Source organism: Lemur catta, chromosome 14 (genome assembly GCF_020740605.2).
Source record: "Lemur catta isolate mLemCat1 chromosome 14, mLemCat1.pri, whole genome shotgun sequence".
Classification (NCBI taxonomy): domain Eukaryota; kingdom Metazoa; phylum Chordata; class Mammalia; order Primates; family Lemuridae; genus Lemur; species Lemur catta.
In genome coordinates, this window is record NC_059141.1 from 24,943,717 (window position 1) to 25,168,999 (window position 225,283).

Here is a 225,283-nt window from a genome sequence, read left to right on the forward strand (position 1 = left end):
AAAAATTAGCCAGGTGTGGTGATGCGTGCCTGTAGTCCCAGCTACTCGGGAAGCTGAGGCAGGAGAATCGCTTGAGCCCAGGAGTTTGAGGTTGCTGTGAGCTAGGCTGATGCCACGGCACTCACCCGGGCAACAGAGTGAGACTCTGTCTCAAAAAAAAAAAAAAAAAAATTGACAGAGATATTTGACAAGGACTGTAGTTTATAAATGAAATTAAAAATTATGAAAATAAGTATATCTTATTACATACTTAATAAATTACAAGCTGTCATTGCAACTATGAAGAATTTGGATGAACAAAATATTTAATTGAATATTGAGAATTTTTTCCTGATAAAATAATTTAATTTTCAAAAAAAATTAATTTTCATGTCACAATAAATATTAAATGACTTAAAAATGGACCTCTCTTAATGTTTTTGTCTTCAGATTATTTTTTGAGTAATCTATAATAGTAATTCTCAAGTCTTAGGGAACTTCTGGATAAAAATTCTTGTATCTAAAGGTCATAGTCTATTAATTAGTGTGATTATTTAGATGTAGATCTAATAATCCAATAATTGCCAATGTTTAAATATAGAGTGATATTTTCCTGAGAATCTCTTTAGTTTAGTCAGTTTCTTAGCCTATTCCTTTGTATGGTTTCCCCCTCCCCGCAAAGGATACTGACTCTGATGATACAGATAGAAGAAACTTCAGTTTTTCCTTTTTCAATATTTCCTACTAGATCTTTTGGTATCTAGGCCTATAAGGAGGCCTAAAATTCTCATCACAAATTTCTATTTTATGAACACTACTGAGTTATGATATGTAGTATATGGTAAATAGAAGTACTATTTGAAACAAAAAATGACTTTTTACTGGGCACAGTGGCTCATTCCTGCAGTCCTAGCACTCTGGGAGGCTGAGGTGGGAGGATCATTTGAGGTCAAGAGTTTGAGACCAGCCTGAGTAAGATACCTTGTCTGTATTAAAAATAGAAAAAATTAGCTGGGCATGGTAGCATGCGCCTGTAGTCCCAGCTACTCAGGAGGCTGAGGCAGGAGGATCCCTTGAGCCCAGAAGTTTAAGGTTGCTGTGAGCTAGGCTGATGCCACAGCACTCTAGCCTGGGCGACAGAGTGAGACTCTGTCTCAAAAAAGAGAAAAGAAAGTGAGTTTTTAGACAACCATTTGGTTTTTTTTTTCATTTCAGAATATTACAGGGATACAAACGTTTTGGTTACATAAATTTCTTTTGTACCATTTGAATCAAAGTTATAAGTGTGCCCACCCCCCAGATAGTGTGCATTGTACCCCTTAAGTGTGAATTTATCCATCCCCTCCTCCCTCTCCCTCCCGCTTGATTTCCAATGAATGTTATTTCCACATGTGCACATAGACAACCATTCTTGAAAAGAAAAGGAGTAATTAACTTTCTTTCTTGAAATTAATTCCATTTTTCCTTTTCATGAATTTAAAAAACTTAAAAGGCAAACATAATTGGTGTTTGTTAAATAACTGGTTTAAACCAAAATGGTATACAATTTTCTAAAGGTAGGCTTGTTAGGTTTAATTTATGAATTTAGTCTAATTAATGTTTTGAATATGAAAAATATATTAACGATGTTGAAAGTAAAGTATCTAAAACTATATGTCAGAACAACATAAATAAAATTATAGCCTAAGGTATAATTTTACATGACTTTGAAAAAATACCACTTTCTTACTAAGTGGCATATAGATAATTATAAAATCATTACACACATGTGCTGTTTCCATGATCACTTTAATAGGGCTATAAATACACTTAGTTTTCAACTGAAATGAGACAATTTGTGTCCTCATTCTTGATGCTTCTTAAAAAATGCTTTCTTACATGTAAGAAGGTTGAAATGACAGCTTCCCTATATCCCGCTTCAAAAACTGATAGTGGACTCCATCAAATGATGATGGTTCTACTTTAAAGGACTAGAATACCATAATAAAATTGCTAATAAGGGACTTTGGTCACTCTGGATCATCTCTTACAGAATCCCTAGTGACCTCTTGTGGAACCCTAGTGTTCCACAGAACCCCATTTGAGAGACTCTGCTTTAGGTTTAATGAATACAAGGATAGTGTGAACCCCTGTACGTAATTATCCACCTAAAAAACTTTTCAAAACTGTATACCACATAAAATCATTTTATCCATACCTTGAGAAATGCTTCCTGAAAAGACAAAATCTGGATATGTTTAAGAGAGGAATAAGGGCATGCCAAATGAGGAGAATAAATAGAGCAAAGGTCAATGGGGCGGGGAATTCTGTAATAAATAAAACTGACTGACACCTACAAAGAATTCATTGAGAGAAACAGAAACGACTAAAGTTGGGGGAAAGATTATGGGTGAGTTGTAGAGGCCTTGAACTAAGGAAGAAAAGGGTATTGAAAATCCACTAAGATTTTGAGGATTGAGTGAAACTGGATGGGAGTGATTGGGGGAAGATGAATTGGCAAGATGGGAAGAATCTAGAAGACAGGCAAGTACAGACATTGTAATAACTCATGTAAGTGGAAATGAGAGCCAGAAAAATAACAGTGGCAACAGAAATGAAGGATTGGGATAGGGGAGACCCATAGTGCTAGAGCTGATGGTACATGGGATCAACCTGACAATGAACATATTTATAGTAATGGTTATAGTATTTCCATTGTCAGAAATATTAGAAATGTGGACTTGAGTGAAATTTTTTGGAAGTCCTGCTAGGCTGAGCTATTTTCCAAGACTCATTAGTGAGTCATCTTTCCTGGCCTGCACCCTGACACTATTCCTATCATGTTTTGCAGGAAGATAGACCCAGCAGTGCCAGATCTTCTGACTTTTCAAGAAAAGTTAGAAATCCAGCTACTTTGTGAAATCTTCCCATTTTTAAACATCAACAATTCAATATTTTGGTAACAAATAAAACATACCATGGACTAGACTTGGTTGCCAATTTGCAACGTCTGTCTGGAGTTCTGTGTGCTGCTTTCTAAAATCACCTTGAAATGTACCCCAGACCAAAAGGTAATAGTCCGTTTTAGAAGCCTGACTGTGTAATTCCTTATTGGGGGAAGCTCATAGAAAGGCTTTTTGTAGTAGCTAATATTATCCTTTGGTTAGACTGTTGATTTGAAAGTTACAAGCCTTTCTCTGCTTCTTCCCAGCCAGGTCTCTAGACAAACTTTATAACTTTGCTGATTGTTCTGGACTCCACCTGATATTTGCTCTAAATGCACTGCGTCGTAATCCCAATAACTCCTGGAACAGTTCTAGTGCCCTGAGTCTGTTGAAGTACAGCGCCAGCAAAAAGTACAACATTTCTTGGGAACTGGGTAATGGTAAGTAAGGATGTTATTTCCTCTGAATTGACAAGATTAAGGGGAAAAAATAAGTTGGCTTGTAATATAGTCTCAGTTAGACCATCCCTAGTATACTGGCCCAGAAAACATTTGGGATGTTTGGCCACTGAGTTGATCATCCAAATGGTAAAAGACCGAATAGTGAAGGGCAATAGAATACACACTATTTGCATCTATACTTATCTCTAGTTACCTCATTCCAAATATGAGGGAAATGCCATAAAAAGTGGGGAAAATATAGTGATTTATGACTAACATTGATATTACAACTTATTTGCACAGCCTGAGCTGCATTTTACAATGTGTCTTCTGTGGAACATTGGTCCTACAAGATGATCCTTATAAAATAATAATTCAAAAGAGCTTTGCTGTAAGGTATATGAACCTCTTGAAGGTTCACAGTGCATATTAGCATATAAAAGGCTCTGAGAAGTCTTGCTGCAAAGAAATGTTTAAAAATCTTGACTTTTTTTTAATCCAGCACTTTTAATCCAGCACTTTAACCATGGCTGGTTTCAGGGGTGTGCAACCTGTGTAGTCACATAGGGCCCCATGCTTAGAAGAGACCCATGCTTAGTTTAATGCTCGCTCTGCTGTCACTGTCTTGAAATTCTTAATAATTTTTACCAAGGGGACCCATACTTTCATTTTGCATGGGGCCCTGAAAAGTATGTAGCCAGTCCTATTTAATCACTGAAGAGAGAGTGTGTGTATTTGTGTGTGTTTGTGTGTGTTTGTAGCATAGGTTATCATTCCTTCCATGGAACAATATTCCATGGAACATGTTTTGGAGAAATAGTTCCTAAATCATGTTATTTTCCCAATATATATTTATGTATGATATATATGTTATTCTATAAATTTTATGACTCTGTAATATTGATTCAATCAAAATGTGTTATAGTTAAAATTATAAATAGAATAAATCTGAAAATTTTCTGATTCTCTAATTAAAAGACTTTTTGGTCAGCCTTAGAACAAAACAATTGAGTCTAACAAAACAAGAATTCTCTTAAAATTACTGATACAAGTTGATTCCAACATTTTTGTCCATGGCCTTGCATGTCTGTAGCTAACTGGTATTTGTTTGGAGCACTATGTTTATGAGTGTGTTTGTGCACATGCACACACATGCTCACATATATATTTATTACATTCTGGAATTTGAAGACTTCATAAGAAAAGGGCAAGGGAGGCGGGTCTTATAAGAATAAAATGTCCTGTTTTCCTATCAGTAGTCATTAACTGGAATGTACCTCCAGTTTCTTTGCTCTTACTCTGCTTTTCTCTCTTCCTTATCTGCAGTGGGGGAAATTTGGGAAGAGTTAGGGACCAAATGGAGACCTTTGAGTTGAACTGAAAATACTTTGACTGCAGGAGGTAGAACTGGGATAACCTGAGGTTTTTTCATATTCCATACCAGTTTGGTATCATACATTCCACAATAAAAGCAGGGATGATGTGATCAACTCTGGAACCAGGCAAAATTATTGCATATTGGCAAAGTCCTTTAGTGATCCTTTCCCCTCCTATCTTCTATTTCATGCTTTTTGATATTCTTTGATATTTTATCTATTCATGACCACCCAACCTAACCTTCCTTTGCTTCAATATCAGACTCCAAACAGAGCAAGGTATCTTCAAATAGGGAATATACCTGCCATAAGGGCCCATTAGGTATAATGTTTAAAATGGGTATTAGACACTGAGGAGTTGTAAGCTTCTGCTGAATTGGAGAATAAATGCTGTGCCAAAAGGCTTTTTTTGTTTTCCATGTGAAAATATTGTGCTGCCTAAATAAAATTGGTTTGTAAAAAACCTCAAGCAGTTATAGATAAATCCAAAGCAAGTAAAACTTATCTACAAGTGATTTATGGGAATAATTAGAAATGCAGAGTTTTCGGCATCTCTGAGTGTGGAAGCTTGTTAAACTAAATAAATTTTCACTTGGCATAATTGGAGTGATTTGGTGGTAGGGGTAGGTGAGGGGAGAGAGTATATACATCTTTCTATATACACTCATCTATTTCAGACAGCTGAGAGCTTGCCTCTCCCATCTACCTCCTCTCTCAAACTATGTTAAATAGTTCAGAGATGGAGCTAATTACATTAAAAGAGTGTTAGTCACCTTAGCCACATCACACTTCATACCCATCATCATCCTTTTAAGTGCCTCTTCAGGGCTTAACAAAAACAAAGAATCATTTTTGGGGAGGAGAAAAGGCACTGTCATTGATGAGACAATAGGAATAGATAGGAAAATAACCAAATTCATGAATTTGAAAACTAAAGTGGAAAGTATCCAGTAATGTTTTTGTGAGCATTTCTATAGTTGATTTTTTAATCTAGTCAGGAAGTCTAGGGTTAGTTAGGGTTTTTCTCTTCCCTTTTCTTTTTAAAAATACATTTCTGTTTTTATATAACTTTAATAAATAATTTATCTAACTCAACTTGCATTTGGGGGTTTAAAGAAGATTTATTTTGCTATTTCTTTAATTCATTTTGCAACTACTGATAGTTTTCTCATGCTAGAATCACATTTCTTAAAATACCCAATGTAAAGTATTCTTCTCACAACTATTCCATGATGTGTATTCAGCCCTTTACCCCTCAAAAATTATCTATGGTCATCCTCCTGGCCTAGTCTTGTTTCTCTAATCTTATATCCATTTTCTTCTTTGTAACCTATGTTTTTGGACAGAGGTAATAGTTTAATCATTATATCCATATTTAGGGAGGGGCAATAGAACTGGTCGGGCCTTTTATCACTCATCCTTCCATATACCCATATCCTGTTAACAAGTATTTTATCTCTAGAGCAAATGTAGTGTTGGAAAAACCAAAGTAGGCATTTCATTGGTTGTTCCTGCTAGAATGGCTAAACTTCAAGTGACTCACCTACTTTTTTTGTCCCTTTCTCCTTTGAAATCAGTGGATTGTGTGGGCACAGACCACAAAAGCAAGATATACCAAATATCAAGAGGCAAAGATTGAGAAAGTTTAGAATGCCAAAGTCTATGAAAGAATGACTTTCTTGATACAAGATTTTAAATAATTATATCCTGTAGATATCAAATGTTTCCGTAAATGTTCATAAATTGTAAATTCTGTAACTAATATAATAATTGTAATTTTTTGCATTTCTACCACTGGTAAATCTAAAGTAAAAAAGAACTGGGGGCATATTGAAGCTGGGACTCAAATTCTGGAAGTGTATAGAAATCCTAGTCCAAGGCCGGGCGCGGTGGCTCACGCCTGTAATCCTAGCTCTGGGAGGCCGAGGCGGGTGGATCGCTCGAGGTCAGGAGTTCGAGACCAGCCTGAGCAAGAGTGAGACCCCGTCTCTACTAAAAATAGAAAGAAATTATCTGGCCAACTAAAAAATATATATACAAAAAAATTAGCCGGGCATGGTGGCTCATGCCTGTAGTCCCAGCTACTAGGGAGGCTGAGGCAGTAGGATCGCTTAAGCCCAGGAGTCTGAGGTTGCTGTGAGCTAGGCTGACGCCACGGCACTCACTCTAGCCCGGGCAACAAAGTGACACTCTGTCTCACCAAAAAAAAAAGAAATCCTAGTCCAACTCTGCTCCAGGGAAAAACAGCGTCCTTTAGAGGGCTATACTTAACAACAAAAATTCCCTTAAGATAATGCAATACCTCTAATTGAATAACCACTGTACTACATTATGAATTATAAATGTGCTTCCCAAATAGATCTGCCCTTTTTTATAAGCAAGTAAAAGCTACTGTAATTAATTATTGAATCAGTGTCATATATTCATGCCTACACCTAACCTATATACATTCACCCATTATTCTCTTTTGAGAATTAGTTATATGACTCAGTTCCCTGGAGCCTGTCTACTGCGTGATTTGATAAAATCAAATTTCTGACCTTAGAAAGTGTAGCCCTTTAGAGGTGATGATTCTGATGATTCAGACAGCCCAGCTGTATTCATTCATTTGCTCAATATTTATTAAGTTTTTAGTCTGTGTTTGTGTGGATAAATGTATGATTTATTTATATACATCATGTACAATGTATAAATGTACATTTATACATTTTGATTGTGTATATTTGTGTGTGTATATATATATATAACAGTTACAGCCTTGTGAAAGCCAAACGTAGGATTGAACCACATTGCTAATTATTTATGAAGCTCAGAGCTTTAGAGAACTATATTTTCAGAGGATAGAGTTTTGATGGTTAGGGAAGAAAAAAAGGGCAAAAAAGGAGGAGAAGGGAAAAATGAGAAACCATATGGTTTCTTTGCCTGTTTACTTTTCTCATTTCTCTCTCCCTGTCTGCTTCTCACCTTCTTCACTTTCATCGTCTCAATTCCTATCCATATACATACTCTCACAGTATTTAGTCACTCTTGCATTTAATATGTATGTGTTGAGCACCTGCAAAATATTATGCCAAGTGGAAGGTGGGAGTTGGAGGATATCCTTGAATTCCTTCTCTGCCCACTACTATATGACTTGGTAGACCATAGTGTGACTAAGAGTGAATATACAGAACAAAGAATTCTTAGTCTCCAAGAGTTTGTTATCAAAAGGTAAAGGCAGGATAAACTTAAAACTATGGAAATATTAAACTCTCATAATACTAGAACTGGAGGGATCCCTTATAGTTTGAAAGGAATAAAGAATGAATCAGGAAAGTTGTTAAGTTAACAAGTAAAATAGAATAAAATTATAAATTAATATACAATCATGTTGACAAATTAATAGCTTACATTTTTAAGCACTTAAGTTAATTATTCTTTGATTATTAAGAGAAGGTATTGATGTTTGAAATACATTGGTTCTTTGAGTGCAGTATCATAGTGGAGAACCACATTCTCTCACTAAAATTCTGGTTAGTATCACAGTTAGATAATTAAGGAAAGCATTTGTGGGACAGTTGCTATTTGTGTCGAGGTTGGATGAATATTGGTATGACCAAGGTCTTCATTTATTTTGTTCTCACTGATATGAGCCACAGTTGCAGTGCAGTGGACACTTTAAGGGACAAAAATAATTGCCATCACCATCTAATCTCAAATACTCCCCTCTGCTCAGAACAGGATACTCAGAAAGTACCCTGTTTGCTCGGAAAGAGCACATCTAACTGAAATGATCAAGTAGAACTTTTGCCTGCTATTTCTAAATATCCTAAAGCCTTCTAATAACCTGGAAAATCTAGTGTCCTGATTTACCTTGTTGACATACCATTGAGTTCTCTAGCCATATGAAATTGGCAAGAGACAGAAAATCCGATTTGGTCATTTTTTGATACCAGCACTGACAGTTCACAGGATGTAAGGCCAACTTCTTATCTCATTTAAAAGACCCTGAGCCATGATTCTGACTATATGACATCCTGCAAAATGCAAAACCATATATAGAGAGTAAATAGATCACTTGTTGCCAGGAGTTCTACGGGGAGGGAGGGAAGAATGAATAGGTGGAACACATGGAACTTTTAGGGTGGTGAACTTATGCTATATGATATTGTAATGATGGATACATGACATTATTCACCTTTCAAAACCCATACAATTGTACAACACAAAGAGTAAACCCTAATGTAAAATATGGACTTTAGGCCAGGCGCAGTGGCTCACACCTGTAATCTTAGCACTCTGGGAGGCCGAGGCGGGTGGATCACTCGAGGTCAGGAGTTCGAGACCAGCCTGAGCGAGACCCTGTCTCTACTAAAAATAGAAAGAAATGATTTGGACAGCTAAAAATCTATATAGAAAAAATTAGCCGGGCATGGTGGCGCATGCCTGTTGTCCCAGCTACTCGGGAGGCTGAGGTAGTAGGATCGCTTAAGCCCAGGAGTGTGAGGTTGCTGTGAGCTAGGCTGACACTACGGCACTCACTCTAGCTCGGGCAACAAAGTGAGACTTTGTCTCAAAAAAAAAAAAAATATATATATATATGGACTTTAGTTAATAATAATGTATTATTATATTAGTTACTAGTGTTTCAGTTGTAACAAATGCACCACACCAAGGCAAATTGTGTGTGAGTGAAGTGGGGAGACAAGTTGTATGGGAACTCTCTGTACTGTCTACTCAATTTTCTATAAATGTAAAATTGCTCTAAAAAATAAAAATAAATGGAGTCTATTAATTAAGGAAAAAAAAGACTGAGCCGTGATGACCTAGTTCTTAGAAGTATGAGTATCATGTGTTATGTTGTTTCACCCATATTAAGGACAACACAAGAAGCAATTAAAAGAGCATTGTTGGTAAAAGGGTCTGTATAGACCTGTCTCCAAAGAAGATACGCAAATACAAATGACCAATAAGCATATGGAAAGATGCTCAACACAATGTCATCAGCCATCATGGAAAAGCAAGTAAAAACAAAACCAAAAAAACTACAATTAAATACCACTTCACACTTACTTAGGATGGCCAAATTTTAAAAAATGAAAAAGAAAATAACAAATGTTGGTGAGGATGTGGAGAAATTAGAGTGCTCACACACTGCTGGTGGAAATGTCAAATGGTATAATCACTTTGGAAAACAGTCTGGCACTTTCCCAAAAAGTTAAACATAAAGTTATCATTACCAAGTAACCCAGAAATTCAACTCCTAGGCATATGTCCAAGAGAAATTAAAACAATTGTCCACACAAAAACTTGCTCATGAATGTTAATAAAGTGGAAACAACCTAAATGTCCATCCATTGATGAATGGATAAATAAAATTTGGCATATCCATACACTGCAATATTATTTGGCTACAAAGTAGAATGAAGTACTGATACATTCTACACCATTGGTGAACCTTGAAAAGATTATGCTAACTGAAAGAAGCCAGACACAAAAGACCACACATTGTATGATTCCCCTTATATTAAACCCCCAGAATAGACAAATCTATAGCTACAGAAAGTGACTGCTTAGGGCTGGGGAGCCTTATGAGGGATGAGGAGTGACTGCTCACGGGCATGGGGTTTCTTTCTGGGATGATTAAAATGTTCTAAAATTTGTTATGGTGATGGTTGCGCAACTGGGTGAATATATTAAAAACCATTGAACTATATACATTAAATTGGTGGATTGTTTGGTATGTGAATGATATCTCAGTAAAGCTGTTACCAAAAAAAAGACTATTATATATTTATCTTTTTATTTTAAAAGGCATAACAATGCTTATTTGCTGCCACTAGCTGCTGGTTGATGACAAAAGTCTTAGGGTTACTTCCTTAAGAGGTTTATTTATATTTGGAATTATCAACAATATTGTCATCCTACATTTGCATAGTATTTAGTTTACATAGCATTTCCAAGTGGACTCTTTTGTTTGGACCTTAAAATGCTAAATAAAGTGCCTGATAAAGTAAGTACTGTATAGATGAGAAAACATACTCGGAGAGGTGAAGTGAATTGCTAAAGGCAGTAGTAAGTGCTAAATCTATATCAGGAACTTGGGAATTCTAACAGAAAGCAAGGTACTTTTTTTTACTACACTACGGTTTGTTTTTAAATGGTAGTTTAAAACAATAGAAACTTATTCTCTCAAGTTTCAGGAGGCCAGAATTCTGAAGTCAGAGCATCAGCAGGGTTGGTTTCTTCTGAAGGCTCTGGGGGAGAATCTATCCCGTGCCTCTCTCTTAGCTTCTGGTGGGTGCCAGCAATCCTTAACATAGCAGCATCTCTCCAACCTTTGTCTCTGTTGTCACATAGCATTCTTCCCTGTGTATCTGTATAGCTGAACTTCTACCTCTTTTCTCTTATAAAGACAGCAGTCATTGGATTTAGGTCCCACCTAATTCCAGTATGACCTTATCTTAACTAAACTAATTACATCTTCAAAGATCCCACTTCAAAATGAGATCACATTCTGAGATTCTGGTAGACATAAATTTGGAAGCGGGGATAACTATTCAATCCAGTACACTGTTCATTATGAAGTATCACCTGAAAATCATTATGGTCTCTGTTGTGCATTAGGTGATCTTTTGTGAAGATTACTTTGAAAACGAAAGGGATAGCAAGATAGCACTGGTAGCTTTTTGTTTGAGTGGTTTCTCAAGTTAAGATAATTCACAACCTCTTTTTTGGTTATTTTATTCATACTGTTAAGAAAAAGGCAGATCTTTTTCTGTGGCCAGGAATGGGTTGGCAGAGACTCACCCTCTCAACTCTGACTTACATGTCTGCTTTTAATCTAGAGCCAAATAACTATCGGACCATGCATGGCCGGGCAGTAAATGGCAGCCAGTTGGGAAAGGATTACATCCAGCTGAAGAGCCTCTTGCAGCCCATCCGGATTTACTCCAGAGCCAACTTGTATGGCCCTAATATTGGGCGGCCCCGGAAGAACGTCATTGCCCTCCTAGATGGGTAGGTCACATTATTTAGCTGTTCTTATGATGTTGTTAATTAAATATAATGAATTAATGTATTTGTATTTTTCTTGATTATTTTTGGTCTTGCAAAGAAAGGAAGGACTTTTTCCATAGTGCCTTTCCCCACTCTAAATCAGAGATTCCCCTTGAAACAGTGGAAGAACTTATCTCTCCAGGCCTTCCATGGTCAGCAGAGAGTGATAAGATATCACAATCTCTAGGATGGGTTGGAAGGGATGCATTGTTGAAAAAACACATTAATATTAGTACTTCATAGCATCATTTTGTAGTTTTAAAAAAGCAGAAGAATTACTCACTCTATTCCAGTGACCTCTTGCAGAGAGTGAAGCTTTATAAAATCTTGGCCAGCAGATTTGGATTAGAAACCAATGAAAAGGAACAAACTGTGGATACATGCAACAGTCTGGATGAATCTCCAGAAAATTATACTGAATGAGAAAAACCAATACAGTTACATACTGTATAATTCCATCTAGATAACATTTGTGAAATGACAAAATTATAGAAATGGAGAACAGATTACTGGTTGCCTGAGGTTAAAGAGGTGGTGGAGGAGGGCAATGAATATGGTTAGAAAGGGCTACAGGAGGGATCCTGGAGGGGATGACACTTTTCATTATCTTGATTGTGGTGACAGATACATGAACCTACACAGGTCATAAAATCATACAGAACTAAACACACATATACAGATATGAGCATAAGTAAAACTGGGGAAATCTGAATAATATTGGTGGATTATATCAAAGTCAATATTCTGGCTGTGATATTATGGTTTTCCAAAATGTTACCATTGGGGAAATCTGGGCAAAATGTATGGGGATTTTTCTTTGTTTTTCTAACTGCATGTGAATCTGCAATTATCTTAATAAAAATTTTAATTAAAAAAAAAGAAAAAGGGCTGGGAGTGGTGGCTCATGTCTATAATCCTAGCACTCTGGGAAACTGAGGTGGAAGGATTGCTCAGGAGTTTGAGACCAGCCTGAGCAACAGTGAGACCCTGTCTCTACTAAAAATAGAAAAATTAGCTGGGCATGGTGGTACGTGTCTGTAGTCCCAGCTACTTGGAAGGCTGAGGCAGGAGGATCACTTAAGCCCAGGAGTTTGAGGTTGCTGTGAGCTAGGATGATGCCATTGCACTCTACCCAAGGCAACAGAGACCCTGTCTCAAAAATATATGTATATAGGAGTCATGTTACATAGGGGCTTATAGGCATAAAAATGGGTTGGAATTTCTTCTAAGTACATTTGGGAAGATATTGAATGTTTTTAAGCTGGAGGAAAATGATGAATTATATAAAAAGTATGTTATGTCTACTCTGTGGAAAATGGATTGGAAAGGAAGCAGGGAAGTCAGTGATAAGGCTGCTGCAGTGTGCAGAGAAAGAATGAAGGGGACCTGGACTAGGGTGGTGGCAGTGGAATGAATATATTGCTAGAGGCAGGATTCACAGGACATGATGATACACTGGATAAGTGTATGATAATGTGACATAGGGTTGTGTAAGTAATTGGGTAGATGGTATTGTTATAACAAAGATGGGAAGACTGGGGAATAACTAGTTCTGGGAAGAATATCATGACTTTGGTTTTCATGTTATGTTTATTATGATTGAATCTAAATAGAAATGTCAAGTATGTCATTGAATACAAATGAAGTGATCAAGACCTCTACTAGAGATATTAATTTGGGGAGTCATTAGATGAAAATGGAATTTAAAGCCATAGGAATAGAGGAGATCATTTAAAGAGAGTGTAAAAAAGGGAGACAGAGGCTTAGGAGAGAGCCCTGAGGAACTTGCACATTTAGAGATACAAGAAAAGAGAAATGGCCTCAGAAGTGAGAGGAAAGGAGAAAATGCTGTGCACACAAACCAGGAAAAGAGAGTTTTGAATTAGGAGGGAGTGCTGCTCAAAGGTCAGGAGGTCAAGTAACAGGAAAGTGCCTTTGGATTTGACAATATGTAAGTTGCTGGTAACCTTGAGAAACAGTTCAGGAGAATGGTGGGAACAGAAGTTGGATTGGTATAGTTAAGTGAATGAATGGGGTGTGAGAAATTGGAAATAATACAGACAATTCTTAGGAGAATTTTGTATTGTGAAGGCAGACAGAAAAACAAAGGGAGTTGTGTGGTCAAGGAAGGTGATGGCATTTTTCCCTTTCAATTTGGTAGATAGTAGAATAAGTTTGTACATTGTTGAGATATATCCATGAGAGGAGAAGAGCTAGATAGTACAAGAGAAGGAGGATATAGCCAACATGAGAAGTCCTTTAAGGTTAGAAGAAATGGAATCCAGAGGGATTAACCTTCATTATATGGAGGGATAATTCCTCCAGCATAAGAAACAAGTATTTTTCTATGTAAGAGATAAAAAAGTCATACTTAGGAGAAGTCTCTACCCTGTTCATTAAGTATAGTCAGGGCATCCGGTTTGTACACATGGTGTAAAAGTGAACACATAGATACTAGTTTGTTATGAATAAGTCAAGATTCTTGGATACAATAATAAGCAACAGATGAAAGAAATGAGCATGTCACTGGGGTATTATGGTGGCAAATGGTGGGCTCCACTTCCTCCACATCCAAAAATAAAAAGAGGACTCAGGAGACTAGAGAAAATCGCTTAAGGTTAGGAAAGATACTGATGAACATTTTTTTTTTCTTTTATGTGCCAGAAAGAAAAAAATGGAGATTTATAATATTTTTCTTAATGTATATGTACTAAATATACAGTGAAATATAACTAGAAACACATAAACATCCCCAGCAACTTGAACTAACAATAACAAAAATGTCAGCACTCTAAATTACCAGCTCTGTAGTCCTTTCTAATCCTCTTGGTTATACAGATATAATTTTACATAGTTGTGATCATTGTATATGCATCATTTTGAGTTCTGCATTTTTTACTCATTGCTTCATATGACCCTTTCCTTATTTCTACATAGTTCTCATATTCATCATTCTTAATAGCAATAAAATATTCCATTGCATTAATGTACCAAAGTCTGCCTAAGCTTTCCCTCGCTGTTGGGCATTTGGGCTGTTTCCAGTTTTTGCCTGTAATATACAGCACAGCTATAAACATCTTTATACAAATAGGTTTTTTATTTCTTTTGAATTACATCCTTGGGCCATATTCCAAAAAGTTGGGTTTCTACGTCAAAGTATACGATAATTTTTATGGCTCTTATATTTGTTGCCAAATTTCTTTTCAGAACAATTTCTCACCAGGTTGTAGGACAGCAATGTGTTAGTGTGTCTTTTCCCTCAATATCCTACAGCAATGAGTATTGTCATTTTTTATTAATTTACTCCAGTTTAATTAATGCAAGATAATGCTGCATGGTTGTTTAAACTTAAATTTTGTTAACTATAAAAAAGCTGAGCATTTTCAAAATCTGTATGTTGTCTTATATCTTCTTATCCCAAGTTTTGTTAGTAATAAAGTAACCATTTTGCCTGAGGCCCAGACCAGAGGCCATTTTAAATTCAGTCCTCTTCTATGTCCACATACTCAATTAGTTATTAAGTAATGTAATTTCTGACTTCTTAGTATCACTCATATCCCATTTTCTTTTCATTTTATTTTAAAGTTTATCATTTTTCCTCCTAATTGATTTCTCTGTATCCAGTCTCAGACTTTAATAATTTTTCTGTATAGATTTCTGAGTAGTTGTTTTTAGACTTATTAAATTTATTTCATGTCATTGTGGTCACTTTTACAGCTATTTAGACTTATTTTCAATCATGATACTCTTCACAGAATTCATTAACAAACTAGTATTTTACATCCAAGGTTTTTAGTAGCACGGTAAAATAGAAAAGAAGCCCATGGGCTGTTGCTTGTATGTAGAAACTAAGTCTGATTATTTAGGCAGATGTCTAGAACATTATTGCTTTATTAGTCCTATTTTAAAAAATATTAAATGATTCCTAGGAAACCCACCCTGTCAGGTGTTCTTCATTCTGCAACTGTTCTGGGTTCACTCACAATATGCCTGACTTGTGGGTGTCCAATAAACCACCCACCTATGTGCTCTGCTGCCTCTGGCAGTTCTGAGGGCTGGCCAAGGCCACAATGCCCCTCTGTGTATATAAACATTTTCTACAGCTTGCTGTTTTCCTCCCTGATCTTGCAGCTGATGTGGGCTGCATTCACGCATGGATCTCTATGTTACACTTACAATAGACCTAAACAGGGTTCACTGAATGGGGACTAATGCTCCTATAAAACGGAGTAATTTTCTTTAAAAAATGCACCATCTGGTTACTCTTGCTTGAAATACAAACCCTGTCAGATGCACTCCTGGCCTTTAAGTTCTGTACCTGCCTAAATTTGCGGCTAATTAAATAGCTATGCCCCCTTGTACAACCTGCCTTCTAGCTACATCAAAGTACAGTATATGTAAATTTTGGAAGATGACATACTCTTTTTTACCTTTGCACCTTTTTATTTTGTGTCATTTGTTTGGAATACCACCCTCTCCTCTTGTTTTTCTTTTTTCCCTAGATCTTCTCTGGTATCTTCAGTCTGGATTTCTTATGGCCTCCTCTGCCCTTGCATAGCATTTTGTTTATTTTACTGCTGTATCACTTATCAAATTAATGATAACATTTGTTTATATATTTGCCTTCCCTGATAGACTATACACTAGAATCAGGACCCCATCTGATTGATTCATTCTGTGTCTTCAGAACCTAGGAATACATAAGTGTCTTACAAATGCATATTGAATGAGTAGTATCTGTCTTATTAAATAACTGGCTCTAGGGTCATCTGACATGAAAACACTTTACATAATTGTGATTGTCAAGTATTGTAAATCTTTGTATAATTATTCGATAAATTATGGTGATTTTTATAAATCATAATGATTATCTTTAGTTTTATAGAACCAAACCAACTTTGGAGCTTTAAAAAATTTTTATTGATATGTAATAATTGTACATATTTATGGAATACATGTGATATTTTGATGCATGCATACAATACGTAATAATCAAATTGGGATAATTAGGATATTCATCATCTCAAACATTTATCATTTCTTTATGTTGGGAACATTCCAAATTTTCTCTTCCAGCTATTTTGAAATATACAATAAATTATTGTTAACTATTGTCACCCTACTGTTCTATCAAACACTAGAACTTATTACTTCTAACTGTATTTTAGTACCCATTAACCAACTTCTCTTCATCACCCCTCCCCCCAAACCCTCCCCAACCTCTGGTAATAACACTGTACTCTCTACCTCCATGAGATCCATGATTTTAACTCCCATATATGAATGACAACATGTGTTATTTGCCTTTCTATGCCTGGCTTATTTCACTTGACATAATATCTCTAGTTCCATCCATGTTTCTGAAAATGACAGAATTTAATTCCTTTTTATGGCTGAATAGTAGTCCACGTGTATATATACCACATTTTCTTTATCCATTCATCTATTCATGGACAGTTAAGTTGCTTGCATATCTTGGCTATTGTGAATAGTGCTGCAATAAATATGGGAGTGCAGATATCTTTTTGATATACTGATTTCCTTTCTGTTGGATATATATCTAGCAGTGGGATTGCTGGATAAGCTTTTTTCTTAGGTAGTTACAGGACTAAACATGGCTCTCTCCCAAATATGAAATCTGTTAGGACATAGATAGAATCTTCATGTTTGTATTGTCAAGGACTAGCATATTGTCTGGAAAATGGAAGTACTTGTTTCATTGTTTTCATGCCCTCATTTGGCAACTGGCTATTCCCAATCATTGATTTTTATCTAAAGGCATGAACATCTGGGCATGGTGGCTGATGCTTGTAATGCCAGCATTTTGGGAGGCTGAGGCAGGAGGATTACTTGAGGCCACGAGTTCAAGACCAGCCTGGGCATCATAGCAAGACTCCATCTCTACAAAAAAGTAGAAAAATTAGCCAGGCATAGTGGCATGCACCTGTAGTCCCAGCTACTTGGGCGGCTGAGGCAGGAGGATCATGTGAGCCCAGGAATTTGAGGTTGTAGTGAGCCATGATGACACCACTGCCCTATATCCTAGGCAGCAGAGTGAGACCTTGTCTTAAAAAAAGGGGGGGGAAAGGGGAAATTGAGCCTAAAGATGTGACTGAATTGCTGCAATCTTATGATAAAACTTGACCAATGAAAAGTTGCTTCTTATCATGAGCAAAGAAAGTAGTTTCTTGAGATAGAAACTACTTCTGGTGAAGATGCTGTGAACATTGTTGAAATGACAACAAACAATTTAGAATATTGCATAAACTTATTTGGTAAAGCAGTGGCAGAGGTTGAGAGGATTGACTCTAATTTTGAAAGAAGTTCTACTGTGGGCAAAATGCTATCAAACAGCATCGCACGCTACAGAGAAATCTTTCATGAAAAGAAGAGTCAGTTGATGCATACTTCACTGTTATTTTAATAAACTGCCACAGTCACTCCAGCCTTCAGCAACCATCATCCTGATTAGTTAGCAGCCATCAATATTGATGCAAGACCCTCCACCAGCAAAGTGATTATGACTTGCTAAAGGCTCAGATGATTGTTAGCAGTTTTTTAGCAAGGAAGTATTTTCAAGTTAAGGTATGTACATTGTTCTTTTAGACATAAGGCTATTGCACAATTAATAGGCTACAGTATAATATAAACATAACTTTTATATATACTGATAAACAAAAAAAATTGTGGAACTTGCTTTATTGCAATATTTGCTTTATTGTAATGGTCTGGAACTGAACCCACAATATCTCTAAGGTATGCCTGTATATAGCCAACTATCACAAGACAGAAGAAAGAAACTATTAGCATGAAAGAGAAAAACCAAGATAAATAAATTAAATAATTTACTCAAGAAGAGCTATCATTCAAGATCAGTTCTTTAAAAATAAAAATCTATAATTAATATCCTTATAGATATATAGAAAAATTTTATACTTGTATTTATAAAAGTATATTTATAAATTATATTTGTAAAAATATAATTCTATAAAAAAGAACAAAAAGATATTTTGAAACTAAACATATACTTGTTGAAATTAAGTCTAATAAAGTTTAGGCAATGATTTCTTACATACAACACTAAAGATGTAAGTGATAAAATAAAACAACACCATCAAGAATGTGAACAGATCACACACAGAATAGGACAAAATATTTGCAAGTCATATATCTGTAAAGGACTTGTATCCAGAATATATATAAAGAACTCTTACAACTCAGTAATAAAGAGACAAATAACCTAATTAAAATATGCAAAAAAGGGATTTGAACATTTTTCCTAAGAAGATATACAAATGGCCAATAAGCACATAAATAGATGCTTACCGTTGTTAGTCATTGGGGAAATGTAAATCAAAACCTCCATGAGATACCACTTCACACCCACTAGGATGGGTATAATCAAAAACACATACAAGTATTAGAAACAGTGCAGAGAAATTAGAGCGTTGATACAATGCTGGTAGGAATATAATATAGTTCAGTGCTTTGGAAAACAGTCTGGCAATTACTTAAAAGGTTAAACATAATTAACATATGACTAAGCAATTTCTCTCTAAGAGAAATGAAAACTCTTGTACACATAAAAACTTATACATAAATATTCATAGCAATATTATTCATAATAGCCAGAAAATGGAAAGTCTACAAGTCCATCAAGTGATGAATGGATAAATAAAATGTGGTATGTCCATATAATGGAATATTTTCATACAATTAAAATAAATGAAGTACTAATACCTGTTACAGCATAGATGAACCTTGAAAACATTATCATCACTGAAAGAAGCCACTCACAAAAGCCACACATTGTGATTCCTTTTATATGAAATGTCCAGAATAAGCAAATCAATAGAGACTAAAAGTAGATTAGTCCTTGCTTAGGGCTACTGGAGACTGGGGAAATGAGGAGTGACTGCAAATGGGTACAGGGTTTATTTTTGAAGTGGTGAAATATTCTAGAATTAGATTATTAACATAATGGTTGCAGAACTCCTTAAATATAATAAAAACTATTGAATTGTAAACTTACATGGATGAGTTGTATGGTATATAAATTATACTGCCAAAAAGCTCTTAAGAGTCTAATAAAATAATTGGAAGACAAAATTAAGAATATCTCCCTTATGAAGAGCTTTAGACAGAGATGGAAATTGTGAGATAAAATTTTACTGATATAGAGGATAAATTCAGGATACCCAACAGCTGTCTTGTAGAAGATCCAGATCCAGAAACAAGGAAGAAAAATATGATTACAGAAAGAATGAAAACTTTACCAATCTTAACAATATAAAAGTAAAGGGACAGTTGACAGAAAATAGAAGGTAGAAATGGAAAGAAGAAATAACACATATGAGGGGTGATATCCTTATATAATATATGAAGATTCAGAAAATATTGTCTAAACCATTGGGATAATAAATGGAGAAGTAGAGAGGAGGAGCCGCAGTAAATGAAGCACATGGAATTTGCTTGACTCTTGGTTAGAATGACTTATAGCAGCACTTTCTTAAATGTGCTCTGGAGAATATCACTTCTGCAGGATATTAACATTATGTGGAAGGAAAAAACATTAAAGGTTCCATGATCAAGTAAGTTTGAGAACTACTGGGATCTACACACTTACTGAAACACTTCGCAGCACCTTTAATACATTAGTTTACATTCTGAATCTCCAAGAAAGGGATTTAGCATTCAGAAATCTCTGAATTTATTTGACCACAAAGTCTTATTTTCAGAGACCTTCTTGAGGGACTAGTGTTCCACTAACACATTTGGAGCACATTGACTTAGAATATGAGCTCTGGTTCAGGTGAGAGATGGCAGTAGAGCAAGCACTAAAAAAAGAATTACAAGTTGGAGAACCCAGAGAACCTGCACTGCTTCAAGAGCCTCATTTCTGGTCTACATGCTTTCATTCTTGTCCTCCTCTAATCTATTCACCACTCAGTTGCCAGAAAAATCTTTACAGACATAATTCATATGATGCCAGTCACTTGCTAAAGACTCTTTAATGACTTTTCATGGCCCTTAGAATAAAATCAAATCTCTTTACCATGGCCCACAGGGCTCTCTGATGAATGATCTGGCCTCTGTCCAGCTCTTCATTTTTATCTTCTACCACATTTCCTTTTTCTAACTACACTCAGGCCTCACTGGCCTGGTGCATGCTAAACTTCTACCTTGAGTGTTCTCTTCTTTTGTCACATGGCTGTTTTCTTCTCATCCATTAGAGCACTTCCTTGAGTAACCTAGCTAAGTAATTATCCACATACCATGATAATTCTCTTTACAGTATTCATTAAAATTTCAAACTGTATATTTATTTTTTGTTTACTTGTTGGTTATATATTATAAATTCCATAAGGGGGGAAAGTGTGTCTGTTGTATTTCCTATTGTATAATATAGACAGTATGGGCATAAACCCTGGTACCTAGTAGGTGCTCAAATTTGTTGAATGAATAAAGGAAGGAATGGAAGTTATCCCAACATTCTATAGACTTGCTAGTGGAATATTCTAACCTATACCTCTGTTAGAAACAGAAAGCTAGACGTGGTGGCCATGGTGGCCCAGAGAGCTATGGAAAGCATTCAAATTTGAGCAAAGGAGAAAGAAGCAGAACAAAACTAGAAAGTAAGCAATGGTCTTTGCCATCACAGCAGACTGTATGATGTATGCTGTATGTTCAATACAAGCCAGAAATAGAAAAATTGCCTTTTTATATCTAGAATTTCTATCTTTGGTTATGTCTAATTACCAATACTTCTACTAAGTGCCTAATGCTGATTTGTGGACTTCACATTTTACTAAAAGCATGAGTAGCTATGAAGGCTATATGGATGGGTAAGGATTGAAATGTCACTGTATTCCTATGCACAGGCTTTCATTATGACATCCGCAGACCCAAGGCACTTGGACTTCATGAGTCCCTTCCTCCTTAAAATCATATTAAAACTTATATTTTACAACTCCATTGGTATGAGGACAAATATATTAAAAAAACATTCTTTTCAACTTAAAACTTTATTTTTTTCTTCTGATTTAACCTTGGTCCATAAAAGTATTGTAGGTCCAAGGCATTGTGCCTGCTGCGCCTAATGGAGAAGTCAGTCCTGCCTATATACATGTCAAGAAGAGAATGCAAATAGAGACAAAGGTAATTTTGGATATTTATTTGCTATCACATCGACTGTGAGCATCATTCACCTCATAGGGGTATAATAATAAATTATTCATGAGGTCTCTTTCAGCTCTAACCTTCTTGGATTCTAACACACTTAGTTTAGCACAAAATAAAAGATTTCCCAATTTATTTCCTAATATATAACAATAGCCTTCTATTTTCTCTTATAGTGAATCAATATAGCAGGATGGTAAAGAGCATGCACTTTGGAACCAGATGAGACCTGGATTATCTACTAGCTGAGTCATCTTGAGGAATTGTTTAACCTCTTTAAAGTATTAGTCCTCTTATCGGTAAAATGGGACTAATAAGGTTACCTATTTCTTGGGTTTGTTGTGAAGATAAATGAGATAATGAATTTAAAGTGCTTAGTACAGTTCCTGGCATATGTTGACACCTAAATACATGTTAGCCACAACTGTCAAGAAGAACAGATATATTTCAAAGATGAAAAGGCAGTTTTTAGTCTAATAGCTTTTTTGCACATGACTCAATGTAGCTTTCTAAGCAGTTCAGAGAATTGCATGAGGAAAGGAACTAGCAAGATTTAGCTACAATAACATGTCAGTATAATGAGGGTAACCACAGCTCTACTTCCCTCCTGTGAACTTGCTTATGTCACATTCTTGTTCGGAGTGGGAAGATGCACAGCTGGGGACAATTTGGTACACAGAGTAATTATCACAATGTTATTCCTAATAATTGGTCTGTTTTATTTCAACTGTGAAAGAGTTATATGACTTGACCAAACTGCAGGAGGAGAAAAGAGAACAAGATATTACTCTTAGTTTATGAGAAGAGAATTCCATCTCTCTGCCTCTAGGGAGAGGCCAAAGCTGCTCAGGGCCCATTAACAGGGAAGCACTGGCTACTGCGAAGTTCTGCTCCCTAGCTGAGAATCATATTAACAACCAGTTACTTCTAAACTGGCTTTCTTTTACTTTTACTTTTTTCTTGGAAAAGACGTCTTTCCTGATTGGAGAAGCAGACTAATTCTTTACCCAAACTCAAGCTTATGAGTTCTTGTCATTGTGATGAAGGATATTCCTCTATGCCTCTAATGTCAGAAAAATCAGTCTAGGATAGGAGTTAGAAAGCACATTGGAGATGGAGGCTGGAGTCGTGGAACACAGATTTAGATTTGACACTTTATAAGTCAAATGGTCTTGGGAAATATTCTTCCTCACTTTCTTCTTTTCCATTTTTTTCCTCCCTTCCCTCTTCTTTCCCTTACAACCCTGCTTTTTCCTTCAAGAATGCTCTACTCTTACAGGTGCTGCTAAGATCACAATTTGTCAAAAGTTTGGTTTATTGTCCTCCTGTATTAGAAGTACCTGGAGGGATTGTTAAAAATGCAGCATGATTCTTAAGCTCCAGCTCAGACCTCCTGAGCCAGATATGGAAGGATGGGACCTACATATTGGCATTTTGAGTAAAGACCTCAAGGAATTATTTACACACTGAAGTATGAGAATCATTACCCTGTAATATAGGCAGAGCAAGTTTTGTTATCTTTATTTTACAGATCAAGGAATGGAGGTGCACAAATATTAAATGATTTACCAAGCTCAAAAGCCAGAACCAGGAAGAGGAAACTCACATTTATTGAGCACCAACAGTGTGCCAGGCACTACCTGTGTTCTTACATGTATGTTTTCTTGTTAATCTTCACAGCATATTTGGGAAGTAAGTGCTATTCTCTCCATATGACATGGTTCAGGGAGGTTAAACAACTTATCCAAGGTCGCATGGCTAATGAGCTATGTATCCAGATCTCAAATCAGATATCTGACTCTAGGCCCATCCTCTCTCTACTCTGGTGCTGTTTTCCTGAATCCTCATCTTTCAACTAAGCTAAATGGTCTAACACAAAAAACAAAATATAATCCTTCTCCACCTCAGTTCCACAGTGCTCACTCTCATAGAGTCAGCTTCATACCGGGACTTGAGCTTTTGGAAAGTTTACTTTTCTGTGTGAAATTCATAATGACATCCTGATGCATTTTTCCTCCTTTACACCAGGCTCCACAGCCAGGTCAAATCATATTCAGGTTAGTTATAGCCTTCTTTGCTCGAATCCAAGTCTTTACAACTTCCTCAGCAGCATTTTGGACGGTCAAGACATGTCTATCATGGTCTTCCCCTAGCCAGCACGTTCCAGCTCCAGCCAGAGCCTTCCAGACCTCTTTCAACATCTTCTCTCAGCATCCCCCACTCCCCTCCCTTTCTCTTTGTTCCAATCAAGCAAATCTATTTGATCTTCTTAAATGTGTTTTCTCTCACATCTGCCTCTGGCTTCTTGCAGACATCGTCCTATATCCTCCTTTCTCCCAAATTAGCAGCAAATAGGCTTCATCTTGGGGGCCAATTCCAGGTAATAGTGCCTGGCACCCTATCTCCAGAAGGATTCTTAGGCCAATCCTGAGATAAGTGAGGGAATATTGACATCTACTACCAATGTCTACCATAGGCTCAGGAAAAGGGAACAGCATCACACACAGCACAAATTTGCTGTCTCTGCATGATTATAACAAGGGCTTTAGAGCCAGAATTTAGTTCGAATCCCAGCTCTGCAACTCATTACCTGAGTGATCTTGAGCACAGTTTCTTTATAAAATGAAACTGATAATACCAACCTTACAGGATTGTAAAATGTGTAAACTGCTTATCGAGTGCCTGTCAATCGGCAAATGGTGGTTATTTTTTCCTTTCTCCATTTATGACTCTCCTTAAATTTAATCTCCTGGAAGTAACTTTTAAGAATAAGAGAGACTAGACAAAAAGTCTCACACATCTCAAATCCTATATATTAAAGGCTTTATAATCTATAGGGAAACTAAGGGAAATGTAAGCTCAAAGGGAAGCCTAAATAGAGATCTGCACTAGCCATTAAAGTCAACAAACATATAGTTATGCTATTTATCAGTCTACTGCCAATGTGTTATTATACATAAATAGAGGTGAGGAGAGGAGAGAGGGAAGGACTGAAGGGGAGGAAGGCAGGGAGAGAGAGAAAGAGAGAGATGTCAATATTTTAGTAGTTCTACGTAGCACCCAGTGTAGCTCAACATATAATTAGCCATGAAATTAGCTTATATGCCTTTGGTCCAGAGCCATATAAGTGGCTTTGGACCAAATGAAAGATGCCCCTAAATTTGTTGTTTATATCTAGAGTTCAGCCTGGTTTACTGTAACTCAAGATGAATAATTTTCTCACAAGTTTTTCCTAGGCTTTTGTGTGGATTGGCTGTTACATCTTATTTGTGTTAGTTACATAACTAAAGATTCTTTTTGTGGTATGTACTCATTTAGACATCCAGTTCCCTGTGAAGGATGTATCCTCTTTCCTGGGAGCAAAATTCAGAATCCAGTTTTTAGGGTTGTACTCTGTGGTCCAGAAGTAGAAATCAATCCCCAAAGACCATGAATAAAGATGGGCCTTATTATAAGAGAGAGCTATGATATGCCCTGGGAGAGAAGGCTCAATAATATTTCAGATACGTCATATGTGCAGGTGGAAAACAGAGGAAAGAAATTCTCCCAGATTTGGGGTCCCCTGGGGGAGGAAAGGAACTCTCACAATGAAAGGAGATATTTTGTTCTTTTCTATAGCAGCATATTGGCTCTAATGGGAAGGACTCCTAAAACTAAAATATCTGCCTGGCACTGGCCAATTTTCTTTGATATTAGGTCCCTGTCCCTTTCCTTCTCTTATCCTTCTTTGCATGATTGGAGGTCAGCATGAGGGCAAATACCCCTTGCCCTATGAGATCATAATCCAGATTTCTGTCATCGTAATTCAGGTATGGAAACATCCAACCTTGGAAAACCAAGACCTTCCCCTCTTGTCAATATTCACATACTGGGTCATCTTTAACTTATATATTTGTAGACCTACATATAGGGATTAGAATGGAGTGGATAGTTGAAAATCCTTGGATAATACCAGACCCTAAATGGAATTTTATTTTCCCAGTGGTATTTCACTCCTGACAGCACTATTCTATGTACAAGTTATTCCACCTCTAATATTACTGTTGCTGAGCATTTTCCAGCTGTGTTGAAGGTATTCATTTATGTGGTTTGGGCCAGTTTCCGAGAAACAGGCAGAACTAGAGAGCAGAAGAATCCATCAATGTTAGAATTGAACAAAGAAAATCATAATCTTTTTGGACATGCTGTTCAAAAGATTTATTTATTTATTTATTTATTTATTTATTTTTATTTGATATCCAACATGGATATTAAAACAGAGTATAGGAGTGGTATAGATTCCTATGTATAAAATATAGAAAGCCCTAATTTTCAGGGAGGGAGCACAGAGGTGGGGAGAATACCTCAAACTCATTGACTATAATATCTGTTTCTTGAAATTTTATCTAATCATTTTCCTTTATGTGCTATTTCTGTGGTTGGTTTTTCTTTTTCTAGTTTAAAAAAATGTTATTCAAAGACTTCTGAAAAGAGAATATTTGCCCCATTTTAGATGAGTTTTTTTTACTTCTCAAAAAACAAGGATGTGTTAGGTCATCTTCATGGTATTTGGAAGTGCATATTTTGTTTGACATTATTTGCAAATTCGATTTTTCTTCCTCAGACTAAGTGTAGAAATGCTTCCATGCTTCCATATGCTTGAAGTTAGTCTCCTTATTTTGGTAAGAAGGAAGAAAGAAGAATGTAGTTTATAGCAATTTTCACATGAACACATATTCAATATTACTGTTTCTTCAAAGTTAGCTAAAACAACTTTTCTACTGCTTCAACATATGACTGAAGTTAAACAGATAATATGATTTGTTTTAAAATATTAAATTGTGATTGAAATATTTTATTTTATTTTTTTAGGGTTCAGCAGGAGTGTTTTTTTTTAAATTTTTTTTTAATTTCAGCATAATATGAGGGTACAAACATTTAGGTTACATATATTGCCTTTGCCCCACCCAAGTCAGAGCTTCAAGCATGTGAAATATTTAAAAAAATATAATAAAACTATATTTTGCTCTTTTGATTTCTCATACAAAATAAGACATTAGATGAGAATCTGACTTTAATTTTTTTTTGTAAATAGACAATATGACATAGCACCATTAAAAATGCTTCAGTTTTTCATATACAAAATTCTTTTTTATGCAATAAATTCTTATATATAAATTTTTAAAACTTTTATTCTGTTCCACAGCTCTCTTTACTAAATCTTGAGCTAGGAATGTTTTAACCATTGTAGTTTTTATGACATATTTTAATATATGGTGTTATAGATCAAATAAATATCCCTCTAGTATTCTATTATAATATGTCAAAATTTTCTTGACTTCTTCCAGATGAATGTTAGAATGATTTTATAAAGTTTCAAAAATATCTACTGAGATTTTTTAATTTTTTTAATTAATTTATTTTTTAGAGACAGAGGCTCTCTCTGTTGCCCAGGCTGGAGTGCAGTGGCATGATCATAGTTACTGTAACCTTGAACTCCTGGACTCAAGTGATCCTCCCACCTCAACCTGCCCAATAGCTAGGACTACAGGCATGTGCCACCACACTCGACTAATTTGTAGAGACAAGATCTGGCTATGTTGCTTAAGCTGGTCTTAAACTCCTGGCCTCAAGTGATCCTCTTACCTCAGCCTCCCAGAGCACTGGGATTACTGGTGTGAGCCACTGCACTCAGCTGGATTTTTTATTAGAATTCCCTTAAACCCATAAGTTAGTTTAAAAAGAATAGTTGGTGTTCCTCTCCAGAATCATGGTATCTATTTTTCTATATTTGATGTTTAAGTATTTTTCTGTAAATATTTAATATTCTATTTATAAGTACAGTATATTTCAAATTTAATTATATATTTCATAGATTTTCCTTGAGGGATGTGGGGTGAAGGTATAGAGAGAAAACATTAACATTACTTTAAATGTCACTAACTCTATAGTTTTCTCATTCTTTTTGTAATATTCCTTTAGATAATAGAACGTTATTTAATGACTTAATTCTCACATATAGTGGAACAAATTATCCAATGCATATGAGGATCTCCAAATTATAGTTCATGAAGAACCAGTTTCCAATTTCCAATGTGCCAAATTAGATGTGTTCTTAATTTCCTGTCCAGAGCCTTTTAGCCAAGCAGGGAATTAATGATTTCTTTTGGTCTTAATTTTCTTGTGAACGCATAGCTGTTAATGTCAATGACTATTTACTTCAAGTTCTCTGAGTCATATTCAGGAGGATCACAATATATTTGCCAACATCAGCATCAAAAGTCCTCTCCTGGGTTCCTCATCATGGGGAATAGCATTCATTGCTGCAATTAAAACTTTGACTTCCAATGAGATATCACCTAACCCCAGTGAGATTGGCCTCTATCAAAAAATCCCAAAACAACAAATGCTGGCAAGGATGTGGAGAGACAGGAACACTCTTACACTGCTGGTGGGACTGCAAATTGGTTCAACCTCTGAGGAAAAGAATTTGGAGATACCTGAAAGAGCTAAAACTAGAAATACCATTCAATCCAGCAATAGCATTATTAGGCATCTACCCAAAAGAGCAAAAGACATTCTGCAATAAAGACATCTGCACCCAAATGTTTATGGCAGCACACTTCACCATTGCAAGGATGTGGAAACAACCCAAGTGCCCATTAATTCATGAGTGGATTATTAAAATTTGGTATATGTATATAATGGAATATTACTCATTTATAAGAAATGACAGTGATCTGGCACCTCTTATATTTTCCTGGATTGAGCTTGCACCCATTATCCACAGTGAGGTATCACAAGATTGGAGGAATAGCCTCCACATGTACTGGCCATCAAATTGGCACTAACTGATCAACACTATGGTGCTCACATGGTAGTAATATTCTCCAGGGATTAGGGAGTTGTGGGGGGTAAACTCACAACTAATGGACAGGGTGAGCATTGTAGAGGGAAAGGGTGTGCCTCTAATCCTCCCTTGGGTGAGGCAAAGACATAAAATGTAACCTAAACATTTATAACCTCATAATATCCTGAAATAAAAAAAATAAAAAATAAAATAAAATAAGATAAAATAAAACTTTGGCATCCTCTCTTCCTCTTGAGCACACCAATGGTGTTTCTAAAATATGTTTTTTCATTCCCCCATTTCAAAGACTCCCCTCTGTCTGTAGTAATCTCTTGCCAGTTTATCTACACTAGTACCTTTCCTCTTAACCATAGCCAGAGTGATATTCCTAAAACTCAAATCTGATCCTAAAACTCCCTTGCTTATGTTTAAACACAGAATAAATCCAACAAGCACATATGGAAGACAAACTAGCTATATTTTACAGTAGTACATTAGATGTTAGTCATACAAAGGTAAATAGAACCTGGACTTGTACCTCGTTACAGGTAAAGGCCAGACTTGTTAACATCACAGAGCAGCCTGTAGTGATCTCACCAGCCTGACCTCCTGCCCTTCCCTTACGTGTTCCCTGACATCTAGCCCTACTGGACTCCTGAGAATGCAACTCACTTGACTCTTCCTTGCTTTGCTCATCCTGTTCTTTGCCTAGACTGCTCCGCATGGTAAAATCCTATCCTTCTTTCAGTGTCAGATTAAATGTCCTGTACAATGGGAAGATTTTCTCAACCCATATTCCTTCTTCTAACACCATGGAAGGTAGACCTAACTACTCTGTTGACTACAATTTTACAGCAGTTACTTTGTACCAGTAGCACAGCATACAGAAATTTTGGTAGCTAATTGTCTACCTGTCTATCTCTTGGGCTTCATTGTGGTTGTCTCATAGCAGAGGCCCTGTGTCAATCACCTTTTGATACCTGCATCCAGCATATTGCCTTACAAATAAGCACGGAAGTGCTCAAGTCTGTGAGATAAAGCTAACAAAGAAGGTACTTAGGCTTTTTCCTTTTACTGATTAATATAGCAGTGTTTTCTCAATGCAAAAATTCAAGTAATTTCTTGCATCTTCGAGTTGTACTATACTTCTCAGCCTCAGTAAAAACAGCATGGAGGCAGCATAGGATACTAGAAAGAGGGTATGATTTGGAAACAGAGAACCTGGGTTTAGTTCACACTAGCTCTATGAATTTGAACAAGTCACATAACTCAGCTTCCTCCACTATAATATAGGAATATCCACCTAACTGGGTTGTTTTGAGGATTATGGGAAATTATACATACAAGAAACTGAAAAGCAATTTATAATGAGAAAGCTCTGTAAATGTCAGTTATTTTCACAATGGTTATTTTAATTTTTTTAGAAACAGGGTGTTGCTCTTTTGCCCAGGCTGGAGTGCAGTGGCCAGATGATAGCTCACTGTAATCTTGAACTGCTGGACTCAAGAGATCCTCCTGCCTCGTCCCCTTAAGTAACTGGGACTACAGGCACACGCCAGCACACCCAGCTAATTTTTTAATTTTTTATAAAGACAGGGTCTCACTATGTTTTCCAGGCTGGTCTTAAACTATTGGGCGCAAGCTATCCTCCTGCCTTGTCCTCCTAAAGTGCTGAGATTATAGGCATGAGCCACTGTACCTGGCCTTATTATGGTTAGATGCTTGTATTTAATATTATCTAGATTTTCTAATTTTTCAAATATCTTGGGGAGAAGGTATAAAATTTCATCTCCCCCTCTTTATTTTTGGGTGATCCTACTTCTAAGATTATCATCAACAGACTCCATTGTTTAGAGTACATATGTGGCAGGGATAGTATTTTAGATAATAATCTGTTTTCTTTCTCCTTGTATTTTTCCAGTTTCCTTCTCTCTATTCAAGCAGATAGCTGGTTGTGTGCTTATTGGCTTAGGGGTAGCACCATGGCATGATGGAAAAGGAAAATAGTGCATAAGCCTTTCTGGCTTTTGAATTCCAAAAGAGAATTCCTAGAGACAGAGGGCCAGAAATAGCGAGAAGAGTAGAGCTACTCTCCCAAACTCAAAAGAGATTTTTCTGGGCTGGGGAAAGGAGACAAGGTAAAGAGAAAGAGAAATCCGTGGTTTTCAAAAGCAGATGGTACCTGTTTCCCAAGGAGTGCGGTGAGGGTGGGTGGTGTGACCCCATAAACTTGGCTGTTTGGGGTGTCTGGAGTTATTACTTCTCTATCCAGTAGGGAAGCTAGTAATCTATATAATGGGATCAATAATATACACCTCACCAAACAAAGTAATTTTGAGAATTATAAGAAATAGCACATGTGAATGGCTTGTACTCAGTAAGTACTCAGTAAATGTTATATTCCCTCCAACCCATATTAATATTTTGGCCCAGCCTGTCAAACCAATTCCATTCTTGGATCTCCCCCATGCTCCATTTTCCATGTTCTTGCTTGAGGACTGTTGAATGGCACTGGAGGGAGAAAAAAAAAAAAGGTAAAACCATGCAGACAAGAGTCAAGCCAAGGCCACTGCAGCTCCCTTCTCCTCCTCCTCCTTTTCCTTTTTCTCCTTCTCTCTTTGCCTTTCATCTTCCCAGTCCTCTCTTCTCCTTCCCCTTCTTTTCTTCTTCTTTTATAAACTTCACTTTGATGCTAACCAAGAGTTCTGGTATCCAGTCCTATGCTTCTCTCATCCTCTCTGCAAAGAAACTCTCAGTCTTCTTTTGCCATCACAGCACAGCAGAGCCTGTTTGGGCAGCACACAGCAACCAACCTCTTTGCCCATGCATCTGCCTGGCAGCATTACACTGCGATAGAACAGGGATAGAGCCTTCTAGACAAAACACTGTCTTCCTCCCTGGTGGAAGAGTTCTTCACTTATGAAGTACTATTAAATATTGCTTTGCTCTGAAGAAAATTTCCCCTCCAGGGTCTCAGGGATAGAAGGAATATCTTGAAGAACTGAGATGTTCCTTTTGACTTCCTGCACCTGGGTGGCAACTCTCTCCAATAGTAGTAGTAGCCAAGATAGCATATGGCCTCAGCACACGTGCATGAGGAGGAGGTAGGGGGATGATTGAGTTATTCATAGACATGTGATTTATGATACCCTGTGGCATCTGTGAGTCTCTATATGCATCCTCCTAGCCCTTTGGTTTTTCTGGAACCTCCAGGAACACAAGGGGGTGGGGAATTGCTAACAAGGCTTGGATGTGTGCTTAACTGCACAGAACCAGGTCTGGTTTCCTTTTTGAGCTGAGCATGCTTGTCAGATGACATTCAGTTCTATACTTAGTTGCTCCAGAAGTAGATAGATTTCTCTTGTGGTGCTCAGGTTTCTATACTCAGCCAGGTGTGGCAGCCCTTCATTGGGGCATATTTGGTAGCGCTTTGTACTTACATAAATAAATTTGGTTTTCCTATGTTCTTTCCAGGAAAGCCTGTGGTTTTTCAAAGGCATCTATTGTGCTGTCATCCTTGGGAAATGTTTCTGTTTATTTGTTTCCTAGTAGATATCAGAGTCCTTAGATAATAGGAAATGGGACAGGTAAGTTTTGATTATAAGGAAATTGATGTGAGAGCCATCAGGCATGGGCTTGGGAAGACAGACGTAGACAGAATGCCTTATTGGGGTCTTGATTTCCAGATGGTGAGGGACATGTGGGGAGCTGAAAGTATAGTTACCTTCACCTTCTTTACAATTTGACCTCCAGTAGGTATGGATAGGCCATATTTGTGGCTGTCGGTCCTCTCAGAAAACATAGCTGCTTAGGGATTGGTTCAATTTATCTTATTTTAACCTTGGGGGTGTGGTTTACTTGAAGTTGCAATATCTTTTTTTTCTATTCCTTACAGATTCATGAAGGTAGCAGGAAGCACTGTGGATGCAGTTACCTGGCAACAGTAGGTATTCACCATTTTTGCTCTGACTTATTATCAGCTGCTGTGAAATAAAAGATAATTAGTTGTCACCAAATTCATAACTGACATTTAATAAGCTATCCTTCATCCTCCAAGAAAAAATTTAAAATTAACTTCACAGCAGTTCTTATTGCTATCTCATAGTACTATTATTTTGTTGTTTTCAGGAAAGCAAAACAAAACACTGACACAATTTGGAGAGGTTGGCTACTAGGTACACTTTTAAATTAATCTGTCACCAGTGAACTGGTCATGGGGATCTAAGCCTGCCTCCGTTGCCCCATAGGCTTTTCCTTTGGGAATAAATTTTCTTGTTTAAGAGAGGAAATGATTTTAATTGCTCAATATATCAAGTGAAAATAGAAACACTTTGTTATATTAATGGCAGTGGTCTTAATTAGTGCCAAGTGAGTCACTAATATGAAGCAGATTAAAAAAAAAAGAATATCAATAAAATGAAGCAGCTTGAAGAGAGGGCATAAACTCCAACTTTCCAGTAAGAAGCTTACAACAACAAAGACCTGTTACCCCAAGAATAGCTTGAAAAAAGATAATTATCTAATATGTAAATTTAAATATTCTTTAAGTCTTCTTATGGTATTTGTGCCAAAATGTCCAGCATGTAACAATGTCTCTCACTAATTCTATACTGGAACGCTGCTCTGCTTTGCTACAAGAAATCTATCCCACAACATCTTCCGAATCTTCTTTCATCTAGTGTGGTGCCCACCGCTTAGACATTTGTGCTCCCATTCTGGGCCCTCATAGGCCTGGACTATGGCCCCCTTTCTCAGTGTCTCGAACCTTCTAGCCTAGCGCATGTGCTCCTCTTGTCTGTCTTCTGCCTAAAGTGGGTCACATTATCTATTGCAGATTTGTGACAGGTGTGAAGGGGAAAAAAAGGGGATGAACTCTATTAAATATCCCCAAAGAGTTTTTGGTTTGTTGGCAATCAATAACTTCAATCATAATGGGAAATATTTTAGTTCACATTTATACTCTTAGTTTCTCTAAACAACAAGTTCCAGGTATTTTCAAAAGCTTTTATCTTTCTTCAGTTTATTTGTTAGTCATAGATTGAGTAAATCTGAGGATCTTGTCATTTCCTTGCTTAAAACCCCACAGTGTTTTCCTTTTACACGTAGACCAAAAGCCAAACTCTCCACTCTGGCCTTTTGTATTTGGCCTCTGCTACCTCTGATCTCATCTGGTGCCACTCTGCCCGTACTCATTCTGTCCCAGCACACCGGTAGTCTTTCAGTTCTTTGTAGGTTCATGTGCGAATCTGTCTCAGGATCTTTGTATATGTTCTTCCTTCTGCCTGAAATGCTGTTCTCCTTCCTCTTTAGGTACTTGGCTCCTTCTCATCTTTTAAGTCTCACCTTACATGTCATCTCCTCACAGAGGCCTTTCCTGGTGCTCCTATCCAAAACACGTTCCCCATTTCATTGTTTTTATTAGCTCTTTGTTTTTTCATAGCACTTATAATAACTTATAATTATTTTTTCTTTATAATTTTTTTTTCTCTTTCACCAGAATGGCAGTTAATCAATTTAGCAAATGCTTATTTCGACAACTGTTTATTAGGCATTTACTATGGGGAAAAATAACAATGACAACAATGACAGTACAAATAATAACTATGCTTCAAGAACTGTTCTCAAACTTTAGATACTTTACCATATCTGATCCTCACAACCACCAAATGAGGTACGGACTATATTTATCTCTGTTTTCCTACAACTTAGAGGAAGTTGTAGAAAAACCAAAGATTACATAGAAAGTGGCAAATTTTGGACTTGAAGTTGTGTCTGTCTCACTCCACGGGCTGTTGTCTTAACTGTTAATGTCACTTTCCTGAAATCCTGTTAAACGTCCTCACTAAAAAGGCTATTTGGATAATGTAGCATAAAGGCTGAACCTTGAAGCATTTATAGGATTTTTAGGGAGAGATAATGAGGTCAGTGTCAGAAAATTATTGGCTAAGAATGTATGGCTTCAATTATTACAGCTTACAGGGAGGTAGCAGAGAAAGTTTTTCTTTTCTGTTCTAGCACTCTCCCTGGCACAAATGGAATGAAGTGAGTGGTTTTTTGTTTTTTTAATAATGGAAAAATACATTTTTAAATAAATACATTTTGTTTACTGGCTACTGAAAAATATTGGCCATGTCTCAAGATAAATATCAAATGTTTGCAACTACTCCAAAAATACCCCCCAAAGCAGGCAAGGGGTTGTGTTTCCTTTGGCTCCAGGATCAGCACTCATTTCAGACAAGTAGCACCTGGAATCTACGATTTATCCCTTCCAGCCATAGTTTTCAGTCAAGACTTGGAAAAGTCAAGGAAGAATCCTAGGAAACCCTGGCCAGGAGGACTCAGTGAAAATTAAAGCCAAATGCCACGTTTCTTCAACCCTGAGAGATGTTGAGGTGAAGATTTCTTAATAATGTAAAGATACCAAGAGTCATTGTTAGGGAAAAAAGAACTAACATAGAATTTGTCATTTGTCACTATATGGATATATAGATGGCCAAAAGAACCAATTCAATATTGGGATATTGATCTTGGAGCTAGAACAACCAGAATTCTGAGTGTGAAGTCATGAATAAACATCTCTGTGGTTGGACTATTTTGACTTGGAAGGATATTCTTGGATTTGCTATATTTTGAGACCAAGATATATGGCAATCATTGGTCCTGCCCACCAACCCATGTAGAAAACTTAGCAAGAATTAGGGAGATGAAGTTATAATTACAAGTAGAGTAGCTTATATCAGAATAACCCTCTATAGATAGCAATGATAAAATCTGGGCAAAAAATAAGGAGAAAAATCTTCAAGTCATTCAGACAAAAATAACACTTTTACATATTAGCCAACACAAATGATGGCTAATTTGACATCAGAAACAATGGAAGACAGAAGACAACAGAACAACATCTTTAAAGTGTTGAAGAAAAATAAAGTCAAGCCAGAATTCTATATCCAGAAAAATATTCTTCAGAAATGAAAGTAAAACAAAGATGTTTTTGATAAATCAAAGCCAGTAGATCTGTGCTACAAAAAATAGAGGAAGTTCTTCAGACGGAAATGCAATAGCACTGGAAGGAAAGTTGGATCTCAAAATATAATGAAGAGCATTGGAAATGGTACATTTGTGGCTAAATATAAAAGACTAGTTTTTTCTTAATTTATTTAAAAAATAATGACTCTAGTCCAAAAATGTAAATTGTATTATGGTATTTATAACAATATAGATATAAAAATATATGGCAATAATACCACAAAGGATGAGGAAGGGAGGAGGCGGTAAATGGAATTATACTGTTGCAAAGTTCTTTTACTCGACGTAGTGCAGTATTTACTCTAAGAAGACTGTGATAAGTAAGGTGAAAATTATGTTCCTAGAGCAATCACTTAAAAAATAATGACTAAAGGTTTAGCTAAAAAGCCATGTTGGAATTAAAATGTAATGCTAAGATATATTGAATTAACTTTTTTTTAAAAAGCAGGAAAGGAGGAACAGAGGGAAAAAATGGGAAAAATAGAAATCCAATAGCAAAACGGTAGACCTAACAACCACATCAATAATTACATTAAGTGTAAATATTCTAAAGAATGTTATTAATGGCCGGGCGCGGTGGCTCACGCCTGTAATCCTAGCCCTCTGGGAGGCCAAGGCGGGCGGATCGCTCGAGGTCAGGAGTTCGAGACCAGCCTGAGCGAGACCCCGTCTCTACTAAAAATAGAAATTATACAGACAACTAAAAGTATATATAGAAAAAATTAGCCGGACATGGTGGCACATGCCTGTAGTCCCAGTTACTCGGGAGGCTGAGGCAGTAGGATCGCTTAAGCCCAGGAGTTTGAGGTTGCTGTGATCTAGGCTGATGCCACGGCACTCACTCTAGCCCAGGCAACAAAGTGAGACTCTGTCTCAAAAAAGAAAAAAAAAAAAAAGAATGTTATTAAAAGGCAAGAATTATCAGAGTGGATGCTATAGAAGATTCAACTATACTCTGCCTATGCACTTTAAATATAAAGACAAAGATAGAGTGAAAATAAAAGGGTAGGAATTATATACCATGCTAGCAGTTATCACAAAAAGCTGATGACTGAGTAGAACTCCATGGTATACATATGCCACATTTATGAGACTATATTGATATTAGACAAAGTAAACATCAAAAAAGGAGTATTATGAGAGAAAAAGAGACTATTCCTAGTGATAAAAGGGTCAGTTCATCAGGAAGACATAATAATCATAAATGTATGCACCTGAGATAGGCAAAATAATGGTTTCCCCACCAAACATGTCTGCATCCTAATCTTCAGAACCTGAAAATATGTTACATAGCATGGCAAAGGGGATTTAAGGTTGCAGATGGAATTAAGGTTGCTAGTCATCTGACCTTAAAGTAGGGCACTTATCCTGGATTATCCAGATGGAGCCACAGGTGTCAAAGAGAGAGGCAGAAAAGAAGAGGCATAGGAAGATTTAACTACAGAAGAGGAGGTTAGAGTGACATGATGTAAGCAGAATTTGACCTGCCATTACTGAATTTGAAGACGGAGGAAGAGGTCCATTAGCCAAGGATTGCGGGCAGCCTATATAAGCTAGAAAAGGCAAGAAAATGGATTCTTTCTCAACACCTCCAGAAGGAAGATAGGCCTCTCAAGACTTTGATTTTAGACCAGTGAGACCCTCATTGATTTCTAACCTATAGAACTGTAAAATAATACATTTGGATTGTTTTAAGCTACTGTTTGTGATAATTTGTTTAGAGCAGTAATAGAAAACTAATACAGGACCTAATAATAGAGATTCAAAATATGCAAGGGGCCAGACGTAGTGGCTCATGCCCGTAATCTCAGCACTTTGGGAGGCTGAGGTGGGATGATCACTTGAACCCAGGAGCTTGAGGCCAGCCTGGGCAAGATAGCAAGACCCCATCCCTATAAACAGTTAAAAAAAAAATTAGCCAGGTGCTGTGGTGCTCGCCTGTAGTCCCAGCTATTTGGGAGGCTGAACTAGGAGGATCACTTGAGCCTGGGATTTCGGAAGTTCACAGTGATCTGTGATCACAGTGAGCTGTAATCATGCCACTGCACTCCAGTCTGGGCAACAGAGCAAGATTCTGTCTCACCAAACAAAAGAAAAAAGAAACACACAAGGATAAAAACTAACAAAACCAAAGCAGAAAGAAATAGATAAGTTCACTATTATAGTTGGAGCTTTAAAAACACCTTTTTCAGTAATTAATAGAACTAGATTAAAATAAAAACAGTAAGGCTATAGAAGATTTGAATAACACTGTCAAACAGCTTGACCTAATTGACATTTATAGAATACAGTTGAACACATATTGTTTTCAAGTGTACATGGAACATTAAACAAGATAGACCATATGCTCAGCTGTAAAACAAGTCTCAATAAATTTGAAAGGATTGAAATCATGCAGAGTGTATTTTTTGATGACAAAGATTGTTAGTATTAGCAGCAAAAATATATATAAAACTTGTAAATATTTGGAAATTAAATAACATACTTTAAAATAATCTATAGATCAAAGAAGAAATCATAAGGGAATGTAGAAAATATTTTGAAATGATTATGAAAATACATTATATCAAAATTTGTAGAACTTAGCAAAAGCAGAGATTAGAGGGAAAATTACAGTTTAATATGCTTATATTAGAAAAGAACATTTAAAATTAATGATCTCTATTTCTATCTGAAGAAGTTATAAAAGAGCAGATTAAACCCAAACTAAGTAAAATGAGAGAAATAATAAAGATAAATGCAGAAATCAATAAAACAGAAATTACAAAAATGGTAGAGAAAATTTATAAAACCAAAGTGTTTCGTTGAATAGATCAACAAATTTGAAAAACCTTTGAAAAACCTCTACCTAGAGAAAGGAGGCATGGGGGAAGAGGGGCGTGAAGAAAGAGAGAATGAGAAAGAAATCACACAATTTCTACTATCAAGAATGAAGGGATTCTCACTATAGATTCCACAGACATTCCAAAGTACTATAAGGGAATATTATGAACAAATTTATGCCAACAAATTTGACAATAAAATTAAACAAATTCCTTGAAAATACAACTTAGAAAAATAACATAAGATTAAAAATTAATATCCCTATGTATATCTGGTTCATTTTGGAAAATCTGGAAGTTTCTTATATAACTAAATATATACCTATCCTATGACAAAGCAATTCCACTGCTAGATATTTACCCAAAGAAAATTAAAACATGCCACGAAAAACTTTTACAGGAATGCTTATAGGAGTTTTATTGTTAATAGGCAAAAATTAGTAACATCCCAGTTGTTCAACAAAAAAGAATGGATAAACAAATAGTTGTATATTCATACAATGGAATACTACTCAACAAGATTAAGAAAAAAACTGATGGTATATGCCAAAACATGGATGAATCTCAAAACCATTATGCTGAGTGGAAAAAAGCCTTATACCAAAAAAACACATTTTATTATTTCAATTGTATGGAGTTTGGGAACAGATTTTAAAATTCAGTACATTGCCTCTGTGGGTGTGGGGGGTGGGCAAGTGGATTGAGAGGGAAAGGGAATGAGGGAATTTTTCAGAGTTACTGTAATATTCTACATCTTGATGGGGATTTGGGTAACACAGGAGTATGCATTTATCAAATGATGTGCTTAAGATTTATGCATCTCATTGTATATAAAATATACTTAAGAAAAAGAACCATAAGCAGATTTTGAATTCTAGTTAATGGTATGCCTGATGATGTGTTCAGGATGGAGAGTACCAAAGTTTGCAACTTATTTTGAAATGCCTCAAAGCATAAAATGGATCAATGGATGGATAGAGGGGTAAACTGATAGATGTGTGAAAAAATAGTAAAATGTTAAATGTAGAACCTGGGTGATAGATATATGGTGTTCACTGTACAATTCTTTCCCCTTTTCTCTAGGTGTGAAAATATTCCTAATAAATTATTGGGGAAAAGCCTAAACTGTTACAACTAAACAAAAATAATCTTATTTACTATGAAATAATATATTCTTGTGAAAATATGTATGAGAAACATAAGTGGGAAAATGCTTTTGTTAATAGTGTTAATCCTTGGATGTAGGGAATATAGGGAATCTTTTTTCTCATTTTTAGTTTCTGTGGTTTCCAAATTTTTTGTAATAAGCATGTAATGCATTTATGTTTATAATAAAAATATCATCAGTGCCCAGCTCCACCCTTCCCACCCCCAACCTCCCCACTCCACAAGCAGTATTCACAGTTTTAGCCACTTCTTCTGACATTTGTTTCCATGTTTCTAAACAACAATCTGATTCTGCTATTTCTTGATTTTTTTCCAAATTAAACATCTACTAATTTCCTACTATGGAAGATGAGAATTTAGCTCTCATACCTCCCTAGCCCCTCATACATCCAAGCATACTTATTTATCTTTCTTCATCCTCTAATATTTTATATCTTAAGTATTGGTTAGGTCAGAATTCAGTGTTTATATTTTTATTACTATGTAAATATGATTCACAGCAGAGACATGTGGTGTGCTATGATTACATTTTCTTTCTTTCACAACTTTTTGTTTCCCCTGGAGTGAATAACTGTCTCTTTTTTCATTTGTTTAGCTTCCTATAAGTCTTTCCTAATTCATCTCTAAACTGTATCAGGGTAGTAAATCTCTTCTCTCTATACACAGACACCCCAGGTAACCATCAGTTTCATCTTCTCCTTGGAGATCTGCTCCTGGAGCCATCCCTCCTTCTGTTCCCATCTGGACGGTTCATCTCTGTGTTTCCTGAACAGCTGTTGTCCTGGGATTGCCATTCACCATCATCCTGGGGATTCCTTCTGACTCTCTTATTTGCTGGATTCGTGCCCTTTTTTGAGGTTTACTCCCTTGTTTGGTGGAGGATTTCTTCCAGCAACTTCCTGAGAAAAGATAAATGAGAGGTCAACATGTTGAGACCTTGTATTAGAGTTTGATTTATATTTTGGATGCACATAGATTTCCCTTAGATTTTGATGCTTGTGTTCCATTTTATTCTAGCTTTCCTTGCAACTATTGAGAAATTTCCAATATTTTTATTGGCCCTACTTTTTTTCTTTTTTGATACTTTTAAGATCTTCTCCCAGTCCCCAGTGATCCTTCATGTGGTTCTCTTTTTATTCTGTTCACTAGGTATGGGGTAGATCCTCTCAATCTGAAAGTCATGCCCTTCAGTTTAGGGAAATTTTCCCAAATGTTTCTTCTTTGATAGTGTCCTTCTTTCCATCTTTTGTGCTCTCTCTTTCTGGAACTAACTATAATGCAACCTCTAGTGCTCTGCTTTCCTGGAAATAAGCAGTTTCCCAACTATGTAGGGCAGTGGTTCTCCAACTTTTTTGTCTTCAGACCCTTTTCATTCTTGAAAAATATTGAGGACTTCAAATCACTTTTATGTGGATCATGTTTATAGGTACTATACAGATGGTCCCTGACTTAAGACGGTTTGAGTTACAATTTTTTGACTTTACCATGGTACGAAAGCAATATGCATTCAGTAGGAACTGTACTTTGAATTTTGATCTTTTCCTGAGCTAGTGACATGCAGTACGATACTCTCTCATTATGCTGCGCAGAGACAAAGAGCTGCAGCTCCCTGTCAGCCCCGCGATCACGAGGGTAAACAACCAATACCCTACAGTGTACTATGTAGCCAAATAATTTTGCCCAACTGTAGGTTAATGTAAGTGTTCTGAATATGTTTGAGTTAGGCTAGGTTAAACTATGCAGTAGGTTAGGTTTATTAGATTAATTTTCAACTTAGGATATTTTCAACTTACAATGGATTTATCAGGACTTAGCCCCATTGTAAGTCAAGGAACATCTGTATTAGAATTTTAAAAAAATTTTAAATTATTTACTTATTTATTTAAAAACAATAAACGTATTACATAAAGAACATACATTTATAAAAAGGGTATTTTCCAAAACCAGAAAAATTAGTTAGATGAGTGACATTATTTTATATGCTTGCAAATCTCTTTAATATCTGACTTAATTAAAGACATATGGATTCCCATATCTGATGAAAATATGTTGTTTTGGTTTAAGAATATGAAGAAAATTTGGCCGTATATTAATAGTAAGATGTAGCTAGAAAAAGGAGTATTTGAATATCCTTTTTCAGATAATTGTGGTTGTTCTCATAAACTACAACAAAATTCAACAGTGATAGTTTCAATATACTAAAATCCCAGACTTCACCATTATCCATATAACAAAATTGCAATTGTACCCCTTAAATTTATACAAAAATAAAACCCTATAGAATAGCTTCATTCCCTCTCACTCAATTCCTTCTCACTCCTTTTTTGTGTATAAACCACTCAAGTAAGAGTTAAGTTTTACAAGGATTTGGGATAGGTCTTGAATTACAGTGGAGCTGACTACTACATGGAATACCTGGGGCAGGTGTTTGAAACAATAAAACAATAGCAACATGTAAAGATGAAACAAAAAGGTTAGTTATAATGTGGAATATGAAGCCATATGAATGAACTTCTCATACTGCGATGTGTTAAAACTCCATTGGTCTTGTACTTGGAATAGACCTTTCACCCATGCCTGATTTTACAACATCATGAACTGATCATTTGGCAAATATTGTATAACTGAGTTATGAGTTATACAGATCTTCCAAATGTTGACACATTTTATTACAAAATTTTTAAAATCACATTTGCTAATATAACCACTGATTTAGTCAGAAGTCTACGTTTTGAGAAGCTGACAATCTTAATGGTGGTAGATATGAATTTTCTAAAATTTTAATTTTCACCTAACAGCTCCAACTTTATAATCAGCCACAAGTTTTGTCAGATATTTTCCTTGATGTGACAAGCTCACTTTTATCATTTTTGAGAAAATGCCTTCCAAATACCCAACTCTAAATAATTTGTCTGGCAGTTGTTTTTTGAAGTTTTTTTTTTTAAATTTAAAAATATTTTATTGGAAGTATTTTTATTTATTATGGATTCAATTAGATTTGGAAAACAATATACAGCTCATTTCAGAACCATAAAATCCTAGAGTATCTGCATTTTCCTCATTTGCAGTATGAATATTTCCTTGTGGGGGGATGGGAAAAAAAGAAAATACTGTACACTGCTGTCTTTATTAATAAAGCCTCATTAATTTGAAGTTTTTTTTTTTTTTTTGAAGTTTTGTTCCATTTAGAAAGTGACCAATTCAGTTCGCAACTCAATCACACAAGTGCTTGTCAAGACAGCCCTCATACTTTGTTATGGAGCAAAGTATGTATATTTCCCATTTTGTTATACAGAATATTTTTTAAATGTGTACTCAAGGGTTGAAGTTTAATAAAATTAATTTTAATTACTTTGTCAAGGACATTCTTAAGTGAAAGTAACATTTTTGTTTAATTGCAAGTGTGTGACAGTGACCACCAGTACAGTTTGGTGCTTCTGACTTGATTTGTGCTAAGGTACCAGCAGTTTTACACACTGTTGCTTTAGACAATCAATCCAAATGTCAACATAATTTTTCTAGTACAAGCCATGAGAGTCAAATAAATAACACTTTATATTTCATCATCACTTGTATTTATTGCCAAGCATTCACATAAAACATCATTGATGATTAATTGGTGCTGATTACTGGATAGATAAAAGAAAAAAGCTATGTCTATAGATTTATCCATTTTTAAGGCAAAAGTACACTTTTACTAACAAGATATTAACTTTGTCTTATTGTTTGCAACTAAATCTTTAAAAAGTTACTGTATTGTTGGGAAGTGCCATGGCTGTGATTTCTTTCACTGGCTTTTCATCCAATGGGCATTTAGCAATGTCAACTGTACAAAGCTCTATTAATCTCTCAGCTACTTTGTGTACTTTTCCAGTCAGTGCAGTATAATATCTTACCCTCTAAGATGCTTTTCTAAATTCAAAAATTAGTTTTCAAAATAATTTTAAAATGTTATTTCAAAACAAAATAAGCAGGTGTTCTTATTTCCATGTAGGCACAGGGAAAACATTAGGATTTCAAAATAATAACTGATTGGATGATTATGAGGTTACACAGGTTATATAAAAGGTATTAAAAAATAGCTTATAAAGTTACAATAGAAAGTATTGACAACAAACTGAGTTGATTTTTGAAAACATACCCCAAAACTACACCTTAGAAAAGTCTAGAAAACAAGACTATACCAGCATATATTCCATTAATTATCAGAGCAATGACATTGTCACATGTCATATAGACTCTGGAAAATGCTAGGAGGGTGAAACAGGCCAATAATGTCTTAATATCATTATTAAAATAGTTTTGAGCTCAAGGATTCCTGAACATATTTTGGGACCTCTCAAGAGTCCCTGCACCACACCCTGAAAACTGCTAATGTGGGGAGAAGGTGGGAATCTGATGGTCTAATTCCTTCTCAATTCTCCTGTTTGAATCCACCCATCCCCTCATTCTCAAAGCCACCTGGTCTTTCCAACTCCTGAGACATCCTGGGATTCTGCAGAAAGAAGCTGCCTGCTTTTAGACTTCCCTCACCACAGGAGTAGAATTCAGCTTTCTTTAGCCAGCTAAGGCAGTTACCACTCTTCCTTCCATTTTCTAATATCAACATTTTTATTGCTGTTTTCTTCTTGCCCTGTTCTCTATTCTCTTAGACCTTGTAGGTAAATGGATTTTTTTTGCATTCCATTACTGTTGTTTTAGTGGGGTTTAGGGAGGGAGCTTTAGTTAATGCCTGTATTTAAACCACCATACTTAAACTAAAACCCTACTGTCTGTGTTTTTTTTTTTCCCTCTCTAGGGTTATTTTTAATAAGGCAAATAAAAATTTTTAATTTCCAAAAAATATGAATCTATTATTAATATACCAAGTTAGCCAAACCTTGGTGCTCACAACACCTAGGCCCCACCAGATACCAAAAGGATAAAAAAAGACCCTCTGGCTATGTGGCCCAGACATCAGTATTTTTAGGAAATTCATTCGGTGATTCTGAACTACTACTGCCCTGGAGCCTCCTGATTCAGCACAGTAACCCCTGGGTACTTAAACTCCCTGGAGCACACTCAAAGTGTGGTTTCTAGACCTGCAACATCAGCATCACCAGGGAATGTATGAGAAATGCAGATTTTCAGGCCCCATCCAAGACCTGCTGAATCAGAACCTGTGAGAATGGGACTCAACAGTCCATTTTAACAAGCCCTCCAGGTGATTATGATACACTTTAAAGCTTGAGAACCACTGCCACAGAAGATGACTGCCTGGATCTGATTTCTAGAAATACATCCATCACCATATTTTTTGGCATAAAACTTTCTTCAGTAGCTTCTTTTCTGACATGTGGATGCGGGAAAAGATGTAAGAAAATTGTCCTGGGACTTGACCTTTAGAAAATTCCTGTCTCTTGTGGTCAAAGTCATAGCTTCAAGTCATCTAGTTTTCAATAAGTTTTTCTCTTATATAAAAGTCAGCACTTTTCTCTCTCTGGTCTTAGTCTGCACATATATATATATATCATTCTTCACTTCTGCTGTTGCAGAAAAACAAAATATGGTGCATATACTATAGCTATAGGCTTAAGGAGATCAATTTTAAGAGATCAATTTTATAATTTAGATTTTTTAGCTACATTTAAAAGCATAAAAGCAAACATTTAAAAAAAAGTCATTGCAAGAGCAACTATGAATTTGTCCACAATAATTTAAGTGTAAGCAAAATGACTCTGACAATAGGATCTATTGGAAATTCATGAACATTTCCAGGGACATTGGAATGACTTGTTAAGCAAAGATTCTGCTTAAAAGGAAAACCTGAAGAAATCCATCACGTAGATAACCAATTTTAGAGAAAAGAAATTGCTAATAAAACATGGACGCTATTTAGAAAAAAGTTGAAAAAAAGATTTAACAAAGTAAGTGATTCACAGGAGTATTGAAACTTACTTAAAACACTATTTTGGAAGCAAAGGACCTACAGGACTATAAATTATGGTTTGGTAGAAACAACAAGGTCTTTGAAGTCAAACAGGCCTGGACAGAATCCCTCTGACCCATTGTAGGTTTGTGACGTTGGGAAAAAATAAATCCTTAAGAGCTCAGTTTTCCCATCAATAAAGTAGGGTTAATGCCCACCTCACAAAACTATTGTGAAGACTAAATAAGGTAATATGTTATGAAAAGCACTTGGCCTAGTACACAGAGCATATTGAGCCCTCACAAAATGTGAGTTTCCTTCTGTCTTTCTATGATCCCTCACATTCCCTCACAATCTCTCTGTATTTATGAAAGTGTCTTACTCTAGAATAAACAGATATTTAGCACATATTCTATTTCTGAGCATTTTTATAGCACTCTGCAGATGCTTCAAGGCTTTTGCCTATGGCCTTTTCTGCCAAAGGAGGAAACTGGGTGGTTCTGTGGGGTGACCCTATTGTGTTTTATTTATTAATTTATCAAAAGATATTTACTGAACACCTACTATGTGTAGGCGCTGTGTTAGATGTTATAGATAGATAAGGGAGCAAAAAGAAGCAAGATCCCTCCCCCAGGGAAGCTTAGTGCACTTCTAGTTAGCAAGAAGTTTCTCCCATTAGTGACCATTTCTACAAGCCGTGCTTATCTCTTTCTTCTGAAAGGGAAGGTAGAAAGGAAGAGATGCTCCTGGTTAAGGAAGTAAGGACTATAATAGAAAGAAAATTCTCATGGGCCCCAGAGAGTACTATGCCTAGACAAATGTCTGCTATGGAGGATTTAAAAAGGAAAGGACAGGGAGGGAAGGGAACCATTAATGACATATGGAGTTTAGCTGCAAAAAAAGAGAGAGAGAAAGCGACAACTTTCTAAAAGCAGGTTAAAGAACCAAAGAGTTCTTTGTTTTAAGAAAGACTATACACACACATTCCTATATGTGTATGTATATATCTTATTTCAGTTGAGCATTTTAGGCGGGCAAGTTCTGTGCTAAGTTCCTTACAGAAATGACCCAAACCATGCGTTTTACTGTTTAACAGACTTGAGTTCCAGCCATTAGGACCTACTGTCTGTATGACCTTGGCCAAGCTGCTCACCACCTCATTGTGTCTCAATGACTTTGTCAATCAGGTATATTGATATCTGTGACCCAGGCAGTGGGCTCCTTACCATTGGCACAAGTGGTATTTATATAATAGCTCTCTTCTCAGCCTAACTCTGGAAGCAGTGTAGTCTCCGTCAGTGGCTCCCCTTACCCCAGTCACCCCAGAGAAGCTACCTCATGTGTCTGCTGTTGATATAGATGAGAGAGGGTCAGTACTCCCTTCTCATTTCAGAATATATACACATACACAAAACCTCAAAGAAGGCTCAAATTGGCATTATCTCTAGGTTCAACACAGTCAGGGGAGTTAAAATTGAGCTCTGCACTTCTGTCTAACTCCCTTGTGCCTACGCTCTGGATATAAATGTGGAGTCTCATGGTGTACTTCTCAAGGAGGACCCCTCATAGTGACTCCTCAGTCAGTGGAGAGTGTACCACATGAACCCTCTTCTCCACATTCCGCACCAAATATCTCAGTCTTTTTTTTCTCCCTCCAGATTCTTGCCCAATTAGTTCACTGCAGGTCTTCAACTAGCCAAAGGAGAAAGATGCTGCCTCGTGAGCTAATTGATTTCTTCTAGTTCACTGAGTAACATAGTGGCCTTAAGAAATTGCAATGATTCTTTCCAGGAGTGCCTGGGATTGTACTCCCCAAAAGAGAACAATATTTCATGAAGACTTAGATGTTGGGCCAGCAAGTATTCAAAGCCATGGGATTAACAAAGTTGCATCTTTCTGGATTTTACTTGAAGATGAGGAATAACGCTGGAGGGCCATAAGACTGCATGAATGTTTAAAATTCTGAAAGAGAGTTTGAGCAACCTCCAGCTCTGTCCACAAATGCCTCCCCTGCTAAGGAGGGAAAGTTTGAGAAACACCGGTCTAGGGCCTTGCACATATCTGATATCAGCCATTCATTAAAATCTCCCATGAACATTATACACATTATAACAGGGGCATCTGTTAAATGTATGGATATTAAAAGGGCTGCTTTTAGAGGCTTATTAGGCTTGAAATCCTTGTAACACTCCTTCTACCTTTGTACCAGGTCCCAATTGTCCATGTCTCAGTCACACTGGAGCCCAGGTGAAAGGTGCTAGTTGGTCAAATCTAGCTATCCTGCAACTTCATAGGAAATTAAAGGGTCTGGATAACAGCTTAAATTTAGAAATTCTTTCTCCTCACTTTCCTTATTCCTCTGCTAAACAAGTATTGCACTAGTCTGGAGTCAGACAATCTGGTTTTGAATCCTGGCTGCAACACTTATTTATTTATCTTGAACAAGTCACTTAGCTGCACTGAATCTCAGCTTTCACATCTGTAAGGTAGGTGTTCATTCATTCAAAAAATATTAATTGAGCATCTACTGTGTGCCAGGCACTGTTCTGAGTGCTTGGGATAGGTCAGTGAATAAAACAGAGAAAAATCCCTGCCCTTGTAGGGCTTACATTCTAGGGGTATTGGGTGCAGGTGGGTTGAAAGATAATAAACAGTAAGTATGATAAGTAAGTTACATAGTATATTAGAAAGTCAAAAGTTGGAATACAGGGGGTGCTGAAGGGAAGAGGGCAGACTGCAGTGTTAATAGAGTGATCTTTTAGAAGGTGAGATTTGAACAAAGATGTACAAGTAGTAAGAGTTAACTAAGCAGACACCCTGGGAAAGTATGTTCCAGGCAGAAGGAGCAGCTAGATTGAAGGTTCCAAGATGGGAGGGGGTTTTTTTGGTGTCATAATAGTTCCTACTATACAGGGTTGTTGTGAGGACAAATGAGATAATGCACATAAAACATTTAGCATTGCAATTGCAAGTATTTGATAATTTTTGTTTATCATTATTGTGAAAGTCACATTTCTAAATTTTTAATATGTTGTAGAATCTTTAAAAATGATCCACATAGCACGCATTCATGTAATGGTACCTTTTTGAAGTTGCTATTTTCTTCCATATATATTTTTTTACTTTTACACATAATACTTTGAAATGAAAAAATATAATTATTATCTCTGAATAATTCTCTTCCTTGGCAAGAACCATGAAAAAGGTATAAAATATGCTAAGAATTTTTTTAAAAGCTAAACAGAAGATGTGACTACTGTTCCCATGTGCTCAGTTGCTTTTATCAAGCCCTCAGTGGCTCTTATCTGAAAAAGCTGCTACTGTCAAACCACAGCCACCTTCTAGGGAGGACTTTCCAATATTCCCAACCAATCTAACCATCTTCCCTTTCTATTTCCCTTTTCATTTTACAAGAAAAAAATGGGGAAAATTTATGTAATTGGAATTCTATTTTGCTGTCTCAAAATGCAAATCTTCAGAAGAATAGAAATTCTTATATGCACGTTAGTGTTTTATGTAATATATTGTGTGGGGGTGAGGATGGTGAAAATAAAATGTAAGAACTAACATTAACTGAAAGCTTTCCATGTGCCAAATATTGTTGTAGCTTCTTTACATAAAGTTAAATCCTTGCAAGACTCTACTACCTTGGTACTAAAGTGTGGTCCAGACCATCAGCATCAGCATCGCCTGGGAGTTACCAGAAAGGGAGTATCTTGGGCCCCAACCTAGATCTACTGAGTAGAAATCTGCATTTTAATACCCCCATGTCTTTCATATGCACATTAAATTCTGAGAGTACTGCCCTAACAAGACAAATATCATTAAGATCATCTTCCTCAGAGGAGAAAAGTATGCTTCAGAGAGAGCACATAGCTTGTGTAAGTACTCACAGCCAGCAGTGGCTGTCCAGGATTTAACTGAGGTCTGTTCACACAGCAGAGTCCATGCTCTTTCCACTACGCTACTTCCCTCACTAGTTCATTTTAATGGGCATATTTTATGATTTATTTTATAGAAAAAATAAAAGAAATCGGTCAGCTCCCACTTGAATGCACTTTGAAAGCATTTGCACAGACAGGCTGAATGTAAACACCTGGTCCAAAGAAGAGCGATGGGAAGATGATAATTGAGTTTGTGTGTGGCTGTGAGTGGATGAGTCACATGCTCCCCTGCTCTCCTGAGGTAACCTGCCTTTCTGTTGAATTAGGGAACCCAAGTGTAATTGTTGGCAGGATTCTTCCAAAATTCTACTCTGATGAGCAGAAGACAAGAGCAAATGCAGAAAGGCAGACCAGGGCCTGAGGAGATGAACAATCTGGCATACGAGACAAGGAATGTCTTTTTTTATGAGCAAGGAGGTATTTTTATGGTTTGCCTTGAGTGAATAGCCTCTGATGTTGGGAAAACAGACTGGGAACAGCTGGACCACACTTTGGATCAGTTGCCACAACAACTTGATACATTTGTCTCTGGTGTCATTTGATCCCTTTGAGAGCTGTATTACCTCAATATGGATGTTTGACTTTCAGGCTTACTCTGTGCAGTGAGCACGTCTGTTTGATCGTATTCCTCAGATTATATGGAGTGTTGATTATATTCATTTGGGAGTTTGGATTCTAAGATTACAAAATATAGCAACCTCACAGGTGACTGGAACCCAGGATCTTATGAAACCATCATTATATTTACCACCCTCAGAACTCTGATTTCAGGGACAAACCATACTGGATAGCATCTGGGAGATTTATGCAGATATTCAAAGTCATCCCCATTTTCATTTTCTGGCAATATGTTCCACTTTGTCATCTCAGGTGATCTTTGCAAGCAACACTTTTCAAACTTGATTTCAGTACAAGTTATTGTTAGTAGGTGTATTTACCCTTTTATTTTATTTTATTTTGGAAAAAGTAAGCAAGAGACATTCAGCATTTGAAAGTTTGCAAAGTAAAATTGAATGCACTTGTATGATTTCAAGAGCAAATTAAATTTTTTCTCTTAAGAAGCTTAGAAATGACTGATGTCTTGATGACAACTTGAGAGTGATCCCAGCTACCGTCATTAGAGAAAGGGCTGAGTGTTTTGCATGAATCATGCATGAGAGAAGAAAGTGCCCACTTTCTACTTTCTTTGATGAGAAATGGTCAAGCACTTTTTTCCTGTCTCCCAATTTATGGCAGCTGAAACTGGAGGGCCTAATAACATGTTTGTGCCCACCATCACCACCGTCTTCATCTTCCTTGAAACTCACAGCTCCTTTCTGAGGAACAAAATCTCCTGAGAGAGTTCAGGAAAGCAAAAAAAAATTAATGTTCTTAGAAGTTATGGAGGATGGTTTTGAGCATGTGCAGGACATAATTTCATTATTGTCTAGAGTTACATGGCTGTTTCTGGGATCTGGGAGTTTCCTAAACAGAATATATTGTTGTTCGATGGCAGCATAACTGTGGTTTTCTGCTGGTATTTTGGTGCAGAGGTGGATAGTTGTTTGCATTTTTTTCTCTTTTTTTCTCCCTTGCCGCTTTATTTCATGTAAATAAAAGAAAACAAAGTTAAGATTAACATAAAAGAACCATCAACAGCAAACATTTCTGTTAAAGTTCTACACTTAATCTATAAAAGTCAACAAATTCAAAATTTCTGTAATTTTTTTACATTGTATATAATTAGTGTAGTTTTTCCAACTTGTTCAGCTTTAACATAAGATGTTTTAATGTGAATCACATGAAAAATGTGGCCCAACATTATGAGCACTTTAACATTTGCATTTCCTGCTCTGTGTACATAATTTTGTAAATTTGAGGTTAGCCTAACAGGCTTGGAGGGAGGCAAGCTGGGAGTTTGGAGTTTGGTCATCTGGATTTGGAAAATGCCCTTCCTTTTTGGATATTTGGCATGCCCTGAGTGAAGGGATAGTGATTTCACCACAGCATGCATGAAGCTTTACTTCATAAAGAGCCAAGTTTTGCCATAAGGAGAGCACAAAGCCTCTGTTCCAGGCAGGGCAAAATCAGCAGCATCACCACTACCTGCAATGGGTCTTTCAGTGCTTGAGAAAATTAACTGACTCAGCCTAATGAGTAGTAGACTATGGAACTTGATATTTTCAGTAAGATCTGCAGATCATGAGAGATTTCCCAGATCCTTACCCCTTACTACAGGAACCAAAACTCTAGTGCTACTTTTTTGGGTTTAAAGTACTTTTTAAGGTAATCAATACTTTTACAATTCTGATGAAAACTATTGATTGTAGAAAAATGCATATGTGTATGGGAAGAAATAGACACACATATACATAATTTTACATAAGATTTCAAAGTTTTTATGGATACCCTAGAGACTATCCGTGGATCTCATAAGGAATCCAAGGACTCTATGTTGAGAACTAGGTTTGAGTTTTGCTTCTTCCTGCCATGATACCCTCACATCACACTACTAACTCCAAGACCCCCACATACTCTTAAAATGCCTGTGAAGTAGACTGCATGAAGACCCTACAATATTAATATAAACTAATTTCTACTTGTGTAATAAGAGAGACAAGAAAGGGGCTGTAGGTGCCAGGACGAAAAAGAGTCTTTCTTAGTTTTCACTTCATTATTTTGGTCAATGTTTTCTTTTTAAACAAAAATATTTTTATTTGTACAAATTTAAGAGGTACATGTGCAATTTTGTTATATGCACAGATTACATAGTGGTCAAGTTGTGGCTTTTAGGGGTGTCCATCACCTGAATGACATACATTGTACCCAAGTAATTTCTCATCATCCACCCTGCTCCCACCCCTTCACCCTTCCAAGTCTCCACCGTCCATCATTCCTCTCTCTACGTCCATGTTTACACATTGAGTGAGAACATGTGATCTTTGACTTTCTGTGCCTGTTTGTTTCATTTAAGATAATGATCTCCAGTTCTATCCATGTTGCTGCAAAAGACATTATTTCATTCTTTTTTTTCAGCTTAATAGTATTCCATTGTGTATATATACCACCTTTACTTTATCCATTCATCCATTGATAAACACATAGGTTGATTTCATATCTTTGTTATTGTGAATAGTGCTGCAGTAAATATACAAGTACATAACTGCACATGTATATACTTCTTTTTGATATATTTATCTCCTTTCCTTTGGGTACATACCCAGTAGTGAGATTGCTGGATTGAATGGTAGTTCTATTTTTTAGTTCTTTGAGAAATCTCCATACTGTTTTCCATGGGGTTTGTACTAATTTACATTCCCACCAACAGTGTGAGTTCCCTTTTCTCTGCATCCTCACCAACATCTGTTGGTTTTCATCCTTTTAATATTAGCCATTCTGTCCTATCATGAAGGGAGTTCTTTAAAAAAAATAGCCATTTTGACTGGGATAAGATGATATCTCACTGTGGTTTTAATTTGCATTTCTCTGATAATTAGTGATGTTGAGCATTTTTCATATACCTGTTGGCCATTTATATGTCTTGTTTTAAAAATGTCTATTCATATCATATCCTTTGCCTACTTTTTAATGACATTATTTGTTTTTGTTATTGCTGCTGCTGTTGTTGAGTTGTTTGAGTTCCTTGTATGTTCGGATATTTGTCGCTTGTTGGATGAATAGTTTACACATATTTTTTCCCATTCTATAGGTTGTCTGTTCACTCAGTTGATTATTTCTTTTGCTGTGCAGAAGCTTTCAGTTTAATTAAGTCCTGTCTGTTTTTTGTTTTCAGGCCCTCCTAAAAAGAATAAACTTAAACACAGTAATTTTTAACTTTCCAGCAGTCTGGACAAAGTTATGCTAATTTATTCAATTAATGAAAATTTTATTATATATAGCGCATATATTAACCATACTGTTCCTGGAACTATGCTTTTGGTCAAAACAATATTATTATTCTACAGTTGGCCCAATGGGGTTACAGGTAATGATCCTCCACATAGTTGAAAATCTGCATATAACTTTTGACTGTCCAAAAATTTAACTACTAATATCCTACTGTTGATTGGAAGCCTTACTGATATCATAAACAGTCAATTAGCACACATTTTGTATGTTATATGTATTATATACTATATTCTTATAATAAAGTAAGCTAGAGAAAAGAAAGTATTATTAAGAAAATCATAAAGAAGAGAAAATATATTTCCTATTCATTAGGTGGAAGTGAATCATCGTAAAGGTCTTTATCCTCACTGTCTTCCCGCTGAGTTGGCTGAGGAGGAGGGGAAAGAAGAGGGGTTGGTCTTGCCATCTTAGGGGTGGCAAAGGCAGAAGAGGTAGAGGAGTGGGAGGAGAGGCATGACAGGCAGGCACACTTGGTGTAACTTTTATTGAAAAAAATCCACATATAAGTGGACCCCCACAGTTCAAACCATGTTATTCAAGGGTCAACTGTATTTTGCAGATGATGAAAAAGTGGTGAGAAAGGTTAAATAATTTAATCAATGTGTTGTATTTATTATAATATAATGGGTCATCAATTAATGTATTTAGTTAGTAGCAAAGCCTTTACTAGGACCTAGATTTCTAGAAGTTTACGTCTTCCTTCATTTCTTTACTTGATTGGACATATACTTATTAAGCAGCTGCTATGTCAAAACAAGGCTCTGTGCTCCTTCTGTTCTGTCCCATGGTATGGTTTACTGGTTTGACCTGCCACTCCTGTTCTCTCTCCACCTGCCCCTGCACTCACCTTAAGCTAGTTTGTCTCTGAAGTTGTTTCTAATCTGTAAAATTAGGTGCTTATGCTGAGTCATCTCTAGGATCCATTTTATTAATAGTTCTAGGTACAATTCTATTCTTAACGTAATAGAAACAAGATAAATAACTGTCAAGTGTCACTATAATAACGATGCTGGTGCTGCTTTTCTACATTCTACCCAGAGATGAATTAAGCATCCGTAAGTAGACTAGAAACAAGACTGTCCACTGTATAATCAATTTTGTAGTGGCAGAATGAGTCACTTTGTATCAAGTATTACATTTACATTGGATATAAGTGAATAAGGAGATGAAGTAGAAGAAATAAAGGATGAGTAGGAAGAAAATAGGAAAATGAAGACAATAGGGAAAAAATGACTAAGGTTATTTGCTGTTTATACTTTTTTCTCTGGTAGATTTAAAATACTGAAAGATATGACCACAGGAGTTGCTTTTTCTCAGGCAGATTTTCTTTTTCTTAGTATTCACTGGAGGACAGCTAAAGGGAGATGAAAACTGGGAGTGCTAAAAACAAATGTATTCCTTTAAATGTGACCATTCTTCCCAAGGCTGGGACTGCCTTTAGTGACCACATTAAAAGATGTTGGATTTGGAGGAAAATTACCATCTCCCTCAAATTAGGTGGAGATGCACCCAGCTCAGGTGGTCCAGAAAGAAGCTATATGTATCCAGGCTGGGTGCGGTGGCTTACACCTGTAATCCTAGCACTCTGGGAGGCCTAGGCCGGTGGATCCTCTTTGAGCTCAGGAGTTCAAAACCAGCCTGAGAAAGAGTGAGACCCCATCTCTACTAAACATAGAAAGAAAATTAGCTGGACAACTAAAAAATATATAGAAAACATTAGCCGGGCATGGTGCCACGGGCTTGTAGTCCCAGCTACTCCGGAGGCTGAGGCAGAAGGATAGCTTGAGCCCAGGAGTTTGAGGTTGCTGTGAGCTAGGCTGATGCCATGGCATTCTAGTCCAGGCAACAGAGTAAGACTCTGTCTCAAAAAAAAAAAAAAGTTGTATGTATCCATGAAGAGTTTTTTTTTAATTAAGTCAGTACTTTCTGTCTTCAAGTAGTAATTTAGTTAACTAAAATGGTGAAAAATCAAGAAGGCAGGAGATGATTACATTTCATAAAAGTTTCAAAAGCAGTTAATGCCAACCATTCTGATGTTAATTGCCATCAACCAATTTAAAGGCCAACTAGCACTGTCATTAGCACCTCTATGCCAAGTATCTCAAGACTCCAAAAGCTTCACAGTTAAGTGACATGTTCCTAGAACACTCATTGCCAAGGGCCCCATGCGTGTACTTTTAGAGCCTTAAAACATGAACTTCACCACCAGAGTCCCAATGTGGTGGATTCATTGCAGGGCAACTTCATGGCCTCGTGATCTATGCAGTCAGTCACACAGGGCTCTGAGCTTAACAGGGCCCTGTACTTGGTTTAATGCTCTGCTATCACAGTCTTGAAATTCTTAATAATTTTTTAACAATTTAACAAAAGGTCCTGAGTTTTCATTTTGCTTTTGGCTCCACAAATTATGTAGCCAGTCCTAATTCCTGGCAATCACTTTTAGGCTTTTTTTTTTTTTTTTTTTTTTTGCTCTATTTCAAAATTTTCAAGAAAATACTGGGAAGATCATCAAATATCTGTCTAAACCAGTGCAGTAAGGGGTACTAAGGAATAAGAAGTGAACAGAATTATTCAGTATGATTCTGTTCTGCTTCCAAAATGACATATACTGAAATTCCTCTTCCTGACTACTCCCTCACATTAATTTTATGCAAGTCCTTTTTCCTACAGAACTAGCCCTTTGCCTTCTCCCTGATGTAATTAATAGCTATTAATGTATGGGTTACATACTTATTATTATGTACATTGTACTTTATATGCATATCTCATTTAATCTTCCCAACAACCATGGCAGGTTGGCATTATTATATCTTCTTTACAAGTGAGGAAGGCAAGGCTCAGAGGCTTCACTAATTTGCCCAAGATTTAAAGCTAGGTCTGATTTTTTTTTTTAATTTGGTGGGGGGGCACTACAAGCATCTGTTCCCCAGTTACCCAAATATCTTTTTTTTTTTTTGCAAGACCAATATTTAGAGTCCTTTCTGTCTTCTCAATTCTGACCACTTTCATTCCCTTTGTGTCATCTCCGGTCTTCTCCCTCATTCTCATTACTTTTTTCCTAGGATCTTACTCCTTCCAGACCTGGATTCCCTTACTCATTCTCTAGCCCTATTGAACATTCTGGGTTATGATAAAGAAATTCCTTCACATCCTTACACTTGTCAACAAATATTCCCTTTACCTTCTAGCCTTTTGTGATTTTATGACTTTGATATCCTCTAATAAATAAAATTTATGTAAACCAGCCACCACTGCAGGAGAGCAATAACTGTTTTGTGCACATCATAGAGATTATTCTTTAAAGTAAACTAATGAGTTACAGCAATTTTGGTATCCTTATCATTGACCTCTCAGCAAACAGAGCAGATTAGATAATGTAGAATTAATAATGCCTTTCTACATTAATTTTACAAATATTTTTGAACACTCCTGCATGTTAATATTTTTGAAGAAAATATAGTTGTTATTAGCATTCAATTATTTAAGTTCTGTTCTACAGTTCCTGTTGATTTTAATAAAAGTCATTGTATATCTAGCATATTTAGTCACACCTAGACTGTCAATAATTAGCTAACTGGTCTCTCTGCCTCTAGTCTATCTCACTTCTCAATTCCTTCACATCACTGCCACCAGTTATTTTTCTAAAATATATACCTGATTACATTATTCTCCTGCTTCAAAACGTTCATTCAGTAGCTATTTATTGAATACCTGCTATGTATCAGCCATGTGATAGGTACTAGGAGTAGAATGGAGAGCAAGACTGACATAAGGGCCTGTTGCTAAAGCAATTAGAGTCTAGAGATAACGTCCCACTTTTTCCTTAGTAAGATCAATTCTTTAGAACAACATGTAAGGCCTGTCATAATCTAGATGCCACTTATCTTTCCAGCTTTGTATCTCTCCATTCTTCTACTTCCTTCACCTTTGGCATGCTCTTCTCCAGATGAGGCAATGATTCTTTTACTGCAATGTACATTTTCATGCTAATGCTATTTTTCCTTCATTCCAATGCCTTCATTTTCTCATTCATCTTACAAAATCTTACCACTCCTTTAAAGTTGAGCTCCAATGCCAAACTTTCAACTTTCTTAACAAATATACATACCTCACCATAGCAACTATTGAATTGGAATTTCCTTCTTTCCCTTTCCTTTCTTGCTCTTTGGAACTAGGGCTCTTCCTTAGGCACTCAATTTAAAGATCTACAAGAAAAGTAGAAGAAATGGTGGGCACCCAGCTACAAACTGCAATGAAACTGAGATGGGACCAAACATCATTCCAACCAGCATCTTGCGCATGCTTTTTGCCTGGAAGAGGCTCCACCCTCTTGGGTCACAGACCCAAGGCACCACTGTAGGAGTTTAAAGCTGGGTAGCCCAGGGAGGGATGTTGAAACAGAGACCTCCCCTCCTTCAACCACCCAATGCTGTAGACACAGACACCTCTGCTTCCAGGCATGAGCTTTTGGTGCAAATGAGCTGTGGGACAGCCAGTTCTAGGTTTGCAGGGGGAGTACACCCCGAAGAGTACTCTGCTCACTGTGCCTGAGTTCTGCACAGAGGTGTGGCTCATTTCCCTCCCTTCATGGACAGACAGTGGTTTTGCAGCTATCTCTACCCAGGAATCTCACCCCTTTGGTCTGCACACCACTGGATCTGCAGCCAATGCTCCTCAGTACCCACTCAGACTGCAGCAGCCCTGGGGAACCAATGAGTCCTAAGGGAGCTGTAGGTCTCTTGGAGCATGGGCATTCAGGATTGGCCGCTTCCAGCTGAGAAGAGAGTGCAGCACACCAGAGGACTCCTTAGGAAAAAGGGGACCAGGGCACCAACTCCTCACCATTTGGGGCTGTCTCCTCCTCCTCCTCTCCACAGCCCGCTGCTGCCAAGGCAGCTGTGGCTGTTTCCACTTAGGATGGGTGAGGGTTCCACAGGGGATGATTAAGCCAAGTCACTTACAAGCAGCTGTCCCACCTCTGACAGAGTGCCTATCACACCCAGGATTCCATGGAGCCTGGGGCTAACTCCTTTACCACTAGAAGGCTACAGCAAGTATTTTTGTGTGCCCCAAGGATAAAAGCTACCACCTCCCCTGAGAGAGGACAGGGCTAACGGTCCTGTTCCTAAACTGCCTGTCTCTTCTGAAAGTAGCCCATCCTTCCTGGAAGCAAGTCCTTGGCACACCACGCCTCCCCCGCTGGAGCATTTCAGCCACAGCCCACAGCCACTCTGGCACTCAAAGGATTGAGTGGCCTCCACCCTCTCTGCTTTGGCTGGGTCAGGGTGGGAGCTGGGAATCTGGACACTTTTGAGCCCCTGAAGGACAGAGACCCCTGTCACTGACAAAAGAGGGAGGCATGAATGGTGTGTGCATCTGACAGCTTCTTGCCTCTGCTAATCTTGACAAGAGGAGCCTACTGTCTGGTCACAGTCTCACAGTGCATCCACTCTTCTTCTGCCTGAGCATCCTTCCAGAGCAGGAGATCATCCCACCCCTCACAATCACAGCCAGCGCCTGAACTCAGGGAGGCTTGAAGGCAAGTTTGACAGCCTGATCCCCATATGGTCATCCCAGGATTCAAGTATGCCATCCAGGGGCCTGGAAACTGGAGATTACCTAACCTAGTCCACCACTACTGGCATCTGAACACTCTCCCAGGAGTCTGAGGTCCAACTGACCCAAATTGCCAACAGGACCATAATGGGTACCTACCTGCATAAGTGGAAAGGGAGTGTATCTTTCCTTCCCTACACTGAGCATAAGAATTGGTGGCAGAGGAGGACAGGTGAACTGCAAAGCTATCTGTTTTGAACTGAGAGAAGAGATTTCAGATGAGAAGAACCAGCATAAGAACTCCGGCAGTATCAATACCCTCAAAGGCTCACACTAGCTCTTCATCAGTGGACTCCAATCAAAAGGAAATTTTTGAAATGTCAGATATAGAATTCAAAATATGTATTATATATACAAGAAACCGGTAACATTTGTTGCCTCTGAGGAGGGAAGTGAGGTCACCAGGACATAGAGGTGAGAGGGAGAATTTTCACCATATACCTTTTGTTCCTTTTGATTTCTAAGCCTTGTGAATCTATTAGCTATTCAAGAACTAAACTTAAATGAAAAGCAATCCTAGGCGATTTCGATGCAACAGGAATTTTGAAACCACTGGACTATACTTTGTTCTCCTAGACCAGAATCCTCTGAGACTTCATTAGTCCAAGTTTTATCATGCTACCTCCAGTGACTTTCCTTATGCATCCTTTGAAGGAGATAGTTATTTTCCACTCCCTTCACCAGCCTCCTCTACTTCTCAGCCTGCTGCAGGCTTGTGATCCCCAGGGGAGCACTAGTGCAGGTTATTCTGTGCCAGACAGGCTCAAACAACCTTGGAGGAAGGCTGTATCAGGGCGAGGAGGGGCTAAGGAATGGCTAGCAGCCCAGATTCAAGGTGGGTGTCCTGAGATGAGTCCTGGCCTCTGGTGCCAATTCAGCCTACTCCCTCCTTGCATTTCAATTTTGTTCTCTGGAAAATTGGGATTATGGAGGCTGACTCAGGGAGGTTTTGAGGTTCAATGAGAATGTAGATGAAAAGGTGCTTGGCAAAGACAGTGGGTTCCGTATAGATGGAAGAGAGGGATTCATGGTGAGAGAAGATTGCTCAAGGGGCACCAAATAACATGACCATACAGTAGCATTGTTTCAGGGTCTCTGGCTGTATCACCCTCTCTCACAAAGAAATAGAAGGTGCCCATATCTTCTTCAAACTCTGGAACTTGATCCTGAGTGTATAAGGAACATTATGGGGAAGCAGAAGTGCAGAGACACAGCTAATGCCAAGAATTGCCTCCCCTGTTCAAGTGAGCTCCCTTGCCAGCTCTTTGCCAATGTCTTTCTTGTGGTCAATAGAAGTTATGGTGTACCAAAGGGACCTTTTAAAATCTGGCCTTTTAATAATGGCTAATTTTAGAAGTAGAACTTGGAATCACTTTTAGAGGCATTGGAAGGAAGCTCAGTAATGAGTTGTATGACCTTGAACTAACAGTTTCACCTCTCTGGGTCTCAGTTTCCACGTCTGTAAATGAGAAGGCCTTCAGGTTCATGCAGTCCCTTCCAGTTCTAAAGTAATAAAACCACCCAACACAACTGGAGAAAGGGAAAAAGAAATCCCAGGCATTTGTACAACTCTGCACTCGTACTGTCATTAAATTCAGAAAATAAATTTGCAGTGAGAAGATTGTGCTGAGAACCACTCCAGGATCAGCTCCCTCTTACTCATTAACATATGACCACTCTTTTCCCCTCATGTGTACTTCAATTTGATCTGCCCTACCAGCAGCACTTCCTCTCTTCATTCAGATAAACAAACAAATAACCAGCCTGGTAGCCAAGAACGAAATCAGTAGCAGGTGGAACAGCTTAGTTTTAATGATGCTGCAACCAAATTTTAATTGAACAAAGACTCTAACTTTCCCCATTCTTAGACCATTAATGCTTCACAAGTACTCAAGGAAGTTAGCCACACCTACTCTCCCTGGGAGGAGAATGCTAACACTTTTGACATCTATTGTCAGCTCTCCTTTCCACCTCTGCAAGTGGACCCATTGTCCTGTATAATTTCAATTTCACTTTAACCTAGATTGTTTCTTTATCTTTCTCATTTTTTGGTGTGGAAATTTGTTCAAAGGAGACTCTTCACTGTCTCTTTTCCTGAGGTTAGAGGGTGATTTCCATCCATGGGACCCTCTTACTGTTACCGTATGGCCCTATAATTCTACTCCTAGGTATATGCTCCAAAGAATTGAAAACAGGTATTCAAATAAGTACATATACATGAGTGTTTATAGTAGCACTATTCACAATAGGTAAAGGTGGAAGCAGCCCAAATGTCCTACAGATGAATGGATAAAGAAAATATGGTATATTTATACAATGGAATCTTATTCTGCCATAAAAACGAATGAAGTACTGATACATGATACAACATGAATGAAAATCAAAAACATTAGCTAAGTGAAAGAAGGCAGTCAGAGAGGGCCACATATTATATGATTCCTTTTACAGTTGACCCTCAAACAACATGGGTTTGAACTGTGCAGGTCTACTTATACACGGATTTTTTTCAACTAGAGGATCTGGAACCAGTCCCCTGCATGTATCAAGGGACAACTTTAAGTGAAATACCAAGAATACATAAATCTACAGAGACAAGAAAAAAAAAAGATTAGTGGTTCCCAGATACTGTAGGGAGGGGGAAATGGTGAGTGACTGTTTAATGGGTACAGGGTTTCCTTTTAGGGTGATGAAAATGTTTTGGAACTAGATAACGATAGTGGTTGCACACATTTGTGAATGTACTAAGTGCCACTAAATTGTACACTTTAAAATGGTTAATTTAATGTTATGTGATTTTTATGTCAACTAAAAAGAAATTTTAGAGAACATCCTCAGCAGATACAGATCAAGATACATACAAAGAAAACTACATCTATATAAATCATAGTCAAATTGCTGAAAACCAAATTTGGCTGTTTAAAAATGCCATTTCATTATTTTCTAGCTTCAATAGTTTGTGTTGATGAGTCAAATGTAAGTAACATCATGACTTTTTTGAAAGTAATATCTTTTTTCTTTGGTTGATTTTTGGATTTTCACTTGATCCGTACCTTACACCATATAAAAATATTTTTTTAATTTTTTTTATTTCAGCATATTACAGGGGTACAAATGTTTACGTTACGTATATTGCCTTTGTGCCACCCAAGTCATAGCTTCAAGCATGTCCATCCCCCAGACCATGCATACTGCACCCATTAAATGTGAATATACCTATCCCTTCCTTCCCGCTCCCATCTGCCTCACACCCAATGAATGTTATTACTGTATATGCACTTAAGTGTTGATCAGTTAATACCAATTTGATGGTGAGTACATCTGGTACTTGTTTTTCCATTCTTGGGATACTTCACTTAGTAGAATGGGTTCCAGCTCTATCCGGGATAATACAAGAGGTGCTATATCACCATTGTTTTTTGTGGCTGAGTAGAACTCCAGGTTATTATCTAATAAGTGAAAATTTTGTTTGAAGAGTTATTATCTTAGTTAATGCAAATGGAGACAGGATTAAGATCCACTGGGTAAGAGAGAACCCAGGTGACACTATTGCCAAGGTACGGTTCAATTTAGCCTGAGCTTTGGGTGGAGAAAGCTGAACAGGTGAAGCCCTCCAAACACCAATTGTGTAGACCTTGCAGTTTTTCCAAGAACAGTTTCACTGGCTAAAAAATGGAAGCTGAGGTTGGAGCTTGGTTTCCCACTCAAGTGGTAGAACATTTGGGGGTTAAGAGTAGGGGATAGACAGCAAAAGACTGAGAATTGGGGAGCTAAAAACTTCTCTGTTGTGGTTCACTGATGGAGGTAGGATTGGACAGGTGGTGGTATAGAGCTAGCAGAGCATGGGAAGTCGCTTTAGGGACTCAGCTATTGGAAGAAGCAATGTCTGGAAGAGTGTGTGTGGGACTATTGTTGAATGGCGAGGCTTAGTGAGATGCACAGATGTAAAGAACAGAGGTAAGCAGGGTGAGCTGGGTTTTGGGGAAACAAAAAGATCCCCCAAGCAAAATGTTGGTGTTTTCTTCCTCATCTGGCTCTCACCCATGTGTTCTCTATTTTCCTTTTCCTATTCTTTATATACTTCCTTCCACTTTAATTGTCTAAAATATGTTATTAGAATATGCTAAATGAAGTTTTACCTTTTTTGATATTAATTTAGACAGTGAACTATCATTATTTCTCTAAAGGAAAAAAAGAAACTGAATTTGCTTTATATTTTTGACTTTGATAACTTTTTTAAATGGAACTATTTCTTTAAACAGAGGCTACCCCTCTACCTAAAATACTTAAAAATGATAGCGGTCAGCTTGCTTTCTCTTTGTGTTCAAATAAAATCTTTCCTTAATCACAGAGAAGACAATATGTTGATGTTATCTCTGATTCTCATCCCCTTTTTGATTGTATAACCAAAGTGAATTTTTAGAAGATTGGAGAGAAAAAACAATATTTTAGGGTACCATTCCTTAAAATTTCTTAACACCAAGGATAGTAAGGAAACATTCTGTTATGGAGGGACATGTAAAATTTTCCTTGGAATTATGATATCATAATTTCTGTTAGCTGAATAAATCTAACTGAATCATCTTTCAGTTACAAATTAAGCACTAGTTCAAGGAATTTAAATTTTATTTCCTGGTACTGGCAAGTGACAGTTGTCATGAAAAGGATTGTATTGCTGTAAGATTTTCTTTTGGTGCAATATTCTATACAATAAGCATCCTTTAGGAAGGTATAGCTCTATAACATTGAGTTTTCTGGTAATAAAAGTTAGGTGCAAAAACTAAAATACACAGGGTGTTGCTGAGTATAGCTGGAGAAGTGATTTGGTGTGTGTGGGTATGCATGCATACCCATTTATGAACACTGGGTGTCTGGAAATAAGAACATCAAGCAGGATAAAGTTGAAAAGTTGAACCTCTGGCTTTCCGCTTATGTGATGCATGCAAGTTAGGTCCTATAATTTCATGTCCTCATACAGAAACAAAACAATTAGAATGCCTCAGGCTCTCCTCAAGGTGAAAACTGAGGTATCTAGAAGCCTAGTAAATCTAGAATATTAGATGTAAAGTCAAAAGGCTGCCGCCTACTGATATGTAACCTTTATTATTAATAATTGACCTCCCTCCTAACATTCTAGATTCCATATCCTCTTTGCTCATTGCTAATCACTTTGGTCACTGCATTTTTACCCCAGGCTCAGTTTGTCTAGATATAGAAGAATAAGAATGATCTCTCACCTTATCAACTGTTCTTGCATAGTGTTAGAATGAAAGTTAGTATTCAGCCAATCGTTAATAGACACCCATTCAATTTAAACTGGAATTATAAGTGAGTTCTCCAGGTTAATCTTTGTAATTTTCATACCAAAGACTATTTCCTCTCAAAGGAAAACCTCTTTATTATGAACTGTTGGACAAACAGATTGACTGGTGTAATAGTTTTGTTGTAATGACTACCGATATACTAGTTAATATAGCACAAATTGTATTACCAAGTAAATCCCTAAATATCAGTGTTCTAACAGTAAAAGTCTGTTTCTCTCTACTGTGACAGTCCAATGCTTATGTACCTGATAGATAATGTGGCCATTCCAGGACCCAGGTATTTGCCATCTTGTGGCTTCTCCTCAGAGACTTTTTCATTCATCTGGCAATGGGGAGAGACACCGTAAGGAAGACATGGCTTCTTAATTTCTGCTCAGAAGGGATGTACAGCTCCATCTACTTCAGCCCTGTTGTGACTCATTACTTCTACTCACATGGCTGTGGCATGGCCCCCCCTCCTGTGAGAGGGACAGAGAAATGTAGGTTCTGGCTGGGCAGCTGCTTCTGGACAGCAGCTCTGCACTGTGGAAGGGAATCATGGATTTTTGGTCAGTAAACTGTCTTTAACCTATCCAGGGAGGAAGCCCAGGTGTGTGGGTGGCTCACCACATGTGCCCTCCCTTTTGTCAAGAATCACAGCTTGAATTGGTTGCTGTTCAATTCTGTCATGACTGGAACAGGAAGTATTACTTAACTTGGTTTTAACCCAGTATTTCCTAAACTTATTTGATCACAGAGCCCCCTTTTCTTTATATAACAATTACTAAAGCACTTTGAAAAACATTTTTGCAAAGAAAAGAGTAGAGTTATACTACCTTTTTGCCTTTACTTATCTCCTCAGATTTTTGCTTTTGTTATTGTTTTGTTTTTGGTTTTGTTTTCTTGTAATTGTTTTGTTTTCTTGAGAATTTTGAATACAGTTTAGTATTATTTAAGTGGTCAGGATGATTGAAGTAGGCAAGACTGAAGGCGGTTGAAAAATAATTATACTTGATTATAGGACAAAGTAGGCATGGTGCTCTATAGTGTGGACATTTGACAGATCAAAGTAGAGAGGGAAGAGTGTTTGGTATCTGTTATTTAGTACCTACATGATCTCTGGTTTCCTACTTACTAAAACTTTGTGAGCCATAGTTTAGTAGCCTAATCTGCAAAACAGGGAGTATTCATGAGGATTAAATGACACTCATTTAATGGCTAGCAAATATGAAGGAACTTAATACATATAAGACTCCTCCCTTCCTTTTTCTCCTTCCTATGTTCTCCTAGTTAGTAATACACGAACTTAATTATCGTTAAGTTGTGCTATTCTGTCACAGACAATGATAGTTATATGAATAGAGACCAGGGAAAGGATGTGATAACTATATAAGCAACTCCCAATTTGCAAACACTGAATTTTAAAAAATACTGCACATAGATGATTGGGTTCTGGCAAGTTAGACCCCGCCATTCCTGTTACAATTAGATTTACCATGAAGCTATGAATTAAATTGCAGGACCCTCTCTCGCATTGATTCCTATAGGTGCTGGGAGTAGCTGAGAGTTGTAGGGTGTTCTAGGTGGTAAGGGGATGCGGGCAGGTTGCTATCAGGAGGCATTTCTACGTAAGCATTTTTAGTAAATTGCCTAAAGAGTTCTCAGAAAAAAAGGGACTCGTTTCTCTAAGTTTCTGGGAGTTTGTTGTAATTTATATTGTCATACTATGTAAATATTTACTTTTGTACCTAATTTTGTGTTTTGTGCTTTTGATTTCTTCTTCTTAAAGAGGACTCTACAAATTGTATAAGTTTCAGACCCAAAACACATGGATCCACTCCTGCCCACAATTCTGGTGCCATCACCTGCTACTACTCTGAAAATTCCCCGAGGTCCCTCCTCAGAGCCCACTCCAATGGCTGGAGCTGCTTATAACTTTCCCACCTCTTTCCTTTCCCAGCCTCCTGTAGAGTTCACCTCAGCACAGCTGGGATCAAGATACATCTCTTTGAACCTCTACCAAGACACAGTCTCTCCACTGGATATATTGTGGAAAATGGTCTGGACTTGGGGCTCAGGACCCAAAGTGTGCAAGGAGTTAGGAGACAGAGACAGAATATCAAGAAAACGGAGCCCTTAGTAAAGGCTTGAGCCTCAGAGCCACCCTTTTAGCTCATTGTGGGTTAAATCATACAGACACTCATTCTTTCATTAAATGTATTATTTGTCTGTGGGATTGTCCACAACCCTGACCTTTACTTGTATAATTTTTCTACAACATTTTTCCAGAGTACAAATTCTTTCAAATTCCCAAACTATACCTCATTAGTCAGTTGGATGTCTCTTGTATGGATTTACAGAAACTGATTTAAGAAAGCCATAGAAACATCTATATTCTGTATAGATTCTTTGTAACAGTAAAAATTTCAACTAAGCTTTCCTACCTAAAGTAGTTCTGAACACAGGATAGGAAGGTTGACCCATTGCAAAGAAGATGGAGAATAATGTAGCCTCAGAAGAAAAGCCCATGGCAAGTGAGAAGAAGAACGTGCTCAGCAGGAGCCCAGGGTGAGGGCCTTTGGAACAGGGGTGCAATTTATACAGCTTTATAGGGCTCAAGGCAGCCTTCTCCAGTGTTTGGCTTCAAGGTGTCAGAATAGGTTTCATAAATCAATAGCATTGTTCTAATGATTATCCAAGCCTCTCCGCCTTCAGTGGGGAAGGCCCCAGTTTTATGGAATTACCTGCCCAGTCAGCAGACTGGATGTTAGAATTCAGAACCCAGACTGCCCCTCCTCCTTGAAAGCAACAGGCAGCAAAATAGGTCCGGAAATTCCTGAGCATGGGGAAGCCGGCACTAATGCAATTACCTGAAATAAAAGAAGGGGTCAGATAATAAAGGGCAAAGGTTTTTCCTTTTAAAGTAAAGGGCCAGGTAAACAAAACCAGCTGCCCCCGGAGCCAACAAACTCTCCTCATTAAATGTTTTAAGAGCCTAATGGGCATAAGTGGCTAATTGTAGTACAATCCTGAAGACTGAATCTAGGGGCCTGGGGAAGGGCGTCAGTGAGATGGGAATGGGTTTAAAACTTGGCTGGCAAAGACAGAAAGGACGTGAGACAAGCTCCTTGCAGAGGACCCCTAAATGGCCAGAATAGAATTAAAATAAGAGTAAGAAACTTTGACTGGAAGTCTCTAATGTTTCTGTCAGTATCCCTGTGAGATGGGCTTGGATGTCTCAGGGTAGTTTTAAGTTCATGTGCTAGTCGACTAGGATCTGCAATAGGTTTTGTTGTTATTGTTTTTCTAAGCCTCTATGATCACATGGTGGAATAGGTTTTTTAAATGACAAATTGTGGGAAATTTTATGTGTCTTTACAATGAAAAACTCTAGAAGGATATACAGCAAATGCCAATAATGAGTCTCTCCACGGGTTGGGCTTTGCTATACGTGGTTTTTCATTTTCATATTTTAATTTTATTTGTTAATTCTCTAAGTTGTCTACGATGAGCATTTGTTTCTTTTGTAATTAAAAAATGAAGGCCAATATTTTGAATAAAATAAGATGGAAGGTATTATACTGGAAATAAAACTGAACACTACGGGGGACTGGAGTGTTGGTAAATAAATTTGTTAGTGGCTTTACACTGCCATCTTTGCCACCTCCCCAGATGCATGCTTGATGTGACCTGCCGATGTAAAGGCAGGAATGATGGTTGCTGGCATGGAGTGAGGCAGAATATTTCCCTATGCACAAAGGTTTCAACCTCATTGCTTTTGTAATAATTCCCAGAAAGGTTACTTATGCACAGCCTTTCTTGGCTTCAGCTTTTAGTTGAGCAGCTCAGCCACTTGTGGTGTGATTCTAAGTGATGCTGAAATTTCAAGAGTGTTTGGAGGAGATCTGTGATTTACTAAAAGTGTCAGTCTAGGTGATTCTAGAATCATTCTGCCAGGGTTTATGTAGAAGTTGCCAAAACACTTATAATAGATAAATTTCCTTCCTTTCTCCCTTTCCTCTTTCCTGTCCTCAATCCTTCCTTTCCTCTCTGATTTATTTGGTCTTCAGAACAAATTTAGTAACCATTACTAAATTAATTAATTCTTGTGGAAACTGGTGGGTGGCTAAGAATCATCTTTATCTTCCCAGTAAGGAAGACAGAGAACAGCAAAGTTGCCCCATATCGCTGACAATCAGCTGGAATCCAGCCCTACTTCCTTTTACCCAGTCTTTGTTAGAAATCACCATTATTATCATTTTTAGCAATTTATTCTTACCAAATGGTCACCACCGACTACTCCACCTCCTTCAGGTCCAAATCTAAAAGATATATTTAGATTGGGCCTTTCACCATAGACAGCTACTCTCAAAGAATCAAAGCTCTGTAACTAGCAGGAATTTTTCAAATAGCCACAGATTGTTGATGCTGAATGTTTTCTTAGAAGCTTCACATTTACAGACAGTAAATGCAGCAAGCTAAATGCCCAAGGTTATCCAAAAAAACGGCTTAAGTGTTTGTCAAATTCATACCCTATGGTTAAGTAACACTGAATTCTGGGTGACCAAAGTTCATGTTTCCATAGTACAATATAAGTGTGGGTTTAAGGTTGCAAATGAAAGTTGCTAAAACTTCTCAGTACAATATGAGGATTTCTTTGACATCTGAATGTGAGTTAGACTCAGACTGAGGTTATTAAAAAGACGCTGTGATGGTCAGGCTGGGGGAGAAAGGGATCCTTAGCTAGGTGAAAGGTAGAGGCAATGCGCAGGGCCATATCTGAGAAGCATTTTAAAGGATCTCTAACATCTCTTTTAACTTCCCTTATTCTTTTGGAGAGCTGATCCACAGCCATGGCTTCACCCATTACTTGTAAACTGAAGAAGTCCCCCAGGTCAACATTTGTTATTTCAATTTTTCTCTGTATCTCCTTCCTATATCTCTAACTACTTAGTATATATTTCCTCCTTGATAGTCTACCTTTGATGTCTCAGACAGAATCCTTCATCTCTCTTGACAAATTGTTCCCCAGTCTGACTGTTCTACGTGTCCTTGGTACCAATGTTCTCCGAGACATTCTGCCTCATAAGTTCATGGTCATCAGTGACTTCATTCCTCTCTCATATGCTCTATAGAAACTTTATTAGTTCTTCCTTCACAGCCTCTCACTTTCACTTTTTTTGTGCCCTCTCTTATTTAGACCTGGATCACTTCTTGCCTGCACTATTAAGATAACTGTGCCCTCTGGTTTCCCTGCCTGTAGCTCTTCCTGCTCCAGTCCAATTCAGAGCCCATGGGAGTAGCACAAGACCAACTGAAAATAATTGAATCCAGCTTGTTAGGTTAGAACTGGGGCCAAAAATAGACTCTAGAAAGCTTAAGCCAAAGTTTTTACTGGAGTTTTTCTTCTACACATCACATGAAGGAGGAACTGGACTATTTCTGGGTCCAGGAAAATAGAATGCTAGCCATTGAATGGACAGTAACAGGGAGCAGATTTCAGAACCATGACAGGAGAGCCTTTCATCAATTAGAGCTAGAGTGACAATGGAACAGTCCTAGTAGTATGTGACAGTGAATTCTCTGTCCCTGGATATGTTCGAGCAGAACCAGAAAATCACTTCTCAGGGATATTATAGCAAGTGTACATATTTAGGCCAGCTGCATTTAAGGTCTTTTCAAACACCAAATTTTTACAACATAATTACAGCCGTCTCAATTTCTCTCCACGTCCCACCTGCTGGGAATCCAGAGTCTGTTCTCAATGCTCTGTACTTCCATCCTTCCAATCCTGTGGTGGAGAATGTGCTGTCCTCCAGATTCTACCCCACTTACCAGCCCATGGCTGGGCTAAGTTTCTGCTGCTTTGAGCCTTTAGGTAACTTGGACAGAGTAGATTTGATTATTTAATACCATTTATGTGCCAGGTTCTGTGCCCAGCATTTTGCTCTATTTGATTGGTACACCAACCCTGTGAAAATACTATAGGTTTTGATTTTTTTAAGTCCATTTTAAAGAAGGGGAAAATCTAATATCACATGAGTTGTAAGTGGCAGAACTGCGGTTGAACCAAGGTTTTCTAACTCCAGGTTCTGTGTACTTGAGAAAAGGGACAAAAGGAAGGAGGAGAGGAGTGAAGGGACCCTCAATCCTGTGCCTAATTGATGGTTTGCGTGGGTTAGGGAGGGTGTTCACAGGGAATCCTACATATTGAAAAATTACATCTGGCATTTTTATCTCAATAGGTATGAAACTATATGTGTTGCCAGCAAAAATTATAAACACTGATGTTTAATATAGTTACTGTAGAATTAACAAAGAGAAAAAAGGAAACTATAATATATTTGATTAAATAATAATTTTTATATTTATTATTATATATTAAATAGTACATAGTAAATATATTATATTTATAATAAATAATATTTATACATAATAAATATTTATTTCATCTGAGTCTAGTATCTATACTAGGCATGAGGTGAAAAAAATCTTGTCATTGTCTTTTTTTGTTTTATTCCCTAATATAAGCAACATGAAAATTTTCAAAAACTTATATTCTTAGACACAGCAATTCCACCTTTTTAGGATTCTATATTTACACACAATTATGTCAGTTTTCTATTGGTTATGATCCCATTTTGGGGAGCTGAAGATTAGAGAAATTAAAAAGAACTAAAAGTTGTTGAGTGCCTACTGTGTGCCAGGCACTTTAGATTTATTTTCTCATTAATCTTCAATTAATCCTGAGGAGTAGATATATTGTCCTTCTTTTAAGAATAAGAAAACTGAGACCCATAGAGACCAAGTTACTTGTCCAAGATGATGTATTTAGTAAATACTGGATCTGGAATTTGAACTCAGATGTTTCTGGCTAAAATGCCTATTCTTTCCAACATATCAGTGACGTAAGCACTGGATTCTGTAGAAATGTCTTGAGGTGGTAAGGGAAGTCTGAGTGGGTAGAGCTCATCTCTTACCCTCACTTCAACCAGAGCACCTGCTTTACAATTAAACAAAATTTAAAAATTAACCATTCTAATACATCACATGTTAGTATAGGGATTTAACACTAAAAGTCATTTTTACATAGTTCTGTAATATGTAATAATGGGTGGTTGCTTCTTAAAAATGAAATAATGTATCATTAGCCCATCACCAAAGAGAACTTAGTGGATTGGAAAAGGTACCCAGGAATCATAAACACTTGGAAATTGATTCATTTCAGAACTTTGCAAAGATGAGGGTAAGGGGAAGGTCTGAGGTAATGAAAGTCACCTAACCCCGCGCCAGTCTCAGTTTAGTCTTCAGAATAAGGGACTCACAAAGGAGGTCCCCACAAAGCTGGATGGGCCTGTTCTGGTCACACGTTCACAGCATAGTATCAGCACAACTTGATGTTTCACTTAAGCTACCTAACAAAAACCAGACCGAAACATAACCCAATGAGTACCAACTTGTTACTATTTTAAGTGTGGGCTCTTGGACTTTAATTTGTTCGATTTATTTATTTGTTTGTTCTTTCATTCATTCATTTGTTCATTCATTCTCCAGGTAGTAAGCAATTACAGAATATTTTAGTAATAGGTTGACTACAGGGTATTTTGCCCAGGGAAGTGAGCTGGAGACTGGAAACATTTGAGACCTACCCATTGAACTAAATCGGATTTTTGCTTTGGCATTTATTTTCTCATTTAAACGTGTGGAAACCTATCAAAATGTTTGAGTATTCTTTCAAAACTCCTACATACCTTTACTAGTTTAAAGTGGGTTTAGAGATGGGCATGGGATGGCTGTTAAATTACTTTCCCAGGAGGGACAAAGAAGTAAGTTTTTCCTTATTATCCAATTTGTATTATGGAGTTCCTGTCAATTCCCATAGAGCAAGCAATGGGGTTTCACATGACAAAGGTTGAAAAAAAATTATAACCCACAAATAGAGGTGGAAATGGAGAAGATAAAAAGTATATTATTTGTTTGAAAAGTACCCAGGGTCAAAACCTTTCAGGATTTGAAGCCCAAGTGGAACCCTAGGCTGTTTCCTCAGACAATGGATACCTCTGGCTAGAGAAGTGTATTTGTAGTCCCCTGATTGAGATTTTATCTGATTCTTATTTTATTTTTATTCCAGTTGCTACATTGATGGCCAAGTGGTCAAGGTGATGGACTTCCTGAAAACTCGCCTGTTAGACACACTCTCTGACCAGATTAGGAAAATTCAGAAAGTGAGTAAAAGTGTCCTGGGGAAGAGTGAGTTTGGGATTAAGGCAAGGGTCCCAGCTGGACTTAAGGATTGTGGGAACCAGGATGGAAAAATAGTGAAATGGTGCAGCCCCAATGGGCGTGGTGACAAGCTCCCTATCACAATTGATGATTGCCATTTATTGTTTTTCAAACTGAGAAGAGTTTGTGTGTGCCATATCAAGGTTTAAAATCATCTCTATTTTCATAAGAAATATTCGTTAATAGTTTGCTTCTAAATTGTGAGTTTCATAAGGGAAGAATAAGTTTATTCTCTTTTTGCAGGGGTTTATTTTGGGTTATTTTAAAGGGAGAATGATTACATTCATTTAGTGAAATTCTGGTCTAGGGCATTGGCAATTCTGAGCCATATTTACAGTATTCCTAGGTGTCTTAGAATTAGGCAAGTAAGATCTTAGTTTTGTAAAGACGAAGGGGAAGCTAAATTATATTAAGCAATTGCATATAGGTTCTATCAGCTCTAGGTCAAAGGTGTTGAGACTTAGGTTCTTTTCTTTCTCCCCACTTCCTGTTACCCTTCACCACTGCATACTCATCCACTATCACAGAATGTTCACAAACTGAAACAGGTGGCTAAGCTTATGTCCTAATTATCTGGGACCCGAGACACTTAAGGAAAAGGGCAAAAAACAAATCGAGATTCAGACCTTTAAAAACATGTCTGATGGACCTGGAGGGAGAGGCAGTAAGTGCTGTTGAAGGGAGGAACAGTGGGGCCCCTAAGAGAAATGACCTATGTGCAGAAGGCATCTGGCAGGGAAAGGTAAGACTGAGCAGCAGGGCCTGGAGTCCTTTTTGCTTATTGCAGACAGAACGTGCCCAGTGGTCCCTTCAAGCTGAGATTCCTATTCTGGTTATTTCTTGCTATGCAACCAATTACCCCAAGTCTTGGTGGTATAAAACAACCATTTATTATGCAGATGGACTGTAGGGGTCAGGAATTCCCAAAAGGCAGAGCAGGGATGGTTGGTCTCTGTTCCACAATGTCCGAAGACTCCAAAGGCTGGAATACCTCAAAAGGTGGCATCTGGAATCATCAGAAGGCTTGTTCACTCGCATGTCTAGCAGGTGATACCAGCTGTCAGCTGTCACCTTAGTTGGGGCTGATAACTGTAACACCTACCTATGAACTCTCCATGTAGTCTGGGCTTACTCCCAAGCTTCTCAAGTCAGATAGCCAAGAAAGAGAAGCAGGTGGAAGTTGTATCCCCCTTTCTAACCAACCCACTGAAGTCACAGGGCATCACTGCAACCATATTCTATTCACTGAAGCAGTCACCAAGACCCATGATGTTTCCAGGAAAGAAGAAATAAACTCTTTGTCTTGATGGGGGAATGGCAAGATTCTGGAAAAGCATTTTTGGACCAGAAATTTTTTGCAGTCATTTTTGTAAAATATTATCTGCCACAGTTTCATCTTCCCTGTTTCATTTAGTAGGCCTTAGGTCATTTCCCTGTTTTTCTTTTCTCAATTCTTTTACAAAACTCTTGCCAGATATTGTCTTAAAACGGTATATGCTGGAGGGGTTGCTCACAGATTCTCTGAGATTTGATTCACTGGGTCAACTTTTCACTGGCTGCAGCAGCCTGGACCCTGTTGTCAGGGCCTCCAGGAAGAGAGTCTCTCTTACTACAGCCTAGGATGTGCTAAGCACTGGCCTGCTCAGGGGAGATGAGAGCTGAGAGACTAGATCAGAGTGCTCAAATTTTGATTGTTCAAAAGTTACTTTGGCTGTTCCTGAAGTCCTGGTGGGTGGGGAGGGGGGGTATCTAAGGAATTAGGGTCCAAAATGCAAAGGAGGGCAGACTAGCCCAATGTGTTTCTTGCAAGCTCCCAAAACCAGTTCAGAGATGGGCTAAGTAAGGTTTTAATGTCTATATACCTAGAACACTCACCCAAAAGCTAGAAGTGGAATCTTTGTTTCTTCTCTATTAGTAGAAATTAAGAGAAGTCCTAATGACCTACCTACTTAGGCCCACAGTAGTAGAAAAAGGGGAGATTTCCCCCCAAAATGGAGCCATGTGGTAGTGGTTTGATAAATCAGTGGTGAGGCTGTTTGAATAGGAGAGAGGACACAGAATTTGAAATCAGATGGCCTAGGTTGAAGCTGAGGCTTAGCTGTGAGGCTATGGGCCAGTCACTTGATTTTTCTGATTTTGTTTCTTCATCTGTAAAATGAAGATGCTAAGGATACTATCGTCTCTCCCTCTTACGGAGATTAAGAAAGTCACATGAGGCCTTGTTTTTGTTAATTGTTATTGAATGCTAGTTCTTATGGCTGTTTTTTACTGTTTTTACAGTTATTGTGTTTTCTTAATAATAATTTCTGTGACTAGAGGAGCTTCATGCTACCTTTATCCTCAATTTTTTTTGTGTGTTTTCCCTCTTTCCTCTTTCTTTGAACCCTGGGGAATATGATAGGTGATATTTTTGGCACCTGAAAGGCAGTGACTCAATTGTTAAAAGCAGCTGTGGTTTCCAGATTTGGACTGCCACTTAGAGAAGAATTCTCAGTTTTCTGAGCAGTGGGTGAATTATCTGGTTATACGAAAATCTACATGATATGTTTGAAAGCCAAACAGAGACATATTTAGACAACCCTCCCCTTTGGATGATCCACACACTCTTCTCCCTTCCATTAGAATGAGGATAATCATCTGTACATCAGGAGATGAGTCAAAGGAAAGAGTTGAGAATCTAACAATACAGGAAGAGTCAGATGGGAAAGTGAGAGATGTTTAGGACTCAGTGCAGATGGTATCGTGTGGATAGCTGGGCTGACTCCAAAACAATGACGTAAGAACCAAGGAGAACCACTTTGGCTTAAGTCATTTGGACTCTATGATTTGTGTCTTCATCTCCTAGAGGAATCAGAGGAGGAAATAACACATTTTGATATTATTTTAAGCAATTCAATAAGCACAGGAAGGAGTTGGTGAAATCCCAGTCATAAGGGAAGTATTTCCAAAAGTACTGTCCATATGATTGCATTTTGAATACTAAATAAACTGAACAATTGGCTTCCCCAATATTTGAAAAGTTTTTTCCTTCCTCCCTTCCTTCTTTTTAAAATTATTTTTAATTCATATATAATAATTGCACATATTTATGGAATACATGTGATAGTTTGAAACATGTATACAATGTAATGATCAAATCAGGGTAATTTGCATATCTATCACCCCAAACATTTAGCATTTCTTTATGTTAGGAGCATTCAAAATTCTCTCTTCTAGCTATTAAAAACTGTATAATGAATTATTGTTAACTATAGTTTCTCTACAGTACTATAGAACACTGGAACTTATTCCTTTTATCTATCTGTAATTTTGTGTTTGTTAACCAACTTCTTCCTATCTCCTCTTACGCCTACCCTTCCCAGCCTCTAGTAACCACTGTTCTACTCTCTACTTCTATGAGATCAACATTTTTATTTCCACATATGAGTGAGAACATATATGGTATTTATATTTCTATGCCTGGCTTATTTCGTTTAACATAATGTCCTCCAGGCTCATCCTGCCTCAAATGACAGGATTTCATTCTTTTTATGGCTGCATCATATTCCATTGTCTGTATATTACCACATTTTCTTTATCCATTTCTCTGTTGATGGACACTTAGGTTGATTTCATATCTTAGCTGTTGTAAATACTGCTACAATAAACATGGGAGTGAAGATATCTCTTCAACATACCGATTTCCTTTCCTTTGAGTATTTACTTAGAAGTGGAATTGCTGGATCATCTTGTAGTTCTATTTTTAGCTTTTTGAGGAGCCTCTGTACTGTTTTCCATAATGGCTGTCCTAATTTACATTGCCACCAATAGTGTATGTATAAGAGTTTTCTTTTCTCTGTATCCTCCCCAGTATTTATTTTTTGTCTTTTTTATAACAGACATTCTAACTGCCTCTCTTCCTTCTCTCTTCCCTTCCTTCCTTCATTTATCAACTATCTATAATGTTCTTAGTATTTTCCAGGCCCCTTAGAATAAAATGTTGATCAAAACTGATGTGACACTTGTCATGGGAGTCCTCATGGTCTAGTGGGAAAAATAGCTAATGAAGCAAGCAATGATAATAAGACGTGATGGCTCCTATAATAGGATGCTATGGGTGCCCATGGTGGGAACTACCACCTTAGTTTGTAAAGGAAGGGAAAATAGGGAAGTCCTCCCAGAGGAAGTGACATTTAGGCTAACATCTAAAGGATAGACCCTCCTCTAATTTATACAGTTATTCTTAGGGTATAATCGGAAGCTACTGGTGGTAGATGTGTGTGGATGGAGGAAATGGTCTGTATAGTTCGTAATATGACCATGATCATTCTTTTATTAATACCATCATTGTTTATGATTGCTTCTATTTAATAAAGGTCAACTTTTTTGAATTCACAATAAATGCAGTGACACTATGCCACTTCTTCCAATATATCTTAGTTGCAGTATCACGAAAGTAAGTAAGGCAGAAGGATATATAACCCTATTAAAGTAATTAATAGATTTAAAAAGAAAACTTTGTTCTCAACCAATCTTCCAGTTTACCGACTTATTTGAGGCTCTTAGTATGCTGAAAGGGAAAAGAATTGAAAAAACAGTTATTCTTGAGGACTGCAGAATAACTAGAAGCACAATTAAAGGAAACATGAGGTCAATCATAATATTAACCTTCTCTAATGAAGAAAATTGGAAAATGAAAACACATTACTAGGGTAAGAACAGTAATTTCACCACAAAAACAGTGTTTGATTGATTGATTCATTCATTCATTCAACAAAGTTGAGTGCTTCTTTCAATGTGCCAGGGCCTACCATAGTGCCTATCACTTAGCAGGGCTCAGTACGTGTTAGAGGGAGGAGGTACATAGGGAGGGTCAAGTCAATGAGCACGGTGAAATAGTAGAAGTACAAAAGAAGTAATGTCTTATTTCATTCACATTTATACATGCTGTCTCTGCTGTTCACATTGCAGAAGAATCGTATCTGCTGCTAACTTTGTAGCACAATGATGAATAGATAGAAATTAATTTAGACAGCCCTATGGGCTATGCCTACATATAGGCATAGTAGGAGAGTGTCTTCTGCATATGTGACTTGGGGTGAAGGAAAGGTCTCTTTGTGGCCCCAAATAACATTTCAGTCTATTTATAATGCCAGATATTTCATTTGAACAAATAATCTTTCATTCTACATTAGGATGATGCAAAATATGAACAATATGGGGAGAGGTAAACTATACTGGTTTAAATTCACACTAAAATGTTAATGTCAAGTAGAAGACCTTTCCCAAGAGCAGGTTTTGATGGAGGGGAAGAGAAGTACAGGCCAAGGAAATACAGTTGACCCTTAAACAACACAAGGGTTAGGGGCACTGACCACTCTTTGCAGTCAAAAATCAGTGTATAATTTTTGACTCCCTAAAATCATAACTGTTAATAGCCTACTATTTGGCCAGAAGCCTTATGGATAATATAAACAGTTAACACATATTTTGTATGCTATATGTATTATATACTATATTCTTACAATAAGGTAAACTAGAGAAAAGAAAATGTTATTAAGAAAATCATAAGAAAGAGAAAATATATTTACTATTCATTAAGTGGAAGTGAGTTGTCATAAAGGTCTTCATCCTTGTCATCTTCACTTTGAGTAGGCTGAGGAGGAGGAGGAGAGGCTAGCCTTGCTGTCTCAGGGAAGAGGTGGAAGAGGTGGAAGGGGAGGCGGGGCCTGGCGCGGTGGCTCACGCCTGTAATCCTAGCCCTCTGGGAGGCCGAGGCAGGTGGATCGCTCGAGGTCAGGAGTTCGAGACCAGCCTGAGCAAGAGCGAGACCCCGTCTCTACTAAAAATAGAAAGAAGTTATCTGGCCAACTAAAATATATATAGAAAAAATTAGCTGGGCAGAAAGAAGTTATCTGGCCAACTAAAATATATATAGAAAAAATTAGCTGGGCATGGTGGCGCATGCCTGTAGTCCCAGCTACCAAGGAGGCTGAGGCAGGAGGATTGCTTGAGCCCAGGAGTTTGAGGTTGCTGTGAGCTAGGCTGACGTCACGGCACTCACTCTAGCCCGGGCAACAAAGCGAGACTCTGTCTCAAAAAAAAAAAAGAAAGGGAGGCGGGAGAGGCAGGCACACTGGTGTAACTTTTATTGAAAAAAATCTGCATATTAGTGGACATGAGCAATTCAAGCCCATGTCGTTCAAAGGTACTATACTGAGAGGAGGCACAGGACCCTAAATATAAACTATACCACATTAATACCTTGGGATGACATCCATGGGTGATTCTAAGATTTATGGGGCCTTAGGGTTATATAATGGGGACCTCTTTAAGAAAAGAAAAGCAAATTTGTAAATTTTAGAAATAATCTGACCACATGAACCCATAAGTACGGCCCTTCCCAGGACACTGGTAGATGCCTATGAAAGCAGGAAGCTGGAAGTTTAAGCTCCGTGAACTTCCTGATAAATTAGCCTCTGTGACCTCACTTGGCTATGCATCTGCAAGTGGGAAAATATGACCTAAGGGAAACTTTTGGCTCTTTTCCTTCATATATAAGACTAATAGTATTATAGGGGGGAATTTAGTGTGAAAGATATGTTTATCACAAAAAAGCACCAAAGTTTCAATCATTGTAATTCCATGAACCTTGATTTCCTTGATTCTCAGACATAAATATTTCCTTGAATCTTAGACACAAATAATTATGAAATGCACTATCAATTTAATAACAGCTGGGAAGACTGAGAGTAAACAGCAAGCAAGTTTCATTTGATATTGATTATGAATAACATTCTGATTTCAAAGCCATTAAATTATGAAAAATGTGTCATGAACTTGTAAAAATATAGTAATTACATTATCTTTTGGGTTACAAATGCCATTTATTGAGTATATTATATATTCTTAATCCATCAAAGAAGCCAGTAATTTGCACAAGGCCACAGAGCTTGCTATGTAGTAAAATTAGAATTTAAACTGAGGCCCACCTAACTCCAAAACTTGCACTCTCATCCATTACACTATTCTGCATATCCCACAATTATTAATCACTTATTTTGTAACCCATGTAATATGTATATTCCTAACCACCCAGGATCAGGAAGGCTTTCAAAGAATACTGAATGTTCTTGGTGACAGAACATCAATTTGATCCCACAATCAGATGATAATCTGGGGTGGGTGTCCTAGAAGTGAGGGTGGAATGAAAGTTGGGTATCATGATATTAGGCAAGTGATAGTGGAAAAAACAAGGCTTTTGGGGATGCGATTTGCATTCACCTACTGGGCTCCATTCATGTTTCCTCTGCACAGGCTCTTGGGCAATATATAGTGAGGTCCTGTTATGTACAAGGCAATGACAATGTGAAGAAGGCATGTGCTACTCATGGACTTTTGGAGAAATGGCCCTTGGGAACAAATTGCTGTTCTTTGTTCTGGGGCAAAAATTTCTTCAGGAGGAAGAGGCAACATTAAGGTGATCTTTCAGTATTTCAACTTGGAAGTGGGAAGATTATAGGATTTGTCCTGAGCAGTAGTAAAATTACCACTGAGGCTGGTGAAGCCTATGACTTGTGAGTTGGTAAAATATCCAGTAAGCCTGAGGGGTTGGTTAGTCACAGAAAAGAACTGGGAAAGGGAGGAAGCATGATTTATATGCAAGTACCTGCTCTCCGGTCGCTCTCTCCACTACCACTGTCCTTGAACATAGTCATTGCTTTGGGACTCTGTGAAACTTTCTTATGTTCATGCATATGATCACAATTTCCTTGCCTCCCCAGTAACTTTATCTTTTTTATGCATGTTCTTTTTTTAATTTTGTGTTTTGTTGCAATTACAGTCAATTGCTTTTTTTGTGGTTTGAGATAACAGGTGCAGAGAATGCAACTTTAAATCCTAAAAATGTCACAGAAACAGAAGCCACAAATTAAAAATTGATCTGATACCAAGAGAAAATGGGTAAATATGGCACTCTGGAACAGGGAGATGATAAAAAGAAATTATACGGAAAAAGATTAATGAAATGGACAGGAAGTACATTAGACAGAAGAAATAAATCAAGAGGAGTGTGATGAGATATTGAAATGACTAAGCTCAGAGTAGCCCCCTTGTTTAACCTAAGGAGGACATGTTAAATATGGTGGCAGCTTATTCAACCAGAAGCTGTAGGTCTCCTCAAACAGGAGAATTCAATTAGAAAGTAAACAGGCTGGGCATGGTGGCTCACGCCTGTAATCCTAGCGCTCTGGAAGGCCGAAGTGGGTGGATTGTTTGAGCTCAGGAGTTCGAGACCAGCCTGAGCAAGAGCGAGACCCCGTCTCTACTAAAAAATAGAAAAGAAATTATACGGCCAGCTAAAAACATACATATATATAGAAAAAATTAGCCGGGCATGGTGGTACATGCCTGTAGTCCCAGCTACTCGGGAGGCTGAGGCAGTAGGATCGCTTAAGCTCAGGAGTTTGAGGTTGCTGTGAGCTAGGCTGACGCCACGGCACTCACTCTAGCCAGGGCAACAGAGTGAGATTCTGTCTCAAAAAAAAAAAAAAGAAAGTAAACAGAGCCCTGAATTGGAACTGTGAGGATTTGGTGATCTTGAGGTTGTTAGTTATCTTCTCTGAAACTTAGCCTTTTCGTTAGTGAAATATTATCTCTCTCATTTGTTTAATAAGTATTTAAGCAAAATAATTTTCAAGCATTCTATAGGGCAGGCAAAAAGGAAAAAAATAGAAAATTATAATTTAGTATATTAAGGTCAAGGTCAGAGGTAGGTTCAAAGAACTTTGGAACCTAGAGAAAAGAAGAATTAACTTTGAGGAAAGTTTCACAGAGGAAACAACATTTGAAATAAGCCTAGAGAAAAATATCAGACAACGTGAACAAGGGGTGAGTAGGGGAAAAGATAATCAGCAAAAACTAAAACAACTTTGTGTAGTTGAAAAGTGGTGAGTCCATTCTGTGTAATGAGCCAAAGGTCTTATAGGGAGGGATGGGAGAAGAGGTAGCTAACAGGTGGTTATGAAGGGTCTTAGATACCAATTTAAATAAAGTAGTAAGCATCATATCCTGTGGCCCAGTGGTTCTCAACTTTATTCTACCATGTCTAATATACTCCATGGACAAATAGATAAAATATACTGTGGATTATGTGCAATTACTGACTCCTTAGCTTTTTTCCCCAGTTAAGGAAACATTTCAGAATTCTGGTGAAATATTATTATGACAACTTTGAATCTACCTTTTTTATTTTTATATAAGTTATTCCCAAATCACTGCTTTCAGTATTATTGGAGAAAGTTACTTCTAGCCCATCTCCTAACTGATGAAACAGACCTCTCTGTGAGCATGAATGATGGAGTACTGCTGCTGGCAGTGTGGAACTTTTGAAGGTTCTTAAGCTAGAGAGGGATTTGTCAAGTTGACAAATGGCAGCAGTGTGAGGATGTACTAGAGGAGGAAGAAATTAGAGGCAGGAAGACCAAGGAACAAATGATAAGATCCAGAACTCAGGAAGGAGCAATGAAGAAGGAGAGAACAGAGTCAATATGATCTTCTCATTTTCTAATATAGCAGGTACACATAGAGTCAAAACACACAGAAGAAGGCTGGAAAGAAACATGAACAGTGCTGAGCTCTCACCTTGATCACTTATAAGTACAGTAAGGAATAAAGACTGCAGAGAGGCAAGAGCATCTCTAAAAATAGCTCTGTGGATAGGTAAGTTTTAGGAAGCTTCCTCAAGCTACTCAGCTCTTTGTAACTAACTATATAGAGGGCCAGTTTTGGTTACTTAAACAGCTACTGCTCTTCTTGAAATGCTGGGAAAGGTTGATTTCCAAGTAGATGAGATGCTAGAATTAATAGACTCCAGCTTCTTACAGAGGGTGGGCCTCCTGCCAGGGCTGATTAGCCCAGCTGGCCTGTCCACTATGCCTGTTTTATTGCTTCCTTTCTCATTAAGGAAGGTGTTGGGTTTGGATAACCATAAACAACATGTCTGCTGCTGCAAGGCTACCATCGCTTGCACAGCCAGTGGCTGAAGCCAGTCTCTCTGGAGTCTTTTTAAAAGACTTAGATCACAGTTCTGGAGACAGGATATCAAGAAAATACAGGAAGAGGAAGCCCAGGTTTGAAAATGTGCCACATAAATGGTTATTTTTTAATTTTTACTGGTTTTTTTTTCTTTTTTAAAAAACTAAAAGTTATAGGGAAAATAAAACAAAAAATCTGGGTTTCTCTCTCTCTTTTTCTCTCTATATTTCTCTCTCTATCTATCTCTCCTCTATTTTCCCTCCTCCCTCAACTTGTCCACATGAAACAATCCTGACAGTCCCCAACCCTGAAATGTGAGGGAAGGAGCTAGAAGGCTTTCCCTTCCTACAATTCTGCCTCTCACAGGCCCAGGGATTCCGGGCAGCCACTGGCCACTTACTGAGCTGTTCTGTGGGTGCGTCAAAGCTCGCTTGACTACATGGGCCCAAGGGCTGAGTCTACTTGAGAACAAAAGAACTGCTGAAAGGCAGCCAACCACTCAGCTTCCCTCTATGCTCACTTAAGTAATCTCAGCATTTGTATTAATACTTCTGCCTCCCTAGACAATGTATCCCTTAAAATAACCTTCACTGGCACATCATTTCTCACCAGGAATTGTACCCTTTTTCCTTCCAAAGTCCTCCAATTTTTCTCTCTTCCAGCACAGGGAGAATCATATTTACTCAGAAAACCACAGTGTTGAACTATACCCTTGGTTTTTTAGAGTTTCACTTTCTAAGGGAATTTTGCAGCTGGTTCCGTCTGGTTTTCCTGATTTTTTTCTCTCTTCTTCTGCCCATGCGGATTTCCTCCCCAGGTCCAACCAGCACCCAGCTCAGTGTCCGTCCCTTCACCACACTTCACCACGATGGTCTTCTCTGCTCAGGGAAGACACAGCTCATCAAGCCTCCCCCCACGTCCCAAACCACAAATGCTCAGAAAATGTTTGTTGATTAGTACCAACTACTCCTAGAACCTTTAACATTAATACTTTCTGGGAATACTTCCCCCACAAAACATTTCATATAACTGATTTAGGTCTTTTATCAAAGTTCTACCTCACTGTATGCTTTTTGTTCATGTGGCTTGACAAGAATTGCCCCTTTGCTAGGAGTGGATAAATGAACTACTCTGAATGATAATTATGTTTATGTGGATTATCCATGTTGCATTTGAATTCTAAACTGGCCTTTCCTGCTGCTTAGCATGCATCTGAGCTGTTACCTATCACTGCAAGCGGTGTGTCTGAAGGAAAAGCGACAAACTCTAATGTCATTCATTCAAACACAATCTCCTGTGCCTTGGACAAGGAGAATGGTCACTTTGGTTTACATTTCTGTGTGCTTACTCTGTGCCAGACACTATTTCAAGTGCTTTACAAATATTAAGTAATTTACATATCATAAAATCCTCTGAGACAGATATTATTATTATTATTATAATTTGACAGCTGAGGAAATTGAAACACAGAGAGGTAATGTAACACACTCAAGGTCACGCAGTGAGTGAATGATAGAACCAAGATTCAAATGCAGGCCATCTGTCTCCAGAGTCCATGCCCCTAGCCTCTACTCAGTGCTATCTCACCAACAACAATAATTTTTAGATTGTTTCCTTTCAAATCTCCCTGAAAGTCAAAAGAAAATTCAGATTAACTTTTATTTACACAGAGTCAATTCCTTGCAGGGTCGTGTGTACACAGTATTTTATAAACCCCACCATTTTCGGGAATCAACTACTCATTTAAAGGAGCTAGACTTTGAACTCCCTTTGAAATATAATCATCTCATACAAATTGGCCCTCCAAGTTGAGCATGCCAGTCTCCAACTACATGCAGTAGGTCTTTGAGTAATGTCATTTCATTCAACGTCATTTCATTCAATGTCATTTCATTATACATTGATGAGGAAAAAAATCTATCCCCAGCTGGAGCCACTATCTGTGTGGGTTTTCTCTGGGTACTCCGGTTTCCTCTCACATCCCAAAGATGCCCACATTAGGTTACTTGGTGTATCTAGATGGTCCCAGTCTGAGTGAGTGTGGGTATGTGAGTATGCCCTGTGAGGGAACAGTGTCCTGTTTGCATACAAATTATTGTAAAATAAAAATTTGTAAAGTCTACAATAATCATACAAATGCACAATAAACAATGCGGTACTAAAGAGCTCAGTGAGGCCACCATAACTGATATTGTTTGTTTTCCAGCTGCCTTATGGTAGGAGGTGCTCCTTACAATGTTCACTCTTCCAACATTGATTCCTTGATTTAACCTACCAGCACTAGGACTGCTATCACTCACTGATTCACAAAAAATTGGGAAAATAATTTTATTTTTAATTAATCTTTCTTTTTTTTTTTTTTTTTTGAGACAGAGTCTCGCTCTGTTGCCCAGGTTGGAGTGAGTGCCGTGGCGTCAGCCTAGCTCACAGCAACCTCAAACTCCTGGGCTTAAGTGATCCTGCTGCCTCAGCCTCCCAAGTAGCTGGGACTACAGGCATGCGCCACTATGCCCGGCTAATTTTTTCTATATATATATATATATATATTTTTTAGCTGTCCATATAATTTCTTTTCTATTTTTTAGTAGAGATGGGGTCTCACTCTTGCTCAGGCTGGTCTCGAACTCCTGACCTCGAGCGAACCACCCGCCTCGGCCTCCCAGAGTGCTAGGATTACAGGCATGAGCCACCGCGCCCAGCCTAATGAATCTTTCTTAAATGTAGAGCTCACAGTTATTTAAATGCTTAATATTAAAAATGATTTGTGTCTTCATTTAGAATTTCAGTGATGTTTTGTGATAGAATATGCCAGAGGAACTTAACTCTTATCTATATCAATTACCCTATGGTAAAATTGGTTTAGTCATATGTCCTTTTGCTCAAAGTTGAAGTTTCCAAGAACCTATTGATGACATTACGTAGGGACTTACTGTACTTACAGCAAATATTATGAAGGGATAAGTGATGGAAACACATAATTGTCTTCTTGTTTTTAATATTAGAACATTATAATGAGCTGGATACCTCATAAAATCCTTCTGGTATTCAAGTATATTGGACGGTAATTGGCCTTTACCACTTCTGAGGTTATTGGATTCCATAGATAAAAGTACCTATTAAGCAAAGCAAGATTTCTCTTTTTTCTCTCTGAAATCAATGAGAAGCCCCCCAGGCCTGATACTCTGGGATTTACCAAACAAACATGCGTTGCTCTTATCTAAATCTTTCGTATTGTTACAGGTTTTCATTATATGCCTTTATTTTTCCTGATCTCTAAGGTTGGGTTTTTTTGTTGGTTTTGGTTGTGTTTTTTTTTTTTTTTGTAATGACACTAGGAAGAGAACTTTATTGCCCAATAAATATTTGTCCCAGGTATGTCATAAAGCATAGATATGAAGGCAAAAATTTCCCCTAAATTGTTTGTTTTCACAATTGTGTTCCTATTTTTCAACACTGAAAGTGATGAAGTTTATATCACTCACTGTTTGTTTGTATCTCTGTTCATAACAAACACAGATATGTCTTGCTAAAGTCTGAATGATTTTACTTTCCTAGGAGTTTTTTTTTCTTTTAATTTCAGAGTATTAAGGTGGATACAAATGCCTTGGTTACATAAATTGCCTTTGCACTGCCCAAGTCATAGCTACAAGCGTGCCCGTCCCCCAGACATTGCACCCCGCATCTGTTAGGTGTGAATTTACCCATTCCCTCTCTCCACTTCCACCCTATAAATGTTACTTCCCACATGTGCACATTAATGTTGATTAGTACCAATTTGATGGTGGGTACATGTGGTGTTTGTTTTTCCATTTTTGTGATACTTAGTTTAGAAGAATGAGCCCAGCTCCATCCAGGATAATACAATAGGTAGTTCACTATTTTTTTATGGCTGAGTAGTACTCCATGGCATACATATACCACATTTTATTTATTTATTTATTTATTTATTTAGACAGAGTCTCACTCTGTTGCCCAGGCTAGAGTGCCGTGGCATCAGCCTAGCTCACAGCAACCTCAAACCACATTTTATTAATCCACTTATGTATTGATGGGCACTTGGATTGTTTCCACATCTTTGCAATTGTGAATTGTGCTGCTATAAATATTCAAGTACAGATGTCTTTCTTGTAGAATGTCTTTTTTTCCTTTGGGTAGATACCCAGTAGTGGGATTGCTGTATCAAGTGGTAGTTCTACTTTTAGTTCTTTGAGGTATCTCCATACGACTTTCCATAGAGGTTGTACTAGTTTGCAATTAGCATGTTGCTTCCAATTCTTTGACCAGTTTAGTTCCTTTTCTTAGGTCATATAAATTCTTTAAAAAATGGCAGTTTACCGTGAGCTTGTGCAAAGGCGGGATTGTGTTAACTTCTTTGTCTGACTAGAACACCACAAACTCCTTTTAAGCACTTACTTGTGCCAGGTACTCTACTAGTAAGTAAATACAAAAGTAAATAAAACAGGATTCCCTGCCCTCAAAGAGCCAATGGTTCAGGGTTTGTAGGAAATTTCCCAGATTTCTTACTTATGGTCAAAAATGATAGTTTAGAATTCTATCACCAAACTGTAAGACTATTTGGCACTAGTTCCTCTGAATTCATTTCATCAGCTTAGAAAGACTCACATAAATATTCATCTGCTAGGTCTACGCCCCTTCCCACTAGCTCTCAGAATCTGCCTGTGATTGGCCTAATGTTATATATCCTTTGATGAAGCAAAGATCCTTAGCACAGTCCTGTCAGGTATTACTTCCTCCTATAGACGAGGAAATGGAAGCTCAAAGTGGTCACAGAAAAACCAGAACTTTAATTTGTATATTATTTTATAATTTTCATGTTTTTTAATATATATGATCTCATAGCAGCTACAATGATCTTTAGGTAAGTCAGATTAGATCATTCTCTTACTTAAATCCCCCCCAGTAGCTTTCTATCACACTCAAAATAAAAGCACCCCTTCTTTCTTCTCTGACCTCATTTTTAAAAATCTTTCATTCCCTTACTTACTATACTCCATTTGGTCTTTTGATTCTGCAAACAACAGACCTGTTTCCCCCTCAGGTCCTTTTGCTGTGTTGTTCCTCCAGATCCATCAAGGGGCTAGCTCCTTCTTCACTCAGGTCTCAGCCCAGCTACCATCTTCTGGAGGAGCCCTCCTTGACCGCTATTTAAAGTGTTTACATTCCTCTCCTGCCTAGTCACTTTCTAGCATATTGCTCTGTGTCATTTTCTTCCTAGCCCTTATTATCATCTAGATTTTTTTTATTTGTTTACTGTTTTATTTTTGGTCTCCTTCCCTTGACTAAAATGTAAGCCAACAAGATCAGAGAGAGGCTTGTTCTGTTTCATTGCTGTAGACCTGCCCCTAGAACTCTGCTTGGCTTATACCAGGTGCTCAATAAATATTTGTTGAATTAATAAGCTAATGCATTTGGATAATGCCTTAATGTTTTGGGATGAAAATTTTTCTAACTTCATTTTTATATGTTTTCCTTAGGCAATTTCATTTACTTTTGTGGCTTCTTTACCACTCTATTTTCCTCTAGCCCAGATATTTGTTTCTGAGATGACCGGCTCTAAGCTGTACTTGACTTTTTTGGTCTCCCATACTTCTTGTTTATATAATTTTAGCTTCCATAATAAAAGATACTTTGGAGTTATAGCCAAGGGGACCTGCATTAGTGTTATAAGATCCTAATACATTTTAGCATTTTATTTAGAAGGAACTCAGTTCATCTATACCAAATCTATGACTTTAAATGTCGATGAAGAAATTGAAGTCCAAGATAATGACTGCTAAAAGTCTCATAGCTAACCTGTGGTAGAACCCAGAATTTCCAAATTACATTCCTATTTCCATATTATGGTTATTTGCCTACTTAGACTCTGCCTCTCCTTTTGTTAATGTGTTCTTTTATATATATTCATTTACTGGGCTATAATTCACATACAATAAAATTTACCTTTTAAAAGTATAAAATTCGGTAGTTTTTTAGTATATTCACAGAATTTTGAAATCATCCCAATGATTTAATTTTAAAACATCCCAAAAGAAACCCCATACTCACTAGTAGTCACTCCCCATATTCCCTCCCCACCTCCCCAGCTCAAAACCCTCTTGTCCTTCAACCCTAGCAAACCACTAATCTACTTTCTGTCTCTATGCATTTGCCTATTCTGGATATTTCATAAAATGGAATCATGTAATATGTGGCCTTCTGTGTCTGGCTTCTTTCACTTAGCTTAATATTTTCAAGGTCCATCCATGTTGAAGTTTTTACCTTTTTGTTTTGTTTTGTTTAACAAAACCCATATCTCTAACTGCCTTCAATATCTGTCTTTGAGCACAAAACAAAATGCTAAATATCACATATCCTGGAAGCCAAAGACAAAAAAGAAAAGCACAAATATATTAATCGGCTGTAGTTAGTCATAAAGGAAGCACATCGTTTATCATGTGCACAGATACTTTTCTAGCACTATTATTTTAAGGGAAATCATAGATGTAATCCTATAATTTCACCCCATAACTCTGGTTTTTGACTATTCAAGGTGTTTTTCTTGCTCACTTATTTATATGATTTCCAGCTTCCCTTGAGTTGGGCATTCGGAGCAGTGGTGAAAAGGGTGAGAGGACTACCTGGTGGTGTCCTCAAATGACTCTTGTCTTTCTGTGTACAAAAGTGAATTTTTGTTTAGTCTTTAACAACAAGCCAGTTTGACCTTCACCATTAATTCTCAGGATTTTTCTTCCATTCTTGATCACAGTCCTCACTTTCATCTCAAACCTGTGTAATTTTTTTTACAACTTGATTTCTGAAAGAGTCAATAACTTTGCCAACCCTGATTTAAAAATAGGTTCCAAATAATGCAAATTCCCTAGTGAATGAGGAGAGAGAGAGCAGAGAGCAGCACCTAGGTAAAAATGAAAAGAGGAATGTGATTGTATTGTTTGTTGTTGTATACTCATGGGTTTTGCCACATTTTTTTTTCATTTTTGGGGGCCTCAGAGAATTAAATTAAAATCATACTCCTAAACTCACAGCAGACTATTATCATCACTTCATGAAAGATCCTGTTTTTGTTTTAATTTTTACCTTCTTCTTACACATGCCTTCCTTATGTGTTTGATATATGTCCTTAAGATATATGTGTCTTTATAGGGTATTTAGTGTTGTTGGATGTGAATGAGTAATTAATATTGTACCATAAATCTCATTCTATTCCTTTTTTAAAAAAAAAAAACTTATTACTAAACCTTTAAAGCCTATTCATGTTGCTGGATTTACATTGAATTTATTGTTCCAACTACTGTATAATATTTTATAGTATATATTCACCACATTTTATTTTTCCATTCCTCTAGCAGTGAACACCCACTACAAACAGTGATATAGTGAATGTTCTCAAACTTGCTTCCTTAGAGACCAAAGGAAGAATTGCTTTGGTGTGTATGTCTAGGAGGGGAATTGGTGGGCCCTAGGAACTAAATACACTGTTTTCTTTATCGCAGCCCCTTTTGTGCATAGCTGGCATCCTGTCAGTCCCACCTCCTACTCTAGCCATTGTTACAGAGACCAGAGATAGGCCAGTCACGTAGGCCATGACCAGCTTGGCGGTGGAGTAGTGCGGTAGTACCTCACCTCTCGTTTCCTGCTCTGGGACTGCTCTGCAGCAGAGATGGGGAACACTTGGGGAACCTGCCCAGCACTCAGGCTTGCACATGAAATGGGGGCAGAGGAGGAAGGGGTTTACGGTCACAAGGCTACTCTTGACCTTTGGAGAATATGAGCCAAGGATGAGTGCTTCTCATTGTATCCCTTTGGAGGACAGTTCTAAGACAGTTTATAAGGCTCTTACCAAGATCCCTGTGAGACGAGTACAAGTTGCCAGCATTTGTTGCTAATATGAAAACACATCGTTGTATTAGTTTTCCCTTCTTCCCTATTTCAGTCCCCTACTTCCTCATTCCTGCTCCTGGTTATTATTTCTCAAATGAATACTTGTAGATAAGCCTTTGACTCAGGCTCTGCTTTCAGGGGCTACTCAGCATACAATAGTACCCCTAAATACTGCCAGATTGCTTCCCAGATTATCTGCACCATGATCTGGATAGTTTGTGTGGGGACTGTGCCATGACAGAACTTCAGAGGGCCACCTTTGACAAGAAGCTTTGCCTCTGCTTGGAAGGCAAACAGCTGTAATTGCTCCCTCTGTGGGACTTGGCACCTATGGGTCAGTGACTTTTCTTTTTACACTTATTGCAATTATTTTCAAAATTTAGTTGCAATGTACATGTCCTGGTAATTATAAAATACCTCTCCCAAACATCACTCTCTACTCTCTTGTGACTTATGACTTTTGACGCATGGACTTTATGTATATTGTAGATGTACCATAACAACGTGCTGAAAACAATTGCCTTTCAATACTTGTTAATATGGAAACATGATGTGATTTATATGTTCCAGGGAAGGGTGTTGTGGTCAGCTTGTGTCCCAGAATATGCCCTTGTTCTGTCACATTGTCACTTGGGTTTACTTAGAGAAAAAAATGATAATTTCTTTGAGTGGACATGTGTCAATGTTAATACTTTTTGGTATGTGTGTGCCAGCTTCACTGTACTGGGTGCATTTTCTGGAAAAAAGCACAGATCATGGCTACCTGGTAGAAGGGAAAAAGGAAAACTTCCTAAGGGAACATGTGTTGCTTCTCATTTGGGAATAGCTTTTAAAATGTCATTATCCCCTTCTGCTCTTGTTGTGTGAACAGGTGGTTAATACATACACTCCAGGAAAGAAGATTTGGCTTGAAGGTGTGGTGACCACCTCAGCTGGAGGCACAAACAATCTATCAGATTCCTATGCTGCAGGATTCTTGTGAGTAACACTTGCAATTTTACCCCTAGGGATTTTCAGGAGAGAAGGGACAACGAAACTCTGACACTGTTCATTATTCTACCCATTGCAGATGAGAGGTTTTTTTCTGTTGACAGTTCTTCATTTGTGTGTGTCTTTAACCATTCAACAAACAGTGATTGGTGCCTTCTCCAGATACTAAAATGTCAGGCACAGGCATCAGAGCAAATAATAGTAGTAGTAGCAACAGTAACGATAATAGTAATAAGAGCTTTATTTGATGTAGACATTTATGTAATGTCTACAGTTTAAAACATAGTATAAACCACATACATTCTCTCCTCTAATTTTCACCGCAGTCCTGGGAAGTAGGTAACAATAGGCATGGCTTTTGCCCTCTAGAAACATATGATTGGCAGAACTGTAGGTGATTACTACATTGTAAAACTGTAGGAGATTAGTACCATAATAATACTTTTAAATATATAGTGCTTAACATGTGCCAAGTACTGTCTAAAGTGCTATATATTTAATAATTAAACAACCAGTGACATTGATGCTATTGTTTTTATAACAACTCAGTGAAACAGATGCTGTTATTATCCCCATTTTACTGATGAGGAAACTGAAAGATAAGAGTTGAAGTAACTTACCCAAGATCACTCACTTAGTTAGTGGCAGGGTTTGGACTCAAACCCAGGCAGTCTGCCCCAGAGTTTAGCCTCTTTCCTGCTGCAGTAGACCACCTTCCTTTCTGCCTACATGATCTGCCTACAAAAGGACATTGATAGACATGCAATGGAATAAAGAATTTCTCTGGCTGGGAATATCAGCAAGGGCTTCATGGGGGAAGTGGCATTTGAGTGGGACACAGAAGAATGACTCTAATTTCTATAGGTAGAGAGTGGTGGTGATGGCAAGGAGGAACATTCTAGGCCAACGAAACATTATGAGCAAAGGCACAGAGGAAAGAGGAATTTTTAATGTGACTAAAGCCTTGTTATCTGCAGGGATGTAATGAGTGCTGAGACTAGGGAGGGGATTACCACCAAATCACAGAAGGTCTTGAAAACCAGTAAAGGAAATGAGGCCCTGTTCTATACTCACAGAAGGCCATTGAAGATTTTGGAGAAGGAAAAGAGAGAGACCTGTGTTTTAAAACTTTGGCTTTGGTAATAGTATGCACAAGAGTTTAAAAGGGATGGGAAAATGAATTCAAAGGCTACTGCTATCATCTGAAGATGGCTTTAAATTCAGAAGCATAAGGGCCTCTGACTGGCCTGCCAGTGTCATGTGGCAGGGACAAACCCCTCAGGACCACTTACTAACCAAGTGACTTGTTCCTGGTCCAGTACATTCCTGTGGCCTTGGCTTTTTAGCGAGCACCGTCCTCCTAATAACTGTACAGCTTTGCCCTCAGCTTTGTGTTTTGCTACTAACAATTGTTCCTAATTATACAGATGTCATTTCCCTCTGTTAAGGCAGCTTCTTTAATACATTTGTATTAAATGGGACAAATCAGATAAGTCAAGTAGACTCCCTTTACAGATGGAATTCTGAAAAATATAGGTGAAGATAATGTCAGTGTAATTCATGGTGATATCTTGGTCTTCTGTGTCCTTAGCATCTAACATTGTGTAGCACAGAGTTGTTATCTAATAAGCATGGTTCAAATGAATGAAATGGAGTGAGTCAGCATTTGATACAATGTCGCTGAGAGTCTTCTTTCAAAGATACACTCCCTAGAGGTTTGATATGAGCCCTGTTGCAAAAGTGAGAAAACAGGTTGGCAGTCAGTACTGTGGGGGCCCCTTGGAATCAGCAGATGAACAGCTTCTGCTCAGCCATCACCAAAGGACTGCGCTGCAGGGCCCAGCAAGCAGCCCACTTATACTGAGTATTTTTGCAAACATTCTGCCCTTCAGGGAATGACGTGAAATAAGAAATACCACAGACCTTCATGGAAGAAGCAGACACCTACCTTTTCATGATCATCAGACAAACATCCATAGATCTCTACTGTCACTTTGCAGAACACAGATAGACATAGCTGTTTAGATTTGGGTTGTAGTTCATATATCCAGTGCTTGGTTGACACGGATCAGATGAAAATTAGTTTATTCTCCTCCTGGTCTTCTCTCTTACCTCTTTGTCAGCCATTTGGTCTCAACTCTCCTGGCAGCACCCAGCAATGTGCCCTTTGAGTCCAGTTCTCCAATAGGTATAAATTGCTTCCTGGGAGGAAAAAAATGTAAAGCATTCTAGGAAGCTCTAGGAGGCCAGCAAGAAATTGAAAAGGCATTTTTTGGGTCTTTTTCAAATATATCTTATAACTATGAGCTCACCAGAACACATACATATGAACACATGAATCAGTATTCTTTGCTACCAAGTATTCAAGAGTAGTGTTTCCCTGTCAGATATTTGAGATTCTTTGGTGCAATACAAATACGCTCGCCATGCTGCTGAGTCCCCAGCACCTAGTTCATGACTGGCACATAGTAGATATTCAATAAACTTTTGTGGGGTGACAAATAATGACGGGATGGCATCTTGGTGGAAAATACCAGTCATTTTACAAACTTTCTCTACCTGAGCATAGATGTGAGCCTTGGGAGACATTTATTTCCCCCTCCCAGGAGCTTTTTATTACAGGAGGAGGATGATGATAACTTTAGTACTAACCATTCTACTCTGAAAGCCTGGGGAGGCAGTGGTTCTCGCCGTAGTCATTTTTGAATGACTGGATCCTGGATGTGCATATAGGGATGTGGGTTTGAAGAGAAGGGATATTCTTCCCTTTCGTTTTAGAGTTTCTTCAAAAACTCCCCATACATTAGTGAAAAAAATCAGGTTTACCAATTGACACTTATCTGTTGAGTGTATATTCTATGCAGGTCACTATGCTAGGCTCTGTAGAGGTAAAGTGGGAATTTGATACTATTCCTTTAGATGTGTATACACAGGCATTTATATACCTAGTGCTTTACCAATGACTTACATGGTCACACAAGCATTTTTGTGTCTTCTCAATGCTGAGAACAATGCCTAGCATTTACAGATCATTAATTAATGTTATTGGCCAAGTGTGGTTGCTTGAGCCCAGGAGTTTGAGACCAGCCTGGGCAACATAGCAAGACCTCATCACCACAAAAAAAAAAAAAAAAATTAAAAATTAACCAGGTTTGGTGGCTCCCACCTGTAGTCCCAGCTACTTGGGTGGCTGAGGCAGGAGGATTGTTTGGGCCCAGGAGTTCTAGTCTACAGTGAGCTATGATTGTGCCACTGCACTCCAGTCTGGGTGACAGAGCAAGACCCCGTCTCAAAAAAAAAAAAAAATAGTGTTATTGAATAAATAATGAATGAGTGAACAAATGGGATCCTTTCATATATAAAAACACCAAGATATAGTCCTGTATTGACATCAGATGCTGCTAGATGTAGGGGCTCACACACGTGATTATGGGTTTACTTGTTTTGTTTCTTCATTCAACAAGCACAATGATAGAAAGGTAAATAAGACAATTTGTTTTTATAGATAAATGCTTGTTCGATATATACCCTGTTGTATTTGTGCTGTTTCAATGTGGAAAGAACACTGATTTAAGAGGCATTACCCAGAATTCATGTTATAGTTCTACCATAGGACATCCTTTGACAAGTTATTAATATTTAATAGTATGCCTCAGTGGCTAATGGAAAAGCTAAATCTGTTATTCTGTTTTCACACGTTTTCCAAATTAATAAAAATAATAAAGACAAGTAGTTTAGCCATGTCATGTTCCAAAAGTAATTTCAATTCCCTGGGTCATAATGTTCCAATTTGAATAACAATAACAAAAAAAGATTTTCCTCTAGTTAGTCAGATTTTCCTTTTCATTTAAAATTTTTGTTTTTGTGTTTTGCTTTGTTTTTTGTTTTGTTTTATTTTTGTAACTTCTAATTGTCAGTAAATATTTGTTAGTTTTTATGAGAATAAAATATAATTGTAAATATGAAAAAGATTTGAAAATATGAATAATATTTGTTCATAATATAAAAATTAACAATGTTGTTTATTCCAACAAGGAAAAAACTTAATTCTTCTAAAAGTCACGGGTTTGGAGCTCCATATGGTTTCAGATTTGGAAAATCATAACTATGTGTAATTTTTCTCTACTGTGCTGAATGGTGATTCTCAATGTTCCTCAAATCTAATTTTATCCAGATAAATTTCAACTTAATGAACAGTATTGAGCACCTACCTATGGTGTGCCAGGAATGGTAATGGGTGTTTTGGGTGCAAGTTGAGACATTGTATCTATGTTTTATGGGCCCTTAACCGACAGGGAAGGTAGAGAAAGAAGTACACGATTCTTATGCAGTGAGCTAGCAGAGGGTATGACTAAGAGTTGTGGGGAAGTACAAAGGAAGGTACTACTGTTGACTGGGGCAGCAGAGTTTAGAAGGAGGTAACACTTGATATGGAGATTAGCAGATGGGAAGAAATTTGCTAGACTTGTAGGTGGGTTAAACGAGAATAGTTAAAACACATATAAAGACTCAAGTAAATATGAGAAAGCTTTGTGTATTTGGGTAGCCAAGAGTAGTTTCATGTGGCTTAGAGCCTGTGGGAAATGGGGTTTAGGGTGAGAGAAGAAGGGGTAAGAGGTGACAAATGAAGCTGGACACATATGCTTGGGACAGATTGTGAAATTCCTTATATTGCATATAGAGAAGACTAAAGCTCTAAGTCATGTTGATTACACATATATTATTACAATTAGCAGTTTCTCTACGTGTCAGAAGTAGGAGAGAGACAAGCAAATGAATGCATGAATACATGAATTAATTGAATATATAAATAATGAAGGCAGAGTCAGCAGTGGGTGTTGAAAGAACTGAGAGGGCAGTATTTTTGAAGGATGACATGCCCTGGAAAGTGAGTGTTTGGCATAGTGGGGTATATAATAGGTGTGAGAGCGATGCAGGTCCATTGCAACTTACGTGTGATGGTAGCATACTTGAATCCCTGAATGGTTAATTATAGTGCCAAGGAAAATTATTATTGCATCAACTGCTGACAGTTGATATGTCAGCGTATAATATGAGGGATACAAATGGCTGGACTACTCTTACATAGGTCATATGAGTATGTGAGTTAGAATTCCATGAAAAGTACATGTACAGTGACAGGGTGTAAGGCAGGGAGTTTGAATGATGGAATTTATAGTGTGTGTGCTCCTGTGATAGTATGTCCTGTGCCCAGGGAGGATTACAGGGGGCTAGGATGTTCATTTGTTAGTATTTCAGGAGTAAAAGATAAGTCATTAACAACAAGCTATTTTATGACCAAGAGCAATTCATTTTACTCCCCTGGACCTCTGTTTCTGTTCCTATAAAATGAAGAGGTTGGCTTTGATAATCTCTAAAATCTCTTACAGCTGTGTATTCAATGCTTAAAATAATTTTCTCCTTTAAAATACTACGTCAATTTGGTGGTGAGGAGTTGGTGTGTATGTGTATGTCATAACCAATCTCTACCGAGCTTGTTATATGCCATTTAAAAATATATTGATGTAGCTTTTTTCTCTGCCTTTTAGATGGCTGAACACTTTAGGAATGCTGGCCAATCAGGGCATTGATGTTGTGATACGGCATTCATTTTTTGACCATGGATACAATCACCTCGTGGACCAGAATTTTAACCCTTTACCAGTAAGTGTGGGATAAAGATTCCCAACTCCTTTTCCATTTCTTTCAGTTTTTTGGTCATGCCTTGTTCCACACCAGGAGAATTTTTCTTCTCTTACTGTTATCAGTTAATTTCATAAATTGGAGAGAAGCACTCTTGTCTTTGTTCCCTTGACCCATTTCACAGACTTTTGGCTTCACCCCCACCCCCCACACACACATGCACATATCCATACACACACACATGCATGTAAAGTATGAATATACACATATATTCACATATATTAATATATTTATTATTAATACTATTAGTTAAAAAAGAACCTTGTGCAGTTGAGATTCCACATCTACTTGTGGCCTGTTTGAACTCTGCTTGAGAGTGAATTTTTCCAGATTGTTTTCTTTAATGCTAACAGGAGACATTAGTTAAAGTCAAATGCAACATGTTGAAAGCAGATGGAGGCGTGTTAGCCAAGATCCCATGCACTAGGAACCCATTTCTTGGGGAGTGGCTGAAGTGCACTTACAATTAGATGCTGATTCCTATGTGACAATGAGAGGATTAGCCCAAAGCACTAACTTCTCTAGAAAAGTAAAGGAAAGAGAAGAATAAAGCAGAATGGCAGAAGCAGAGATCTGAGTTTCTCTACTGATCTTATTGGCCAATCAGAGAAATGCCACTTAGTTCATAAAAGCTATGCTTATCAGAAATAATACACAGGTTATCCTTTTTCACTGATGTCATGGTCATGACAAAAGGTCAGACTCCTCTCATCAACTCATAGAATTCAGAGCTGGGAGTCTCCTTCCAGATAATCCAGTTCTGCCTCATTTAACAGAAGGACTGATAGCCTGGGGTGGAGCAGGGAAGGGGGGATGGAGAGCCAGCCCTGGAACCTGTTCCCATGCTCTGGTCCGGTGTTCTTCCTGTAGCACTATCGCTGCCCTCGGGTCCACAGTAAGCAGACACAAACTTGAACTAGTGAGTGTTCCCACCACCTGCTTCCCTCTGCCTGTTTCTACCCACTCCCTCCTCCCCCAGCCTGAGCCAGGGGGGCCCCACGCCCAGAACCAAGAACAGCTTGACACCAACAACACCATTTCCATGTCTCAAAAGAATCCCTCTAGGTTAGAGTACTAAGTAATTATTGTTTTCCTGGGTGCATGACTCCAAGACACCAATTAAATCACAAATACTGAAACCAACTGGCACAGTTGCTTTCATTCACAGGACAAGGATACCTCTCCCAAGATATGTGCGTGGGGCTGGGGTGGGAAGGGGCGGAGAGAGAGTTCTCAGTATGGAACCATAGGGGGTTTTTTTGTTTTCTTTTGTTTTTAGCCCATATACTTGTGAAAATAAAACAAAATAATTAGAAAACTATTTATGAAATGTAAGCATTAAACAAATGTAATGTCACACAGAAATAAATATTTATTGAACACTAGACACTGAAGAGACTAGTAACAGATAAATAAATAATAATAATAATAAATGAATAATAGAGTACTGCAGGGACTCCTTTCGAGTCATGGACAGGAAAGCCTTCTCTGAGAAGGTGGCGCATGAGCCAAGAGCCCAAGGACAGTTGGGACCCAGCTATGTGGATTTCACAGAAGAACTTTCCAGGCAGGGGAAGAGACTAACACAAAGGCTCCAAGGCAGGAGCAAACTTGGCATGTCTGAGGAAACACAAGAGCACCAGAGTGGCTGGGACAAGCAGGGAAGGGAGAGACTGGTTGGAAATGAGGTAGGCAGGGCTCAGATCACATAGGGCTTTGTAAGCTTAAAGTAGTTTGGCTTTTATTGTAAGCAGTATGAGGAGCCATTAGAAGGCTTTAATCAGGGAAGTAACATGATCTAACTTACATTTTAAAAAGATCACCCTAGCATAATGAATGCCTCAAATGTTAGTTATAATGTTTTAGTAATGCAGATAATGCTTAACAGTTTATAGATCACTTTCGTAAATGGTGCATCAACAATGCTCCGAACACTTCCCTCTTTCCTCTGTTCTTTTTCCATTCTTTCCTTCTTTCTTTTTTTCCTTCCATCACTCATTCACATTTCATTCACTCTTCTTAATCGTGTACTATGTGCGAATTGCTCTTCCTGGTAATGGGCTACTGTGGTGAACCAAAAAGACAAGGTCCCTGAACCCTTGGAATTTATAATGTAGTGAAGGATACTGAGAAATGAAAAATAAATAAACATATAAATAAGATAATTAGATAATTTGTCACAATTGCTCTGAAGAAAGCCTGGTGAGGTAAATGTTACTATTTATACTTATTTTGCTAATGAGAAACTAAAGTTATTATGTGACTTATCCAAGGTCAGACAAGTAATAAGAGCTGGAACCTTCAGAATTTTCCAATTCTAAATCTTAGGATTTTCTTTTCACTGTGCCTTGCTATTTCTTGCAACAGTCTTTTAGGTGTCTTTGCTGTGGTCTGAGACTAATTTTGCCTTCGAATTGAGTCTGGAAATGAAAACAGGCATGTTCTAGAATTGAAGAAAAGAAAACAGGCAGAAAAAGATTGTCTTTCGGTGACTAGAGGCTTCATTTCCAGAGTTGAACAAACCTGGATTCCCTATCAACCCTTTGTGTACTCTTGCATGGCCGTGTGCTAAGTTAAAGATGCAAGTCCTCATGGCTTTGTTCTCCCCAAATGAGAGTTGCTGCCAGTGATTTCCTTTAAAAGCATGGCACAATAGACCTCAGTTGATATGTGGTGGAAGCGAAGCTCAGAGAAGTTCATAGAAAGCAAAAACAAGTTCCATTGATTTAGCACAAAGGCTCAAATGAGCTGGGCAGCTGTATTTCTGGAAACACCAAATGCTAATATAGAAATCGTATGTAAAAGCACTTAAAAAGGTAGCAGGCTTTCTTTTTTATCCTTCTTTGCACTAATAAATTCTGCACCTTATAAGTAGAGAACTTGGCAGCTGGGAGAGAGTGTCTTAAGTCTCCCTTGGAAAGAATTTACAAGACTAAACCAGAACACCAATTTGACAGACATTGCCAGCAGGCCCTGGGAATGGGCAATGGAGATAGACCTGGGAATCGTATTGGTTGCCCCTTCAGAGAATTGGGCAATTGATAACTAAACACTGCCAATAAAACTTGTGGATTTTACATTGTGATTAAATCTTCAGGAAAGTTTGTTAAGAGCTTAGGGGATTAGTGAGTTGTGTTTTGGTTGCCTCCCCAAACCAGTGCTCTTGGATAAATTCAGAAGTGAGCATCTTGGCCTTGTGGCTCCTCAACCTATGTGCCATATCACCCTTCCCCTGTCCAGTCAGCTTTCATCTCAGTTTGTGGCATTGCAGCCCAGCTCTGCCAGGGCCATTCCAAAAGTGCCAATATGAGCTAAGGGAGAATATGAGGACGGCCCTTTAAAAGAGAAGCTTGTCCTCAGAAAAGATAATTTTCAACTACATCCCATGTTCTTCATGGTTGTTCCTCTAGAAAAGTGCCAGCCCTCCTCCTGTTGTGAGAGTTTCCTTCTCCTGGGAAGAGGAGAATATTTAGTTCAGCCGTGCTTCATCACTAGACTCCCACCCTTTTCCCCTGACCCCCCTGCCACTGGGAAAGAGGGGACGTGTGAGTCTCCACAGCCGGTCAGTCAGTCATGGGCTCCCTTGGGAATAGGCGCTGTTTGTACAGAAGAGATCTGCACATTCGGTGGACATAGTCCAGACCCCACCGGCCGTGGGCATTTCTCCTCAGAGAGCGTTTTGGAATTTAGCTTGCTGCTTTTTTTAAAAGTTTGATTTACAGAGCTTTCAGGGAAAGGAATGGTGAATTACTAGTCAAAATCTCTTAACTCCCACGCCAGGCTAGAAAAAGCAGTCTTCACACAAGTATAATTCAATTCAAAAAATACTGATGCCTCAAATGTATCTGGCTCTGTCTAGGCATTCTAGGGACATGCACATAAATAAGCTATGGCCCCTTTATCTGCAGAGCTAATAATCTGGTGTGTGTTTGTGGGATTACAATTTAGTTCTCTATTTAGAAAAACATACAAGACTAAATCACACTGGGTTACCTTTTCTACACGGGGCATAGTGATGTGGATATTTGCTGTCTGCATTCTTTTTATGCCCAATGCCTCTGCCGAATAATAACATACAGTCAGTTCAGCCCAGTGCACACTTATAGAGCACCTTCTGTTTACATTGTTCTGGAATACAATCATTAGTTATGGATTAGAGTGCAACTCACTAGTCGCTAGCGAAATTGAACCTGTGGTTGTGGCTCCCATAGCGACATGCTCTGAGCCAAGCTATCACTGTTCAGATGTCATTTGACCATTGGGAAGGAACTGTCTCTTACTGGTGCCTGCTTAGCACAGTTGGGTAACACAAGATCCTAGGACAAGATCCTGGGTGCTCCATTCTTGTTACCCTTCAAAATGGTAGAGACTGTGCGCCTTATACACTGCATTGCCATGGTGTGGACACAGGCTCAGTGTAAATCCTTCTCTTTATTGAGGAAGAACACCCAGTTACAATCCAATGTCCCAATAAAGGCTATTTTTTAAAGAAAAAATAGAATGTTTCAAAAGGATTGTTTTAATTGGCTAAGCAAATATTCGTTTATTATTTATGTTTCATTCATTCATAAACTTATTACACTCATGCTATGTGCTACTGTGCTAAACACTGGAGAAACTGTCCCTGCCTTTAAGGAACTTACAGTAGAAATAGAGAGAAAAGTCAGCAGGGACTGAGGCAGAAGTGCTACAGGAGGATAGAAGAGGAATGCAGAGGCTCGCCTGGGTGGAGGGCAGGCTTGGGGCCTCAAGGAAGGCTGCTGGCGGAGACAATGCCAGAGCTGGATCTTGAAGGGCAGGAAGAAGGTTTAGGGGTTGGGGATAATCTTCCAAACACAGGCAATAGCATGTGCAAAGGTACAGAGGCATTAATTTTCCAGTGAGTCATGGTGGATTGATTATGAAAAATTATTTGAGAAAGCTTTTCCCATTACTGTCCAGTGGCCACACAGAGTGTGTGAAAATTAAAGAATTTCAAAGCTACAGACCTGGAGGTGGTCGGGCGGGGGAGGTACAAAACCGAGCCAAACCAGCCTACGACCTGTTTCTTGGTGTAGCCTCCTTTCTCTTTCTTTTCTTTCCCGTGGGAGCCATCAGGAAGATGAAAGAAGCAGAGTGTACCTGTTTAGGGGTAGCTGTGATGTGAAACTCAATCCTCTCATTAGGGGCCCTGACAAAGACTTCTCCATGTGCAGCCTTCCTTTGTGGGAACGTGCAGCCGCTGAGAAAAGGGCATCCTTGGCTGCAGGATCAATCACTGAGACTCAGGCTGGCTCCATGTCAGTGGCCGAAGAACCTGGGCTGCATGCCCAGTGGACATGACTTGCTTCTTTTCTCCTCTGTGTCTCTAAACTCCAGCTTCTCGGATCAGAGCCTGTGCCCTGCTCCATCTGAACAGGCAGGCAGGTCTTTTGTCCCGAATGCTTTTACATGGAAGCTCCTCTGATTTACTACTACCAGTTCTCCTCCCTTGCTTATTTATCAACCTGAGCAGCGTGCACGGGATGTCGGCAATGACACTAGCAGTTGTAACAGCTCACCCAGACAGAAGCCACCCTAGGAAGTAAAAAGAGCTCTATACCTGAAATCAGAAGATGCAGGCTTGAAATACAGCACCATAATTTTCTAGTTACATGAATCTTCAGTTCTTCCTCTGTACAATGGGGCTAACTGTGCTGGGGTTGGAGAGTGGGGAGTATTTGAATATACTGCTTGAAAGTATTGGCTTTGGAATCAGACTGACCTGTGTTTCAAACCTCAATAAGCATCAGTTTTCTCCCTTATAAAATGGAGACAATAATAGTGTCTATCTCAGAGGGTTGGTGGAAAGGATTAAATGAGTCAGTGTATATGTATCGTTTACCACATAGTAAATAATAAATGTTAACTGCTATAATTATTTATAAAGTCATTTTGTTAAAATCCTCTAAATCACAATAATAATCATTAGTAACCTAGACATAACTGTGGTGAGATAATATAAATTTGAATATTTATTTAGATATCTGGAAATCAATTCAGGTAATGATGACTAAAATATGAAAAGTAGATTTTTTTGGTAAAAGTTAAATTACTAGAAAATTAGAAGAACAGAAAAGAAAGTTGTGACTCCTGCACTTGAGAGGGATTGACTGCAAATGGTTAAAGACAAACTAAAAATTACATTTTATTTCACTCCAGAGAAAATATTGCCAGCCTTTCCCAGTAAAGGCAATTAAGGCAGTAACTAGGTTGCAATGATAGCTCTAACTCCTTCATTTGATATTTATAAATGGCCCAATAAACCCTGGAAACCATGATATGTCACATCAAAGTGCTAATGACAGCACATTATGTGAATTACTGAGAAGCCACAATTGAAAATCTCACTCTGCCATCAACCATTTATATTATTCCCAGATTGCAATACTGAGGGATTATAGCTACAGCAAATTGTGTGGCAACCTAAATAAATTAGGGAGAAAAAGCAATTATAGCCTCACTGCACTTGAGCCTAGAAGCACAGTGTTCCATCATCGAAGCAACCTGCAGATGGTGAGGAGCAAGGTTAGCTTTGGAATGAGAAGAGCTGCACCTCACCTAACCTCATCAGCTCACCAAAAACACTAGAGATTACCTAAAAATAATCTGATAAGAGAGAGTAGAAGGGAGGAAGAAAAAAGAAAGGAAAGAAAAGAAATGCCCTTCGATGGGTTGAAAGACTCTTTTGTGAATACCACAATATGACAAATTTAAGGTTATTTCATCTTAGGTACTATGTTTGCAAACATTAAGGGCACAGTGATGTCTGATTATGACCCTTAAGAACAACAAATCAGCCTCTGATAGAAGTGACCATAGAATGAAAGATAATACACTGGTGTTTTTCTAACTCAGTTGTTTTTGTGGCAGTTTGTTTGAATAAAAGCAAAAGCCTTTTTGCAAATAGAAATGCAACAAATGAACAAATTGTTTTTTAATTCTTATTTAAATGTACTACACTATTTATAAAATTTTAGAAAACCTATCAGTCATTAGGTACCTCACTCACTAACTTTCAACTATTATCATTCTCTTATTTCATCCCTGATTTGGTTTTAAGCATTGAAAGGATTGAAAACTTGATTCTAGAAGACCTCCCTTCTACTCTAGAATTCACTACCCTCATCTCGTTGTCATAATCCTTAAGCCTTTCTTCATTAGAGCAGTGGTTCTCAGGCCCAGCTGCACATAATAGTCACCCAGGGAGCTTCTTAAAAATACCTTTGCTCAGGCACCAGCCCCATAGATTCTAATTCAGTCGGTCTGTAGAAGATCCCAGGTATTAGTACTTTTTTAAAGCCCAGCTGATTCTAATGCACAGCCAAATTGAGAACCAGGGGGTTAGAGGCTTCTGCTTGCCGTAATTAAATTACAAATTACCTTTTCCTTTTCTTCTACCCTTCTGCACTCAACTCTTGCTTCAATTATTGGGAATTAACAAAATATTTAGTACTATCTATCATTCATTCCTTTGACAAATATTTACTGAGTATCTATTACATCCCAGACACTTGTAGTTTCTGAGGAAATAGAGCTGAAGGAGAAAGACAAGATCCCTGCCCTCACTGGAGGTTACAGTTTAGAAGGGGAGACTAAAATTAGACAAGTAAACTAATGAATAATTAATTACAAAATTCAGAATGCTGGCCAGGAAACAAACAGGTTGCTGTGTTGAATAATGAGGAGTGCAGACCTCTTTAGAACGTGTGGTGAAGGAAGCCTTCACTGAAGAGGCAGCCATTAGAGGAGCTGGAGGAAGAGCAGAGCCTCTCTCCATGGGAACAGCATCTGCAAAGGCTGCAGGGGGGAAGGAGGCTCAGCCACACAGGAGAGGCCATGCAGTGCCTCTAAGACCACCCTGAGGCATAATCCACCCACAGCCAGGCACAGACGCAGCCAGCACACTGCTTGGCCCAGTTTAGCTCAGGCCCCCAGCACCTGATGCTCTACCCTGCCCTTGCCACCAGCACTTGGCAAACCCCTTGCTTCCTGTCTGTTGCCCTTTACACAAATAAATGTGGTATATCCCGCTGCCTGCCCCCATGTCTGGCATCCCCGACGGAGCCTAATGCCTATGGTGCTTCCTCGTCACTGACCCAGCCATCTCCATTTGCACCCTCTGTCACCTGTCATCAGACTTTGAAATGAGAATGGGCAGAACATTTGGGAGCTTGTTATACAAATCTAATTTTGTGTATGCTTATAAGTTTCACTGATAATTTTTTAATGTCTTCCTTGAGGGCATTATGGCATACACTAAAGAAAAGCACACTTTTAGTTTCTGTGGAACATAAAAAAATAAAGTTAGGTTCTTTCTCTGCATGTTTATAATCTCTGGGGTGACAAAACATAAAGCCTTGAAGGGATAGTTAATAGGTGATGTATGCTAAGGTCTGTCTTGTTCACTCAGTATCGCCAGAGCCTAACATAGGGTCCCCTGCATAGGAAGTACTCAATAAATATTTGTGAAAAGAAGGGAGGGAGGAAGGACTCCAAATGATCAATAGACATAGGCTTTTCAGACCTCCGAGGTGGGAGATATTACTACTGGCTGGAAGGGAAGAGCTAGAGGGAAGAATTAGGAAAGGCTTGTGCAATAAGATGCCATTAGTGGACATTTGTAATATTAGTTCCCCAAAGAATACAATTACCACTTTCTTTTCTCATTAGAGTTGTTAGGATACATCTGATTTCTTCCCTCTGACCATAAACTTCTTGAAAACAGAAGTCACCTCTGCTGTATTTATATCCCCCATGATGCCCTGATTACAGTCTATCCTAACAGAATTCTAAAGATGCTCAGTGACTGGGATTCTGAGGGCTGCAGTGCACTCCTCAGTAACAGCGAGATTTAAGGCAGGCTTTTATTGTCAGGTGCTGTGTACATGCTGTGTACAGGGAGACAGGATAGCTTTGTGCTTAAGAGCTTGGGCTCTGGAGTCAAACAGATCTGGACATGACTCTCAGCTCCACTGGGTACTTGCAATGTCTCATTTGGCAGATTCCCTCATCTTCCATCATCTGTACAATGGTGATGCTAGTATTCCATGCTTCATAGCGTTCTTGTAAGTGCTTAAGCCTACACTTACTTAGCAGGTACATAAGAATATTACCATTATTGTATATTCTAAGTATGCCACTTAGAAATTATCAGTAACAGGGAATATTTTAGTTAAAACAATGTCAGTTTGTACATTTAGTTTTAGAATCTTCAAAATCCTTCACATCTCATTTCATACTCTACAAACACATATAGTAAATTTTCTCTCTTAGCTTCTTTGACTTCATTCTGTATGTCCCCATGTAAATCTCCACAGCTTACTTACATCTGTTAATTAATCTGGCCTTTCTATCTTCCAAGTAAGGCAGGTAAGATAGATATACTCATCCTGTTCAGCAGAGAAGAAAACTGAGGTTCAGCAATTTACTCAAGGGGAAAGTTCAAGGCAGGGACAGTGGTTCTGAGTTCTATTATCACTTTGTCTTCTCCCTCTGATTGGTTCTGCCACAGCTTTGTCAAGTCAAGAATTCAGGTCAACTGTGTACTCTAGAGCCAAGGCAGATAGAAATAACAATGAGGAAGCAGAAAAATTGGCTTAAAGGTAAAATAAAATGATCCAGTAGATAAAATCTTGGATTTAACAGCAGCTAACTTGTGGATTTACATTTTTCCTGAGTAATGAAAGTAAAGGAAGAAAGGAACAAAGTTTCTGCTTCATGCAGCAGCAGGTTAGTTTTACTGCTCATACCTGATGCATTAACAGAGCAATATAGAGTCTTTACCTTTCTTATTATTATTTTGCCCCATTATTACATATGTACATGTCTACCCCTTTGGAAGTTGGACTGCTTTAAAACCTCTCCTCTTCTAGCACCATGAGCAATTCAGGAGCTGGGCCCATTCCCTAATGTTTAGCCATCTGATGATGGTTGGCAGATCCAGAAGTCAAATAGTTTGAGAGGGCCACAACAGGGCATTTTCCTTCTTGAGGAAGGTTCCTGGGTTAGCACTGAATGACAAAAGCTTATTAGTGTCCCTTCTTTCATCTTACTTCCTGGGAAGTCCTGCAAACATATATTAGAGGCTTTGCCGTGATTCTGAACTGATTTTGACCCTTGCCCTTGGGGGGCAAGTGAAATAGAAAAAAAGGGTGTTGACAATGTCCAAGACAGCAGAACAAGTGCCACCAATCTGTGCAATGGATTCAGTTATAGTTACATGTTGGAACAGCTGGGGCTATAGGACTAACAACTGGATTCAGTTGGACATAATCCAGCATAAGTCTCCAGCTCCCATTCCTCTGTACATGTAGGTCTGTAGACAGAGGTATTGCATCTCTTCCTATCCCTGCTACCTTTTACACCTTAATCTTTCTCCTTTCAGAACTACTTGGGACATGATAGAGAGGCAGGTTGGGGGGAGATTTACACGTCCCACTACATGTGAATATCCCCACTACCTGTAAATATCCCACAATATGTCCAACTACTTTTCTACAAATTAGTAGACTTTGAGTAAAGCAGACTACCTTCCATAATGTGGATGGGCCTCATGCAGTCAGTTGAAGACCTTGATAATAAAAAGACTGGCCTTTCCTGAGCAAAAAGGAATTCTGCCAGCAGACTACCTTCATACTTGAACTGCAATCTCAATTCTTCCCTGGGTCTCCAACCTACCAGCCTACTCTGCAAATTTTGTACTTGACAGCCTCTATAATCATATGAGCCAATTACTTAAAATCAATTTCTTTGTCTCTGTCTCTGTCTCCCCCACCCGTGCCATGTATATGTATGTATAAGTGTGTGTGTGTGTGTGTGTGTGTGTGTGTGTGTATCCTATTGGTATTGATTTCTGTTTCCCTGGAGAACCCTAATACATATAGAATTTAATTAAAGACCTTTTTAAAATACTGACCATATTGTGTTGCACATCATCTATTCATCTCTTTCTCTCCTCTTTCCCCATGAGGAGAAGAAACATTTGAGTTGAAAGTGACTGAAATCTTGGGTGCATAGACTTTCTTTTCTCTTCTTTTTTTTTGTTATTCTTATTTCAGCATATTGTGGGGGTACAAAAGTTTAGGTTACGTATATTGCCCTTGCCCCACCCCCCGAGTCAGAGCTTCAAACATGTCCGTCCCCTACACAGTGCACACTGCACTCATTATGTATGTATACACCCATCCCCTCCCCCACCCACATCTGCCAGACACCCGATCAATGTTATTCCAAAATGTGCTCTCAGGTGATCATCAGTGAAACCAATATGATGGTGAGTACAGGTGGTGCTTATTTTTCCATTCTTGGGATACTTCACTAGTAGAATGGGTTCCAACTCTTTCCAGCAAAATACAAAAGGTGCTATATCACCATTGTTTAGACTTTCTTTTAGTAATCTCTGTATTCCTCAAACGCAATAGGCACTCGATAAAAGTTCATTGAATGAAGGAGGGACTGAGTGTGTGAATGCGTAATTGGATTTCTTCAATCCCACATAATTGCCTTCCTCAGCATCTCCATCAAGCAAAATCCTAGCTATCTTTCAAAATCCTTCTCAAAAACCAATTCTTTCTTGGAGCTTTTCTTGAATTATCCTAAGTGAATGTTTTCTCTCCTTCTAAAACTCATTAATATTTTATCTGTATCCCTTCGTGAATTTAGCATATATAGTGTTATTTATAAATATTTATAGTCACTTGTAAATTTGTCTTTATTTCTCTTCCTAAAATATAAGTTCCTTGAGGCAACTTGATATACTTAATCCTTGTATCTCCCCTAGCACCGAGTACATATTCATCCATACCTAACAGACACTCAAAACCTATTTGCTGAATTGGACTGTTTCAAACAAGGGTAGAGAATCATTGGTGCAAATGTGCTAATTACCCACAGCTGTTCTTAAAGGTGTTTCTGATTATTAGTTAGCAGCTCAGATTCCCTTTAGGAAACATGACCTTTTTGCTAATGATCACTTTAACCACTACACATCAATATAATGACTAGTTGCCTTTAAAATGAGCCAATAAAGAAGGCTGGGAGTACATCAGCAGTATGGCAGAATAGGACTTTCCAGCACTTGTCCCCCTGCAGAAACATCTGTTTGAACAACTGTCATGCATGAAAATACCTTCATAAGAGCTAAGAGAACCAGGTGAGAGATTATAGCACCTGTTTCCAGCACAGAAATAAGAGAAGACACATTAATTGAAGAGGGTAGGAAAAACAGTTTTACAGTCTTCCCCCAACCCCAGGCAGCACAGCACTGAGGGAGATACCCTTCACTTGGGGGAAGGAGAAGGAAGTGAGCACCAGACTTTGCCTCGGACCTCAACACCAGGGCCACCCCAGTGAAACCCAGCAATGGTCAGGCCCCCATGGACCCACACTTCAGGCCAGTACCCACAGCTGAGCCTTCAAGCCCAACCTGGCACCAGGCAAGATCCTGCAGCCCCAGGCTCCAGGCCTGCCCCAGTGCTAGGCCAGCCCTAGTGACCCCAGAGTTCAGGCACACCCCAGTGCCAGGCCAGCCCTAGTGACCCCAGAGTTCAGGCTCACCCCAGTGCCAGGCCAGCCCCAGCAGACCCAGGGCTCCACCCTCCTGGTTAATACTTACAGACCCAGGCTCCAGTAGGCCCAGGGTCTAGGCCTGTCCCAGTAAATCCAGTGCTGGCTGGACAAACCCCCATTGACCCTGCCTTTAGGACTACCCCTGTGGACCCAGGTTCTACACTGGCCCCCATGGCCTCAGGACCCAGGTCAGCCCTCATGGACCTAGCATCTAGGCCAGTATCCACACACCCAACCTCCAGTGAGCTCAAGTTCTAGGCCAGTCCCCATAGCCCCAGATCCCAGTGGGACCAGGGTCCAGACTCACACCAGTAGACCAAGCCAGCTGCAGACTGAGGCTCCAGGGCCACCCCCATGGGCCTAGGACCCAGGCCTGCCTCCATGGATTCAGGCTTCAGGCCTCCAAATCTGAAAAAAGACATAAATATCTGGGTACAGGAAGGTCAAAGTTCTCCAATCAGCCAATGCATATTATAAACAATTTATCAAAAATTAAAGAAAAGACAAAGAGGGGGTCTTGAAAGCAGCAAGAAAAAAGAAGCAAATCACATATAAAGGAGTTCCAATAAGGCTAGGATTGGAATTCTTCGCAGAAATCTTACTGGCCAGGAGACAGCAGGATGATATAGTCAAAGTGCTGAAAAAAAACCTGGCAACCAAGAATACTGTCCCCGGGAAAGCTGCCCTTCAGAAACGAAGGAGCGATAAAGACTTTCCTGGGTAAACATAAGTTAAAGGAGTTCATCACCACTAGACTTGTCTTTCAAGAAATGCTAAACAGAGTTCTTCAAGCTGAAAGGAAAGGATACTAATTAGGAACACAAACCTGTAAGAAAGTATAAAAACCACTGATAAAAGTAAGTACACAGTCAAATTCAGAATACTTTAATACTGTAATGGTGGTGTATAAATCACTTATATCTTTAAAACAATGGAGATTAAAAGACAAAACTAAAAATAATGATAGCTACAATAATTTATTAAGGAATATATAATGCAAAAGTATGCAAATTATGATATCAAAAACATAAAATATGGGGACGGGGAGTAAAAGTGTAGAGGTTTTTTTGTGATCAAAGTTAACTTGTTCTAATATCAAAGCCAGACAAGGACACTACAAGAAAAGAAAATTAAAGACAAAATCCCTGATAAACATACAGGCAAAAATTCTCAAGAAAATTAAAAAATAAAAATAAAAATAAAATAAAATTCAGAGACTGCAAATAGACTATACTGCTATAGAATGCAGAACATTGTTTTCTCATTCAGATAATAGTTTCTCCTTTTTTTAAATTTTGTTTAATACAAATGCAGCTTCCACTAAAAAAAAAATACTAGCAAATCAAATTCAACAGCAAAATAAAAGATTCATTCTTCATAATCAAGTGGAATTTATCCCAGGGATGCAACGATGGTTCAATATACACAAATCCACATGTGTGTTACACCATATTAATAGAGTGAAGAACAAAAACCATATGATCAGCTCAATAGATACAGAAAAAAAATTGACAATATTCAACATTGTTTCATGATAAAAACTCCCAGAAATTAGGTACAGAAGGAATATATCTCAATACAATTAAGGCTGTATATGACAAACCCACAGCTAACATCATACTCGATGGTGAAAACTTGAAAGCTTTTCCTCTAAGATCTGGAATAAGGCAAGGATGCCCACTCTTGCCACTTCTGTTCAACATGTTCTTGAGTAAAAAGAACAAATCTGGAGGCATCACACTATCTAGCTTCAAAATATACTGTAAAGCTACAGTAGTCAAAACAGCATAGTGCTGGCATTAAAAACAGACACATAGGACAGAATCAAAAGCCCAGAAATAAATCCACACATTTTCAGTCCACTGATCTTTAACAAGGGTGCCAAGAGCACACAATGGGAAAAGGGTAGTATTTTCCATAAATGGTGTTGGGGAAACTTTATTTCTACATGTAAAAGAATGACATTAGACTTTATCTCACACCATATAAAAAATCAACTCAAAATAGATTAAAGACATTGATTAAAGACACAAGACCTTAAACTGTAAAACCACTAGAAGAAAACAGGGGAAAAGCTCCATGACATTGGCCTAGGCAATGATTCTTTGGATATGACCCCAAAAGTGCAGGCAGCAAAAGCAAAAATAGACAAATGGAACTCCATCAAACTAAAAAGCTTCTGTACAGCCAAGGAAACAATCAACATAGCCAAGAGACAAGCTATGTAATAGGAGAAAATGTTTTCAAACTGATAAGGGATTAATATTCACAATATTTAAGGAACTCAATAGCAAGTAAACAAATAGCTTGATTAAAAAATAGAGAAAGTATCTGAATAGACATTTCTCAAAAGAAGATACACAAATGGCCAAGAGGTATATGAAAAATGGCCAGCATCACTAATCATCAGAGAAATGCAAATTAAAGCCACAATGAGATATCACCTCACACCTGTTATAATGGTTAATACAAAAAGGACAAAAGATAAGACATGTTGGTGAGGATATAGAAAAAAGAGAACTCTTGCACACTGTTGGTGGAAGTGTAAATTAATGTAGTCATTATGGAAAACAGTATGGGGAGGTTCCTCAAAAAAATAAAAAAAAACTACCATGTGATCCAGAAATCCTACTACTGGGTGTATATATAATGAGGGAACTGAAATCAATTTGATGAAGACATGTCTGCACTCCCATGTTCATTGCAGTATCATTTACAGTAGCCAATATATGGAATCAACCTAAATATTCCCCAACAGAAGAATAGATAAAGAAAATATTGTATATGTATACAATGGAATCCTACTCTGCCTCAAAAATAGAAGGAAATTCTGTTACTTGAGACAACATAGATGAACCTGGAGGACATTATGTTAAATGAAATAAGCCAGGTACAGAAAGACAAATATCACATGATCTCACTTATATGTGGAATCTGAAAAGTTGAACTCATTAGAAGCAGAGAGTATAATGGTGAATACTGGGAGCTGTGGCAGATAGTGATAGGGGGAGGGTGGATATATTGTAGTCAAAGGATACAAAATTTTAGTTAGATAAGAGGCATAATTTCAAGAGATCTATTGTATTAATACAACATGATGACTATAGTTAATAAAAATATATTGTATTCTTTAAAATCACCGAGTATATTTTAAGTGATTTTTACCACAAAAAAATAAGTATGTGAGTTAATAAATATGTGAAGTACCTTGATTTAGCCATTTCACAATATATACACATTTCAAAATACCATATTATATATAATAAATATATATGATTTTTTATCTGTCAATTAAAAAATTTTTTTTAATGAGCCAATAGCTAGGTATTTATAGAGATACATGTGAAAGACCTTTGAGTAGAATACACCAAAAGTTCAGAGACTCAAGTAGCATGAGTGTAGAATTGTTCTAGAAATCTTACTTCACACACCTCATTGTCATTTTTATCTTCTGAGCTACCATGAAATGAGAGCCTAGTATATGCCAGGAAAAACCTAGGTCATTTTATACCAGAGTTTTCAATCCTTAAGACAACTGGAGATAGTACCTTCAGTCTATTGTTGAGGAAACAAACGCCCAAAGAGTGTAGGTAATTTACCCAGAGATCACTCACAACCTACATATTCTTCATATCTTGTTCATCTCTAAGCCCTGTGAAGTCCGTATCAGCAGTGTTTCAAAGCCAGGCCATCTACTGTCATTACTCCAGTCTCTGTCATCATTCAAAGCCTCCTTAGTGCTTGTCTGGATCACCACAGCAGCCTTCTAAAGGTTCCTCTGCCTGTAGTTTCTTTCATTTCCAATCTGTCTTTCACAGTATCAGAGTCAGAGACATGCTCATGTCATTTCTCTTATTAAAAATCCTTTGTTGAATCCTCTTTGCCTACACAATGCCCCAAACTCTTAAGCATGGTATGGAAGGCTTTCCATAATCTGCATTTGCCCTGCCTTTCTAATTCTATTTCCAATTAGCCACTCCCAGATTGTATGTCTTCCACTGGAACCACCTACTCATGATTATCCCCAACCTACTCAATACTTTCCTTCAAAGCCCAGCCTTATTGCCAACTTCTGTAATGTTCCCAGGAGGAATCTCTTGTTCCTTCATAGCACTTTGGTTATTTGTCACACTTGGTTCTTGCTACACAGTGCTGTCTATCCTGGTTTAAAATATACAGGTCAATCTTTCCTTTTAGACCAATGGGCAAATTGAAGGCAGGAAATATGTCTTATTGTACCTCGCACATAATAGGTACATTGTGAAAGATTATCAAATTGGCTGGGATTAAATGGAAATGAATTTGAACTTTGGGTGAATCACCCATTAGAAGCCATACCCAACTCTGAGGAACAGTTACAGCTGCTGCCTAAAGGGACACTGATCAGAAATTCTTTAATCACTCTCTATATTGTAAGACACCAGGCGGTTGTATATCAACTATAATATGGACAGATTGGCATCTCAGATATTCAGGACTACTTTTCCAAGTGTTTTTCCAGCACTGAAAAGCAACTGGGTACAGTTGCATACCAACTCAAATAAGACCTGAGAGGGGATTTGAAGGGTGAGAGAGAGGTAGCTTGCCAAATGAAATGTCTTAGAAATACCAATTTAATGACTTATACATAAATTAATCATAAACATGTGGATTAAATTTCCCAGAAAAGGCATGTTTTGGCTCTCTCTGGACCATAAATGATTGAAAAATGATTGGAGATATTTCCTGAGCCCAAAGACTGAGAAGGAGCAGGTCTATACTTCTTTAACTGCAAATATTAATGCAATAGATAAATTATCCAAGGGGTCTGGGGAAGTTAAAAATATGGACAGGAAATAAGAAAATGAGATTCAGCTTGAAAATATTCTCCAGGTACATCTGGGGCAAAATAATCAGAAACAGAGAGATTTTGTTCTAGGGAGAACCCAATAAAGTTATGGAGACTATAAGACCTTCCCAGTGATTTCTAGTTGGCATGGTTATTCTTATTCCTGAGGATGCAAGAGAAAAGGCCCTAAACTATAGAATATGGAATGATACTCATTGCTCACAGAATATAAAGAAGGCCTTTACCTTTGGTTATACCAAAAAATTTACCTGGTATAGGAAAGGTTTAGCTAAAATCAAACTAACTTTTCCAGATAACTCAAGGAAATAAATGACCAAAGTCAAGACTGTAGTCTTTAAGCATGGATTCCAGAGGCAAGATCAAGTCTGAGATCCAAAACAAGAGAATCTGAAGTTCAAGTTCAAATAGGGTATCTTCTCTAGGGAAGGACACAACACAATCTTTGTTTGAGGCCATAAATGCATTATGGGCCATCTACAGGAGCCTTTTCCTAGGAGTGTTTTATCATTCCTTATCATTTTAAAATACTTTTTGAAGAAAGCATATATTCATCCAAATAGGACAAAACAAAGTACAGTCATTACAGGCAAACACTGGCCTTGAAAATTGGGCCATATTGTGCAGTGTTATATACCTGTACCTTGATGTGAAGACCAAATGCTCTAATGCCAAGGAAATGCAAAGAGGTTTTCTTTCTTCCAAGTTTAAAAAGTGGGGTATGAGGCAGGATATCCTGATCTTATACATGTCCCTGGATGCCTGATGAAGTATGAGAAAAATAATAATGATCAGTCATGATAACAGTCCTTTACATTTTTACAGTGCTCTGTTGTTTACATAGTGGTCCATGTAAATTATCTTATAGTTGTCTCAATAACTACAAGGCAATATTACTATCTCATTTTTACAGATGAAGAAACTGAAGCACAGAAATGATAAATAATTTACTAGCTAATGGCAGTGTCAGGGACTATCTGGTTCTTCTGACCCCTAATTCAGTATTCTTCCTATATCTAAATAAATTCATAGCTCATAGGTATAACTGTATAGGGAAGAAAATGACTATAGTTTGTTCAAAGTCTCTATACAATTCCCATCCCTTATTGATTGGATTGATTGGATGATCTAAGCCCCTTACATACATTAACTCATTTAATACTCACAGCAATACTATGAGGTAGACCTTATTATTGCCCTCATTTTAAAAATATTTCCATTTTATTTATTTATTTTTTTAAATATAGGGTTTCAGTGTGCAGATGAGTGGGTTAAAACAATGAAGATAGGGAAACTGAGAAACACAGGGATTAACTGACTTGCCTACTAGCTGTTAAGTGGAGGGGCTGGAATTCAAATTCTAGTAATATGTCCCTAGAACCACTCTCTAACCACTACATTGTACTGAATTTAGAAGCTCTTTTATCATAATTATTTTCCCTGGTGTGAGGAAAACTATATCAGAATGAAGTTTGTATCCATTCCTGGGTATATCTAATCCTGGGGTACAGATTTCAACTAACTACACATTTCTGCACTAGAGAAATGTTAATGTGACATGCCTATCAGATAAGCGGATTGTGACTCCATTCTAGACACAAAAGTCTTTTCTCAGCTGCACTTGTGAATCCTGAATGAAAAAGATAATTCCAAAGTGAAAGAATAAGAAGTGCCACTTAAATAATACAATGTTTAAATGATATGACAAAGCATAACCAGAGACTCCCACTGGCAGGATGGTTGCTTTTTTCTTCTTAATAGGGAATGAAGAGAGTGAAAGTTATCTTTTTTGATTAAGAGAAAGAGGATCAGGCTTTAGGGGTTGGTGCTGGAATGTGCAGACACCCGTTCTTTACACTCTTGTTTTTTTATTCTTGCTTTGTAGAGATGTAGTGACCAGGGGACATGGACCCAACAGCTGACTTTGTAATTAAGCTCATCTATTTGTTTAAAACCACCAGCTTAATAGAGACAATACAGGGAAAATTGTGAACATCTGGAAAGTGAGTCACAGCTGCCAGTAGGCCTTTTCCTGACAGGCTAAATTCTGTAGTAATTCTCAGAGGGGTTTGAATCAAAGACAAGGTTTCAAGGAGAATGAAAAGAACCATTTTAATCATGGCTGAGGATGAAAGTAAAGTTTTCTCAAGCAGTGATGTGCAAAAAGGTGAAGGGAATATAGGTAATTTCCAAATACTTCTAGGGAGACCAGTCTGAGTGGTGAAGGGCTATGCATAATATGATGTGATTATGGATTGAATGTTCTAAAGAATGTAGGCTTAAGAAGGCCAAACTCACAGGTGATACGAAGGTTGTCTTCTGATAGCTGAAAAGCTATCATGTGTAAGAGGGTGGATTTCTTCTACAGGGCATAGATTTCTTGGAAGGCTCAGAACTACACTCCTGGGTGGAAACTGAAAGGAGGAAGATTTCAACTCCTGCTAAAAAGTGATGAGCCAGAATTTGAAGCCTGAGTCTGACCCCAAAGTCCTTCATCTTGACCACTATGTTACTGTAAAAGGATTGCTTGAATTCATACTCTAAAACTCAGATATTTACAAAAACAAATTTTATTTCATGAACTGACAACTCTTGAGCCCCTAACTCTGCTTGAGAGTAAAAAAAAAAAAAAAAAAAAATCACAACAACTACAAAAATTCCAACTTTCTAGTTAAAGTTAGCTCTAGCTAAAAGTAGTCTTTTCTTCCTGGTACTTTCTCATACTTTGTAGAGTTTTGATCTTTCTAAATGCCATCTGGATACAAAAAGACACTTATACCATGTGCTGGCATGAGGAGGGGCCCTATGGTTCATGTGCTATAATGTGATTACTCACTGACCACTCAGTCATCCCCCCATCCCTTGATTGCTTGGTGCACTGCCCTGGTATCTACTGAGATGTTGTGAGTACTCCCAGGTCCTTTTGGCTTCATATTGTTACCTGCTGTTGAACATGGACATTATCATTGCTCCATATTAAGCTATTCCAGAACACCAGCCCCCTCAGCAGTTCTCTGTGCCCTCACAGAGCACATAGGAACTTGTGGATGTACTGCAGGAAGACAAAGGCCATCGTGGACTGGAAGCCCTGACTCAGGAATCACACCAAGCCACTGTTTCTGTGCCACTGTAGCTGCCGTAGGTTGGTGCATGAAGTCTCCCCACAGAGCTCCATATGAGAAGCGGGACACACCCATGCTCTTCTTTCAGTTTCTCCTCCTTGGCCTGAGAACTAGGGCAGTAGACACTGGGTCTCTTTTCCAAGATCCAGGCAATGTCCTGACCCTGATATCACTCCTTCCCAACTCTCCCTGTGTCATGTCCTCAATCCTCTCTACAGTAAGGCTTTTAGTGAAACATTATGTTCAGACCTCTATGTTAAGAAGAGCTTTAAAAATTTGGGGGCAGGATGCAAGTATATTTTCTGCCATTCTGTAGTTTGTCTATTTGCTCTATTTATTGTTTCCTTGGCTGTATGCCCATCAATACATGAGTAGATTAATAAAATGTGATACATGTATACCGTGGAGTACTACTCAGCCAAAAAAAGAAATAGTGAACTAATACCTTTTGTAACAACCTGGATGGAAAGTGGAGGCCATTCTAAGTGAAGTAGCTCAAGAATGGAAAAACAAACCACATGTACTCACTATTAAATTGGAACTAATCAATCAACACTCATGTACACATACGGTAGAAAAACTCAACAGAAATCAAGCAGGTTGGAGGGGGGTAAATCAGCAGGAGGAGAGGATGGGTAAAATCACACCTAACGGGTACAATGCACACTATCAGCTGATGGGCATACTTATAACTTTGACTCAAGCTGTACGAAAGCAATTCATGTAGCCAAAACATTTGTACCCCAGTAACATTCTGAAATAAAAATAAGTAAATAAAAAATAAAAGCAGAAAAGATTCATGAAAAACTTTGAGAGGAATAAATACATCCCCAAACAACCTTATGCCTATTTAAAAGAAATTAGAAGGGGAGAAACATACTTGATAAAATCAGTTTTCCAAGACTTTGCCTCACTAAATTTTTTAGGTTAATTTAAAACTCAGAGCTGAACACTGACCTTAAGTAGTGTCTGACCTTCTGAAGAAGCTTGAATGTACTTGATTGAATATACAATGGGCTGAAAGGCAACGTATCTTACAGAGAATGAAAGCTAAATTATTTCATGTATTCTTTTGTTTCAGTGGGATATTTTATAACAAAAAAATTTTTAAAAACATTGATTTAAGATCTCAAAATATCATTCTCATCACACTTTACTATTTTCTGTAGTCAAGAAAATCAATGACAGCATGTTAGTGTAAGCCATTATTCAAAAGTGCCAGGCAAGAGAAGGTTCTAAAGGAGCATTCTAACTTGTGGAAGGAGGGCAGAAATTTTTAAAGGGCTTCAGCAGGAGGGGTTAACTGAAGTTCAGCTAGTTTCGGGAATAGTTGGATCAAGACAGTTCTCAGAAGAGGGAGGAATTGTACTCAAGAGTTAGCCATTGTTTGGGCAATTTGAGTTTGATTAAGAGGGGTAGGAAGGAACAGCTGTGGGAGACAAGGACATGCTAGAGACATAGTGGAAAATTCTCTGGCCTTAAATGTCTCTTAATTTGCAAAGTGGAAAAATATACTGATTACTCTCTTCAGCATGTACCAGGCTGTTTCCAGAGCAACTATTCTAATGATGTGGCCATAACCTGCCTGAGTACTCAATCTCTTGATAACTCAATGTGCAAAATTTTTTCAAATAAATGATATAACTCACAAAGCTTTGGACACAATAGGCATTCAATCAATGTGTGCTTTGCTGGGCTGAGAAGAGGCCCTACCTTTGAAGAACTCACTAAACGATGGGTGAGACAGACATACATAAATCATTCTATCAAAATGAAAGTATGTTCAGAGTATTGTGAAATTTGGGGGATGAAAATGACATTTTTGCAGGGGGGATGATATTTTATCTATGCCATGAGGGAGGATAATAATGATGATGATAAAGATAATAATATAAGCTAATATTTATTAAGACCTATCATTTGCTAGCTACTTTATAAATACATTATCTCAAATCCTCCAAATATCCCCCTCAGGTAGATCTTATTTACTTAAGAAGTAAAACGTAAAGCTCACAGAGGTTAAGTGACCTGTTCAAAGCCAGATCTATGAATGGCAGATCTCAGATTTGAGCCCAGAACAATCTGGCTGCAAAGCCCATGATTGTTCCTGTACACCAATGTTTCCCAAAATGTGACGTGTGCACCACTGATGCTAGGGGAGAGGAATCTAGGTGTGCTGTGGCCGTGACTAAGAGAAACATGGCATAGTGTTACATGACATTGAATCCCACAGTGAGAGAATTATTCCCTTTTCATTGTTCTGATAAAGTCTAAGAGGAAGTTTCAGTTCGATGGAGTATGTTCTTACCTCTTTAATCTTGCCAATTTCCCATTGTACAAAGAGCCTCAGACTCAGCATTCAGTACCTTTCTAGCTAGGATTTAATTATGCATTTTTTCCATGGTATTTATTTTTCTGGTTACTTTCTAATTATGGAAAAGGATGCTTTTTAAGTTTTACATAATTTGATATGAAGTTTCCCATTTATACACTTATTTAAGTTATAAAATAATTATTTAAACAAAATTAGAAAAATACTAGTGGAGACAGATGATGAACGTGTGACAATGGCCTATGTGAATGACGTTTAAGGCACTAAAACATTACACCTTGTTGAATAGGATTTCACCAGGTAAACAGTGATGATGGAAAAATAGCTGTTTGTGGTGAGAGGGAAAAGAGCACTCCAAGGGCAGAAAATGACTCAAAAATCAGAAACATATCAAAATATTATGCAGTTGGAAAGAGGGAATGGTTTGGGGAGCTAAGATATGCATGGTGAATGTTGAGCCATGAACCTGACAATGTTATTATTACACATTAAGCCTTTACCTTACAATCTCCTATAGAGATGTGAATGATATTAAATAGTGTCCATGTCTTTTGTGTTGTCTACTGTGAACTCTCCATCCCTTTTTTGTAAGAAGTTACCATAACTTTGATTAAATATTAGGAAAGCTTCGTTCTGTGTAAGTAGATAAGAGAAGAGGCCTTTTAAGCAAATAAACCCTATCACAGATTTTTGAAACATGAATATGGGGGAAAATGAGGCTGTTTTTATGCCCCCATAGTGATCATCTCCTTGAAGAAATGTCTTTTTAAAAAATTCTCTGCCTTTTTCCAATCCTCTGGTTATTTCAAGTAAGATAATAGTAAGAGAAATATGTGAGGATCTATATCCAAAGCAAGTTGTATTCGTTTCCAACTAGATAAGTTAAATCATTTCTGCGAAAGGCAAAAGAATATCAACTGAAGAATTATGAAGCTCATAAATTTGGAAAAGAGAGTTTTATTTCTTATGAAGGATTGCAGGCTGGCCATCCAGGCTGGGAAGCATAGCCTCTGGCAGAAACCAGAAGCAGGCACTTCCAGGGAAGGAAGGGAGAGACAGAAGTCTATGCTGAAGGATCACTAAGTATACACATTTAACAGGTTATAGGAGGAGCATAACTAAGATGTGGAGTAAGCCAGGCACAGTGGCTCACCCATATAATCCCAGCACTTTGGGAGCCAGGAGGATTGCTTGAGGCCAGGAGTTCAAGACCAGCCTGGGTGACATAGTGAAACCCCATCTCAACAAAAAACTTTAAAAAAAAATTAGCTGGGCATGGTGGCCCACACCTATAGTCCTAGCTACTCAGGAGGCTGAGGCACAAGGATCACTTAAGTCCAGGAGTTCAAAGTTGCAGTAAGCTATGATTATGCCACTGCATTCCAGCCTGGGTGACAGAGTGAGACCTTGTCTCTATTTAAAAAAAAAAAAAAAGCAAAAACACCCAAAAACATATGTCTACCCAAAAGTTTGTACATGAATAGTTATAGCAGCATTATTCATGATTGCTAAAAGTGGAAACTACCCAAATGTCCATCAACTGAAGAGAAATAAAATGTGGTATGTCCGTGCAATGGAATATTACTTGGCAATAAAAAAACAAAATATATATTCTACAACATGGATGAACCTTGAAAACATTATGCTATATGAAATGTCCAGAATAGGCAAATATATACAGACAGAAAGTAGTGTCGATGTGAAATAAATATAGAGAGACTAATCTCCAAGTAAAGGGTTTATTTGGGAATAATACACAAGAGTTATAATTCAGGACATACAAACCAGGGTAGCCCCTAGGCGAGTCCAAAGAACAAAGGGAAAGGCTTGGGTTTTATTGGGGAAAAGAGGAAGGTTACCTAAGTTATTTTGAAAGAAATTTCACTGGTGCTGGCAGTGTCTTGCAGGAGCTGGCAGATTCTAACTGGTGAGTAGCAGCAGTTACTAGGTAAAACTTCTATCTTAAAGTTATAACAGGCCATTACTGTTGTGGATTGGGTTTGTGAGACAGTTCCTGGAGTAGGCATTTGTGACCTGAGTGTTTTTCCCTATAGCCCCTCGACTCTATTTTAATTGGGCATGACAAAAATGACTTCATTGTGTACGATCAGTTTTCACAGTAGAAGAAGTGATTGTCCGGGGCCCAGGAGGGGTGTAAAGGAGAGGACAGGGGTGGAGGTCGGGGGAGAAATAGGGGATGTTTCCCAATGATTATGGAATTTCTTTCCTGGGTGATAAAAATGTTTGGAAATTGGTTGTAGTGATGATTGCACAACTCTGTGAACATAATAAAAACCATTGGATTATATACATTAAATGGTTGCATTATATGATATGTGAATAATATCTCAATAAAGCTCTTTCTTAAAAAAAAAGTTCCTATGAAATATAAATACTCTTTGGACAGTGTCATGCTATGCTATAAAAGAATACATTAAGTGAGAGAAAAACTTCATACATGGAATCTTGAATTGAAGATTCAAGGTGAAGGCTGGGGTAGAGACTGGGAAGGGGCAGGGAGGGGGTGAAGGAGGAGGCACAGGTGGGGCTGATGAACTGGTGCCCCCCTCACCTGCTTCACAGCACTGCCTGGCCTTGCCCTAGCAACCAGCCAAGTTGCACAGGGCATGCTCAGTGCATTTGGCACCCAGAAGGGGATTATTTTTTAACATCTCTTTCCTCAATGTGACAGTTATTTGTAGTGATAATCCGTAATAGCATTATTTTCTTGATTCCTTTTATAGTATTAAAACAGTTCACAATTGAAAAGAACAAATACATTTCTATTTTAAAGATCTTTCTATTTAAAGGTGGTGTTCAAATTCAGTAAAATATTTTAGTGTGAACTAAAATTTGCATTTGTCAGACAGAAACAGTACACCTCACAGCTTGTACTCTGTTTCACTGTTTACATTTTCAACAGCAAATCTCCAAGTGGTCACATCAAATGACAAAATTGAAATAACTCTAGTACTATGTTTTCATCTTCAAGATCACCATGCAATCACTGTTTATTTAGAGCCCCTGTTTGGATGTAGGGATATGTGCTACCACAGGGGCTGGAGATGTCAAGTCCTGGAGGAAGAAAGCTTGCGCAATGCCAAACAGCTCACGCTGTTACAAATTTATTCTCACAAGGAACATGTGCATGTAAGGGACCCATTGAGTAACTGGGAGTTCTTGGAATTAACTTCCATGTAGAATACAATGTTTACTAAAGGATAAATTATTAAAATGTGCTAATTTGAAGCTTACACATATATTATTAAAACTCAACAGTAACCACAGGGGTTGTTTAAAAATTAAACCAACAAATGTCCTTTTCAGGGAGGAGTATTTTATCACTGACAATGTTTAGAATTGTTGGCACATAGTGATAATAAAAAGCAGGCTGACTTTAAGTTGGTTTTATAATTGTTTTTAAAATCTCTATGCATAATGTAGCCCCCCCGTCAATGCTTGTACCAAGGATGGACTGCTGCCACCACCCTCCACGTGGGACACCACTGACATTATGTTGCATAAGTCTGCATAGATGTAACCGTGTCCATGATAAATGATTGCCTGTATATTCTAACAACTGTAATTACTGTGATTGGAATATCTTAACCTAATAGTACAAAAATTCTATCATTTAAATCTAAATTTGCTATTAGTCTGTTATATGATCCTAGCCCTGGAATTAAAAGGCAAATTTTTATCAAATCTCTGAGCTCATGAGGTTCTAAAGGCCACACTAAGTTGTAGTAAGTTAAAATGGATTTATCAAGGTAAAAACTGGTTTTGTTAATTAAGAAGACTAACTTTTATAAACTACTTATAACCAGATGTTGAGCTCTTGGAACACCCAACACAAATTTTGTTTTTAAATGTTGAAAATATTTTAATATAAAAAAATAATACATGAAAAGAGGAATAATATTAAGCAAATAGTTTTAACAGTGCCACATAAAAGCATCTGAAACTGCAACTTGTAAAGACATATTGTCTGGATTTAACCTCTTTTTCAACAGAAAGGTGGTATGAAATATAAGAGGAACACGTATAAGGAAAGCAAGTCCAAGTGACCCCATAATGTGAATCAGTAAGAATTTTAGAGACTTCTTATATAATTTACTTATGTATCAGAGATCTAAAGTTTGTCTGGAGAACGAAAATATCCCATCAACCTATCTATCCACCCTGGATCTATTCTCCTTGCTTCCTGCCTGCCTTTCTGTCCTCTTTCCTTCCGTTTTCTCATTTTTTATTCATTGGGTTCCTCTTATATTCTAGGTCCTGTGTGAAGTAGTGAATTAAAAAGGTGAAAAAGCTATCATTTCTGCCCTCAAAAATCTCTGCCTGGTGACAAAAAGAGACACATAAACAACTTGTTATAATTCAGTGTGGTTAGTGCTGTAATGTAAGAATCTACGGGGAGCAGCAGGAACGTCAGGGAGGGTGTAATTGACTCTGTATGGGCAGAGAGAAATTTCTTACAGCAGATGGCATCTAAGCGGAGTTTTAAGGGCTGAGAAGGACCTCCTAAGAAGGTGACGTACACGTAGGGAGAGGTGGTGGTGGAGTAGAGGGAAGACATTCTACAGTCAGAGTCCAAGACTGCTTTTACTTTTTTCTTCTATTCCTCAATTTCAAATTGAAGTAATTTTAAAACTATCATCATTCTCAATGTTTTACTGAGCAACATCAAATGAATGGGAAGTTCCTAGATTATTGACATAAGGCAGTAACTGATTTTTTAGAACAGTTTGTCAAGCTCACTTAGATAGGATCTTTATAAATTTAAATTCTTACCCTAAAATCTCTTTTCTGTTCTGCTCTGCTCTGTATCCAAGAGTTTGGGGTAAACATTACTTTATAATTGTCCCCATCTCCATCTTTCAGGCTTAAAGGGCCCTATTAATTCTAATAGTCTGAGACTTGGTGTATGAAACCTGCTTACCCTTGTTGGTTTCCTTTAGAACAAGGTTGGGGAAGCCAAGAACCCCTGAGCACTGCTTTCCTTGGAAAGCTATTTCAGAGTGAGGGGCCTGCTCAGCCTCACTGGAGGAAGCACCATCAGGCCCATGCTAGCGCTGGCTTCCCTAGCCCCTGAAGTTCCCAGCCACAGCAAAATCAGACAGTTGAAAAAGGAGAGCCACTTCTGAGAAATAGAGCTGCTCTCTCATGGACATAGATGGATGAAAATTGATTCAACCAAAAACCTAGGAGTATGCTTGTGCCTTACTTTTTCCACATGACCACAACAATATCTTCCATCCCACATGCTCTCCTTACACTGTGGCCTTGACACTTCTCTCATAGAGTGAAGGGTGCTGTGTTCCCTCCCTCTGAATCTGAGCAGACCGCTGTGACTGCCTCCACCCCTAGAATCAGTGGAAGGTACACTATGTGACTTCCAAGACTAGATCATGAAATGCTGGGCATTTTTAACTTGTTCTCTCAGGACGCTTACTCTTGTGTCCCAGCCTCCTTGCTGTGAGGAAGCCCAAACTAGCCCACAGAGAGAGACCACATAGAGTTACCACTTGTAAGTGTTTCAACCAATAGTCCAGCTGCGGTCCCAGCCAACAACCAACATCAACCCCGAAACACGTGAGTAAAAATGCCTACAGATGATTCTAGTCCCCAGCCTTTGAGTCCTTATAATTATTTTATTAACATTTTATTTTTTTAATTAATCTGATGCTATTAACCTATAAATCTATACAACCTAGTATGCTAAAACAGCTTCAAGTATGGATCTACCATGACAAATATCATGCTTCTAGGTTTGTGTTGGGTGATATTAAGTTAGAATACACTATAATGGGAAATCTTGCCTAAAGATCTTTTTAAGGAAAATTCCTTTCCTCATGTCTTCCCTATTCACATCTTAAGGAGGAGGGAAAAAAGCTAGTCTAGCTATTGTGCCTCCTCCTGAGATTATAATGCTTTCATCATGGCTGAAAGTCTGCAAGCTACAAATGGAATGCAATGTGAATGATTTAAGGTAGCCCTGCCTGTCAGACTGTAGCCCAGGATTTGAACTGGACACTCCTGCATGCCCTCCACTCTCTGACCCTACTCAGCAGGACATGTTGCCCCATTATTCACCTGGCTTCAACATACCTGTCATTCACTTTTCCTGTTGGTCAGCCTAAGAGAATGGCCCAACAGATAGAAGTTTCAGGAGCCTGGAAGAGAAAGAAAAGTTGGTATATCCGTGGCTGTGGGAGTAATAACAATCTACCTCAAATTCGTCTACCCTTTGCAGTTTAAAATGCAGAAGATGCAAAACAACTGGATCTCTCATACATTGCTGATGGGAATATGAAATAGTATAGTCACTATGGAAAAAGTTTGGCAGTTTCTTAAAAACTAAACACTCACACACCACATAACCTGGCAATCATAATTCCAGGCATTTATCCCAGAGAAATTAAAACTTTTTTTCACATAAAAACATGTACACAATTGTTCATAACAGCTTTACTAGTAATAGCCAAAACTGTTAACAATAAAAATGTCTCTCAATAGGTCAATGGTTAAACTACAGGACATACATACCATGGACTACTACTCAGCAATAGAAAAGGAGTGAACTATTAACACATACAATTTGGATAGAACTTGTCTTAGTCTGTTTTGTGCTGTTTTATGCTTAGTCTGTTTCATAAGAGAATACCACAGGCTGAGTAATTTGTAAAGAACAGACATTTATTTCTCCCTGGAGGCTGGGACGTACAAGATCAGGGTGCCCCCAGGTTTGGTTGTCTGGTGCAGGCTGCATCTTCCAGGGAGGAGGAACACTGTGTCCTCACATGGTGGAAGGCAGAAGGGCAAGAGAGCTGAATGCTGCCAAGGCCTCCTTTGTAAGTGCCCTAAGCCCATTCACAATGGAGGAGCCCTCATGGCCTAATCACCTCTTAAAGGCCTTACCTCTTGCTACTATCACATTGGCAACACATGCATTTTGAAGGGGCCACATTCAAACCACAGCAGATCTCAAGGGCAGTGTGCTGAATTAAAAAAACTAAAAAGCCAATGTCAGCAGGCCAAATAATGTATGATTCCATTTAGATAATATTCTTGAAATGACAAAAAATATAGATATAGAGAAAAGATTCATAGTTGCTAGGGATTAGGGATTCGGAGGGGAGGGTTGTGAGACGGATGTGACTATTAAGAGACAGCATGAGGAGGTCTCTGTGGTGGAATAGTAGTTCTACAGTAGTCCCCCCCTTATCTGCGCTTTCGCTTTCCAAGGTTTCAATTACCCCTTGTCAACCATGGTCCAAAAATAGGTGAGTACAGTACTATAAGATATTGTCAGAGAGAGAGAGATCACATTCACATAACTTTTATTACAGTATATTGTTATAATTGTTTTATTTTATTATTACTTATTAATCTCTCACTGTGCCTAATTTATAAATTGAACTTTATTACAGATATGTATGTATAGGAAGAACATAGTATACATAATGTTTAGTACTATCTGTAGTTTCAGGCATCCACTAGGGGTCTTGGAACTTTCTCCTGTGAGTAAAGGGGACTACTGTGTATCTTGATTGTGGTAGTGCTTCACAAATGTACACGTAATAAAATGGATATAGCTATATATACATTCGACTAATGTCTAATATCTGATTTTGATATTGTGTTATAGTTATGTTAAGATGTAGTTATTGGGGGAAACTATGTATAGGGGTACATGGGACATTGCTGTACTACCTTTGCAACTGTCTGTGAATCTCTAATAATTACAAAATAGAAAGTTTTAAAAAATGCTTTACACTTTTAATCTTACTCTCTTAAGAGTTTTTCAGACATATAAGCATTTGATATGCTTCCTATTTTATTTACAAATGGAAAAACTGAATCTGAAAAAGATTTTGACTTGCCTAAAGCCATGCAGTTAAGATGACTCTGGATCTGGTACCTAAACTGGGTCTTCTAACTCCAATTTTTAGTGCTCTTTCATTCAGGTTCTGGTAGAACCAATTTAGCTCTAAGGATCAGAAGCTTAAAGCTTTTGTTCCAGATTTATTAATGCTTCATTCTGTAAGTATCACATTGTTTATTCAATTGAGTTTTTTAACCACTTGAATTTACTAGGTAGTGTATCATTTTTATGGAATAGCCATTTATAGCTCTGTAAAATTAATTCCTTGTTTATATTAGTGAAAAGAAGTTTTACAGAACCAAAATAATATGAAGTATCTACTTGAGTACTAAGGTTGAACTCAAGATTTTTTTTGCCCCTCCTGGATCAAATCTTTTCAAAGCAGTCAACTTAGTTTTCATGGAAATAACAACTCTCTTTGTATTTTATTGGTTTCCACAACATAGCATATACAGAGTTGGGGAAAAACACAACTCTTCTTGATAGGTATTCAACTAAGCTGATAGGAAGGAGTAGGAATGTGGGCAAACCAGTGAGTGGCCTTATAGCCATGAGCATTTACTATGTCATGAGTACCAGTCATCGCGTTTCTAAGAAGGAATGGGAAGTGTCCATTAATCCAGTAAATTGATTGATGTAAGTCAACCTCTACTGTATATATTCAAAAACCAGCACATCAAGTTATATTATATATTAAGAGTTGGAACAATTAAAATATAAAGACCTCTTGGAAATTGAAAGTGTAATTTCTAAGCAAAAATAGTAATAAAAGGATTGGAAAATGACATAGAGAAAAGTCTCCAAATCTAGAACAGAAAGAGAAACAAAAAGACAGAAAATATGAAAGAAAAGTTATGAAATAGAGAAGATGAATAGGTTCCCCATTTCACTAGTAGGAGTCCACAAAGAAAGAACAAAAAAACAAAGAGGGGAGGAAATGATCAATAAAATAATACAAGAAAATATCCTATAACTGAATATGTCCATGAGTTGAAGGGATATAAAAGTCCTGACATTTTAAGGGCCTAACAAATTCTGAGCACAATGAAATAAATTCAATCCTCATGTAAACACATCCTGAAAAAAATTTTAAAAACCGACAATAAGTAGAAGATATTAAACCTTCCAGAGAGAAAAAGAAACAAGGCTAAGATTGGCATCAACTTTCTTATCAACAACATGGGAGGCTAGAATACAACGGAGCAATACTTTCAAAGTTCTAAGGAAAGTTGTTAGTTTTCAACTCAGAAATTTATACCTCATCTGACTTTCTGTCAAGTGTAAAGGCAGAATACTGACATTTTTGGACATGAAAGTCCAAAAAGCACTAACTGAGTAGCAAACTCACAGAGCAGACAGCCCACATTGGACCAGGAGAATGGAGGACTCCATGAGTAAGGCTCTGGAGAGAAAATGGTAATTTGATAAAACAGGCTGTATGTTGGAGATTTTAGGAAAAACTAAGAACATGATAAAGGCATAGAGTTCAAGAATATGTAAAGGCCTTTTAGAAACTGTGAAGTGGAGGGGAAGGGTAAGAACTAAACAAGAAAGTCATGATTCAAATATGAGCAAACTAAAAGTTAATAAGACTTTCAGTAGGTGGTTTTCAAGATTTAGAATATACCTTTTGACAAGGAACAGAAGGTAGCCATGGTTACAGAATAGATCACAAATATCATCAGCCTTGGAAAAATGTAAAAGTCAGGCATAGTTCACAGAGTTGGGAGGTGGAAGGTGGGAGGAGAAGAGGTGGGAAAGATGGGTGAACTAATGACCTCCTCTTACAAAGCAGAGTTGAGTGCCTGCTGGCTCCCTGAAAATACCAGCAAAATAATCCAGTGATCAGGCAAAGCTGAGTGGATTGCTTATCACAAAATGGAGAGCACTACCTTGGCAAGTCTTATTCTGTTGTAAATCTTCAGTGAGATATTAGAGGTCTAGCAACAGGACTCTTCCTCATTCTAGATTTTGTTTGCATATTAAATCCCTTATTTCTAGCTTAAGGCCATTTACAAAAAGTGAAGAGAGACTGGAGTCACCTCTGCTTCAGGATCTTCTCCTGAATGGTGTCCAACGGTGTTAAAGAGCTTCTGGGCCTTTAAGTCATCCTCAGGGTCTTCCCATTCTGCCTTCTCCATCCAGTGTGGCATCTAAGATTTCCACTAACATTCAAACCAATTGGTATAGATCCAGGGAGCCTCACATTATATGCAATAAACAGTCGTAAATTCCTCTGCAGATTTCATAATATTGTATCTACGCTTTGGAAAGTCTTTGTTCAATGGCTCTCAGCTCAGAGTGAGACCAGGAATTAAAATCCAAGGGCTTTTCCTGTTCTGAAATTGGTTTAACTTAAGGAATAATTGAGCATGGAGGGTTTCTGGCCAGCCAGGAGAGAAGGAGAATTGACCTGAAAAAGAAATAGAAGCCAAGGGAAATGGAGGAGCATAGGATGGGAAGTGGAATAGTAAGACGAAGACCATTTGTTTCCAGTTGTGAGTTGTGGGGGGCATCTAAAAGAAAGATAGTTTTGAGTGTTTCACATTTTTCCTTTGCCTTGGCCAAGGAGTCTATTAAAGAAACAATTTTGGAATTTGAATTTCTTTTGGATGTTTCTTCATACCAATCAAAAGATGCCAACTATTTGATATTTAATCCCTTTTTCATTCTAAGATATTTCTCAAATGAATGTTTTTTGTTCATATCAAAAATTCTGTCATTCCAAATTATCCTTGATGAAATTATGCCATTTAGATTTGAATGGATTTGAATGTTGTATAATACATACAAGAAGCAGGAGTGTGGCCTGGAAGGTTGAATCATTAGATTTAGATTGAAAAAAAACCATGAGAGCATGGAAGTGGTTGAAAGTGTCATGTTCTTCATGACTTGGGTCCCCATCCAAAAGGCTGGGCCATCTCCAATGGAAAATTTGATGAATTTTCAGTTCCCATGGGACAGAAGGTTTAAAGAGGAGATCTCCTCCAGAATCAGAGTCTCACAGACAAAACAGCAACAGTGAGAAAAGTTCTTATAAGGTTTTGAAAAGTAACCCAAAACACAGTTTTTCCAAAGGATGCTGGTCAAGAAGAAACCTCTGAACTTTTCAGTCCTTGGCATTATCTTGAAGAGCAAACTCTGGGTCTTTGTCCTCTCCCCTTTGAACTTTCCTCTTAAAGATAAGCAAGAAGAAATGGCGAGGACAGACAGAAACAAAGAGTAGTGCTAATAATAAGACAGATTTCCAGCAAGGATAAAAGTTTTCCCAATCTTATCAGATAATCAAAGAATTCTTAAAAAGAGTTTCTTAATCTTGGTGCACAAAATAAACTCAGCATTTGGAGAAGCCAAAGAAATGAAATAAAAAAGAAATCAGAGCCGGGCCCAATGCAGGACATACAAACTGCATTGTCAAAGTCAGAGAGATCCCAGAAGGCGGCTACAGTGCTCAGGGGAGCTCTGTGTTTGAATTGAGAGTCTCACGTAGTGATGGTGAGGAGGTCTCGACTGAATTTCAGTGGGGTTGCCAACATTGTTGAATGCTGGCTCCAAAATACCACCAGACTAATCAGTTGATAAGGCAAAACTGAGTTTATTGCTTACTGTGGTAAGAGAGAAAAACGCCTTTACAAAGTTTTAGTAGCATCTCAGAAGGGGGAAGACAAAGTCAAAATATTTATGAGGCTTTTTTTGAGGTCTGGTTTAAAGTAGATCTTTCAGTATGGGGACTCGATTAGGACTGGGTAAGTGTCATGACAAAATATTTTGGGATTGATGGACACTGCCAAGCAAGAATTTTGAGGTGTTTCAAGGAGTCTTAGAGAGTAAATAGTATTAATAATTTGATATCATCTACTGAAAACTTGAGCAGTCAGATGTTCCTTTTAAATGGATTTTCAGGAAATTCCTGAAACAAACGATAAACATTTTCAAGTTGTATCTTCCTGGACAAGAGCTTCCTGGAATAGTAAAGTCATATCGATGAAGACTGCGATGTAAACAAAGACAAGTTACAGTAATCAGTAGGCTGCTTGCCTGTAGATGTTTTCCACTCTCAGTGGGGGACCACAGATAACTATGTATGGTTGCTGACAAATGAATTATAGGTTTAACTATGTTGCTTGAAATTGCAAAAGTGAAAAGAAGAGAAAATGAGACTAGAATCATACTCGCAGAAGGGAGGAGAGAATAGAAGACAGGGACTTTTAAAGAGCTAAATTCTCATTTTTCATACCAGAAATTCAAGCATAATTTCTACAAGTTAAAATAAAGAAATAGTAGTATATCTGATGGGAGAAGCAGCACTCATCATTATAAGCCTTTTTGGCATTTTTTTAGCCATGTGAATGTATTACTTTGGAATTTAATAATTAAAAAAAAATGAAGAAGGAAGGGCTGATGAGCAATTCAAAATCCAGTAGCAAGGCTACAGAGAATAAGGGCTGTGATTAGAGAAGGGGTCCTTGGTGATCTTCTCGGGTTTTCTCCGAGTGCTGGGGCGGGGTATGTCCGGAGAGAATGGGGGAGGAGGAGAAAGTAGAAGCAAAGGGCTTGAGACATTGTAGGACGCAAGGAAACAGAAATAGGATAGTCCTGGGGAGGGCACGCTGTGCAAGGGAGGGGATCTGACAGTGACGGATGCAGAGAGGTGACTGGGACCCTGCTGAGCTTCCTCTTCTCTCTCCTGTCCTCCCTCCCTCTCTGCTTCTCCTTTTCCTCTTTCACTGGCTGTTACATGGACCTGAAGTAGTTTTTATTACAGTTTTTAGTGTATTTATTGAGTATAGTTTTATGTTTCCTGTTCATAATTGAAAAAACAGATGAGTTCAACCTTTTCTGTTTCTCACACACACAAAAATGTATTAAACCAAATTGAGTTGCTTTTTATTCTCTGTGGTCTTCAGTTGACTTCATTCAGTGGGTGAGTGGTCTTCAAGACTCGACCCTCCCCCTTCCTCCAGCCTACACTATTGCCTTTGGTAAATGTAATCCACCTTCTCATATGCCAGAACTTTTATTGTTTCCCTGGTGATTTGTGCTCTTCTGTGACACCTTTGATTATTTTAACCTACTCTAGGTTTTATCTGTGATATCGTAAGTTGGTCATTTTGTAGCTTAGTATATATTATTCAAATTATTCCTGAACTCGTTTTTTGATTTTTGACCTTTATGTATATTTCTTCTGGTAAAGAGTGAAACAAGGGCTTCATTCCACTGAGGAGTCAATTTCAATTTTTAGTTAAATAGTGACAATAAACACCTAAATTATTTGATATAAGTATCAGCGTATGAAAATACTAACTGCGGGTTCACACAGTAGTGAAATTTTAGCAAGTAATTATTTACTAATAGTAATATAACCTCTTATCTTTATCAGATGAATTTAGCACAAATACACAACTAAAAATGACAAGAAAAGGTTAAGTAGTCTGTTTTCAAATTAGAAGCTATGGGGAATTAAAGATTTTTCTGTTCATAGGAGGCCTAGAGAAAGAAAGTCAAGAACTGGCATCGTGGCATGGTAATAATATTAGATTGAAACCAGAAGGCATGATGTCTAGTGCTAGCCTCTCACTTAAGCAAATTACTTAATCTCTCCTGGCTTCCATTTCTTTATTCATAAAATGAGGCTAATGATAGAATCTGTAAGGTTGTTTGAGGATTAATTTAAATAATGAATATGAAATGCTTGGGACAATACTTGGCATGTACTACATACTTAATAAATATTAACTATTTTTTGTCAATATTACTATAACTATTGCTGCTACAGCTACAAATTCATTTGCTTTCAGGCAAGCACCTTTACCTGTTAGGGCATCTGTTAGAATACAGTATATCTATCCTACCTCTGTTTTTTGTGACACTCCAATTTGGTGCTCTTCCACCTAAGATCCACCATTTACCACCACAGCCATGTGGTGCTCTGTGGAAACTGGATGCCCTGAGATTGGGCATCTATATTCTATCTATCCCTAGATAGGTAGGTAGCAGACATTCTTTCTAATGTTATCACATAAGCAAATTCAGTTATGTCTAGGTCTTAACCAACATCAGAGTCTATTGAAACTGAACCTGAATTCTTCTCATGATCCATAATTAGTTGCTTAACCTCACGATTCTATCTGATGTCTTTTCCTTTTCAGGGTTGCTCAGACTGTTTTCTGAGGGGTCCTCCCCTGCAGTGACTGCAGAGTCAGCCTGCCCAGCTTTCCTCTTCCCTGCTCTCCTAGAAAACAGTAAAAAGAAAAGAAAAAGGAAAGGGGGAAAAGGTCTCCTTTTCACCTTTTGTTTCAACTACTTCACTCTCTTTCCCTTATTTCTAATGTTCTGTTTTTTTAATTTATTTTTAATTGTGAAAGTAATGCATGAATAATTATCCTTGAAAAAATGAAGATATTCTAAATAAGGAGATTTCTCTTTGTATTCTGTCCCTAGTCTTATTCCTCTCTCCCCATCCCTGGAGGTCTCCACTTTTATCATTTTGATGTATATTCTTCCAGATTTCATATTTATGTGCATATATTAGAGACCTTTATTAATATATGTAGATCTACCTATTTTTTTTAAAGTGCTGCAGTAATCCACAGTATAGCTGTACTTTGCTTTATTTAGCAATTCGCCTTTTGACAAACATTGACGATACCTCTGTCTTTAAGAAATATAGTAGTACTAAGTGAACGAAGCCAGTCACAAAGGACTATATATTATATGACTCCATTTATATGAAATGTCCAGAATGGGCAAATCTATAGAGACAGAAAGTAGATTAGTGGTTTCCTAGCCCTGGGGGTGGGGAGAAGGCTTGTGGGGGTGATATCTGAGGGGTGCAGGGTTTCTTTCTGGGGTAATGGAAATGTTCTAAAATTGATTGTGGGGATGGATGCACAACTCTGTGAATATGCTGAAATCCATTGAATTACACACTTTAATGGGTGAATTGTATGGGATGTGAATTATGTCTCAAGGAAGCTGTATAAAAGACAAAGAAATATAGTAGTAATCTCATTAGGTATGCTTCATTAAGACTAATTAAATTAGAGGCTGTCTCCAGGAACTGCCTAATAGTGCTGATGTTTTTAACCTCAGCTCCTCACCCACACAGCTAGCATGTTCTGTGACAAGCCTGATATCCCTAGCAGAGAAAGTCTTTTTAAGTTTGAGCCATGTCCTATGTGCCCCATCGCCTTTGTGAAAAAAGCGAGGGAAGAAGTAGACCGAGTTTCAGACGTGCTGAGTTCCTGTTGGTTTCCATTAACTGTCCTAAGAGCAGGAGTCAAGCAGGAAATGTTCTCACCCCATTCACCTGTGGTTCTGTAATGAAGGGCAACAAATCCAACGTCCTCCTCTTTATCCTTGTGGGCCTAAGAAATAAGCAACACTTCCCAGAGCGGGCTCTTCAAAGAGCCTTCGTTTTAGTTGCCTCTTGGTAAAAATGGGCCCTTTGGGGGTCAGTAGAAAGATGTGCTATATGTTGGCCTCAAGAGTCAGGCTCATCAATTAGCCTGGAATAATTCCTTTCTCATGTGCATTAAAGGCAACTCTGAAAGGTTTACAACAATAGAAGTGAGTTCTAGAGTTTGTATGGCTTACTCTAGAGTCCTAATAGTAAATGCTGCTGTTATTTTTAAATATATTTTTAATAATAACAATAAATAATTAAATGCCATCTGTTGAATATCTAGTATATTCCTCTTGCACTAGTGAATCCTCACAAGAACCCCTGTGAGATAGGTACCATCTGCTTTTGCAGCTGAGGAAAATAAAATTAAGTAACTGGTCCAAGGTCACTCAGATCTGTTGCCCCATAGCCAAAGCCCTTTCTGCTACACCATGCTGTCATCTATGTATTTTAGCCCTGAATGTCATATAAAGGATCTTAGAACTCTTTGAGGTCAGGAGCCTTACTCAATTAATTCCTGTCTCATTTACCAGTCCTAGCAGGGTGCTCAGCACACAGTTGGTTCCTAGTACGTGTCGGTAGAAATGCATTCTTAGAACCTTCCACTTCACTTTGCCTGTGCAGGCCTTGTCTGATCGTGGCCAGGTACCACCTGAGGTGTCTGAGCCTTGTGCGGGGAGTTCACAAAGGAGGCCATGTGGAGCCTCTGACTAACTCCAAGATGGGATTTTCTTTCTAAAAAGAGGATGTTGGGAAGAGTCTAAAGGGAAATGTTAGGAAATTAAAATCTGTGGAATCAGCATGAAGGCTGCTTATGGATTGCATTAGTCATGGAAGGTGAGTTCACTCTTGAGAAAGCAGAAAAGTTAAGAGATGGGGAGGATGCTGTTGGCAGGATGCAAATGACAGGTACAAGAGCCACAAAGTACCTTCAGAAGGAAGAAACCCAACCCCAGTCATCCCTAATGCACATGAGCATGTGTGGATCAGGTTAGGAAAGAGGGAACATTAGAGCAAGTGGCCAAAGCTGAAAGATGCACATTGAGATATGAATATATGTTCATAGAAACAAATAAAATTGATCTCTGGAACATTCAGATGCTATCTCTGGAGAAAAAATAAATCATCAGCTATAGCATCTTGCCTTAATGGAAAGGAGAGACTATATTTGGAAAGCAGCTTTGTTTTTAAATTAGAAGTAAGGCCAAATAACAAAGGAAAAGGAATAAAGGAATCCTCTTGCTCTGAATTAGAGCTCCAGGGATGTAGTGACCCAGAGTAAATAGGTGAAAGTCCTAGTGAGACTGGCGGCTATGAAAATAAAGCTGGCCTAATTGCCAATGCCTGAAATAATTCAGGCTGGGCTGAAAGACTCCCTTGCCTAGCAACTATTTTGTGTGAGATTTTTAAGGAACTTTGTCTTTGGAGGCATCTTTGAATGCTCTTGCTTCTGTTCAAATTTCTTAATCTCATGAAATACATCAGCAGCCTATGAAATTCTAGTTTCAAAATTGAAGTCCAATCTTTGGAGTAAGTAAATCTTGAATTCAGCCCTAGGTCTACTATGAACATACGAGGAGACACAAGTCAGTTGCTTCATTTTTCTGTTCCTCAGTTTCTCCTTTTGTAACAGAGATAATGTAGTTTTAATGGCCAGTTACCTCAAGATAAATGCTTTTTAAAAATTTTGAATTATTTTACGTTTTTTTGAAACTTATTCAACAATCATTCATCAAATATTGGTCTCCACTGGGCACAGTGGTTCACGCTTGTAATAATCCCAGCACTTTGGGAAGCTGAGATGAGAGGATCTCCTGAGCCCAGGATTTTGAGGCAACATAGAGAGATCCTGCCTCTACAAAAGATTTTTAAAAATTAGCCAGGTATGGTGGCACGTGTCTGTAGTCCTGGCTATTGGAGAGGCTGAGGCAGAAGGATCCCTTGAGCCAAGAGTTCAAGGCTGTGGTGAGCCATGATCCATCCTGCCACTGCACTTCAGCCTATCTGGAGAAAGAAAGGAAAAAAAAAAAGAAAAAAAAAAGAAATATTGGTCTCTTTTGTGCAAGGTACAGGGTTAGCATCTGTGCAATATGATCCCCATGCTTAATCCACAGGATTATTGTACCAGGCAGCAAATGGACCAAGCACTGACATATATTAGGTCTTTCTACTTTCTTTTCTAGAAATATCTCTCCTGGAATCTGACTCTGGAATGTCCTGACTTTTCAAAGTTTAGATAATAAATCTTCCATTGCACTAGTATAACTTAATGCCTTTATTTGCCTGAATTATATTTTAAAAAGAAAGTTGTAGTTCCACTGCCCTCAGTGAGACTACAGCAAGCATGTCATTAGATTTATACACTAGAGATCTTACACTGTACAGTACTAACTAAGAACTTTAAACATAGAATAATTAACACTATACAGTTGAAAATGGAATCTGGGAAGGAGTAGTAATTTTTAAATTGAACAGGATAGATCATTTCAAGCCTCAAACTTAGAGTCAGAAGACACGAGGTGCAGGTTTAAAGAAGAGACTCCAGTCGACCTACCCTGGTTAGTTGTCCACCCCTGCACCCTTCCTCTGTGGCCACAGCCAGGGTCACATTGCACAAAAGGGCTGCTTCTGTGTAACCATCTAGGTGGCTCTGCTTTCTACAGTAAAAAGTTAAGGGAATTGCTAGATGGGGGCTGAGCAGACAAAGCAATATATCCAACTACTATCCCAAGTCACTGCTAACTGCTGGTTTTCCTACTCTAATGACCAGGTCAAAAAAAAAGGGAAAAAAAACATGAAAGAAATATAGCTTCCACAGTGCCTAACATATGGCCAGTTTGGAGCTAATTAATTAATTAATGATCAGTTTATTATTTAAAAAAAACAAACAAAACAAAACCACAAAAATACTTCGTCTCAGTCCAGAGGACTTACTCCAGAGCTCTGAAGCAGGCAGGGGTTTTTCTTAAAGGAGAAATGGCAGGTCAGCAGACGTCCACATGAGTACCTACTGAGGACAGAGCGTCCAGCTGTGTAGTGATGGCATAGACGCAGTAGGAGCCGTGCCACACAGAAAGCACCAGTAAGGGCAGAATAGTAGACCATGAACTGAGCACAGGAAGAGCAGCCAAGTGAAATAAGGCTCCTTAGGGGAAGACTTCCTGCAAGGAGAAGGAATGTTCAGATCTGGCTTTGGGAAGAGGCATGGGACAAGAAAGGAGCAGCTTGGAGGCGAGGATTCCACCTGCTAGGAAGAGCCTGACCAGAGCACAGTGGGCATGGCGTGAAGTGGCTGGAGATGCCAGGGAGACATGAAACAACTGGCTCAGAGGAGGCCCTGTAACACTACATAGACTCCATAAGTAATTGGAGTCATGCTGGGTTCTTAATTAGGAGAATAAAGTAAGTGGAAATGGTATATGAGGAAGTTCCTTTTGCAGCAGCTGTTTGGGAATCACTGATGTGAGAGGATGCTGGAGGCAGGAAGGTCTCCTGGGTACTAGTCCTGGTCTGAGATGGAGACTGAGGAGCTATCCTGGAAGAGGGGAATGAAAGAGACCTCTGGGAGGAAGCGATCCTAAGAGTGGCATTGTTAATGTCCCCCTTCACTCCTCTCATCTCTGCACCTTAGAGCCTAGTCCTAGTCCGAGTGACAGAAGGGATTGACTTAGCACAGGTTTGGTAAGTGATTAGAAAGAGGAGACTTGCTGGTGGAGACCAGGAAAGTCTTCATGGCAGAAATCTAGAAAGTTGAATTGAATTTTGACGAGTACAATAGTACTTGAGGAGGAGAGAGAGAGAAAGAGAGAATGAGAATGAATGTGGATTTGGAGAGAGAGATGGTATTTAATCTTGGTTTGAAATACTGTATGGTATATTATGGCTCTTTATATTTTAATTAAATTTATATTTTAAATTTGTAAGTTAAATCTATAATTAAATTATATTTTACATTTTAATTTAGACTGAAGAAGGACAGAAAAATGGAAAGCTAAATAGTCTGACCTATTTTTTATAACAGCTTTATTGAGATATAACTCACACACCATAAAATTCACCCTTTTAAAGCATAGAAGTCAGTGCGTCTTTACAGAGTCATGCAACCATCACCACTATCTAATTTTAGGACATTTTCATGACCCCCAAAAGGAACCCCATACCTATTAGCAGTAGTCTGACCTACTCTTAATTTAAAACTCACAAACACAGTGACTACTGAGGATCTGACTGCCAGGAATTCTGTCTCCCCTAGCTGGGTGGAAACCTTGAATGACTCATTAATCGTTGAGTCCCATGTCACTGCTACTCTCAGGAAAAACATCCTGGTGCGGCCAGGCTGTGGGGGTGGGGTGAGAGGAGAGGAGCTGGAGCCCAGGAAGGAAGGATGTGTAAGAGAACCTCAAGGAAGAGAGAGGAGTTGTTGAGCCCAGAGAGAATGAGAAGCCAACCAGGGTTGTAGAGAAGGTAACAAGGCAGCACTTCTCCCGGCAGCCCCAGCAGCCCGCAACTCTTAAAAGACAATCTGGCAACTGCTCTATCCCCACAGATTTCTGGGCCTTGGCTGACAGGAAGTTATTTCTCTTTTTCTACCCCTCCCTGGAGCAGCGCTCACCTCCCCCTTCCTTCCACGGCTCCTGCTATGTGCCGGCCTCAGTCCAGGGGCTTTCTCTGTGTCATCTCATTGAACCCCCACAAGTAGATATGGCTATTCCTCATTTTTATAGATTACGACACTGAAGTTCACAGAAGCTAGAGTAACTTGCTCAGGATCACACACTTGATAAATGCCAGAACTGATTTCAAACCAAGGACTTCAACCGGAACTCATTTAGCTTCTGGATCTTTACTGTCACTGCCTCAGCGGGGTCAACATGGCTTCTTCTAAAGAGTTCAATCCTTCTGCTCCCCTTTGACATGCCAGGGCAGAGAACCAGGGCATGGGAAGAAGTCTACTACCCAAGTCTGATAAAAGTGCTATGGTGGCTAAGGTTATAAAAACCTTTGATCTCTGCACTCATGTGTTTGAGAGCTATACGGCCTTCCCAACAGTGCCTTTTCTGTGTTAGCCCTTTGCACATCTGGCGCGCTTGATCCCAGATGTGCGATTTGCATCCCATGGGATGAGGCCACGGTATTGGGGATCCTGCCGGCTCAGCTGTGTTAGCGAAGGCCTGTTTCTTTGACAGGACCTGCAGGAGGTGGCTAGTGGTGGTTTTGTAACCCCTGATTTATTACTGTCTCCAGCCAGAAACAAGTGCTACGCAATTTGGTACACACACATGCGCACGCACACATACACAAGCACACAGGCACACACATGCCATCCACTTGGTGAGAAACACAAAGAGGGAAACATTCACGAGGCATCACCATTGATTTCTCTTTTCTCCCATATCAACTGGTCTGACTTCTCCCTGTTGCTTCCTTTGCCTGTGGTCTGTCAGCTGGAGGTGATGACAAGGAATATTTCAGACTCTTTCCCCATCTGCTCCAAACACCAGGAAGCTGCAGGCCTGCTTCCCTCCAGGCCAGCTTAGAAATCCCGGTGTCAGGACAGAGCAGGCTTCCAAAAGCCAACCACAGAACATTTAATACCTGTGCAAACCCCACGTAGAATTCATATGCCATAGGGTCATGGCTTTATGAGTGTTTCCATGACATGGTATTATTACACCCCAGATCTCTCACTTCATATGTCACTCAAGCATTCTCTGTCAGGAAACTAAGGAATAAACATCCAAAAAGAAGATTAATATTAGAGAGACTAAAAGAGTAAAGTTCACTCAACCATCTGGTTCAGCTCAGAAGGGATGTGTGTGAGCCCTTCTGTCTCTCCTTTCACCCCTGCCTTACACCTCATCCTGTCCCACACTCCAGCAGGAATCCCTTTACAGCAGTGCTGCTCGGGCTACCTGTGTCAGAATCAGTGGGGAAGCTCGTAAAAAATGCAGATTCCTAGGAATCATAATTTCTGGGTCATAACTTAGGAATCTGTATTTCACAAGCTCCCCAAGTGATGTTTGTGCACTGCAGACTACTTTATCCCCTCCCTGAGAAACGAGCCATCTACCCCTGTTTGAGTACATTTGGTCATGTAGAACTCACTACTTCCTTGGGTAGCTAAGTCTAGTGGAAGATGATCGTAATGAAGGGAAGGATATCTTTTATTGAGTGGAATTTGACATTTTATAATACTTTTCCATTTTTATCCCCATTTTTCCTCTTCCCTCTGGAGCCACAGGTACTAAGTCACCTCCCCTTCCAAGGGAGAGCCTCTAACTCAGACCCTTCTGTGTCCTGCCTCAGGAAGCAGAGAATCGAACCACCTGCTGGACATAAGAACTCTGTCCTCAGGGGCAAGTTTTCCCATAGCTCTCTGGCTCAAAGGCGCCCTCACAGCCTCCCTGGGATATGGATGGGTTACTGATGGCCCAATGTTGTGCTGCCTTTGCATAAAGTCTTGGAGGAAATGGGCAGAAAATCTATCTATTGTGGAAAGTAAATTTGACTTTTTAGAAAATATGGTTGCTTCAATGTATCTAGGTCTTTAGCATGGCCTTACAGAGAACAGGTAAGGAAGTGACGTGAGAAGTGTGGTTTGAAGGTCTCTCCTTCCTCAAATGCCTCCCACTGCATGTGCCATGACAGCCAAAGTTCCTCTGTTCAAAGATCATCCTTTTATAGTAGCCTTTTCTATTCCAGGCATCTCGGTTAAAAATGGAAATACACACGAAGAAGATCACATGTTGAAACATTAGCAGTTTGTGAAAAGAGCGGTCAGAGCGGTGCCCTGGGTCACAGTCCCAGCTGTGCCACTTTCTCCCTGTATAGCTTAAGTTTTCTTTCTGAGTCTCAATTTTCTTCCTGTATTAAATGCGGGAAATGATAACCTTCACTGCCCGCCTCACAGGGTTGTGAGGATTTAAGAAGATAATGTACATTTCATGTACTTTAATGTGTTTAGAAGTGTTCTTATTACAATTCAATATTGTAGGTATAGTCAGTCTGGGCCAAGCACTGCAGCAAAAGGTCTTGTCCTGCCAGAGTCTTGCAGGAGGCCTGGAGGAGAGTGTCTTGGCTAGGAACTCCCACTTTGGGCAGATCCTGGCTGTGTAGCCTTAGGTGAGATATTTTCTCTCTCTCCCTCTCTCTCTCTCTTTCTCTCTCTCTCCCCCTCCACCCCTGACACATTTCTTCATCTGCAAAGCAAGGATGATGATGATACAGGTTTTTGTGAAGATTAAACAATACATGCAAAGTACTCACTAGAGTGCCTGATATATATTAAGTGCTCTATAAGTATCACCATCATTATCATCACCAAGTGGGAAGAGGACAAGGAAAAAATTCTTTAAGTTTTGTCTGCTTGGGCTTCTGCTTCTTTTTTCTCCGTTCTACAAATTGACAAAACAAACAATAAAAACAAAAGTAAAAAAGCTTGTAAGGTTGTTATGTAGACCATGGGAACTAGTTGTTCCTTTCTGCTGAGTACCAAGTAATATGATGTGGACAATACCCATAACAGGAAGGATTGCTATGCAGGAGGGTGACCATGTGTCCTAGTTCACCAAGAAATATCCCAGTTTATTCCAGTGGTAATTATTAAATGTCCTGGTTTGGATTATAAATTGTAGAGTCACCCCAGACATTAGATTTTCAGAAAAACTTTCAAGGAGGGTTCGAAACATTAAGACAGGTTACTGAGGGAGCTTGTGAAATTTTCTTCCTTGGAAGTATTTAAAACAAGCCCATCTGGCTGACATGATTTAGAACAATTGCAAATAAGTACTCATTTATAAGCCCCCTAAAATGTTTGGTTTGGTTTGGTTTAACTAAACTGCCTTGCCCTGCTTCCAGGAGGTACGTAGGTAATAAAATTAATGGAAACAACATTCTTAACTACTCAATTTGTCAAACAAAAAATTGCTTTGTGCTATTGACTAGTGGATGTGGATGAGCAACCATTATTAGTTTGGAGCCACTAAAATTCTGCTTCAGATTGTAGGAAAGAAACACTGTAGGTTTGGAAGTTAACAAATTCTTACACAACTCAAAGTTTGAAAGAAGAATGCAGAACACAACATAAAGAAATTGTAACAACAGTTAATAATGTGCAAGATTCTGCACATATATTAACACATTTCATCCTCAAAAAAACTTATAAATTCAGTACTACTAATATACATATTTACAGATGAGAAACCTGAGTCACAGAGAGTTAAGGAACTTGCTCAAGTTAATAGCAGAGTTAGAATTTGTCCCAGGAGGTTTGATGCTCTCAGCTACTATGCTCTGCACTCCTGGGAAAAGGTAACACTTTAGTTTAAATGAAGAGGAGGAGTGAACGACAGAACCAGAAGTTTTTAGTCTGTTGTAGCTGGCTCGTGAGACCAGTCTGCCTTGCAACTGAGGAAAACAAATCAGTCCTCACTAAGGAAAAGAAAAATCACAAAGAAAAATTGTATTTATTGAACTTTGCACTCAATCTTTATGATATCCATGGAAGGCAGGTGTCATCATTTCTATTTTATGGTTAAGGAAAGAGGGGTTTAGAGAGATTAAGGGATTCGTCCAGGGCTTATAGTAAGTCAGGGGCAGAAGCAAGATTCCTACTCAGGAATCCCATGTGACCTCGGGACCCCTGCTCCTAGCATCTGTGGAAAGTGCCTGTGCTCAACATTCAGCCAAACAAGCAAGTTACAAACTTGAAGATGAAAATAACCCTAGCTCTGTGTGTGTGTGTGTGTGTGTGTGTGTGTGCACGCGCGCGCGCGCACATATGTGTGCATGTGAATACACAGGAAAGAAAATAAGCACAGGAAAAATGTCCACAGTGGTTATCTGTGGGTAGTAGAATAATCGTAATATGCTTCTTCTCTATCTATTTCTTTATTTCCTAAGTTTTTCTTAATAAACATGTATCTTTGTATAACAGCTTTGAGATATAATTTACTAGACATACAATTTACCCATTTAAAGCGTACAATTCAATGGTTTTTAGTATATTCACAGAATTGTGCAATGATCACTTTTAGTACATTTTTATCACCCCAAAAGAAACTCCATAATTGTTAGCACTCACTCCCTATTTGCCCCCAATGCTCCCTTTTCTGGAATAGTCTCCTTTACTCTCTGTGAATCCATATAACTGCCAGTTCTTCAAAGTGCAGCTTTACAAACTAGCTGTACAAACCAGCACTCCCACAAGGATCTTCAGAACCCCCACACCCTCCTCCCAGACGTAATTGATCTCAGACTTGCCATGTTCTTATACTGCTTTATCTGTATAGTGACTCTCACAAGTTGTCTTTACTTCTCATCAGAGTAGGTTAGGGGCAAAGACTGTCCCTTAAGTCACCTGCCCTCGGTATAGAGTCTGGCACATAATAGGTGCTCAATAAATATTTGTTGGCTCAGCAAGTGGGTTAATTAGTGACAAAGGGGTGTGGATGAGGGGAAAGTGTGAAGGGCTTGGGGTGTGAGGATAGACACAATCAGATGAGTGAGTGCCAGCACAGACCAGGAGAGAAGGCTCCCGGGTAAGATGACTAGAGAGTCCAGAGGGACAATCACAGTGAGAGATGGGAGGCAATCATGGGCAGAAGGAAAGAATACACAGAGCAAAGAGTGACTCTAGCCTGGGGACTCCGAATTGAGCTGCAGAAGTAATAGACAGAGCAGCTCTGATTCCCAGGGACACAAACTTGGATGGCTACAGAGGCTAGGCAGGGACCATTAATGAGCAAAGTCGGGTAGAGAGTGGTGCGTGCTCCATCTGAAGGGTACCGCCTCTGCTCAGCTCCACAGGACTCTTGGTAGTGAGCCACCATGGACAGAGCTTTGGATTTTTTCAAGGGAAGCCAGAAGTATATATTTGTTGGCAAAAAATTTCCCATTTGTGAAATATAAGTTTTAAAAAAACTTTTCATGAAAACATATCGCACCTACACTTAATCATAATGTACACTTATCGTAAGTGAATTTTCAATGAATTTTCACAAATTGAACATGCCCACATAACCAGTATCCTCATCAAGTATCAGAGTATTACAAGCAACCCAGAGGCCCCACTCCCCATGTGCTCCCTTCCCGTCATTACTGTCTCACTACTAATATCATAGAATAATTTTGCCAGTTTTATACTCTATAAATAGAATCATAGAGTATTTAATCGTGTGTCTGGGTTTTTCACTCAGCATTTTGTTTGTGAGAACATCCACATTGTTGGGTATAGTTGCAGATTGCTCACTTTCTGTAACTGTATGATATCCCACTGTACGAATATGTCACAATTTATGTATCCATTTTACTGCTTATGACATTTGAAGTTTCAGTGTTTTAACTATTACTCATAGTGCTGCTACAAACATCTAGTATATGTCTTTTTGTAAGCATATGTGCACATTTCCATTGTATATATACCTCAGAATAAAGTAGTAGGATCATAGAAAGTGTATATATATGTATATATATATATGTTCGGCTTTAATAGGTACTGCCAAATTGTACAAATCTACATTCCCACCAGCAGTGTGTGAAAGTTTTGGCTTCTCTACAACCTTGTCAACACTTGATTTTTTCTTATCATTTTAGCCACGCTGGTGGATATGTAGTGCCCTGATGACTAATGAAGTTGAACACCTTTTCCTATGTTTATTTGCCATTTGGATAACCACTTTTATGAGGTGTCATTCAAGCTTTTTGCTCATTTTTCTATCACATTGTCTATCTTTTTCTTTATATATTCTGGATCTGAATCCTTTGACAGATACATGTACTGTGACTATCTTTTTCCCCTCAGTCATTTCTTGCCTTTTCATTCCTTTAATGGTGTCTTCTGGTAAACACACATTCTTAATTTAAACATTGTCCAATCTATCAATTTTCTCTTTATGACCAGCATTCTTTGTGTCTTGTTTAAGAAATGTTTGTATATCCAGTGTCACAAGATATTCCCCTACGTTTTCTCTAAAAGCTTTCTTGTTTTACCTTTTGTACTTAGATCTGCAGTCCATCTAGAATGGTTTTATTGTATGGTACAAGGTAGGAATCAATAAACATTTTTCCATGTGGATATCCAATTGAATCAGCACCATTTATTGAAAAACATCATCCTTTCCCCAATGTACTGCATTGGTGCCTTTCTCATAAATCATGTTATCATATATATGGGAGGGTCTGTTTCTGCACTTGGTATTATGTTTCATTTGTTGTTTTGTCTATTCTTACACCAAAACCTCAGTGTCTTAATTACTATAGCTTTATAATAAGTGTTCATATGATGATATAAGTCTCTTCCAGCTTTGTTTTCTTCTTTGGTATTACCTCAGATATTTTTGGCTTTTGCATTTTCATATAAATTTTAGAATCAGCTTATTAATTTCCACAAAAGAACTTGCTGAAATTTTGAGAGATTGTGTTGAATCCGTAGTTTAATTTAGGGCAAATTAACATCTTTACAACATTGAGTCTGTCATTCCATGTATATGGTAAATCTTTTCATTTATTTAGATTTATTAGTTCCTCTCAATAATATTTTATAGTTTTCAGGGTAGAGGTCTTACCCACCTTTCATTAGATACATTCCTAGGTATTTGATATTTGTTGAAGTTATATCTTTCTTAAAGTTTTATTTTCTTTGTAGTTGTTGCTAGTAGATAGTAATCAAATTAATTTTTGTATGTTGACCTTAAATTCAGTGACCTTGCAAAATTCACTTATTAATTCTAATAGTTTATAGATTCTTTTGAATTTCTTCCATGCACAATAATATTTTCAGAAATAATGACAGTTTTATTTCTCCTATTCTGATTATTACTCATTTTTGAATGAGGCCATCTAGTTGCTAAAGAAATATGTATCTGGGGACAGTGTACTATTCTATTAGGATTTGTTGTTCATATCTCCTTCTACCAAATTCGCATTTCCTGTGCTGTGAGAGTATGTCCCCTCTTTTGTTCTCTACACTCCAGAAGTCAGTATAGCTCATAGCAGTTTCCCTCAGACTTAGACTCTTTGTGTTCCTCTCTGGTGAGCTCACCCCTCTCTTTATGCCCATCTGTCTTTTTTGGCTAGAAGTGCACGTGGGAAATAAAGTGGGAGTTCAACATGGTTTCTTCTTCAACTTAATTTTTTCTGTGGCAAGGAGCTAAGCCTCTATGGCGACATTCTCCAGTTCTCTGGTGGCCCACTTATGCCCTTAGATTTCTCAGTGCTAACAAGGGTATGCTTGCAAGGCTATGACATTTTTTCAGGACTCTATTCTACCTCAAGTGAGCAAGCCTGACACTTGGTAAGCATGCTTTATAACTACAGTGCTTGGTATTGTGGCCATTCCTTGTGTCATTGATGATGGGCCTTCTTAATGCTGCTTTTCTTTCTTTTTGTTGTTGTCAAATGGGTTTGGAAAGCAGAGAATGAAGTTGAAATGCCTTTATTCCATCATCTGCAACCAGATGTCCTCTTCAGATTTTTAAAAACTAAAATTTATAGTTTTTCTTATTATAAACTTTATACATGTGCATTGAGGAAAGTGTAGAAAATAAATGGAAATACACAGAAGAACAGTTAAGAATAGAATAGTGTGGGCTTCTTTGCTTGAGGCAAAGGCAGCAAAGACTTTGGTATAAATACAAGACAAGAGGTGTTAATGGACAAACAAATCCCACAGAGAGCCAGACTTGCCAAAATATACAGCCCTCAAAGGGAAGTTTAGTTAGACAAGTGCACAGGACAAGCCGAGTGTGCAAACATAAACAGCCCTCAGAGGGGAGATCTGGGCAGGCAGACACATACAGGGCCCTGCAGGAAAGCGGAGGCTGAAGAAAAGGCAGAACGTGCAAACAGCACTGTGCTCAGAGGGGAGGCATAAAGAGGGTAGAATCCCAGTCATTAGAGGTGCTGGAAGGCTTATTAAGTTACTTTCTATTCCCTGAGGCTAACGCTGAATCAGGCCCGTTAAAGATTCATTTAATGTGCTTTGCTAAATGGCTCAAGAGGGGGCACAACTTCCCCAGAGAACCATTTAAAGCTCTTAAAGCTGAAAGGGACTTCAGGGAGAGCCTAGGCCAGTACCTTCTAATGCACCGTCTGTGTGCCATCTATGGTCTATGTGAGGTCTATATGCCTCACTAGTCGCATGAGAAGTTATTTTAATGGTACACAGATTTTTATTTTTACTTTAATAGTTACATCTACTTTAATGTATGTTAACAAAAAATTACAACCACCAAAATGAAACCACAATTTCGCAGATATTCTTATTAATATTAAGTATGAGGCTACAGTTGGTAGTAACGTTAGGCCTGGAGTGATTTAAAGAAAACTATAAGCAAATAAAGCACAGGTATCATGCAGATACTGCAAAAATTAAAAAGGTTTGGGAAATGGTGATCTAGAGCAATCCCCTCATCTCAGCTATGAGGAAACTAAGCCAGAGGGGAAACTTGACCCACCCAAGGCAGAACCAAGACAAACATCCAAATCCCTTAATTTTCAGACAGCGCGCTTTCCTCTGCAACTGACAGACTTCCCTGTTAATTTGAGAGAATTCAAAATTGGAAGGGTTTCCAGGTATTCAGCTTACCCTTCTGACCCACTACTTACTTTTATAATACTTGTGTCATCGTAAACAGACTCTTTGCCTTCATGTGGTCATCCATTTAATGAACATTGCAAAGTGTGTGTGTATGTGGGGAGGTGGTGATAGAAGGAATACTGAGATACAATGGTGTCCCTGACCAAAAAGAACTTATAATTTTATGGGGAATTAGATATTTAAGTACAGATAATTATTCAAGACACAATAAAGTAAGTACAGATACAGCAATGCAAGGAAAGTATTCTAGGAGAACAGAGAAAGAGACAACTATTTCCAGGTGGAGACTGCGAGACTTCATGAAGGATGCTGCTTGAGTCAGGCTCAACGAATGAATAGGATTTCAATGGCCAAAAGGGCGGAAAGAAAATCTTAGGCTTAGGTAAACAGCAGGAACAAAGATTGAGAGATGCCTGCGTATAGGGGGAGTTTGGGTAATGTTGAGGAAGCCTGTGGGGAGGAGGCAGTGTGTGGGATGCTTTGAGAGGTAAGGCTTGGAGGACAGGATGAGTCTGAATCTTAGTGGGCATTGGATGCATTGAAAATTTTTCTCAAGATTATGGGAAAAGATAAATGATGGGACTGAGGAGTTTACATATTCCCACAGTGATCATCTTGTACCTGTATTCCCATTTACTTAATGCTAAGAGTACTCAAGATACCCTTGGATCCTTGCAGAGTTCTGTGAAGGCGACAGTATTCAATGAACAAGATCTCCATGCCAGACTGTACTGTAAAAAGAATAAGGGGCTAGAGGACTAACAGGACAGAGACACTTGGCTGTTCAGCTGGAGAAAAGAAGTCCCAATGAGGATGAAAAGCCAACTCCCCAACCAGCATAGGAAGAGCCATAGGGAGAAAAAAGAAACAAAATAGCAATCATTGGTGATAGCAATTAAGTTCTTTCCTGTTGTGCCACTAGAGAGGCTTCAGTAAGCTGTGGCCTTGGAAAAGAAGGGAGGCTAATGACTTTGTGGGATCTGAAGATCCAGAGGTGAGAAGTAAGATCAGGGCTTGAGCAATGTGATGGCAGGGCTGGAAGTGGTGAAGAGAAGGATGGTAGCAGGTTCAGCTGGTACACACCAAGAATCCTTCTTACCTGCCACAGTAAGATTAATGTGCTTGTTTTTCTTGACCCTCTCAAGCTGGATCCAGATGCTGAAGTACTTTGTTGTGGAATTAAGGGTAGGGGAATGGGCCTAATATCTTGGCTTCACAGCGTGCTCAAACAAGGTTCCTACTGTGGTATGCCCGTGTCAGTGCTCAAAGGAGCTCTTGCTCCCTTTACCTAAAGGTTGGAAGTAGCAAGTATCCATCTCTGAATCTCTGAAATTACACAAGGAGATGGAGGGGACAGGGAATTTGCCAACCCACTGTCAACAATACATTAGTACCTCTTTCTGTCTAGCACCATTCACTAAGTCATCAGATAATCAAGATTACAGCCAAAGTTTTATAAGACCTTTAGAAGTGTATAATAATATATCCTTCTTCTCTTCTCTTCTCTGCAGCCATAATGCTTTGTACTTTGTCCTTTTATGGAATATATAACTGTCATTATATTATAGTGATTTGTGGGCATTTTTTGTCCCCCTGTGAGACCATCAGCTCTGGAAGCCAGGGACTATATGTTGTCCATATCTGTATTTCCGATGCCCAGAGCAGTGCCTGGAATCTCTTAAGTGCATGATAAGTCTCTAAATGGAATTATTATAGGGGAGAAAGACCTCTTGCCCAACTTCTTGGAAATTACGTCTAGTTCAAATAATTCTGAATTTAAATACTTGGACATGGACAAGTCACTTTCAATATCTTCACTTTAGTTTTTAAGTAATTTGTACAAACCTGGTGTTTTAATAAAGATAATCCTTCTGTATTGTTCAGAGTTTGACTTATGCAGCACCTTTCAGAGGAATAAAGCTCACCTTTGAGAGACTGAATTTTAACAATTGAACCCTAGAGTCTCAGTGTAAAGATAGCCTACTGTTAAAGCCTTTTTAATTATAATTAAAGGAGAAAACTATTTTTATAACTACAGGATTCTAAACATTTACCCCACACCAAACTATTACATTACAATCTGTTGCTTAATTATTTAAAGGGAATTAATAAATAATTCTCTATCTAATGAGTCATCTGAGTCCTAAATAAAGATTATTTCTGAAAGAAGAGCTATTCCTCTTCCTCACATTGTTCTTGTTTCTCCTTTTTAATTTGATAGTTTATAGTATAGTCCTTAAGTTCACACAACCTTAAATTTAATTATCCTGATATTTCCTTTTTACATCTAGAATTCAATTATATCATGGTGAATGCATTTGAAATGGCTGTGCATTTCAAATTTGCTGTTTCCTAACTGGATTATAAGTCTTAATGTGCTATGGACTAGTTGCTTTTGTATACTTAATTTTCTTGCCGTTTAACTTTCCTTCCATCTTGCAAACTATATTTTCAGAGAGTATCTAGTATCTATTTCAGTTATTTATGTACTTTTGAAGAAGTTTATGTTTTATATCTTTGGTTTATTGCTCCAAGATCCTTTGGATTCTGTTCTCTATTCATGTAGCCTATTTTTAATGATTCTTTTGCTTTGTTCATATGCTCTTGATTTCCTCAAAAATGTGTTTAAGACACACTTGTAAATGGTTTTAGAGAATGGTCAAGCCAACCATAATTGCATTTGGCCTATTACCTCTTTATGGTCCAATGCTGGCCCAGGTCATGAGCCCTTTGCCATATGGGCCAATTTGTGTCACACCACTTTCAGATGACAGATCTTGCTCATGACCTTGTTCAAAATTCACACAAATGTATAGTTTTAGGTACAGGAGAAATTAGGGGAAAACATATGTATGAATAAATCCAAACCCAACCCCACTGCTAAAAAAATGTTTCAATGTATGTGCTCTGCCATTGATGGTTTATTCAACCAACAAATTTATTCATTTATTCAACAAAAATTATTGACTTCTTCCTATGTTCCTGGTACTCTTGTAGTTTCTTAGGATACACAGTAAACAAAAGAGATAATTCTAGCCCTACTGATAACCACTGATCCACACCAACTTTATTTTCATGTGAAGAAACTGAGCCCCAGAATGTATAAGTGGCTTATACCAGGTAATACAACTGTCACCGATAGGGGAGAGCCGGAAACCCCAGTTTCATAACTTCTCCACTCAAGGGCTTTTTCTCCCATGATAGCTTCTCTTAAAGAGGAAGGAAGACTGCTGAAGGGTGAATGGCCAAAGACAGAGCTAAGGAAGGTGTAGCTAAGGGTGGGTAAAACCAAGAATGAGTATGGAAGTTAAAAGAAATAAGAAGAGGCAAAGTGTTTACGGAAAATTGAAAGAGGCAGATCTGTAGGAGAAAGAGAAAAAAAGAGAAGGAAGTGTGGGGAGAGTAAAGAAAGGTGGTGTGGGGCAGAGAGAACCAGGAACAAAGAAAGAGGGAGAGACAGAGCGGGTAAGAGGTAGGTGGGAAAGTCCCTGAAGTAGAATGCCACCCACACTCTTCTAATAATATGAGTAAAATGTTAAAAATAGGATCACACAAACAGCTTTCCTAACATGCCTTTTAAGGAAGGGTAAGCATCGTGCCTTGCAGTTACCAGATTGTTAAATATTGTGGAGTTGATTTGTTGATAAAATGATTTGACAAGAGAGGGCCAAAAACAGATTTCAACCTCTTCCCCACTTCTTGGGCTTAATATTAAGCAGTTACCCATTGCTTTTCCCCAAGTAGTGGGTCAGTAATTCTGGAGAACAGGACTCTGATTTTCTGTTTGGTGCTGCTACTAAAGAGCCAGCCTATGTCACTGGCCACCTATGGACAATTTAGACAAGACGTGTCAAAGCACTCAACACACATGGATCCATCTGCTGTAACCCTGCCAGCATCTTCATTATCCCCACAAATGGGCAATCTCATGCCTCGGATCACTTGCATCCCTTAAGAGCCTGCTCAAACTTCTCACTTTTTCCATTAAGCTAAACAAAGCAGTTCTCTAGAGATTAATATATGTCCTTTATTAGGAAACACTGATGCAAAATCAAAAGCCACTTTAATTAAGTAGGATCTAGGTCGCTGTTCTCAAGCTTGGCTGCACATTTAGAATCACCTGGGGAGCTTTTAAAAATCCCATTTACCAGGCAACAAAATCAGAATTTGGGGGTATATGACCCATTTATCAGTATTTTTGAAATCTCCCCATATGGTTACAGCCAAGGTTGAGAACCACTGACCTAGGCCTTCTCAATGAGATGTGCTGGGGGACTTTACATGGACATAGAGAATAAATAAACTGCCTTGTTTCCTTCGAGCTGCCCCAAGAAATCATTGTAAAATAGTAACAAATACATTCCTAAATCTACTGGTAACATTAGGTAAACCTAGTTTCAGGAAGGCTAAACCCTGTCAGGACCCACAGGAAGATGAAGAAAGCCCAGTGGAAAAGGAAGTTAATAGATGCTTGACTTTAAGCTACCATTCTTTCCTGGCTTTCTGCCTACCTCTCTGGCTATACTCCATTTCCCTCCGTAAGCTCTTCTTCCTCTACCCATTTATAAATATCAATATTCCTCAGGATTTTTTCCTAGGCCTACTTCTTTTCTTTTCTTTTTTTAATTTATTTTTTTTTATTTCAGCATATTATGGGGGTACAAATGTTTAGGTTATGTATATTGCCTTTGCCCCACCCGAGTCAGAGTTTCAAGCGTGTCCATCCCCCAGATGGTGCGCATCACACTCATTAGGTGTGTATATACCCATCCCCTCCTCCCCCCACCTGCCCAACACCCAATGAATGTTACTACTATATGTGCACATAAGTGTTGATCAGTTAATACCAATTTGATGGTGAGTACACGTAGTGCCTGTTTTTCCATTCTTGGGATACTTCACTTAGTAGAATGGGTTCCAGCTCTATCCAGGATAATACAAGAGTTGCTAGATCACCATTGCTTTTTGTGGCTGAGTAGAACTCCATGGTATACATATACCACATTTTATTAATCCCTCATGTATTAATGGGTACTTAAGTTGTTTCCACATCTTTGCAATTGTGAATTATGCTGCTATAAACATTCGAGTGCAGATGTCTTTTTTGTAGAATGTCTTTTTTTCCTTTGAGTAGCTGCCTATAATGGGATTGCTGGATCAAATGGTAGTCCTACTTGCAGCTCTTTGAGGTATCTCCATATTACTTTCCACAGAGGTTGCACTAGTTTGCAGTCCCACCAGCAGTGTATCTCTCCACATCCATGCCAACATTTATTGTTTGGGGAATTTTTGATAAAGGCCATTCTCACTGGAGTTAAGTGCTATCTCATTGTGGTTTTGATTTGCATTTCCCTGATAAGTTGAGCATTTTTTCATGTTTGTTGGCCATTACTCTATCTCCTTTTGAAAAGTTTCTGTTCATGTCCTTTGCCCACATTTTGATAGGGTTGTTTGATTTTTTTTTCTTGCTGATTTTCCTGAGTTGTATATAGATTCTAGTTATCAGCCCTTTATTGAATATGTAGCATGTGAATATTTTCTCCCATTCTGTAGATTGTCTATTTGCTCTTGTGATAATTTCCTTGGCTGTGCAGAAGCTTTTTAATTTGATCAGGTACCATTTATTTATTTTTGTTGTTGCTGTGATTGCCATTGGGTCTTCTTCATAAATTCTTTGCCCAGGCCAATGTCTGTAAGAGTTTTCTCAACATTTTCTTCTAGAATTCTTATAGTTTCATGCCTTAGGTTTAAGTCTATTATCTACCGTGAGTTGATTTTTGTGAGAGGTGAAAGGTGTGGATCCTGTTTCAGTCTTATCTACATATATCCTTTGTAAGCTCATCCATTTGCTGGTCACTCACAAATACATATGGCTTGCCCATTTTTCTCTCATGACCTTTAGCTTCCTATTGGACATAGCTGATTGGATGTTTCATAGGCATATCTAAATGTAAGCTCAACATCTCCATTCCCCCATCCTCCACCCATTGCCACAAGTTTGCATCTCCTCTAGTGTCCATATCTGCACAAATGGCATCCCTAATGCCCATTTGTCTGAGCTAGAAACCTTAATTTACCCTTTCATCTCTCTCCCCCTCAAGTTTTCTTAGCTTATTTCTGCCCTTCTGCCATGCCTCTCTTTCAATCTGTTTTCCACACTGAGGCCAAATTGATTTTCCAAAACACAGTGCTTATTAACACCTTCTTAAAACCCTTTAATTCATTGCCTCTGGGATAAAATTCAGATTCCTTAAAATGGTCCACAGGGACCTGCATGATTTGGCCTTTACGCACATCTCTACCCTGATCTCTTGCCATCCTTCTTCATATACTCTGTTCTCCAGCCAAAAAGAATTTATTTTAGTCTGTGGAATGTGGTTTATTTCTTCTGTCTATTGCATTCATCGCTTCAATCCCAGTTCCTACCATAGTCCCTGTACAGAGTCAGCATCCAGGAAGCACTTGTGGCCGTGTGTGCATGCATGAGAGAGTGAAGATATTTTCAGACACTTGAAGCCTTAGACGTCCTCCTCCCTGATAATGAGCTAATTCTCCAGCACTCATCTATTGATTCAGAGCTATAATGCTTCTTTTGCCTTACTTGACTCTGATCTCTGTTTTTCCTGGCCTTGGGTGGCAAAGCTGACTCTGGACCCCTATGCTGTTGACCTCATTCCTGATGTTTCACCACCAACTCCCACCTTCCCCTTTTTCCCCATCTCTAGTCAAATTCTTCTCCACTTAACTCTGCCTTCATAGTTCAAGGAGAGGACCATCAGTAGTCTCTGTTCATATCAGAGGTGCTCTCTCTTTCCAGCATCACCTCAATGGTTTGCACCTGACCTGTTTCTTTAGCAGGTTTGTCTGGGTTCTCCACTAACCCAAAAGAAAGCAATAAAGAAATAGTTATGTCTGAAATTATTTTTCTAATGATAAAATGAGAATTTCCTTTCAGCTCTGCCTTGGCTCTGATTCTCATTGAGCCTTTGCTTTTGTAACAAGAGGGACTTTTCTTTTGTGCATTTCAGCTGAGGTCCCAAAGCTGCAGTCAATGGGTGTAAAGCAGCCATACATCTTAAAGAGAGGTCAGAGCTAGCCCATCCATACAGGATTTCCTAAGGGGTAGTCCCAAGGCAGTTCTGGACCCAAACAAGAGGGGACTCATTGCCCATCTTCTGTCTGCACAGAAGAGGGGACTGGGAGGTTGATGAGAGAGATTGTGCCTATGTGTGAAGAGGGTTGTGTCCTCCTGGCAAGAGAGGCAGGAGGAAGGCTCTTCCTCTCCACCCCAAGCTTAGTGATCAGGTTCCTTGGCCCCAGAAGCACTATAGGAGACTATCAGGAGACTTTTGGGAAGAATTGACATGCATTCCCTGCAGTTTGGCAGGCATAAAATCCAGTGCCTGGTCTTCACCTGGGAAAGTCTAACGAGGAGGCAGGCTGGAACTATCTCTAACAATTGAATGAGGTACGAGTGCCATTGTGTTATCAAGTTACATCTCTACTGAGGGCAGAACAAGGGTGCCTATTTCTCTTAGGCTACAGTAACCAAGCTTCAGTTGTCTTAAAAGAATCATACCCCAACAGAAAGGCTGTGAGAGATATATCATTAGTACAAGCTTAGAGGAGTTTGGAGTGGTCAGCCATAGAGTAAACTGCCTGCATAAGAAAAGAATATAACATGGAGGCTCCCAGCAGGAAAGTATTGGAAGAACCCGATAAAATGTCCCACAAGAGAAGAGTCCACGATTTGGCATCTCCCTCAGAGGGTACACCAAAGCCAGATTAACAGCAACACCAGCCAACCAGGCATTTTTGTCCCCGTTTCACCTTTCTTCTTCCCCTCTGCTCCTTCAGGGATTGGTACGGAAGAGGATTACATAAAAATCAAACAAGCAAGCAAACAAATAAACAAAAATATGAAGCCTCTTGATCCACTACAGTTTTTTGATTTATGTCAAGCCTAAACTGGTATGAATTGAATTAGATGAGAAACTAGTTTTGACATAAGATTGGCTGGAATTTTTAAAATCTGAAAATAAAAATTGTTCATTAAAACCTAAAAAGGGCCGGGCGCGGTGGCTCACGCCTGTAATCCTAGCTCTGGGAGACCGAGGCGGGTGGATCGCTCGAGGTCAGGAGTTCGAGACCAGCCTGAGCAAGAGTGAGACCCCGTCTCTACTAAAAATAGAAAGAAATTATCTGGCCAACTAAAAAATATATATACAAAAAAATTAGCCGGGCATGGTGGCTCATGCTTGTAGTCCCAGCTACTAGGGAGGCTGAGGCAGTAGGATCGCTTAAGCCCAGGAGTTTGAGGTTGCTGTGAGCTAGGCTGATGCCACGGCACTCACTCTAGCCCGGGCAACAAAGTGACACTCTGTCTCAAAAAAAAAAAAAAAAAAAAAAAAACCTAAAAAGTAAGAAATCTGCTTTGATACAACATTCAGAATGTGGTTTTAAAGCCAGCAGTAAAAAAACAATAATAATAATACATAGTGTAAAGTTGTTTTCTGTGGGTGCCCCATGAAGTTGAACTCTTTCAATGAACCATTATAGTTGCACTGTTAACATCTAAGAGGGGGTCGTGGGGAGGGACAACCTCACATACGAAGTAAGCTTAGGAGGCGACATGCTAACTTGCTATCAAACATTCCGGAACATATATACCCAAATGAAGGGAGTTCTCTTCAAAAGAAGGTCACTTCAGAAGGCTCTGCAGTTCTTTTATTGAGGTTGCTTTTGCTCAAAATATCTGGAAATGACTTTTTAAGAATTGCTTTCTGAGTTTATAGCACATTCTGTGGTACCTTATCCATCACTAATCTTTATCTGTTAGTGGTGAGTTGGATTTTTTGAAATAGCCAAAAGTTATTTGGAGTCAAGACTAATAAATAGAATGAATAATTATGCTGGGAAATTTCACTTGGAGTGAAAAAACCCAGGTTATGACTATGAGGTGGATTTCTTCCATGACTTTACTGGCTCAAAAGGCTATTCCAATTTAAATATCCAAATGGCTGTGAGTCATGGCAGTGTTATTTGAAGCACCAAGTGGGAAGGAACTTTAAGAATCAAATTGTCCTCAATGTCTTGGTAGGATAAAACAGGTGGTAGTTGTCAGATCTTCAGAGCAGATGCCACCCATTCCTCAGTATCATGGTTTTTGCCAGTTCTTCTAACTGTGATGTCCTGGCATTTAAAGTCTTATGTCTAACCCTTATTTCTGTTACTTTTTAAACTATAAATTTCTTATTGTCCTGAAAGGCTAAGTCAACTCCCAGCCTCCTTTTCTTCAGACAAAACAACAAGCACAGTTGTTGGACACCAACAAAATGTCTGGTTAATTGCTCTCTGAGGACTGAGTGAAACTGTTTCACATCATTAGAAAAAAATGAAAATGGTCATTTTGAAATTCAGAATGACTATTAATGACCAACAAAATCAGTATGTTCTCCATCTGCATGTAAAGTCCCCATGAAAGGGCGCTCACATTGGCTTCCATTGTTCTGTCCAATTTTCAAATTTCCAGATCCTACCAGTGTCTGCCGGACAGCTTCCTAACTCCCTCCATTCCTCATAGTGAGCAATATTCGCTGAACTATCCCAGGCCTTCATGCCTTGCTTTAGGAAGTAGTCTTCCTCTGCTTACCCATTGCTGGAATGATCTAAGTTTTTCTCCTCATCTTGAATACCAATCAGAATCACCTCTGAAAAAAAAATCAGACCCTAATTTCATCAAAGAGTTAACTGGTGTTTGGAACCAACAGGTCTATTCAATATAAAAAACATATGTTTAAAATTGACATTTGGACCAATTTTTGCATCCATTAGATCCCAGATTTAGAAGAATTGCATGTGATTACCATTATGAAACATAAACACTGTGTTCCAGTGACTCAAAAGAAAGCCAGGAAATTTTGTATTAAGGCATTATTATATCTTCAGAATGTCCCATTGTGACTTCCATAAATGCCTCCAAAAGCCTACCTTCTATAAAATTCTACTTTATGCTGTTTGAACCTCAAATTATGGTGATGCTTCTTGACATCACAGCTGCTTCATTTGTGGTCACAGCCATTGGTTGAAATATTTGTTGCCCACACTGCTCTTGAATGCATCCAGCTTTGTAGCAGTGAAAGCCAAACATCAGCTGGAAAAGAGCACCAGTTAAGACCCATGGACTCACAGGACATTGGAATTAGAAAGAACCTTAGAGATCATCCAGTCCATGCAACTGAGAATATCGAGGTCCAAGAAAGGGCATAACTGGTCCTAGGTCCTCAGTGGATATCAAAATAACAAAGGATCAGAGCAAGCCCAGAGCATCTGCTAAAACAGAAATGGACTCAGGCCCATGAAAGAGAAAGAACTAGGTCAGCCCTCATCCCTGAGAATCAGTACGGCTAGAAGCAATGGTCAAAACAGACAAACAAAAGAAAGTTTTCCAGGGTCTACAGTCTGTTCTCTGAATCCCAGAAAGAAAGACGAGAGATAGAGATGAGAGAGAGAGAGAGAGAGAGAGAGAGAGAGGCTATTTTTCCGTCCTCTGAAAAGAAAGATGATAGGCTAAAATCACACAGTTAGACCCAGGAAGAATCTTTTGAGATCATCTCCTCCTACTCCTTTATTTTACAGAAAAAGAAACCGAGGCCCCAACACTCCAAGATTATTAGTGACACGTTTGGACTAACACTCTGCACTTCAACCTTCAGTCTGGTCTTCTTTACATTATACTACAAAAGCTAATATTATTGAGTGCGTATTATGTACCAAGCACTATACTAATAATGCTTTACCCAAAAAATATTTAGTCCTTTCAACAACACTTTGAGGTAGGCACTTTTATCATCTCCATTTTTTCAGATAAATAAAGTGAGGCAAATAACGGTTAAGGTACATGCCCAGATCACAAAGCAGAGGCAAAATTTAGACCCAGGCTGACTCGAGAGTCTGTGAGTTTACCATTCCATATTCCTTTAGAACAAGGGGCAACTCAAGACTTCTGTGATGATCATTTATGTTGTAAATTACCCCTCAGGATCTTACGTACCTTCTCCTCTATTTTTGAAGCTTTGTACCTGGTAAACAATTTTGGGGAGGTATTGAAGACTAGAGACTCCCAACATATAGGAAAGAGGAGAGTTTCCTTTCTCAAGCTCTCAAATACCTGAAGAGCCGCTCAAGCATAGCAATAGATCAGGCATTTGCCTTGTTGAACAGGCAGACATTGCACATGGCCTATCTTAGGAAGGGGCCTCATGAAATCCAGATAAAGTGTTCGGAATTAAAGACATGATAAAAATGGAAATATGAGCCTTGTAGGGCCAATTTACCTATAAATACATTTGCTTCCTTTAAATGTCAATATATTAAAAACAAACCTAATAGTTATTGAGTGCTTACATGTATTAATCCACTTAATTCTCACAACTGTATGAGTTTATTATTCTGATCCCCATTTATGGATGAGGAAAATTGAAGCATGGAGAGATAAAATAACTTGCTAAGGGTCACACAATTAGGAATCAGATAGCAGAGTAGAAGTTCAGAGTCACCAGTAGGCTTTCTGTGTTGTACTTTCACCCTAGATATTCAGAAAAATAACTGCTCCATTTCCTATGTCACTGGGTATAGGTAAAAAAAAAAAAAAAAAAAAAGACCACACATCTGGTAAGGCTGAAGTGTGGCAAAGATGAGATGTGTAAGATTGAGCTTGTTGCCCTGCATTTGAAAAACTGGACATCTTTCCCTAGAAAGACCCTCTCTGGGATTTTAAACCATGAACACTATTCATGGGCTTCCCCTATTATTAGGCTGCATGTGCACAATGGTTGTTTGGATACTTGGCCCAGAGTGAAATAGATCACAGCAGGAACTACAAATCCAGGAAGCTGATAAATACTCCTGGAAGGCAGGGCTGCAGCTGGGAAGATCTCATGCTCCTGATGGCATTAAGTAAAAGCCTGGAAATGCACTGTTTCCCCATTTCCCCTTCTCCAACTCCCATAGCACAAAAGGGCACCATATTAAGGGAGGAGACTAGTATTTTCTGTTCCCCAAAGTATAGACTACTTGTTCTCCCTGTTCTCCTCCTGAGGCCAGCTAAAATGGCACCCACTTTTTGAAGTCTTCCCTAATTCTTCTGGTCAAAATTCATTATTCCTACCTCTGTGCTCCCTCTACTCACATGTATTTGCATTTTAGCACCTATTGCTTTTAATCTTCTATGGCAGGCACTTAGCTATCTATCGCCTCCCTGTTGGAGAGTGGGGACCATATTTTCAACGTTTGTTGTCCCTAACTTCCACAATATAGTACCTGGCACAGAGAATATATTCAGTCAATATTGGGGGAAGGAAGGGAAGAAGAAAATGATGGGGTAAGGTGTGGAGAAAACGGAGAGCAGAAAGGAGTCACTGACATATCAGGGCCCAGATCCCTTCTTTCAGTAGTGTGCCTCACTAGAGAGTCCCTATGCTCACTCCTCTTGGAGTCTTCTCCAGGATGTCACGTTGTGGGTAGGGAGCATGATGCTGGTGGCGGGGTGAGAATGCAGGGATGCATCCTCTCCCACATGACAGCCCAAATTCCTGCTAGAGGTTATGTATAGACTGCTGTGTATACGCTGCAGGGTTGGGGGCTGGAACCCAGGAGCCAGTCCGAGGCAGAGCAGAGATATTCCAAACAGCTACTCACACCTCTCTAAAGCAGAGATTGCCAGGAGCTTGTCAGGCAGTGAAATCAAAGGCTTTTGGACTGAGAGCTAACAAAAGAGATGGATGCTTTTTTGCATGACTTCATGACACTTGCTGCAGGATCCCTTGGACGTGGAGAAAGGAGAGGCAAGATTACTCCACTAAAGTAGCGGTTCTCAAAGCAGAGTTCCAGACCATCAGCATCACCTGGGAAGTTGTTAGGAATACCAGTTCTTGGGCCCACCCCAGTCTTACTGAATCAGAATCTCTGGGGATAGGACCCAGAAATCTGGGTTTTACCAAGCCCTCCAGGTAATTCTTTATGCATGCTAAAGTCTGAGAACCACTAGAAAACATGAAGCCCTCCAAGTGAGAGACAGAACACACAAGTGAACCAAAGTAAATCTGGCTGGACTCGGTACCTTTCAGTGGGAGAGAGCACAAACCCAACCCCACCTGCATCTCCATGTCCATATACTCCTCCATTATGTTTGTGTATAAATACAAATGAAGCAGCCAGAAGGAAACCAAAAGGAGTCGGTGGGCATCAATTTGGTCTGCAGGTGTTTCCAATCAGAGGAAGCCCTGGCATTTGGTGAGGATCCAGAAAAATCTGTGCCAAAAGCACTGGGGATGACTCCATTCATCTAAGCACTATGTAACAGAGCACTCTAACTATTTTTAGGTATGGTATAAACCCTTTTAAAATACCATGTTCTTCAGTTTGCTTTTTTCACTTAATATATCGTAGAGAACTTTCTGTATCTGTGCAAAGAGATCCACCTCTTAGTATTCTAAGGGTATGCAATGATTTATATAACCTTACACTTATTAATAGACATTTAAATTGTTTACATTGTTTTCTATTATAACAATATTATAACAAACATTCTTGTATTTATTCATTCATTCATTTATTCAAATATTCATCAGTATTTACTGATCTCCTTCTATATGTGACATATTGTAGGAAGGACTGGGTATACATATCTGAATATTGATTCCCACCTTGTGGAGCTTATAATCTAGCAACAGAAATACACACAATAAATGAGGAAGTAAATATATGATTATACATTGTGGTAAGTGCTATGAAAGAAATGAAGTGTATTGTGGTAAAGTAACAGGAAACACTTACCTGGACAGCAGAGCTAGAGAAGTGGACCCAAAGGATGATAGGGATTCCAGGCACAAGGAACAGCATTTGCAATCCCTATATGGGAAAGCACTTGGCATTTTCTAGGAATCAAAGAGGACAATGTGGCTGGAAGGTGATAGATGAAGGGAGAGTGACATGAAATGACATTGGAGAGTTAGGAAGAGACCAATTATTCAAGATGTTGTAAGTTATGGTAAGGAATTTGGGTTTTATAAGAAGTGCTATGTGAAGCAATTGGAGAATTTTATGCAGAGGAGTAATGTGATCATATTAAAAATTACTCAGCTACTCTGTGGAGAACAGATTGGAATGGAGCAAAGGTGGATGTGAGACCAGGCAGGAAACTATTTCAGTAGTCGAGTCAAGATGATGACGAATGGTTTGGGCTAGGCTAATGGCTATAGAGATAGACAGATTCAAGACATGTTATAAGGTAAAAACTAACATGAACAGCAGGAATGGATGTGGAGATTCAAGAAGAGAGACCTGGATAACTTATGAGTGGGAGAGCCATTCACTGTCATGGGGAAGACTGGGGGGAGAAGTTTATGGGGGAAGGATGAATCGAGGGTCCACTTTGAACATGTTAAGTTTGAGATACTTGTGAGACATCCATGTAGAATATTGAGCATGCAGATTAATCACAAGTATGGAGATCAAAAGAGATGATTGGGCTGAAGATATAGATGCGTAAGTATATGTAAATCCAGGGGAAAGTTAGAGGAGTGAGGAGGCAGGAGAAAAGCAGGATGAGAGATGACACACACAGAGCCTAACCTTGCTTAGGAGGAACAGCACTTAGCACTTCAGCTTGCACAGGAAGAAAGAGATGAGTACAGGGGGAACCATGTATAGCTTGGGTGATGGGAAGAGAAGGGAGTTCCCAACCCACTTGAGTTCTTTGCTTGAAGTATAAGACAAGGTCACTGGCTAAGAGGAAGGGAAGTGAGTGCAGAAGAGATTTTGAGGAGAAAGGAAATGTACAAAAGAGTCATATGAGAGAAACATCACAGGATTATTAGCACTGAGAGCACACTGGAGGTTTGAGATCACGCTAAGTGAAACCTGTCTGCCTGATTGTGTGCTTTTCTCCAGCTACATTCAGCTGCTTGGCTACAAAAATGGAGAAGATGGATGGATAAAGATGTCTTTGTAGATTTTTCAAGTCTGTAATAAAAATACCTAGAAATAGAATTACTGAGTCAAGGGGTATTTGTACTTTAAGTTTTGCTAGATATCACCATCAATATTTGCAGATTTAACTGGAAATTTTAAAAAATACTATTTTCATCCTTGTTAGTCTATTTCAACATAACAAAAATAGAAACATTAACTGGATAATAGAATTATTAACATCAATAGCTCAGAAGTCTCAAAACATAAAAGTTTAATGCAATTTAAAGAGAGAAAGAAAATTTACTTGCATAATTCATCTTGTGTGTGTGAGGCTGTTGCTGCATGTGTGTTGGTTGAGTAAGGAGTGTGTGTGTGTGTGTGTGTGTGTGTGTATGTGTCTATGTGTGTGTGTATTTGAAAATGGAAGATGGCCTGCTTTGCCCTGAAGGGACCCAAAGACATCATGATTGAGCCCAGAGTGTACCATAAGTGGTTTGCGGTTATTACCAATGATTTTTCACAATTCTTCCCACTGTGCAAGTCTCTGTCAGGAAAATAGAGTGGTTTGGCTAGAGATAACTGGGATTTGCTATGAGCAGGGTGGAGCTGTCAGATTTATATGGCTTTTTCTCTTAAAAATATATGGCCTTCCTTTTTCATTCGCAGCAACTGTAAAGCCCATTTGGGGCTGTTGCTTTCCAATCACTTGGCTCCCGGTGTTCTAATGAATGCACAGCACGTCTCTCAGAAGGGCTGCCCTTCCAGCTGACACATCAGATAGGAAACTCACAGTGGTTTGGTTCTGAAATTCGTTCTGGGTGTCCATGTTTCCGTAGTTCTTGCCTTTCACTTACTAGCCAAAGGTTGTTATAACTAATTGGGTGTCTGTCCTCCACTGGCTCCCCCAGTTTGATCTGCACACACTGTGCTCCACTGATGGAATCACCATGTGGCCTGGGGACTGAGTGCTGATCAAAGCAGTGTCCATCCTCTTGCTCTCCTACTCTTTTTTAAAAATTCCAGCTCTGCCTCCAGAAATGCCCTCCAAAACTAAAGCATCATATGCTTTTTTTGATAAAATGACATGACTTAGAGAATGTAAACATCTAGAATTATAAAGTTCAGCTTTCAAAACTTAAGTGTTTGAATCTAAGCCAGTCAAGGGAACTGAAAGCTGGCTGGGGAAGGCAAACACAGGACAGTGATGAGTGGCTCTGGGCTGAGCAGGGGCTGTATGCTGGGCGGCTGTCAGGGCTGAGGTACCCTTTCATTGTTGTCTCTCTCATCATCTTTTGGGATCTAGAAGACAGATGTTAAAGCCACATTAATGAGCAGGTAGGTGATACGAAATTTAGAGGCATTCTCCAAGGCATAGAAAATGTAGGTGGGAAATACACAGAAGAAAAGAAATGTTCTTTTAAAAGCTGCCACTGCTGTAAAAGAAGATTCATAGAATACGTGAGCATACATGACACCGACCTGTCCCACCTCTGAAGGGCCTCAGATTAGCAATTGAGAGCTTAAAATATAGTTAATTTTACTACCCAGGTACGTTCATCAGGTCTGTGGCTGCAGATACCCTGCCTGGGAATGACCATAGGATTCAGAAGTCTAATTTTTAAATATGCTGGACACTGCAGTGGCCTTGTGACAGAGGACAGGTTTAGTTATTCAACAAATATTTAGTGAGTGCCAGCCTTGTGCCGACACTGTGCTAGGTACAAGGAGCATAGCTGTGAAGGAAACAGACATGGTCTTATGCTCTCTAGGAGCACAGAGTTGATTTAAGGCAGAGACAAATAATAAGTAACTGGATAAATAAGATAATTCCTACAGACTACGGGAAATATAATAAGGGGTTGGAGAATTTGGGGGAAGTGGCTATTTTATTTTATTTTTTTTATTTTTATTTCAGGATATTATGAGGGTCCAAACATTTTGGTTACATTTTATGACTTTGCCTCACCCAAGCAAAGACTAGAGGCATGCCCTTCCCCTCCTTAACCCCCTAATCCCTGGAGAATATTACTACCGTGTGAGCATCATAGTGTTGATCAGTTAGTGTCAATTCGTTGGCGAGTACATGTGGAGCCTATTCTTGCATTCTTGTGATACCTCACTTTGTAGGATGGGCTCAAGCTCTATCCAGGAAAATAACAAGAGGTGCTAGATCACCGTCATTTCTTATAATTGAGTAATATGTATACAATGGAATATTACTCAATTATAAGGAAGTGGCTATTTTAAAGTGGTAAACATAGGTCTTTGTGGAGGGACATTCAACAGAGACCTGAAGAATGCGAATGGGGTGGCCTTGAGAGGACCTAGGGGAAGCGCTGTCTTGTGCAGGGGCCGTGGCAGGGAGAGGGCCTGAGGGCTCACAGAACAGAGAGGAAAGCTAGATGTATTAATGGCCTGGCAGTAGAGTGGTATGAAATGGGCTGGAGAGCTAGGTAGGGACCAGATCATGCAGAGCATGGGATCACCATAAGGGGCTTGGATTTTAGTCTAAGAGCCGTGGGCAGCCAGGGAAGGAATTTAACAAGGAACTGATGTGATTGGATTTAAGTTTTAGGAGGATAACTTTAGCTGCTCTATGGAGAACAGATTGTAAAAAGTCAAGAGAGGAGGGAGAGAGCCTAGATAGGAACCTGTTGGCCCAACGAGGGTAATGGCAATGAAGAAAGCAGAAGGGGACAGATGAAAGTATAGTAGGAGGCAGAGCTGAAAGGACATGTGGATGGATTGGATGGGAAGGAGTAAGGGTAAAAGGGGAACCAAGGGATCATTTTTACATTCTGCTCGCCATTATGCAACCCCAAGATAATATTATCCTAAGTCATTCCAACACTGCACAAACCTTGAAACCACTAAATTGTCCTAATAAAAAAGTTTCCACCCCTCCCCAAGCAAGGGTATACTGGCTAAAAATCTTTGTAAGAGATTCCAGTGGATATTAGCACAGTTGGACCCAGAGTGCTATGCCCCAGAAATTTATACCAGCTTCTTCTACCCCCCACAACCCCAGTAAGCCCTGATCCTAATCTAGTCATGACCACACAGAGCCAGTCCTTCCTCATCATTTATTTTTATGGTTAAGATGTTCTCTCCAGGCCTCTACCCTGCATTTATTCCTATTGGAATTCCTATCCGCCCTTCTTCCCATTAGTGTGTCATCTGTAAACTTAATGATGACCATGTTCTGTACTTTAGCCTCCAGGTCCTTCAGAAACAATGTTCTCTGTATTTATCTTTGAAGTTGTGAGCATATGGCCATGCCACATGAACACAAGCACTGAAATTTGAACCAAAGAAATGTGATTTTGGAATGAGACTGGTTCCCCATGACTAGTGCTAGAATTTATACTCTAGAAGTTTAATTTAATATAGGAGTTGGTGATGTAATCAAAATAAAACTTACACCAAAGTTGATCTGATACATCTAATAATGTGACTGTTATTATTCTACAAGAGAAATGACATTTGCGTAAATGACTTACACACATTTCTGTTTCATAGCCACACCAAAGTTGTAATTTTCTTTATAACTATGCAAATGCCAACCCACAGTAAAAGGCAAAGATTTTATCAGACCTTACTTCTAACCATTGTACCCATAGGGCTAATATTTCCCTTGCTGTGCCCAGTCTTCTCCTGTACCTTCCCCTCCACACCTGGGTCCTTACGTAGCACACATTACTGTTTTCCACATCTAACCACATGAGAAGGCTGGAAGTAGCAGAAGCTCTAGCTTCTGAAGATGTGGGCTGCTTGTGTAAGGAACGAGGGGGTAACAGGGTAACCAGGGTGTGTGTAATGCTGGGAAATACATTTTAGACATGCATTCTTTGATAATTCTTCATGTAGTGTTGTCTTGCATTCATGGGAGCATCTAATATATGGGATAAGTATTGTTACTGGAGTATTATATCAAAAAATTTAAGTTGAAATATTATTTGTGGTTGATGTTAAAAGCTGCCAAATGCTATTTCCTTTATGCTGCCAAATTTCTGAATTCTTTTATGGAGGTAAAATATTAAAGAATCTTTCTCCCAGTCTCACCCTTCTGAGTTCACATGCCTCCCAACCTATCCCACTCCCCTGTTTTACTTCTTGCCCTTCTGAGATCCAGAGGCCTCACGGGGTAAATATCAGTCACTACAACAGCCTGCAGGCCTGCTTTGCTTTCTCAGGAACTTGGGATCTCATTCATCAAACTCAATTTTCACAAGAGAATATCCTCCTATTTCCCTTAATTAGCAACTATGGATTTTCCTTTAATAGCCAAAAAGCCACTTTGGAGCTCCCTGGGGGCCTGTCTTCCCAGCAGGTAGTTCGTAAGTCTCTCTTGTTTTTCAGACCCCTATTCCATGTTACAGTGTATGCCTATGATTATGTAACAAGAAGAAGGGGATACTGTGATGGCGTAGAGTTGTTAAGAAAGTGAGGACTGAATAGGCCATGAAAATGTAGAACCTCTACTTTTTAAAAAGTGCCATTAAAGGTGCTAAAATGTAAAGCTTTGTCCTTTCTTCCTGTCTCTCTCTCTCTCTTGACTTGTCATGGTATTTCTTATTTGTTATTTAACATTGTTCTGAGTAAAGAAAAATTAAAATTTTAAAGAATTAGCATGAATTTTATCATTCTTTATATTGCATGTATAAGATTTAAATCCTAATATAAGAGCATTTAAGTTGTATGTGAAATTACTGAAATTATACAATTTGTATTTCACAGCTTGTACAGTATACACATATGTATCTTGTTCTTACCAGAACAGTGGAAATACTGCACAAAACTAACAACTGTTTTTATTTTGCTTCTTCATATGTATGCTTTCTACCAACACTCTACCTTCAGATTATGGATAACTAAGGAAAGACTGAAAGAAGAAGGGAAAATGGGTTGCCCTATCTTTCCCTTTCCTTCTGTGTTATCGTTTTCTAGAAAAGCGGTTGCTTAATACAGAGAAGTAACATGAGTAAGAAAGGATATGGGGTTCTTTGGTTGTTTGTGTTTCTTGGAACAAACATCATTGCCTTCTTCCTCTGTTCAAAAAAGTTCTGGTGTGAACAGAAAGCGTAGCTGTCAGCCCCTCCATTCCCGGCTTACACACACTTACCTTGCACTCACTTGAGTCTCACTGGACTCCCATGTATCATGGCTCCACCAGAACTCTGTGCTCATTTGCATTGCAAACACTCTGTGTTAATTAGATAGCAAGAATTTTGGATGCTCATATTGTGCACATCTCCTCTACTCCATGTGCAAGCTCCATTGGACTTCACTTACAAAACACAAGTTCAAAGATAAAATTATCAAGAATTTCAAGATGGCGATGGTAGAACATGAAGCCAAGTACAGGGCTGTTTTGAGCACAGGGCCATTCTGAGCAGGGGGCCCTGGGAACTGCACAGGCTGCATGCATGAAGCCAGCCCTGGGACTGAGAATGGGTTATAAGATTGGGTAGCTGGGAGAAAGCAGGTGCAGCACAAACCCTTGACTCTGCCAGAAGAAATCCCACATTATATTATGAAAGGCCCCTAATCTATTAGGCTTTCTGGTCCAATTCCTGTTAAGAACATCTGAAAATTTTGTTCATGTCTTTGGCTAAAGAGGTAGAGAAAATAGGAGGGGGCTCTGCCAATTTTTTCATTATAGTTGACAAGGAAATTTCTCTGAGGTAGGACTGAGAGACCAGGTTGTGAACCTATACTATACAGACTTTAAATTCCTAATCATAAAGGAAAATTTTAAATACATTTTCAGTATCCTACTTATACTTTTAAAACAACTGGTAGCACTTCAAACTGCAGGATGATAATCAGAGCAAAATTAGGATAAAATTTTCCATATAGCTTATTTTGTTTGGAGAGTTTGACTGTGCAATTCAAGACTTATATCATTATGCTTTTACAAATGTCAGAATTATCAAATTATGTAATGAGATTTACAGTAATGGCTTTATTTGGGATTCAGTAAGCTATTTTTCAACCTGCAATTTTCTGAAATTGGCCTTTTCTTTGAACTTTGAAAATTTTGCACATTTCAAAGAGTCCATATTCTATTTCATACTGGGTTTTTGTACCAAGGTTGCTGTTCTTTCCAACTTTTCCATAAATTAACATTTCTTTATACAAAGTCTATAAACCCCCATCAATGAAGCTCTTTAGGTTTGTAATGATTGATTTCCAATATTTGGGTGGTTGTGTGTGAAAAGATCAAAGGTAGTTTCTGAGTTGGTACTGTGCCTTCCCATTTGTACCTATTAAAAATAAGAATATTTATTGCAAAACACCTGCTCCAAAGTGTTCCTCTCACTAACCCACAGTCACCTCCTAAATAGTAAAGTGATGGCTGAAAATAAAAAACCCTTTCCAGTGGTTGGGGCTGTACCCAACCAAGAGAACTGCTTGTTATCCCTGCTCATAGGGCAGCATCCATATAGGAAGAATTGAGCCACAACCCAGAAAACTCCTGCTGTATCGATAACCACTGGTAACCACTTTGGTTAATTTTGCTCCTAATATATTTTCTATTTGGAATGATATAGTTTGGCCACATTGGCTTGCCTCCTCCTCACTGGGTGTCAACAAAAATGGGCACCGTAATGATAACCCATACGCAAGGTTCAGGATAAGATACAGGTCTTCTGTCTTTTCTCCCTACTGCCTCTGTCTTCTCTTTTTTTTTTTTTTTTTTTTTTTGAGACAGAGTGTCACTTTGTTGCCCAGGCTAGAGTGAGTGCCATGGCGTCAGCCTAGCTCACAGCAACCTCAAACTCCTGGGCTTAAGCGATCCTACTGCCTCAGCCTCCCGAGTAGCTGGGACTACAGGCATGCGCCACCGTGCCCAGCTAATTTTTTCTATATATATTTTAGTTGGCCAGCTAATTTGTTTCTATTTTTAGTAGAGACGGGGTCTCACTCTTGCTCAGGCTGGTCTCAAACTCCTGACCTCGAGCAATCCGCCCGCCTCAGCCTCCCAGAGTGCTAGGATTACAGGCGTGAGCCACCGCGCCCGGCCTGTCTTCTCTTTTTGTGATGCCCTGATGGAGGTGGGCCTCACTACGCAAGATCTGTTTTCTCTCGCCCTGAACTGCCTCACACACCTCACATACTTCTTTGCTATGCGTAAATAGCAAAGTACCTATCAGAACAAAGATTCTCTGTCCCTCCCCAACTTAATTCTTTATTTTATTATTCATATTTCTACACTCATGCCCTGGCTTTGAGGTCTCATAATACATTTTGAAGTTTGCAAAGTTAGCTGTTTTTTTTAAATCACATAAAGCCTGAAATCAATGAAAATATTCTAAAAGCCATTAGATATAGAGATTCTTCTTAAAGGGTGGGTCTTACTTTGCACCTGGAAGCCCACTTCACTGTAAGTCCTGGATCCACTTGAGTTTGGGCTTTGGGGAGAGGGTTTGAAGTCCAAACAAGCTTAGCTGGACTCCGTAAAAGCAGAAACAACATATTCTACATTTAAAAAGTAAAATGTGAGGTTACTTGGGACCATTTCCTTAACATCAGTTTTTCAGTCTCTCTGTAGATGGCCCTAGGGTCTGTAAGTTGTAGCCTAGCAATTGAAGTTTTGCTCAGGCGTGAGGAGAAAGATGGAGGAACTGACCTAGTTATCTGCAGCCAACATTTATTTTTCTCAGGAAAGATCCTGAACTTAGAAGTGCCTCAACGGGCCAGGCACCATAGCTTCCACCCATAGTCCCAGCACTTTGGGAGGCCGAGGTGGGAGGATCTCTTGGCCCCAGAACCAGCCTGAGCAGTGCAGCAAGACCCTGTCTCTACAAAAAAATATAAAAATTAGATGGGCATAGTGGTGGTGCACACTATAGTTCTAGCTACTTGGGAGGCTGAAGCAGGAGGATCACTTGAGACCAGAAGTTCAAGGCTATAGTGAAGTATGATCATGCCACTGCACTGCAGCCTGGGTGACAGAGCAAGGCTGACCCTGTCTCAAAAAAAGGGGGGCCAGGGGAACTCAAGCATAGAAAACCCATCTCCAGTGTTCAGTAAAAGTAAAGGGGGTGGCCTCTTCTCTCTACCCCAGCTGAGTTCTGGTAAATTTGTCTTGCAGAGGGTGAATTAATAGACAGAACCACTTTGGTCATGCTTTCCCACCAGTTACACATTGTAGCCATTTCAGGTTCAGCCATGCATGCCAGATTGAATTAAATGCTTTTTTAAAAGTCTCCAAAGCAGGAAAACATCTTTCTCCGACTGGTATTTTTTTTTACATATTTGTTAATGAGTGTCTGCACAATAAAGATGTGGTCTGTAGCTTGTTTTCCAAGGAGGAAATTTGGCTCTCGTAGATGTTGCTGCTGCTCAAATATAGTTTAATTCTTTAATTGAAGCAGCTGGAAAATAGCTTGTGGACAACACAGTGTTCCACAGGCTTTCCTGGAGCTGTCTGCGTGGAGACCACCTTCACTTGTGTGTCCTGAACCCCCTGAGCTGTCAAGAAAATGTCTCCTAAAGGGCTGGTTGACCCTGCCGTTGACCTGTTAAAACTGTGGTTAAGTCTGCGGCCGACTTCACAGACTCGAGTCTATTCTTTGGAGTCAAAAGAGTGCCAGCGTGATGCCACCCTGGGCAGAGGAGTCTGCCAGCTTCTCTCCAGCTGCCCTTCTCCAGGGGACTCAGCTTCTGTAGCTTGCCCAGAAGTCAGTGGTTATTATAAAACCTCTTCTTTAAGCACCCGACTTGTACTTTAACTTTCCTGACTCGTACAAATACTTTTGATGCAGAAAAGCTTAGTTGGTAAAGAGCGCAAAGAGTATTTGGGGAAAAAAAGGACTTGCTTAAGCCCTTAAAGATATGCATTCCTCTGCCCACCGACACTCAAAGGATGAGTCCATTAAGGAAGGAAACATGGGACCCTAGGGTAGCTCAAAAGCTCCACTTAGAGACTTTCCTGGCTTTGGCTAACTAAACAGTGAGCTTTTCAAGGTATAAGACTATGTCTTAGTTATTTCTGTGTATCATGTGTCCAGTAGTTCACAGGTGCTCAGCAAGTGTTGACTAATTATGACAATGACAATGACAGTGATGATGATGACATCTAGCCAAAAAGTCCTTCTAATGTTTATCCATTCATTTCCAGTCAAATTAGGGCCTGGCCTCTGACCTAACTCTAAGATTTTGGGGCACTTACGTAACTGGTCCCCAGCTTTCACAAAAAAGTGCCACTATTCACTTTTGGCCTTTGTCTTTTTTGCCCACATTCTCTTTCTATCTTTTTTTTTTTTTTGCATTTTTCCCCTATCAGTACCTTATCCTCTGCTTGTCGCTGTTTGAGTTCTGTCTTATCTGCGTTGGACCTTGTCTCCCCATAATTCATCCTTGTGAATATATTCAGATAGAATACATGCTGTGCAGGCATTTACAGATGGTTATCAGTAGTAACATCTGCTAATATTTCACAGTGTCTAGTACTCACCAGGCTCCGGGCTGATCCCTTTACATGCACTATTTTGTTAATTCTTACAACAACCTGGTGAGATAGGCCTAGGTATTATCTTATTTTATAAATGAGGATTCTGAGGCTTAGAGGGAAAGTTCTTGCCCAAGGTGGTAGTCTCACCCAGAAAGTGCAGAAGTTGAACTAGAATCCCCGCCTAATTGCTGCCACCCACATCAGCTTGCAAAATGACGTAGGTCTTATGACTGAAATGAAACCTCTGCACCAGCGGCCCTCTCACCCACATGAGGATACTCTCCCTGAAAAGCTCCTATCCATTCAAGCCCAGTCTTTAGTTACTGCCTCCCAAGTTGCTTCTTTTTTTTTTTTTTTTTTTTTTTGAGACAGAGTCTCACTTTGTTGCCCGGGCTAGAGTGAGTGCCGTGACATCAGCCTAGCTCACAGCAACCTCAAACTCCTGGGCTTAAGCGATCCTACTGCCTCAGCCTCCCGAGTAGCTGGGACTACAGGCATGCGGCCACCATGCCTGGCTAATTTTTTCTATATATATTTTTTTAGTTGTCCAGATAATTTATTTCTATTTTTAGTAGAGACGGGGTCTCGCTCAGGCTGGTCTCGAACTCCTGACCTCGAGCGATCCACCCGCCTTGGCCTCCCAGAGGGCTAGGATTACAGGCGTGAGCCACCGCGCCCGGCCCCAAGTTGCTTCTGACCAGCTCCAGGTAAAGGCTGTAAATCATATTCAAGAGCCTTCCCTGTTTATCCTATTATTACTTAGCTACCTGTTCTCATTGTGTTTTGAGAGGTGCTAAGGGAATATTCCGGGGCACTAGACACGCAGGAGGGAAGGTTTCCCTCACTCCTACTCCGTGGGTAATAGGCAAGCACTGAGGAAGAAAACATGCACAAGAACTGGCTCTACCTGCCAGGGCTGGGCAAGGCACGTTCCCAGGCCTCATTTCATTTGGTGTTCGCCACAGTCAGGCAAGGAAAGTTTTTATGGTTGAGGAACTTGCAGCTTAGAGTAGTTGAGTGACTTGCAGTGAGCACAAGTAAATAAGAGTTTTAGCTGGAAATTCAATCCAGGGTACCTGACTCCAAATCTCATGCTTTTCTGTCTCTACTAGGGTTATACAAAAGCATCCAAAAATCCAAAGTGGTCCAAGGAACAAACTCCATTGCAAAGACAAAGATTGTAATGCAAGCATTCCATGCTTAGAAGCTTTGGTTGGGTGGGTGAATGGAAAGCAAAGTTCTTAAGGGAGCATTAGCAAAATATTAGACATTTATTTATGTTCAATATCACCATCGAACATAAAATGTTAGGTTAATAGGTTACTTTCTCCCCTCCTTCTCCCCAGGTAAACAAGTATCACGTGTCCACATGCATATTTATGAAACACTCTATGATGCTGTGTGGGAGGAGAATGCACCAGTGTTTTCCATTTGCCACACTCTAGGTCAGTGGTTCTGTAATTGAGGATGTGGAGTGGGGGTGTGATTTTGTTCTCCAAGGGACATTTGGCAATGTCTGGAGGCATTTTTGATTGTTATAACTAGGGGAGGGATGTGCTACTGACATCTGGTTGATACAGGCCAGGGATGCTGCTAAATATCCTACAACGCACAGGACAGCCCCCTGCAACAGAGCACTGCCAGCCCCAAGCCGTCAACAGTGCTGAGGATAAAAGCCCTGCTCCAGGTCTTAGGATCTGGAAAATGGTATGCTTTCTCCCAGGTTCCTGGGGCTCTAAAGCAGGGATGATTGCTATTGTATTTTCTTGCATTTGGATTCCTGAAACTAGGAATCTCTCAGAGAATCAGGGAGACCCTGAGGGATTTGGGAATTTGGTACAAAGCAGGAGATTCCTTATCACTTATTTTTTCTGCTTGCTGAACACGCCCTGAAAGCTGAGATTTTGGCAGCCGGCTCCTTTCCTCTTCACTGAGTGCGCAGTTGGTCATCACATTTGTCCCAGGTCTGTTCTTCGTATTTCAGCCTCCTCCTCACAGTGTGAAGGCCTGGACGATGGACTTTATGCCTGGAGCTCAGGTATTCAAAGTGCAGTAAAGAGGGGTACAGGGCACCTGGGGACAGTTCAGGTGAAGAGGAATGCTTTGCCTCTTGCCTTTCCCTGCATCTGTTCAGCCAGTGAAGTGTGCCCTCCCAGTTACTAATTCTCACAGAAACATTCAGAGGAGAGGAAAAAACTGAGACTGATTTTTATCTCCAGGCAACAGTGGCTCTGAATTTTTAAGGGAGCTTCACAGTGAAGTCACCAATTAAATTAATGAGATAAGATGTTTTTCCCCTTTGGCTGCATACTGACATTTTACCCATTTCATCAGGCTGGTGCTTTTAATTCTAGCAACACTTTTTATTTATAAATTCAGAGAACTGGAATAGTGAGATTTACATAATTTTAGTATATTCATTCATTAATTCAACAAATATTTGCTAAGCACCAACTATATACCTAGACACTGTGCTAGGTGCTGGGGTCACAACTATCACTTTGGTAACTTGCTTAATATCTAGCGCTAAACCTTAGTACCTTCATTAGTAAAACAGGGAAACAATAGTGCCTCTTTACAGGACAGTTTCCCGAATTCAGTGAAATAATACATGTGAAGAACTGAGCACATCTTAATCACCAACCAATAGAGACAGAAAGTAGAATAAAGTTACCAGAGAACGAGAAATGTTTGAGAAATATTCGTTGATGTTGTTATGAACAGACATGGACCCTGATCCCACTGAAGGGTATGGTCAAGAAGACATTCAAATAAATAGGCAATTAGCAGGAGGGGGAAACTGTGGGGTTCCACAAGGTGAAGTACAAGGGAAACCCTGCCTGGACTTGGGAGTTCAAAGAGGCTTCCTAGAGTAAGTTTCACTGGAGCTCCTGGGGAAAGGGAGGAATTGATACATTTGGATATTTTACATACTGAGTCTGAGGTACTTGTAGAACTGCAGGAAAGGCAATTAGAAACACAGAGCCTTTTTTAAAAAATATACCTTTGAAGAGCAGAGAAATAAACAGAACTACTGTTTTAAGCCTAAGGAAGTTATTAAAGGAAATATGAATATGCATCTTAAAAAATAATTACATGGTGAGTGCCAGGCGCACTGTCTGGAGAATGGACACGCTTGAGGCTCTGACTCAGGGGGATGGGTGGAACATGGACAATGTATATAACCTGAGCTTTTGTACCCCCATGATGAGCTGAGATTAAAAAAAAAAAAAGGCATACACACAATAAATAAATAAATAAATAAATAAATAAATAAATAAATACAAACCTCTTTTCTCATTTTAAATGTTAATTCTTAAAAGTTTCGAAAATATTCTTAAAAAGAAAAAAAAACAGAAAATGAACTATAATCTTACTACCCAGAGACAACTACTATTCTCATTAAGGTGTATATCCTTCATGTTTAACTGCACAGAGATGTGCTTTATTTCCCCTCAAAAATAGAATCACTCTATTTAGAGTCTAGTCTTTACCTACACACTGTAATGAACACTTTTGACAGTATTCAATCATAGCAGAATCATTTCCCAAAAGATAATCCAGATGCTGTAACCAGAGGAGGAAGAACTGATACTAAAGAACAAAACCAACAATAGCCACTACAACCATCTTATGTATAAATCTTCGCACACATCTATGATTATTTCTTTGACATAAATTATGAGAGTGGAAATCTTAGGCCAATGGATATGCAGCAATTAAGGCTTTGATGCATATTGCCAAGTTACTCTCAAGAAAGTTTATTTCTGAAATTCTTCATTTTTTTATTATGGTAAAATATATATAACAAAGTTTGCTATTTTAACAATTTTTAAGTATACAATTCAGTCGTATTAAGTACATTCACAATGGTATGCAACCATCTCCACTCTGTATTTCCAAAATTTTTCATCACTTCAAATAAAAACTCTGTAACCATTAAGTAATAACTCCCCATCCTTGCCTCCCCTCAGCCTCTGGTAACCTTATTCTACTTTCTGTCTCTATGAGTTTGCCTATTCTAGATAGTTCACGTAAGTAGAATCATAAACAGTTATCCTTTTGTGTCTGGCTTATTTCACTTAGCATAATGTTTTCAAGGTTCATCCATGTTGTAGCATTTGTCAAAACTTCATTCCTATCTTTGGCTAAATAATATTCCATTTTATGTATATAGCACATTTTGTTTATCCACTCAACTGTTGGTGGACACTTGGGTTGTTTCCACCTTTGACTATATTGTGTATAATGCTGCTGTGAACATTCGTGTACAAATACTGTATCTGTTTGAGCCCCTTTTTTCAACTTTTTTGGGTACATACCTAGGAGTGGAATTTCTAGTCCTGTGATAATTCTATTTAACTGTTTGAGAATCACCAAACTTTTCCATAGTGGCTGCACCATTTGGCAATTCACTCTTGATACGAAACACTAGAAAATGTCTCATTGGCATACCAGACCTTCATGATCTGACCATCCAAGTTGTTGAAACAAGAATAGTTTAAATGCATTTTTTGCCAAAAATAACTCTCACTGAAAGCATAGAGTTTGGTATTTTTTACAGCAAACTTACCAGTTCTGCCCCCGGCTTTTTGACCCAGGCAACATCACCCACCTTTTTCCAATGAGCACATGAAGGCCTGCCTTTGTAATTATGTCTGCAAGCTCTGGAGTTCTGACTTCATATCCCAGTACTTCTGGTGCCCCTTGTGTGATGACACTCTGGTCTGTAGTTGTAGGCCTACCCTTGGTAGGAGGGAGAAAAGCATCAACATCCTTGAGCATAAAAGACCAAGTAGAGAAAGGTGAGATGTGGTAAGGGGCTGATTCAATACTAAAACCACTGGTCTTTTTTCTTTAACCAGCAGGCAAAAGGAAGCCATTTGACAGTTTTAAGTAGAGGAAAAATGAGTTGGAGGGGATTTCATTCCCTTTAGAAAGGGCAGCCAGGGAAACTATAGCTTTCAAAACTTCCAAAGAAGCTTAAGTCACATGGAAACTCTGGATCTGCCTCGCCGCTCCCTCTCTGTGGAGGAAGTTGGAGCAGTGGAGTTCTTTCCCTTACATGTTGGCTCTGGCATCCTGCCATATTTGGTGCAAAAACCAATGGTAATGTTCCAACTCATTTCTTCTTGGCTCTCCAAGGTCAAATATCTAGATGAAGAGTGGCTACTGGTTTACCATTGGTGCCTAGCAGAATTAACTAGGTTTTCGTGACTTTGTAAGTCACACAAGAAGCTCTAGGAAGGAAAAATATTTGTCATTTTGCCATCATGATTCAGCGTGTGTATACTTCCCAAATGCAAAACACATTGAGATTAAACAAGCTCAGGCACCTGCAGCAAGGCCTACCAGTGCTGAGGAAAACCATAACCTTTGAAGCTTGCACAGTTATCATTTTACTCTCATTCAGCTCTGGGAGCCTTCCCATCAACTTAAGGAGGTGAATCTTCATTTGATCATTCATTCAATCAAAGAACATTTCTGAAAAACAATATCTATGGCTCTGGGGATGCAAAGCTCAAGGAGCTTCATTCCAAACATCCTTAACCTTCCCAAAACACACACACACACACACACACACACACGCATATACACACACACACATGTGCATACACACACCAGTTATGTTTTCAGGGTAACTTGAAACATAGCTGTATACACAGTAGAATATTTTCATGAGGCTAAGAAAAATCTTTTAAGGAATAAAGAGAAGAATAAGCAACATTTATTACTTTTATGTATCAGGCACTGTAATAACTGTTTCTAGATATATTATCTCATTAAATCCCTATGAGGAAATGGAGGTTTCGAAATAATAAGTCATGTTCTAGGATTTGAATATATATCTTTCAACTCTAAGCAAATTACTTCTCCACTTTTGTTTATCTGTGAAGCCTTCTCCAAATTCCCACGGTAACAAAAAAATAGTTTCCTCTTCTGAATTACCAAAGTACTACAAGTGGTTCTTGCTTATGTGGTGTTTACTTTAGTCAGCCTCATTTTACAGAGAGTTGTTTACATGTGTTGTTGTCCCTAAGTCCCTTATGACAAGAAGTTGTCTTGTTCATCTTTGCACCCTCAGGTTGCACAGAATACCCTGCACACCACTAATATGCACTCAGAAAATGCTTATAGAATGAAAGGATCAACTTGTATTCACAGGTCTCAGTGGGTGAGTCAGAGCCTAGGGTCAGAGCCAAGGGCCATAGCCCAGCCACCCCCCATCTCACCCCTAGCTCTGTAGTATATCATCAAGGGTCTCCTGGGGCTGCAGTTCAGACAACCCAGTTTGCAAGCCCAAACCCTGATCACACCTCCATGAGCAGGTTCCCCTTGCCACGTTTCTGCCCTAGCAGTGCACACTCCAGAGCTGCGGTCTGTTCACAGGAAGCCAGACTCCAGGTTGCAGCCCGTGCAGGTACTAGCAACAAGCTGGAGATTATCTGAGCAGAGAATTCTGGGATCCTGAGTGCTCTCAGAGCATGGTCTAGAAAGGGGAACTAGCTCAAGGTGGGTGTGTGCTCTGAAACAAGTATCCCTTTGCCTAGCTCTAGATCACTGGAAATAGTAAATATGAGAAATAGTGAGGTACATGGACAAAGACAAAACATTTCAAAAATATGCATCGAATTCATATGCAGTAAAAATGATTTAAAAAAAAAGAAACTTCAGAACTATTGTTTGTTATTCCTATTACTCTAATTCTTTTTTCTTTTAGCATGTTCTTTATGTATTTATCCCTGGCATAACTAGATAACACTAAGCTTTTATAGGCTGGGGTTGGGTTAGGAGAAGGTGGGACTGAGGATGGAAGGGAAATACTGCTGTGGTTACTGTGCTGCCAGTAGCCATACCGTCCTCCAAGTCAAGGATTTGAGCATTTAAAAAGCTATGAATCCTGTTTCATACTCATTCTCTGTATCTTGGTGGTTGGTTAATCACCAAGTCCTATCAATGTTATCCCCTAAATATCTCTCAAATCCCTCTTCTGTCTAATTTAACTTCTTCACCTTAATCAAATTATCATCTCTCTTCTAAATTAACGTACTAAGTGTTTTTCTCCAATCCATTTTCTACACTTCTGTGAAAGTCAGCTTGCTAAATGTAATTGAATAATGTCACTTTCTATCTTTAAATTCTCCATTGGCTTCCTCTTTGTTTTAAAATGAATTCTAAAATCCTTAGGTATACATGAACTGGTCCCACCACCCTCAGGTTGTCCCCCTCTTGTCTTTACTTGCTGAGATCCAGCTGAATTGGTCTGCTTTCAAATTCTCAAACACACCAAATTCCTTCCCATCTCAGAGCCTTTGCAAATGCTTTCTCTTACCCAAAACACTTCCTGTCCCCTCCCCTCTTTTCCTCAAATCTTAAATGTCACTTCAGGAGAGACTCCTTCTCTCTTCCCACCCCCCATCTTGGTTACATCTTCTGTTATATGATTTCATGGAGTTCTGCTCTACCCCTCCATTATCATTAGCACTATCGAAATTAATTTCCCAACTCATCAGCTTAAGGACCATCTTTCTTGCTAGGTTAGAAGCTTCATGATGGCAAGAACTGTATTTGTCTTATTCACCACTGTCTCCTCCCTAATGCCTAGCACAGAGCCTTAAACCTAGTAGGCATTCTGTAATTGACTTCTAGCGCCTCCTGTAGGCAGGTATTCTATCTGGCACTGGGCTATAGGAATTGGGATAGTCTTAGACTCAAGAAACACACAGTTCAGCAATTAATCCTGTAAATTCTGTAACCCTCTGTCAGTTTCTATTTTCCCATTTATTTTGGTTCAACTCACTCTATATACTGGTTTGTCTAGCTTTCAGACAGCAATTGACTTTTTGACAAATACCAAAGAAAAAGAAAAGATTTAAAACCTCTGTCTTTTTAGTGTCATCTGCTATTAGTTTTCCCTCTCCAACTAATAAATGGACACTATTTTTCTCCAACCTCTTTTCATGTCTGATACATTTAAAGAATGTATTTTTGTGTCTGTCTTTCTCCCTTGAAAATTGTAATGTATCCCTTCCTTTGGATTTTTTTTATTATTGACATAAAAAGCCATTGTATTTGTCTTCCTTCTTAATGACTCTTATTGTCTGAAAACTTCTCATTATATGCCATCTTTAATGCCATGTCTTTTTTGTTGTTGTTAGATACATATATGTATTTTTTATTTTTTTCCTGTCTGTTCTATGCATAAATATAACTTTTTCTGCTTGTCATGTCATTGCCTTAAAAAATATTCAGGATTCATTTCATTTGTTTAATTTCATTTATGATTATATAAATGGCATATATTTATAATAAAATACAGAAAGAAAAGAGGAGGAGGGAAGGATGAAGGGAAGAAAGAAAAGAGAGAAGGAGGGAGAGAGGGGGAAGGAAATATAATTTGATTCTGCTGAGAGCTGGTTTACATGAGAGAGAGAGAGATAAAGACAGAGAGGGAGGAGGAAGTTTAGAAAAAAGAGTTAAGATAGATAGAGAACTGAGAGAAAAGCAAGGATGAAAAAGGAGTCTGAAAATGGTACATGGAGCTAACTAAACATGAAAATTGCACATTCACCTTGGCTTTTAACTGACTTGCCAAAACAAAGTACAGCAGGTCCTCAAATAATGTCCTTTCATTCAATATAATGTTGATGAGGGGAAAAAATTGGCTTTGTTATATGTTGTTTCACTTAAAGTTGCAGTTTCCAGGAAACTATTGATGACATTGAGGACTTACTGTAAACTTAGTATATGATAAAGATGGGCTCAGGGATAGGTTATTCACTATATAATACTACAATAACTATTAAATTACTTAGAAAATAACATAGTTAGTACTATACATCAAATCATTTCCAATGAACTAAAAGGTCGAATTTTCAAAGATAAAAAGAAACTAAAAGAAATATGAATGAAGATGTATCTGAGCTTTGTATGTGGGTGGACTGTCTAAGAATAAAAAAAGATGATGAAATCAAAAGAAAAATATTGATTTATTTTCGTATAAAATTGTTTTAAATTCTCCATGAAAATAATCATAAAAAGTGATAAAAGTCTAACTACAAACTTGAACAAAATATTGTGTCATATACAACTAAAGGATTCTTACTACTGCTATAAAAAGATATGTTACAGAGCATTCTGGAAAGATGGCAGAGTGAGAAGCACCAGGAATCTGTCTCTTCACCTAGACAACAATTGTACTGGCAGAATCTGTCTAATGTAATTATTTGGGAACTCTGGAGTTTATTGAAAGGTTGCAACTTTCAAAGGAAGGCTTGGATGCTGAATTGCAGTTAATTTTGGACAGTTTTAGCTCTTAGCTCTGTAGTAGCTACCCATCCAGCACCCTTCAGCCCCATAGCTGGCAGCTGTGCATGTGTTCCTGCAGCAACTTACATACAGCTTGCAGGAGCAAGGGTGGGCAAAAAAGACCCTGTCCTCCAAATACCAGGGATCTCTGCTCTGATCTCTGATTGCTGCTTCTGATCACAGAGATGCAAACAAAGAGGCAGGCAGCCATTGTTGTTGCATCTACCCACGCTGTTGTAAGCCCTTCCCCTTCTGGCTAAAGTGACTGCAGAGGACTTAAAGGGCTGAGGACCTTTATTGTTACTCCTTTCCATTTTTCTCTCTTTCCTTTTTGGGAGCCAGACATCAAGACAGGAACATTCAAAAGCAACTGTATATACGGGGAAGATTAGAAAGTGATCATACATACCCAGGAAAAGGTGCAGACTCAAAAAAAACCTACAAAGACATTATGTTTACCCCTCAGACTGATCCTTGGCATGGAGCCTACAACAATTTTAAAAAATAAACAAAAACAACCAAAATACTGCAAACCCTGGGAAAGAGGAGAATGTGATTTTCAGAGTTACCACATTATTAGATTCAAGTCTCATTTTCCAAAAAAAAATTCACAAAGCATACAGAGAAACAGGAAAGTATGAACCATTGAAAGGAAAAAAAAATCATTAGAAACTATCTTTGAAAAAGATCTGATGGCAGATCTACTTAAAAAGGACTTTAAAACAACTGTCTTAAATATCCTAAAAGAAGATGTGGAGAAAGTCAAGAAATGGTGTATGAAGAAAATGGAAATATCAATAAAGAGACAGAAAACCTAAAAAAGAACCAAAAAGAAATTCTGAAGGTAAAAAGCACAGTGACTGAAATAAAAGTTTAATAGAGGGATTCAAAGACAGATATGAGCAGCCAGAAGAAAGAATCAGCAAACTTAAAGGTTGGACAATGGAAATGATCAAGTCTGAGGAACAGAGGAAAAAAAAGTTGAAGAAAAGTGAACAGAGCCTAAGGGACCTGTGGGGCACCATTAAGCAGACCAACATAAGTATTGTGGGAGTCCCAGAAAGAGAAGAGAGAAAGGGTAAGAGAGAATATTCCATGAAATAATGGCTAATAACTTTCCAAATTTGATAAAAGACATGAATATAAAAATCCAAGAAGCTCATTGAAGTCCAAGTAAGATAAACTTAAAGAGAGCCACACCAAGACACTTTATAATTAAACTTTCAAGGCCAGAGAGAATGTTGAAGGCAGCAAGAGAGAAGTGACTCACCACATACAAAGAATTCTCCATAAGATTATCAGCAGATTTCTTATCAGAAACTTTGAAGGCCAGAAGACACTGAGCCAATATATTCAAAGTGCTAAAAGAAAAAACTGTCAACCAAAAATCCTATATTCATCAAATTTTTCCTTAAAAAGTGAGGGAGAAATTAAGACATTCTCAGATTTAAAAAAAGCTGAAGGATTTTGTGACCACTAGATGTGCCCTGCAAGAAATGCTTAAGGGATTCCTGCAGTTTGAAATAAAAGTACACTAGACAATAACTTGAGGTCACATGAAGAAACAAAAATTTCAATAAAGGTAAATATATGGGCAATTATATAAGACAGTATTATTGTAACAACAATTTTTAACTCTACTTTTTATTTTCTACATGATTTAAAAGGCTAATACATTTTAAAAATATATTAGTCTAAAGGCCAGTATTACTGTAACTTTGGTTTGTAACACCATATTTTGTTTCTACATAGTTTCAGAGACTAATTTACTTAAAATAATTATTGTTGAGGTCCCATTTATTTATTTTTGTTGTTGCTGTGATTGCCTTTGGGGTTTTCTTCATAAATTCTTTGCTTCTGCACAGCCAAGGAAACTATCATGAGAGCAAACAGACAACCTACGAATAGGAGAAAATATTCACATGTTACACATCTAATAAAGGGCTGATAACTAGAATCTATATACAACTCAGGAAAATCAGCAAGAAAACAATCAAACAACCCTATCAAAAAGTGGGTAAAAGACATGAACAGAAACTTTTCAAAAGAAGATAGACTAATGGCCAGCAAACATATGAAAAAATGCTCAACATCTCTAATCATCAGGAAAATGTAAATCAAAACCACAATGAGATAGCACTTATCTCCAGTGAGAATGGTCTTTATGAAAAAGTCCCAAAACAATAAATGTTGGCGTGGATGTGGAGAGATAGAAACACTCATACACTGCTGGTAGGACTGCAAACTAGTACAACCTCTGTGGAAAGTAATATGGAGATACTTCAAAGAGCTACAAGTAGAACTGCCATTTGATCCAGCAATCCCGTTACTGGGCTTCTACCCAAAAGAACAAAAGACATTCTATAAAAAGGACATCTGCACTCGAATGTTTATAGCAGCACAATTCACAATTTCAGAGAAGTGGAAACAACCCAAGTGCTCATCAATACATGCGTGGATTAATAAAATGTGGTATATGTATACCATGGAGTTCTATTCAGCCACAAAAACCATGGTGATCTAGCACCTCTTGTATTATCCTGGGTAGAGCTGGAACCCATTCTACTAAGTGAAGTACCCCAAGAATGGAAAAACAAGCACCAGATGTACTCACCATCAAATTGGTTTAACTGATCAATACTTAAGTGCACATATAGTAATAACATTCATCAGGTGTCGGGCAGATAGGAGAGGGGAGGAGGGGATGGGTATATACACACATAATGAATGTGGTGCATACCGTATGGGGGATGGACATGCTTGAAGCTCTGACTTGGGTGGGGCAAGGGCAATATATGTAACCTAAACATTTGTACTCCCATAATATGCTGAAATAAAAAAGAAAAATAAATAAGTAAAAGAATTATTTGTGTATGTTTTCGGGTGCACAATATATAAAGATGTAGTTTTGTGACATCAGCCACTAAGTAGGGTGAGGCTAGAGCTGTAAAGGAGCAGAGTTTTTGTATGTTGTTGAAGTTAGATATAAATGCAAATTAGAGAGCTATAATTAGGATGTTAAATGTAATTCCAATAGTAACCACAAAGAAAATAGTTATAGAATGTGCACAAGAGGTAATCAGAAAGGAATTTAAATATTTCTCTACAAAATATCAACTAAACTCAAAAGAAAACAGTAATATAGGAAATGAGGAACAAAAAAGCTATACAACATATTGAAAACAAATAGCAAAATGACAGAAGTAGTGCCTGCTTATCAGTAATTACTTTAAATATAATTGGATTAAATTCTCCAATCAAGACAGAGTTTGACAAGAAGGATTAAAAAAGAAAAACAGTATTCAACTATATGCTGTCTACAAGAGACTCACTTTAGATACAAACAGATTGAAAGGATGGAAAAAGATATTCCATACAAACAGTAATGAAAAGAGAGCAGGGATGGCTTTACTAATATCAGGCAAAATAGATTTTAAATTTTAAAAAGGTTATAAGAGGCAAAAAAGGACATTATATATTAATAAAATGTTCAATATAGCAAGAAGATATAACAATTATAAACATTTACACACCTAATAACAGACAATAAAAATATATGAGGTGAAAACTGACAGAGTTGAAGGGAGAAATAGACAATTCTACAATAATAGTTGGAGACTTCAATACCCTACTCTCAATAATGGTTAGAAAAACCAGACAGAAGACAAGTAAGGAAGTAGACACATTAAACAACATAATAAACCAACTAGATCTAACAGACATATACTGAACATTCTACCCAACAACAATAGCATCCACATTCTTCTTGTTGCACATGAGGCATTTTTCAGGATAAGCCTGTATGTTAGGCCACAAATTAAGTCAATTGTGATATATATATATATATATCCACATATACATATTTATACACACACACACACACACACACACACACACACACTGGCATATTATTAAGCTTTAAAAAGGAAAGAAATTCTGACATATGCTACAACATGGATGAACATTAAGAACATTATGCTAAGTGAAACAAGCAAGTCACAAAAAAGACAAATACTACATGAGTCTACTCATATGCCATACTTAGAAGAGTCATAGAGACAGAAGGTAGAATGGTAGTTGCCAGGAGCTGGAGGGAAGGAGGAATGAGGAGTTAATGTTTAATGGGTATAGAGTTTTAATTTTACAAGATGAAAAGAGTTATGGTGATGGGTGGTGGTGATGGTTTATAACATCATGAATTTATTTAATATGACTGAACTGTACATTTAAAATTATTAAGATGGTAAATTTTATGTTATGTAGATTTTACCACAATAAAAACATTGGGGAAAAAATATTGGTCATTAGGAATTAACTCCAACAACTTCTTTTATGTACCTATCTCAAAACCTCTTTAAAATTTTACCCAGGTATCCTCATCTCCTTTCTTAGAGAATGGTTTGGTATTTAGCTAACCCATAGTGGAAAGCAGACTGGTTTCAAGTTAATAAATCTGAGTGTACGTTCAAGTTTACCACTCAATAATGATGAAGATCATTTAAGTTGATCTCTCTGGTGTATTTTTTAATTTTTACATAATTATTGAGTGTTAAACATAATAAATATCTTTTTCCTAAATGTGAATGGCTTGCTTACAAACATGTCTTCCCTTAAGTGAAAATTGCCCTGACACAAGGATCATAACCATGACTAAATGCAAGTTGGAGAGCAAGTCTGTTTAGCGTTTTCAAATTACCTAAATAAAAACCGGGGTGTGTGTGACAAGACATTGGAATGAAGGATAAGAAAAAGAGGAACAAATTGTAGTGAGTTGGAATTGGAGAAATGGAAGTGTTTTGTGCTTTTGCCTTTCTTGTCTTCTAAATGCTTTGAGAATGTAGAAATCAGAAATAAATCACAGTAACTCTTTTTACTAAAACTAAAAGTCCCTTCCAGATTCTATACCCACCCTCTATGTTGAACTCCTTGTGTCTTTACCTAATATGACTTTGTACTTCACAGAGTAAATGAAAGTGTTGTACAGCCATTGGAGGCCAGGAGATCCCTATTTGCTTTTATGGTCTACCATTGACTAGTTTTGTGGCCTGAGATGTACCTTAAACATTCTGAACCCATTTTCATTTCTGTAAAATAAGAACAACCCCTATTGTTGTTTTTATTATTAATATTATATCAGAAGAGCTACTGAGAAAATACCAGGCTAATAGTAGCCAACTTAAATATTAAAGTTTTTACTTTTGTTATTTAAAAGAAGATATGTTGCAAATCAGCAAGAAAAGGGTGTAAATCCCATTAGAATGTGACAATCACTTCACAAAGTAATAATCAATAACACAGATATTGTAAACAAAGAAGAGAAAATTAAACCAATGACATTTTTTTCCATCTATATGATTGACAATGATTGAATATTTGCCATTTTAAATATTAGGAGACCATATTTAACATCCATCCTAGGGCCACTTAAAATTAAGATAAATGGTTGGGCAGGGCTACTCAGGGCAGATTTGGAGCTATTCCAGTGGCAAAGGGGCTTTGAGACTTTGTTCTAATTTATATAATTCACCAGACATTTTAAAGTAGCTATTGTTATAAGTGACCAAGCAAGAATAAAAAGATCATCAGAAGGCTTTTGCCTGAGAAGATGAAGACTAAGAAGACATGGATGATATCTTTAAGACATTGAAGAGTATGTACTAAACTGTGAATGTTCACTGAATTCTAGAATCAGCTGGGGGTGGAGGTCCTAAACAAATTAGGAATCCCTGTTTCATACAGTGAGTTATAAACACTGAAGTCATTACTTCACAATAGGTTATAAGAATTTAAACAATAGAAATGCAAATTATATATTCATATCAAATACAAAAAAATATGGTAACAGTAAATAGAAATTAAGGTGGTAATGGATAGGCTTTTGTAAGTTCAGATAAATGTGTGTGGGGGCTACAGAATGAACATTTATTAATCAGTTACAAATGGACCCTGGAATGGTTAAAACATCACATTCTTTTTAGTTTGTAATTATTCTTTTTATTGTAGAACTATCGAGGATGGGCAAGAATTGGCACCATAGTTTGCAAACATTTTTCTGTTTGCCCTTTTGTCACTGGAATCGAAGACTCTGGTCTCCGGCCAGGAGAAGTCTCATCTCCTTCCCACTGCACTAGTAGTCTTTAGTGATAACATTTTGAGAATGACATTTTTGTATTCTCATATTGATAACAACCCTAAGGAATGGAAATTTTCCATTCCTTAAATTATAATTAAACAGAAATCATAAGCCAGTATGAAAGTAGTCACAGGAAAAGAAAGTTGAAAATTTAAAGTCCCAAATGGTTGCATTAAATATTTCAGATGTGAGAAACTTTGACTCATTTGTTCATATACTGTTCTGGGTCTGTTCCATTTACCTATCCCCATTTAGTTTAAAAGGCCACTTTAGGCCAGACGCGGTGGTTCACACCTGTAATCCTAGCACTCTGGGAGGCCGAGGTGGGAGGATTGCTTGAGATCAGGAGTTGTAGATCAGCCTGAGCAAGAGCAAGACCCCATCTTTACAAAAAAAATAGAAAAATTAGCCGGCATGGTGGTATGCACCTATAGTCCCAGCTCCTCGGGAGGCTGAGGCAGGAGGATTGCTTGAGCCCAGGAGTTTGAGGTTACAGTGAGCTATGATGACACCACTGCACTCTAGCTGGGGTGACAAAGGGAGACTTTGACTCAAAAAAATAAGAATAAGAATAATGAAAAGGCCACTTTAGACAGCACCCACTTCATTATCAACCCAGAGTCAGCGCTGCATTGGGGTGACCATGCTTCTAGGGTTAGGGTCTCATTGGTCATGACTCACTGTACTCCTGGTAGAAAGTGATTTCTGGCCTGTGTGTGTGTGCCTGTCGTGTTTACTCAGAACATCTGCACACGCGTTCCTTCCTTGACTGTTTGCCTGTCTATTCCCCTCAGGACTACTGGCTCTCTCTCCTTTACAAGCGCCTGATCGGCCCCAAAGTCTTGGCTGTGCACGTGGCCGGACTCCAGCGGAAGCCACGGCCAGGCCGAGTGATCCGGGACAAACTAAGGATTTATGCTCACTGCACAAACCACCACAAGTAAGTCTTCACAGAGGTGGCACAGAAAGGCCACCCCTGAGGGGCTTTGGTCCCTCTTAGAATTCCAGGCCATTTGGAACCCCTTCACAACTCATCTCCATTCACCTGTCTTTACTCAGAACTGCTTCTGGAATCACCACATCTGCTCTTTGCAGGTTTCAAATAATTTCTGATACATAGCTTTTTCTCCAGTAAACTTCTCTTCTCATACTTACAGGACTTGTTCACAAAAGGTTAATAAAATACATGCCATTTGTTCAATGACTTATTCATCCAACAAATTTTTATTGGGCATCTTCTCAGTGCCAGTTGATACAATGCCCACAAGGCTTTTTTGTGTGTGTAAGTCTGAGCCAAAGCAAGAGGTATAAATGTTTTTCCTATGATCCACCAGCAGAGCTTCAGAAAAGAAATCTCCATTTCTAAGATCCATGCTAGAGAGCTATCTCACTAAAAAACTAGCCCTAGATCAGTGTGTCTCAAACTGGGGGTTCCCAGAACTAAAGGAATGCCCAAAGGTAGTCATGACAACTTTAGAGCCATCTTCAGTATTTGAAAAATCTTTTCAGCTTTTTAAGTTTGAGAGGCTAAAGGAAATCTGGGCTGCTTTTTTTGCCAGGCTGAACCTACAACAACCCCAGTGTGGTAATATGTGATTATACTTCTCTTTTTGATCTGAAGCACTACTTGTCATTAGAGTTGTCTTTAAAACAAACAGAAAAATTAATTATCAGTAAAGTTTGACAGATAAAAAATTTTAAAACTGGAAGACCGTAAGGGGAAAAATTTTAAACTGGGCCTAAAACAAAACCTATCTGGCCAAATATAGCTTTCTTACATCACTTCCTGTTTAAGGCAGAGTAGGCTGCCCTGGAAAAGAGAATTCTTTCTGTTAACACAGAAAAGCTGGGGGGGGTGGGGGAGAGTGGGTAAGCAAGTACCTCCAGCCAGACCTTCATTCCACCCCAGGCCTGTCAGGGGCTGATCAAGGGGAGTGGATAACACAAAGAGCTTGGAGTGGTCAGGTTACAACAGATGCTCCTTCTCCTTCCTTGATGAGAGAGGACCCAAGCCAATTAATTTATCATGATAAGGTTTTTCAAAGAATCACTCTGAGCAGAGGGGGGCCAGGAGCCAGTTATCTAGTCCATAGATACAAGTGCCTATTGTGGATGAGGGGAGGCTGGTTTGGGCAGAGGCCAGAGGCTTTCAACATCCCTTTTGCTCAACAGGAAGCTCAATCCAATACCTGACAGAGAGTGACTGCTTTATGGCCTTGGCCTGGAGTTATCTGATCATCACACAAGGAAACATTGTATTCCCTGTCTCTGCCCTGACTCTGAGGTAACCACCCAAAAGGTGGATCCTCAGCCTTGAGAGAGAAAAATTACTCTTGGCACCTTCTATCCCTGTTGGAAAGTACATCAGTCTGTGGTCTTTATACTACTAGTCTGAGGATCCAGGGAAAAAATATCTGATACTCATATCAGCAGGTGCTTTTCTGCTTTCTGTTCTGGAGGATTTGTAGGATTTGCATGTCCTCACAGAAGCCTCCTCACATGGTCTCATTCCAGTGTTCATCCTAACGTCCTTTGACATTCTCATGGGAACTTGTCATTAACATTCTGCGTATACCATGAACGGAGGGTCAGTGTCTCATTCATTTTTGTATTCTTGGTGTCGAATATAGTGATGGACATGAAGAAGGTCTCAGTAAATGTTTGCTAGATGAATGAATGAATGAATGAATGAATGCAGAAATAGGACATAATGATGTTACTGTTGATTTAAAGTTATAGCTTTCTTCCCCTCTGATATTACATCAGCCAGAAAGAGAGGATGTGGTAGAGTGGTTAGGAATTCTACCATTCCCTAGCACGAGGCCTCAGACAGGTTATTAATAAAACCATCTGGATTCCAGGCTCTCTGTCTACATCACCAGTTCTCCTCTACGTTCTGTGGGAAGTTGCTCCAGAACTGCTCTGAAGAAACGGTGCCACTGGGCTTCTACCAGTACCACCTCTCCCTCTCCCAATTAAAAAGAAAGAAAAGGTTTTCATAATCCATTCTACACATGACCCTAAGGGTAATAATTGGGGTGAAGGTCTTTTTGTTCCTATTAGATCCATAAAGAAAGCCCACAGCAGATGCACTCAGCCGGCTGAGGTTGCAGGCCTCCTCCATGTCGGCAGTGGCAGATGCTCAGATAGGAGAAGCGTCTGTTCTCTTTGAGAAGCCACGTGCCCTGTCTGTGCCCCTGCTTCTGCCACAGCAGTCATAAGGAAACACTACTGATTCATTAAGTTTGTTTGTGGCCAATGAAGCCAAAGTCACAGAATTGTCCCAGAGTGGGCATGGTTGCTTCCTGCTATTCAACCCTAACCGATACTCTGAAAATATATGTCCTAGGATAAAACAAGGATTAGGTAAGAAAGTATAAACTTATTAGTAGAACAATCCAGAGAAAGTGTCTATTAAAACAACTCCTACACTCCAGTGTGTATTGAATAGGTATGTGACAAGCATCTTGTCAGATATTTGTATTGATATTATCTTACTGAATTCTGAAGGTCGTATGGTATCACCCCTATATGAAAATAACAGCATTAATGATGCAAAGAATTTTGCATTTGGAAAGAGCCCTTAGACATAATTTGGCCACGTGTCTAGTCAACGCAGGAATCCATTTTGCATGTCTCTAACAGTCGTGAGACTTCTTGGATACCTCACTACTTCTCATGGCAGCCTCTTGCCTTGCAGGTCATTCCTGACCTAGTAGAACATTGTCTCTTATGACTGATTTAGGAGAAAAAGATGATACTCATACCAGCAGGTGCTTTTCTGCTTTCTGTTCTGGAGTTAGCAAATTAGGACACTGGCAGAATGGCAGTTTTCACCCTGGATCTTCTTGTTCAGAGAACAATCAAGTTTTGACAAGGAAACCTTTTTCATAAGCCATTCTGCCGAGACAATGTATGTTTCTGAGGTGGAGCTGAGATCCTTCGCCAAGTTCAGAACCAATTGGAACCTGGTGGATTTTGAAGCAAAATTGAGCCTTTTGGGGTTCAGATTCGTTTATTGTTGGCAAAACATGACTTCCTGTTTTTCAGAGGAAGTTTTTTTAAAGACTCATAAAAAAGGTTCCTGAGGCTTCTTGGACATCAAATGGCTCTTACAAAACAATATTTTGATGAGTTAAGTGTAAATGAATCAGAAACATGTGGATTAAATTTCCCTTAAAATACACAGGGGCTTTGAAATTAAGAGGAAAAAATGTTTGGCAAAACATGGCCTGACTTTTACCGAACCTAAAACCTTTGAATTAGATTTGGAGACAATAGATCAACCCAGTTTCAAGCACATTGACTTTCACTGGGAATGACCAGGGACTGGAAAGCATTGTCCTCCCTTCCCTTTCCTAGCCTCCCAGCTGTACTGGAGACGTTTCTAGAACATGACTGTTTTCTATCTGGAAGTCAGGATGTGCCTCCCCACATGACATTCCCTACCTCTTACATGTAGGATATTCCCATTCCAGCCTCCCTTCCCTGACTCACATCCTCCTCTTCCCATGGCAACACAGAGAAGATGTCAGGGAGGAAAAGAACAGCCAGAAAAGATGAACTCCAGATACATGGATTCTTTGCTGGTGAAAAAAAACTCACCGTGGGTCAGACATGGGGCAAGATAGATGTTCTACTCAGACAACTTCTCTCCAGAAAGGGGCATTCACTAAGATTACCAAAAGCCACCGGGACTGGACAACATCAGGCCAGCAATTTGCAGGCCAAAGTTTCAGACATCATTTTCTCCAAGATTATTACTCTCTGGTAAGAGGATATACATTCTTCAGGAATCTGGATTCTCAACACAGTACTTTCGGGTTGGTGTTGCACTCCCCAGCCAAGAATGTGTCTTTGCAGCCAAAAGGCCTCTGTTTAACGTCCTTGCCCATTAGCCAAGCAGGGCGAGAGGGGGATGGCTGAAGCAGTCTTCAATGCCAATTTCTACCTGAGGAGGCTCCAGGAGTTCTCTGAGAGCCTCTGCATGTTGGTCTCTGGGCTTGTACTGGTTTGTCTCTCTCAGGGGAACTATGTAAATGGAAATCAGACCACTGCCAAAGCAGCTTGAAAAGACAGCTTTCCCTGCAGCAATGATGTGATTTCAGGTCTCCCTCCCACGCACCACTTCCTCACATCCCACCCTTCTCTGCTGCAGTCTCCACGGGCTCATTCTGCCCCAGCTCTGCAGAGGAAAAACTCATAAATGCAAGCATGGGGCTCTCTCCTCCTCCACTGCTGGCCTTAGGGAGTGTTGTTTGATGGTAGCTAGCTAAAGGGTTTATTGCAGTCTGGCAAAACTGATACCCATCCATGCCTATTTTGCTCCCACTCTGAAGCCCAGAGAAGCTGTAGTTAATGGTGTCTTCCTTAGTTTTGCACATAGCTTAGCGAAGCTAAGCTGAAAGTCCACCAATGGAATAGAGTCAATGTTCTTCTTTAATGATGGTCTACACTGACACAGGCTGCCTGTATCCTTATTCAGAGTTCTGGGGACACAATTCTACTCAAATCAATTGGCATTCTCTTCTGACCTAACTCTTTTGGTTACAAAAGCAGTTCACATGCTGCAAGGGATTAAGAGGCACCAGAGGAGGAGGGACTGGAAGGAGAGTCATTTAATAATTTGTCAGAACATAAATGCAGGCATCCAGAAAGGCTTAAACACAGTAGTGCCCTCCTACAGATGCAAGAAAAATCATGTGATGCACAGCCAGCAGGATATATTATATTATACTTTGGGAGTTCTTCTCATAACCTTAATGGATTGTTCTAAGCAAATGGTTCCCAAACCCAACTCATCTGCCAAATATCCCAGAGATATTTTTTAAAATATAGATTCCCAGGCCCCAATCTCAAATGGATGGAATCAAAATCTCCAGGGAAGAGCCCTGGAAACTGTACTTCTTTAAAAAAAAAAAAAAAACCCAAGTTACCATACTGACCTGGCCTTGGTCACTCAACTCTTAATTAGCACTTTTAGAAGAAGAGATGAGTGACCTGCAGATCGAAGGGTACTATTTCTGCAAGGAATGATGTTTTCCTCTGGGCAAAGTTGACTTGGAGTTCCTCTGAACTCCTTTGAAGGTGGGACTGGGCCATTTTTTCTGTTTCCTCTCATTAACCCATCCAGATGGGGCCCTAAGGGACCCCTTAGAAACAAAGTCTTTTTTCCTACAGAGAGAAGGAAATCATTATAGCTTTGTTGATACATGCTGAAAGGCTCTTGCATGTAGGCATATAGTTCTTCCAGGCTTCTGAACATCCTGTGCCGGTTTAAAAGGATTCCAAAACAGTGAATAGTTTTACAATCTTTGGGTAGGTAAAACAGCAAAAGCAGAAATCAAAAAGATAAATAAATTTACCAATTTGACTATATAAAGATTTTTAACTTTCGTATATTAGAATACAATATAAATAAGCTGAAATGGCCAAAGAAAATGGGGGGAAATTTTGCAACATACATGCAGACAAGATTGCTATCTTTAATAAATAAACAGTTTCTATGAATCAATAGAAATATCGGCAAAGGACACGAGCAGGCAGTAAACAAAAGAAGAAATAAAATGGCAAATGAAAAATTGCTGCATGTCAGTATGAATTATAAAAAATACAAATGAATGCGACATTGAAATCCCATTTTCACCTCTCAGATTGACAAAGATATTTTCAAAAGATTAGCATCCAGTTTTTCTTAAGGGTATGAGGAAATGGATGCTCTCACACTGAGCAGGTGGGACCAAATTAGTATAAGCTGTCTAGAGAGTTAATATCTCTAGATATTAGTTAGAGTTAATATCTAGAGATATTAACTCTCCAGAGATAACTCTAGAGAGTTAATATCAATACCATCAGCATGTGTATATCTGTCCGGATAAGTGAGGTTATGCTGTGACAATGAAGAACCCCCAAATCTCCATGACTTTCAACAAGAACATTTATTTCTCATTCACACTACTTGGCCACCATGGCTCAGCTATAGCTCTGCTCCACGTCATCTTCCTTCCAGACCCAGGCCAATTGAGCAGCCTTAGTCAAGAACAGTCAGTCTTCTAGCAAAGGGAAAAGAGAGAGGTGAAACATGGACTGGGTCTTACAGCTTTGCCCAGAGGTTTTAACACATCCACCCACATTTCACTGGACAAAGCAAATCCTGTGACCACTCCAGGGTTCAATAGAGCAGGAACATAAAATCTTCCCATAGGGAGGGACATCCCTGGGAATGAACTGGAAAATTTGGTGAGGAATCATACACTGTGCATTCCCCTTGACCTAATGATTCCAACTTCTAGGATTTGATCCATCAGAAATAATCATGACATTCAAAAAGTTTATGTACAATGAAGGTCTTCATAACATAATTTATAATGGCAAAAATTTTAAAACAACGTAAGTCTTGCAAGTGACATTAGTGAAACAAATTATGTTACATTTCTATGAGGGAAAAATTCAGCATTCTTCTACAAGTATAAGAATATATAAATAACATGGGAACACATTTAAGATATTAACTAACAGAAAAAAGCTCTGTGAATAATGTGATCCCAATTACGTAAAAACTGAGTAATATATATGTATGTGTCAAAGTACTCCAAAATATTTGTCAAGTTAATAAACCAAAAAATATTGGCAGGCTGTTTGCCAAAATATTATTGTATCTCAAGATATGAGGATTATAGAGAATTTTCTTTTTCTTTTTTTTTGCAGTTAGCATGTTTTACTTCCATACTTTGGTAATAAATAACATAAAATATATATTATGTTTTCTAAAATAATTGCAATAAACTTAAACAAAATCAAAAGGAATATGGTGGGAAGTGGCTGTCTTCTTTGCAAGAAACCCCAATATCAGGGCCTTCCTGTCTTTTAGGGTCTACAGTGGCCAAGTTTCATAAAATAAGTGCCCTTTTCTTGGGTGGTCCTATTATGTGTGGTCTATAAATTATTTAGGAGCATCTAACTGACCACTTTGTTTCCATGTGTTCCCTTCTCTCTCTCTCTCTCTGGATCTCAGCCACAACTACGTTCGTGGATCCATTACACTTTTTATCATCAACCTGCATCGATCCAGAAAGAAAATCAAACTGGCGGGGACTCTCAGAGACAAGCTCGTGCACCAGTATCTGCTGCAGCCCTATGGGCAGGAGGGCCTGAAGTCCAAGTACGTGGTGACTTTAAAATAGCTTAGGAGCAAGTGCAGCAGGAGCTGGGGGTGTGGGGAGCTGGAGTCACCCCTTTGCTGAAGGCACCAAGGTTGCTACTGATTCAATCAAGGGCTCAGTGGGATGGAGCAGGACAAGGAGGGGCCTGGATGGAGGCAGGGGACTGCTGACTCCTTTTGGGAACCTCGTCCAGACCCTATCTCTAGGCTTAGATTCCTCAACTGTAAAGTCGAACAGTGGACAAAATATTTCTCAACAAGCATACTCTCATTATTTGAGCAAGAAAGTTTTTACTGTGCAGGATTATCACATTGCAAGCTATTTAGCATCCTTGGTCCCTGCCCACTAAATGCCAATAGCACCTCCTGACCAGGTGATAACCCAAAATCCTGGTAGTTGAGGACCATGTCCCTTCCAGCTATAACATTCTGTAATGCTGTGACTCCCTTTTTGTCACCATCTACAAAGCTCATGGGGCTTAGAGAAAGGAGCACTGGGCAAGGGGTCAAAAGTTTAGAGATCAAGAGTCAGTTCTGCCCCTAACTTTATAACTTTATAACTTCAGGCCCGTTACCACTCAATCTCAGTTTCTTCATCTGAACAATAGGAGAGAGATTATATTCTGGGGGCTCTGTGGCCCTTCAAACTCTACAAGTATGTGATTCCGTGACACTCCCCACCTCCCTCAGTTTCTCCTGTAGACTATTGACAACACCACTTTCTACCAACAGAACAGCCCTAGGCCACAGGGAGAAGGACTCGGTCAAGGGCAAGGCCACCCCAGCTCCCCAGGCAAGGCCTCTCAGGATGGGTATGGGATGCTGCGCAGACTGGGGGCGTCCCCATCCACTTTAATGTTTACCAAGTTTAACAAAGCTGTAAACTTGGAGCAGGTGGCTTGCACTCCAACAGCTGCCCACAAATATTTGTGCTATAATTATTCACTATTTCACTGCAACCTTGGTGGCTTGCATTTGGCTTCCAACTGCATATGCAATGGAAACAAAAGACAATCTGGAAAGTCACTTACCGAGTCTCTTTAGCCCACTCTAGATCTGTATCTTCAGTCTTGGGTCACATACTGGTCTTTTTTCTGGCTACATGTACATTGCTGCTACTTTTCTTTCTTTCCAATCCTACCTATATCAGCAGGATTGTCTTGAGTGTTTTATCCCCTCTCTTTCCACTTCCAAGTAGTTCTTGACTGGTGTGCCCAATTCCTGGCCTTCATCCGAGGTGGGAGGCCCAGTTCTGGTCCCAGCTTCACCGCTAAATAATCATATTACCTGGGAAGATTCTTTTATTCTAATCTCTTGGCCTGAATTTCCTCATCTGCAGAATTAAAGGGTCGCTGTGTATTTGGTAAAGACCTGTCCAGCTCTAAAATTCTCATCCTGGGTCTGATTTTCTGAGCACTATGAATGCATTTAAGTCCCCTGTTGCCATTCAGTAATGACCTGCAAAGCCATTTCTGGCAGAGGGGCTGACTCTGCAGCAGTGATTAGGATCCTCTGGAACTGAAGAGTTTAGGAGCCTGCCCAGTGTCAGGAAGACGCTGTGCACTGTGTGGAAGGGACTGGCCAAATGCTTTCGTCTCACGGACCAAGGTGTCCATACCTGCTCTGCCACTTGTTGGCCGTGTGTCCTTAGGCAAGTTATATAATCTCTGTGAGGCTCAGTTGCCTCATCTGTAAAACTCCTCACATGGAGCAGAGCAAATAAGGCAATCTGTGCAAAGTTCCTGCCACATAGCAAACGCTCAGTAAATGTTCCCTGCCTTCCTTTTGCTCAATTCAGAACTCTGGCTGGTTGGGAGAAAAGAAACAACTGCTCTCCCTAAGAATGTTCTTCAAAAGAGGCATCTTCTCAGATTTTTAAGATAAGGTGTGAACAAGACATTTGTTAAGATTATGACAAAAAGTCATGCTGAGAATTACATGGAAGCAAAACCGTGAGACAGGAGGAGATGGGAATAGAGGGAGCTTATTTCCCCACCAACCAGCGGAACAGGCCTCCAACCCTATCCACCCCTCCGTATGTCCTGCCTCCAAGATCAGCCCCTGCTGTTTGAACCTGGCCACACCTTGGCCCCTGCCCTTTCTATTCCTGTCTTTAAGGGTGACTGAAGTGACTGACTCTCACTGGCTAGGGATATGCCAAATTTTGCTGTCTGGTACCTCACCTCGTCACCATATTAGTAAGGAGCTGTGTTACAATTTTGTTAAGAATGTAGGAAAAGGAGAAGGACAAACAGAAGTTCATTCCTCATGGATCTTTAAGAAGGTTTGGTAACATCCACTGAGATCAAATAATAATGTCATGTAATTGGAAGAACTGGAGTCAGAAGGCCTGGATCTGAATCCAGACGCTACCACTTATCTTTGTGCTCAAATCTCAGTTTCCTTACCTGTTAAATGGGAGCATTGTGAGAATCAAATTGGAGGATATGGTTGAAATAAAGCCTTCTACAAATGTAAATTCCACACCCCCCATGCATACACATACATCTATAAATATAAATACAGATAAACACATGCAATTTTGCATGTGCTGTATTAGAGAGTTTGGAGTGGAAGCCAAGAGGACTGTATTCCAGCCCCTCATCCTGCTACTGATTCACTGTGAAACTTTGGGCCCTTCACTCCTCCGAGTCTTTGTTTCCTCTCCTGTAAACCACTGCTAGCTGAACACCTCTCCTGTTCTAGACCTCAGTGGTCAACCTGTGCCGTGCCATGTTGGACAGCTGTCAGACAGGAACTGTCACACACATGTTCAGTACCACATCGAGTGCTCTGCGCAGTAACTACTACAGAGCGGGAGCCCTTGGTGGTTCCGGGATGGGGGTCTCACAGGAAGGGTGTGGTTTCAGTGAGGCAGACTATACAGAAAATGATGAAAGGAAATGCTAGGAAGTGATTTCAGCCTTTGGTGTCTCTTTCTCTCTTTTATAAGCCTCTGGGGCCAGACTCTGTGTTCTATGTCTGCTAATCCCTTACTATTAGCCTGAAGTCATATTAGCTCACAAGAGAATAGAAAGTTGTGGGAGCTAGGGGAACATGTAATTTCTCTTGTCTGCAAGAACCAGGAGGAGGCTAGAGAGCAAGTCAGTGCCCCATTCAAGCCCCCAATGGGACATTTTGGTCTGGGGTTTCAGGAGTAGGTAGAAGCCAGTAGACTTTTGGGGATGGTTGAGGACAAGGAGTTAATTCCCATTCTCTTCGAATTGCCATCGGGGTGGGGAAGCTTTGAAATCTCTGAAAGGATATCTCTAAGTGAACTCGGAGCTAGGGTATGCCAGGTATCGCACAGGAAGACCCTTGGGGCCACTAATCAGGCATAGTCTAGGCATCCAGGTCACGGAGTTTCTGTTTCCCTCTCTGTGAGTGAGCCAGTCATAGGATCCCCTACTCAAGTCTCAACTCCTTGTGTAAGAGACTGTTCTCATTGCAAGAACCAGACAAAAGATGAGCGCTCTATACCCCATAGGATAGAAGTTTTAGAAAACTGCAACGTGTACAGAAAAGTGTATTCTGCATCTGGAATATGTATTCTTCAAGGAGTGACTGAAGGAAATGGGGAAATTTAGTTCAGAGAAAAAAGGAAGGTAAGTCGTGAGGACTTTCTTCAGATATTCACAGGCCTGCCAAGTGAAACTAAACAGATTTGGCCTAGAATGCTCCAAAATGACAGAAAACCAAGGAGTGCAATTTAAAAGAGATAGATTTCACTTCAAAACAAGCTCATTTTCCAAAGGCTTGCCTGGTCTGACCGAGGTCAGGGTAGGCTTTGCAGGAGGTAGCCTATTAATCAGAGGGTGAGCAGCCATCTCAGAGGTGCTCTAAGATTCCTTCCTCAGTGGGAGGTTGGGGAGAAGATCACTGCTTCCCATTGAGCTCTGAAATTCTGTTATTCCTTTCTAGTCCCCGTTCCTCCCACTCCCACTTCACTTTAGGAGCCTGTAGTCTGTGCAGTCACCAGCAAAGTGGCTTCTTCTTCAAGCCATTAAATGGCCATACAAAGAGGCTGTGCTGTTAGAGGAAGTGGTGGCAATATCTGGCTAGTTTTTTTCCAGAAAATCCCAGCTGTTGGTCCCTCCCTTGTCATATTCCCTGGATTCTTGACTTTCTGGGATGGGGGTGGCCCCATTCACACCTAGGACAATAGTTCCCGTTCTGGATAAGTCAGAGAAGAACACCTTTAGGGCAGCTGTACCATCTGCAACAGAGAGCATCTGCCCATTGCCTCATGTGATCAGAAGTCAATAAACATTATCCTCTAGGGAATCGTTCAGCCTGGGACATAAATACCTCCAATGTCTTTCAACAAACAGAGAAGCAACACGAAGTTGGGCCAAATAAGTCAACTTGTATCCAAAAGCAAAAGGACTCACTTTTCCAGGGAAATGTCAAACCAAGAACAGGTGTTAGGTCAGATCCCAGTGTTCTTCCTCATGTGTCTTGTTCAATTCCATTTGGAGGAAAACTACTCCAAAAATCAGAAAAGAAGGAAACAACTTTCATCACATGGGCTATTCTATTCTGACACACTGACCTGAGGGAACCAGCAGGTGCTAAGAATCCAGGGGTGGAATGATATTTAGAGGTGATCTGGTTCATTCCCTGCCCTCAGACGGTCCGTGGCTAAGCCATCTGGGCCACAGGATGTCCCACATTTAGAGACCTCTGGGAAAGGAGTGGCTATGATTTCAATCCTGTCTGAACACTAACTTTTCTTCACAAGTCCTAAATTCAGACCCTTTTTAAAAGTTCTTCTCTGAACTGCTCCTAAGACCATCTCTAACCACAAAATTCTAGTAAAAGCAAACATTTTTCACAGCAAAATTGAGGAATTTCCTTGTTTCTTCTATGCTCTTCTCAAAACAAAGGGATTATTAAATACCAGGAGTATTGTAAATTGGCTTAATTTGAGGTCTATAAAAATCAGTCTCAATATAGTACATTCCAATCCCATACGCACAGGTGCCGCTGGCTCCCCCACACCTAACGGAAGCCACACTCACAGGTATATTTCTGAGAGAACGACGCAAACAGGGCAGCTTCCCAAGGAAACTGAAGAGTATTTTCATCCATTGATCGCTTTTTATTGAGATCCTACTCTGTGCCAGACGTAACTTGTTTCTCTTCAGCAATGTAACTTGCAGTGACTAAATTTTTTAAAGAATTGTACTCCCATAACTGTAAATACTCAGGAATTCTAAGTAGACAAATGAGGAAAAGAGTCTGAATGTAAAGTTCAATGTGAATGCTTTGGATCACAGTGTCTCTTGTTCTTCCTAATGCTAGTCCCTGCCCTCACCTGGCCTTCAAGAGCTATTTATGTGGGGTGTTTAGGGGTGAGGCCGGGGAAGGGGATTCTGAAGTCCTTGCCCTCAAAAAGCTCATCTCTGTTATTAGAAACAAACAGCTAACAGGAAGCAGCCTGTGGGCAGTGCCATAATAGAGGTGCAGGGTATTTCTGCTTTGGGGCTAATGGATTCCATATGAATGTTTAAATTCCATATCTGCACAAGTCTCTCCTTAGCTGCCGTGATTTTAGCTGAAAAAAATCTCAAGGCTCCTAGGAACCAAGAATCTTATTGCATATTCTGTGAAGAAATGAACATCTTTTCTTTTTCTACATACTGCTCATTTTTTCCATGTCTCTGGGATATAACTTTTGCTTTGATTTCACCCTCATTAAATCCTATATCAAAGAAAAACACTGGCATCTAACTCCGTGCCTTTAGAGAGGTGTCATTTGATGTTAGCCAAACAGAATCATTTTGAAAATACTCAAGTAACTTCCAGGTGCTAAGACTTGAAAAATATCTTCACGTCCCTGTTGAAACAGACCACATTATGAAATTTCATCCCTGGATTCAGAGCTTGACTAATGTGAAAAGTCCCGAGGGCTGACCTGGCCACCACCTGACCCACCACCATCTCTCACTAATGATACCTGGCAGCACCACATGTAGTGCCTGGACACAGACAGACCAGGTAAAGGAGCTTTGGGGAAAACCTGAACTCCAAGAATTCTATATCTGTTCTATATTCTATTATCTTCACTTGTCTGGGATTATTGAAATTAGTTTCTTTCTAAAGTAAACCACTTTATGGAAGTTCTGTAGTTATTAAAAGATGACTTTTTAGAGGAAAAATTTCAAACGACTCGTGTGGGTCAAGAGGTTTCTTCCATGACATCCTTGACCTGAAGCCTTTCAGCTTCTGTTTGATAGAATGGCTAGTCTTAAATGGCTAGGACCAGACAGCTCTGATTGAAGGGAAAATCCTCCTTATATGAGGCCAAAGGGTATTTTCTTGCCCTTTCTACTCTTACTTTGGAAAAATTAAGCAGAGTAAATCTCTACCTTCTTCTTTATAACAATTTTTCAGTACATCTCCCCTTAAGGTGCTAGTCTCCAAGCTAAACACTCACTCCTTCAGCTGTTTCTCAGGAGGCCTGGTTTTCAGACTCTCACCTGGGAATCCTGTTCACCTTGGAATCCACTGAATTATAGGATCTCCTCACAGGAGTAACCTTTCAATTTTCTTACCTCTGCCAAGCTTAGCTGAAGAGGTCTGAGGAGGAAGAAGAAATATAAACATTTTGTTACTACAATTCACCTCACCAACACAGTACAATAACATTTTTACTTCTTTGCCAATTTCATAATGAAAAATGGTGTTCTTAATTTAATTTATATTCTTTCATTATTAGTGAGGTTGAAGATTTTTTCATATCTGTTAGTGTTGTATTACTTTCATGAATTTTCTATGTCCTTTGTTTATTTTCCTGTTGGAGTGTTAGTCTGTTTTATTAATAATTTGTAAGTTTACTCTAATACAGGCATGAGGCAGAATTTTATTTGTTATTTTTCCAACTACTTAATTTTTAGGGTATTATCTTGACATACAGAGGTGTTTCCTTTTTATATAGTTAAATATATTTATCTTTTGCTTTGTGGTTCCTCCATTCCACATATATGTGTATGTATTTATATTCCTGAAATCAGATAAATACTCATCTTTATTTTCTCCCAGTTTCTTTTTTGTTTCACTTTTATTCATTTTTTTTAATTCATTTGGAATTTGTTTTGCTGCATGATAAGAGGTAAGGAGCCTCAATACCTGCAATGTTCAGGCTGCGAGTGTGCGAGGAAACCTGTTAACTCATGAAGGGCTTCAGGTGCCACTTTTAAGCTATCAGGAAAAAAGAGGATCGTTTTTTATAAAACAAGACTTAGCACGGAGACATCTTTTCCCTGGAGGAAAAGGCCCTGCTGGTGCAGATCGACCACATCAGCTGCAGCCCCTCTGAAAGGCCACCCAGAGCCCCTCGGAGGGAAGACAAGCTGCAGAGGCTGAGAGCACCGAATGCAGGAGAGTGCCTGGAACTGGGGAGATTTACGAGCTGGCCCTGAGTGAACAGGAAAGCGGTACTTACTCTAAACACTAACATTCAAGTTAGTCTCCAGTTCAGAAAGTCTGAAATAGACACTGTAAAAAGCAGGAATATAAATATATATGTATGTATATTTATAAAATGCTTATACTTATGGTTCTGAGCAGTATGTAGAAAAAAAGAAAGAAAAGTATGTAGAAAAAGGAGCCTTACCAATCTTCAGTTAATGCAAGCTTACTCACTGAAACTTAGAGAAGTTTGGATTCTTTTAACGCTTGTGCTAATTTGGGGGTGTTTTGAGGCTCATAAAGAGACAGTAGTATATATATAACCAATGTATATAATGTTATCTAAACAATTGCATACATGTGTGAAAAATCTTGTGAGGGTACGGAATGGTATATTCTTCATTCCCTGGTTCCGCTTGCCTGAAGAGAACTTCAACCACCCTTCGTCTACAGGGAGCTCTTTGTGACACAGCCCAGGACTTGAGAGAAATCTAAATGATTTTATAGAGCTTGCTTTTCAAGAAAGGAAAACAGTTTTTGTTTTCAGTGTTAAAGAAATGCAGAGTTGGTTATCGGTGCTAATGCTTCATCTAATTTGGTTCCTGTGCATCCTGTTAGGTGCTACACACGCTCGCCTGGTACTTTCTGAGCAGCAGATTCATCTTGCAGGCTGGAGGGGTGAAACAGTAAAGGACGCAGCTCCACTGGAATAGCAAAAATACTTGCTCAGTCTATTCAACAAAAAACTTGCCTTTGAAAAGTTCACATCTTCCTTTCACGTTAAAAAATGTGGCCTCCTGACATGGTATACCAAAAAAGTAAGAAAGGCTCTTTTTATTCAAAACAAATTCAGAATGTCATGGTTAGGAAGGTATTTGATTCCCCTCCACCCCCAGCTGCAAACATATTCCCACCCCTTTTACACTTTGCTCTTTGAATCGCCTGGGGAGCTTTAAGAACCCCAATGCTCAAGCCGCACCCCAGGCCAATTAAACCAACATCTCTGGGCTGGGACCCAGGCACCAGTATTTTTTAAAGCTCCCTCAGGTGATTCAAATATGTGGCCAAGGCTGAGAACCACTGTCCCCCTATAAACTGCTGAAATAAGATCCCAGATGATTTGCATCTTTGATTTCTCCCAGATTATATTCTTCATTCAGGCACCAAGCCATTTTGCCAAAGGTGTGAACATGCCATGACCCCCTGGGAGTTCTCCACAACTGAGTGCAGGGATGAGTACTGGCTCCTCAAAGGTTTTATTGTTTGTTTTGTTTCGACTCCCAGATTAGTAATGGAGAGATCACCGTGCAGATTAGAGGATTATAAAATGCTTTTATATGTTACAGCGACTTGACATCTTAAACCAAGATGTTTAGGAATCTAGGCTTTTCACTGTTGTTTTCCAAGAGTTTTTCATTTGTTCTCAGCTCCAGAATATATTTTCTTCCAGCTTACTCCCAACAGCTGGAAACTCTCTGCATAGCCGTCCGTTAAGGCTGCGGTCTCCCCTCCCCACCCCTCCCCACTTGGGGACCCTTGTTGCAGGCAGGGATTTCCATTCTGTCACAGATGACCCAGATGAAATTCTGGTAAACGAGCACTTTAGGGTGTAGCTAACATGTTTCTTAGCAGTTGATTCTGAATTAAGGGGCAGAGAGGTGGAATATGTAGGCAGTTCTGGTGGACTGAGAAGAAATGGTCCTTGTCTTCTCCCTTCTCCACAGCTTCCAGAGGCTGCAGTTTGTGGATGCACATCTTGGTTTAAGATGTCCAGTTGCTGTAAGCCTCAAGGAATTGAAAAGTTTTAATCTAACCGTTCCTGTAGCAGAGCCTCAGCCCGAGTCAGTGTTTCTTTGGCTGCCAAGCATCAGGGGATGTGGCTCATTCGAGACAAGGGGCCTGGAGCACCTAACTGTGGACCCACTGCCGAACACCGGTAGTCACTTTGAAGACTGCCCTTCCTTGCTTACCCTTGCAAGTGTGATTCCGAGGCACCACACACTTTGCACTTTGACATCTGTGGGCCCTGGAACAGAGCTTGTGCTACCTGGTACATCTTATTTTTCCCTTTTGGAGGTCACACCAATGGACCTGATGTTATAGGGAACACTTTGTCAAAAGCTAATAAAACTGAGATATTTATCTCTTTGATTTAACGTATTTGAATAGGTGTCCAGGAAGCCATGACCATATAGTAATGGAACCAATTTGGGGTATGGTTTATGGACTGTATCGCATGTCCTTACAAATGGAAAACGTGTCTGCGCACGTGCTGTGTGCATGCATGCACGCACACACCCCTCCCCTCCTGCTTCACCCCACCCCACCCAGAGACTGCCTGTGAAGGGGATGCTTCTGACCTCCACACTGTCCCTTCTAGCTCTGCACAGTTAGGGCTGGGGACTGCGTGAGGGTTAATACAGGAGAGTGGGAGCATGCGGAAGGGAAAGACAAATTCTGACTTGGAAATCTGGGAAGTCCTTGGGGCTGAGGGCCACTGAGCTGGGGCTGGAAGGAGGAGCCATACTTCTAGGAAAGGCTGCAGGGAAAGCAACGTCAGGCAACAGGTTGAGCTCACTAAAGGTTTGGAAGTACAAAAGTTCAAGGCTCATTTTGTTTGGGAGGTAAGAAATCCTCTTATGTGACTGGAATATAGGATGCTTTGTGGGGTGAGGGGAAAGGCCACAAAGAAATATTAGGGCCAGACTGCAGAGGCATTGAAATCCAGACGAAGTTTGATTTCCCTTCTTTCCTGCTCTTTGTGGAATGTGTTTATTATGGTTTGTCTGGTCACACATTTGCATATCTCAGTGTTTTCTGTCTTAAAGGGCAAGGACTAAGTCTGTTATAATTGAATTTGTACGACAAAAAGTAGTGGGGATGTGAGTAATGCCCCTTAAACACCACTTGTAAATGTCGGTGTTGATGGCACCAGTTCTTTACAATGGGAAGGGGACATAGTTAACCACATACTAAAGTCGTCATGGGTTTTATAGCTGGTTCCTATGGTGTCCTGTGGTTTGAGTGTATATGCCTATGACATGGTGCTTTGAGATGGTTTCAGAATCAAATTTTCTCCCCAAACTGCCCCCAGATGATTCCTTCATCTGTTGGGAGTTAACAATATCAGTGTAAATCCAGGTTCCTTAGCTAGGAGTTCATCTTGCCTGCCAAGTGTGCTAAGTTATTTTAAGCCATTAGAAGCACATGGTAGAATCCCATTATGGCTTGGACCACTATTACCCAGACTTGGATAGAACACAGATCAAATCCTGACCCCTAAACCATATTACATACAAGAAAAGCCTGTATCTCTACCAACTTGCCATAAAGCCCCCCAGCTCTACTTGTATAAAGGAATCCTAGTGTTTTCTCTGGTCAGTGTTACAGACACTAGATCAAAACTCTTCATGTTTTCAGTGTGCCCCTCAGAGGGTAGGATGAGGGGCATATAACCTTACCAAGCCCCAGAATGTCTCAGTGACCAGGAACCTCAAATAGGGCATGTTCTGTTGGAGGGGTAAGGGGAACAGGACACTCCCCCATTTTCTCTCTCTTACAGTCCCCTCTCTTTAACAACAGTAATGATCACAGCATTTTGGGAGGCTGAGGCTGGAAGATCGTTTGAGGCCAGGAGTTCAAGACCAGCCTGAGCAACATAGTGAGACTCTATCTCTACAAAAAAAAATTAAAAATTAGCTGGGTGTGGTGGTGCGTGCCTGTGGCTGAGGCCAGAGGTTCTCTTGAGCCCAGAAGTTACACACAGTGAACTATGATGAGGCCACTGCACTCCAGCCTGGGCGACAAAGGAAGATCCTGTCTCTAGAAATAAATAAATAAATATTTAAAAAATAACAGTGGTTGAGGAAGAGATTGGAATGTACAGCCAGATACACTGGATTCCTAGAGAGGTTAACTGAGTGGAACTCAACAAGTATTAATTGAACTGCTATCACAGGCAAGAAGGCACTGGGCCATGTACTACTGAAAATTTTAAAAAGGCAGTCTAGCAGACAAAAATGTCTTCAGCACACAGATAAAATAAGGCGGAGAGGGACCCTAAAAGGGAGCTGCAGATAGTGTGCCTCTCTCTCTTGCGGCTGAGATATCATCAGACAAAGCAGAGGAGGGAAGAACAAGGGTTTTGTTTTTGTTTTTGACAGATTCTACTAGATTCCAGGTAGAGCCAAATGCACACAGGAGAAAAGCTTCAGGACACACTGGAAAGGAAGTAGTCCTCCCCACGACTCTTGAGGAGCGGGAGTGCCCCAGAGAGGGTCATGAGCACCCTAGAGCCTTTGCCCCAGCCAGGCACATGGGACCAGGACACCACGGGCGGGGGCCACCCCCCGAAGCAGCTCTCCTCAGCGTGGTAGTGATCATTCACCACAATTGCAAACGAACTTCCTCTCTAAGCTTCCCCAGACGCACAGCCTCTCCGGAGCAGGAGAGGGGAGCAAAGTCCCTCTGTCTGCAAACCTGGCTGGGCCCCCTCTGGGCTGTAACCTGCCCCTGACCTGGAGAAGGGCAGGGCAGCTGCACATACCAGCTTCCTAACTCAGCGAGCGGCCCTTGGGGGCCTGCAAAGCACAAACAGGTGCAGAGCCCACGGAGTGGGCGGGGGCGGGGGCGGCCGTGGCCCCCAACCGGGGAGAGCCCGGCGCCGAGCAGCGCTGGGGCCGCCGACCTGCTCGTGCGCGGGGACTCAGCTCTGCACGTTGGCCAGGAAAGAGGGAGGCACCTGGCAGGATTTGCAGCCCAGCTTCGCGTTTTCTTAATGTTAGGCCACATTCCAGGTGGGTCCCCCGCCTTGTGGACCGCAACGACATTTTGGTAGGGATTTTACTGATACGGTGATTTGTTCCTCCGGGAAGCCAAGCACAGAGCACCTCTCCCCGCCTTCCCGGGACTGGAGTGCGGGCTTTAGGGGCCGGCGGTCGCGCTCTGGCTTCCTGGGAGCCACTGCGAAGCCAGGCAGTCCTGGCACCGTTGTGTAGGGCAAGAGTGACCTCTGGTGGCGCATAGGAAAGCACACTGGAACTAGAGTCCGAGCTAGAACGGCGTGCGGATTTTTAAGGAGCAAAGGGAGCTGGTGATTTAACCCCTGCCCCACACCCATGCACACATTCAGAATCTTACTCATTCTCTCTCCTCTCCCTCCTTCTTCCCTCTCTCCCATCCTATCCTTCATCAGGAGCGCCTGGTAATATATCTAGACCTGCACGTTATTGTCCTGAATCTAAAACTGAAGTTTGTGCCCTTCCCGTCCAGTGGCTTTTCCTTCTAGGTTGTAGTTCTTCTACCCTCATATTAATATCTAGGGTGTCTTTTATTGAATACCTACTGTGCGAGTGGGTGGAGAGTAAAGTGACGGATGAGTAGGACAGATACATGGTCTTCCTATCTAACAGAGAGGTGAACAAGCAGTCAGCACAGTACCGTGTGACAGGTGCTGAGACCCAGTAAGTACTGGGTAATATGGGAGCACCACTGACCTGAAGGACATGTAAGAGTTTCACAGGAGAAAGAAGCCGGAAGGGACGGGAGCGAGTATGGAGAAGGTTCCAGCCCTGAGATTAGAGGGACAGTGATTGGAGAAACTGCAGTATGGGATGGAAAGGATGTGGCAGAAGGAGGGGAGCTGGAATGGGCAGAATCTAGAGGGGCTGGGGAAGTAGAGAAAAGGGCCCGCCCACAGGGACTTCGGACAACGTTCTGAGACCAGCAGGAAGCCACTGAATATTTAGACAGATGAATGTCATGATCAGATTTCTGTTTGTGCAGGATCACTCTAAATTTGGCATTAAACTTCGCCTCAGGCTAGCTGTTAGGCATAAGCAACCTGCCTGAAAAATAGTTAAGCTAGAGGGGACCTTAGGGTTCATCTTGTCTGTCACCACTCATCTTACAGATGGAGAAACGTAGGCACAGAGAAGGCAAATGACTTTCTCAAAGTGGCTGAGGCAGAACTGGTTTTCTTGAAGTCCCTTCGCCTCCCACTCAGGGCCCCAACATATGCCATCCGGAACCAGACACCGCTTCCCAGGGCTACTCCTGGTAAAACACACACTCCTCCACAAAAGCTCCCCCCGGGCCAGTGCACGATCCGGCAAATTTTCAAGCTGGGAAAGGACATGCGCATTAGACTTGCTTCCCTGAGACCTCAGAACAGTTGAAACCCTGCTTAAACATCCACGGTGGAGAACCGTGATAAGACATGAAGACCAGAGACTGTAAACAGGTGGCGGGGGAGGGAGGGTGACCGGGCCAAGGGGCTCCCATAGAGACGTGGGGACCAGAGGGCTTGACTGCAAATTGACACGTAGAATCCCTTTTCAAATAACATACAAAATTAAGAAAACAAGTTTAGGAATTAAAAGGTAACTCAGACTTTGTGGAAACAGATGGCTATAAAATGCAGTTGTCCTAATATTTAGATAATTTAAATACCCTCAGCAGTTCAGGCAAGCTACAGAATTAAGAGGAATAGTTCGACCTAGAGTGGATCATTTAGCATTTGGTTTGAAAAGTCTTGGGCCAGTAAGGCAGTCCCAGAATATGATGAAAATATGATAAGAAAGGTTTTCAAAGAAAGAAACATGATCCTGATGAGCACCACCTGGAATTTGGAGAAACAACATGAAATAGTAGAAAGAGGAAGTCAGGAGGCCAGAATTTGAGATCTCGCTTAGCCACTTATTAGCTACATGACCTTGCCCAGGCCACTTAACCTCCCTGACCCCATCTCAATAGTAAAGTTACAATAATAGTAATACTGCCCTGTGTGTCTCCCAGGGCTCTTTAGCAAGCACATGGGGCAGGGAAGGCCAGATGGGACCGTGGTGAAGGGTACGCTGCCTCTTAATGGCTGTGTGACTGAGGTGAGTTTTAGACCCCTCTAAAGTTTGATTTACTCATCTGTAGTATGGGTGTGCTAGTATCTGCCTCAGTTAGTTGTTGTAAGGACTAAATGACACAGTCAAAGTAAATTATAGCAGTGTGTTTTGCATAGTGTTCCATAATCAGTGATTTTTATCATTAACATGAATGTTTGCAAACTTAAATTGTTCACTGTATATAAATGAAAGATTGTGGTTATATTTAGCATGATATGACTCCACTGGGTAACAAGATAAATATTAAAAGAAAAACATAAGCAAGAAGAATATAATGGAGGTGATAAAGGCCATTGTCCATCTTTATAATGAAGGGACTTTGTAGATAAGGACATATGAGGACTCAAGTTCTCGCAAAACCTTACTCACAAAATTAACTGATGTTGGCTTAGCTGAGAGATGGTCGTATAGATCTTTTCTGAGGATGAAAAACACTAGCAATGATCGATGGCCTCATGTCAGGTTGGGATAAGGTATCTAGTGAGTGACTGCGCGAATAAGTGATAATTCAGATCTTATCTAACATCTCCACAAGCCACTGAGAGCAAGAGTAATTGGTACGTTAATGAAATCTATAAAGACACTGGCAAACCTCCAGGGAGTCTCTTTAGAGCTGGAGAAACTCAACCCAGGAAGATCAGAAATAATGCAAAAGAGCCTCAGAAGTGCAATCACTTATTCAGAAAATATTTAGTTCCTACTCTGTGGCAGCACCTCTTTAGGCATTGAGGATTCACAGCTCAGGGAGGAATAGGGCAAATAAATCACTACAATTCAGTGACAAGGTGGCCACGGTGATGGGTAAGTTTGAGGTGCTAAAGGAGCCCAGAGGGGGGCTCCTAACCCAACCCAGGGGTCAGGGGAGGTTCTCCAGGGGAGGCAACACCTGAGCAGACTCTGTAAACACCCACTGCAGCGAGTCTGGTGGAGGACTGGCTGTGTTGCAGGGGAAGGGAGCAGCATATGCAACGACCCGGAAGCAAAGCTGCAAGCCATTGGGTCTGCTCATGCTGGGGCAAGGGTGCTCAGCCAGTTCGGTCTCAGGTTCCTTTTAAATGTCAACAAATGTCATGGCCTTTCCACATTATAGTAACTGTCCTTTTAAATTCTCTGTCTTGAAAAAAGTACATAATACCTCCCTCCTCCCCAAAAAATATATTGGGAGTTGTATAACAGTTTTAAATAAGTGTGTATCTTTTTAATCCTAACAATGTCAACTAGCATTTACGTTTGAAAAATGTTTACTACACTTTTAAATGAACTTGTGTTTTTTAATCCCAATTGTATCTACTTATATTTTCATTTGAGAAATATTTACCTCAAATATGTGAAAAAGATTATTTTTTCACTCTAAAACAATCTTTGTGTATGCATATATTAATGCAATCCTTACAACAATGGCCTCATCCCATGCCCGCTCCCAGAGGTCTGTGATCCACAGTAAGTGTTGGAGTAAGGGGCCCTGGAGAGGCAGCTGGAGCTGGGTGTCATTGTCCATGTTTACGTGGAAGAGATGGGGAGTTGCTGGAAAGTTTGAGGCAGTGCAGTGACGACAGTGGATCGCTGTGTCAGCAACATGGCGCAGAGACAGGTTGAAAGGCAAGTTCTGAACTGAAATGATAGCAGTGAATGGGGGAAAAGGAGCAGATTTGAAAAACATTAAAGGGCAGAATTGATTTGCCTTAGTGGCCCCAGACAAGGGAATTGGAGAACTCTCACAAGACTCCCAGCTTTCTGGCTTGGGTAATTGGATAAATGGTGGTACTATCACAAAGACGTTTTTAAAGGCAGAGGTAAGAGCAGGGTCTGAGGAGATTTTGAATTTAGATACAGTGACTTTGACGTTCCTATGGGCAGCCAAGTGGAAATATATAAGTTCAGAAGGATCTAGGCTGGAGATGCAGGGTTGGGAAGCATCAAGGTATGGGTAGTAATCAAAGTCATGGGTGTGAGTAACAGCATGTAACATGAGGAGAGAAGAGTCCTGGGACAAAGCACCAGGAACCCCAGCATCCAAGAAGTAGGTAGAGGGGAGCGATTCCCCCACAAAAAAGGAAACAACATCCAGAAATGAAGGAGGAAAACCTAGAGAGAGAGAGAGAGAGAGAGAGATCATGGGAGCCAATGGAAGAGAAGGTTTTCAGAAGGGGCTATGAGAAGTATCAGTGCCACGGAGCAGTGAAGTATTGATATCATGAGGACCAAAAAGGGTACCTGTCCACAACAATGAAAAGAATAACAATGTATATGGCTCATTATGCTTTCAAAGCACTTTCATATTTTTAATTTCATTTCATTCACACTGTAGCCTATATAATGTTCTTACAGATGCAAAGGCTGCAGGATGGTGAGGTTAAGGGCTATGCCAAAGCCATCCAGCAAGTTAGTGACGCAGCTCCTGAAATCAGAGATTTCAGCCCAGGGTCTTGACCATGCTTCCTGGTTTCACTTATACCCAAGTTAGCTTTTTAAATAACTAAGAAGGAAATCAGAATGGGGCCTGCTCCAGAACAACTGCTCGTTATTAGTATAGATTTTAAAAGGTTTGCTTATCACACTCTGATTTGCACTCCCCAGAACCCAAAGATGTCAATACTCTGGGATGATCTGAATCTAAAAGGGCATTACCTAATTCTTCAGGAAGAAGATTTGCACCTAATTCAATATACATAGAAAAGACCATTGAAGGTTTTCAAGCAGAAAACTGATATAAACTTGAATATGCTTTGGAAAGATTAATCAGTGTTATTGAACTTGTATTTTACTGTGCATATGTCTGGTTGTTGAATATTCACATCACCTGAAACAAAATAATAAGAATACACTAGGAAGACCCATCTGGGCTTCTTTTGTAACTAAACCCCTCACCTTACCTTGCCTTCCACTCCAGTGAGCAGGCTGTCTTCACTAGAGAGAGTCATTCCCACAGATGGAAGCAAAAGCTCCTTGAATATTTGATGAGGTCAACACTGGCCCTCAGTTCTCAATTCTTCCACCCCCACACCTTCCAGAGGCAGGCCTGACTCTGCGTAGGAGTCTCCTGCTCACTCATTCATTTCTCAGTCCTTCCAACAAGAGGTGGGGGCTGGGGGCTGCTCCCTCTGGCCTGGCAGATCTGGCCCCAGCCCAGACTTGTCCACGTGGGGCCAAGCCTGGAGCTCTGCTCTGCCTGTCTCTCCACTGGGAGCAATTTGCAATACTCTTATCGCTAGGCAGTCACTGCCCTGTTGGGCATGCATCTGATTATCTCTCTCCCAGCCTGTCGTTCACAGCACGGGAACGCTGAACAAAGACCTCTATAGCAATTTATAACATTTTATTCTCTTTACAGCTCAGATGATACCACCGCAATGTTATCACATTGGAGGTTGGGCAAGGCACGGAAGCAGTCATCACTATGCAATGTTGATTTTCTGGGGGTAACTCACAGCCTTATTTCCAGCTGGTGGTCTGGTTCTGGCCTTCTCGACTGACCCGTAAAACGGAGCTTCCACCTGGGTACCTGGCTGTCAGGAACACTGTCGGGTTCTGTACCATACGTCACTCATTGATAGGTGGCGTTTCCCTCCCATCCAGTTTCAGATGGCCTGTTTCTCTTTTCTAAGTGTGCTATGGATATGGTCCACTTTTTTAGAGTGACCATACAGAAAGAATAAAAGCAAGAAAGATAAGTGAATTGTAATCACAGATACCTACTTTATCACCTACTTTGTTGTGTTGCTAAAATAGAAGTATCTGCTTAATATTAAATATGAAAACTCATTCTTAGATTAGAAAAAGTAGAGTTGTTAGATATGTCTCTGTCACCCTTCAAAATAACCCTAGATGAGTAACAGAATGCTAATTCTCTAATATGCCAAATAAATGAATGGAAGATATGAGTTATATAGGACATTTCCAAAATCATCTTAAGTGCATGCATCATTCCACAGGTGAAAACTCTCAGGTGGAAAAGTCAAACTAAGCTGCCATCATGATTTTTTTTTTTTTTAAGCAAAGTCATGAAGCATTTCTGGCTTCTTCATCACAGAGACTTTTTGCTTATCTAAATGATGTATCTCTGGAGCTAGATGACCTGGGTTCAAATCCTGGCTCCTGGACCTCCAAGCTGTATGACTGTGGACAAGTCACTTAGCCACCCTAGATAACATGGGGATAATGACAGTCGCTTACCTCAGAGCGGTGTTGGGATGTGTGGATGAGCTATTACAGTAAAGCACCTAGATCAGAACCTGGGACAAAGCCCGCATCAGTGTTAGCTGTGCACGTGCATACCAGACACACTGGCAGGCAACCTGGGGCTCCTGGGCTTTACTGCACTGGCTCCCTTACCATGCAATAATGAGTCCCCTACTGTTTTTCCTCACCGTAGGTCAGTGCAGCTGAATGGCCAGCCCCTCGTGATGGTGGATGACGGGACCCTCCCAGAATTGAAGCCCCGCCCCCTGCGGGCCGGCCGGACATTGGTCATCCCTCCAGTCACCATGGGCTTTTATGTGGTCAAGAACGTCAATGCTTTGGCCTGCCGCTACCGATAGACCACCCTCACACTCACACGCCACCAGTGGGCCTGCAGGACTGCCTTCCACTCTTCCACCCTAGTAGTAGCCTTTTTTTTTCCAGACATCTTAGCAACCAGCCTCCGCCACCCCATCCTGCTGGAATCAACATAGACTTGCTCTCCAAAGAGACTACATGTTATAGCCTGAGCTTAGCCTAGGTAGGTCACATCCATCCCCAAAGAAAATGTAGACATCATCTGTACCTATAAAAGGATAAAGGTATGTGTATACAGCTGAATGCTTCCATTTGTGTGCACCATGAAAACAAACTGCCAGCACACTCCCAGGACAAATGTTTCCAAACAGTTCCCCACGATCCTGGTCACATAGCAATATAACTACAAAACCCAAACCGTAGCCTGTTGCTGCTACCCTCAGCAGATGAGGAAAGAAAAAAAACTGGGTGGACTTGCAAGAACCCAGTCCTCTCCTAATTCCTCCTTTGTCTGTCTCCTGCTGCCTCCCTGGGTTTCCTGACACGTCTCCTTCCATGGGGGAACAAATGGGTGAGTCAGCTCTGGCCTGCTGGGTGAGCTGTTTATGTAATTTCCCGGCTGATATATGAGTGTGTGCATCTGGGCTTCTGACAGTGGCATCCATCACTGGCTATTCCTCTGGGACGTGGGTGCTTCAAAAGTAAAATTACAATCATACTCCAGATTTTGTAAGAAGGTTCTATTCCTCTGTGAATCCAGATTCCATCACAGTTGGAATGGGAGTCAGGTAACAATATTCACTGAGTGGAAAGCAATGTATTAGGTACCACAAAAAGCAATCATCATCCTTCATGTTACTGTGAGGGAGAGAGATTTAGTACAAAGAGAAAGCACACTGAAACATCAAACACACACACACACACACACATCCCAACTGAACAAAGCAAATTAGACCTTCCCCAAAATTGAGAAAATATTAACGGCTTGACAGGGTAAGCCCTTAATTATGTGGTTGCTAAAACAATAAAAAGAAAAAGGTGTGAATCCAAGGTCATCACTGTGAGACACTAAATCTAACTTTTCTGCCTCTTCCCAAGTAGCTGTGTGCCTCTCAATGGCATTTACTAGGCAGAAATTCAATCTGGTTATTAAAGACGGCCAAGTTCATCCTATCCCAGACCAGCTTATTTGAGCATAGAACAAACCTTCAGTTGGCCACTCTGGGGAAGAATGGGGAATCTGGAGACTGGTGGCAAACTGCGCAGTGGTTGGTGGAAGCTTCTGAGTTGGGCCAGTGAGAAGTGGACTGATGTGAAGTTCATCATGAGGACCTCCCATATGATCCAAAGGGTATGTGGGTCTTTGCAAACTAGCTGCAACTGAAATGACTTTCTTTTCTATGGATGATTTTCTTTCTCAGAATAAATGACATGAATGATGCTTTTTGTTTTTTAGAAGGGGGAGATATTTGATACTGTCCTAGGTTTCCAATTAAGACAGTGATACAATTTCTGCTGTTGTGAAAGGATAGCAATGGGGTGACAGGGCATGACAGGGCAGGGTTGCTGAGGGCAGAGGCCATGGAGACTGCCTAAGATGCCCAAGGAGTTTAAGATGGGAGCTAAGGCTGCAAAGTGAGAGGCAGGAGCAAGATTAAACAAGAGATGAGGTAGTGAATTCTCAGCTTGGAGAACTGGGAATTGGAAGAATGAAGCTGACTAGCTGCTTTGAGAAGATAGTGGACTCTGGTTTTGACATGCTTGTTATTAGGTATAGGAGGAACAGTACGCAGCAGGTATACTGCAGCAAGCAACAAAGGGAGAGACCAAGAACCAGGCTGGACCATGTCAGTGGCTGTGCTCAGCATGGAATCACCTGGAGAGAGAGGGGCAGACCCTGACGCTGCCCCGAAAGGCTTTTTTTCTCTGGAACTGGGCACTTCCACCAAAGCTTCAGCTCTGGGAGGGCAGGAGAGTGAAGTACCAAGACTGCGGTAAAAAGGAGGGAAAAGAAGGAACAGATGGACAGGCCAAAGTGAGGAAGAGAGAGGAAAAGAAAAATACAACAAAGAGGTTGTTTTCCCAAACTTTTAAGGAACACAAGGAACAGATGGAGAGGCCAGAGTCGGGGGGGTGGGGGGGAGAACAGAAATGAGACAAAAAGATTGCTTTCCCAAACTTTTAGAAATTTGCGCAGATATCACAATCTCTTCTGCATGCCAGTGCAGGTGCAGCTGCAGGGCCCCCTGGTAATAAGTAGAGTAACCACAGGCCCCTGAGGGCCTGCCTGGGCTATTTTGCTTTGCTTACATAGTAGCCCCATGATGGGGTTACTATTGTTGCCCTACTTTTCCTATGAGACACAGAGCCTGTGTCTTGCCCAGGGTCACCCAGGGGAATGGGTTGCTGAGTGCAGAATAATCCAGAGCCTGCCTACGTAACCACCAGGCTCAGTGGCCACCAGGTCATAAAACCCCTTCATCTCTTCGTAGGTCCTGCTCAATCAGTACAGCCACAGCTTCCAGAGCTCCATTCAAACACACTTTCTGTATATAAGTGTTGATTCTTCACTAAGCCTTGCAGAATGTAGGTAATTCCTGCTTCTTTTGTCTTTCTCTGTGTAATAAATGCTACTCCCAAGAGGTTTAAGTTTTGTCTATTTTTTAGTTAATAAAAAGGGAAGAGGGAATTACTGAAATTTATCTTTGTTGAGTCCTGCAATTCTAGCTTTGCAACTGTCTCATAGAAGAAGTATTTGCATTGTTTAAAGGATACTGAAAAACTCACTCTAACCTTGCATTCCATGGAGATTTTAGCAGAGGGCATCTTTCCTGGCTTTCTCCCTTGGGGCAGAGGGGAGGGGTTACTAAACCAGTGGGGGTTGCTCTTCATAGGGATTCCCCTGTCACTCACCCCAAAGACAGCCTGTGGCAAAACTCAGCATCACAACCCACATCAAGGAGCAGTTGCCATCTGGAACCGGGGACAAGAGAGCAAAAGGGCTCATCCTGCAGCTGCCCCAGATCAGACTTTTCCTTACTAAAACAAGACATGGCTGTGATAACCTGATACTTGAGAGCCACTTTATTTTTGCCTCTAGGAATGATATTCTTTCTCATTTCTTATCACAGAGGCTCAGAACAAATTCCCATTGTTAGTTGGAGAGAAAGTCCCAATTCTTCTAGTGCCCTGAAAAAAACTCTAACTGTGTGATATTAGCATTATTTCTGCTGGAGGAAAGCTTCAAAATACCAGAACTGGGCCACTGTGAGACTAAGGCCTGGGACTCCCAGAACCTCAGTTCCCCAAATCCTACTGGCCCTCTGCAGGCCCAGCCCCTCCCCAGCAGGTGAGCAGGTGGGCCCAAAGCCCCGCTCTCTCCAACAGGGCCCAGGTTGTTGTCGGATTCTGTCTGAGAGGACCCCCTGCTCTCAGCACCAGGGAGTCCCTGCAGCCTCCTGGGAGTGAGGACCCAGGCAGCAAGACTGTTAACTGCTGAGCTCCCAGTGTGGTCGGGCCAGGCTCAGCCTCTGCAGGTGTGCTCCGCATGCACTCAAGGGCCCAGTGTGTGGGATGGATGCAGCTGCGGGATTCACCTTGGAAATCCATCGAGAGTGGCTTTATTTCTGAAAAAAAAAAAAAAGGAGGGGGGCAATGTTTAATCTCTGCAGAGGCAAAGGTGATCCAGGTGGATCCCTTTGACAATAAAAACACTGGGACAGGGAAGGACTTTAATATTTTGACATACTGATAGAGCAACCAAAAATAATAGAGATACAGCTTTGAGAAGGCAAGGGAAGAAAGAGCATAAACACTTATCCAGCATGATGTCCTCCACGTCCCCCTCGCTCCAGCCTTAGCACAACTGCCCCAGTCTGGACACCGCGATTGCTCTTTTCCACTAAGGTACTCTCCAGTTCCACGGCCTGCCCTCTGCCAGCCACTCTGTCCCCAACCAGGAGCCCAGGGAAATCTGCTTTATTGAGATGGAGTTAAGTTTCAATTTTAAAATTGTGTGTAATCTTTCCTTAGGATATACCAGAATCAAAAGGAAGATAATAAGAAGTACTCCAAAGAGAGACAGTGCTAAAATGAAGAATTTCATTGCTATTATAAGGCCCAACAACTAGAGCATATAGAATCCCTCCCTCTGGGTTCCACTGAGAGTGGCACAGAGGCTTTTCTTACTGCCCTTCCTTCGCTGGACGCCTTCTTCTCAGCAGACATCTTGTTTCACTTAATCCTCAAGGCAGTCGTGGGTGGTGTGGTGAGTATTTAGACTCAATTATAGATGGGGATGATTGGAGAAAGGACTTGCCCAAGGCTACCCCGATAAACAGAGTGGCAGCACTGGGATTATTTGAACCCTGTCTGTTGGGTTCCAAAGCCTGTGCTTATTACACTGAGTGACCTCTCCTCTGACCAACTATAGCCAACTTTTTTCATCTCTGTGTTGCCCACAGCCAGCTTTCCTAATGTCCTGTGTGTGTCCTATAGAGAACCCCAGCAGTACCTTCCCCCAGAACAGTTGATCTCTGGTTTAGGGAGCCAACTAGCTGCTTGGATGAATAGTAAGTAGGGCTGTGACCAGCCTTGGCTGTAGAACTTTCAGTCCAGGCTCACCATGGCCCATCACTGGCCCTCCTAGTCTGTTCCTCTGTGTTTTCCTGTAAAACAATTTAAGGACCACTCCCACCACCACCACCAACCATAGATGATGATTCTTGGTGTCCCTAAGTCCTGCGAGGTGGGTGGCAGAGCCAGTCGGCACCCACACATGCAGCCTCCAAGGATGCTGCTCCCCTGCCCCCACCACCCAGAAGTTTAGAAGTCTCTGTATTTCCAGACTAAATAAGAAATCCATTGACCATTGTCCTAGGGGTAGTATTTGCAAATACCACTCTAAAACAAGAAAGTCAAAATCTAGCAGACCAGCTCTTTGGCACCACTTCCTTCCAAGCACCTGAGCAGCCCCTGTGAGTTCTGGGAGCATCAGGCAGGAGCTGACCAAGTTCCATATGACTGGATCATGAGAGAATCCCAGGGTCCTGCACCCCCAACACAGAAAGGGACCCTTCCTACATGAACCTTACTCTTCTAATTATTATTCATGAAAATATTCTAGGATTCTTTTTCAAGTTGTAAATGTTATGTGATAAATTATATTTTTGGAAGAAGCAAAAAGAAACCTTAGTTTTATTCATCTAGAAGGTGGCAAAATGAGTGCAGGAACACCTCCCAGAAAAAGTTTCTTCTCTGTGCAGGGGATTTTAACAGGTGTTAATATTTTCTTCCAGAAAACAGATTATATTATGGTTTACATGAGCCTGGTGATTGCAGAGAGTTGGGGTCCATGAGGTAGTTTATATTTTGAGGTAATGTTTTATTAGTAATAAAATGTGACTACTCTAACTTTCAGGTCTCAGGGTGTTCTGTGGGGAAAGGCATCCACACTATACCTTGACCTTAAGACTGACTGCTTGATGAACTCACACATGCTGGGGATCTTTCATTTCATTGTGTGTTGCCCTCCTCCCCTCCCCTACAAGCTTCTCTTCAAGTACTCTAAGTAGAAATTAAATTTTATAATTCAAGTTAGATGTCATTGACTATATTAGGTAAAGTAACTGTTGACTATAATAACAGGTAAACCCCAGAATCTCAATGGCTCAACATGGTCAAAGTTTATTTCTTGCTCATAACTCATGTAAAGCTCAATTGGTAGCAGTGGGGAAGGGGGCAATGGTTCTGTTCCCTGTAGTCATTTAGGGATCTGGACTGATGTAGGCCTCCACCATCTTCGGCACTTTCCTCCAAGGCTGCTATGGGCATCAACATGCAGCTGGCAGACAAGGACAGAGAGCATGCAGGATTGCATGGGAACAGTCAGGGGCCTAACCTGGAACTGGCATAAATCCTTCCCACCCAATTCCATTTGCCAGCAGTCACGTGATCCCATCTAGATGCTAGGGGTAGGAAGTAAAGTCATTAGCCAAGGCAGCCACTTTCCAACAACAACTATATTTCATGGAAGAGGAATACCACACTTTGATGGATGCTAGGAGACCAGAGAATAAGTCAGTGATATTAGGTCCTTCCAGTTGATTTGACATCAAGTGAGTGATACATACAATTTGTGTGTGGTGGTATCTAAATCTACAGGCCTTTTTTTGCACACTCCATAATGACCTAAAGTAACTTTTTTCTTCACCTTCCCTACTCCTAAAGTCCCGCCTCTCCCAGTGCCTGGCTGATCTTCACCAGAAAACAATCTCTGTCGCTCCCTTGCTCTCTAGTTAGGATGTACGTAGTACGAGATGCTGCGCCTTCTACTGGACATGTCAAAAATATCATCAGAAACCTCAAATAGCAAGGGGGGTTGAAGGGTCACTAGAGAATCAGAGGCCACACTCTAGAACCCCCACATCTGGAGATCACAACTGTCTTCCACTGATTCTACCCATGTCAGAGAACAAGTCACTCAGCCTCTCTGGACCTCAGTGTCCTTATCTGTAAAATGAGAACTTTGGGTTAAGTGAACTCTAAGGTCACCTGAAACTCCCTATTGTCTGATACTTTGTCAGATGGTCCCTGTTCCAGCTGCTGCTGTTTTCCTATTTCCTCCTCACGTTGACTTATATATTGGATACACCCTTCTGAGAAGTTTTAAAGTTATTAATAGCTTTAATTTTTGTTGCAATGTGCCTTTTAGAATGCATGCTTGTGAAATTCAACACAGACAATGTGATTTGAAGATCCTCTCACCCCCAGGGATAATGTCATGATTTTTCCTTGATATTAAAATAATCACTTGACTCTTGCCATCCAAATTTCTTCCAAGAAGTCATTTAGTGAAAATTTAATGAAAACTAAGCATGCTCCAAGGGATACTCAGCTTATTGGGTTTTTAAAAGAAAAAAATTGACCTCACTTGTGGGAAATTAGTTAAATTGATCTTTAAGACAAGTACATAGGATTACTGCAGCAGCATCTGAAGTGTACATGGTAGACTTTTATCATGTGTGTATCTAATGTCCTGGAACTCAACTATGTCTGGGTATGGGTGGGTATGGGGAGGGGTGAGAAAATTGGAGGGGCAGTGAAAGGAAAGATGGAAAGAGAGATAGGGAGAGAAAGAATGAACAATCAAAATAATGCTAAGGGAAACGCAGAAAAACATGAAGAGCAACATAAAGGGTAATTATATGGGAAATCTAAATAAATATAAAACAACAATAATAATGTCTCATGGGATTTAAAATATATATAGAATTAAAAATGTGTTACAATAATAGTATACATACTAAAAGCAGGTAAATGGAAGGTATTCTAACATCCTTCTATTTTTTTGTGTGTGGTTAAGTAATTCTATTATTTTTCTTGTGGTTGCCAAATAGTGATATTATAATTCCATCATTCCTTCTACTTTCACTCTGTTTTTTTTCTCATCTGGAAACCATCTCCTACCCCCAGTCCATGGAAAAATTGTCTTCCATCAAACCTCTCTGCTGATGATAAGCCGTATTTGCAGCTGCTCCCTAGCACTGGCATCACCGCCTCAGCTCCACCTCAGATCAGGCATTAGATTCTCATAAGGAGCCACAGCCTAGATCTCTTCCGTGCACAGTTTACAGCAGGTTTCCTGTTCCTATGAGAATCTTAATGCCCCTGCTGATCTGACAGGAGGTGGAGCTTATGTGATGAAGTAAGCGATGCGGAGCGGCTGTAAATACAGATGAAGCTTCCTTGTTGCCAGCCACTCACCTCCTGCTGTGGGGCCACTTCCTAATGGGCCACAGACTGGTATCAGTATCTGTCTGGTATCGGTCCATGCCCAGGGGTTGGGGACCACAGTGCTACAACATAAATGCACCTTGAGGATATTATGGTAAGTGAAATAAACCAGTCATAAAAAGACAAATACTGTATGATTCCACCTATATGATGCACTTAAAGTAGTTAAATCCAGAGACAGAAACTAGCACAGTGGTTGGCATGGGCAATGGGACAGGGGGAAAGAAGAATTATTGTTTAATGGGTATAGAGCTTCAGTTTTACAAGATGAAAAGTTACGGAGATGGATGATGAAAAGCTGCACGGCATTATGAATTTATTTAATACCACTGAACTGTGCATTTAAAAATGGCTAAGTGGTAAATTTTATGTTATGTGTATTTTACCACAATAAAAAAAATTGGAAAAAGAAACTTACACTGCCACAAAAACATGTATGTAACTAAAAATAGACTTAATTGGATTACATCAAAATTAAAAACTTCGGTGCTACAAATGACACCATTAAGAAAGTGAAAAAAAAAACCACATAATGGGAAAAGGCTTTTGCAAATCACATATCTGATAGAGGACCGGTATCCAGAACATATAAAGAACTCTTATAACCCAGTAAGAAAGACAAACAATTTAAAAATGGATAAAGGACTTGAATAGACATTTCTGCAAAGAAGATGTAAAAATGGGCAAAAAGCACATGAAAAGATGAACAGCATTAGTCATTAGGGAAATGCAAATCACTGTCAGGAGATACCACTCCACACCCACTAAGATGGCTATGATAAAAAAAGATGGACAGCAACAGTGTTGGTGAAGAAGTGCAGAATCGGAACCATGGTGCATTGCTGTTGGGAAATGGAAACTACTAGCAGGGAAATGGATAAGTAAATACCAGCATATCCATTCGATGGAATGTATTCAACCACTGAAATTCATGCTCATGAAGAGTTTGACACAAGAGAGAAACATAGTGAGTGAACAATCTCAACTGGGGGCCAGGGAGAGAGATGCCTATGATGGGGCTATGGGCTGCAGATGGAGAGCTGGAAGTTGCCCTAAAGTGGGCCGGGAGGGGTGAGTAGTGGGGGATGGCGGGGAACGAGTGATGCTCACTTAGACAGTATCCCAAATCTGGATGTGGTGGAGGCATTAGTTCTTGGCCCCAAGGGATGCTCAATCTCTTGTATCCTCAGCCAGTCCCTGCACCCATCCCCTGCTGGGCTGGGCTCAAAGCTCCCAGGTGGCCCCAAGGCACTGAGGGGTGGCTTGTGTGGGCATTTAGCCCCTGCCACGATCTACATCAGCAGCCTCCTTCAGCCACCCGAAATACACATACAATTTTAATAAATCTTGCAAACACAGGTTCAGGATAAAACTCCTAATATGCACCTCACTCCCAAATGGATTGAGAACCCTTATAAAGAAACCCCGGGGTTGGCCCTCTGGGGCAACTGGGCCCTTCTTCAGGCTGTGTCTCCTCCCTAAGCCGGGGAAAGCAGCCACAAACGGGCACCTCTCGCCCCCAAACCACAGTGCAGCAAGTAAAG

At 39.4% G+C, this 225,283-nt stretch overlaps 2 protein-coding genes across 2 annotated transcripts; both read left to right on the forward strand.

The window, feature by feature from the left end:
- The first annotated feature begins 11,566 nt into the window (after window positions 1–11,566).
- On the forward strand, window positions 11,567–97,301 carry HPSE2 (heparanase 2 (inactive)). The gene is made up of 5 exons (XM_045567906.1): window positions 11,567–11,718; window positions 32,661–32,708; window positions 72,568–72,661; window positions 91,504–91,610; window positions 97,172–97,301. The coding sequence occupies exons 1-5, from the start codon at window positions 11,567–11,569 to the stop codon at window positions 97,299–97,301; spliced, it is 531 nt and encodes a 176-aa protein (XP_045423862.1).
- Window positions 97,302–108,579: 11,278 nt separating this feature from the next.
- On the forward strand, window positions 108,580–217,294 carry LOC123649730 (inactive heparanase-2-like). The gene is made up of 5 exons (XM_045567907.1): window positions 108,580–108,618; window positions 110,048–110,101; window positions 189,674–189,918; window positions 196,993–197,139; window positions 215,821–217,294. Exons 1-5 carry the CDS (start codon window positions 108,580–108,582, stop codon window positions 215,984–215,986), a joined length of 651 nt encoding a protein of 216 aa, XP_045423863.1. The 3' UTR covers window positions 215,987–217,294.
- Window positions 217,295–225,283: the final 7,989 nt, after the last annotated feature.

What these genes read in the sequence shown, in the direction of transcription:
- HPSE2 (XM_045567906.1), top strand. Translation starts at nt 11,567, where the DNA reads ATGCATGGCCGGGCAGTAAATGGCAGCCAGTTGGGAAAGGATTACATC. An exon ending in GATGCAGTTACCTGGCAACA is followed by an intron (nt 32,709 to 72,567) that starts GTAGGTATTCAC and finishes TTTTTATTCCAG; the next exon opens with TTGCTACATTGATGGCCAAG. An exon ending in TCCTATGCTGCAGGATTCTT is followed by an intron (nt 91,611 to 97,171) that starts GTGAGTAACACT and finishes TCTGCCTTTTAG; the next exon opens with ATGGCTGAACACTTTAGGAA.
- LOC123649730 (XM_045567907.1), top strand. Translation starts at nt 108,580, where the DNA reads ATGTGCTCTCAGGTGATCATCAGTGAAACCAATATGATG. An exon ending in CCCATGGCCTCAGGACCCAG is followed by an intron (nt 110,102 to 189,673) that starts GTCAGCCCTCAT and finishes TACTCCTGGTAG; the next exon opens with AAAGTGATTTCTGGCCTGTG. An exon ending in CACTGCACAAACCACCACAA is followed by an intron (nt 189,919 to 196,992) that starts GTAAGTCTTCAC and finishes TCTGGATCTCAG; the next exon opens with CCACAACTACGTTCGTGGAT.